Here is a 257,400-nt window from a genome sequence, read left to right as displayed (position 1 = left end):
CTCTACCCTCGATTAAGGGAGCGGTCACTGCCCACGGGACCCTCCCTAGGGCCTCTGCTTCAAGGAGGCACTGAAAGCAGCCTTAGCTGCACTCTGGAGGAGCACTCCGGTGCAGGGGAGCTGGGACCCCAGAAAGGGTGCGGCTGGAGTCCCACAACCTGAGGCTGGAAGGACGGGAAGCAGTTGTGCTGTCGTACTCCAGTCCTTGGGCTTTAGGCAGGAGGGCAAAGGCCGGGACGTGGATGTGCAGCACTGGGTTCCGGGCCCCCAACCACAGGAGGTCAGTAGAAAGTGCCCCCTTGGAGGGTCTCAGGGTAGGTAAGTGACTTGCCCATGGCCTCACGCCCTACTAGGCAGAGCCAAGATTTGAACACAGCTCATGCACTCCGAGGTTCTGTGCAAGACAGCCTGGCCATCTGCTCTAACTCTTCTCAGGGTAGGTGGCCATGGGAAGGGACCAGACGGACAGGGGAGTTGGCCCCAGGAATCTGGGAGTGCCCTGGGGGTGGTGTAGGAGGTGGAGAGAGGGAGAGACAAGAAAAGTGCTGGGTTCCGCTCAGTTCTGCCCAGGGAACCCACGGCGGGTCCCCTCATGAAATTTGGATGTGACAGCAGGATTTCACACCTGCCCTGAAGAGGGGGAGGGACAAGAGGTTCAGGACTCTGGGTCACAGCATCTAGAGGGCAGAGCCGGAGCTGGTACCTGGGTCTTCAAGGCCTCTAGGCCCCACGCCCTCAGCAAGCTATGGTACATCCCCGCTCTTGACCGTGAGGACCGCAAGGCCCTGATCAGTGCTCCATTCAGAAACAGCAGACCAGCGGACAGGCTCTGATGGGTGAGGTGGGGTGTGCTGGGGAATTTGGACTTGGGTGAAGTGCTCCTCCCAACAGCCCAGCTCACAGCTGGAGGCCAGGAGGCCAGGCCAGGAATGGGGCTCCTGGTGGAAAGGGTGGGTCTTGCCTAATCTATTAGAGCAAGGGTCAGCCCTTCCCTGCTTCTCACTCACCCGCTGCCGCCCCCCCCCCCAACCTCAGCCCCAAGTCTGGCTGAAGGGAGGGTAAGGCCAGAAAGAAGGGTGGGAAGGGAGGAGGCATCAGCTAACTCTACCTGGCTGAGCTCAGTGAGCTGGCCCCCAATCTGGTGAGCCAGGGCCATCCGAGAGAAGCCCCTGTCAACCTCCCTCCTCATCTCCCCTATCCTCATCTTCTGCGTACTCATCTCTTCTCCCCAGCTACAGGGTAAGCCTAGAGTCCTGGGTTGAAGTTTGGCTACAGCATCAGCTATGTGACGCTGGGCCAGTTTCAGCCTCTCACTGAACCCCTCCTGCTACAGAGGGAGTCTCAGGCATCCAGAGGGAGGGTATCTCTGAGGGGTAGGGACGGAAACACTTTTTTAAAATTTATTTATTTTTAGAGAGGGAAGGGAGGGAGAAAGAGAGAGACAGAGACATGAATGTGCGGTTGCTGGGGGTCATGGCCTGCAACCTAGGCATGTGCCCTGACTGGGAATCAAACCTGTGATGCCTGGTTCGCAGCCCGTGCTCAATCCACTGAGCTATGCCAGCCAGGGCAGGGACAGAAACACTTACTGCCTCTCAGACCCTGACATTTGGCTTGAAACTGCGGCAAGTGAGCCTGCCATCGATGGGAGCATCCCAGAGGGGCTGTGCAATCGAGTGGGGTGGTATTTAAAGAGAAGCAGGGGGACCAGCAGAGACTGCATCAGGAGCCTGGGCTCACAGGCAGAGCTGCATCTCTTATCTGTCTGCGGGACTTACCCTCTGTGGTGCAGTCATTGAACCTTTCATGTATTTTCCTCTTTAATCTTCACCACAACCTCACGAGGAAACGGAGGCACAAAAGGCACTCGTTTTTTTCATTTAGTCATTTGTTTAACCACTAGTTGTGGAGCACCTACTATGAGTCTGCCACAGATGCTAAGCGCTCAGCAAGAATCAGGTAATTTGCTAGATACATGTGGGTTTGTAGCTGAGCACGCCCACTCAACCACGAACACCAGCAGGACACGAGAGAGTCGGGCAAGTCTCCGCCCCATCGAACTCACAATTTAGAGGGGGAGACAGACAATGAACAAATAAATGAGACAGACTAGTCAATACCGAAAAGCAAACGAGGGAGGGGGGCGGGAATGAGATGCGCAGTCTGCTTAAAGAGAGGTGCGGAATGTAAGGCCCCTGTGAGATCTAAGGGACTGAAGACGCCTCCGGGCCACGATCTGTGGGAGAGAGAGTGGGGTGCCCTCACGCTGGAATCGACTGTGTGGAACCGACTCCAGCAACGCTTATTATGGGTCAGTTGTTATTATTAACGTTATTGTCATGATTACCGGCTACCCCACTTCCCAGCTCTTTATGCCTGAATTTCCTCTTTTGTACATACGTTACGGGATGCGGAGGGGCCCCCTGTGAAGGCCAGCCCTACGAGAGGGTGCCCCAAACAAGTTCTGTGCTTCCCAGCCCCGGCTCCGCTGCTGGGGAGGGACGGCCACGCGGGTGCCGGCCCCCCCATCCTCGAACTACACTTCCCATAATTCCGTTCACTGCCGCCATCTTGGCTGGTGGGCGGTGGTTGCCTGGGGTCTGGCCCTTCTGACCGCCGGGTCGGTTCTGCTCACCCTCAACCCAGGCCACCACCGTGGGGGGCGCGAGACCCCGGCGAGTAGGGCGTCCGGGGACCTGGACAGCTTCTATCTGTCCTCTCTACTCCTCCACTCTTAGGACCCCGGTCCACGTGTCGGTCCGCGCGGAGAAGCCTGCTTGCTCCCCGCTGTCCAAGGGCTGCAGGACCCAGACTCCGGGGGTTCCCACATCGCCTCGCCGGACATCCGCCCTACACATAGTACCCACTCCTATCCCTTTCCAAACGGCCCCTGTTTTCGCTCCAATGAGGACAGAATACTAGGGTTTCAACAGGAGCGCAAATCCTGGTATCCGGCGCTTAGAATATCTGAGTTTGGAGCCGGAAAATTAGTAGGAGTAGCAGACAGCCAGGCCCAAACCCCTGACAAGTAGACCCTCCCCTAGCCCCTGCCTGGGGGCGGGGTGGGGGTGAGGGGACTGCAGCAGGACTGGCTCTTTAAGGGGGTGTGGTCGGGGGGCGGGGGAAGTGAGCGAGACAAGAAAGCTGTTTCGGCGGCGGCGGTGGCGGCGGCAGCTCGGGCGGCGGCCGCGGGGGACAAAGGGCGGGCGGATCGGCGGCGAGGGGGCGGGGCTCGGCCAAGCCAGGCCCGGGGGCTCCGCATGTTGCAGCTGCCCCCGGGCTCCCCCGCTGCCGCCCTTGCTGCAGAGCCGCGCGGAGCCGAGCCCACCAGCTAGCCTGAGACAGCGGCCGGCAGCCAGCCGGCGGGCGTCCAGGAGGCGGCGGCGCAGGGAGGGGCCGGACGCGCGCACGTGGCCCCGGCGGCCGCCATGGCGGACAGCGGCCCCGCGGGGGGCGCGGCGTTGGCGGCCCCGGCCCCGGGGCCGGGCAGTGGCGGCCCAGGGCCCCGCGTCTACTTTCAGAGCCCCCCTGGGGCTGCAGGCGAGGGCCCGGGCAGCGCGGACGACGAGGGCCCAGTGAGGCGCCAAGGGAAGGTCACGGTCAAGTACGATCGCAAGGAGTTACGGAAGCGCCTCAACCTGGAGGAGTGGATTCTGGAGCAGCTCACTCGCCTCTACGACTGCCAGGTGTGTCCCCCACCCCGCGCCGACACTTTGAAGTCGGTCCGGAGTCCGGCCGCCTGGGAACCTCGCTGAGCCCGCCTGTCACCTGGAGTCTGTGGGCACACCAATTCCCCGCGCTGCCCTTCTATTCCCCGCCTCCATTGTACGCTCTTTTTTTTGTTTGACCTAAGTCACTCCAGTCTTATATTGTGCCACTACCTTGTCAAGTTTGGTATAGCCTGGGCCTTGGGCAGGAGGCATGGGGATAGCCTGGGCTGGCAGTGGGAGTTCTGTTTAGTGCCTGCTAGTGTGGTTTGTGGGGGGACCCTAAAGCGTCTGGGTTATTCCAATGGGATGGCATGTAGCTCCATCTTGGCACGGGGCAGGCTAGCCCGATCTGTGGGTACTGGTTCTCCACCCTATGACTCCTTCCTTGCTCAAAGGGTGACTCAGACCCCTGGGGGCAGGGCGGAGGAGTGGGCTTGTCCTGTGCTGCCTACCCTAGCCCAGCCCTGGAATGCAGCTGGCTCCAGACTGGACAGATACTTCTTTGGGGGGAGGGGTGTCACACCCCTCCCTCAGCAAAGCATGTGCTCTTTGTTTCCCCTTTACCAGACCTGGGTTTTTCTCACTGACCTCTCACCCTTCACTTCCTCCTCACTCCTGGGAAGCTGTGACAGGTGTTTGGGGGAGGGGAAAAGGCTTTGATAAGTTGGGACAGCTGGCCCCACCTGCTCTGGTTGAAATGGTGGGGGGGTCCAAAGTTAGGGAGACACATCCGCAGGGTCCCCAGACCTAGCTAACTGGCCCTGTCTGGCACCCGAGGTGCCCAACTGGCAGACAGGAAGCCCCCCCTCCCAGCTGGGCAGTTTGCCTTGGCACGGGCCTGGTCTGTTTTCTTCCTTGGAGCAGCTGCTCCTGTCTGCTGGGCAGAGAGGGTGGGCTCGCCCTGCAGTAGAGCAGGGGAGGGGCCTCAGCCAGTGAGCCCCTCTCACACCCTCTCCCAACTCAGGCCCTTGTCTCTCCCTCCTCCCCCACCCCAGGAAGAGGAGATCCCGGAGCTGGAGATTGATGTGGATGAGCTCCTGGACATGGAGAGTGATGATACTCGGGCTGCCAGGGTCAAGGTGAGAAAGGGGCTGGGGGTATGGGGTTAGCAGTGTCAGGTCAGGGGAGCTGGCATAGTGGGCTGCCTGGAAGCAGTGCCATTTGGGTAAGCAAGACTCTGGAGCCAGGCTTTCTTTGGTCTGAGCCAGGCAGCTCTGTGACACTGTCTCAGCTTCTGCTTCCATCAAATGGGGCTAATGCTACTTGCCGAGCTACAGCATTCCTGTGCCTCAAGGCGGCCCCAGTCACTTGGAAGTGGGTACTGGGTACGGGTGGTCTCTAGGCCCCTGTTCTCGGGCACTCATAGTTACACTTCCCCTACCATGTCCCACCAGGAGCTGTTGGTTGACTGTTATAAACCCACTGAGGTAAGTGGTTTCCCCAGACGGCCGGGGGGCGGTGAGGGGGGGAAGCCTGGGCCCCTGTCTTCCTGGGATCTGGCCTCCTTCACGTCCTCCCTCCTGTCCAGGCCTTCATCTCTGGCCTGCTGGACAAGATCCGGGGCATGCAGAAGCTGAGCACACCCCAGAAGAAGTAAGGGTCCTCAACCCAGGTGAACGGTGGCTCCCACAGGACAATCGCTGCCCCCTGACCTCGTAGCAACAGCAATACCAAGGAACCCTGCGGCCAGGCCTGGTGCCACGAGCAGGGCTCCCCGTGCCCCTCTCTTAGGGGCGTTCCCTGCCCCCCATTTTCCACTTTTGGGGTTTTTTATTATTATTAAACTGATGGGACTTTTTGTGTTTTTATATTGACTCTGCGGTGCGGGCCCTTTAATAAAGCTAGGACATGCCTTTGGTGCAGCTAACAGGCTCGGTTGGTCTCTTTTAGGGGGGACACACTGCTCTATAACTGTTACCAGCTCAGCTGCTCCCCAGGTGGCCGCAGGCCTTCCTGAGGGCCACGTAGTCATGGCAATAGCCCAATGCTGGCTCCCAGACCAGGAGCTAGAGGTGGCTGGGGAGCTGCGGGGAGCCCTGTTGCTGTTGCAGGCAAGAACACTCTTTTCCCTTTGGGCAGGGGCTGCCATGCCCCCCAGGGCCTGGCCATCTTGACCCCCAGACTACTATTGAGCCTACATCCCAAGGCTCTGAAGCGAGAAAAGGAGCTGGGTGCAGGATGCTGAGAGAGGGGGAGGGGACGCTGGGGCTGTGGTTTCTGTCTCTCGGGGCCCACAAACAAACACAGGCTCACTTCATGAGCTTTAAGGGTTTTTTTTTTTGTTTTGTTTTGTGTTTTGTTTTGTTTTGAAACAGTCTGGTCCCTGATGGGGGCCTCTCCACCGGCCCTCCCCAGCTTGGCTACAGTTCGGAACGTCGCTCAATTTTGAGCAGCTCCACCTCGAACACTAGGGTTGCACCACCTGCAGTAGAGAAGTGAGGCAGAATGAGAACCAGGGCCACAGGGAGGTGGGAGGGCGCAGCAGACAAGAGGCGGGAAGGTGCGTTACCTGGGATCTTCGGGGGAGCTCCCCGCTCTCCGTACCCTGTCAGAGATGCACAGGAAAAACAAAGTGAGCTGCGGCCGGGCAGAGTGGGCCTACAGACATCCGGGCTGGAGCCAGGCCTCTGCCCGCCACAGTAACGAAGCCAGACACCAAGGTGTCCTGGCTGGGAGTGTTGTGACAGGCCTGGTACAGGGCAGAGGGTGGACATAGGAGCCCAGCACCCCAAGGGTCTTGCCCTGTCCTCACTGCTAGATACTGCCAAACCTGGAAGAGGCAAGAACTATAACGAATGCGTGGGGGAGACCAATGCAAAGGCTGAACTAGCCTTCACCCTTCTTCAGACACACCCCAAACCCTACACCTACTCAGGAAGGACCTCTTACCCAGCTCTGAAGGGATCACCAGCTTCCGCTTTTCCCCCTCACACATCCTGCAGGAGAACACATGTTCAGCACATGGCAGCACGCGGGCTCCCTGCCTGCCCCCCACCCCTGGGGCTCGCTTCCCCCAGTCCACCTCCTGGACCACAGCCGTGGTCTCTTGACTCACCCCAGCAGCCCCTGGTCCCAGCCCTTGATGACCTGGCCTGTGCCCAGGGAGAAGACAAAGGGCTGGTTCTGGGGCAGACTGCTGTCAAACTCCGTCCCATCTTCCAGCTTCCCCTGTGGGACCATGGGAAGGCCAGTGAGAAGGAGGATCCACTGTGATCCGCACCCCCACCAGCTGCTCTCATCACAGCATTGTCCCCCCACAGCATTGGTGGCCATAGTCCTAAGAGGGAACAGGGCTTTAGGCAGCTCACAGTACATTGTAATGTTAACTCTTTGCTGGTGCCAACCTGGGGAGTAGATGGTGAAGAGCTGGGTAGAACGATGGAAACAGGCAAAAGGGAGAAGGGACTTGACCAAGGTCACCCACCTTGGCAAAGGAACCTGGCTCCCAAGTCCTTTTTGGTCCCCAGAAGTCCCACTCACATCCAAAAGCTCTGCCTCCACACCCACCGTGTAGTGCATGTGCAGGACGTCCCCCTTCCGTGATTTGATGGGACAGTGGTCTACCCGCTTCTTGACCCCGATCTGCAGTTTCCGTTTGCCCTCGGCCCCCGCGGCTGTGGCCAGGGCACTCAGGCAGATGGACAGTACTGTCAGGACCCAGCTGACTCTCATGTCTCTGCGGGAACAGACCCCGACCGACCAATCGACCGGAAGGGCAGGAAGGGCATGGAATACCTGCAGGTAGTAGAAGGATTCCACCCTACTGTACCTTGCCTGCTCCTGGGGATCCCCTTGTTCCGGGTCACCGCCCCCTCCCCCGGGCTCCGCGGCCACACTTACCTGTCCAGTGAGAAGGGGGCTTGCCCGAGGACCCCAGCAGCGCGGGGAGGGGGTCAGGGGAGGCCACAGCAGCCAGGGCCCCGCCCCTTTGTTCACCCTCAGCCCTTCCTTCCCTCCTGGTTCCCAGCTCCGTTCAATTCCCACCCTTTCCTTTACGAAAAGTCCAGACTCTCTCTGGCTGCACAGCAGTGGCCTGAACCGGGCCACACCACTCACGCCACACCCAGTTGCCCCCTGCCCAGCACACCCACACCTCTGCCGCCGCTGCAGGGGGCCGGCCCCGAGGCACCCACACATCGCCGCTGGGTGGCTCCGGGGAGCCCCGATCCTCTGGGGATACCCCCCAGGCCGACCCTGTGCCTCCGCCCGAGGTGCCGCCCCAGCTCTGAGCCCTGGGGGGTCTGCGGGGCACCCAGACCGGTCCGGTGTCGGGTGGCCGCCGAGCCCGCTCCACCCACACCACCTCTCCTGGGGGGGTTCTCGGCCTACCACGCTCCCAGGCTCGGCCACCACGGAGACCGCCCCCACGTGGACGCCCTGGGCCATTACCTGGGCCATTACCTGGGCCATTACCTGGGCCTACTCCTGAGTTTGGTTCCTTGGCCCCACCCTTTAGAGGGCGTAATTCCGCCCCGGGCCCTGGAGCCCCACCCTCGACAGAACCCGATCCCTTTTCCTTAACTGTAACTAAGCCACTCACCGACTGAAGCCCCGCCCCCAGCGCTTGGTCCGGGTCCCCTTCAGTTTCCAAGCCCGAGGCTCCGCCTTCCACCTGTTCCAGCTCCTCCTTTAAGGTCCAGACTCCGCCCCTCACCAGTCCTAGCTCCGCCCCCAGCCCCAGAGTCCCGCCTTCCACAGGTACCCGCTCACAGGTTCCACCCGTCTCTGATTCAGGTCCCGCCCCGAGTGCCGGGGCTCCGCCCCGTGCGGCGTGAGAACCCTCCCCCTGCGGCATCCCCAGACAGCTCCTACCCCAACCTCAAATTTCCTCCTAACCTAACCCTCCCTGACACTCAGAGTCCCGGCCTGATCCAGCCTGCCCCCTTACCCCGGCTTCCCCCAGCCCGGGCTGTGGCCCCCTCTCACCTCCTCGCCGCGCCCCCGGAGTCAAGTCTAGTCGTGCTGCCGCCTTTGCGCAGGCGCGTCATCCTCGCTACCAGGCCGGGCCACGCCGCCCGCCCTCATTGGACCGCGTGAAACCCGCTGCCGCAAGCCAGCAGGGGCGGCTCTTTCCTAGCTCCGCCCCTGCAGCATCACGTGACTTACACTACTTCCTGTGAGCGGTAGTCCGCAAGGTTAGGTGAAAATGACTTCCGAAAGAGCTGCAGGCACTTCCGGTCGAGGTGAAGTTAAGGTCAGGCGGGCGTGGGTTCCCAGAGGGGGTCTCGAGACGCCATTTTATGTCACCCCCTAAGCCCGCCCACGGGGCCCCTGGGTCTCCTCGGGTTCCATCAGTCCCAGTGAGTTGCTGTGGAAAGAGCCTGGGTTTCAGAGTGAGACTTGGGTTTGAATTCAGGGTCTACCTCTCATTGACCGCCTCGGTGACCTTGAGCAAGTTCCTTCGCCTAGCAGGATTCGGCGTCGCTGTAACGCGGGCTTGATAACTCCTACCCTGCGGGGCCCCCGTAGGATCGAAGCGATGGTGGGCAGCAGCGGGCCCTGGCCCACAGATGATACTCTCCCTTTTCTCTCCGCAGCACCCGGGCTTTCCTCTACATGTCGCCCGCTGACCAGAGTCGGACTGTATTGGTGTGGCTGGGCCCGGTCCCCTACCAGACCCAGTACCCAGCAAACATCTCGACTGAAGTAATGAACCTGCCGTTTGCGGGCCGGCAAACCCGTATCTTAAGTGTTAGGGAGACAGCTGATGTGAAGTCAAATCCCCAGGCCCGATCAGTCTATTACGAGAAAGGAAGTCACACAGAGCTGACCTCAGAGCTGTGAGGACTGAGCAAGGAGGTACCTACGAAGCACTGTGCATGTGCAGTGCGTGTAAGTGCGCTCAGGAGCCGGCGACCCTCGGTCCCTAACCGTCATGTGATTGGGCTCTATGGGATTGCCCTGACAGCATGGCTAACGAATCTCAGGAATTCCCTCTTCTGGTTTACCTCACTTTTGCCTCAGGCCCAGCAAGATCACTATCACACTCTCCCACCTAACACTGTGAGGGTGGCTACTTTGGGTTAACCTCTGCCCCTGCATGTTCTTCCTCTGCAGGACAAGCCATTTGTACCCAGAGTTGACTTCTGGACCACCCCTCACCACTCAGCCCCAGGCAGCACTGCAGGCTATAGGCAGAAGGCTGGGCACTAAGCTTGGACCTGTGCAGATCAAGGTCAGGAGGGTCTCAAGCAGGGGCTGGGGAGAGGCACTCAAGGTGAAAGGGAGGCGAAGGTGGAAAAGACTGGGGTCAGGGTGAGGGGGGGGGGGCGTATTTCTCAAACCAAGCCCACCAGCCACAGACCTTTTGTGCTTCCCGTTCAGGGAGGTGGGAGTGAGGTGGAGACAAGGCAGGCGCTTGGCTTTAGAGTTAGTTAAGCTACAGGGAGTAAAAAGCAGTAAACACAGAGCTGCCTGGCAGGGAGGAGGGTGTTTTCTATTATGTCAAAATTCAGGCAAACAGCCCTGGCTGGTGTGGCTCAGTGGATTGAGCGCTGGCCTGTGAACTGAAAGGCCGCTGGTTCGATTCCCAGTCAGGGCACATGCCTTGGGTTGCGGGCCAGGTCCCCAGCTGGGGATATGTGAGAGGCAACCGATAAGTGTATCTCTGGCACACTGATGTTTCTCTCCCCTTCTCCCTTCCTTCCCCTCTCTCTAAAAATAATTAAGATCTGAAAAAAAAGAGATTCATTCAAACTTTCCTTCAGCCCCAGAGCCTGAACCACAGTGATCATCCGTTCCTTCCACGTGCACAGGTTGAAACCTCAGGCTCAGACTGAGAGGCAGTGACAGCCAAGGTCATTCATGCAGCAGGTCTGGTTCCCACCTCAAACTCACCTTCCAGAAAGAAACCCTTGGGATAAGCAGGGGGACAGGGGCTCCCTGGGGCCCGGCAGTAACAACGTGAATGTGAAGCGCACGCATGCGTGTGGGCTGTGCCTGTGACTTGGTGTGGGAGCCCAGGCCTCACTCGCTCCATGTGCACGTGGAGAGTAAGCAGCGCTGGGTCTGGGAGGCAGCGTGACACATCCATGCCTGAACCACCAGCCTGGACAGTCACAGTGATAACAGGCAGGGACAGCTCCTTCCATCTCTTTTATCAGAATTGGGGGTCACAGTTCTCATACCGAAGCCCAACTCCCGTTATTTGCAGAGGACCAGGGTCTTCTCAGCAAGGGCGGGAGGGGCCAGCTGGAGATGCTCGCTGGCACAGGGTGGTCCAACACTTCAATGGGGCCCCGTTCTCCCCCAAGTTGGTATGCGATCCCCCTTGCCTCCAAGTTTCATCCCACTCTGCCCACCATGTTGGACGGCAGCCTTGCAGAGACAGGGGGTGGCCAGGAAGCCCTCTGAGAGGCCCAGGTCCTGAAGCAGCGTCCGCCTGAGCTGAGGTCTTCGGGGACAGGGCTATTCTCACCAGGCTGCCCTCCAGGCCCCCTCTGGGGTGTGGCCTGCGAGGCAAGTGGCCCCGCTGACTCTGAAAAGCAATGTGTCACTTTCGCAGCTTCCGGCACCTAAGGAGGAGAGGAAGGGGGCATCTGTTCATGCTGCCACACCGGAGCACCTGCTCCTCTGGACGCGCCCTTTGTTACCTTCTGTGAACCTCATTCTCGCCTAATACTCCTGAGCAGTCCCAGCTGGCCCAGCCCACACCGTGCCACACGGGGCCTCGCTGTGGAAGGGATGGGTGGCGACAGGCCCTCAGACAACGGCGAACAAGGCTCACATTATGTCCCCTGGCTTCTCAGAATCCATAAGGTGGGACAACGTCTAATGCAGGGGCTTCTGGGAAGGCCCAGACCTTCGCAAGCTGGCAAGATGCCTCTCATTTCTACTCCAGGCAGAGGTCACCTTCTCCAGGACATCTCCGACCTCTCAGCACGATGCCAGGTGCCCCTTACCCCAGACCCTGACAGCCCTGGCTGGCATCGTGTGTCCTTGTGTCGTACTTCCGCATTAGAGCGGGAGCCTCAGGTACGCTGACCCTGGTGCCAGCAGACATTCAGTAAATATTGGTTTAGCACATTCAGTAGCTCCCCCTTCCTTGGCTCGCACCCCACTGGCTGTCTCGCCCTGGATCTGCTCCCGGGCAGGGCCTCGATGCCTTCCCAAACACCACCACCCGACAACGCCTCACCTGCAGGTGTCTGGGTTGAGCTCTAAGCCCCGCCCTTGGCAACGGAGGAAGCTGCGGCGTCTGCAGCGGCAGTGGCAGGTCCTGGGGTCAGGGCGCTGGCGGCGCTGGGGACAGCGTGGGCAGAGGGGCCTGGGGCTGGAGTGGGATGGGTGATGTCAGCTTGGGAGGGTGCTCCGGGGGCAGAATCCCAGCCCGGAACGGAGCGGGGCTGGGGGCGGTGGCGGGGAGTGTCAGCCCTAGGAGGAGAAGCAACATGTCTGGGACAGGAAGGAAGAGTTCCCTGGAGGGAGCGGGGGTCGGGTCAGAACACACAGAAGGGGGAGGAACAGGGGAGAAGGGGGCGCAAGTGGGAGGGAAAAGAGGGCTGCGGACCACAGCTGCCTGACACGCCTGTACAGCCCCGGCCCCGTCCACACGTTACGTCCTGGGCACTGGGCCTGGGTTCTGTCCCCACCTCAACAGTAGCCCAAGAGACTCACCTGTCGGGCTTCACGGCACTCTCTTTTTTTTTTGGTCTGAAAGAGAGACCAGCAGAAACAAGGAGGAGGAGGATCAGGAAGGCCAAGCACCCTCCTCTTCGTGCCCAGATCCCGAGCCTACCCCGGCCCTGCCCAAGGAAACCTGGTCCCCACTGTGGTGTACCACCACGCCCAGCACCCCCCCCCCCCCACGCCTGGTCTCTGCAAGCTCAGAAGTGGGCCCTGGCCGGCACCTGCATTCACACTGGCTGTGTTCTTCCAGGGACATTTCCCCCAGCTGACTGCTTGGGTACCGGATCATGAGGATCTGTGCTCAGGGGAACAGGGAGAGAGAACGACAGAGGAAGGGGGAGAGGGAGATACTCCGTGGGCTGGAGGGAGGACAGCTCCCTCACCCGCCAAGGCTCCGGCTGCCAGTGTGTCAGCCCCCAGAGCACCAGCATCCCGCCCAGCCAGGCGCACTACACCTGCCCCGGTACCTGCATTCGGACTTGGTGCTGCCCAGTAGGCACGCACTCCAGGCCATCGTCGGGGCAGCAGCCGCCGCAGCGCTGCACAGTCACACAGCTGGGTACCAGCTGCTTGGCCACGGTGCCCACAAGCTCCAGAGTGAGGGGCACTACCACCTCCCGTGGCTGGCAGGTGGCACGAGCATACACATCTATCCATGACACCACTGGGGAGAGACACGTGAGGTTGAGTCCCCACTGGGTTGCCTGCAGCTGCTCCCTGGCTCTCCCTCCCACCCACCCCTGCGCCCACCAGCTGTTCTCCCCGGTTCCAGTGTCACAGCCACCTTCCACCAGCCCCCACTTCTGCCCCCCCAACCTGTTCATCCAGAACCCAGGAATCCCACTGCCTCAACTTCCACGTCTGTGAAATGGGCAGGAAAAGAGTTGGCATCTTACAAAGCAGCTGAGATTACACATGATGGACACTCAGCAAACCTTCCTAGCGCTGGCTATGTGAAGTTTGTGTTGTTAGTGTTACCTTTCTTCTGGTGGCCAGGGGCCTCAGGCAGGGAGGCGGGGGCCTGTAGGAGAGAAGAGAACTGGGCTCAGGGTGCATTCTAGTTAGGGCTACACTGTCCCAGGGCTCTACCCTTGCAGTCAGAAGGCTTCAACTCCCGACATTTTTCAAGACTGCTCTGTTCCTGGGGCCACTCTAGCTTTACCTGTCTTCTCCGGGACACCTGGGACCTGCCCCTGGCCACGACCCGCCAGGCACGCTCTGCCAGCTCAGTCCAATCTCCAAGCCTGAGAACCAGGCTCGTTAGGGAGGCCACAGGTCAGAACGGGGCACAGGGGGCACAGGGGCGCCGAGCCAGGTCCTGCAGGAACCCAGACGGCTCCGCCCCCCCAGCGGCAGTGCCCAGGGGATAGGGTGGGGCGGGGGAGTGGCCCCGGGGCTGGGCTGGCAGGCCAGCGGGGAGGGACCTCTCCTGGGGGATGCCCTGCTCCAACTCCTGCTACGCCCCTATCCGAGGTCGGACCCGCGAATACCCTCGGCCCAGGCCGCTTCGCGCCTCCACTTCCGCCAACCTTGAGAGAGGGCATGGCTGGCGGGCAGGCAGGATGTCGGGGACGCACGTACCTGGGCGGGGGCCAGCTGCAAGAGCGCCGCGAGCAGCAGGCGGCGGAGCAAGGGGCTCATGGTGCCCACGGGGGCCATGCGCCGGGGGCGCCCGCATCGTCCTAGCCGGGCGGCGCCGGGGGCGGCGGCAACCAGAGCCCCATGGCGCGGGCTGGGGCGCGGCGGGCGGGGGCCGGTTGCGGGGGGCGGCTCCTCCGCGGCCCTCTCCCGAGCCCTGGGCGCAGGCAGCGCAGCGCAACAGCGGCCGCGGTGGCCGTAGGAGCCGAGTGGGTGGGCGGCCGGTGGCAGCAGCGGGCGAGGTGGCGGGGATGGCGGGGGCAGCAGGGGGCCGGCCCGGGCTGGCTGGCGGGCGGCTCATGTGACCCAGACACGCGCTCCCCACCCGGGCCGCGGGGCAGGGGCGGGGCGGGGGCGGGTGGAGGCGAGGCCGCTGGCGGGCCCGCCCCCTCTATACACCCCCTCCTGCTGCAACAGGGTAAAGGGGACGCACCACCCAGGGGGCTGGGCTCCCGCTTCGCAGTCACCAGAACTCCGAGGGCGGGGCTCTGTCCCAAGGCGAGGCCTGGGTTGGGGGAGCTGGGCCTAAAGGAGGGAGTCGGACAAGAGCGCAGAGAATCACTTTATTGCACAGGTTTTGGGCAACAGGGAGTCCCAAGAGGGAACACACATGAGGCTCCATCTGGGTGAGAGGCTCAGGGGCTGGTGCCGGGGGGCATGATCCCCGGGCCTGGGGGAGGCTCGAGCGGTGGCTGCAGCTGCTGCCTCTGCTGTCGCTCCTGTTGGAGCCTGGCTCTGTTGGCCCTGCAGGAGAGAGCACGGGGTGGTTGGAACCGGGACCCTACAGGGTGGTGCCAGGACGATGAAGAGAGGGCAGGGTAGAGCAGGGACAGACCTGGCCCGGGCCCGAGTTTCATTGTAGATGGCTGTGATGATTCGATCCTTTTCGTCCATGAAGTTGCGGTGCATCTGCTCCAGCTTCCTGCACGGGGGTTACAATCAACCCTGAGTCCCCCAAACCCTGCTGTTCCCCAAGTCCCACATACCTTGCACCCCACTCTAGGGCATCACAGCTTTATGTCTGTGGGCACCTCAGTCTAACTGCCTGTGCTAGGTGTGGAAAGGGGTATGGAGTGGCCAGGCTTGTCCAGGGTCCAGTGACAACAACCCAGCTCTCTGGCTGGCCTGCCGAAGGTGGTGACCACAGCACTTGAACATCAGGGTGGTCCTTGCAGGAGATCAGAGAGGGCTGAGTGTCTAACTCCATCACTGAGCTAGGTGGGCTGCTAGCAGAGGGCACTGCCTTGTTGTCCCTTTGCCGTGGAACCTTAGTGTCACGGCATGCATGAGAGAGGTGTGGGGAGAGAGCGGACTGCCAAACAAGCGAGCCTCCTTGTTGCTGAGGCCCGGTCACAATGCACTTCTTTCTTGTGTGTGATTTTCACTCCATCACTACCTGGCAGCCAGCACCAAAGATTTATGTGCAAATTATAAAAAACAAAACAAACTTAAAAATGACAACAGTCTCCCTTAGTGCAGAACTGCCTTTGTTGGCTAGGAAGAGGCTCCAGAGACCTATTTCACACAATCTGAGCCTAAGAGACACAGGAGTGCAGGTTGCAGGGCCAGTGCGGATGTCTGACTGGCCCCCCTTGCCCTCTGCCCACCACCGCCGGGAGAGGCCGGGATGCACCTGAAGGCAATGTAGTGCAGGCCCATGCCTGCCAGCATGATCAGGAGGCAGTACCCCAGCACCCGCTTGTTGTGTCTCTGCTGCTGCCGCCTTGCCTCTGGTCCCTGGGGCCTCACATGGTGAAACTGGGCCCAGTACTCTGCATTGGGGGGTGTCCAGGAGCTGCTGGGAGGGAGAAAAAGGGGCAGTGTGGGGATGAGGCTCCCTGGGAGACTTGGAGGGGGAGTGGTTAGCTGCAAGGTACTGTACCTGTGTGCTTGGTGGGCAGACTTGGCACGGGCTGTGGTTCCTGGAGACTTCGGGGGAGGTGCTGAGCGGAGCTGGTAGTCGTATTCACGGCGGCTCTGCTCCCGGCTGAGCACTTGGTACGCTTCACTCAGCTCCACAAAGCGGCTGTGCAGGGTTGGGTTCCCCGGGTCCCGGTCAGGGTGCAGCTGGGATGGGGCACGAGTCTCCTCATCTCCCTTTCCATGCTCCCTCCCAGGACCCATCTTGATAATATCCACCCACAAGGGCTCCAATCACCCCCAAACAGGCCTTGTTTGGACAGTGACCTTCACTCTCAGGCCCTCCGACCGAGCACCCCTCCAGGAGGCCAGAGAGTCAAGAAGCCCCCCTGCCCCCTCTCCGCCTGCCTGCTGCCTGGTCCAGGTTTGCTCAACTGCAGGCAAGTCAAGAACACTAACCCCAGGCAGGACCCCTGGCTTTCTTCATGCTGTGCCAGACCTCCGCCCTCAGGGTACCTCCCCCTCCCTGTGCATGCTGAGGGAGTGTGGCACCAGCCAGAGGGAGCCACTCGGTTCCATCCCTGGGAATTTCGCATTCACCCCATCTGGCTCAAACTTTCTCTCCCCCCTCCCGGCCTGGAACCACTGGTACCTCTTTGGACTTGGAGAAGAAAGCTCGTTTCACTTCTTCAGTGCTGGCACCAGGATGTACCCCTAACAGTTCATAGTAGTTCCTGGGGCCAGACCTGTGGAGAGAAGCCAGAACCTGCAGGGGCTAAAGAAACACAAAAGATACCCCTTCCCTACTCCTCCCAGCACCCCCTGGGACACACTCTTCAACTCAGCAACCAGGAGCTGAGAGGCAGGTACCAAGGGAGACCTATCTCCAAGGCATCCCTCCTTTTTGAGTGTTGGAGGACTAGGGCAGGACCCGGGAATCTGCATTTTTTTGTAAAACGCCCCCTCCCCAGGTGGGTTAGAATCCGTGATGTTCCACAACCACAGCAGTTGTGGAAAGCATGGAAAGTGCATTGGGTTTGGCTTGGGCTCAAACTTCTGATCTGGCCCTGGCTGGTGTAGCTCAGTGGGTTGAGCACAGGCCTGCGAACCAAAGGGTCACTGGTTTGATTCCTGGGTTTGCCGACCTGGTCTCCCATGAGACGCAACCACACATTGATGTTTCTCTCCTTTCTCCCTCCCTTTCCCTCTCTAAAAATAAATAAATAAAATATATATTTTTAAAAAACCTTCAGATCTGCCTCATAACTCGCTGTATAACCAAGTAACCTTGGTGGTCGTCCCTTAATCTCATCCTCAGCAGTGAAGGTGAGGGTTACCTGAGTCAAGGCTGTAAGACACCTGACACAGAGATCACAAGTATCTCAGCGCCTAGGGCAGAGCCTACAGCTGGGCAGGCCCTCAACAAAACCCACTGAACGACCAGGCCGGCACCGGGCCCCCGGTGACCGACTCACCGCTGCCGGGCGGCCTCTGCGAAGAGCCGGGTGGGAGGGCTGCGGGGCTGCAGCCGACGTAGGCACAGCTGACATAGACACAGGGGCAGCATGGCGGCAGGCGGACAGCTGGTGAAAAGAGGCCACGGAGAGGAGTGCATTGGGACCAGACCTCAAGCACTCCTGGGGCAGAGGGAAGGGGGCTGGCTCCATTAACTTGCGAAGGAAAACTGAAGCGGGCCCGGAGGACCCATGAGCAGGTGGGGCCTCCTTGCTCAAGACCAGACGCGGCGTCCTGGACCTGCCCCGGCTCTGACCCGGGCCCTTCTCCACACTGACCTCGGTGTCTGTACAACCAGCAGCGAGCGCAGAGAAACCCCCCCAACCCACCCCATCCAGGGAGTTGGAGGGGCGAACGAAGGAGGAGCTACACCGAGCCCCGCCCCCATGCACTCACAAACTCCGCGGCTGCCGCCATTTCCTGCTCGGAGCCAGGCCCCACCCCCACGCTCTCATTGGCTTGGACACCCAGACACACCCACCGAGCCGGAAGGTGAGACTAGGCCCTGCCCCCATGGCCCATTGGCCTGTCACGTCTTGGGCCACCTCCTGGGGGGCGGAGTGCGTTGCTCAGGCTGATAAGTGCGGGTGTCCACCTGGGAAGCGGCCGCACCACACACCACACCTGACACTCAGTGAGGCTATCTGCTGTCACTCCGCTTTGCGATGAGACACTTTTTTTTAACTTTCCTTTTTTAAAAGATTTTATTTATTTATTTTTAGAGAGGGGGTAAGGGAGGGAGAAAGAGAGGGAGAGAAACATCAATGTGTGGCTGGCTCTCCCACTGGGGACCTGGCCCAAAACCCAGGCATGTGCCCTGGCCGGGAATCAAACTAACGACCCTGTGCTTGGCAGGCCAGTGCTCAATCCACTGAGCCACACCAGCCAGGGCGTGATGAGACACTTTTAACAGAACAGCTTCCACCCCGCAGTCGACCCGGACCCTCACCAGAGCCTGGCCAGAAAGCATGGCCCTCATATCCCAGAATGCAGAGGGCAGTACTGAGGCCGGGCTTCCGCCCCCCTCCCCTCCGGCCATCTGTCCTGTCTCTCTCACCCGCAGGCTCTCAGCGGCTCCTCCCTGTCTCATGGAATCAGCGCATATCAACGGAATCCAAGAATAAAGTCCTTTATTGTCTTTTGAGCTGTGGTGATAAGTCTGGGGACCCTAAAGTGACTCAGGTGGAACTTCTCTGGACCTGGTTGTAGAGGAAGATGGCGCCTTTGGCAGAGGGGCAGAGCTCGGCCCACATTTCAGTCTCCTGCAACCTCTTCACGTTCTGTGGGGAGACAGCGAGAGCCAGACATGTTGCCCTCACATCTTTTGCAGGAGTCGTGCCCAGAGTTCTGAGCCTCAGAGCCCTCTGCACGGTCCAGTCCCTAAGGAGACGTGTTAAGGAGGCTGAACAGGTCCCTGGCCCTCTCCCTTGGGCTCCGGGCATCCCCAGTGAGGCCTCGTGGTGCTGGAGAACAGCTCTGAGAGATCTGGGAGCCCTGTTTGACCCCACCCACCGAGACAGACAGGCATCGCCTCTGCAAGTCCCAACCCCAGCTCCTTGTCCAAGCAAGGCTTTGCCTCCTCACACCTGTGTCTCCACAAAGATAATTTCCGTGGACTCCTGCGCCTCCGGTCCCCCACTCATGTAATGCTTCCTCACCTGCTCAGAGGTCAGGCTGCACCTGGACGAGACATAAAAATGGCCTGGTGGGTGCCCAGCCCCTGGAGGGTCCTTGTGGAGCCCCAGCTGTCTCAGCCCTCCCCCTCAACCACCCACCTATCCCAGGACCCAGGACCCTGTCCCCCAGAGCTCACTCACTGGACGTAGAACTCGGCACTGGCGCGGCCTGCACTGGTCTCATTGCGCGCGATGCCCAGTAACTGCGGCTGGCTCAGGGTGAGCAGTGGCAGGTTCACCTGGGGCCGGGGTCCCACCTGTCAGTGCTCGCCGCCCACACCCCTGCCCCTCTCAGTGGAGGTGAGCACACGCATGACCCTGGTCCTACAGCATTTTACAGTTTGTGGCTCAAGTGGCCAGGATCACAGGATGTTGGATCTTGGGCAAGTTCATTTTACAGATGGGAAAACCAGAACCAGAGATTGGATAATTTGCTCAGAGTCATGCAAGGAAAGTCGATAAATCGACTTCCAGTTACTTTTCTTTCCAACAAACCTGGGGGAGTAAGCGAGACATTTGTCATTGTTCACATTGTAAAGAGGAAGAACCTAAGGCACACAGAAATGGCAGGTAGGATTCCACTCCAAGTGCGCCCACTTGCAAAGCCAGGTTCTTCCCTCAATGCCACATGCCTGCAGACCCTCGAACCAGCCCAGACTGAGGTTGTGGAATTCTGGCACGTTCTGTTCTACAACCCCACTCCTAGTCCACCCCCTGACCTGGCCACCCCTCACTCACCTCGTCACAGATCTCCTGGAGGACACTGGAGAAGAGTTCATGCACCACCAGCTCCCCAGGGAGGTCCTTGTGCAGAGGGCTGTCACCGGGGCACAGGGCCTGTGAGAGCTGAGGCTCAGCCCGCTCCCCACCTCTTCCCGCCCTGCCTTCCCCTGTGCTTGCTGGCCCTGCGAGCCTGTTTGGGCACCGTGTGCGAGTGTTGGTGGTCCCTCCCCCAGGCCCTCCTTTTCCAGATGGACTGCCAGAGGTCGAGCTAGGTCCTTGCCCCCATTCCCTAGCTTCTGACAGGTCTGGGGAAGGGATCAATGGGGAGGCTGAGGGGCTCCCTTGAGCAGAGACTTGCCCAGAGGTACCAGGCCAATTCCCCCTCTGAGGAATGGGGAAGAAAGCTGAGCTGCCTGGGTCACTGCGCCTTTGCACCCAGCCTGGCGTCTTACCTGAGGCTCAGGGTGCCCACCAGGCACGTCCACCAGCCCAGGGGCCTCAGCCACCCGCTGAGAGCGGCGCAGGAAGACAAGGAAGTCATCCGCGGTGGTCAGCGCGGCGCCCACTCCCAGAGGGTCTGCCAGGTAGGCTTGCTTGTCACCCCAGTCAGCAAGCCCCTGCTGTCGAAGCCAGGCAGCTGAGCTGGCCCAGTTGGTGCCCAGGAAGTCTCGGTAGGAAGTCAGGCCCAGGCGCAGGAGCAGCTGTGGCCCCTGCGAGCCAGTGGGCTCCAGGGCGGCAGAGTGCAAGCGGAACTTGGGAGCATCAAAGAGCCAGGGCTGGGCCTGTAGCCGGCTCTCCCAGACAGCAGCGATGGCCTGGTCCCCTCCTGGCAGTGGACGGCGGTCGTGGGCTGGACTCAGCTCAGCCCGTACTTGCTGCTCTGGCAGCCCACCCGGCGGGCACTGCAGCATCAGAGACACCTCAGGGTCCATAGTCTGGACAGGGCAGCTCTGGAGAAGGTCACAGCCAGACCTGTCACCTTGGGGTACCCACAGCCACCCACACAGACCTACTGAGGATACTTCCAGCACTTTTGCATATCCCTGGGCAGTCAAGTGTCTTATCCTCCAGCAGGAGCCCGAGACTCCTGCTGCCAGACATTCCTGGGACTCCGGGGCAACCCATACCACCCGGAGGTCCTCTTCCAGTCACCGCCTGATGTCCATGTCTCCCAGACCCAGGGGTCCTGCTTCCAACCCTAGACTCCCACGAACCCCTCCCAGGGTTCAGAAGCTCCAGCCTCCTGCCGGGACTCACCGCCAACTCGGCCCGAAGTCTCCTCCCCTTTTCCCCCAGAGCGGAAGTTCCCGCCCCTCCGTCCCCGGCTTCTCATTGGCCGGCTTCGGTGCTCTGGAGCTCGCGCAGGCAGGCGCCTTGGCAGGGGGAGCTGGTGAGCCCAGCGGTCTGTTCTGCCTACTCCTGTTCGTTATGCTGTGACCCGCCCGATCTTCCACCCGGTTAGTCTGGGCGCCGGCCCCGCCCCCTCAGGCCCGCCTCGCGTGGCCGACCCGCGAGCCTGGAGCTCGGGGGCTCGGCTTTGCTGGACTCCGTGGCTGACAGTGTCACCTTGGGCAAGTCTCGCCTGCTGGGACTCAGTTTTCCTTTCTGCACCAGGCAGTTGCGGGTGGGAGGTGAATTTCATGAGCTGAGTACCCCCCTCCCAGCTCTCACATCTTGAGGCTTTTTGACTTTCTGGGCAGGGTGGGGTCATTGGACGCCCCTTCACAGTCCCCACAGGCCACTGCTCCCCACAGGTTTTGATCATGAACTCTGGAGGGATGAAACAGGAAGCAGCAGGGCCCAGGGGTAGAAGGGCTCACAGACCCCGGGAACAGGTGCGTTCCCCACCCCTCACCCCTACCCGGGTCCCCCCTCCCCGGCGGTGGAAAGGGGAGGTGAAGGGACTCAGTCTTGGCCGTCTGGGAAATGCCGGTGGGGTGGGACTGACAGCTGGCAGTCACACCGTTTTCTGGAGGGCACAGGGACTCTCTCCCTCTGGTCGCCCCCTGCAGTAGGTCACACTCAGTGTTCAGGGTGGGCAGCAAGGCAGGATCACCATGGGGACCGGGTGCCACCTCTGAACTCTTGCAGGACCGAGATGTCCAGCTGTCCAAGGCGCTGTCCTATGCCCTGCGCCACGGGGCCCTGAAGCTGGGGCTTCCCATGGGGCCTGGTAAGTGAGGGGCTTGGAGGGGCTCCAGCGCAGGGGGCAGTGTGAGCCTGTTTGTGACTGCTCTCCCCCACGGCTCCCACCGCGGCCCTGTGGGGACGGCATGCAAGGTACATCTCTCCATTTACAGGGAAGACCCAGACCCCAATACCACGTCGGGGGCAAACTGGGAAGGGAGCCTCTCTCTGGGCATAAACACTTATCTCAAAAGTGGGCACTGGGTGGGGGGTGCAAAGGAGGCTTGTTGAGTATCCGCCTTGAGCCAGGTACTGTGCTAATGAAAAGGGTCACTTGATCTCTGGGGCCCTCCAGGAGGCAGAGCCTATTCCCTGATCAGCTGAGGAAACTGAGACTTGGACAGGGAAGGCTTTCTAAAGGTCACACCAATGAACCCTTGTGACCCCCAAGCCCTGGCTTTGTTCTGGGCACCTGTGTCTCCCCTGGTAACTCAGGCCAGAGCAGGTTCAGCTCCTGAGCACCCCGTGTGCCCACAGGCGGCTTTGTGCCCCTGGGCGCCCTCCTGCAGCTGCCCCAGTTCCGCAGCTTCTCAGCCGAAGACGTGCAGCGCGTGGTGGACACCAATGGGAAGCAGCGGTTTGCCCTGCAGCCGGGGGACCCCAGCACGGGCCCTCTCATCCGAGCCAATCAGGGTCACTCCCTGCAGGTGGGGGCCAACAGGACACGTGGGAGACAGGCGGGACCCCTGCCCGGGAGGGGGTCTCACTGCTGCCCACTCCTTCACCCATACCAGGTACCCGAGTTGGAGCTGATGCCCCTGGAGACCCCGCAGGACCTGCCCCTGATGCTTGTCCATGGCACGTTCTGGAAGCACTGGCCCTCCATCCTGCTCAAGGGCCTGTCCTGCCGGGGAAGGACGCACATCCACCTGGCCACAGGACTGCCTGGGGACCCTGGTGTCATCAGTGGTCAGTGTCCACCCTCCCCCTCCCAGGGACTCCCACCCACTCTCCTCCCAGGTCCACCTCCAGAGCCACCCCACAGCCTGTGTGCGGCAGCAGCCCCTTCTGCCTGCTCAGTCCAGTGCCCCAGCCTGCCCTGGTTTCGTAACCGCAGCCCCAGGCACCGCAGACCCCAGCTCCAGGTGTCCCTGCAGGCATGCGGCCGAACTGCGAAGTGGCCGTGTTCATCAACGGGCCCCTGGCCCTGGCGGGTGAGTCTGGGCGCAGCAGGGACGGCCCTGGGCCTGCAGAGACGGCCTGGCTGCATCCCCGCTCTGTGCGCAGATGGAATCCCCTTCTTCCGCTCTGCCAATGGGGTGATCCTGACTCCAGGGGATGCTGACGGCTTCCTGCTTCCCAAGTACTTCAAGGAGGCCCTGCAGCTGTGCCCCACCCGTGAGAACCTCTACCCCACCCTGTTCTTTGTGCCCGGAGCCTGTGCCCTTCCCCTCTTTCCCAGCCGACTTCGGCTTCCCGTTCCCTGACCAATTTGTCTCCATCTCAGGAAAGCCCCTCTCCCTGGCTGCTCATGAAGAGACAGAATGTCAGAGCGCCTGCAAGCACAGCTCCAGGGGAAGGAGGATGATCCAACAATAAAATATTTATTTAAAAAAAAAAAGAAATGTAAAAAGATAACAAAAAAGAAACTCCAGTTTGAAACCATGAATTGTCATGCTGTAGCTACAGCTGGTCTTCCTTGCGTGCTCAGGGACCACAGCAAAGTCTGGGGTGTCGGTCTCCACCACTCAGACCGGGGAAAGGCGGTGTTGGGGCGCTCAGGGCCCACCGTCCCCAGCCTGGGGGAGGGCGGAGTCTGCTCCAGCCCCGTTCCTGGTGGGCACAAAGCCAGTGACAGTCAGTGAAGGTGCCCAGCTCAGCGCATGTCTGGAGAGGGTGTGGGCAGTGAGTCCCAGTGCGTGTGGGCTTAGGCGTGGCCATGGCAGGTGGTGAGCAGGACGGGGACAGCAGGATAGGCCTCAGAAGGCCTCGTGGCCTCCCGTGAGCTGCAGGAAGAGGTCCTCGTCCAGCTCCTCCCCTTTAGCGCGCTCCCGTGTCGACAGAAAAATGTAGCCGCCTATGTACTCGTGCACAATGCGGCAGCTGGCGGACATGCAGCTGAAAGCCACGTTGATGTGTTCATCAAACTCAATGGCAACCTGCAGGGCGGGGGCGGGGAGTGGCGGTTAGAGGGGCTGGTGGGGTGGGAGGTGGAGCCACCTGGCCCCAGCCCTGGCTGGGTCTGGCCCCGCCCAGCCCAGCCCCTGCCACCCCGCCCACACTCCGGCCCACCTGCCGGATGTCCCAGTTCACGTTCCACTGGCGCATGTTGCTGAAGCGCCAGGTCTTGACCACGTCGCCCACGGCCAAGTCGATGCGGATCAGTCGGTTGTTGGCGATGCCCAGGATCTCATCTTTCCTGCTGCCCTTGAACCTGGTCCCCGGGAGGACAGGGTGTGAGCGAGGACCCCACCCGGCGTGGCCCCGGAGCCTGCTCACACAGCCTGGTGCGGTGCTCAGGCGCAGGCTGTGCGAGTAAGTCCCTTAGGTTCTCTGGGCCTCAGGTTCCTCATCTGGAGTATGGGAGTTCATCGATATAATCGTCGTGATAATGTTTAGCAGCACCCGGCAAACAGTCCATGCCTTTACATAACTTTCTTGTATTGTCATCATCTTTGCTGGCTTGGGAAACAGGCGAAGGGGCAGTCCCTGTCACGGCAGCCAGCGTCAGCCCTGTCCCACAGACCAGCTAACCCAGGCCCGGAGAGGGGCAGTGTCGGGACGGAGCTGGCTCTCCTGTTCTCCTGGCCCGATCTCTCTGTGTTTGCTGTGGGGGTGCAGGGATGGGGGTAGGGCACACGGGACCCCCTCAGGAAGGTCTGCCCGCAGAGGATGAGAAAGGGGATGTCAGGGCACTGCCCCCCAGGCGGCGGGAGAGGGCGGGGCCGGCTCTTACCTGACCACCACGTAGGAGATGCCGAAGTCGGGCAGGGACTGCCAGGCCTGGATGAAGCGCAGCTGGGCCTCCGACAGCGAGAGTTGCGCCACGTTCTGGTGAGCTTCCAGGATCCGTGGGGTGAGCTGTAGGACCACGCTGGTGAGGGCTTCCAAAGTCCCCGAGTCCCCCCTGCCTGTCCCCATCAGGGAGACAGGATGCTAAGCCTAGGGCAGGGGCAGCGTCCACCGCGGGGCCACCCGAGTGTGCCCTCTCCTCTGGGAGCTGAGCCAGGCCCTGAGGTAGACGTGGGCAGCTGGACCGTGTGCCCACCTCCTCTGGGCGGGGTTAGCACACTCAGGCTGAGGGACATGGATGGGAGAAGCAATGTGCGAGCACAAGGCCTTTCAGGGGAAGTCGCTATGGAGATGCAGGGGCCAAGGATGGCCAGGTAATCGCTACGGTCATTCCCACCCCCACCCTCTCTGGCACCTGTTTGGCCTTGAACTTTCGCTGGAAGCGGGGCGCAACAAGGCCGTAGGGGTTGAGGCCCTCAGGGGAGGCATCGGGTCCCTGGGTTTGGTTGCCAGAGCCCCCAGTGCCTGTCCGCTGCAGGCTGAGGAAGGCCAGGATGGCCTGCACCTCGCTGGCGTAGCTGCTGTCCGCCATGGTGCGGCCCTTGGAGGCCAGTCGGCAGCCGGCCATCCAGCGGGCGTACTGCTGCTCCTGGGGTGGGAGGCGGGAGGGTGGTGAGGGGCCAGTCGGGCTGGGTTCGGCCCCCTGCCCCTCCCCCACCCCACGCCCGCCGTAGCCGCCCACCCGGCCAGGCAGCGCTCACATCCTGGCAGCGCAGGTGGATCTCACTCATGCCCTCCGGCGAGGGCACCAGGAGTTTGATGCAGAACTTCTGGCCGGACACGTTGACATCCGGGACCACCTCGCAGCCTGCAGGGAGAAGGGGGGGCTAGGAGGCCGGAAAGGGGGAGCCCTGCCTGCGATAACCCCAGGAAAGGCCTGCCCTACACACAGCCTGTTCCCCGGCACTCAGCACCCAGCAGGTGAGAGCGCCCACCTGGCCTTCCCACACTCACCCTTGAGGTTGAGTTGCTGAACGGGGTCCCCCGGGGCTTCGTCCTGGCTCTTGTAGTAGGACAGCGTGGTCTCCTTGAACACCACCCAGTGCTGGCGGTACCCCTTCAGGGTGAGCTTCCTGGGCCTGAGGGTGAGGTGGACGGTGGGCACCGGCCCCCTGTAAACGTCTTTTTACACGGGGCCCCTCCCCCCAGGCTGCCGACTCCGCCCCCAAACTCACCGGAAGATGCGGAGGTGGTCCTTCAGCTCCGGGATGGCGGTGAGACTGTCCTGGGGAGGAGGGGGTTCAGAGGGGCCGGTTCCCGCGGGGGGGCCTCGCCCCGACCCCCCTCCCTGGCCAGAGCCCCTCTCACCAGCACATCCGTGCGCGCGGAGCCCTCCAGCTTCACCTCCAGGTTGTTCAGGGCTGCGTCTAGGTCGTCCAGTCCCGGGTCTGGGCCTGCCGGTTCACTCACCTCCCCGCTCTGGGACAGCTTGTTGATGTGGTACTGGGTGGGGCACGTGGCCAGGGAGGGCTCAGCGAGCAGCCCGCTTCCGCCCAACCACGCCCCGAGCTGGGCTTGCCCGGAGATGGGGCCCCACCCTGGGAGACACTTCCTGTCCCGGGGCTGGCCTGCGCCCCCGCCGCCCCGAGCCCCAGGGCCTGCCTGCCTGGCACCTGCAGGGCCGCAAACACCATCATCTCCTCCTCCGTGCAGTCGATCTCCTCCAGCAGCAGGTCCCACCGAGCCTGCTCGTACAGCTGCGTCAGCCGCACCGGGTCCGTCTGCAGCGGCGGGAGGGGGAGGCTGGGTTGGCCAGGCGTCGCGTGCCCTGCGCACCCCCACGTGCCCAGCCCGAGAGCCTCCGCCCTCAGCCCGCACTCTGTGCTGCGGCAAGCTTGTTCGTGGGCCCCACGTGGGCCTTACAGCCTGGCTGCCCCACCTGCCCGGGGAAGCGGCCCGTTTTTCCTTCTAGACCTGTTCCTACAGAGGTTGACTACAGTCTGTGGTGTGTTCCCGCATGCCGCCGCAGGGGGCGCAGCAAACCCGTTGGTGAGTAGATAAAGCCAATCTTGGAGTGTGATAGGAGCTACCAAGGAAACAGCTGCCAGGGACCGCTCAGTCGTGCCCCCCCGGCCAGGACACCTGAGTTCTGTGACTGAGAGTGGGACTGGGTTGCAGGAGCGAGTCCACATGAGGCAGGAAGCCTTCCCCGAGGAGGGGACACGCTGTGCTGAGATGTGGCGAATGACGATGGGCCACTAAAGGGACGACTGATGGGCAGAGCATTCCAGAGAGAAGGAGCAGGGAGTGCGCAGCGCAGAGGGGGGTCCCAGTCACCCGTGGAAGACCAAGCCCACGATCCCCCTGAAGTCCCCCAAAACTGACAGCAAAGGCATTAAGAAGGTCAACCCAAAAGGACAAAGGAGAGCGAGGCCCAGAGCAGGTACGAGACGAGGTTTTGGAGGAGGAGAAGCAAAACGGGAAGGGGAACCGGGTTGAGAAGCAAAACGGGAACAGGAACCGGGTTGCCGGGGTCTCACAGTCTCCCCTCGTGCTCCGCCGCCAAGGCGCTGATGAGTTTGGAAAACAGGAGAAAGCAAACAGCCAGAAGAACAAAGACCTGGACAAAGGCATCCAGTCCACGTGGAGGACCCCAGGACAGGCTCTGGGCGGTGATCTCCTGGCTGAGGGGCAAGGGCGGGCGGAAATGAGGACCATAGAAAGTATAGAGAAGGAGCAGGTCCCTCTCCACTCCCTGCAGCCGAGGGACGGCAGCTGGCACTGGGCAGAAGCCAGAGGTTTTCCCTCTGAGATGCCGAGGCGGGGGCGCCCCTGCATGTGGTACTTCAGGCGCAGCTGGGAGGGGCGGTGCAGGTGCCGAGAACAGACACATGGAGAGAAGGCTGGCATCGTGACAGGTGATGAGGCAGGAGATGGTCAGGAAGGAAACTCCAGAGGCCCCGCAGGGCTGAGGTAGAAAACATGTATACATGACAAAGACCCCCTAAGACGGGTTGTTCCTGTTTTCTGGGATAACTCTGAATCATGGAATGCGCCTGCGCGCTACCCCTGATTCATTAGAATATCATTATAATGAAATAACATCGTGGGACTCCCTCCTCCAGTAGCCAGTCAAGAAAATCATGAGAAACCACACATGCGCAGTAGCTTTGAAATCCAACTCCTTGTACCTGCGCAGGAAAAGCCCGCCAAAGACTAGCCAGGGGGCTTCTGCCCTATAAGAATAGAATCCCCCAGCCCACATGTTCCTTCTCTGCTCAGAGTGGGCCCACTCCCGTGTCCTGTGGAGTGTACTATCGCTTCATAAATCTTCCCTCTTTCTTTATGCTATAAACGTTGTGTCCCAGCTCGTCCCCATTTGTCACCCAAGACATTGGCAGGGAGCCTTCTGTGCGCGGTTGGGAGAGCAGAGGGTTCAGTGCTGAGAGACAGGTGTGCCCAAGAGAAACCCCCGCAGAAGAGGGGCATTTCTGCCCTGGCGCCCCCCGCAGGTTCCCCGAAACACCAAGCCCTGTTCACGCACTCTGGGCTCCCAACTGGCTCATAAGAGCCTTCCTTGTAAATACGAAAGGATCCCCCACCTTCACGGGAAGCCGCTAGCGTGAACCATGCAGACCGAGACGAACAGGGAGAAAAGAGGTTTGGAGAAAGTAAAGACCATGCAGGGAGAGAAGAAAGCTCCCAACACCAGTCAAAATCCTTGTAGGGACAGAAATACCGCCCCCATAAAGCAAGAGCAGGAGGCTGTTTTAAAAAGGAATGTAATTATAAACTAAGAGTAATTAAGACTCTGTAGCATTGACAATGAGAAACAAATTGACCAGCAGAACCAAAGAGAGTCAGAGAGAGACCCAGACACGGATGCTGACCTGACCTAGGGCAGAGGCGGCCCTGGAGTCACGGGACAGAATGCTCTTTACCGTGAACGACGCTGGGCCGGGTGGGTGCCCGTGTCAAGAATTTGTTTGCACCCCTACCTCACGCCACACACCGATAGCAATTCCCGACGGACTGCAGATCAAATGTGAACGTTAAAACAAAGCCTTTAGAGAAAAATAAGATTGCACCTTTGAGATCTTGATGCAGAAAAGAAGATTTCTTAAACAGGCCACAAAAGATGTTCATCATAAAAGAAGAAATATAAATCAGAGTATAATAAAATTAAGAACTTTTGTTTGTCAAAATAAACCATTCAAGTGCTCACATTGGCAGCACATAATACAAAATAAACCATTAAGCCCTGGCTGGTGTGGCTCCATGGATTGAATGCCGGCCTGCAAACTAAAGGGTCACTGGCCCCGGTAGTGGGCATGCAAGAGGCAACCACACATTGATGTTTCTCTCCCTCTCTCCCTACCTTCCCCTCTCTAAAAATAAGGAAAATCTTTTAAAAAAATAAGCCATTGAGAGAAAACATTCATTATACATGTACCTGAGAAAGTACTCATCTACCTACTGCATGAAGAACAGCAAAGGGGTATAAAAAAGACAAGCAAGTCCTTATACAAATTGGCAAAAAAACTTGAACAGAGACACTGAAAAAGAAGACAGGCTGATAGTGACCAGAGGGGAGAGAAGAGGGAATTTCAGGGGAGAATGGGAAGGGTTTACGGGAACAAATTTAAAGGACACATGGACAAAAACTAGGGGGAGGGTGGTAATGGGAGGGAAGTGGGGAGGGTTGGGTGGGTGGGCTGGATTGGGAGTAAAAGGGAGAAAACTGTACTTGAACAATGATTGAAATAAATAAATAAAAAGAAAAAACATAAACATAAAAATAAATAAATAAATAAATAAATAAAAAGTTACAGTTTCAGAGTAAAAAAAAAAAAACTTGAACAGAAACTTCACACAAGAGGATTTCCAACTGGCTAATGGCCATGGGCTCATTGGGCTCAACTTGATTAGTCATCAAGGAAATGTAAATTACAGCCACATAAAAGGCACAGCACAGCTGTCATGGGCTGGGTGTGGGGGGAGGAGGGACTGCAACGGGCACTAGAGAACTTTCCGGGGTGACAGAAATGTTCTAAAACTGGGATGTGGCGACAGTTGCACAATCGTATAAATTTACTAAAAATAAGCACTGCTTACAATGGGTGATTTTTATAGTATTTAAATTATATTTCAGTAAAGCTGTTTTAAAAGACACACAAATGAAAAACCACATGAGATAACTTTACACATCTACAGAACGGCTACAATGGAAAAGATAAGAAATAGCACGTGAGCCCTGGCTGGTGTGGCTCAGTGGATTGAGTTCCCGCCTACGAACCAAAGGGACACCAGTTCGATTCCCAGTCAGGGTACATGCCTGGGTTGTGGGCCAGATCCCCAGGAGGGGACAGGTGAGAGGCAACCACACTCTTTCTCTTTCCCTTCCTTTCTCTCTAAAAATACATAAAATCGTTTTTAAAAAGTTAATTTCCCCATTTCTTTTTTTAAAGGTTTTATTATTTACTTTTAGAGAGAGGAGAAGGGAGGGAGAAAGAGAGGGCAAGAAACACCAATGTGTGAGGGATACACTGATATGTTTCCTCTCACACACCCCCAACCAGGGACCTGGCCTGCATCCCAGCCATATGTCTTGACTGGAAATCGAACCGACGACCTCTTGGTTTGCAGGCCAGCACTCAACCCACTGAGCCACACCAGCCAGGGACCCCGTTTCTTTCCTTTTAAAAAAGAAAGAATTGTGTACTTAGATTCACCAAAAAACATATACTGAAACAGTCATAGCATCTCTATTCTTAATAGCCTCAATCTGGAAATTGCCCAACGCCCCTCAACAGTAGAATGGAATATGGAATCAGCTGTGGGATATGGACATAGCAGGATGAGATGTGCCAGTGAGAAAGAATAGACTATACACCTATACACCACACGAATGAATCACATGCACAACACTGGGTAAAAGAAGCCAGACACAAAAGTGTAGACTGTGCAATATCCTTTGTGTAGATTTCAAACACACACAAATCTCATCTGTAGTGACAGAAGTAACAATAGTTGTCACCTCTGTAGGAGGTGGTGCCTGGGAGGGGGAGGAGGGAGGGTTCTGGTGGTCGGCAAAATGCTGTGAGTTCTAAAAAAAAAAACACTCAGGAAATAAGAGCTCTTTTTTTTTTTAAGATTTTATTTATTTATTTTTAGAGAGAGAAGGGAGGGAGGGAGAGGGAGAGAGAGAGAGAGAAACATCAATGTGCGGTTGCTGGGGGTTATGGCCTGCAACCCAGGAATGTACCCTGGCTGGGAATCGAACCTGGGACACTTTGGTTCCCAGCCCGTGCTCAATCCACTGAGCTATGCCAGCCAGGGCTTAGGAAATAAGAGCTCTTAGGATTTAAAAATACAGCTGCAGAGATTAAAACTCCAGAAAGTAGAACAAAAGGACAATGAGCTTAAAAATAAGAAAAGATAAATATCTAATTTCTTTCTTTGAAAAATCAGTCCAGGAGGTCTAATATCTACTAGGTCCCTGAAACACACACACACACACACACACACACACACACACAAAACCAAAAACAAAACAAAGAACAGAAAATAGAGGGGAGAAAATTATTGAAGAAATTGTAAAGGGCGTTTTTCCAAAACTGAAGGACCCAGGTTTCTAATTTGAAAGGGCTCAGCAAGTGTGCAGAAAGAGTAGTGAAGAAAGATCCATACTATTGAGAGATTTAGAACACCAAGAGATAAAGAGAAGATTTTAAAAGTTTCTGATACCTGCTTCCTACCTCCAAGAAATTTAATAGAAGTATGTGTCACATAGAGAAGGACTGAAAATAAAAATGTCACCAGACTTTTCAACAGCAACACTGGAAACCAGAAGACGATGGGAAGGTGGCTTCAGGATTTGGCTGGAAAATGTTTCCAATTTAGAGTTCTATACCTCGCCAAACTATCATGTGAGTGAGCATAGAATTCTGACCTTTGCAGACAGGCAGAATTTCAAATTGTTTAAGTCTCACATAATTCCCCTTTTAGGGGAAACTATTGAAATTATGCTCCATCAAAATGAGGGAGTCCGTTGAGAGAGAGGAACACAAGTGACCAGGAACCAAGAAGTCCTGGGTGGCATTCCCCAGGGAACAGTGGAGAGATGACTAAGGGAAGTTGTGGGCATAGAACGCTACCGTTCCATGGTCCCGAGAAGGGAATCGCACTGACTGGCGTCCTAACGTGCCCAACAGGATGCGACGTGCCAGCGAGAAAGAATAGACTATACACCTATACACCACACGAATGAATCATTCATTCACTTCTTTCAGAATGAAAACACATTCTGAAAGAGGTGTTTTCATTGGTTGCAACATTGGAGGGGCTTGTCCGTGGAACGTTCCACCTCAACCCTCAGTGACAAGCCATAGCCTCTGATAGTCTTTTGGGGCCTCTTTCTGAACTGAGCACAGACAGACAGTAGAAAAATAGGTTAATAAAAATATAGCAATTTTGAACTATAAAAAGCATGACCAAGAAAGGAAATATCTTTACTCTGTGGCTTGGCTAGGAACACTGTTTATATGTGTCACTATTTATAGCCACGATCGTGCTGTTTTTAACCCAAAACTATAGCAAAGTTCAGTGGGAAGGTACAGAGAAGTGTGTGTGTTATAGGGGCAGGGGGAGGGTGTGAGATGGCTAAGGTTTCATCTTTATACAAAGACCAGAGAATAGAAAATAATATAAGCATGTCATATAGACAGAAACACTAGAATAAAAAGCTACAGAGTTAAACATTTACATTCTCGCCCTGGCTGGGGTAGCTCAGTGGACTGAGTGTGGGCTGCGAACCAAAGGGTCGCCAGTCTGATTCCCAGTCAGGGCACAGGCCTGGGTTGCAGGGGCCCAGTGAGGGGCCCGAGAGAGGTAACCACACACTGCTGTTTCTCTTCCTTTCTCCCTCCCTTTCCCTTTCTCTAAAAAATAAACAAATAAAATCTTTTTTTAAAAATTTATGTTCTCTAGGGATCAGAAATCTGAGATAAGAAGTCCGGCAGGGAACCGTTTTTAGTTATTATTACAAACCTGCTGGGGATATTGGACCCTTTGAGCCATCATATATTTTACTTGAACAGAAATTAGAATGAAGAAAAAAGAACCACAAGGCCAAATGGCTTTTGGATATTGGACAACTGACCACGTGGAACAGCGCCCCCTGGGGGGAGGGGAGACCAGGTGACCCCTCAGATTGCCCCAGCCGACTGACTACCTGGAGAGGGTTTCTAGGCTGCAGCACAGGGTGGAGGACCCCAGACAGAGCCCAGCATTACTCCTGGAGTTAAGTAAATACAGCGGAGATTAAGGAAGCCCAAGGCAGCCAGAGCTCACAGGCAGAGTCCTGGAGAGGCGGCAGCTGTGTGGGGAGAAAGCCCTGGGGATCCGCCGAGGGCTCCCTGTGCGTCTTTAGCTGAGTGCGGATTCGCGTCTGTGTGTAAGGAAACCGCCCAAGGCCTCTGGGAGAAAGACCCGGAGAGGAGCAGGTAGAACCTCTACCAGATCTTATGTGGAGGGGGAATACTCACATTCCCGGGAGCCAGGTTAGGGAAATCTCTCATACGTGGTGCATCAGACACTCGGAAGGCTGTTTATTCCCCTTGTAAAGGGGAGAAATTAGCCCTAGATTAAAAATGCTCTCGTTCTGCCCTGGCTGGTGTAGCTCAGTGGATTGAGCGGGGGCTGTGAACCAAAGTGTTGTAGGTTCAATTCCCAGTCAGGGCACATGCCTGGGTTGCAGGCCATGACCCCCAGCAACTGCACATTAATCATTAATGTCTCTCTCTCTCTCTCTCTTTCTTTCTCTCTCTCTTTCTCTCTCTCTCTCTCTTTCTCCCTCCCTTCCCTCTCTAAAAATAAACAAATAAAATATTTCCTGGCTGGCGTAGCTCAGTGGATTGAGTGCGGGCTGGGAACCAAAGTGTCCCAGGTTCGATTCCCAGCCAGGGTACATTCCTGGGTTGCAGGCCATAACCCCCAGCAACCGCATATTGATGTTTCTCTCTCTCTCTCTCCCTCCCTCCCTTCCCTCTCTAAAAATAAATAAATAAAATCTTTTTAAAAAATGCTCTCGTTCTAATTAACTAATGATCAAACTGCTTCCAAGTATCTTAAATTCATCCCCAAACTACTTTTATAAATATTTAAAGGACTACAAAAAGAATCAGCACCGAAGAACAGAAAATTTGTCATGTCTGGCGTCAAATAAAAACTGACCAGGCACGAATACAAGGAGAACAACACAACTCAGAACGAGGAGATCAACAGTCAATGGAAACAGATGCAGCAATGACCCAGCTGATCAAACTCATAGACGAAACCACTGGAAGTTATTCTACATACAGGGTGGAGCAAAGGTAGGCTTCCAGTTGTGGGTATGCAAAACACAGTTCATTCTTCTGTTATCATTTGTTGATTATTACATCATTTTTCATACAAACAATTGTAACCCAACTTCCCCTCTGCTGCTGTATACTCCGTATGTTCAAGGAAGTAGAGAAGAGCGTGTGTGTATGTTAGCAGAGATTCAGAAAATGTTAAAAAGGTCAAAATTGAGCTCAATGAACCCCAAGCACGAGACACTTGAGGTGAACCGGGTGAACAATGATAATCAGATTGTTTAAAACCAGTGCGAAAAGAAAATCGTAAAAACAGTCAGCAAGGAAGACACATTCCATGCAGATGAGCAGAGACGGCCAGCAGACCTGCTGGTCGCAGCAGTGTAAGCCGAGAGACGATGGAGTTAGGGGCGGCACGGGGCGGGGCCTGGGGGATGGTTATTTGCCATTCAAGAACTCTACACCAGCCCTGGCTGGCGTAGCTCAGTGGACTGAGCTCAGGCTGCGAACCAAAGTGTCGCAGGTTCGATTCCCAGTCAGGGTACATGCCTGGGTTGCAGGCCATGACCCCCAGCAACCGCACATTGATGTTTCTCCCTCTCTCTCTCTCTCTCCCTCTTTCTCCCTCCCTTCCCTCTCTAAAAATAAATAAATAAAATCTTTTTAAAAAAAGAACTTTATACCAAGTGAAAATATCTTTCAAAATCACAGGCAAAATAATGACTCCCAGACACATATAAAAGCTGCAAGAATTCATCCCGAAGTCAGCAGGGAAATGTACCAGAGAATGTTCTGGGCTGGAAACCTGCTCTGCACACAGGGACGGAGGGTGCGGGAGATGGTGAGCATGTGGGCGGGCATAGGAGGCTTTCTTCACGCGTGTGAACGCCTTCCCAGGAGTCCTGACAGATGGAACTGTTCTGTGGCCATGTTAGTGCCATGGTGGGGGTACTGGCTGGGGGCAACTGGGTAAAGGGTGTCCAGGTACCTGGGACCTCTGTGTGTTACTTCTTAACAGTTGACTGTGAATCTACAGTTATCTCGAAACAAAAAATTATTTTTTTATTTTAAAGATTTTTATTTATCCCTAGAGAGAGGGAAAGGGAATGAGAAAGAGAGGAAGAGAAACATCAGCGTGTGGTTGCCTCTCACGTGCCTCCCACTGGGGGGACCTGGCCCAAAACCCAGGCAGGTGCCATGACTGGGAATCGAACTGGCAACACTAAGGTTAGCAGGGGCCGGCACTCAATCCACTGAGCCACACCATCCAGGGCTCAAAACAAAAATTTAATAAAAAGCAATTGCCTGGATAAAGCAAAAATAATAACAACGACAACTCAACATTCTACTCATAGGTATATATCCAAAAGAAATGACTATCTATGTCCACTCAAAAATTTGTTCATGAATATTCATAGCAGCATTATTCATAATAGCCGACAAGTGTGGGGGGGGACCAAATGTCTATTAATTGATATAAAGAAACTGTGGCGCATCTATGCAATGGAATATTACTCAGCCATAAAAATGAATAAAACACAGTGCTGACCAGTGTGGCTCAGGGGGTTGGGTGTCATCCTACAAAGCGAAAGGTCATGGGTTCAGTTCCCGGTCAGAGCACATGCCTGGGCTGCAGGCCAGGCCCCCGGTGGTGGGTGTGTGAGAGGCAACGGATCAATGTTTCTCTCCCTCTCTTTCCTCCCTCCCTCCCCGTCTCCCTAAAAATAAATAAATAACATCTTTTTGAAACAATAAATAAAGCACCGACCCACGCTGCACAGCACGGATGAACCTCGAAAACACGGTCCTAAGCTAAAGAAGCCAGACACCACGAAGAGCCGCCCTGCTATGAAATGCCCAGAGCAGGCAAAGCTGTCGAGACAGAAAGATTAGATGAGAAGTTGCCCGGGGCTGCGGGGAGTGGGGAGGAGTAAACGGGCAGTGCCTGCGAAGGAGCACTCGATTTCTTTCGGAGTGTTCTCGAATCGGCCGTGGTGCTGGCCGCACCGCTCTGTGAACACGATAAAAACCACCGACGTGGACATCGCCAGTGGGCTTGTTGTGTGATGTGTGAGTTATTTCTCAATAGAGCGTCAAAACGACCACCACGGCAACGAGCATGACAGTGCGCCAGGGGCCTCGGAGTGTGGCGAGGTGGGTGCTCAACAATGTGGGGGGGATGAGGGGATCCTGCTGTTAAGGCTCTTGGACAAAGTGTGAAGCTGCAGCGTTACCAGGTGGCAAGTGTGTACATGCACTATGACCCCTACAGCAGCGACGTAAAAAAGCAAGCACAGCTACCGCACTGATAGAAAGGACAAAATGGAATCATGAACACCATCGAACCCAAGAAGGTATGGAAGACAAGAGAAGGGGGCAAGGAAGTCCCCAGGACTGGCAGGCAGGAGGTGATGCCCGTGGAAGGGCGTGGGCAGGGCCAGAGCAGCCTGGGCCTCCGGGAATGGCAGCTGGGGACACAGGCAGCCTCGGGGCCTTCCGGGCAGGAGTGGCATGGCAAGGGTTCCTTCCGGAGCTGGGGGCAGGTGGGAGGCCCAGGGGAGAGGAAGGTATGGTAGGAAGGCCACGGTATGGCTGGGTGGGTGAGCCAGAGAAGAGTGAGTGGTTTGGGATTGTAGTTGGAGGGATGATCAACAGGACCCCAGGAGGGGCGGGGCGGGAGGCCAAGGGCAGGATCCAGAACGTGCTAAGTCTGGGCTTTGCCATGAGCCTGTGAGGAGCGGGAGGAGCTGCCTGAGGGGCTCTGGGGGTTTTCCAGGGGGCGGCATGGGGTCGGCTGGCTGCCAGAGGGGACAGTCGGCCTGGAGGCACAGATGTGCGCTGGCACCTGCCTCAAAGCCTGGTCCCTCACGCAGCCCCGTCCCAGCAGGGCCCAGTGCCACCTCCACCAGGAAGCCTTCCCTGAGCCCAGGTGCTGGGCATCTCCCACCTGAGCAGGCTTCCCAGAGGCCCTCACCACGGGGTCCACGGATCTGCGGTCATTTCCCCCCTGACCCCCTTGGCCTCAGCACAGGCCCAGCACTGTGTTGGCGGAGTTAATAAACAGGTGTGGATGGACAAACGGACAGAGACAGACCCCTACAGCTCTCTGACATTCCCAGAGCCCCGATCCCTGGACCCAGTCCCCCCATGTCTCACCGACCCAGACCCCGCTTGCCCCTGAGCCAACCCACCTTGGGGTCCAGGTCAAAGAAGCTGTAGTACTTGAAGCGCAGCCAGAGCGTGTCCCCGGACTTGATGTCCTGCTGCATGAGGCACCGCGAGGAGTCCAGCCACCTGGGCCGCGGCACAAGCAGGGGTCAGGGCTGGGCCAGGCCCAGCGCTGGGGTGGGGCGGGGGGCCCGGGCAGGTGGCTTGGGGGCAAGCACACACACAGGAGGCGTGGACTGGGGGTGAGCGGGACACGCAGGGAGTGAGCCTCGGCAGTGGAGATGCGGCCCCAGTACAGACCCGGCAGGCAGTGCACCTGCTGTGGAGCTGGGTCTTGTCCAGCAGGGAGCTGGGCCGGGGCAGGCGCTGGAGCAGGAGGGGGTCAGGCGGCGGCTGCGGCCGGCTCAGCATGTGGTAGCAGGCCTCCATCTGCTCGCTGTCTGAGAAGTGGGCTGGCATCCCCCGGAACAATGCAGGTGCCACGCCTGCGGAGCAGGTTGGGGTCAGCAAGGCCCTGCCCCCAGTCTGGGCCTCCTGGGCCTCCTGGACCTGTCCCCTGCGCCCAGCCCCGGGCCCACCCGGCCAGTGCTCACCCCCAGCCAGGACGACTTTGGTCAGGTCATACACCTCCTCCTCGGGCTCCTTCTCCTTCTTGTCCTTCTTCTTCTTCTCAGGAGCACGGAGCAGGGACAGCTCCTCGGGGTGCCGGATACCTGGGAGAAGCTGGGGCCTCAGCAGGCACTGGGAGCTGCCCTGTGACCTCCAGTTCCCCCCAACCATGGGCACGATGGGGCAGGTCATGGCCCTGCAGACAGGATGGGGACCGGGGCAGCAAGGACAACAGGACAAGAGCTGGGCCTGTGAAGGGAGGGGACCAGGCCCCTTGCTGCAGGAACCTGGCCGCGTGGCAGGGTGGGGACCCTCAGACACTCACTGAGCAGGCGGCAGATGGCAGCCACGGCCTGGAAGAGGGGCTTGGAGAAGCTGGCCCGCAGGCGCACCGCCCGGCGGTTGGGCAGCCGCAGGAGGACCGGCCGGTGCTGGGGCCCGAAGAAGAGGCGGGCGTCGGCCAGGATGCCGTACTTGTCCAGCGTCCAGTGGGTCTGCAGCAGCCACCGCCTTTTCTGTTCCCACCAAATGGCATGGTCCGACCAGTCCTGCTTGCGGTCTGTGGGGCCACGGGAAAAGGGGGCGGTGCCCGTCAGCCTTGGAGGGCGGGCCCTGCCGCCAGCCCCCCCCCCCCCTCCCCCCCCCCCCCCCCCCCCCCCCCCCCGAGGCTGAGCACCTGCTTAGAATTCAGAGGCCCCTGATGACTTCCCCTCCCTCTCCTGCCCAAGCCAAGGGCAGGGCCACCAGGCTGGGCTGGCTTGGGGTCTAGGACAAGGTCAGGGCGGAATGGCTCTCCACTGGCTAACCCTGCTCAGCCTTCTGGGCTCAGTCGCTGCATCACTTCCTAGAGAGCCCCCCAGCTTAGAGTCTGTGTGCCCCAGTCCGAATGCCCCCACCTCACGCACTCCAGCCCACTGGGCTCCCCCACACAGCCCCTCCTGTGCCCCTGGCGACCCTGGCCCACTGCGCCTACCCCTGGCGTTCCCGGGAGCTCAGAGCTCATGCTACAGCAGGGCCCGGGGTTGTGCCTGGCGCACAAGAGCAGGTGCTCCGTAAATACTTAGCGGGTCCTGGTTCTGTGACCTTGGCCGAGCCCTTCACCCCTCTGCGCCTCAGCTTTTGAGTTAGTGAGACGTGAGCAGCAATCGCCCTGGGCCCGCGGACACGGAGCAGTGCCCGCTCAGCCGAGCTGGGCATCGGTAGGTGCCCGATGCACTCAGGAGTGAGTGGGGGTGGGAGGGCTGGGCACCATGTCCCCACCGCGGGGGGTGGGAGCCGAAGGGACGAGGCTCGGGGAGCCCTGCAGTGGGTGGAGGGGCAGGGTCTGTCTGTGTGTCCGTCTGTCTGTCTGTCTCCCTGCTGAGGCCTGGCTACCTGGCTGGGCGCCAGGCCCTGGGGCCCACCAGGTCTCCACTGCTCAGCCCCTGAGTCTCGGTCTGAGGGACCTTCTCCTTCCAACTTCCGCTTTTCACGGTCTCCTTGGGCCCTGCCTTAAGGGAGGCGACCCTGGGCACCTCAGCCTTTCGGCCAGACCATCCCGGGGCCCTGTGCTGCCCACCTGACCTCCCTCCGCAGAGGCCTGTGGTGGGTTTGGGTGGGCTGGGCCTGAGGAAACCCCCTCACCCACCCCCACGGGCTCCCCGCTGGGACTATCACCCCGGGGCCTGCCTTCCAGCTCTGGCTATCGGAATGTGCTTTCCACCTCCCGGGAAGGGGCAGTCCCCACCCCGGCTGGGAGAGATGATGAGATGTCCCCAGCCCCGCTCCTTTCAATGGCTGATACCACAGGCGGCTCTGCTGTAACTTCCTGTGGGGGCAGGGCCCTCCCACCCAGGCTGGGCCTGTCACCCGCCTGCCTGCCGAGGCTTCCGCCTGGGGGAGGAGGTGTGGGAGGAGGCCCTCAGGCCCCCAGGAGCCCCGTCTGCTGTCCCCTCAGACCCCCCAGGAGGTGGCCTCTTCCCCGGCCTCTTCCCCAGCCCCCGGGGCAAGGCCGCCTCTGCCCCCAGCAGTGGGGGGTGGGGGACTGTGGCCGGACCTGCTCCCTGGGGACGTAGCCGAACCCGCTGGAGTGGGAGGAAGGAAGGGGAGACTCGGGAGGGGAGGAAATGGGGGACATGTCTTTTTTGGAACCCAATGATTAAGCCGGTGCCTGAGTCACCGTGACGCTGTTATCGCGGGCCGTGCAGCAGGGAAGTGCCACGGGACCGCGGCGGGCCCCGTCCCCCCGGGGGCCGAGGGACACTCACTGATCTCCTCCACGATCTTCAGCAGCACCCCGCCGATGTGCGACTCCCCGGTGACCCGCAGGGTGACCGACTCCGCCTCGGGGTCCTCCTCTCCCACAAACACCCGCAGCTCCCAGGACGAGTCGATGTAGTCCCCTGTGGCCGTCTTCATGCCCGCCATGGCTGCGGCGGCGGCGGCGCTGCAGACGGGGTGGGGAGGAAGCAAGTGGGCAAGGCGCCGCGCCCCGTGGGCTGCCTGCTCCAGGCAGAAGAGGCCCTACAGTGACGGTGCGCTGGGCAGGGGCGGAGCAAAGCTGCAGGCCATACCCCCACAGCAGCAGCTAGACTCGGGGTGCTGAGGTGTTCCAGGCAAACCCTCTCATCATCTCGATGGGTAGAGGCTGCAAGGGCCCTCGGAGACCGTGTGGTCCAGCCCACTGCCATCTCTCGGACGGGAGGCCTGAGGCCCAGCGAGAGCAAGAAAGGCTCACGCAGGAGCACCCAGCTCGAGGGCAGGGCCGGGCACAGCCTCCATGCCACCTGGCCACCGCTCACCCCGAGGCCACACTGGCCGAGGCCCACCCTGGGAACGGCTGTCAGCACAGGTCACAAGAGAATTCCAACCCTGGCCCAAAGCTGAGACCCAAACATCCCGGATCAGCCGAGGCCTCTGTAGGGCAGTGGGAAGTCCACTTCTCCGGGCTCCGCGTGGGGGAGGCCCTGCTGGGCAGAGGGGCCGCAGGAGGGCGAGGAAGAGAAGGGCCCCAGCTTACCTTGCTGGCAAGGGGTTGGGGCGGCAGGTGGAGCTGGAGTGTCAGCCACTCTCGACCTCGGCCCGAACACCTGCAGACCGGAGCGCTTCCTTCTCCTCCGCTTTCTCTTTGGAGCTTCCTTCAACGGGGGAGGGCAGCCCTCACCCTCCAGTCTTAATCAGGGCAGGCTCAGCCCCTCCTCCCCAGGGCGGGTTGGTGACTCTGGGTGCAGGAAGCGAACTGCCAGCCACCGCTCGCTAAGGGCCCCAGGGTGGCCCCGCCTCGGCTCCCAGTGAGCACACAAAGCGAGGGAGGAGGAGGGCTGGGCGAGCCCCCACAGAAGGGTCCGCTCCTCTGCACAGTTGCTCAGGTCGAGAGAAGCCACCAGTTTGTGTTCGTGGCTACGTGCCCTGAAGGAAGCCACCTCTCATCTCCAGCCCTTCGTGGGGTGGGTGGCTTTGGGCCATGCAACATCCCCGGGATGCCGAGGAGAGCCGTGGGAGCGAAGGGACTGGATCCAGGTTACTTAGGACTTGGCAGGTCAGGTCGGCTCAAGACCCAGCGTCCCTCTGTCACCAGATACTTGAAGAAGGCTCGAGGAAAAGCAAATTAAGTCTTTCCTGTCCCCAGTGAAGGGTCTCTATTTCCAAACGTGTCCATGTCAGAGATGCCCCAGGACGCAGCTGAATGACATTGGCCCATCCCCTGCAAAGGCCCTGGCCCAGGCCTCCGGGGAAGACTCCAAACCTGCCACCCTCCACTGTCCCACCTGCAAGGACCCTCAACCCCAGAACACCAGCAGCCCAGTCCTGCAAAGCCCCTCCTCAGATGTGACCTCAGAGGGTCCCTGGTAGCCCATCTGTGCCTCTGGCCCTCGCCCCAGCCTGCCCCGGGACGCTCATTAGCTCTGGGAGAGCCGGACCGTGGTCTGCTCCTGGCTCCCGGCAGGAACCTGGCCTTCGCAGGGGATCAGTTTAGGGCTGGAGGGAACTGAGCCCCGAGACTGTAGCACTCAAGGGGCAGCAGACTCCCTGGGGAGGACAGGCTTTAACCGTGGCCTGCGGGGATTCCCAGGGGAAAGCCAGTTTATGCAAAGTCAAGGGAGCAGGAAGTGCAGACAGCTGCTGGCCTCAGCGGCTTCCTAACCCAGAGTTTCTCTTGGAGCAAAAGAGGAAGTTTAACTCCTGCCCCCGCAGCAGCCCCACTTGGAGAGGGCTTTAGAAAGTTTGTTGCAACCAGGGAAAAAATGGGATTAAAAACTATTACTTTAAGAGCCCTGGCTGATGTAGCTCAGTGGATTGAGCACGGGCTGTGAACTGAAGTGTCACAAGTTCGATTCCCAGTCAGGGTATATGCCAGGGTTGCAGGCCATGACCCCCAGCAACTGCGCATTGTTTAAAATAAAAAAAGCTTTTACTTTAAGCCCAGTTGTGAGCAGTGACTTCTTTAAAAATGAAGACATCTAGTCACAGACAGATCTGATCTCCCAAAAAGGCAGGTCCAATGCATCTCCTGTAGTGGCAACAGTTTTGGCTGTTGGGTAGAGTTGAGTATTCTCTGGGTCCAGCTGGCTTTTGGTTTGAGGCTAGCGTGCGAACTGTCAGCATGGGAGTCACCTAAAGGGTCCCCTTATCCGAACCTAGCCTCGAACCTGACCTCTCAGCCTCCAGGCCGGAGTTGCCATTGTTTTCAGCGGCTCCTTGAGCGGCAGCACCACCTAGTGGCCACCTCAGCAAAGCGGTGGAACCAGGACAAGCTCACGCTGACCCATACTCCAAAGGAAAGGGCCCTGGTAGTCTGGTCCATTCAGACACACCTCTCCCAACCCAGGCTGTGAGCCCTGCAGGACAGCCCCTTTCACTTCTTTTGGCAAGGGCTGCAAACTGGAAGGTCACAGGTTCGATTCTCAGTCAGGGTAGCGGGCCAGGTCCTAGCAGGGTGTGCGTGAGAAGCAACTGATCCGTCTAATATGTTTCTTTCTCCTTCCCTTACTCTCTCTCTAAAACTAAATAAATAAAATAGAAGTCTTCCGGCAAAAAACCACTCAAGGACGTCACGAGATACAACCATGCCCGACTGGCTTGCTTTATTGGAGAAGGGGAGGTGGAGCGAACACCGTGAAGACAGCTGGGACGGACCTGAGGCCGGGAAGAACACCCTCCCCTCCCCGCACACGCCCCCTGCCCCAAATAAAAAATAACCAACGGTGGGCAAGCAGCTGAGACAGTGACTGGGGGCGGGGGACAGAGACAGGAAACTCGAGGACAGCAGGAGAGACCATGCACGTGCTGGGAGGCCTGGAGGCGGCGGCTGCGGAGGAACGCGGGCACAAGTCTCTGTCTTCCGCACGGGTCTGTATAAATATATAGAGATCGGTCGTTCGCTCCCCCTCCTCTCCCTCCTGGCTCCGTGCCGTGCTGCTCGCCGGGTCCCAGCTCCTCTTTCCACACGCGGGCGCAGGGAAGGGGGTGACGAGCGCATCATCACCGAATTGCAATCAGACCCACGTCCATCAGCTTCTGGATCTTCTGTGCTATCACAGGGTTCTTCAAGTGTCTAGTGGAGAAGAGGCAGAGTCTGAAGTGAGACTTAATGCGGAAGAGGTCTGTCTTACTTGCTCTGGGAGCAAGGTGCCGTGTGAACCTGCCGGAAGGCAGCAGCAGGAGGTGGCCAAGGGCCTGCGCTGTTCGCAGTCAGAGCCTGACCAGTTCCATGTTACGAGGGCACGGCTGCTCCCAGAAACACCAGCCTTCTCAACGAGCCGCTTCAGCCGTCAGGACTAACCCACAGACGAAGCCTCCCAGCTCACCACCCACCCTTCACGTTCCGAGGAAGAACCACTCAAGACACAGCCCACCCAGGCTGATCGAGTACAGCCCCCTCCCCTGCCTCCTGCACGTTCTCCCTGCTCTGTCCCCCAAAGTCACCTCCCCGTCCTCTACTCACTCGCTCAGTGCCTGAGGGTCCTTCTGCATCTGTTCCAGGATGAGCCGCATGGCCGGGTCACTCATGATCTGCTGCACCTCCGGGTCAGCCATCGCCCGCCGCTTCACGTCTTCGGGGCTGTCGTGTCGGTTGTACTGGGCCATCATACAGCGCTGGTACCCGTCCGCTGCCTCCTGCATTCCAGCAAAGCCAAGGGGGGGAGGGCATTAGCAAACCTTGCTCGAGCAGGTCCAAGAGAACAGAGCTGCTGACTGGGAGGGCAGAGCGGGGCACACAGAGAAGCAGGCGAGGGCAGGACCAGGGAACAGACACGGCAAAGACCCGAAGGACAAGTACAGGCAGAGGGGAGCTCACTGGGAGCCAGAAGCAGCCCCACCTTGCAGTTGGAGTCCAGCTCTAGCGCCTTCTGGTACACATCCATCGCCTTTGTGTAGTCCTTCATCGCTTCCAGGGCGGCCGCCTTCCGTGTGTAACCCTTGACTGCGGGTGAAACGGGAGGGGTGGGGCACCACCCACAACACGGCCCCTGGGGCCACTTCTCCCCCCACCCCCCCTTCACGAGCGCCAGTGTCCTCCCTCCCGCCTGCTGGTGCCCGCTACTGAACGAGGACACACATGCACACGGAGAACACAGTCTCTCCTCCCAATTTTTAAATACATTCTTAAAACATTTTATCTATTTTAAAAAACATTTTATTTATTTAATCTTTAGAGAGGGGAAGAGGGAGAGAAACATCAATGTGTGGTTGTCTCTTGCACACCCCTCACTGGGGACCTGGCCCTCACCCCAGGCCTGTGCCCTGACTGGGAATCAAACCAGCGACCCTTTAGTTCACAGGCCAGTGCTCAGCCCACTGAGCCACACCAGCCTGGGCAGACTTTATCTACTCATCTTCAGAAGGAGCGGCGAAGGGAGAGAAAACACTGACCGGTCCTCTCCTGTGTGCGCCCCCAGCCAGGGTCAGAACCCACAACCCAGGCGTGTGCCCCGACTGGGAATCGACCCGGCCGGCGACCGCTCACTTTGTGGAAGGACACCCAGCCAACTCAATCTCTGACCGGGATCAAGGGAGGGGGAGGCGGGGAAAAGGCACTTACTGAAGGTTGGCTCCAGCTGGATGCACTCCTCACAGTCCTAGGGAGAAGCACAAAGGAGTCAGGCCCATTCCTTCCCACGAGCTCCTTCGAGGCAGACCGCTCCCTCGGCGTGACGCAGCGCCCACCACCCAGACCACCGCCGAGGCCTCGGCCAACCCTTTCTGCCTCCAGCACCCTGCCAGCCACGGCACGTGGATGGCTCCACAAGGGTTGACAGGTCCGATTACAGACCATCCCACCCAAGTGGCCCGGGCTTCTCACCAAAAGGCTGTTACTTAAAACATGGGGGGGGGGGGGGGGGGGGCGCGGGGAGAAGGAATGTAAAAAGTGGGGAGGCTTCTAGTTTGAGAAGGTGAAGAGAACCCGACGAGCAGGCAGAGGCGGACACACGGGTTTAGATGCGGACGGCTGTGAAGCACACCCCACCCAAGCGGAGCGCTCTGAGGGCTGACGCGCCTCGGCCTCCGTTTTGTTATCATCAGGCGCTGGTTGTGTTGTGACTGGGGGAGGGGCTCGTTTCAGGAGACGCACAGTCACGAGTTTGGAGGTCAAGTGCCAAATTGTATACAATTTCCTTTCACAAATGGTTCAGCAAAAAATGGATCGATGCTTATATTATTGAATATGGGTGAAAAATACACAAGGCATTCTGTGTATTTTTGTTCGAAATATCTTCAGAATACAAAATTATGTAAGAAGAATGCTACGCAGTGCAGTCTCCACAGCTAGCCCTAGTCCCAACTCTTCCACCGAGACTCCCCGAGATCGGAAGCGAACCCCTTCATTCTCCCCTTCCGTCTGCGTGACTGGGAAAGTGCTGCTCCCCGCCCCGCCCCCCGCCACACGGGTGACTGATGGCGTGGCCCCCTGCTCTGCAAACCGCCCGGCTGGACACTGTGCAGTCCGCTCGGCACCAGCGACGGCTCCAGGCCACATGCCCAGAACACAATGGCAGCAACAACGAAGCCATCAGACTTAGGTGTTTCTAGACAGATCACACGCTTCCACCTTCCCACAAAACAGTCCCGGTTTGTCTCCTGGAGAGCAGTGAAAAAATAGCCGAGAGAGGCGCAAAACAGCTTGTGCTCCAGGGAGCAATGAGGAATAACTCCCCCACAGCGTCGGAAACATCCACATTTAACCACACGTAATGTGACCGAGAACGGCGGGCCTGTCTGTCTGAGCCAAACACCAGAAAGTGAAGAACGGTAAAGCTGCTGTGGAGAACAACGTGGTAAATCAGGAAGAAATGAATGTAACTACCTACCCTGTGACCCATCACTTCACTGGTGAATAGGAAACTGAAGCTAGAAGCTTTAACAGGTACTCATACACTGACGTTCGTAACAGCATCACTCGCAAGAGCCCAGAGAGGGAACATGGATCAGTGAATACAGGGATGAGCAAAAGGTGGTACAAACGCACCACAAAACAGCATCAGCCCTAGAAAGGCGGGACGTGCCGGCACACTCTATCACGTGAACCTTGAACGCACTACAGGTAAGTGAAACGTTTGGCCCCAGATACGTGGGGTGCCCTGAATGATCAAATTCTCAGCAGAGAGGAGGAGCGTGGCTGCCAGGGCGGGGCAGGGGCAGGGCGAGGAAGGGCCGCAGAGTGTCGGTTTGGGAGGGGAAGGAGGTCTGGCCAAGGACGGCGACGACGGTCACACACGGCAGCACGAATCCCCCCGATGCTGCTGACCTGCGCATTTACAAGGTTACGAAGGCAAAGCAAACAGAAACAGACGCAGGGAGGGACGGCGGGGAGAGAGAGAACATGAGAGTCATCAGGAAAGGCGGAAAAGGGTCCTCTGGCTCAAACACCCCCCTCAACCCCTGGTGAGGACAGGCCCTGCACAGGGACGGGCCAACGTGGGTTTCCAGTCGTTTCCCCGGAATATACCACCACAGTAAGGAATAATACCACAGGGACGACCTCGGCGATTTGCACACCCGCAGCTGGAAGCCTACTTCTGCCCACACCCGCACCTCGCAGACCTCACGCGCACACCGCCAGCACCTCACATCTGCGGCTGACTGAGCGGCGCGGGGGTGTCGAGCAGAACGTGAGGAGGAGACGTACCCCCCGCCCCCACGCGCAGGTGGTACCGACGGCCACGCCACACCCCGACCCTCCCACCTTGAGTGCCAGCTGAAACTCCAGCAGTTTGGTGTAGCAGGCCGCTCGGTTGCTGTACAACTTGGCATCTTTTGGGTTCCGCTTGATGGCTTCTGTGTAATGCTTCATGGCTTGGGGGTAGTCCCCTGGATAAGGAAGAGAGAAACTTTCAAAGCTGCATCGAGGACCAAGACTCCCCGCCCCCCGAGGCTCGTGCGCCCTGCATGTCCACGCCACCCTCATCCGGAAGTGCCGCTGTCCCGGCTGCGGGCACCTTTCTGGAAACATTCGTTGCCTTTGTTCTTCTCCTCCAAAGCCAGGTCAGGGTTTATGTAAGCCAGCCGCTCTTGCTCCTTCAAGATTTTCTCTGCCTGAGGAAAAAGATTTCTTTTTCTTAAAGATTTTATTTATTTTCAGAGAGAGAAAGGGAGGAAGAAAGACAGGGAGAGAAACACCAATGTGTGGTTGTCTCTCATGCCCCCCCATCTCCCCACTAGGGACCTGGCCTGCAACCCAGGCATGTGCCCTGACTGGGAATCGAACTGGCAACCCCTTGGTTCACAGGCTGATGCTCCATCCACTGAGCCACAAAAGCCAGGGCAGTAATTCTTGGAACAGTCATTTACACCCTCAGAAACATTGCTAATGGTCTTTAAAAGCCAGATTAGAATTTTAATTTTCAAAGAGCACTTCTGGCAAGGTCTAGTTTTTAAGAAGTTTAAATGGGAGTGAGAATAGGAACCTCATTCTCGAGGTTCGCCATGAAACAGGACGGCACGGATGTACACGTGGCACAAACACGCACCCCACAGGAAAAGGGGGCACGTGTTAACAGTGGAAATCATTTTCTGACCAGTGTTTTGGTGAATACAAGTACCCCTCCTGCATACTTTGTAACAACTGGCAAAATACACAACTCTTCTGGTATATAAGAAAAACCTCAGGTTACAGTAAGAACCATTAACATTGTTAGCACACCAACCCTCACTATTAACACATTTAGAGGTTGAAATCTTGGATAACAATAAAGGATGGCCAGCCCTGACTGGTGTGGCTCAGTGGACTGAGTGCCAATCTGAGAACCAAAGGGTCACTGGTTCGATTCACAGTCAGGGCACATGCCTGTGTTGTGGGCCAGGTCCCCAGTACGGGAGCATGTGAGAACCACCACACACTGATGTTTCTCTTTCTCTCCCTCTCTTCCTCCCTTCCCCTCTCTCTAAAAAGAAATACAATCTTAAAAAAAAAAAAAAAAGGGATGGCCAAAACCCTGGGCCATTGCCTGACACGTTATCATTAAGTAACAGGACGGTGTCATATAACAAACGACACTGCTTAAAAAGAATCAGGGTTCACTGTTACGTGGCAGTAAGTAAAACAGGGACAGAGTAAGAGACAACACACCACACCCCCCTCCCTCCCTGCTCACCTGCTGGCACTTCTTGAGCACGTCTGGGGTTCGGTGCTCTGCCAGAGACTTGTTGTAGAAGTGGATGGCATCCTTGTATTTTTCTTCTTTGAAGTAGGAATTGCCAATTCGCGCGTAAGCTCTGACAAAGACAAGGAGAAAAAAGACTCACTGGGGGAAGCCGAGGCCAGGCCGGCCCCACGCACAAAGCACGCCAGCAACTAGGAGCAGGGCCCACGCCGCCGCTGGGGCACTGGCCCCCCAACGCCTTCTGCCCGACTCCTGGGGCCCCCTTCCCAGTCCATCGGTAGCCAGTACCGGACGACGGCCGCACATTCTTGGCCAGCAGCCCCTCCCCACTTGGGGAAATTCCAGTCCGGGACACTGAAACCTCCACCTCGAGGCGCTGCAGGAGAGGGCGGGGCGTACCTGGCGATCTGCCGGTAGTCTTCCCGGTTTTCCCGCCCCACTTCAATGGCCTTCTCGCAGAGCTCCCGGCACTTGCCGTAGTCGCCCTTCTCGAAGTGCACGGCTGCCGGGCAGGGCGGTCAAGGGGAAGAGTCAGCCCGTGCCTTCTGCCGCCCAACCGCTCCCCAGCTCGCCGGCCCCTCGCCCTAGGCCTCACCTGCTTGGTTGGTCATGTACGTCATGTTGGTGGGGTCCAGGTCCTTGGCCCTGTCATAGTGCTTCAGGGCCGTGTCGAAGTCCTTCTTCTTGTAGGCCTCGTTCCCCAGCTCCTTCTCTTTCAGGGCCTGCAGGGGTTCGAGAGGGTGAGTGCTGAGCGGACCTGCTGGGACGGCGGAAAGAGCAGGGGCCCGAGCACTCACAGGCGCCCACTATGCGAGCAAGCAGGTTCTTCGCACCCAGGGCCTCCTCGTCAGCCAGCTGGCAGCTTCCAGCGGTGAAGTTTCAAACTGGCTGTTAGAATGCAAAGTGTATCTGCTTCCTCCCAAGGTCCCCTCCACCCACTCTCCTGGAGCTTTGTCAGAAAACAGAGGGCTTCTTCAGGGGAGAGGAAATCCCTCCGACCTGAGTCAACTTCAGAGAGAAAGCACAGCTCTGTACCAGGCGTTACGGCAGCGCCGGGCCCAGGTTCTGCCGCGCAGCGGGCCCAGGGCCCGGCAGCAGAGGGCGGGGTGCACATGCTGGAAGGGCCGCACGGGCGGCACGAGTCTTCAGCGCAGCTCACTGCCGCCCACGCCACGGGGCCTATTTCCAGCGCAGAGACACCCCAAACAACCAACGCTCACCCATTGAAAGGTGCTAAATCTGGTGCCAATCTGCTCCTCTCACTTACAAGGAGGGGAGAAAGCACTCAGGCACTCGCCTCCCGCTCTGGAAGGCAGTGCAGCTGCTAAGTGGACAGCTTTTACCCATGCGCTACGTCCAACCCAACACAGAAGCAGCAGCCTCAGGACCGACACAGGCAACATTCTCCCGGGTCACGGCAGGGACAAGGATCGCTCGCTCGCTCGCAAGGTCACCGGCCTGCCCCGGCCAAGACCCGGCCGGCGGCAGAACTGCAGCGGCTGTGGGGCCAGGACAGGGCAGCGCCCACTGCCGGAAGTCTCTGAGATACAAGGCTTCCATGAAATCACTCATACCCACTATCGATCCTTCTGATTAATAAGAACCTCAGCACGCACTAAGCACCTGAAAATATACAGCCATCGAGGCCCATAGGTGTTCCCATCCGACACACCTGTGTCCACTGGGTTGTTACAATCGTATAAGACAGTAACGAGAGGAAAAACGAGACCTGCTTCTTATTCTCTGGAAGGTCCTCTTCCATTGGTTCTGGCTTGGTCTCCTTTTTGGGAGGCGGCGGCGGGGGCGGCGTTGCGACCTCCTCCTCCTCTTCCATGCTGCCCAGGTCGAACCCCAGGAGGACACTGAGAGTGGTCATGACCCGAGGGTCTTGCAGTTTCCTGGTGTAAAGAAAGAAAAACAATTATTCTTCCCCACAACTGACCTTCGATGCCCGTGAACTGTTCAAGCTCCAACTACTGTATGTAAAGTTTGCCACCCGTCAAAAGACTGCAGGGTTCTGCACTTACCATGAGCACACCCGGGGAACATTCAACCCTTCAAAAATCTGTCTAAACTGAGGTCACAGAGGCAGACTTACTTCTTGAGCCAGCAGTTATAAAGAATGAGTTGTGTGTATACCCCATCTGGTCTCAGGAGCCAGAGCAATTCAGGTAAGACCCAGACACCAACCCAAGATTTAGGGATCCCCCTTTACGCCTGACACTCTTCTGGACCGTGAGTCTGCATTCCAATACACCGACAGAGGCAGCAGGGCCCACGCGTGTGGGAAGGACACGGCGGGTGCCAGATCAGGGGTCTAGGAGCAGTGAAGAGGCACGTGGGGGTTGGAACGGACATTCCAGATTACTCTGCCACGTGCTCCCCGACCCTTTCCAGAAATACAAACCAAAACACCCGTTCTGCTCTCTAGAGAGAAAGTGGAAGTAGAAACGCTGTGGTCCGAACGGGGGAACCCCCCACCACAGGACCCCGGGAAGAAAGCACGGCATCCGAGTCTGTCCCCAGACGACCCACGCTGCCTGAACTCACGTGCCCAGGTCGGACGGCCTGTTGCGCAGCTGCTCTATCAGCGCGCGGTAGGAAGGGTCGCTGAGCAGCGCCCTCGTCCTGGGGTCGCTCTCCAGTTTCTGGTACAGGTTGGGCATGTTGAAAGGGTTCATGAACTTCCTCTCTGTTCCAAACAAAGGGCAGCGCATCGGTCCCCTGAAGGCGCGCACTGCATCCCACACCCCTGCGGCTCACCCACACTTCAGGGGGAAAGCCTCCAAATCAACCCCACTTTTAAAGACAAAGAGTAAAAAAAAGGGAAACGACAATGCACGGGGCACCCACCTGCCAACCGGGCCTCCATGTTCTGCAAACCCTCTTTGAGCTGAGGGTTGTTCGCTTCATGCTTTAAACCCTCCTCGTACGTCCGCTTGGCTTCTTCGAACCGGTTTAAGAACTCGAGAGCGGCTGCTTTTCGAGAATAGCCCTTACATCAGCAAAGACAGATGCAGAATTCGGTCACGGGCCACGAAAGACATTCTGGTTAATGACGAACTGCACGCGTGACAGCGGCCTCCTAATATTGTAACGAAGCTAAAAAATTCCTATTGTCTAGGGACACCGCAGCCACCCTAACGGCACAGGACAACGCCATGCCATTTCTTAAAGCAATTTGGTGCGGCCCGAGTGCACCGTGTTTACAAAGTCTACAGAGCAGCACAGTGGAGGCCCCAGGCCTTGACACCCATCCGCCCTCACTTTCTTCCCAGTCCTCGGGGCTCCGTCTGTGCTTCAGTGCCCTACGTGTGAGCGTACGGTTTTGTATCTCTCATACTGTATTTTGCTGTACCATTCCTAGGTTTACATTATGTTCACTTTTTGAGATTTTACTTATTTATTTTTAGGGGAAGGAGCGGGGAGAGAAAGAGACACACACATTGTATTGCCCCTTGCACACCCCCAGCCGGGGCCTGGCCTGTGACCCAGGCATGTGCCCTCACTGGGAATCCAACCGGTGACCTGGTTCACATGCCGGCGCTCAATCCACTGAGCCACAGCAGCCAGAGCTGTTTACACATTTAGATATTTAAAACTTACCATTGTAACCCTGGCTGGCATAGCTCAGCGGACTGAGCTCGGGCTGTGAACCAGTGTCGCAGGTTCGATTCCCAGCCAGGGTACATGCCTAGGTTGCAAGCCATAACCCTCAGCAACCGCACATTGATGTTTCTCTCTCTGTGTCTCCCTCCCTTCCCTCTCTAAAAATAAATAAATAAAATCTTAAAAAACAAAACAAAACTTACCATTGTGTTACAGTAGCTTACACCATTGAGTACAGTAACGCCTGTGCGGGCTTGTAGCCCAGGAGCCCTCAGCCGGACCACACAGCCGCAGAGTACGGCAGGTGGGACCACCTAGGTCTGTGTCAGTGCCCCTGTGATGTCCGCACAACAGGACACCACCCAGTGACTCCGTTCTCAGAATGCACCCCTGCTGTTAGGCAACTCGTGACCGTAAAGGACACCTAGAGGTAAATCCAGAAGGTGAACTAGAAAGAACCTAGTTTACATTTCATGGAACAAAATGGGCATTCATGGAGGCCCAAGGATAAAACGGTCAGGATGTAATGCCAAGACTGACATTTCAAGAATCCAGCCGAATATCAAAGAGGCGCCCCCTCCCAACCCCAATTCATCTTATGATCAAGTGTTGTTAGTTTCTTGGGCATTATCATCTTTCTCAGCAGTACAAAAAAAAAAAAGACATGTCCTAGAACTGATTGGACCTCCGAGTCAATGAACTATGCTGTCACTCTAAGGAACATATTTAAACGGGTACTAAATTACTATGCTATTGGGCTCAGCAACAAGCCAGGTCAGGAGGGCCTGATGATTACGAACCACACACCAGCCCTGGCAACTGTGCCAGCCTGTGCACCCAAGGTCTGCCGGTTTGATTCCCAGTCAGGGCACGTGCCTGGGTTGCAGGACCAGGTCCCCAGTAGAGGGCATGTGAGAGGCAACCACACACTGCTGTTTCTCTCCCTCTCTTTCCCTTTATAAAACAAACAAACAAGACAAAAGACCCCACACACCCACACACAAAGAACTGCACGCCAGAGGCACTTCCGGGGGGTCGAGGGGCCCCAGCTCCCCCAGAGCTCACCTTGCCCCAGTCGGGCTTCAAGTCCACAGTCTTGCAGCCGTCCTCGTAGGCCCGCTGGTAGTCCCCCTTCCTGGCGTAGGCCGCCGAGCGGTTGCTATAGAGCACGTGGTTCTGGGGGTCCAGCTTAATCGCTTCGGAGTAGCACTGTAAGGCATCGTCGATGTTGCCCGCACTCAGGGCCTTGTTGCCCTTCTCCTTCAGCTCGTTCACCTGCGAAGAGAAGCAGTCGGCTCCTGTTTCTCCCGCAGCACACTTTCTTCGTCCCGATTTTTTATGTGATGCTCATTCTCTGCTGTGGTTCTCAATGAACAGGTTAGGTTCCTTCACAGGTCAGAAGTGAGAAATCACAGAGGACTTCGTGCATACCTCTCCCCACCTCTGGGAGCCAGCAAGGAGAGAAGAAAATAACCAGGCAGGAGCAGCCTGACAGCACTTCCCACGGGGTCCCGCGTGGGCTGTAAGACCCCAAGCTGCTCTTCCAAACCTCTACCCTGGAGCTGATGAAGCCACTCTAGGGGCACACCTGGGAGTTCCTGCCACGTGAAAATAAACCCACCGGCACAGAGTCCCCGAGTCCGAACGACAGAACGGAAGCTGCCACGGGGAAGGGGGCGGAGCACGTGTGCACCGAGGGCTCCAGGACGGCTCCTCGGCAGCATCGAGATGCTCGCCCACGACCAGGGGAAATCCTACATGTTTCCATTTATAGGTGTGGCGGCACGTCACAGCACGGCAGAGTAACGATCTGTTCTTCGATGGGTAAAGGGAGGCCAGCCCCCCCCCCCCCGGGTTCTGCCGTGCTTAAACACTACTGCGTTACAAGGGGACGGAGGGGGAAGAAACACTACTGGTGGTTCGACCCCCTCTCCTCTCAAACACTCAGCCTGGAAGAAGCAGGAATACGCCAAAAGGTTTAAATACGTGAAGCGAGCCTCAGCCACCAGAGCAGGGGCCCAGTGAAAGGGGTTTGTTCTAACCAGGGTCGCCCTACGAGAGAGGGAGGGCCACACCTCTAGATGCGAACACATCCATTGAGACCGAGCTATGTCATTCCAGTTACTACACCATTCTTTCTTTTTATCTGTCATCCACCCACGAGCCAGTAGCTGATGCAAGAAGGCATTCTGTGGCCCCGGCCGGTGTGGCATGGCTGGTTGGAGTATGGCCCACACAGCACAAGGTCCCTGGTTCTACCTCCCGTCAAGGCACCACTGACAGGCAGGGGGCCACTGACAGCTGCTCCACTCTCTCAAATCTATTAAAACGACGACATTCCGTTAAGAGAAATGATTTTGGAAGTCTGAGGCACACCAGGTGGGAACCTCCATCAACCTCCAATAGAGAAAAGAGAATCTCAAAGTGAGAAAAGGCAGGAGATGAACAAATGTGAGCAAACAAGGGATAAAACCCTCCGAACCCAGGATGGAGGCTAAAAGCTGGCACAACTGGCCCTGGCTGGCGAGGCTCAGTGGACTGAGCACAGGCCCGTGACCCCGAGGGCCGTCGGTTCAATCCCCAGTCAGGACGCTGCAGGCCAGATCCCCGGTTGGGGGCTTGCGAGGGGCAGCAGATCAGTGTCTCTCTCACACACGGACGCTTCTTTCCCTCTCTTCCTCCCTCCCTCCCTCTTCTCTCTGAGGCTAAATAAATATAATCTTAAAAAGACCATCATTTCCCAAACGGAGTATACTCAGTCAGAAAACCCCGTTTGTAGGTCACGACCAGCACTTTAAAAGCTCGAGTGGAACAGAAAATACCAGTGTGCGGCCCACACAGCAGTAAGCACCGTTTCCTTAAGCGCTACACAGCTGTGTGTACATACTGGGTCAAATACAGTGTACTGCTGTAGGGTTTATTTGAAAGACTCTGCACTTATTTCTAAAAAAACACAATTCTGGATACTCGAATTCCCCTAATATTGAAATAGGAACCTCCAAGCCGAAGAAGAAACAAAAGGCAGAGAGGCCACACGCTGACTCTCAGGAGGAGTGGGTCTCGGAAGGCGGACTCGGACGCCAGGGGTTACGCGCCAGGTCATCTGTACAGCCACCGGGGCGAATCTGCAGTCCCAGGTCTGCCCGACATTCGTTCATACCTCACCTGTACCAGCACTTCCATGACCGGTGGTGTCATTTTATTTTTCAAAAGAAAATTTTTTTCTACTTTGGTAAACGCAGGAATTTAAAAAAAACAACAACACCTCTTTGTGTTTCTCATTTCAGAAGTCCTTTTCTTGTCTGTACCACAGCCTACTTACTCCCAGGTAGAAGTTAATTACAAGGGTGAAAAAAGTTACTCTTCTCCATTCCACTCTTCCTTTTCTAATTTAGCAGAGGCTTCAGATCTGAATGAATAACTTATCCTGCAGCAGCAAGTTCAGCTCTGTAGATCACACCAAAAACAAGCCCTTTTCTCTCCCCCTCCCCTCCAGTCCACCACTGCCGCTCGATGACAGCTTCCATCGGCATACACCCTCCTCCCCAGGCCCGTCACAACCTTCAAGCCACTCGGGATAAAATCAAGTCACTGAAACTAACCAGCAGCAGCTTCACACACTCGAACCCCCCCAAAATGCTGGGCAGAGGCAGCACTGACTTCGGGCTGCTCATCTACACTGTCGAAATATCTCGTGTAATTAGAAGCCGACCTCTCGGAGGTGTCTGTCCTGTTCCCGTAGAACCGCGCACCCAAGAAGAGACAGACAGAGAGAAGGGGGAGGGCCGCACATGTATTTGTGAAGCGCTGGCGGAGACGGCGTTCGTTCCAAGGACTTTCGCTGCACCTCCCCTTTCCTGCATCAGGCAAAGAAGCCGGCTTGCTGCTCGTCACATCTGCACTCAACGTGCTCCCAATCCCGATTTTCAGATGCAGAAAGAGAGTTTCTTTTCCCCAACCGGCTCCTAAGTCCCTCGGCTACTTCCAGCGTATTCCTGTCCCCGCTGCCGGCATTCCTTCGAGTTAACTGTGGCCAAGTCCTGGGTGGCGGCTTAGGCGACATTCTCTCATCTATCCCCCCAGAAGCGGAATTGCCTGAAGTGGGCCCGATCCCTCGCGACCCCCGCCCCGAGGCCCCTCGCCCACTTCCATCCCTCCGCGAGTCGCTGGCTCTATCCCCCCTCCCCCCGCCGCTTAGCCCGGGGCGACCTCCCGGGAGGCCTCCGGGGGTTAGGCCACGACCCCTCTGGCCGCCGCGGGCCGGACTCACGCCAAACTGCTCTCTACTCTGGGACCCCGTCGCGGAGTCGAGAAGCGACTGGTACTGAGTGGACCCGACGCTCCCCGAGGCCGGGCCTGGCTCCATCGTTCATCGCCCGCCGGCCGCGGCCCTCACGCCCTTGCCTTCCACGCTGCTTGGCTACCCTTAGTCCCCCGCCACGATCCCGTGCCCGCCCCGCTCCTCCAACCGCGGCCGGGCCTCGACCGGTCCGGAAGAGAACCCCGGGCCTCAGCCTGCCCCTCCCCCTTCACCTGCTCCATAGCCCGGCCAGGAACCCGGTTGAATCGACTCCGTCCGCTCCGCGTTACCAACCGCACGCGCCGCCTTCTGGAACCTACTAGAAGCTGCCGGGACCCCCGGATCCCGCCCCTTCCTCGCCTGCTCACTGGCCACGCTCCTCTAAGGGCTTTCTCTGCTTCTCTACTATTGGCTTCCAATCTAGCCCATCATCTTCTCTTCTCTTTCATTGAACAGCCGGGAGTAATCCCCCTCGGCCCTGCCTCCAAGGCGCCTCGGGATTGGGCGCTCCCAGATAAGCCACGCCTATTTTAGGCTCCGCGATTGGAGGGACGGACGGATATCTGCAACAGGGATTGGTCGCTTGCTCCGCCAATCGTAGCCGCGCCGGCCGCGCCCATTGGTCCTCTTCTTTCTGGAAATTTCCACTTTTCCCATTGGGCTGGTGGACTTAGAGGAAAAAAAAAATCTGTTGGGCGGGGAGTTGCCGACGCTTTACGCTGATAGGTTCTAATCGCTGCCCTTCTAAGAGTAGTGTGGGGTTTGTGGGAGTCCGGAGCTGCGATTGCCTTCTGCCCTGGTGGCTCCGGCAGCGCGGGGTCTTTGGGGACCGCTCGGGTTCCGAGCCGCTTCCCTCCTGCATAAGCTGCGGTCCGGCCGAGACGCCTCGCTCTTCCCCAGCGGTGGAGAGCCCCGGTCTCTCGCCCGTGCGTTGGGCTCCGGAGGGTCCCAGCTGGTGAGGGTGACCGCCAGGGGACCTTGGGAGAGCTCCCTGGCCCGTCCCCGGATCCCAGCTGTTGGGTTCTGAGTGTTGAAAAATACAGCGTGGCCGTAAAGGCACTGGGGCTTGGGTGGGACAGACCGGGGATCTCACTCTGCTGGCCCGCCGAGTGCCCTCAGTGGAGACGCGCACCCTCTCTGAACCTCTTGGCCAAAGCGTAGGTAATCTAGGGCCACGAGGGGGTTCGTATGCGGTGTTTAGCATTTAATGAAAGGGAGCTGCCTCCATTGTTCGAATGTAAAGGAGTGAAGGAAACAGCTCAAAGGTGGTGCCCGACCTCCTCTTGGCCTTACATCGCAGCCCAGCTGCAGGAGGCAGAGCAGGCAGCACCGACCGAGAGGCAAAAGGAAGGTCATAGAGTGTGAGAGATGGGCCTGCAGAATTAAATGCTCCTTTTCCACCTGGACCGGTGGGGAGCCACCTGACGGGCGTAGAGAGGGCTTGGATGAGGGCCTTGGGTCCCGCTCTATTATCGCTCTTCTCAGGCTAATGCCATCCCTTCCCGGGGTTTTATGTGTCCTCTGTACACCAATAGCATGTCTCCACAGTGGCCTCTGACACCCCATAAACCTCTGACGTTGTGGCCAAAGTCACCGCAGGTTCACATGCCTGCTGACCCCCCTCCCTTCCTTAAAACTTGGAGGCTTCAGCTTGGGGCCCAGGGCCTAATTTGGCAGGCCCAAGCTGCCCACCCCTTTTCCCCTGTCCATCACCTCCAGCACCGAACTCCGGCCACGCTGACCTCCCGTCCTTGAACTAGATGGGCTCCTGCGCGCTGGGTCCCCCTGCAAGCTGCTCCTTCTGGGATCCCCCTTCCACCAGCTCCTGCAGGTTAACCTCGCATCTCTCAGGCTGAGATGCACTCACAAGGTTCCCCCAACAAGCACACTCATTACTGTCTCCCTGTTACTTGCTTTCCCAACCCTGTGATTATATATGAGTCCAGTCACAAATTAAACTAGCAACTGGTATCAGTGCCACATTTTGTGAGGTCCAGGAGGGTCTTGGGTTTGTTTGTTTGTTTTTAAGATTTTATTAGAGAGGGGAAGGGAGGGAGAAAGAAAGGGAGAGAAACCTCCATATGTGGTTGCCTCTCACATGCTCCCTACTGGGGACCTGGCCCACAACCCAGGCATGTGCTCACACGACTGGGAATCAGACTAGTGACCCTTGGGTTCTTGGGCCAGTGGCACTCAATCCACTGAGCCACCCCAGCCAGGGTGGGTCTGTTTTCTTTATCCTGTGTTCCAGGCGCATTGGACAGCGCCTGGCACTTAGGCATTCATTAAGCTATCAATTGTTGAATGCCCTACTATGTGTCAGGTGTAATTGCAGGCATGGGGGAAGATACAGTGAACAAAACTGACAAAAATCAGTTTCTGTGTTACTCTCGCTAGCGAAGGAGACACATTTTTAAAAGTGTATGTAGGGTATCTGCTTAAGTGCAGTAGGGAAACATCAGGGCTGAGGTGCAAAGAGCTTTGCGGGAAGGGGGCCCGGGCAAACCTCAGTGAGAAGCTAACTTTTGGGGAAAAACAGGAGTGAGCTTCATGAAAAGTCTGTGGAAGAAGCTTGCTGTCGGAGGGAACAGCAATGGAAAGGCCCGGGGGTAGGAGCTACCTCGGGGCGGGCAAACTGGAGGGAGCAGGGGAGAAAGAGCCAGATGGAGAAGAAGCGGGCCTAGGTTCTGCGTTCACTGTGGAACACGCAGGCAGATGATGAGCAGAACGGTGGTGCCTTCATCAGATCCCTCTGGCTGCCGTGTGGAAGAGGGCAAGGGGGAAGCTGGGAGAGCTGTGACAGTGGCTGGGCCATGGCGGGAGCGCCAGAGGGCCGAGAAGAGTTGTGTTGAGATGCATTTTAGAGGAGCCGACAGGATCTGCTGGTGCAGTGGATGCAGAGTGTGGAGGAGGGGGAACACCAGGCTGACTCTGAAGCTTCCAGCCTTGTCTCTCATTCATCCACTGAGTTTGTTGACGAGACCTTTCCTTGCTCACTGGCACTTTCTGCAGACCACCACACTTGCCAATTCCGTTGCTGTTCCTTAAACCAGCCCTGCCTCTGCCTCCGGCGGCCTTTTGAGGCCTCGCATCATCTTCCCCACAGCCCGTCTCCAGACTTCTTTCCCGCTCCTCTCCGTGCAACCTGTCCGTAGCTTCTCCCACACACTGTTTTTTAGAGTCTGCCTGCATGGGACGTGCTGCTCTGGGTACAGGGGCTCGGCAGTAAACAGGGCGGCCCACAGATGCAACTTCCGCCTGCTTGCATGGATCTTGGGGTGGGAGAGACAGACAATACTGAAACTCATCAGCTGTGTGACTTCACGCAACCTACTTAACCTCTCTGTGCTTCGATTTCTTCATGTTAAAAGGGGGATGAAGTTTCAGTGTCGGTGTAGCCGTGAGGATTAAATGATTTGGTATCTGTAAAGCACTTGGGACAATGCCTAGCAACAGAGTAAGCACTATGTGCATCTGTGAAATAAAAATAAAAGCACAAGTGAAGATAATGCTAGAGTGGTGAGTACCATAAAGAAAGCAAAAGGTAAGGGACAGAGAATACCTAAGGAAGCGGGGGAGGAAGGAGCTCCTGGAAGTGGGCAGTTAGTGAGGCCCCTTAGCTGTGGAGTGCAGAGCAACCAGCCGGGGCCAGGGTTCCAGGAAGGGTAACAACAGAAGGTGCAAAAGCTGAAAAAAAAGTTTGGAATTTTCAAGGAACCCGCAGATGGCTTTTCTATGCTCTATGACCTTGTCTGTAGAGGGATAATGAAGTGCAGGTGACTTCTCCAGGTTATTATGAGGATTAAACAGAACAACCCATACTTGAGTCTTGTCAGACTTGAAACCTATAAAAACTTCCGAGCTTTCTTCCAGAAAAGAAATATGCAACTTAATGAGGTATAGGGATTAATCAGTGTCTGGTAAAGGCACTTCTGATCACTCAGAAATGTTCGTTCTCCTCATTTCTGCTGACACGGGCTTCTCCACATCTCTTGGTGAACTCAGAGCCCTCCGGAGTGGACAAGGAGGTCACAATGCAGCCCGGCCAGTGTCCCCTTCCCCAGACCCCTGGGGCGCAAGCAGAAGCTCCACCACAGAAGGCGGTGGCAGCGCATGCGTCGCATCACAGTTCGAGTGATTCACGCCGCTGTTCCAGCGCCGCTGCTCTCAAGGGTGGGGAGCAAAATGGCGAGTCCCCTCGGGCATCCCTGGAGCAAGTGACAGACGGAAGGGGTCAGTGCATGTGACCAAGCTCTCTGCAGCCAAACTTCCAGTTTTAAAGGTCTCCCAATATCAGAAAAAAACATCTAGACCTGGGGACACTTGGCACGGGAGTGAGGAGTGGAGGCTAGGGGAGGCGTGCAGCTCCGAATTCTGGAGTCTGTAGCCCATGGAGTTTCTGGTTTTACAGGAACTTTCTCTACCGAAGTGGGAATTTGAGACAATCCAAGTTTCCACCGCCGAGTGAGAGTGCAGTTCCCTCCTGGGTTCCGAGGAATGCCTAGGAATATTTTCTTTTCCTGCTTCACTGGATGACCCTCACCTCCTGCTCTCCCGCTAAGATAGAATCTGGGTCCCGATCAGTGGGGGAAAGCGCAGCGGGACGCAAAGCGCCACAGAGTTCTGCTCGATTCCGTGAACGGGCAGCCAGGCGCCGTGCCAGGTGCTTCAAGGAATGCAACGATGGTAATTATTATCCGATAATTATTCAGAGAGCCCCAGAGCCCAGCCTGGGACCTTGCCATCCACGCTGCCTCCCAGAGTGATCTCAGCCAGTGTCGGGGCTATAAATACTGTCTTGGATGACTCCCACACAGCCGTGTTCCGCCGAGGTCCTGCTCCCAAGTTCCAGACGTGTCCACCCAAATGCCTCCTCGGTGTCTCACTGGGAAGGCAGGCGGGCTTTCCAATGTGTTCACATCGGAGCTCCCGCTCTGGTCTCCCCTCACCCAGTTGTTCTTCCCTCGACTTCCCTCTCATCAGTGGCCTTGCCATTCCTGGGCTGAAGACTTTGCAGGCGTCTCTGAGCCAGGTCTTTCACAGCCACGGTCAGCGAGTATCCTGTCCGCCACAGGCGGACTCCTTGGCAACTCCCCTGCCGTCTCCTAGCTGTGATGGGGAGAGAGAAGGAGTGCCGGCTGCCTGCCCGGGTGGATGGGTGGCTGGAGTCAGACAGGACCCCCAGCCTTGGCTGCCAGGCCATGCCCTGCGAGGGTTGCAAGTTGAGACGAGAGGGGAGCTGCTGCCACTCAGGCGACCACCGAGGTGCGTGCGACGAGGACACTGATGGAGATCATGAGAGACAGCGGGTCAGCACTCTCGCCCCGATTTGGAATCAGCCGGACAAAGAAGGGGCTCCAGTGGAAACTGGGATAAAATGTCCTGGCAGCTGGGTAGGATGGGGGCTCGGAGTCGGAGTGAGCTCATCCCAGGGCAGTGGCTCTTGGCCAAGAACGGTTTTGGTCACGGGACATTTCGCAGCGTCCACAGGCGTTTCTGGTTGTCCTAACTTGGAGGGTGGGTGTGCTGCAGGCGCCACGGAGGCTGTTGAACACCCTGCACTGCACAGGGAAGTCCCCCACAATTATTTGGCTCCAAATGTAAGGAGAACCGAGCTTGAGAAACCCGGATCTAAGAAAACGTAAAGCACATTTCTTGCATACCTGAGTCTCGGTTGTGGCTGAGAGGGAAGCCAGCTACCGACAAGCAGGTTTGAATTGACCCCAGGGTGTAATGTGACACCCCACACTGAGACAAGGTCGTCAAGAGGCACCTAGGGAGGTGAAGGACAGTATGAATCTGGTGACACCCCACTTCCTGAAAGGTGGGGCAGTCTGTCCTCTCTCCTTGGATTTGGTGGGGGCTCTGGGACTACTTTGGCCAATAGAACGCAGTGGAAGTATTACCGGGCCAGTTTCCAAGCCTTATGAAACTGACAGCTTACACCTCCTGTCTCTTGAGACACTTGCTCTTGGAGCCCCGTGCTGCCTGCTAAGAAGTCAGACAGACCTGAGGCAGCCGTGGTTCAGCGAAGCCCAAACTAGCAACGTGGAGAGCCCAGCCGTTCAGCGGTCCCAGCCCAGGTGTGCGAGGAAAGCGGTCTCGGACCCTCCAGCCCTGCCCAGTCCCCACGGAGTGACCCCAGCTGAAGCCACATGGAGCAGAAGGATCTAGCTGCGCCTGGCTGAGCCCTAACCAAACTCCCGACCCACAGAATCGTGAGATATAATTAAATGTTTTCAGCCAGGTAAGCCTCAAGGCAGCTTGAGGCAGTCTGTTACACAGCCGCAGGTGAGCAAAACAGTGGCCCTCGCCCCGGGCCTTTTCCTGTGCTTTCCTCTTCTCCGCTGATGGCGGAGATCCCGGTGACCGGGTTGGAGTCCAGCTTGCTCCTCCTGCTCCTCTCCAGCTCTGCCCCGAATGCTTGTGCAAGTATCACTGTCTCTAATCTCTAATGCTGATGGCTCCTCGGATGTCAAGAAGCAGCCTTTAAAAAGCAGCTCGTCCATGACCTTGGCCAGCACCCTCCAGAGATGCCCGGGTGTATGGAGCCCACGTCCCAGGTGGCACGCGGTCCTGCCTCCCTCTCCGCTGCTCCCCTTTTCCTTTGGCCTCAACGTGCCTCCTCCCCTTGGTCTTTCTCTGCTCTTTGAGCTCAATTTCTGGGCAGCTCTCGGCGCCGCCCGAAATGTCTCGTGCCTGTTCACTTGCTGACCGTGGGTCTCCCACGCTAGATGCTGCTTCCACCGGGGCGGGGCCCATGATGTGTTCACTGAAGGCAGGGCCTGGGACACAGTCCAGTTCTTTTTTTGTTGTTTATTCATTTCTAGAGAGAGGGGAAGGGAGGGGGAATGAGGAGAGAAACATCGATGTGTGGTTGCCTCTCACACGCCCCCTACTGGTGACCTGGCCAGCAATCCAGGCCTGTGCCCTGACTGGGAATCAAACCCGCTGCCTTTCAGTTTCCAGGCTGGTGCTCAATCCACTGAGCCACACCAGCCAGGGTGGGATTTCACTTTAATTATGTCGTTAAAACTTGTTATAAAGTTATAGAACAGACATGGGGGTGGGGGTGAATGATACACTATTATGAATGGGCCCACCCTTGCGCTCCCCTGCCCCCGTACTAGGTTCACCTTGTCCGCTGGGAGGGAAGGACGTCTCTCAATGTCAGAGATTGGAGAAAAGCAAAGGGATAATTTATTTAAAAAGTGATACAGCCACGGCTGGTGTAGCTCAGCGGATTGAGCTCAGGCTGCGAACCAAAGGGTCTCTGGTTCAGTTCTCAGTCAGGACACATGCCTGTGTTGTGGGCCAGGTCCCCAGCGGGGGCCATGTGAGAGGCAACCGCACATTGATGTTTCTCTCACTCTCTTCCTCCCTCCCTTCCCATCTCTCTCAAAATACATAAGTAAAATAAAATCTTTTTTTAAAAAGATGGAAAAGGCATTAAAAATAAAAATAAAAAAGTTATACAGAGTAATGATTTAATGTCTTCATTAAAAATACTGAAGTCCTTCAGAATACCCACAGACACACACACACAATCCTTACTTCTCCCTCTGCCCAGTCTGGGGCACCATATCTCAGGAGAAGAAGCAGAAGTCTGTGGTTCAGGCAGCCCCTCAGTTCCAGCACCATCAGCTGTGTCACTGTCGTGTTCTCCAGTTAATCCAAAGCCATGTGGCACCTTCTCATGCCCACCAACAAGAATCCTTTCACCCCTTTTCTTCCAGGCAAAGTCTCTCCTGCTTCCTAATCCACGTGGCAAAAAAGGCGCACCCTAAAGCTGCACGGTCCCAAAAAGCCCCCACGTGGCTGCCGCACCTGGGTTTAAATCCTGGGTTCCCACTTTTCCCACAACCAGTCACACCTGCCAGCATTCCTGCATTCCTCCAGCTTTACTGGGCTGCCATAGTAAGTCGGGGCAGGTGTGGCCCCGTGGTGTGGAGCCAATCATCTCCAAGCTCTCACACAGGCTCTGTAACCAGGGGGAGTTGCTTCCCAGTTACATCCTGGGTGGAAGTCACTCCCATCCCCCTGGCTCAAAGCATGGCCACAGCTGTTTAACATATCTGTGAAACCAGTTAAAGGTTATAGATACATTAAATGACCACGCCAGAGGTTACCTGCAAAATGGTTGCGATGCAAAACAGCTCTGAATGGCCCTGCTCCATGTGTCCCATCCCCCAGCTCCAACTTGTGGGGGTGAGGACATCCTATATATATTTTTTTCTAATATTTCCTGGACACCCTGAGTTCTGGACCCCATTACAAATCCCCATTTGGGTTCCCCCTCCGGCTGCACCCTGTTACAAGAATACACATTACTATTTGAGCTTTTTGTACACTTGAAGCCATTTTACCCTCCATGTCCCCTAAGCATTCACCGCCTTACCAGTCCTTCTTTGAAGTCAGCAGAGGGGCAGCTGGTGCCCTCCCCCAGCCAGCTCCAGGGCCCTCCGAGGCCCCACCCCGGAACAGGAAGTCAGCCCTCTCCGAACCACTGACCCGGTCACTTTGAGCAGGAATCAGGGGGTCATCCTCTGATGACCATCCTGCCAGAGGCCCATGATATATATAGCTACATGCTCCAGACATTTAATGCCTCATAATCCATCCTTTCCTTTCACATCTGTCAAAATGGCGATTATACAACACTGGCCAATGAAACAGATAGTAAAACGAAACTCAGGCAGGTGAAGTAAAATATTAAGCGAGCATTACAACATGCAAAGTTGGCATCACACAGCACAGCCGAGATGTCAGGGGGAGCTGGGCAGCGTAGGGGCTCATCTGCCCACGTGAGGCAGGAGAAAGAAGGAAGTGGCGGGTGGCCCGGGGCAGAGCTGAGACAGGAAGGACCCTCAGGAAACAGTGACACATTGGGCTTTAACTCTCAGGCCCTGGGAAAAGGAATGGGCTGTGGGGTGGGGGCGGGGCTCCCTTTAGAGTTGGAGGAATTTCCCTGGGTCCCACTCCCGCTCCCGTCTGAGATCTCAGACCACCGGCGGGAAACCCTCACTGCACTGTGGTCCCAGTGCTCACTGCACCTGCCGAGACGGGAGTCTGCTCCACGGGGTGGCTCGCAGCCCTGAACCGTGTGGAAGCCAGCAAAGCCATCCCAGAACCTGTATTTAAGGGTTTGAAATGCTTGAGTCAATCTGCCCTATCTGGTTTGTGGTTTTCCTTATTCATTTTTAAAAGCTTTTATTTCTTTATTTTAGAGAGGGGGAGGGAGAAAGAAAGGGAGAGAAACATCAACGTGTGGTTGCCTCTCATGTGCCCCTGGTTGGGGACCTGGCCGGCAACCCGGGTACGTGCTCTGACTGGGAATCGAAGTTGTGACTCTCGGGTTCGCAGGCCAGCGCTCAATCCACGGAGCCACACCAGCCAGGGCTTGGTTTGTGGTTTTAATTAGAGGGTACGAGTGGCAGGCTGCCTGCAATAATTCCTCCTAGGTGCCCACTCTTTGCAAAGGGATTTGGCCGCTCCTCCCATTAAGAGGGAGCCTATAACTCCATTCCCTCGGATATGGGCTGGCTTTGCAACCTGATTGGCTGACGGGGTGTGGTGGAGGTAATGCAGTGTGACCTCAGAGTCAGGCCTCAAGGGGCATTGCAGCCTCTGCTGTCCCCCTCCTGGAGCAGGGCCTAGAGATGACGATGCCAAGAAGGTGCCCAGTCTAGCCCATGGGAGGATGAGGGCAGCAGAGAGCAGACCTGAGGGGCCTTGCTGACCACCAGCATCAGCTGCCAGGCAGGTGAGCGAGGCCACCCTGGGTCCCCAGACCCAGCCGGGTGGTCAGATGATCGCAGCCACAGCGGTGACCAGGCAAGACTGGCAGATGGACCTTCTAGCTCATCCCACCCATACTGCCGACTCAGCATGCTGGTTGTTACTTTGAGGCAATAAGTTTTCAGAGGTTTATCACACAGAAATAGATACATTAGACAATATAAAAGGATCTAAGTTCACAAACAGCATTTGAATATTTAAGAGAACTGCCCTGGCTGCTGTAGCTTGGTGGATTGAGTGTGGGCCTGCGAAGCAAAGGGTCGCTGGTTCAATTCCCGGTCAGGGCACATGCCTGGGTTGCAGGCCAGGTCCCCAGTAGGGGCGTGTGAGAGGCAACCACACACTGATGTTTCTCTCCCTCTCTTTCTCCCTCCTTCCCTTCCCCTCTCCCTAAAAATAAATAAATAAAATGTAAAACAAGGAATATTTAAGAGAACTGATTTACTGTATTTATAAGTTTAATCTATTAGGGTATAAGAATTGTTTAACTGATTAGAAAAAAAATATGCTTGGCTTGGGAGGGCACCCTCGCTGCTCCCCCCTCCCACACCCTCCCTGTTTATAAAGAAAAAGAGACCCCAAGAGAAAAATATGTTTAGATGTGTCTCTTCTGTTGTGAGCTTGAGGTGTTTGAGAGGAATAGCTATTTCAACCCTGCAAACTGTAGTTTAAATCTATTAGGAAATTTAATTACCTACGTTTGTAATTAGCATTCATTTTTAGAATTTAATCTGTTGAACCTGTGAGTTAATTAAATATTCATCAAATAATAAGCGAAAGTAGTTCTCATTTTTATATAAAAATTAGTCGATTTATAAATAGAACATTAGATTTGCAAGTTGCTGTTGGACGTTCAAGAAGAACTAGCTCTTTTTTTTAATTTATAAGTTTAATAAACACAGTATTAATTTAAACACAAGCAGCAGGAGGTAGACTTTCTCTACACAAAAGCCCCTCCCTCTCCAGCATTAAAAGTCCTCTACTGACAAGGCCCGGTGCTGCAGCCCCACTGGGAGCCGTGGTGTTCCACGGACTTCTGTGCCTGTGCTCCTGTGGGTCCCTCGGCCTGTAATGCCCCCCCCCCACACACCGTTGGTACCCGGCAAAATTTGACCCTTTCTGCAAGGTCCAGCAGCAACCCGATGGGGAGGTCCTATCTGGCAGATCATGCTTCCGCCCGTGTCCACTCGGGTGTGTGGCCAGGCCTCTCTTAGACCAGACGAGGGAGGGCTGTGCACCGGCACCTTCTCTATCCTGGCTGCCCTGTGAGAACAGAGCTGAGTGCCAGCGAGAAGACAGGGATCGGCACGGATTGCCAGGGTGTCCGGGCGTGTGCACGGCCTGGCGGCTGTGGGGGATGTGGATTTCGGGCTGAGCGTTGGAGTCGGCCTCTGGATTGGGCCTGAGACCCTACCGCTGGCCTCTGCCTCTTGCTGTGTCCTCCTCCCCAGACCTTGCCGGGAAGGGTCTGGTAGACAGAAGGATTGCCCCGCAGAATGTCCACATCCGAATACCTGGAGCCTGTGTGTATGTCACACACTACCGGGCAAAGGGGACAGTAAAGTCGCAGATGGAACTCGGCAGACTTTCAGTTGGAAGATTGTCAGGGGTTACCCTGGTGGGCCCCACGTGATCGCGAGTGTCCTTGAAAACGAAAGGGAGAAGCAGGGGAGAGGCAGAGGGGAAGGCCGCCGAGGGAGAAGGGTCAGAGATGCAGCACCATCGCCTGCTTTGAAGCTGGAGGAAGTGGGCTGTAAGCCCAGGAACCTGGGTGGTCTCTGGAGCTGGGGACTGTGAAGAAGAAGAGTTTCCAGAGAGGAGTGCGGCCCTGCTCGGACCTTGATTTTAGCCCAGGGGGACCCACGTCAGACTTATCCTACAGAACTCAAACGTACATCTGTGTTGTTTAAGCTGCTGAATTTGCAATAGAAAACAGATACATGGGGTCACCCACATGCTTCATTTCCTGAATCACAGTGACATCTGTGCAATCACTTTGCAGACCACAGATGGGAACCAAAAAACCTGGACCGAAGTCTGGGCTCAGCCCTCCCAAGCTGTGTTGACCTTGGGCCAGTCTGGGTTGCTCATCCGTGCCGTGGGGGCAGAGCCGCCTCATCCAGCAGGCAGTTGGAACACATACCCGATTCACAGAGGCGGAGCAAATGGACGGAGTGCTCATTAATGCTGGGCGCCGGCTGGTGCCTGGTGCCCTGTCAACGGCCGCCGTCCGGGCTGCAGTTGGCCAGGCCCTTCCTGCTCTGTTATTAGAGAAGTGGCCGGTGGAGAGGAGGCCTTGGGCATGGAAACCCGACTACCACGTCCACCACATCCAGAACTCATCTCGCTGACCTTTCTGGGAGAGGGCACGGCCTGGCTGGGGGTCCTGGAATGTTGGGGACCCTGGCTTCCAACCTTTTCCTCTCTTCCCTCACTCCCAGGCCCGATCAGCATTCTCCCCGCCGCTGGTATGTGCTAATAATCCTCTTCCCGGGGTGGTGGTGCTGCCTGCTGCATCCACAGCCAGATTCTGCCATCCACCCCCAGCCCTGCCAGGGTCACTGCCACGCTCAGTGCCAGGGGCCTAAGCATCAGGGCAGGTCTGCAACCAGCCAGACCTGAATGCTGAATTCGTAATTTACATCTCAAGAAGCAAGTTGCAAGGGGCCAGTGTACCCCAGGGTGGCAGAGCTGGTACTGGAACCTTCTGTGAAACCAAGGCTCCTTCTCCCCAGGTTATAAAAATATTCACGATTATACTTCCCAGAGAGTATTAAAATATTAATAGTATAGAAAGACATAAAGTATTTATATTAAAAATCCATCTTCAGCCCTGGCTGGTGTGGCTCAGTGGATTGAGCACTGGCCAGCAAACCAAAAGGTCACTTGTTGGATCCCCAGTCAGGGCACATGCCTGGGTTGCGGGCCAGGTTCCCGGGGTTGGGCGCAAGCTAGAGGCAACCAATCGATGTATCTCTCGCACATTGATGTTTTTCTTCCTCTCTCCCTCCCTTGCCCTCTCTCTAAAAAGTAAACAAATAAAATCTTTTTAAAAAAAAATCTATCTTTGGCCCTGGCTAGTGTGGCTCAGTGGATTGAGTACAGGCCTTCGAAGGTTGCTGGTTCGATTCCCAGTCAGGGCATATGCCTGGGTTGTGGGCCTGGTCCCCAGTGGGGGATGTGCAAGACACAGTCACACATTGATGTTTTTTTCTCTCTCTCCTTCCTTTCCCTTCTCTATAAAAAGAAAAATAAATAAAATGTTAAAAAATCTAAAGTTTAAAAAAATCCATCTTCATAGTCTTTGTAAAAGTGTTGAGAAAATATAAAGAAAAATCACCCCAATTCTTCCGCTGGAAAATGCCAAAAACGCCACTTGGAACTCAAGTTCTAGACCTTCAAATTCCACCCCGTCCGTCCAGCCTCCGGGCCTGCTCTAGATTCGCCTCCAGCCGCGCACCCGCCCGCCCCTGGGGCTAAGAGGCGGTGGCTCGTAGGCTTGAGGGAAGTCGCCAAACCTGATGTACCCGTTTTCCCCAGTTGTCACCTCCCCAGGGCCAGCCCGACCGGGGCTCCCGGGGACTGGGGGTGAGATGGGGTGCGGCCCAGGTCAACCGCGGGGCGACCAGCGGGGCCCCTAGCAGCAAAACATTTCGCACCACGGAGGCTGTGCCCGGTCTGTTTGGTACGGAGCACCGGGGCGAGGGGCAGAGGAGGGCCGGGACAGCGGGTGCCGACCCGCCCCGAGGGAGGGGCCACGTGGCCCCGCGACCCTCGGAGAGCCCAAATGAGAAGAGGGAGGGAGTCCAGCGCGGCGCGAAGCCCGGCGTGGAGTGGGCTAGGGCTGGGCGAGGTGGGCGGAGTGCGCACGTGTCTGTGCCCGAGTGCGGAGACCCATCCGGCCGTCGGGACTACAAGTTCCAGGGTGCTCAGCGACACGCCTGGGCTGTTCGGGCCGCACGGCCCGCGGGCTTGGAGCAGGTCGCCGCTGGCTGGCACGCGCCACCCCGTTCCGGAGTAAATAGGGAGAGACTCTCCTGAACACCGTAATTAGAGTTCAAGTGGGCGGGGAGCCGCTCCGCGCCGCCTGCTCATGTCTCTGCAGGGCCGAGTGTCCTGCCGCTTGGCACTGCTGCGTGCGGCGGGGCAGCTGCTCGGCGCCCCACGCCCCTGGCCAGGCCCCTCAGTGGGTGCCACGCGGACCCGCAGCAGTGCGTGCGGCCTTCCGGCCTCCCTGGGCCCCTACGGGGTCTGCGCGCGGTCCCCAGCGGGAGTTGGGGCTTGGGGGGCGGCAGCGGTGGGGCGGAGAGCCGGGGTGCGCACCTGGGCCCCCCTGGCCATGGCGGCGAAGGTGGACCTGAACACCTCCACCGACTGGAAGGAGGCAAAATGTAAGTGTAAGCAGAAGGGGGGCGAGGGGCGAGGGCGGCCCCACGTGGGCCTTCCGAGGCTGGACGGCACCTCACCAGCAGTCTCTTCCACCTCAGAGACCTGGGGAGGTTGGGGCCCCCTATGCCCTGGTGTGGACTCCCGCACTCACAGCCACGCCCCCCGTGTTCCCAGCCCCACAAAACAGTTCACCCCAGGTCAGCTCCAGGTTCCGCGTCTTGGGCTGGGTGAAGAAGGTGGCCCTGCCCCCCGGGAATGGGCCACTGGGCAGCCTTAGAGGTCGTCCAGGACCTACCCCCATGCCCCGTTGTGCAGGAGGGACACTGAGGCCCAGTACTTTAGCCAAATAGCCCAAGGTCACTTGGGAGTTTGTGACAGAGCTGACATTAAGGTCCTGAACTCCCAATGCTTGGCATAGCATGGTTTCTCCAGTGGTGGCATTTCGGGCACAGTGGCAGGGAATGGGCTGAGGGGATAGCTCTCCGACTGGAGTCCCACTTGGTGGGATCAGATAACCCCTAGGAAGGGCCTCCCCGGATGGGCCTGTCCCACTTCCACCCTCCTTCCCCCAGGGCCTGCCTCTCTGGGCACGTGGTCCGATGCCCTTTCGCCCTCATCATTGGCCTCCTGCCACTGTAAGCAGTCCCTGGGGCACCCAGGGCAGGACGGCTGGGGAGCAGGGCAGAGATGGGGCATTGTGTCTGTGAGAATAGTGACCTCGCCCCCACAGGGCAGGCATGTCCCTCCCCCCTCCCGCACAGAGCCAGGGAGGGAGGCAGCCTGACCGGCAGAGCCCCAAATAGCCCCAGGAGCCTGTTCCAGCTGCCCCTGCCCTTCAGGGTCTGCTCCCTGGGCCCTAGCGACCATTCCCGGCTGGATCCCCTTTCAAAAGGGCAGGGAAAGCAGCTCATTGGCTGCGCCCGCCTGTAGAGTGGCTTTGGCCAATGGGGCTGAGAAGGCAGGCCTTGGACAGGCGGTGGTTGGGGGTATGAGGGAGGCATCCTCCCGGGATTGGAGGTAAAGTTCAAGAGGACTTAGCCCCGTCATTAATTGCGTGGCCTGCACTGGGATCTTAAAGTGCCCGCAGATAGCACTTGACTTTGCTCCGTGAGCACACGCGGTGTTTATGGGCATAAGAACACCAGTGAGGGCAGCGAGCAGAGGCCCCTGGCAGGGAGACTGCCCCGCAGGGAGCTCTGCTTCTCCTTCTCCGCCCATGAGCAGTAACCCGGGGGGTGGGACAGAGCCAGGGAGGCGGGGGGCCCAGGCACCACCAGCTCCGGATCTGCCTTGATTTCTAGGATCCAGCTCCCTGCCAGCGCCATTCCTTGGTGCTGCTAGAAACTTCCAGATGTCATGAAGCAGCGATTCCCAGGCTGCTGCTGTGCCTCTCTGCTTGGAGCTGGGGTTCCCGTCCATGCAGTCGGTCCATTTTTATTGAGTGCTTTCTTTCTATGTGGCTGGCACCGGCCGGGGCTGGGGATTCAGCCGAGAGGGAGACCGGGAAGGACCCTGCCCTCACAGGGCTTCTCCTCTGCAGGGAGGGAACTGGGTGGAGAGCACGGCCATCCCGGGGGCAGCGCCTGGCAAAGGTCAGGGCTGTGAGGAAACCCTGGCAGGTGGGGCTGCCCGAGCGCCAGCGTCCAGTCCCAGTCCGGGGGCGTGTGAGGAGGGCGGCCTGGCCCCAGGTGCCCCAGCACCAGGTGTGAAGCCCCCCCGCTGGTATGTTGGGGGTGAGAGAGGGACCCCCATGTGTTTCAGTTATCTGTCACTTCTGGGTGGCACATTATTACCCCAGGAACCAAGGGGCTTCAATGGCAGACACCGCACAGCCTCCGAGGCCCACGAGCCTGGCAGTGGCTCAGCTGGGTGGTTCTAGCTCAGAGGTCTCGGGTGGCCTGGGGACCCACTTGGGCCGGGGGCGAGCTGCTCCCGGGTGACTCACGTGAAGTGGCTGTTGGCCGGAGGCCTCAGTTCTTCTCCACGGGGCCTCCACGGAGCGGCTGGGGTGTCCCCACGACACGGCAGTGGGCTTCCCCCAGAGCAGGCGACCTGGGCCAGGGACCACGAGGAGACCGAGCCGGCAGCCACGGTGCCTGTCTGCAGCCTTGTTTCCAGGCCTCGCGGTGTCTCTCCTGCTTTACCCCAGGGCTTAGAGCCAAGCCAGGGAGCCCCGCCCACCCTCCCAGGGCGGGGAAGTGGGCTCCACCTGGGGAAGCAAAGATCATCAAAGGATTAGGGGCATATTTCTAAGGCCACCACACTGGGTGGTGCTCCCTCAGCTGGACCCCACCTCAGAGGGGGTCCTAGCTCTGGTCCTTGAAGACCGCACACCTTTTGCTCATTATGTTCCATTTACCCTGGGGGCGGAGTCACAGCAGAGCGAGCCCGGCATACAGACCTTCGTCATGCGGACGGACGGTCAGCACTTGCATGGAAGTATCCAGCTGTGCCTCCCCACCCTGGTCGATAGGTGGAACACTGCCATCACCCTGGCAGGCTCCGTGGAGGCCCTTTCCAATCAGTAGCCTTTAAAGCTAGTTGCTCTTCTGTTTGTTCGTTTCTGCTCGAACGTCATAGGAACAGAGGCGTGCGGTGTGGGCACCTCGTACTTAATGTCTGCGATGCGTCCACGTTGTCGGGTGTGTTGACCATTTGCTCTTTTTTATTGCTGTATAATATTCCACGGCATGGACATACCACAGTCTGTGTCCCCATGCTCCTGTGGATGAGCGTTAGGGTTTCCGGTGTGGGACTGTTGGGAATAAAGCTGCTCTGAGTGTCACGGACACGTTTTTGCTGGACACATGCTCTCCCTTCTCTTGGGGGCACGTCTACATAGACCTCCAACCCCCCGTCTGCGCCTGAGACAATCCTCTCTCAAAGACTGGCACGCAATAACCAAACTCACGAGATACCGATGTATAGGCCAGAAGGTGGATGCCCATGCCCTGGCTGGCGTGGCTCAGTGGATTGAGTGCCGGCCTGTAAACCAAAGCGTCGCCAGTTCGATTCCCAGTCAGGGCACATGCCTGTGTAGTGGGCCAGGTCCCCAGTAGGGGGCAGCCACACACTGATGTTTCTCTCCTTCTCTTTCGCCCTCCCTACCCCTCTCTCTAAAAATAAATAAAATAAAGTCTTAAAAAAAAAAGAAGGTTGATGCACAGTTCAAGGTGGGGAATTAGAGCAGGAGGTTGGGGGACCCTCACGTGCCTGGGCAGAGCCTGCTCTCCCCACAGGAAGCGCCACGTGGGAGCCAAACTGCAGCCTTCGGGTTGCTCAGCAGCACAGGCTCTCAGCTGGGGAGCTGGCTGGGTGACTTCGGGAGCCGATCCCACCGCCCTGGGAAGGCTGGGCAAGCGGCTCTGCCGGGGGTGGACCCGCCCACCGAGGAGCCCCTTCCCGGGGTGCTTGCTCAGTGTCCCCATCTCTGTGTGTGTTGTGGCGTGCCCGCACCGGGGCCCGTGTACAAATGAGGCGCCAGTCCCACGGCCCAGCGTGTCCTCTGGACAGGTGGCCAGATGCTGCCTTGCTCTGGGCCTCCTCTCCACCTTCAAGTGGACGGCCCACTTATGGGGGCCCATCCCCCTCTAGGTAAGTAAATAGTGTCAGGATGGACCTTCCTGAGTAGGAGACATTCAGTCTTTTTGTGGGGTGGGGGGGGCTCTGCAGAATCTGGCTACAATGGCCAGGGTTAACTTCTCTGATTCCCTCAGGCAGTGCCTTCTCATCAGAAAACGGCAGAAACGTGTTGTAACGGCAGTGGGGCGTACAGGGACTTAAGGTCAGGTACCTGGGGTGTCCGAGGACCGTGTCACCAGGTGAGGGGGCTGGCCTCCAGGAGGGGGGCCACGGAGGCTCCCGACAGCTCTGCAGGCTGTGTGGGCGGGGCTGTGTGCTAGAACAGCATTGGCGCTCTCTGGCTCGGGCAGGCCCTGCACCCCTGCTTCCGTGCTTCCCGAGCCTCAGTTTCCTCACCTGTGAAACGGGGCCAGCCACACCCGCTTTGTGGGTTTTGCAGGTTGGGCCTGGATCACATCAAAACCATTTGTACACGGGGGGCCCCCAGTGGCCCCCTCGGTCCTGTTTCCTCTCTCTGCTCTGTCCGGGGACCATGGTGACACTGAGCTTGAGTCAACTCCTCTCTCCCGTGGTCTCAGGTGCTGGAGCCTGACCTGCGTGTCCTGGGTCGCATTTCCTCTCCCTGATGTCACAGCCTCAGTGGGCACTGGGCCAGGGCAAGGACCCCTCGAAACCGTGTCCTTTCACACAAGGTGGGCGATGTATCCGCTTCGGCTGTGGAACTGGGAAATGTTCGGGCACCTGGGAATCGGAGGGGCCTCCTCCCACCTGTTTTCCGGGGGGGGGGGGGGGGGGGCAGCCCTGTGCGGAGGGAGGGAGGCGAGCAGAAACGCTCCGTGGGCCTCGTGCTCTTTGTCTCCACTGCTCGTGCCCCCGGCTCTGACAAGACCCCGCTCCTGGGGGACGGCGAGCCCACTTGATTAATGTCGCTGCTGCCGCGTCCGCAGAGCCGGGCCGTTATCAGCCCTGCCCACCTGGCCTTCTCCGGAAGAGCCCGGAGCCCCCTCCGCGCCAGCCTGCCCTCACCTTTCTGAACACCGGCTTGCAAAGCGCCGTAAAGACACTTCTTAAAACACATCATTGAATTCCCGCTCGCCCGCGGCACTTTATGGTTCCGGCACAGCCTGCTTCCTCCCGCGCAGCCGGCGCCCGGGAGCCCATGAAAGCTTTGTCCGGGGTCAGGCCTCCCCGTCAAAATTTACTGCAAACATCTTTTTACAACACCTGTCTCACTGAGCTGTGAAATACGCTCGCCTCTCCAGAAGAGAAAGAAAATTAAAACCTCTGTTGTACATCTTTTATAAGAAAAATAAAACTCACTTGTGCTTTAAGTCTGCATCTGTCTTTCGGGCAGAAGGAGGCGGAACGTGTTCTACTGTGTGGGGTGTGTGCCCTGGAGGTCTCGCTTCTCCCCCCGCCCCCCCTCCCCTGCTCCCCAGCCCCCCAGCGAGTGACGAGGGCCCAGGGGCAGCCCCGCTGACAGGAAGCCCAGGCGGTGACGGTGGCACTCGGTGAGGATGCTGTTGTCTTCTCCTTCCCCGTAAATCGGGGACCAGTGCGGCGTGTGAGCCCCTCAGGGGTCCGCCAGGCTGCAGCCGCCTGGAGGTGAGGACACGGTGCCCCGCACGCTGGCCTGGAGAGGTGTGTGCTCGGGGACCGTGGGCTGGAAGGACAGGCTGACGGGCGTCCCCGGGTCAGCACCCGGCCGCTGGTGGCGGAGCTGGGAGCACCGGTCATCTTCTGTGTCATCTCTGAGGAGCGGGGCTGTCTTTCGGACTCTGCTGGTCCCTTGGACCAGGCCACACATCCTGGGGAGGGACGGTGCAGGAGAGCCTAGGGCCACACCCTGCCCAGGCTTGCCCGTGGCCGGGCGAGCTTGCTCTGCTTCTTCTGGAAAGGCAGGCGGTGGCATGTGCCAGAGGGTGGGGACCTGAGCCATCTCCAGGCACCCCGGACCAGTTCCGTGGGTGCCCGGGCCTGCGCCAGGCAGAGGGACTCAGCTCAAGGGCGTCCCTGTGGGATCAGCCTGGGTCCCAGCTGCTGGGGTCTGTCCAGCGCCACAGCAGCTGCACTCACTTCCCGGCCCCCTGCCCAGCCGGCGGGGGGTGGGGGGGCCTGCACTCGGGCATTCCAAGGCCTCGGATTGGGGGTGTCTTTGGTCACAGTTGTGCAAGGTGGCAAATGTAGGGACCCAAGTAGTTTAAAAAGCTCCTCCACTCACTGTGCCCCGAGTTGAAACATTTTTTGTCTTGTTTTGTTTTGTTCTCTTTTGAGTCTCTCCTGACTCGCAGGAGGGAGGAGGGCTTCTCTCTGCTGTGTGGATGCATTTCACGGCCTTCCAGACATTCCCACGGCCATAGCAGGCCCAGGCCCCAGGGAAGGCTCACGTGCCCCTGCCCCACGGGCCAGAAAACTGGGGCTCAGAGAGGCTGGGTGGCTTGCCGTGACCGTGACTGTGGCATTGGGAGGTCCCCAGCCCAAGGCCTGTGGGGGCAGGGAGCGGGAGAGGGTACAAACCACAGCCACGGCCTGCACCGGGGGCGCGTGGTCTTTGGCAGGGACGCGGTGCGGCTTCTGTTCCCCAGTCCAGCTGTTCTGGGTCACCCTCCACGTCTCCACCCACACGCTGCCTGCAGCCTTAGGGCTTTCGTGCCCGCTCTTCCCTCTGCCCAGAGGACTGTTCCCTGAGAACACTCGCCCTGAACGTCCAGGCCTCAGCCCGTTCACACATTGATTCGTTCCACGGTGTCCACACATGGCGGGCACTGTGCTGGGGGTGGGGGCCCGGAGTAAATAGGACAGAGCCAATGTGGCCAAGGTCAAGTTAGGAATGAAGTGTCGGACCGTCAGAGCAGGGGCTCTGGGAAGGGAGGGCAGGGAGGCGGGGCCTGTGAAAGAAGCCCAGGCCGGGGCACAGCCAGTTTGGAGGCCGGGAGGCCGGGAACTGCCTGACCCGGGAAGGACCGACAGGTGAGCTGCTCGGCTGCCCTGTGCCGAGGTGCACGGCCAGAATGACATGTCGTGGGGAGGGCAGCCCTGGAGGAGCTCGGGGAGGAGACAGGCCGGTTACCCGGCCAGGTAGGGACTTGGAGTTGGACATGAGCTCTGAACAGAGAGACGGTTTCCGACTTCTGTTCCTACGCCCCTGGGCTGCCGCGTGAGGAACAGACCAGCGGATGGACACGGGGCGTCCGCCGGCAGATGCGGGATTTGGCGGGCTCTAGGGAGCGATGATGGGGGCGTGGCCCCTGGCGGGGGCGAGCGGAAGGCGTGGTTTCTCGGGTTCTGGGGGGATAGATATCAGCAGCTCAGAAGATGACGAGGGGCTGGAGGCGCGGCCTGGGATTGGGAGCGGGAAGGGTTTCGAGTGCGCGGAATGGCTGTGAGGACCTGGGAAGAGGGTGTAGCTTAAGGAAAAGGGGGGGCACAAGGAGACTGAGGAGGAGGGCCAGTGAGCCTGGTGGGGTCCGGGAGGGGGGTTCCTGGGGTGGGGGAATGAAGGGGCTGTAGGGGCTGAGTGCACAAGGGAGGACAGGATGGGCCACGTGGCCGTGGCGGGTGAGGTGTTTTTGACCTTGGCCTTGATGGAGAGGTGGGGCCAGAGAGCTGTGGGCTGGGGGCAGCACGGGAGGGAGAAAATGTAGACGGTGGAGGAGACGGGCAGAGAAAAGAGGCCACAGCTGTGGGTGTGGAATGCAGGGTTGAGGGAGACTCTTGCTTTAGAGGAGACGGGAGACCGGAGGGTGTTTCAGGGAAGAGGGGACGGACACCAGAGGGTGTTTGAGGGCAGACAGGACAGTTCAGTGGAGGGGCGCTGCTGGAGCCAGTCCTCCGGTCGGCAAGCCAGGTGGGAGGACTGGGAGGAGGGGCCTCCCTGCACACTGACTCAAAGGAAGGTCGAGGCGTGGGCAGGTCAGGGGTGGCGGGGGCTTGCTGGTTTGGTGGGAGGAAGGCTGGGGAGAGGGGGGAGGGAGGCACCCACTTCTACAGCAGCAGCTGGAGGGGCTGGGAAGACGGGCCACCAGCGGGAGGTGAAGAATTTAGAGAGAGCCATGCGCTTGGTGGTGGGGTTTTCTCTAGCGATTTGCAGCTCCTGGGGCAGACCAGAGAAGTCAGGGGGATGCTTCCTCCAGGAAGCGGTCCTGGCTTTCCTCTGTGCGGCCTCCCACCTCCAGGCTTGGTGGGTGCTCCATAAATGTGTAGCAGCTGACTGACCTGCACCAGACTGCCAGGGAGAGGCAGAGCCCGGATGGAGCCGGCCTTCCCACAGCCTGTTGCTCGCTGGGTGGTCCCGGCTGCCGGCAGCTGCGTCCTTTGCCTGTTCACTTCTCGCTTCACACACAAGGGGGCCTTCTGTACCCCCCACTTTACAAAAGAGGACACCCAAAGCTTGGAGAAGTGCTTTAGCTCCTTCTAAAAACCAGCACCCCACCCTGTACTGCCATCCCCATTCCACAATACATGAAGAAGGGAAACATTTTTAAAAGGAGATTTTCTTTATTTGCTTTTAGAGAGAGGGGGAGAAAGGGAGAGAAGCATCGATGTGTGAGAGAAACAGTACATTGATCTGTTGCCTCTAACACACCACCAACTGAGGACCTGGCCTACCACCCAGGCATGTACCCTGACAGGGAATCGAACCGTCGACCTTCAGTTTCGCAGGCCGGCACTCAATCCCCTGAGCCACACCAGCCGGCTCGGAAGGGAGGCTTCAAGGAGAAGCCTTTGGCCCATCTCTCAGATATCGCGTGGGGTCACGTGCCCTGTGGGAGGGCAGCCCCTTGAGGAGGGGGCAGGGAAACAGGCTGCGAACGTTCAGGGGCACTGGTGACCGAGGGGACCCTCTGTGCTGGGTCCCCTCCCTGGTGGGGCTCGCCTTGGCCTCTCGGAGAGAACGAACACGGCGCGTGTGTGGGGTCCGAGCCTGTACCTGGTGGAGGTGCTTCCGGCCTGACCGCGGTGTCCCTGGGATGAAGTCAGGCCTCGGCTCGGTGGCTCCTCCGCAGGCCCCACCTCCTCCTCTCAGCGTCCCCCCCCCGCCCCCCGCGCTCCCCACCCCCTTTGCCCCCCGGCCCCGCACCCTGAATTTCACGTGCCCACGACCCTGAATTTCACGTGCCCACGACCCTGAACATGCTGCTCCTGCTGGCAGAATGCCCTGCCCTGCCCTGCCCTGGCTGTCTCCCACCCCTCTTGTGAGTCTCTCTTAAGCCCCCCGGGGCTGGGGTTCCGGCTACCTGTCCCCCAGCCCCCTGGCCGGCCCTCCTCGGCTCTTCCATGGACTGCTCGCTGGCCTGCTTGTGCAGAGGCCGGTCAGCCTCTGCCTCCCGCGCTGCCTGGCAGGTTCTGCAGGGCCGGGACCACGTCTGCACCAAGTTCAGGACCCGCACTTCGTAGGGGTCTGGGGAAGGGGGGGACGTGGCTGCCAAGCGAGTGGCTCTGGTCTGAGCCAAAACTGAAGTGGATTTGGGTGCGATGGGCCTTTTATAAGAATCCCACCAGAGTGCTGGGCAGGACCACGAACTGGGCCCTTTCCGTGTGCACCTTGAGGAGCGTTCTTGAGAAGCAGAGGCTCGGGTGCACCGGGTGACTCCGGCAGGGAAAAGGGCACTTGGAGGGCACCCGCCTCTCCCTTGCATACCTGCCCCTTGCAGCCTTCTGCCCCAAAGGCTCCAGGAGGCAGCCCTTCCTCTCCGACCACTTCCTGCAAAGGCCCTCCCACCTCTGCACACTTCCTGTCGCCTTTCAAGTCCCCTGTCTCTGGTCTTTGCTGTTTGTTGTCTCCCACCCTCTGGCGGGTTGGTGGAAACCGCCCTGGCTGGGGAGTGTGCGGGTCCAGCCAAGTGAGCCTGGGCCCAGCGCCTGGGCGCCCTGGTGGCCTCAGGCCAGCAGGGGGAGCCCATGAGCTGCAAACCTGGACCACTGCTCGGGAGAGATCCCTGGGAGAGGGGCGCTCTGGGGGACTCTGCCTGGTGCCGCCCAGAGGGAGGCCAGGCCCAGGGCCAAGGTCAGAGCAGGGAAACCAGCCTGGGTGGACCCAGAGTTCATGAGTGGATGGGGAGGCAGGCTTTTCGCTTGAGAGACACAGGTGGCCTCCTAAGCTCCCCAAGCACCTATTTCCTCCCCCGCAGAGCGGGGACAGCTCCAGCTGCTCCCTGTACCAGCCATGCCACGGGGTGGGGGGGGGGAGGCCCCAGGGGGCGCCTGCCCGTGGGACCCCCTCAGCAGGGGCTGGGGGCGTATTGCGAGCGGGCGGCAGGTCTGCCCGGCTCTGTGGCCCCCTGCCTCGGCCCCGTGTGTCCCGAGCCTCCACACAGTGACAACGGTGATGTGACCGAGTGACCATGTAACAGATGGCTAAGGCAACCCGCTGATGATGTAACTGATAATGTAACTGATCGATCCCATAACAGCTTGGTAATGGAACTGATTGACGATGTAAATGATTGATCGCGCAATTGATTGATCATGTAATGGACTGATAATGTAGCCGATTGATGATGTAACCGATTGTTAGTGTAATGGATTCCGTGTCACCAACCTTCCTGGCCCTCGGCGTGTGTGAGTAAGCTTGGAATTATTCTGCCAGGAGTGTCTTCACCCCCACGCTCTGTAAGTGAAGAAGCTGGAAAGTGGCAAGAGTTGATTTCTGAACTCAGGCCTGTGGTGCTTGAGAGACAGCCTCGACCTCCCTGGGCCTCAGTTTCCCCTCCTGCACAAAGAGGGCGGGGCGAGGCGTTCTAGGGGCTTCCAGACTCCAGACACCCCAGGCAGGGAGGCCCCTGCCTCCACGCCCCCTCCCCCGGAGGCCATGGGAAGCAGGGACTCCTAGGGCTGGTTTTCACCCTCGGACAGGGCGAGAGTCCCGAGACCCGTAGGGAGTGGGCCCCCCCACACACTGCAACCCTCCCTGCCTGCCTTGACGCTCCGCCCTGCCCGCCCCGCCTTGCCCCTGCAGCGTTTCTGAAAGGCCTGAGTGACAAGCAGCGGGAGGAGCATTACTTCTGCCAGGACTTCATCCGGCTGAAGAAGGTCCCGACCTGGAAGGACACGGCAAAAGGTGGGCCTGCTGGGGAGGCGCCCCCGGCCCTGGGTTCAGACCAGGCTGAGGAGGTTGGCGGCAGCGTTCACCCAGTGCTTGCCGTGCTCGGGGTACTTTGCCTGCATCACTGAGATTAGCTACTGCCACAGCCCGTGGCCGGTCTGGTTTTTACCCCCGTTGCACTGTGGGAGGCCAAGCCCAGACCCACACTTGCAGGGCCCTGGAGCTAGGGTTCGTAGCGGCGGTGAAGCGGCTCTCAGGGGTGTTCCTCCGTGAGCGCCCGGGCCCTGCAGAGTGCGGTCCTTGTGACTGGTCGCCCAGGCCGGCCCAAACCCACCTGGGCCAGCGCCACACCTGTAGAGGGGCAGGAGGTGTCCATGCTGTGCCTGTGTGCCGCGCTGCTGTGTGGACTCGAGACCTCGTGCTGGTGCACGTAGTAGGGCCTAGTCGATGCGGGCTGTCCTAACCGGTGTCCTCAGGAGACCAGTTAGCTGGGCGGGAGTTGATGGGGGCGCCTGGCCTGTGGGCCCTGGTGGGTTGCTTGGCCTTGGGGGCCGTCCTGTGACCCCACTGTCAACACCTGCTCGTCCCAGGGTCAGCCGCGAAGGTGGAGGAGCCCAAGTACAAGAAGGACAAGCATCTCAACGAGAAGATCTCGCTGTTCCGAGGCGACATCACCAAGCTGGAGGTGGACGCCATCGTCAACGCCGGTGAGTGGGGGCTCCTGGCCGGCCTGAGCCAGAGACCCGGTCGCCTGGTCACCTTTGCTCTGCTCTGCCACGCCCCACACGGGGGGGATGCCACCTGGCTCCAGCGAGGCTGGGGGGGCCGGACTGGACGGCCTGCTGGCGCCACTGCAGCCCAGCGTGTCGGCTGAGCCGACTCCCGTTCCCTTGAAACCCTGACCCGCCGTGTCGGGGGCGCCTTGGCTGAGCGGCCTCACAGCTCCGAGACCCATTAGCGGCCGGGAAGAGAGAGCCTGGCTGGAAGCACGCCGGGCTCCCCTTCCAGGAAGGCGGGTGCCGGGCCACCACTTTCCTTCCTCGGCCTCCCGCCCGCCCGCACCGGCAGACCTGGAGCAGGCGAGGGAGCTCGGGGAGGGAGGGCGGGGCCGAGGCCTCTGGGCCGCAGGCTCAGCTTTCTGCGACGGCTCCTGCTGGCTTGGCAGTTTCTTGTGATGAGCGGAGGGGGACTGCTGCTCTGTCCCCTCTGGAGGAAGGAGGAAGGTGGCTGCCCCCCTCCCAGGCAGGGGTGGCCCGGCCAAGGTCAGGAGCGGGGCGTCCAAGTGCGGTCAAGTCTAGCAGGCGTGCCAGTGGTTTGTGGGACGCGGGTGAGTGAGGCTGGACCCAGGCCTGGCCCCCCTGCTCTCCGGGCATCACAGGAAGGAGCCTCTCTCTTGGCACAGTATTTGGGGACTTGGGCAGACCCTCTTGTCTTGGGCTCCCACTCAGGAGCACCCCCAGAATCGTCTCTAATCTCCTTCCTCTCACCCCTGGGCTTGTGGCCTGTTGTGTCTGACCCCAGCGCTGGCCGGGGAGTAGGGTGGTCAAGAGTCCCTGGGGCATGGTGCTGTCGATGTCGGTCTGGCTAAGTGACTAGGCTCCTGGGTCCGGGGAGAGGCGGCCGCTCGGTTGCTCCGGGCCTGCTTGTCTGTGGTCTGGGTTGCATCTCCCATAGCGGCCTCGCACTGCGGGTCTGCCTGCCGGTGTTTGCTGGACCGTGCCGGTGCACGAGTCTCCCCCCTCCCCCACCGTTGCTCGTCTCCGTAGACATGGTGAGCAGTCACATGAAGGCCTGGAGCAGGGGGAGCTCGGGTCACCTTTGGGTTCCTTCTGCTACATTTGCTCACTTCCCTTGGGCCTCCAGGGTGCTGGGGGGCAGCAAGGTCTGTGCGTCCATCTGGGGAGACGTGGAGCTAAGAAGACAGGCCGAGCTGGGTTGGCAGATGTCACGGCAGCCCAGGGGAGACGGGTGACCTTGTTGTCCTGGGTCCAGGGGTGGATGGCCTGGGGTGGAAGGACCAAGCCTTGGGGCTGCGGCCGAGGGGACAGCCCCACAGGCCCCCTGCCCGGTGTCCCTCGCCTTGTCCGTCACTGGCCCAGGGTGTGGGAGGCGACCTGCTGGCACGTCCCTGGCTGAGCTGCAAAGCGGCCAGAGGGAAAAGTGGGGCATCTTATCAGCTCCTTCCCAGCCGGGTGGGTGGTTGGCAGGCCGGGAGCGGGGGTGGGCCGGCCGAGGCGCGCTGTTGGTGGGGGGGGGACACAGATGGAGTGGGCGGCGGCTCTGGAGGGCTGCGGTGTGATTAATGGCCCTTCCCGAGTGCCCTGTGCCTGGCCGGCCTCCGAGTGCAGCGGCGCTGGCAGCCTCTGGCGCTCAGAGAAGCACTCCGGTCCCGGCTTCGTTGGGCCGCCCCGGGCGGGGGCGGGGTGGCGCGGCGAGGCGCGGCGGCGTGTGTGGTGCCTCTCCGAGGTCGCCGCTCTCCCATGTGCCTGCCTGGGGTCCCGTCTCCTCCTCTTCAAGATGGGGGTGGTAGAGACCGGGCTCCGGGGTGTCGGGGGTATGAGGCGCCGATGCTCGTGAACTGTGATGCGCGTGCACGCAGCGTCGGGCACGGACTGAGGGCCCCGCGCCTGCCGTCGCAGGCGAAGCTAGAATCGATGCCTCGGTTGTCCCTCCGGCTCCGGCCCTGCCCCAGCGACGGGAAGGGACGCGGGGTGCCTCCCACGGATGCGCAGTTTTCTCCTCCCTCTGCGTGCCTCAGTTTACCCAACATCTCTCGGCGTGTTTTCTTGGGAGCTCCTTTTTTTCTAGAAAGATTCTCACAGCAGGGAGAACCCAGAACCCTCCTAGAGCCCCAGGGAATGGCTGAGGCTGGCCTTGGACGTGGGGTTCCCACACAGAGCCTGCCCCCCAATCCAGGTGCTCCGTCCAGGTGTTTGCCTAGCCCTGGCATTCTGGCGGGCTTGGCCCCAGGGAGGCCTCAGGGGTCCTTGGTGGTTTTGGCACAAGGCCCCTCCCTGGGGGGGCAAAGGGTCCTCCACTGGGCCTCATCCCTGGGGCCCCCACCGCCTTGGCTCAGGTTGCCCACTGCCCACCAGGGGGCAGCAGAGATCGCGGTCCCCACTCCTGGAGGCGCCCATAAATCAGGCTGTTTATTGGCGGAATAAAAGTCGGGGCATAGAGGGGCTTTTCCGGGCTGCATAAATCTGGCTTGTGCCTCATGAAACCCATATGTGCTTAATTCATATGTAAAGTTTCAAGCAGGAAGAGAATACGTGTCCATTAAATTCTATTTGACTTGATTATAATCATTAGCCGTGAATAATTGCTTCTCAGCGACGACCGCGGAGCCACCACAATGGGAAAAGGGAGCGAGCAATTATGCAGGGGTGGAAAATTTCAAATTTTTAGTTTTGCAGCCAGGGGTGAGTGTGGGCCCCGTGGGGGTCAGGGGCCCAGGGGGACTGGCGCGGGTCGGACCGAGCCTGGGGCTTGGGGGCAGCTCCAGAGCTTCTGGATGTTGTGGGGGTGCCCCTTCTTGTCCCTGTGGTTGGAACGGGGGGCAGGGAAGATGCCATCACTGCCTGGGCTCCCCTCCAGCTGCAGGGATGACCCTGATGGGGAGACTTCAGAGGAGCTGGGAAGGGCCTGCGAGAGGAAAGGGGCTTGGGGCCCCCCAAGACCCCTCTGTGCTGAAGAGCTTTGGGCTGCCCCTCAGGAGGGCGCTGGGGATCCTGGAGGAGGCAGGAGCCAGGTGCCCCCTTCCTGCCTGTGTGCCCCACAGTTAGGACCCAGCCCGTGGCTCTCTCCGGATTTGGGAAATTCACATTGCATTTCCCAACTGGTCCCTGGCCATTGGAGGCACAGGGCTGGTGTTCACCCCCCTGTGCGGACATTTGAGTTGGACTGGTGTGTGTGTGTGTGTGTGTGTGTGTGTGTGTGGTATGTGGGGGCGGGGGCGGGGCGGAGGGTAGAAGGGGGACTGCCTGGCCAGTGGACGACAGGGCTTGAGGTCACAGGGGTCAGGACCAAGTCCCCCCAAGTCCTCAGGCGCAGTGCCTGCACCCCTGGACCCCGCTCAGCCCGGCGGGCCAAGGCTGCTTGCTCCAGCAGCACCCGGAGAGTCTGAGGCTCCTGCCATCTGCGCTGGCTACGGCTCCTGCCCACCGGGGCGCGCCGCATCCATCTTAATTAAATTGGGCTGCCACGCTGGCGAGATAAGCCATGGAGCCCCGATAGGCCCCCGTTCTGCAGCAGGAGGTTCTGGGGGGCAGTGCCTGCCTCTCCGGCTTGGCCTGTGCCCCCCCCAGACTGTGCCTGGGGAGAGCCGTGCCTGGATCTCTTCCGGGTCTGGGGGTCCCTACCCCCAGGGATGCATCAGCTTCCGGAGCATGTGCGTCTTCTCTTTACCATGGGGAAGGGTTATGACCTTGACTGGGTCGCTTTCACGCCCTTGAGGTTCCCAACGTGCCAGGCCCGTGCCTATGGATCCCTAGTTCTCGACCGACAGCCGAGTCCCCGGCAGGCAGTGTCCCAGCACAAAGAAAGACCCCCATTCTGGGCCAGCCCAGGGGTTGGGCTCCTGGCTCTGGCCTTCAGGCATAACCAGGCAGCGCGGGGATGAATGCGGTGCTCTGTGCAGAGGCAGAAAGAACCTTTCACCGGAAAGGGCTCCCAGGCCAGCGAGCCGGGGCCACGGGTGCAGGGGCCAGGCGCCGGGTCAGAGGCCCAGCGTCCCTGCTGGCCGTACCACAGCCTCCGGCCACGTGTGTCCAAGCCTCCACTTCCTCATCGGAAAAACTGGTCATCCCCAGGCCCGTCCCGCGCGGCGGGGCCCAGGGCCCGACACATTTCTGGGGCCCCCAGGAAATCCTCACCGGGAAGCCAAGGGCAGGAGCCACTGAGTGCAGTGTGATGTGATGAAGGCTGGAAGCAGGGTCTGCGTCCAGTGCCGTGTGACGCCGTGGGGACCATTTGATGTTTCAGGAGGTGGCGGGAAGCGAGGCGGGTCAGCGGGGCCCTCGGGCCAGGCCGGGCACACCCGTGTCTCTCAGCCCCACGCTGGCCTCGATGGGCGTTCTCTTAAGCTGCTTATTTATTTAAAATAAGTCAGGAAGTGGTGCTCTTTCCTCAAGTCTTGGGGCTTTGATTTGTGGTCTGCCAGCCGCTTACCGTGCCCCCTCCTCCAGCTGAGTCAGCAGCCGGACCCCTGGCTCCCTCCCCCCGCCGCCCGGAGGGCCCCTCAAGGCCCCTGGACCACTGCGCGGAGCCCGTGATTTAGAGACCGCCTTGATGGACTAGCAAGCAGGGGGCCGGGGACGCCGGCTGCCTGGTGGGAAGTGATCTGACGCTAAACTGTCGCCGTAAATCGCTTTATCTGTCACTTCAGATTTAAATGTGTTTGCCGAGGCTCGCCTGCACTGCCGCCGGCGGCCACCTCTCTCCGCAGCGGGCAGGGAGGGCGGGCGCAGGTGGGGACCCGGGAGCAGCGGCCGATCTGGCCGGGCCCTGCCCCCGGGAGAGTGCCCGGTGAGGACTGGCCCCTTCCCTCTGCGCTGACCCCTCTGTGGCCCCCCTCCCCCGAAGGCCTCTGTGAGGCGGGCAGGACTGTGAGCCCCATTTTCAATGACCAGACCGAGGCTCAGGAAACGAGAGGACACGCCCCAGCTTGGCAGGTGAGCTCACGCAGACGTGAGTGGTGCGTCTGCTGTGTGCCAGGCGTCCGGGTGGGCCCCGGGCTGCGGGAGACACAGCCTCTTACCCACCATTCGGGGTGAGACATGCGGAGACCAGAGACGGCAAAGTGTGTGAGACATGGCCCTCCTGCCTGCGGGGAGTGGGAGGCAATCAGGAAAGCTGCCTGGAGGAGGAGGCCCTTGAGCCGAGAAGGGGGAGCATGCCTGAATCAGAAGCTGGACAAGGGCGTGCCAGGGGCAGAGAAGGAGAGTGCTGGCAGGGAGGGGCGGGCGGGTGGGGCTTGGGGAGGCTCCAAGGTGCTTGGAATGAGCCACGGCTGGTGCTGAGCCGAGGGCCTCCCTCCCGGTCTAGGCTGCATTCGCACCCCATGCCACAGGGCTCCTGGACTCCTGGTGTTGTGTCGGCCCCACGGTGTCAGTGGGGAAACTGAGGCACAGAGAGGCGAAGCCCCCTACCTAAGGACGCACAGCTAAACAGCAGTGGTTTGCCAGACTTCTTTTTTTGAAGGTGGGTGGGAACATCTCTTCTTTCTTCCCTTTTCTGGTTGCAAAATGTGGGTCCCCAGAGTGGGTGTGCTGTCGCCTGTCCTCACCGCAGAGGGACGGAGAAGGTGGGTGGTTTGGCGTGGCAGGTGGGCGGTGCCGAAAAGATGGAACCGACAACGTCTGGGTCCAGGTTTGTGGACCTCTCGAGGCCTTGTGGTGGGCTCCGGCACAAGGAGCCCCCTTGGCGGTCCTGTGTCCCAGCCGCTGTGCCCAGCTAGCCCCACAGAGCCCTGCTTCTGGGCTGGGGGAAGCTTCTGATGGAGTGACACCCCATCCCCGGCCGGGGGCTGTACCCCCAGCCACACACGTCCCCTCACTTCCCCCGTTTCGCTGGGAGGAGGCTGAGGCACCACAGAGCTGCAGGCCGGTGAGGGGCAGGGCCAGGAGCCAAGCGCCCCTCCCCTCCCCCGCTTTGGGACTCGGGGTTTAAGGAGAGTGCAATCAGGTTTGCTTTTCCAGAAGCTCCCTCTGGTCCCAGCTGGGGCTGAGGGGCGCCGTCGATGGGGGGGAAGCCACCTGGGAGGGCTGGGGCCCAGGCGGCCCCCTCCCCACTCGAGAAAGCCCAGAAGGCCTGTGGGAGCGCGAGGCCCAATTTCCACCACGGCAAGCGGAGGGCGGCTCGCTGCCACAAGGTCGGGAAGCGGTTACATAAATTCATAAATGATGGATTCCTCCTGAATTATTGAGATTCCCTCGAGGGCTCACAGGCCCCGTCCAGAGTGCTGGGCTGTGGCCCCAGGGGGGGGGGGGGGGGCGGGGCTCACGGACCTGGGCCGGCCCCTCCCTCCCCAGGTGCTCGGTCACGTCTCCTGTTTATTAGCCGCGTCCACCCTGTCCTTCCACAGGGACGTGGGGGGGGGGACACGGGCCCTGGACCCACGACCCTTTGTTCTGGGCCTCAGTGAGTGTCTGTGGGATGAAGGAGTGACCCGTTGCCTTTGAGAGTCCATCAGGCAGCGGGAGGGATGCCCACCCCCCCACTGCCGCCCCAGCCCAGGCTCCCCTGCCCCTCCGTGGCCGCAGAAGCTGGGCCGGGAGGAAAAGCCCTGCACAGATGAGGACAGTGGTGGACACCTGTGGGCTGCGTGTGAGGTCCCTGGCTCTGGGGGTGCAGGGCTCGGTGGCTCGGTGCCTGTCCCCACCGGCCTTCACAGTCTCAGAGGGAGACGGGCGATACCTGGAGCACAGAGAGGGACGGTGACCCGCTCAGGGTCACACAGCAGGAAGGCGGCACATCGGACCTTCCGGATCCCCTTCTCCGGGCCCTCCCTCCTTGGCCGTGGTCTCCCCTTGTGGCAGACGTGGTTGGGAGACACCTGCCAGGGCTCTGCAGCCCTGGCCCTTCCTCGCGGCCCCGCCCGTCCTCGCGGCTGTCTGGCCTCCGCACCTGCCCCCGTGTGCCCTGAGTGTGCTGCACCCCCAGTGCAGAGCCAAGGAGGCCGGAGCTTGTGGGAATGTGTGTGCTGTGAAATTAATGGGGATCATTAAATTGGCCAAGCGTGAAAAGGGCTGGATCTGTAGGCCTTGGCTTGTTGTCCGGAATGATCTGCCAGCACTTGGCCCAGGGCTGGCCGGTCGGCTCCAGGGCCCCCCCCCCCACGCCCAGAGGCTGTGACTGGCCTGCCCACTTAACGGAAGGGCGCCCTGTGCCCCCAGGAGGTGGAAGGGTCTGGTGCAGCACGGGGAAGCCACGCAGGGACGGGGGCTCCCTCCCCACCCCAACACCCAACTCTGTGCAGACCATGCAGTGTGCAGGGGCATTGAGTTGACCCTGCTCCTCCAGACCCCTGGGAGGGGCTCACGCACACACCACGCCCTGACCCGGGGGCCTCTGGGCGCGGCCTGGCCTGGTCCCGTCTTGGGGTGGTCTCCAGGATGTCGCATGGCGGAAAAGGGAGTCAAAGGATCCAGCCCTGTTTCTTCACCCCCTACTTCCTGGCTCCACTGTGGACCAGCTGTGTGACCTTGGGCAAGTGGCTTAACCTCTCTGAACCTCAGTTTTCTCGTCTGTAAAACGGGGACAAGAGAGCACTAGGACCCATGCCCCTGGGTTGCGGTGTGAAAGGAGACAGCTGGTGGAGATGCTCAGAACAATGTCTGGGACAGCGTAACCCTTGACCTTCGTCAGCTCTGTGCTCACTGCTGTTGCCACTTCTCGGGGTGGGGGGGGCTGCTTACACCCTCGGGGTGGAGCCTGCTCTGCGCTTGGCACTCGGCACTCGGGTTAGCGCCAGGGACAGGGTTTGGCCCTCCCTCTGCTGAGCCGGTTAAAGCTCCCTCCCTCCTGTCTTCCCTGTGGTGAATGGAGCCCCAGGTGGCAGAGGGCCCCCTCCCGACCCCCAGTCTTCTGTGTTTGGGGTGTCCTGACTGGGGGTGCAGGACAAGGGAGTTGCCCCCCACCCCGCCCCCACCACAGCAGGGCTGTCAGCGTCTGCCCTGCCTTCCGTGGAGAAGGGTGTGTGTGTGTTTCGCACAGGAGTCACCTGTGCGGGGCCAGGATGGTGGCTGGCCCCTCCTCTAGGAGGCCGGTGACGGAGGCGCTCCCTGTCAGCCTGTGCCGGCTGAGCCGAAGCCACCTGCAGGGCTCCCCACCTCCACCCCGCCCTGGCAGCCTCCAGCCCGCCCTTCCTCTCTCCTCTTCAGGGTCTGGCCCCACTTCAGAAGCTCACCTTTAGGGCTCACTTGTTTATTTTGCGAGCTACTGGTCCCGCCACACCCTCAGGCCCTGGGGCACAGCCCTGTCCCCGGTGGCTGCAGGGGCCCCATCACAGGCCCCCCCCTCATGCCCTGAGTCCCACTTCTGGAGGCGGGCGCTGTGGCTGCTCACGGGACAGGCTGGAGTAAGACCCGGCCGCCCTGACTCTGCTTCTCCTCTGGGGCCCAGCTGCCCCGGGCGCCGGCCGCAGGGGCGCACCCAGGGGAAAGCTGAATCCCTGCGGGTGATCTTTTCGCACTGTAGGGGCTCAGCAGACGAGACCCGCCGTTCTCATCCGTGAGTGCACCTCCCCACCGCCCACGGGACCCTCTCTGGAGGGGTGGGGCCCTCTGACACTCAGTCTCCGTGGGTGGACAGGGTCCGCCCACGGCTGGTGCTCGTTGCTCCAGGGGTGGCCGAGAACGCCTGCCTACGTACGGGCTGCTGGGGCCAAGGACCCTTGGGTGGGAGCAGGCTGCCTGGTGGGCACATGCTGGGCAGGGGAGGGGACATAGCTATTTATGTCAGGAGGCGGAAGCCGGCGAGGACTTGGGAACATGGGTCTCGGGGGCTGCAGACCTGGAGGAGGACGGGCCGTGTGGCAGGTGGAGCCTGGCAGTGGGGGGGGTGGGGGGCCATGAGCACAGACGGGGCGGAGGGCAGAGGCAGGGGTGGACCCGGCCGACCTGCCTCGGTGGGGTGCCACCCTCTGCTTCGGGTTATTGAAGCCCCCTCGGCTGCACCCTGCTCCCAGCGGCAACAGGTGGTCTGGGTGCAGCGGCACCCACCCTCCTCCCCAGCGCCACGGCCCCCCCCACCCAGACACTGGAACCGCCATAAAAATAGGAGCTTCCCCGTGTGTGGGCAGAGAGAGGCCCAGCTGCCAGCCGTTCCCCCGCCAGCAGCGCCGGCGTCGGCTTTATGATTGCCGCCCGGCTGTATTCCTCCACGGTTTCAACATCATCAAACGCCACATCCCTTTTGAAAAGCACGAGCTACCTTGCTGAGGATGTTGAGGAGAAACAGGAACATTAAAATCCGTAAAGCAAATGGCCCAGAATTGACATTCAACGGGAGCTTTGCAGCCCCGACCGCCAGTGGAGATGCTCCACCCCGACCGACTGGCAGCCGGCGGGGGGCTTCCCCGTCCCCCGGTCTGCAGGTGAGGCCTTGGGCTTGGCAGAGTGGGAGGCCAGGGGGTCGTGGGCCAGGGGCTCATGGAATTCGAGGGGCCGTCTGACCACCTCTCAGCACCTCCTTGGCCTTGACCTTAACTCAGCCTCGTCTCCCTCCTAAGAGGTGGGGCGGGAGCCCCTTCTGGGTGTACAGAGCAGGGTGCTGGGGTCCGGGGCTTGGGGGTGGGCGTGGGGACACATCGGGGGACGTACAGGACAGGGCTGCTGGGGCCACTGACGAGGTCACGTGACCTTGACCGGGATGCACGCCTCCTCTGAGGCGTGGCGTCCGCAGCCGTGAACCCGGTGGCGTCCCCACGTCCCCGCGGAAGCTGGGTGAGGGGATCGCAGGCTGCGTGCAGGTGTGACCGGTCACCGGGGCTCAACGCGTGGTGGCCGTCGTCACTGAGGAAGCGGGCACTTGAGCCGGCATTGATTTCCTAAAAGTGTTTAACTCCCCTGTTTCCGCTGAGATACGGGCGCAATAAAACCAGGGGACCGTTGAAACAGAAGCGAGAAGGGAAGGGGCGGGGAGGGCGCTGGCCGGCGTGTCTGGTGCGCACGTGCCCGGGCTCTGAGCCACGCCCGGAGCCTTTCTGCCCCCACTTCGGCACAGGCTTTCCAAGCCATTAACCCGCAGGTGGCGAGCACACGGCCCACGGGCCGAATCCAGCCCTCCACCTTGCTTTATCACCCGGCACCTCGTTTCTACCCGGCGGCAGCGCCGAGCTCCCACTGAACTGTTAAGGAGTTGTGACATTTCTACGGCCCTGAAATTACATTCGGCCCTTTGAAGGCAACCTCGAGGCGGATGTGGGCCCCGGTGACAATGAGTTTGACATGCCTGCCTTAGCCTCTTGCTAGAGTCCCGGTTGTGGCCCTCCACTCGGCCCTGCCACCTGCTACTGGAGGCTGCTGTCCAGTGGACTGAGGGCGGCAGCGTGGCCGCCTTCCTGGGATGCGCCCACCCATGTATTCTGTGCTCTTCGCGGCTGCTTGGGGCAGCTGGGCTCCTGGCACCTGCTCTGGTCTTGACCCATTCGAACACTAGGCTGACAGGTCTATTGCAACTGAAGACAAAATGTGGCTTTGAGCTTCCTGGCAGCCATAGCAAAATGGGAAACAAGATTTTAGGTTCTACATGGCTCCAAACTTGGAAATCAATGTAAACATCAGCCGAATGCCTCTTTCTCTTTCCCTCTGCTCTCTCCCTTTATTCCCCATCCTCTATCTGTCTTACCCTCGCCAGCCGTCCTGTATTTACCTGCAGATGCTCCCTGCCTTGCTCCGGAGTCCTCTCCAGTCTCACTCCCCAAGTGCACCCCCGCCCCCCAGGGATCAGAAGCGTGGCCTTGCGTCTGACGTGGGAGGCGCCCTCTGCCCTCCTGTTTGTCGCTGTCCATTCCCGTGTCCGTTGGCCTGGCCTCCGGGCCTCCTGCCTCGCCCAGGCCCGCTGCAGTGTCTTTCACGTGAGCCGGCGACTAATAAGGGTTGGCCCCGGGGGGCTGGCAAAATCTTTCCCTCCTTAATATGGCAGCTTAAGTACGTGTCACCATTGATTTGAAGGAAAGGCTTGTTCCTGCTGAGAAAAGCGGCCTGGAGATTCGTCTCGCCGTAGGAACCACGCAGGCAGCCGCATAAATTCCACACCCACCGAGAGCGCGCCCTGCACGCGCTGGCTCGAGGCCCCACAGCCGGCCACGGAGCCCCTCCGAGCCCACCCATGTGCTCCGGGGGCCGGCACCCCGCCTCCCCGCCCCTTCTGCTCCCGCAGAGTCCAAAGGGGGCCCGTTGCGGGGAGCGGGGATCCCGGTTAGAAGATCCTCCTTCTCTCTACCTCTTTGTAGTTAAGCCGGAGCTGAGCCCATGGCTAATTCCGTGTCATGACAGGTTTTAATCCTGCAGGAGAACGAGGATAAGTGACTTCCAAGAGGGGGTCCTGAGAGCCGCCGGGTGCCCCCCAACCCCCGCACACCCAGGGGGCGCCCCCTGCCCTTGGCCGTGGGCTGCTGGCTGCACAGGGGGTCTGCCCCGAAGGTGGGGTTTAACTGCCTGCGTGCCCCGCCTGCCGACATTATTCTGCCCTCGCCCTCACCCGCGAGACGGCGGGGGTCGTGTGGCCCCTCCCTCCACCCCCAGACAGGCCCTCTCCCCTCTGGTGGGGCCCACCCCCCGCTGCACTTTGCCCTCGTAACCGGCCCGGCCTCTCGCCCACAGCCACAGACAGTGGTCCTACCCTGGCCCAGCAATGCTCTGAGCCCAGGACAAACATCACAAGAGTGACCAGGAGGTGGCTTTCAGTGCCCTCACTTCTCAGGCCGAGAAGGTGCAGGGCTGCTCTGTGACTTGTCTGCAGGCAGGTCAGGGAGCTGGGACTGCGCCTGCTCACTGTGTCTCCTGGGCGCTCTTCACCTGTCCGTCACCTCGGAGCGAGTGAGTGAGAGGGCGTGGGCGTGGGCACGAAGCAACCACGTACTAGGCGTCCTTCTGGCTAGCAGGTGTGGTGTCAGCCCCAGAGGGGGTGGGGGGGCGGTGTTTGGAGAGCTTGGGACAGAGCTGAGGTCTCCAGGTCCCTGTAGGGCCCCAACCCCCTTCTGTCATCACCCAGAGGTGACAACGGCCACCTTTGTGGCAGTGTCATCTTGGCCCTTCCGGAGGGCTCGCTCTAGCATGGGGCAGAGCAGGGTGATGGGCGCGGCCACCCAGGAGGCCCAGCGGGCCACCCCGTAGCTCAGGCAGTCCCCACTGCTCCGGCCACAGTGGGTGACCGTGGCCAGCACCAGCACAATGGCCCACAGTCTGCTGGGGCTTTAATGGGGGATGGGGAAGAGGGGTGGTGTGGGGGTCCTGTGGGCTCTGGCTGGCTTTGGGAGAGCCAGTGCAGCTGTGAGCAGGGCGGGCAGGGTGGAGGTGAGCAGGCAGTCTGCAGCCTCCCTGGCCGCCTTGCGTCCCTCGCCACATGTGCCCGCCGCCACCTGGCGCAGGGACGTGTGCAGGCTGGCCCCGAGCCGTGCGTCCCCCAGCTGCAGAGGGGCCCCCCGAGGGTTCCTGGCAGCCAGTACCCGAGGAAAGGAGGGGCTCTTATTTTTCCAGGCTCCCTAAATGTTATTGCCTTTATAGGCTTCGGAAATCAGTTTTACGGCCTGCGTCGTCTGCTGGGATCCGAAAAGCACGGGAGGGAAAATAAACCGCGGGGTTTGGTTGCTCCCGGCCCTGAAAGGGCAGACTTGGCCTTGGCAGAGGGCAAGGCGCCAGGGCTCCCATGTGTCCTCCCGGGCCTGAGTCACTTTTCAGGGAGAGACCATGGTCGCTGGAAGCAGGGGGCCGGGGGGGGGGGGGCGGGGGGCCAGAGCGGACCCTGGAATTCTGGTGGGAGAGTCTGCCTGGGGTTTCGGGACCCGCCCTTCTGTCGGACGGCCCCCACGGAACCGGCCTGGGATGATGGAAGGCATCCCTTCCCCCCGCGATGCCCAGCTACGCCAGCTGGCTCCCCTTGAGTGCCGTCAGGGGCACCCCGCCAGCCACCGGCAGGGCAGACGCCTCCTGCAAGCAAGAACTGGGTTTTGCCAGCTGAGGTGCGGGCCCGGCAGGGGCTCCCACCTGCAGAAGCCGCTCCATCTTCCAGCGGCGCTGGCCCGTCGGGAGCTGGGCGGGGCTGTAGCGGTTCGGTGGGAAAGCCCCCAGAAGCCCACAGTGGTCCTCCTGCCTTTCCTGGGCCCAGGGACCCTGGAGGGAGGCCCTGGGGGGTCTGCCCCGAGAGAAGGCTGCTTCTCGCCTCCTGCTGCTACGTGAGGAGCTCCCACAAATCAACAGGAAAAATGGGCAGAAGATGTGGACGGGCAGTTCCCAGAAGGGGGAAAACAAACGGCCAGTAAACAAGTGGAAAGATGCAGAACTTCGCAAGTAATCAAGAAAGGGCTAATTGAAACAAGGGACATCATTCTTCCCCCGGGCGCGGTGCGGCCGGGGGCTGGAAGTGTCGCTGTGTGCGGAGGCAGGTGCCGCTGGAGGCAGGCCCTTTCCCGGCTCACCCCCGGCGGTTTGCGCCAGCCCCGCACGTAGTAGGTGCTTGGAAACACTCGCTGTGTGCCAGGAAACACAGAGAACTCCTCTCTGTCCTCGGTGAGCCTCGGCAGGGCCACCGCCACTGCCTGCTTGTGTGGCCACCCCTGCTGCTGGAGGTGCTCCTGGGCGGAGGGGAGGGGAGGGGATCCCAGCTGCACCCCAGCCCCCTGGCTCTGGGGGTCCACGCACTTCCTGGGCTGTGGCCTTGGTCTTTGTGGGCCTGCCCAGGGTGGAGCATCTGGGGTGCAGCGCTGTCTGCACCCCCGTGGCTGGTGCCAGGCCCACCCAGCACAGCGGGGGTCAGGTGGTTTTCGTGGAGGTGGGGGGCCACAGTGGAGGTGGGGACCCCTAGTGCAGGGGAGCCCTGGCTGTCACCGTGGCTTCTCCTGGCAGCCTGGGGTCCCCAGCTGGGAGAAGGAGTGACCTGGGCTCTCTCTCTGGGCACCCCAGCTGGCACCCTCACATCATCTGGCCCCAGAACCTCCCCTGCCTTTTCTGCTTCCTTCCCCCGCTCTCTCCGTTTCAGCCTGGATACATGATGTGGGGTAACTCGTAACTGCACGTTCTTACTTCCTGGCCTTTGCCCAGGGTCTCCCTGCACCCCCCCACCCCTGCCGTCATTCGGCTAACCCCACTCAGACGCTCCAGGGTCCTGGCTGGGGTGTCACCTCCTCAGGAGCCTCCCCTGACCCGGGTCAGGCTCCCTCCCGTGGGTTCCACCACACAGCCATTCGCTCCGCTTTGTGTCCATTCATCCGGCAGGGGCCGGGGGCCGGGGCTGCAAGCTGGAACAGGGAGACGTGGCCCAGGCAGCAGAAACACCTGTAACGATCTTCCACTGGGGTGTCTGGAAGGGGCAACCAGGCAGAGCACCTCGAGGGTGCCCAAGGCAGTGCCCTAGGTGTGGCACAGCTTCCGGCGCTGAGAGCAGGGAGGCCAGAGGGGAGCCGGGGCCCCCCGGTGCCCGTTCTCTGCCTGCCCCCCAAGGGCGGCCCGTATTTGCAGAGCCCAGCAAGGCGGGACCACCGCAGAGAGGCCTTGGAGGGGAAACTCAAGGGGGAGAGCACAAGTCATACTCCAGATGCTTCGGCCCCGGGGAACTTGGGTCTCCGCATCCTTGAATTGTCCTCCCGCCTGCCTACCCCTCCCGTGCCCCCCTGGGCAGAGCCGGCCGGCGGGAGAGCCTGGGCCTGAGGCGGGTGCAGCCTCCGTCCTTCGTCCAGAGAGGGTGAAATGACACAGACCCAGTCCCTGCTTCCAAAAGCCGCTGGCTGCAGCATGGGGGCCACGGGGTGACCCCCTGGTCACGGGGTGACACTCTGTGCTGTCAAGCACAGAGTGTGAGGCACCGGCGGGTGGGTCAGGGAAGGCTTCCTGGAGGAAGCTGCCTGGGAGGCCTACTTCTCCACAGTGGTATCTGGGGCAGGCTCATCTGTGCATTTCTTACCCTTTTCTTTTATTAATTATTATTATTAGAGAGAGAGAGGGGGAGAGAGAGAGAAGCATCAGTTTGTTGTTCCACCTATCCATGCGTTCATCGGCGGCTTCCCGCACGTGCCCTGACTGGGGATTGAACCCTCGGCCCTGGTGCGACAGAAGGATGCTCCGGCCAACAGAGCCGCCCGGCCTCGTCGGTGCCTTTCTTTCCGGGCTCACAGACCAGACCCCCCCAGTCCGGCCCCCTCGTGAGGCCTCCTGGGCCAGGACTTGGGCTGCGGGAGGAGCCCGGGAGGACCCAGCCCCAGCGCTTATCCCTGTCCCTGTGGCCGTGGGCAGGCCCCTTAGGTGGGGACCTCGGTGGGCCTGCTTGGAAACGGGGGTAAGTGAGGATGGGGCCTGGTGGCCATCGGGCCGCGCCATCCTGCCTTTCGCAGATGGGCGCCCCTTGAGGAAATGCCCCTCCGCCCCCGCCCCATGAGGAAGCTTCAGAGACCTGGGCGGCCACACGGGAGGGAGGGAGCCCAGTCAGCAGAAGGCTCAGGCACGCGGCTGCGTGGCCGGGCCGAGCGCCTCCCCGCGCCAGCTTCCTGGGGACCGCGGCCTTGCCGAGCGCAAGTCTCCCCTGCCGTCCTGGTGACGGGTTCCATCTGCCAGTCCCCGGTGAGCCGGGGAGGGCCTGCTCGGCACCCGCTGTCCCTGGCGGCGTCCCCCGGGCCCTTCACCCCCCCACTCCCACCCCCGTTTGTAATTTCGGCTTTAAGGAGGACTCCGTGCTCTTTCTCGGTCCCACCACGACTAATCCATTCGCCAGGGCCCCGGTCCAAGGGAAAGCTAATTAAGAATTTCTGCTCTTGGCTCAGCCTGGACTTGGAAGGTTCCCACTGGCCTTCCTGGAGCATCTGGGAACAGGTGGAGAGGGGGCCTCGGAACGGCGGCGGCTCAGCTCCCAGGCCTCCCAAATAGGCCCGATCCCCACATGCAGGGGGCGCCACGCCGCCCTCTGCCCGGCCCTGTGCTGACGGGGGCTCACGGCGCCGAGGGCGCGGGCCCCCCTGTGACCCTGTGAACCCCAGACAGCGCGGCCCCTGCCTGCAGCTCTCCGTGAAGGGGCGGCTGTGCGCTCCCCGAGAGTTGTGAGGGGTGGGGGACAGGGAAAGACAGGGCGTGGGCCCCTCCCCCCACGTTCTCCATGGAAGGCACAGGGTGCCGACACCCAGAGGCCCTGCGCCTTCTCGTCTGCGGCGTGGGGAGGTCCCCGCTGCAGGGACTGGGACGGCAGATTCTCCTGAGGTGGGCGTTCACCCTCCCTGCCTCCCCGCTCTCGCTGGGTGGCGCCCCCCATGCCAGGGTCTTTTCTTCCAAGAGCTGATTTGCCCTCGGAGATTTTAATCAACCAACCACACGTATTTGTTTGACCCGGACCAGCAGAGGCTGGCAAGACCCCGTTGGGCAGGGGCCTTCAGGGTCCCCGTGCACTGCTGTGCCTCCCACCTGAGCAGGGCCTGGCACACAGTCAGTGCTCAATAGAGACTCACTGACCGTCGTGTGGTTGGCGGGCAGGTCCTGAGAGAGAGAGAGAGGTGACCGCTCTCAGAGAAGTCACACGGTTGCCACCCTCAGAAACGCCCTCAGGGTCTTGGGGGGTCACTGGGCCCCCAGATGTGGGGTGCAGGTCATACGGCCTGCCTCCCCTGTCACTCTGGGCTTTGGCCAGGCCTGGGGTGCGTCAGGGCCGTCTGCTGCCCCTGGGGCCCCCACTCTTGCCTCCTCCCAGGCCCCTGCACCCCATTCCCCTCTGCATTGGCGGGGGCGGGCAGGGAGCATTTAGACCCGAAGTTCCCCGTGAGGGGGACCTCTCGGGCTCTCGCCTGCGCCGAGGAAATAAAAATGATAAAAACCTACCGCTGAATTCTGGGTGGCAGTAAATTACTTAACACCTGAAACAGGTTGAAATGTGGCCACTGTGGCTTTTAATAAGCCCATCTCCGATGCAGCCGCTTCCGCGCGGAGCCGGCCGGGTCCCTTCCCCAGGCGTAATTTCATCGCGTCCCGAGCCTGGCAGCGGTGCAAATAAGATTTCACTTCCCCCGTAAATCTCTGAAGGGGGAGCACGGGCTTGTCTGTGCCGTCGGCTCCCGGCTCGCAGACCCCATTTACTTCGTCGCCACCGCAGGAGGGGGTCCCTCGGCGGCGCCTGCCATGGGGGCCGCGGGCCGTGGGGGCCTCGGGCCACCGGCTGAGGGGGAGCAGATGCTGACAGGGCGACCGGGCGTGTGGAGGGGGCACGGGGAGGCGGCCAGCCTGCAGCGTGGGGCGCTCTTTGTTTTGGGGCACCTCAAAGTGGGTGAGCAAGCCGCACCCAGACCCACTGAGGCCGCATTTTGGGGCCGGCTGCGTGACTTCAGAAGCTTCTGGGGCCTTCTAGGCCGGGTGCTCAGAATAGGCCACAGAACTTGGGTCTGGGGGGTGTGGTTTGGAGTGTCAGACCCTTCCTGGGTTTGGTGGCCTCTTCTCTGGGATGCTTGGTGAGGCCAGGGGCCCTTCCGGGGAAGTGGAGGCAGGGAAGCATCTAGGACCTGCAGCCAGTAGGGTCCGAGCATAGTAGGTAGTGGCCACCCTCTCCTTCTCCACTTCAACTGGCACTGTCAGTCCTGAGTCGGACTAAACGAGAGGAGTTGGACTCCAGAAGCAGGGCCCTGGGCTTTGGGGTGCGCCCTTGGCCATCGGGCAGCCACTTGGGGTGTTACCCCCACACCTGTCCGTGACCTCAGTGACACGCAAGTCCTGAGACGTCTGTGGGAAGGAATGGGCCGGAAACTGTGTGGCTGGAGTATTGCATGGTAGGTGCTACAGTGCGTGTGTGTGTGTTTGGGGGGGGGGGTCCCAGGTTCTCGGGAAGTCCACCCCGTCTCCTGGGGGCCATCTGAAGACATGTTGGGGACACGGGGCACCTCAGGGTCCTGAACTCATGCCCCCCTGAGGGGTGGCCCAGCTCTGCTTGCTCTCCTATGAGGTCAGGGGTTGGGGGGGCAGGGGGCACACAGCGACTCAGAAAGGGCAGGTTGTGTTTGGAGCGTCTTCCTTCAGTTATCTGGAAATACAGATCCTGGAACCGCCCCCCCCCCCCCGCCGGGTCTCAGTGAGACCCTCCAGAGGCGCACCCAGTGCCCCCTCAGCACTTAGGAAAACCTCAGGTGCCCCCTCCCACACTCTGTCCTCCTGAAGCTGGAAGCTTGGGCCGACGGGCCACCCTCCCCGGTGGGTTTCAGAGAGCGGCCACAGACCTCGGGCGAGGTCGGGTGGTCTGGGAAACAGGCCTCACCCTCGCTGGGACGTCTGTCCTCTGTGCTAGACCTGGGAAGCTTTGCTGTCCTGCCCCAGGGGCTCTGCTGGGACGGCCCAGCCTCCTTGTAAGACACGCCAACCCGCTCGGTGCCTACCTGGGGTTGGGGTGGGCTGGGGTTGGGGCTCCCTGGACCAGAGATGGACGCCCAGGGTCACGCCCCGGTCACGGAGGCTCAGCACTCACCCATTCTACAGATGTGGAAGCTGAGGCTTGGGGAGTATGTGCTGGAGTGTGTGGGTCTAACTCAGTTTGGAGGGGCCCTACGGGACTCCAGGGCCCTGCCTGAGCAGCCCTGCAGGACAGCAGTGGCATTAATCCAGGGGTCCCCAAACGGCCGAGACTGACAGCCCTTCCTGGCACAACCTCTGTCAGCTCTGGATGCTAAGGAGCAGTCTGAGAGCCCTCCTGCCCAGGCTGGAGCAGAGCCCCGGGGGCACCCTGCTTGGTGCGCTGCCAGTGTGGGGGTGGGCGCCTCCCTCCCGCCTACTCCCCTGCCCTCCGGGGCGCCCCCTGTGCGCTGGGCCTGACGGCGGCTCACCTAGTGCAGTGCTTTCTGGCATGGTCCCTCTGGGCTGGCTCCCTCCCCCGGGAGGTGGAAGGACCAGAGAGGGTGAGGGAAAGGGACACCCGTGGGGCCAGAGTGCCCCAAGTCACCCCAGGGAGGCCAGTTGCCACCAACGTCCATTGGGAACTAACTTTGCTTCCTTGGAATAGAAGGAAAAGCTCACTAACCTGAACCCAGACGTGAGATCAGATCTAAGGCGGAAGTAAGAGTCACGTTAAACTGAGCCGAAACCGCTACTGTTCTCAGGGCGCGGCATTTGTTTCTTTGTCTGAGACAGCGGAGGAGGCTAGCAGAGCCGTGGTTGCGGTGGGTGTGGCTAGGGGGCCACGCCCATGGGGGCCCCAGCGGAGCGCACGCCCGGCGCAGAAGAGCACGTGTTCCTGGGGTCCGCGCAACCCGTCTCCTCTGAACGCCCCCGTGGGCGCCAGAGCCTCCTAAGGGACGACCCGCAGTTCCTTGTAATGTCTCCACGTGGGGACCCTCTCGGAGGCTCATGCGACAAGATCAGAGGTCCCTCTCGTCTCGGAGCAGAATCATTACTTTGGTTCCAGTGGCGCCCGCCCAGGGACCTTCCTAACCCAGAGCGTCCGTCCCACCCTGCCCCCGCCGCCGCCTCTGCGCCAGCGCAGCTCCGCTGGAGCGAGGCCTGGGGACGGGGCGTGGGCGGCCAGCACCGTGGGCGCGCAGACACACACCTGGGCCCCGGGACGCTGGGCGCAAGCCGAGAGTCAGCAGCGAGAGGACCGTAAAAGTTAAATCTTTCTATTTATTTCAAGAAAGGACAAGGAAAGTGGACTCGGACATCTCGTATGAAAACAGACAGACAGAACACAGGACCAAACAGTTCGTCACATTCGTGTCGACAGTGAAGTTTCAAGGCACCTACGAGAAGGAGGCGAGGGCGGGCGCAGTGCACTTTGGTTTGGGTCGGCGGCGTGGGGGGGCGGGGGGGCGTTTGCGTGTCTCGCTCGCCAGAAACACCCGTCTGGCGGTCAGGCTGGGAGTGCGGCTGGCGGGCCTGAGGCCGGGCCGGGTCAGCCAGCCGAGTCTCAGGTGACGGCCGTGGGGGTGGTCCCGTCCCTCAGACCCCTGGGATTGCTTTGCTCTTCGGAGAAAAAAGACAAAGACAGCAGCGTGCGGCCCGGCGGCCCTACGGGGCTGATTCTGCAGGTGGGGGAGGGGAGGGGCTCCAGGGAGGCTGGGGTGCCTGGGCAGGGGTCCCTTGGATGGCAGGAAGGACTTTTGTCACAGGTTTGCGAGGGACCAGGCCCACGCTCCCCATACTGTTGGTCGGCCGGGCACCCGCCTTCTTCCCCAGGGTCTGGCCGGGGCCCACCTCTCCCCTGGCCTCCCCCGGCCTCCCCCAGCCTCCGCTCCGGGAGCACCGGGCAGGGATCACATGGAACCGAGCGCCCGGAACTCCAGAATGCTCCGCGATACCAAACGCCACGCAACCAATCTTTCCCGGGGAGGGGACCAAGGGCTGGGGCGGCTCTCAGAAAACGGTCGCTCTGCAGTGCTTCTGGCGGGTTTCTCCGAGTTTACTCCCCGCTTTGCCTCCCTGCACACAGTGCCCCTCCCCCACCCAGGTGACATTCATCATTAGCAGGTGTCCGCTCCAGCCAGCCAGCAGAATCGCACGGCTCTGGCGCGCCCGTGTTCATGGCCCGCGGCCTCCCCCAACCTTCAGCGCCATCTCTTGCCCCCTCTCGGATGACAAACCTCAGGCACTGGGCGGTGCACACCCCTCCCCACGGCTCTCAGCATCTCTGTGAGCTGGAAGGCACCAGGGTCCCCGTCCAAAAACCTCTCCCTCGCCACTGCAGTCCCGCACCTGGGCCTGGTCGCTGGGTGGGCTTCTCAGCGGGGCCACAGCCCGCTGGCAGGTGGCGTGCTGGGTCAGGTAAAAAAAAAAACAAAAACAACAAAAAAACTAAGGCTAGTTTCAGGGCTTCGTCTTCCTCTGGGGTTCCCAGAACCTTCTGAAGCCAGACTGGCCGGATGTGGGTGGTCCCTGGGACACTCAGCCAGCTTGACCCCGGCCCAGGGCAGGTGCGAGGCCCCTGGGGGGTGAGCGGGAGGCAGCCCGCACCGCTGTGGCTCTGACTGGCAGCTCCTGTTGCCTTTGTTTTTCTCCGTCTTGAGGAGAACGCTTGGTTAGTTCCTCCCGGTGGATGGCGCAGGGTGTGCGGACTCTTGAAGCGCGGGCCTCACAAGGCGCGACACCCAGTTCTCCGCCCTCTTGGTCTCCCACCAGAGGCTCGGCGTGGAGAGGGGAAACTGAGTCACCCGGGCTGGCTGTGCTCGCAGCTGACGGTCAGTGGGTCCAAGGGTCGGCGGAGTGAGATGCCTCGGAGGGGAGGAGCCGTGAGAAGTGAGCGCCTCCGCGTGCCAGGCTGCCGAGGGGCAGGTGCGGGACGCGAGAAGAGCGGGCGCTAACACTCCCGGACCCTGCGCGCCCAGCCCAGAGGGGGCAGTCGTAGGCAGAAGGGCAAGGAAGCGAGAGGCGGGTTGCAGAGGAGGCGGCGGAGCGGCCCGTGTGCCAGGTGCGGTGCTGGGCCCAGCGACCCGGCGCGGAGGAGCTCAGGGACCTGGCGCCCTGCCTGCGGAGCCATCCGCCCTGACAGCTGTAAAAGAGATTTAGGGGCAGTGACGGTAGGGACCTTCCTACAAGGACTTTCTGGGCTCCGCTCTTTGGGTTTTCAGGCGTGGGGGACGGCGTGGGCGGGTGTGTGAAGGACAGGGGTCAGAGCACCCTTGTGGCTCTGGCGGCTGCAGAGCCTCAGGGGCAGGCGTTGCTAGGAAGGCAGGGCGCGCCCCGCAGTGCGCCCTCACTGCCCTCCCAGCCCGGGCCAGGCACTTCAGTAACAAGGGGTGGAGGGGGCGTGGCATGACCGGGGCAGTGGCTGTCCCAGGTCTGCCTCGTGGGGGCAAAGGCAGCCTGGCCGCTGCGGCCTCGGGGGTCTGGGCGCACCTGCGAACCCCGTTATGGTGAGAAAGTGGGCCTGGCCCCAGCAATGATGCGATCTATGAAACCAGAGGAGAACAATGGATCAAAAATGCAAAGAGAGAAGGGGAAAGCAGGCGGCGGAGGAATGAGGAGTCTGGGGAATCTTTTTGTGAGTGTTTTTAAAGAAGCGAAAGTGGGTTTTTCAGGCGAGGACTCGGAACAGTTTGAAAGAAATGGTCAATGCCCAAACAGGCAGAGCGAGCAGTGCCACAGACGGCCGCTAACCCAGCTGCTGCGATGGACACACTGGGCCCCGGGGCGCCTCGGGTGGGAAAATAGCCAGTGGGATGGCCACACGGGGAGCAGGGCCAGCGGGCAGCCCCCCCGGTGGGGGTGGGGTGCACCATCCGAAGCCCTGTCCAGACTCCTGGATGGAGTGGCACGTCTCTACTTCCTGTCCCAGAGCCTCTTGGATACTGAGGGTGGCGATTATGTGGCATCTCTGCCAGCACAAGCCGCTCTTTGACGGGGCTGTGGGACGGCCTTGACCTGGGATTTTCAGGGGACAGTGGCCATGCTGAGCAGCACGGTAATCATCTCTTGATACCTCCCACAGAGGGTCCTGAGGGATGATGATAAAGTGAGGGTGGGAACCAGGATCTTCGAGTCAAAGAACCAGGTCTTGGCTTAGGCAGGAAAATATCTACCATATCCTCATCAAGTGCTTGAATGCTCCCAGTGACGGGGAGCTCACTGCCTGATTCCTTTGCGAGGCCAGCGGTTCTCTACCCTGACCTTCGGTTTCCCTTTCCAGTCGGCCCCCTTCCCTTTCACGGACCGCAGGGAATGGGTCAGACCCAGACCCATCCTGGAACAGAGAAGACGCAGAAAAGCTCGTGGCTTCGGCGTCCCATGCACTCTGCAGTGACTGGACCGGCCATTTCCCCTCCCTTTTGACCCTGGAAGGCAGACGGAATCTGGAGGGCAGGGGCAGAGTCTCTGCCGGCGGCTGGGGCAGCTTCTGAAAGACCTCGTAACCTGCCCTGTCTTAGATGCTGGAGCACCAGCCCCCCCACGGAGACCGAGCTGCTTTCCCTGAGGGCAGCGCCTGAGCCCAGGGTAATCCCGAGCGCGCTGGCCTGCGCGGCGTCAGCCCGCACAGAACCCCAGGCCCCTGGGGGGAGCTGCGAAGGGACAGCCCCCGAGTCCAGCCTGTAAAATCCCTGCCGTACACATGGCCGCTGGCCACAGGTTCATGAAACTCCAAAAATCCCCCTTTCTCTCCACCTCCATGGAGCTTAATCTCTCCTAATCAATTTAGCAGGCTCGCTGGGTTGTAAACGGTCACGATTTGCATTTTTGAGCCCTTTTATTCCTCCTCAGGAAAAAAAGAGGCCTCCTCTGTCTGCATTCTGGAAGGCCTGTGCGGGCCTGTGGACTGCTCGTTAGCGCCCCACCTGGCGCCGGTCCAGCGCCAGGGGTCTGTCACCCGTCACCTGCGCCGACTGAGTGGCGGAGGGGCCGTGGGCGCACGGGGTGCCCGCAGCTGGTCCTGGCTGCGTCCTGGCCCTGAGAGCCCGATCTGGTCCTTGGGGGCTCAGGCTGCTGTGCGCCCCGAGGCCCCTCCTTCCGGCAGATGCCCCGGCCTCATCGCTCCCTGTCTGCTGCATCCAATTTTCCTTGTTGTATTTTTCATAAGCACGAGCCTTAGATGCCCCGTCTTCCTCCCCGGTGCATCCAGGATGCAGGTGTCTGGAGCAGACTGGGTTGGCTTTGAGGCTTGAGCTGCTGATGTTGGGGCGGGGGGGGGGGGAGACGGGTGTCCTCCCCTGGCTCCCCAGCTCACCGGGGGTGAAGGAGGGAGGCTCAGATACAGTCCCAGGCACAATGCCCTGGCCCTCCCACTGCGGCCCTCCGTCACCTGTACTGGACCGGCCAGAACCTTCCAGGGTCAGTGGAGGAGACCTCTGGAGCACCCAGCTTGACCGGGGGAAGCTAGGCACTGCCTTGGCCCACCCCCACTTTACAGAAGGGGATACAGCGGCCGTCCTTTGCAAAATACACTCTCCCTGCAGCTCTCTGGACACCCTCCCAGACCCCTCCTCGCTCTGCCTGGCCTTGGGTTTCCCTTGTTGGGGCGAGTGGGCCTCCCCAAACCCGGCAAGGGAGGGAGAAGGGGCACAAGGCAGGGGTGGCGGCCTTCGGGCTTTGGGTGGGGAAGCCGGGGGCCCCCAGCTCCTGCCCCCAAACCCAGTCCCCCAGCCCCGGGTGGGGACACCACCCCCAGTGAGTCACCAGGCTCCACCTCACGGGGGAGGCAGGGCGGTCTGGGGAGCCGGGGCCAATCTGGAGAAGATGGAGGCTTCTGCAGGAGGCCGCAGGAAGAGGGAAGGAGAAACGGGAAGAAAAGAAGCTTTTGATGCACATCGTGTCGGTGGAATTGAGTATGACTAATTAATAGATTTTATTCTTAGTAATCTCTTAAGCATTCCATACATTGGGCCCAATGCCTGAGCTGAGCTTACAAGAGGCCTCATTCGCAAAATGCAAATGACTCGCCTGGCCCCGCTGCCTTCCCTCCTTCCTCACTGTCTTTCCTTTTTTTTTTTTTTTTAAGGGGAAATTTAAAGGAAAATTGCCATGTAATAGAAAAGAGATTCCAATCACTACATCTAATTACCACGAAGGGTAAACCACTTAACCAAAGAAGTGTCCTGGGCTTGGTTTTTTTTTTTTAAACTTTAAACCTGCCTTAAGTGCCACACAATGCCCTCATCAGCGCCGAGGCCAGCCAGGTCGTCCCTGCTCGTCAGAGGCCGCAGGGGTCAGGCTGGCCACCTGCAGAAAGCAGATTCTAGACGGACGTGCAGGCCCGGGTCCCGGGCTTGTCTTCACGGACCTCGTGTCCGGGGGGACGGGGGAGGCTGGGCACCCTGCACACGTCCTCTCGTTGTGCCGCGTGGCCAGCTCTGAGGGGTTGGATCAGGAGGCAGTGGGGTTTCAGAATGGAGCTGGCTTCAGGCACTTGGGGTGCCTGTGAGGCAGCAGGCCCTGGGGGTCCCGCTCTCAGAAAGGACGCTGCAAAGGTGGTGGGATGCCTCGGGCAGAGAAGGGAGCGGCCCCAGGGGGCTGGCTGGGCAGGGTCTCCGCCCACTGCAGCGTCTACAGGGGTGGGGCGGTGCCGTGCCTGCAGAAGCCCGTCGCAGGGGGCCGAGCGGGGCAGCTCATCCAGAGCCCTGCCTGAGCCCTGTTAGCACAAGACCTGGCTAGGGCCTGCTCACTGCTTACCACTGGGGGCGGGGGGGGGGGAGGGCGGCACAGGCTGGGTCTAGGCCCTAGCCTCCGTGGAGCCCTCTTGCCGTTCGCAAATGCTCTCCTAGCCTCTGAAGGGATGGTCTGCTGCCTGGCCTGGGGAAAGGCGGAAGGGGGACCTAGAATGAAATGGGGTTGGCAGGGGGACCGAGCACGTTGGCAGTGGGGACTAGAGGGCTGGCAGTGGGGTGTCCAGGGACTGATTATGCTGGGACACTGTCAGAAGGCAGGAGCGGCGCCTGGAGGGAGGGGACCCCTTCAGAAACCGCAGAGACCTTGGACTTCCGTCCTCCAGCCGAGCCCCCGCACCCTGGTGCCCCCATCTCCCTCAGGCCGCACCCAGTGGGGCCCCTCCACTCCTCCCTGAGCTGCCGGGGGTGGGGGGTGTGGGAACAGGGCTGTGCCGGGGGGGGGCGCTACAGACATGAAATTAAGGCTTGCAAGAACTCCTCTCCCGACTTCACTGTATGAGAAAATGGGAAAAGGGGAAAAAGGTTTGTTTTAGAATGAAAAGCAGCCATGGCCCTTGGCCTCTCCTGTGGCTGGGGAGTTAGGCATCCCCCTTCGGGGAGGCCGCGGAGACCCCGTGTGTCTTCTCCACCCCTGATGCGGCTCGTGTCCAGTTCTTTCAACCCACACTTCCCCGAAGGGGCCAGTCGCGCCTTTTCATGTCCGCTGAGCAGCCGGCACCAGGCCTGTCTCGGCCGCCCTGTGACCGCTGCTCAGTCTCGTCCTCCTGCCCTTGGCTTTTGTCACAGCAGTCGAGGCCTTTTGAAGACACAGCCATCGGGAGCAGGACCCCTCCTCAGCCTCCTTGCCCTCGGGCCCGCATCCCTCCTACGACAGGGCTCCTCCCTGGTGCAGGGTGAGTGGCGGGTGGACGGCCGGTGCCCCAGGTGCCCGAGTGCGGGGACGCAGGAGACAGCAGAAGCTCGGGCGCCGGTCCCCTCTTCTCTCCAGACTTGCTGTCATTATTCCATCATCGTTTTAATCTCTTGGTTCGCCCCACGGTGCTGCCAGCTGATAAATGAAGGCGATGTCGATTCCAGAGGGAGGAAAGAAAGCCTTCACTGTGGGAGTGCCCTGGTCAGTGCCCTTCAGTTTGGGGGGCTGGCTGGTTCAGAGGGCGAGCTGAGCCTCTGTCTCCAGAACGGTCCCTGGGGGGGATGGGCTCGGCTGAGTGATTTGCATTCGGGAGTGCTGTCTCCCAGGGCTTTTCCGAGAATTTTCGTGTCTTTTTCTGGGTGTTGTTTCAGCAGCTATGGAAACCATTAGGTCTAATCAGCTGATACTTAAAAAAAAAACATCTTTGTGCCAATTACCTTGTCCCAGGAGGAAGCACAGAGCACAGAGAAAATAGCTAGTGCCCTGGCTGGTGTGGTTCAGTGCGTTGAGTGCCAGCCTGTGAACAAAAAGGTCACCGGTTCGATTCCCAGTCAGGGCACACGCCCGGGCTGCAGGCCAGGCCCCCATCTGGGGCATGCAAGAGGCAACCAATGCTTCTCTTGCACACTGATGTCTCCCTCCCTGTCCTTCTCTCTCCCTTCCCCTCTAAAAAATAAATAAAATCTTTAAAAAAGAAAGTAAGTGGCTACTGAGGTGACTGCGTGTGTGTGTGTGTGTGTGTGTGTGTGGAGGATGAGGAGCCTGTCCGTCACCTTGGTCGCGGTCTCCCTACAGCGGGCAGGAGTGTGGCCCAGCTCCGGCCAACCCGAGGCGGGAGCAGGCTGGAAGCACCCGCCGGTGCAGAGCGGACGCGCGCCCCCGCCATCACCAACGGCATCATCCCCCCACCCCATCCCGATCCCTTCACACCGCGTCTACTTACTCAAGAACTGTTAGGAGGAAGCAACATTTTCACGACTCTATTTTCTCAAGAAACTGTACTAACTGACCCAGGAAGTCTCATCAGGGCCGTCTGCAGCTCTGTCCGCCCGTCTATGCTCAGAGCCGCGACGTGGAGACAGACGAGCAGACAGAGGGGCAGACAGACGCGCCCCCGAGGGGCCAGGAAAGGCGCGGCGTCCACGGGGCTTCCGTGGCGCGTGGTGGTGGGGCGTGGAGGCGAAGAGGGTTTCATATGGGAAAGAGAAAGTTTGCTTTTTAATTGGTTACATCGTTGTTCGAAGAACGCAAAGACGCGGTATTTCTGAAAATCTGTAAGGGAGGTGGTGTGGAAAGAACCGGGGAAGAGACTTCAGGACACCAGCTCCCTAGTGAAAGATCTTCCCTTCCCCCCCTCCTCTGGGAGGAGCCTGCCAATCTTCCGCCAGGCCGTCGCCAGGGAGCGGCCAACCGGCAGCGAGGGGGGGCTTCTGCGCGCGCCGCTCCTCCGCGCCGGTCCTTCAGTGCCGGCCCCGAACAGGGCGCGAGGCGCACACAGACGCCGTACAGGTAGTATCTGCACACTTCACGGGAAAAACCACCCCGACCCGGCCCTTCCTGCAATCATATCCCTTCCAGTCCTTCCCTCCCCAGCTGGCATAATTCGGAATAAATTATGTCTTCAGCAACATCAAACCCTTCTCTTGCCTTCTATCCTTTAAAAAAAATTTTTTCCCCACTGTTGTGTTCTAGAAAATTGATAGCCTTCCCCAAACGTTGCTATTCGCTGGGGGAAGTCATCGTGGAGTTTCTTTCCCTTGCTCTGCCGGACGGCGGCGGGCTGGGCAGAGCGCGGGGCCGCAGGCCAGGGGGAGGCGGGCGCGGGGCGGGCCTGCCGGGCCGGGCATCATGTGTAGGAATAGTCCATGTCGGGGATGCCGGCGTCGCGGTAGCCCCGCGTGGTGCCGTAGCCGATGGTGTGCGCGCCCTTGCAGAGGCTGCTGCCGTTGGAGGGGAAGATGGTGTGGACCACGTACTCCTCCTTAGCGCGGTAAGGGTTGATGGGCAGCATCTGCAGCCCCGGGCCGCGGATTTCCAGGATGGAGTTATCCTTCTTGGTCCCCGACTCCATATACTTGCCCTTCTTCTGGCTGCCCCGGCTGTAGACCCGCTCCCGGCTCAGGAGCTCGCTGGCACGGTTCACGTACCAGCAGATGGCCCCCAGGACCAGGAAGAGAAAGACGAGGGCCACGGCGCCCCCGATGATGGCCGCCAGGGGCAGGCCGGCCATGGGGTGGGCGTTCTGCTCCTGGTTGAGCGTGGTGGTGGGGCCGTAGCTGTCGGCGGTCTCCGCCTTGGCGCACACGGGCGTCTCATCCGCCACGTAGGTGTTGCCGGTCTCCATGGTGACCATGCAGATGATGTAGGTGGACTTGGGCTCCAGGGCCGTCAGCAGGTACTCGGTCTTGTCCCCCTGCACCAGGGTCTCCGTGATGGAGCCGACCGCCGGGCTGTGGCCCAGGCGCAGCCAGCTGAGCCGGAAGGAAGAGGCGGGGAGTGCCGCCTTCCACGTGATGTGGATGGAGTCCGCCGTCAGGGGCTTCACGTGGATGACCAGGGTCTTGGCGCCATCGCCCGTGGCCATGGGGTAGTCCAGGCTGGAGTCCGGGAGGCGCAGCCTCGGCCTCTTGGCCTTGAGGGTGAAGAGTGAACCCTGGGGCGTGGTGGCCGGGGCGTGGCTGCTGGGCGTGGTCTTGGCGGCAGCGTTGGCCACGCCTCCCTGCGGCCCCGCCTCGAAGCACTCGTCCATCTCGTTGGTGATGTCCTTGATGGCCATGCCCCGGACCTTCTCCGGGCCCTGGCACATGAGGCCGCGCACGTTGACCACAGCCGCCCGCGCCTTCACCCAGTCCCGCAGCCACATGAGGCTGCAGCCGCAGAACCAGGGGTTGTTGCGGAGCAGCAGCTGGGCCAGGCTCTGCAGGCCGTCAAACAGGCCGCGCGGCAGGGTGGTGAGGTTGTTGTTGGACAGGTCCAGGCGCTCCAGCGCGTGCATCTTGGCCAGCGTGCCGTAGGGGATGTGGCTGATGGCGTTGTCCTGCAGGTAGAGCTTCTGCAGGTGGGCGCTGGGCAGGTTGAGCGGCGGGGCGGCCAGCGAGTTGCGCACCAGCGAGAGCTCGGTGAGGTTCTGCAGGCGGCTGAAGGTGTCGTCGGCGATGCGCTGGTTGGCCAGCAGGTTGCCGTCCAGCACCAGGCGCCGGAGGCTGTCGAGGCCCTTGAAGGCGTGCAGCGGGATGGTGGAGATGCGGTTGTCGTCCAGCCGCAGCTCCTCCAGCGTGCGGGGCAGCCCCGAGGGGATGCTGCTCAGGTGGTTGCGGCTCAGGAAGAGCAGCTTGAGCTGCCTGCTGTCGGCAAAGGCATCCTCCTCGATGCTGACGGTGGACACGGAGTTGTCGTCCAGGTGCAGCTTCTCCAGCAGCGGCAGGCGGGACAGCGAGTCCCGGGCGATGGCCCGCACGTTGTTGTCCTGCAGATGCAGCTCCCGCAGGGAGCGGGGCAGGTTGACGGGGAACTCGTCCAGGTCGTTCTCGTACAGGTAGATGACCTGCACGTTCACCTTGGTCTTGAGGTCCTGGGGGATGCCGGCGTTGCTGATCCGGTTGTTCTGCAGGTAGAGGGTGGTGGCGTCGTCGGGGATGTCGGCGGGGATGGAGGCGAGCCCCCGGTCGTTGCAGTAGATGAAGCCGTTGTCGCAGCGGCACACCGAGGGGCAGGTGGTGCTGTCGATGACCTCGGTCAGGAAGGCGATGAGCCCGTAGCAGAGGAAGAGCCAGTCCCGCAGGTCCATGGTGGCCGAGGTCATCACGACGGTGGCCGTGACGGTGGCGGCAGTCGTGGTAGTGGTGGCGGCGGAGGCGGGGTGCGCCACCACCATGGTGGACGGCGGGGGGAGCGGGGGCCTCACCGGACTCGGGGCCTCGGCACCTGCAAGGGGCACAAGACACGCACGGTGAGAGCGAGTGGCAGCGCCCACCTGCCTGCCTGCCCGGCGCCCATGGGCCGCTGCAGGCGGGGACATGAGGCAGACACGGGGTCTCGTGGCGCAGGCACCACACCCCCTGGCGCCCAGGCTGTGCCCCAGTGACCAGTCAGGCTGAGGGTGGACTCTAGCGACCTCTGGCTGGCACCGCGTCTCAGCCGGAGCGAGGCGTTGCCCGCGAGGGGCACGGCGCTGCGTGCCCCCTTCCGGACGGACGACGACTCCGCGCCTCGGGCGAGGTTACCTCCCCGAGGGCCACGCCGCAGCTTCGGTTTCTTCCTCCGAGATTTCCCCCGGAGCCACTTTTCGCAGCCAGCACTAAAAGGGGCCGGTCAGAGGTGGGTGGGACGGATTTAGGGCGCGTCTGATGGGTTCAGAGCCACTTCTCACTGGGATGAGGAGCTCGCACCTGGCTGGGACCCAGGGTGTGCGGGGAGAGCTTGTTTCTGGGAGGCCCGCAAGCTCAAAGCAGCGGTGGGAGGGGGGGTGACTAGAGAAGAAGCTGCCAGCGTCGTCACTGGTGAGCGGCAGAGAGCGGGCGCTGCATTGTCTGGTGTTAAAACATGTCCTGCTTGTCACTCGTGCGTCTCCCAGACAGGAGACGAAGGTGTCGGCAGAGCGGCTCCCTCCTGTATTTACAGAAATCTCTTCGCCGGAGGTGCCCTCCCTGGCTCCGCGCTCCGCGCTGCGTGGGAAATTATTCCACACCTTGTCCACTTCCAAAATCACACAACTCGAGAAATATATATGTTTCCTTGCATTTAAAGAAATGAGATTTTTTTTTTTCAAGGAGGGAGGGCCCCATGCTCTGAGGAAATTGCCCGGAGGTGTGACTTTAGCTTTCACAAATGGAGAAATTACAGCACAGACGTTTCTCATTATTTTATATTTCGTAGTGGTAAAGAAAAAATCAATTAAAGAGAAATTATCTCTCGACCTCCTCGGGGAGGTGTCCTCATGCAGCTGGCAGAGGTCTGCGGTGTGACCGCAGGGCCACACGGCCCGGCGGGTGGAGGGCGGCCCGGGCACAGAGCGGAGCGAGGGTGCACCGGCCCACGGCGTCCGAGGGCCCAGTGCCCAGGTGTCTCCGTCCCCCGGCCAGGTCCCACCCCCATCCTGGTCTCTCTCTAGTCCGGGCTGGCTCCTCTCCACCCAGCACACTGCTGCACTCACCCTTCGGGACAAGCCTCCGGTGCCCCCTCCTCCGCTGGGTCTCCCGACGCCGGAGGGAGCTCCCCCTGCTCTGCCCACCCACCCACCCACTGAGCCCTCGATCTGCCCACCCTCCTACCCCTCCCTCCCTCCTCCCCCCCTGCCTCCCATGGCTCGTCCCTCCACGCATCTGGCCACCCAGCCGCCGGCAGATGTTGGTTGATCACGTACCAGGTGCCAACCCAGGTTCTGGCCACGGGTGGGACAGCAGCTCACGTGATAGCGGCAACCTTGCCTGGAGCCGCGAGAAAACCGAAGTCGTCCCAGCCTCCCAGCGAACGTGGGGCCGGAGCCCTCCTCGCTCCCTCGTAACGGATGAGACCCGGAGGCTTGGAGGTGCGGCCTTACTCGAGACCCCTCGAGAAGTGGAGTGGGGGCCCGAGGCCAGACGCTCGACCGCCTGGCTCAAAGTGCCGCACGTCCATGGGCCGCCAGCCGTGCCGTTTGGTGACTAGGGTGTTACGGTCCCCGGCTAAATTTCAGGGGCTGGAGGGCCGGGCCCATGGGCTGTGTTGGCCGTGTGCGGCTGGGCGTCAGTGACCACCTGCCTGCCCAAGGGGCTGAGCCCCCGCACGCTCAGGCCCCATTTGCATTTACGGGGCCTTGCCCCTCGCACAGCTCCAGGGCCATCTCAGGAGGGCTCGGGCTTTGCCCGTGGCTGGGTGGCCAGCTGACGCACTAACGCAGCCCAGGGCCTGTTCACAGCGACGTTTTGTCCATAAGGTCCCAAGGCAGGTCAAGGGCCAGCCCAGGACACCTGGCTAGAAGCAAGTGAGGATGCTGGGGAGGTGCCTGGGGTCTGCGTCTAGAGTCAGAGGGGAAGTGGGGGAGGGGGTGCTGATGAGACCATGCCCGCCCAGCACTCTGGGTCCCTGAAGCCAGCTCAGGCTCCCTCCCACCAGCACCCACTGGCCTGAGGGACCAAGGATGCGCCTGCCCGGCCCAGGCTGCAGGCCCCTGCCCCACTCACAGCCCCGCCCCTCAGAAGATGGAGTTGGTCTGCTCTTCCTGCAGGTCGAGCCCCTGGCTCCCCGCCCCTGGGTCCGGCTGTCCTCCGTGTCCCCACCCAGGCAGCCTGGCCACTCTGCCCTGCTCCTCTCCCACCCAGAGCCTTGCGCCACCATGCTCCCTGGCCCATCCTGCACTGCTCGGCATTGGGGCGGAGCATGGGTCTCCCAGGCGGCCCCACCCTCATCGGACCCCTGACTCCCTGGCCGCTTGGTAGCTCCGGGATTGGGAAGACCACCAGCCCAGACTGTAGGACAAATGGGCTCAAAACAGGGGATGGTCGAGTAGACCTGGGAACACTGACCTTCATTTAACAGGGAGGAACCCGGGCCCCAGGGGGACTTCCAGCCTCACCCCCTCTGCACAGGCATAGGTTTGTGCCCTCACCCACCGGTCACACGCACACAGGTGCTCGTCCCACTTGACTGTATGCGGAGCAGCCCGAGGTGCAGAGAGCGGAGGCGCCTCTCTGGGGTGGCGGCCAGCCCGGGTTTCTGGCTGCACATCACATCCGCTCCCTTCCCTGCCCGGGGCCTGAAGGTCCCGTCTCCAGCTGCTTGTGAGCAGCGAGTCAGGGTCAGGGCAGGCGCGGAGGATGGGGGACGGGGTGCAGGCCTGCCCAAAGGCCACCTTGCCTTGGTCTCAGGGGTCAAGCCCGAGCCCAGGAGAGCCTCGGCCCAGGCCCCTGGCAAACGGCCGGAGGACACACACCCTCCCTGGTCTGTCAGCACTGAGTCCTGGCCCAAGGATCTGGGAGGCGCCCAGGCACTGCTACTCCAGGCCAGTGCCCCCAGCAGGGGACAGGCTTGTTGGGGCCACAGGCAAGGCCAGCCACCGCCTGCTGGCTTGGCTGACCTTGGACGTGAGCTCCTGGTGCCCACTCAGCTCAGGGCCCCAGCCCTCAGCCTCCAGAGGCCCCGGCATCAATAACAGAGTGTAAACCGCACACTCGGAGACGCCTGATGGATAACCAGGACGCATTCGGGAGGCCGGGACCCAAGGCCTTTCCGCCCCCGTCTGTGGGCCTCATCCGTCTTGGCTCAAGTCCCCCTCCCCCCCCACAGCCCCTTTCCCAAGGCCGCCCACGTGGAGCCCTCCGGCTCCCTTTCGGAAAGAGGGCGGGCCCTGGGGCGGGAGGAGGGAGCGCGCCTGGAGGGAGAGGCCCAGTAGCTGCCCGGGTGCCAGCCGCCTGTTTATTCCCTGGTTATGTACGGGATGGTTTATGTGGCCGTCACGTTAGACCCGGTAAATCGCCTGTCTTTTACGGGGTCACCCGTTGTCCTCTTGAGGATCCTGCAGACTTGGGCGGGGTGTGAGCTGTGACCTGCCAACTCGTGACTGACAGCAGGACACTGGTCCTGCCTTGGCGGCGGGCGGGGGAGGGGAAGCAGTGAGCCGCTCAGGCTGGAGGCATTCAGGCACCCGTCAGAGGGGTGGGGTGGGGTGTTACCTGGGGCATCCTTCTTGGCCTTTGCCACTAACTCCTGCCGCCTTCCAGGCCCCTGGGTTGTAGAGAAACCTGGGTTGTAGTCCAGCCTCTGCCACTTCCAGGTTGTGCGATCTTGAGCAAGTTCCTTGCCCTCCCTGAGCTTTGGCTTCCTCCTCTGTACGTGTGGTCAGAGTAGCTCCCCTTATAGGGGAGCATCCTACAGAGGGCTCTGTAAGATCATATGCGAAAAGCACCCCTCGTCAGTCAGTGGGACCTGCGCGTGACACACGCGTGAGTGAGGAGTGAGGCGTGAGCACTGCAGCGGCCCTCCCACCCGGGTGTTCGCTGCTCCCCGCTCTCCTCCGCTCTCCAGCGGCCCCTTCTTCGCTCCCCTGTACCCGCCGAGTCCCCGGGGTGGACCGGGAGCCTGCAGGCCGTGCTGCTTCCTGGCAGGACTCCCGTCAGCGGTGTGGCCCTGGATGCCCGTCTCACCTCCCACGGTGCGTCCTCGGCCCCTCCCCCCAGGCTGGGGTGGACGCGCTGCCCCCGCCCCCCACCCCCCCGCTGCCTCTGGGCCACACCGAGCCCGCCCATCAGCCCCGGTTGGGCATCTGAGAACTCCAGACGGTGACTCCAAGAAGGACGAGCGTGGACGAGAATGGCCTTGCCGTCCTGGGGGAGAGGACCATGGGGCTGGGCTGGAGTCCGGCTTCCCCAGCCCCCAGCTGTGTGGCCTGTGGCGACACCTCTCTGGGCCTCCGTGTCCTCCTCTGCACGGCACTGCCGAGGGAGGGGCCGTGTGCAGTGCCCAGCACACGGCTGGTGGTTCTGGGAAGAGGCGCTGCCCCAGCCGTCCCCACGGAGGGACCCGAGGTCCTCCTGGGACGCACTCAGGGCGGCCCCCCACCCACTAGCGCTGGCTGACCCTCCGAGGAGGGAGGGCAGACGCCAGCGGGTCAGGGAGCCGAGGCCGGGCAGAGGAAGCCCCTCGCCCGCCCCCTTCCCGTGCCCCCTGACCCTGGCCAGGCCCTCAGGGCAGACTGGGGACAGAAGAGGTTCCAGCCCAGAATCGAAAAGGCAGGGGGCCCCCTGCAGGGAGCTCCACCAAGGCAGGCTCGCCTCCCTGTCTGTGATGGGTCCTCAGCACTCCTTTGTTTAAGTTAACAAGGGGCCCCACATCTCTTCCCCAGCAGCCTGCGTGACCTCCGTGGCGTGGCATGATAAGCAACACGGAGGCTGGAAGGTCAAGAGGCACAGGGACCGGCCTCCACCTCCCTGGGTTTGGGGAGGCCGGGGGAGAGCGCCCCCACCTCCAGGAAGCCCCGCCTCCGCGAAGGCAGGCAGCCCCGCCCCTGCCCGGGCTCAGCCCAGCCGCTCTGCCTCAAAGGGCAGCCTCGGGTCTCAGGCCTCCATCTGTAAAATGGGTCCACGACTGACCGCCCCCGCCCCGGGTTCTTGTGAGGATAAAGGACGGGGGTTTTCCAGCCGGAGCAGAGAGAGACGGCCGAGCACAGACAGGTGGACAGACCCGGGGACCCAGTGCGGTCACTGGCGACAGGCCTCGCTTCCCGGCCTGTCCAGGTGTGCGTGGCAGGTGAGGAGGGGAGCGTGCAGTCGGGGGCCCTGCCCAGACAACCCTCCGGGCCCTTCTAGCCGGTCCCTGCCCCAACTTCACGCCCCACCTGTCTCCCGGGGCCACAGAGAACTTGTAATGTGTGGGGGGTGGGCGTAGGGATCCTTTGAAAACCTCAAGTTAATTATTTTTCTAATTACATGCTGCATGCATTATGCATCAGTGGTTATCACCGGCGGGAGCGGCAGGCAGGTATGTAAATCCCCTGGAAGCGCACCTCGCGCTCAGCTCGCCTCGTGGCTGCCTGGGCGGCGCCGGGCGCCGGGGTGTCCTGAACTTCAGAGAATGCAAATCGTTTTTAAAAAATAAGGCTTTAAAACCGGGTCTTAGGAGGTTAATTATATTGATAACAGCGTTCGATATTAAACTGTTGTGGGCCCGGAGAGGGTGGGGGGATGAAAGGAGACACGTGTGATTTTGTCTCTGTCTCTCCCGACGTCGTTCAGTGAGGGGTCCCCGCACCTGGCGCCCCCCTGCGTCCCCGCGTTTTCAGCAGAGCTGCCGAGACGAGGGCTTGGTTTCTCCGCGCAGGAAGGAGGAGAGGCTGGGCAGTCTGAGAGCTAGGAGAGAGGCCCGCGGGCCTTCATGCTGGGGGAACAGGAGGAAGGAACAGAGCGGGGCAGCCCCTGAGCCCAGGGCAGGGGTCCCCGGGGTCCGCACGGCTGTGCTTCTCAGCAGCCAGCGAGGTCCTGGCAGCCGGGGGCCGAGACGGGGGCGGGGTGGCCCAGAAAGACTGGGCACGGCGATGCGTGCCTGTTGTAAAGCAGAGACTCGGAGCTGGACGCGGGTCAGGCCCCCCAGGAGCTGTGTGGCACGGACCACAGCGGGCCCTGGTCCTGGGGAGACCTCCTGTTGACTGAGGACAAGCTGGCTGTCCAACCCCCAGGATATAATGAACACCTAGCAGTCAGGACATGCTCCATCCTGTTCATGGGCCCAGCCCAGAACCTGGCCCGGGGGTGCTCACAGACGCCTGTTGAATGGATGAATGAATGAATGAGGGAGAAGAGGGAGGCCACAGCCCAGAGAGGCAAAGGCACTGGTCCGAACCGTGCAGTGCCTGGTGGAGGGGCCACCACAGCCCAGGCCTTGGACGTGGGTCTTCCCTTCCCAGGTGTCTCACACCTGTTCTCCAGCTGGGGAGGCCCCGCCCTGGGAAGGAGCAAACCCAGGAAAGACCCCGGCTGTCCCCACTCACCTCCTCTGACAGGGGGCGGCCACCGCCGAACCGCCCAACTACGCACGGGTCCACCTCCAGGCGCCAGAGGCTGGCCCCACTTTCTCAGAGACGACCCCCTCCCCCACCCCCCACCCTGCAGGCGCGCCCAGGGCGGGACCCACTCTCAGGACTGGGGGGCAGAGGGTCTCGCAGAGCATCTGCCTTGTACAGAGGAGGAAGCACCGAGGCCCAGAGCGGGGAGGGGCGGGCGCAGGGCAGAGAGGACCCTACGGCAGCCGCGCACAGCCCCCTCCCTGCCCACCTCCCCCGGCCCTGGCGCCGACTGTCAGACCCCATCCTGGGGGCTGGCGTGGGCCGTGACGGTGGGCGTGTCCGGCTGAGCAGGGTCTCCTGGATGCTGCTCTCCCCCACCAGTGGGTCTGCAGCCCCTCTGGCCCGGTGGGCTCAGGCCGGGTAGTGGCAGCAGCCGGCCAGCCTGAGCACCTGCTGTGTGCTGGGCCCTCTGCAAACTCCCGTCCTTTCCAGCTGGCCACTGCCCGGTGGAGCCTGAGCCTGCAGTGCACGTGCTGGGTGGGGTGGGGGCGGGGTGGAGGACACTCAGGGAGGGGAAGGGAGGTGCCCACGGTCCCGCCGCTCCCAGCCGGAAGGCCAGGGCACCCATCCAGGTGGGACTGGCTCCATAGCCCTGTTCCGAGGCAGAGCCAGGCCCTGAGCAGGCTCTCCATAAATAGTCGGGGTGCAACCCTGGGGACCCATAGCCGGCTCTTCCCTTCTGGCTTGGCCCCAGCCCTAACCCCAGGGGTCCCCCTCCCCCACAATCCCCCCCGCAGGGCTGGGAGGAGACTAGGGACAGGGACAGGGACAGGGAGGCTGCCGGGCAGGGGCCAAGCTCAGGCTCCGACAGCCCCCACGGCTGGGCTGGCGCCTTCACAATAAATAACAGCAAATAGCCCGTCCGCAGGGCATCTCTCACGCTGGCGGCTAATAACACACTATTAATGCCCCCGCAGACGGCGTGCCCGCCACGCGGCACTGACGGATGTCCCGCCCGGGCGCGGCCGTAAATCAGCCTCTCTCCCGGGGACGGGCGTGGGGAAGTGTCGTTTTCCATCCAGCTAATGAACTGGGGCTTCCCTGCCCTGCCCTGCCCTGCCCAGGGCGCCGCCGCCGCTGCTCCAGGTGGCCTGGCGTCTGTGTCTGGGTGGGGGGTGGGGTGGTGCGAGGGTCGTCCCTGCTGGCCTCTGGGCGCCGAGAGGACAGGGCGGGACCCTGCCCCAACCCCAGGCCTTGGGGACCCCGTGCCCTCCTCCAGGCCCCACGTGCAGCTCTTGGCAGCCGAGGGGCGGAACTGAGGCTGGAGCGGACGATGCCCGAAGGCCAGCCGGAGCAGGGCCTGGGCTGGCGGCTTTGCACCAACCCCACCTGGGTCCTCCTCGCTAGCGCTTACGTCACCAAAGGCCCTGCCTCCCCGGGGCCTCCCTGCTGTCTCCTTTGGGCGGCCTGGAGGGGCTCAGAGTGCCACCTCCCTCCAGGACAGCAGGGCCTGGGATCCACCCAGCCTGGAGTAGAGCCCAGCAGCGTGGGGCCGCCAGGTAGCATGTGATCCTTCCCCGCCCCCCCCCCCCGCCCTCCCCACCGGCAAGCAGCAGAGGCCAGCTGCCCGAACTCCGTGTGTGGGGTGGGTATGGAGCTACAGACCTGCAGTGGGGGGCTCTGTGAGGCCCCAGTCTGACCCAGCCCAGCGTGAGGGCAGGCCCCAGCTGTCCCATCCGAGTGAGCCTCCCTGGGCCTTTCCGGACCACCGGAGCCCTTCCCCGCCCGTCCTACCTCCTGCGCTGCTGCCCGGGAGCCTGCTGGGTCAGGCGGGATCGCTGATCCGGATGCTGCGCTCGGGTCCGGTGGGGGGGCCTGGGCCACGCTCACATTCCGGCCCACGGCCCCGGCACTGGGGGCGCAGGCCGCAGACCTGGGGTGTGGGGTCTTGCTGGGGGCACCCCGGGGCGCAGGGAGGAGGCCCTGTGCTCGGCTCTGCGGGGCCGGAAGTCACCCGTGGCTGCGGGTCCGGAGTGGCATGCTCCACGCCGTCTCAGGCCGCGGGCGCCGCCGGCCTCTCCCCCGTGGAGCGCGGGGCACGCGTGAGCGTCTGCAGAGGTGGCCCCGGAGGCCCCCGGACTCCCGAGCACAGCCTGAGGGTGCTCTGGGCCCCTGCGCCCCGGGCATGCCCTACGGCCTGGCGCCCATCCCGGGCGGGCGGCCCGTCACTGTCCTCTCTCAACGTCTGCTCTCCCGTCTGTCGGCTGCCACCTCCTCCGACGGGCTTCCGCGTGGCTCCTGCCCCTCCTTCTCCACCAAGTTGCTTCTTTTGTTAAAAGCCCTTCACGTCACTGGGCAGCAGGGGCCCGGAGCAGGGAGCGCCCTTGCGTGATGGAGCAGAGAGGGCGCCACTCTCCAGGGACCTGGTGCTCCCGCCACTCAGGCTGTGTCCCCGGGGAGCAGGGGTCCATCGCCCGCAGCGGGCTGAGCCGTGGACGCGCACCGCCAGCTGCCAGGCCCCACGGGCCCCTCTTTGCAAAGATGCTTGGGAGGTGAGGAGCTCAGTCCTGCTTGGCTGCTCCTGTTCGCAGGGAAGTTTTCTCGCCGAGGAAGTGGGCGGTGGGCGGTGGTGGGGGGGGGCACGTTGTTCCTGCTTTCCCTTCCTGGTCTTGTCTGTGGAACAGGAGTCCTTCTCACCCACTCCCCGCCTCCTCACCTGCCGAAAAACAATGGGAGTCATTAAGCCCCAGAATTAGGAGCCCCCCCCCCCCCGCCCGGAGGCAGGCTGCCTGGGCTGCAGCCCCTCTCTGCCCACCCCTCGGAATCCGTCCCCTAAACGCCCCTCTTTCCCATGAGCTGGGAGGGGGCTGGGAAGATTCTCTACCACCTCCCTTCTCTTTTCGGATCCAGATACCAAACAGCTGGCCACGCACGGCTCTCCCCCTCCCAGTGCCCTGGCTCCCCCCCTGCCCTGGGGGTGGGAGGGCTGGGAAGAGAAAAGGGAAGTTCTGAGGGCTCCTGGCCCTGCAGGGGCCCTGCTCCGGCCCAGAGCTGGCTCCGCTTCCCCCAGCACCTGCTCCTCTCGCTCACGCCATTCAAAGGGTCCAACTGGGCCACGGCGGCCTCAGCTTCCAGAACACGCTCTGCCTCTCCCCGCCACCCCCAGGCGGCTGGGGCATCAGGGAGGCCAGGGAGCCTCATCCCTGCCCCTCTCTCCCGACGACCACCCTGCTTCCCAAGGCAGGGTCAGCTCCGCACGCCCCGGCGGCCCCTCCTCCGAGACCGGGGGCAGGGCCGCTGCCCTGGCCGCCTCTCATTCGCCGACCCTCTCATTAGCCGCTGAGGTCCGGGGCCCTGGTGTCCGCACCGCCCCTGCAGGAGCCCCTCTTTGGAAAAGCGCTTTCATTACACATCTGAAGAGAGTCAGCTCTGGCTTGAAACAGGACCAAGACGGGCCCGGCCACATCCGGGCGCCTCTCTGTGCAGGGCCGAAGGTGGCCGGCTCGAGCAGGGTTTGCCGCCTGGGCCCGGTCCAAATAACAAGAGTTTCTCGGTGCCAGGGGGTGGGGCGTGCGTGTTTTAGTAAGTCCTGAGCCCAGGACTGCCCACTGGGCACCCAGCCCGGCGGGGTGGGGGGTGCAGGCCAGGTGGGGTGCAGGGTCATGGGGTTGACAGGAGAGGGGCGCTCTTGCAACAAGCTCCCCCCCCCCCCCCCCCCCCCCCCGGAGCAGGGAGGTTGAAGACCCAGCAAGCCCCAGGGGACATCGGTCCTGAGGTGTGAGCGGGGGTGGGGGCGGGGGGGTGGCCCATGAGGGGCAGGGTGGGGTCTGCACTGGAGGGAAGATGAGGACAGCCCCCTCCTGCCAGGTGATGCCGGGCTCCGCGCGAGGTTTTATTGCTATTACACCCATGTGATTTCATCCAATTATAAATTGTAATTTCTCTATGAAAGCAAGAGATGGAAAGCATCCAATGAGGTCATCTGCCTCCCCGGCTGGGTCGAGGAAATTGTTTTAGACCTCGGAGCAGGGGGAGGGGGTGGGGGCAGGGGCAGGGGCAGCAGGGGCGGCGGTGTCCTCGGAGCCCAGAGGCTCCGGCCAGTCATGGCCGCCGGTCCCCCGTGGCAGCAGACGCGCCCTGAGCTCTGCTTTGGGAACGATGAATGCAGCCAGGCGGCCTCACCCCGCTGGCATCGGGCCCTCCCACCAACCCTCAGGATCGGGGTGGCACTCCTGTGACAGCCTCCAGGGACCCCCAGGGCCTGGCCCCCACCCCCCAGGTCCATCCGCCTCACCACCCGCCACTTACCCCAAACACCTGAGCTGCATGCACCATGCCCACCCCCCGCTGCCGCCGCTCCTGCAAGGGTCCCTCTGACATCACCCCTCGCCTCCTGCGTAGGCCAGTGTGGTTGCACAGACCTGCCTTCCCTGTGGTCCTGAAAAGCCTCCTGGGAACCCTGGGCGCGCCTCACATCCCAGACCCCACCAAGGACACTGGGCCCCTCGAGTGTCTCCACCCTGGGTGAGTGGGTGCCTCTCAGGCGTGCAAGGTGGGTGCCTCTCGGGCGTGCAAGGTGGGTGTTTGTACCCCCACATCCACCACCCGGGTGGCGGTGCTTGGAGGCCTGAGCTCGTCCCACGTGGGGGCTGGCACCCACCAGGCCCAGCAGTACATTCGAGAATGCGCCCTCCGGGCAAACACCTGCCCTCAGGGCTGCTGAGTCCCTGGTGGGCACTGACTGGCCCCAGCGAGCCGCAGCCTCCCAGTGCGGACGAGGCCAGTGGTGGCACGTGGACTCTCCGGGCGGTCAGTCGAGTTGACCAAGGAGGAAGTGAACCTGTGGGGCCCCGGGGACCTGGTAACGGGGACCCCTCTGCGGCCCCTGCCTCTTCCGCCAGCTCACGGGACCCGCCCCCCCGCCAGAGACTGCCTTCCCCACCCCCACCTCGCCTCGCCTCCCCTGCCCCTACGGGCTCCAGGTCTGGTCTCCGTCTGTGTCCAGGTGCCAAAGAACCGTTTCTGGGGGGTCAACATAATAAAAGCTTCCACTCGTAACTGCTCGAGATGCTTACGCAACTTTATTTTTTGGTTGTATTTCACACCAACACGGTATTAAAAGATATCTGGCTGTGGGGGAAGGGCGCCAAGGGTGTGGCCCTGCATCTGACAGCGCTGCCCGCGTCCCACGGGCACAGGGACCTGTCTCTGTCCAGGTCGTTTCTGCTTTGCCACCTCCCTGAGTCTCAGGACAGCCCAGCATGGCTGGCAGGGCAGGGGGGCCATGCCCACTCTGGGGTGCGATGGGGACTTAGAAAAAGAAGGAAAGGAGGGCGCCTGTCCAAGGTGGCACAACCTACGTGACCCCCAGGGCCTTGACCTCTGGGCCAGGGCACTTCTGCCCGCACAAAACGCCAGTCTTGGTGCGACAGACACACACCGCCAACCAAATCCCAGGCGGCCCCCAGCTCTCTCATGCGGCCATCCATCCATCCATCCCCCTGTCCATCGTTTCTTCTGTCTGCCCACTCTCCACCCACCCATCCACCCATCCCACGGAAACATGCAGAGTCCAGTCACACTCCCAGCACCGCGCGGGACCCTGGGGTCCACGGAGGAGCCCCCGCCCCTCAGCAGCTTGAGGCCCCGTAGAGCAGCCCCTGGATTGCAAGGGGGCCCCAGTGGGAGACACGCAGGGCATTATGGGGGCAAACAGCCCCGCCTGGCTCCGCCTGGAGGCTCGGGTTCTGACGGGGGCTTCCTGGAGCAGGTGGCCAGTGCCGTGGCCCTGGGGTCCTCATGACTCCCACGTCGTGACAGTCACAGCTCAGTGGCGTGTCAGAATGAGGCAGGTGTGGCGACCCCCGCCCCCGACCACCTGTCCACCTGCCAGAGCCACGGCCCCACCTTGCGGCCTCAGGGCTCCCCCTCCCTGGGCATGTTCTTTGTCATTCTGGTTCCTGGCAGCCTGAAAGATTGCTCCTCACTGATATTAATTCTCATATTAGCAATTAGCCCTCCTGCCCCATTTCAACCTATGGCTCCTGGGACAGGTTTTTATGTGCGTGTCATTAATCAGACGCCTCGGATGTGCCGCTGGAAACCCAGGTGGGCGTCATGGCTGGGGACTCAGCCGCGCGGCGTGAGGAACGCGCGCCGGGCCCGGCCCCTCCCGGACGGAGGCAGAGAGGGCAGCGCTCAGATCGCTGCGAGCAGGTCGAGGCGGGCGCGCGCCGGAAGACCCGGCGCTTTCTTTCCCGCTGGACGCCCAGGCTGAGGTCGGCCTCTGCGTGCGACCTTCGGGGATGAAAAGGCTCTCTCTGCGACTCAGATCTGGGTTTTGTTCCGCGGCTGCTCCCTTCCTCCCGTCGGGTCCGCTGTCGCACACAGCCCGCTCCCCTCCCCCACGCCGGGTGCCGCCCCCGCCCCCGCCCGACGCCGGGTGCCAGCGCGGGCTGGCTGGGGGCCGTCACGGCCACGGTCTCTACCGCCCGGGGGCCACGGGGAAGGGACAGCTTTCTCCTTTGGGAGTGTGGACGGTCCTGGGGTCAGCAAGGCAGAGGGCGGACGGGGAGGCCCATTTCCGGCCGAGGGAGCCGCCTGGGTGGAGGCTCAGAGGAGGGGGCCTCCGTGCGGTGCGGAGGCTGGCGTCCCGCAGTCTGAGTTCGGGGAGGGCGGTGGGCGGTCTGTGCTGATACAGGAAACAGGGTCCCAGCCTTGCGGGGGGGTTCGAGGGCCCCGCTGAGGGCCCGTCTCCAACCTGAGGGACACAGGGAGCCGGAGCCCTGGGCAGGGTGGGGCGTGAGCAGGTCTGCCATTGAGAAGGGTCCCTCTGGCCGCCCGGTGGAGGAGGGCGCTGGGTCCTGGAGAGGGGACCAGCGAGAGGCTGGGACCGAGTCCCTAGGAGCAGGGACAGAGTCCTGGGCTGGGCGGAGGGGCTGACTCCCAGCTTGGAGGCCTCCCTGCAAACAAGCCTGGGGGCCGCGTGGCTCCCCTCCCCCTACTCCGGCTCACGGGAGGTGCTGAGTGCCCCCACGAGCTCCACCACACCGGGTGCAGGGGCCACAGGGGCGGTCGGAAGGCCTCCGCAGGGGGCGTGCTGCAGATCCGGCCCCGCCCTCTATGCTGCCGCCCTCTCTCTCACTGCGGCCCCCAGGCTTGGCACCGCACGCAGCACCCACATGGCGGCGGGCAAGGAGGGCGGAGGCGAGAGAGGCTGCGCACTCGGCATGAACCCTCCGAGCCTTGGAGCGGCTAATTAAACTGCTTTCTGACAAAGCCCAGACTTGCGGGGCTGGGGGCTGGAGCCGGTGTGCCAGCCAGTCCGTGGGTGGCTTCAGGGGCCCACGCTGCTGGGCCAGCGGGCCTGGACCTCGGCCAAGCCCACCCTCAGGGGCAGACCGTGGGGAACTGGGGTGGGCAGTGCCCAGAGCAGGGACACCGACAGCCCCAGCGACCCAGCGGCCAGCTCTTCTAGGACAGGGCTTCTCCAGCGGAAAAGATCGTGGGACTTCTGCCATGACAGGACATCCCTCTCTCCCGCCCTCCACGTGTGGGTGGGAGCCAGGACCTGGGGAGCAGGGCAGCTACACAGCCAGAGGGAGCCTGGGAATTCGCGCCCGCCCCCTGACGCCGGGCTGGCAGAGCAGGCCAGGGGCCAAGTCAGCCTGGACTGCTGGCACCTGCCTGCCCGCTGGGCCCAGCAGCCCCTTCCCTGCGCTCCCTGGGGGGTCTGGAGGCCCCGCCCTCTCAGTTTAGGGGGCTGCCCCCACAGGGCTGCCAAGTAACAGAAAGACTGCTGAGTGGGTACTGTCACCCCTGGGCCGTGGCTGGACAGAAGAGCAGGCAGGTGCCTGAGGAGGCCGCCTGTGTCTGGAGTGCCCTCTAGCCTTTGAACTTGACTCTGAGCAAGGGCAGGCGGCGGCAGGAACTTGTGGGCCAGATGAGCAGTGAGAGGTCCAGGGGGCAGAGCCAGCCAGGGGCAGCTGGCACCCAGCTGCTGGAGGCAGCAGGGCCTGCGAGGTGGCCGCAGGTGGCCCCCCAGCCCAAAGGGAGGGCACAGTGGCCAGAGCCTGCCTGGACGTGATCGGAGACAGCAGCGGCAGGCCTGGGCCTGCCTGGGGCTTTGGCTCCCCGGAAGGAGGCCGCCTGTGGCCAGGCCCCGCCCAGCAGCTCTGCTCTTGAACTCCAGGGCCTGTGTCTGGCCAAGGGGACCCTGAATGATGATGTTTCTGGTGCCACCAGCAGCGGCCAGGTCTTTTTCTCAGGGAGCTGGCCTGCTTTTGCCAGCAGACCGGAGGCCCTGCCTTCCCCACCCTGAGCTGGTGTGGGCAGTGCGGCTGGGAGGCAGAAGACCTGGTCCCTCCAGGCCACCCCAGCTCACACATGGCAGCTCCTCTCTGCCACGCCCCCCTTCCCTCAGTCCTCTCCCCGGCCTCAGGTCCTCTCAGGAGTCCTACACCGGCAAGAGCCAGGGTCCAGTGCGCACCCTGGGGTCCATCAGCACCCCCAGTCCCTGGATTCAGAAGGTGGTTGTCCTTAGACCTCTGCCACCGACCTCCCTCAAAGCCACGAGCCGGGGGGTTCCAGGCCGCTCCCCTGCGTCCTCCAGGTTACGCAGGTGCGGCTGCCAGAAGCTGCCTTCCCTCGCAGGGGGCCCCTTCCCTCCCGCCAGCTGCGCCCGCCTCCCGCCCCCAGGGACAGGCGCCCTCTCCCCCTGCTCGCCGGTTTTCCCTGCGCCAGCAGGAGCCCGTGCCAAGGGGTTTTCGCCTCGGTGTTGGAAATCTCCCGCCCCCCCCTCCCCTCCTTCCCGTAAACACCCTCTCCGGGAGCCGCGCCTCGCGCCCGGGCCCAGCGGCCAGACTTTGTTAATATTTACAGCGAGTGGCTCAGGAAGCTATTAGCTTCCTTTTCTTGTTGTTAATTGAAAGAGGAGAAAATGGTTGTAACACTTCAAAAGGACTTAAAGTGCAGCCTGAGAGGCAGACTGGACGGGGAGGAAGGGACAAAGAGAGAGAGAGAGGGTTTCTTAAATAAATAAAGGAAGCCCACACCCCCCGCGAGGGCGGACCGGCGCCCGCTCCGGTCTCCGTGCACGCACGGCTCTGCCCTGAGGTCTCCGCGCTGCCTCTCACGGTGTGTTTCCCCTTTCATTGGGGGGCCTGCCTTCGGGAGAGGAGGAGGGAGAAAAAAGGATCCGTGGAGCACTTTTGTTAATAACGAAGCTCTTTGAAGTGGCGGCCAGCGAGGCCCCAGGACCCTCTGCTTGTGGGGCCGGAGCAGCCTTGCGTGGCGGCTGCAGCCCTGGGCTCCGCTGACCTGGGACCACCCAGGCACGCGCCTCCCAGGGTGCAGGCCCAAGCAGGGGTCAGGACAAGGGGGTCCCCAAGCCCCTGACCTGGGTGTGACCTTGGGGAAGCACTTGGGCCTCCAGGTTGGGAGGCACTTTCTGAACCGACATTGCCAGGCCTCCCACCCCCTGCGCCCCTTTTCCTGGACAGAAATGACCCCGCCCACTGCGCCGGCAGGGGCACCTTCTGGGGCCCACCCTGCAGTGTGAGCAACCTGGCAGCTGGCTCTGAGGCCAGATAGGGGGGTCTTCACTCCCAGAGCCTGCCATTCAGTTCTGTCTGACAAGTGACCCCTCCTCCAGGAAGCCTTCTCTGACCCTTCCTGGTTCCTGGCCAGCTTTGCACTGGCCTCTCGGCCCCCCCCCCCCCGGGGGGCACTGCGACCAGCCCAGGCTTGTGTCTACAGAGCATGGTTGCCGCCTGTTCCAGATTGTTGCTGGACGGGCCAGGGGCTGCGGACAGGAGGGCCCCCCTGCACAGCCAAGGAGGTCTCCTCCGCCCAGCCCCGCCCCGCTTCCGCCCGTCAGGCCAAACAAGACCCCAGCTCTGTCTGGGCCCCACCAGATGCACGGCCACACTGCAGGGCACGAGGGCGGGGGGTGGGGCAAGAAGTGGTCAGGGCAGCGGGGGCGGGGCCGTCCGGGGAGGAGAGTGGTCCTCTGTGCTCGGGGCTCTGGGCGGCTGACCCGGAGGAGTAAGGCCTACCTGCCCGGGAGGCCCATGGACGATAAGGACCAGGGCAGCATGTCGGGAAGGTTTAGTTCAGGGACAAGCCTGGAGCGGGCAGAGGTGCTTGAAGGTGGGCGAGGCCTGGGCGCCCTGGCTGGACGGGGACGGGCGCCCTGGCTGGACGGGGACAGCCGCCTGGAGGGGTCAGATGAAGATGGACACGAGGGGCAGGGTCCAGACGCCCCAGGCTCCCTCCCCCAGGGGCCTGCTCATGCCGCCACTCCAAGCTTCCTCTGGCTAGACGCCCCCTGCCCTCCCCCAACCTCCGTCCCTCTCCTGGGGCTCGCTAGCCCCCAGCCCTTAAGGGCCAGGACCGTCTGTGGCAGCCACAATAGCCACAGCGGCCGAGACTGAGTCCTAACGAGGGCCCAGGCCCCCAGAGCGAAGCACTGAATGTGGGTGATGAACAGTCATGGCGGCGGCGGCCACAGCCCTGTCCCGAGTCCCAGGCGTCACTGCCCTGTGCGTGCAGACACGGGCATCAGTGTCCTCACTGTCCACTGCAGCACTCGGGGCTGTTCGGGGGCCACCCCCGGTCACACAGTGGGGCCGCCGCAGGGCCTGGGCCCACACCCACTCCTCTCTGCTCTGTGCCCACAGGGGCGTCGCCTACGTGGCCAGCGACTGGGGGGCCGCGCTCAGACAGGCAGGAGGCGGCAGGCTCTCATTCCCTCCCCGGTTCACGGGCCCATTAGCTCCAAGAAGTCCCATCTCTGAGATGCCGGTTTAACCCCAGTGATCCCCTGCGGGCCTCCCACCACGCGCACGCTCTTCAGAACACGCTGGGAGGTGCCCCATGGCGTCCGCACGTCCATCTAACCCGCCTCTCCTTGGTAAGTGCCTACTGTGCGCCGGGCACTGGCCCCGTGCTGGTGACGTGCAGTGGTGAGGACAGGCATGTCCCTGCCCTTGCTTCCCAGCCCCTTAGCTCAGTGCTCGGCACACAGTAGGGACGCACACCTCCAGCAGATGGGCTGGGACCACGGGAACCCCATCGCCCGCTCCTCCGGTGCTGGCACCCCCTCCAGCCACACCCAGCTCCCCCTTCCCCGTGACCCTGAGGCCCACACACAGCTCGGAGGGCCGCAGCCCACCGTCCCCAGCCCAGAGCCCCCGCCAGGCACAGCACCCCTTCCCTTCCAGCTCCGCGGCTCCGGCCTTGGCATTCTGATCACATCCCCCAGCCCTGCCTGGAATACTAATTCTCCCGAGACGAAACCATCCGTGTTTAATTTTTTTTAAGAGCCAAGCAGAGAGAAAAGACAAGACGAGGGGAGGCCTCTGTGGGTGGAGGTTGGAGCCCCCCTCGGGCCCTTTTCACAGCTGCTCCTTTGAGGTGACGGGGGGACGGGGGACCAGCAGGCACCCGGGACAGTCACCCTGCCCCTGAGGAGGGCCAGGGAGCAGTCAGCCCTATGCGGGGCCAGCAGCTGCCCCAGGATGGACTGCTGCGCCTAGGTAGGCCCAGGGTGGGGTGGCCCCAGTTTCCAGCAGGTAGGGGTGGGGGTGGGAGGGCCTGGGCTGACCTTCTGACCATACTGGGCCATGCCACAGGCTCTGGGTTGGGAAGATGGTTCTTCCCAGGCCCTCAGGAGGGCCCCCCCCCCTTAATTAACAGCATGCAGCCAGGCTACCTCTCCCTTGTCCACAGTTTGCAAACTAGGGGTCTGCCCAGCTCCTCTCAGAAAATGGAGCCTGGGGCCTCCCCAGGTGGGGCTGGGGTCACAGTGGGGCCGGAGGGATGGACAGAGTGGCAGGAGAGAGGCCATACAGGGGGTGAGCTTCCGTGCTAAATGGCCTCGGACAAGCCCTTGATCTCTTGGGCCTCAGGCGCCTCCTTGAGTGCTGGGATGCGGCCACAGGGCTGTCACGGGAACAGCGGGTGGTTGACAGCCCGAAGCCAGAGGCCGGAGCGGGAGACCCCGCCCTCAGCTTCAGAAGCTGTGCCGCCTGGGGACAGTGAGCCCCGTCTCTGAGCGGGGCCCTCGTGGGCCTGCGGTGCGGGTCACGGGAGGGACGCGCCGCCCCCTAGGGACCGGCCTGGCACTGTCCTCACACAGGCAGGTCAGCCGTGGCCGCTGGAACCCGGGAAACAAACGCAGCGAGTGGAGCCTCTTCCCGCAGCCCCACGGCCCGGGAACGGCCTCTCCTCCAGGGGCCCTCCCCCGCCTGCTCCCGCCAGCCGGGGACAGCTCAGTATGGTGCCGCTGCCCCCCCCCAGCACCGCAGTTTAAGGTCCTGAGGCCCCCAGAGGGCGGGACAGAACTGTAACGGCAGGAAACATGGCAGAACGTGAAACACGATGGAGCCAGCTGTGTAAATTGTGGAGCCGAACCGCAGCCCCGCTGCTTCCAAGGCAGGTGAATCCCGGCAGGTGCTCCGCAGGCCAGACCCACGTGACGGGGACCCCCGTGCGCCCCGAGCCCCTTCCTGTACCTGGTGTCGTGAGTGTCGGCCCAGCTGCCCTCCCCCACCCCCCCTCCAGGCGGCCGGGGCCCTGCTGCAGTGAGGTGCTGCTGCGGTGAGCTTTCTGCTCTCGAGTCAGCCCCCCACCAGACAGACCCTGGCCGAGACCCCCGCCGGGCTGGTGCCCTCCCCTGCCCTCTCCAGTTCCCCGCCTCCCTGCGGCTCTCCCAAGGGCTCCGGTGCAGGAGCCCAGGGGCAGGGCCTGGGGCGGCCCACCCCCCGTCCAGCAATGCCCACGCCTCCGCGTCCGTCTCCTGCCCTGTGCCGCCGGCCGTCCCCTCCCGTCCCCGCCCCGGCCGGCGCCGCAGCCACCTGTGGGCACAGCAGTGCTCTGGAGCAGGGAGGGGGGGGCTCCAAGCAAACTCGGTTTTCCGGCCGCCTCCCCTCCGCTTCCGGGCCTGCGTCATAAATTATCATCGACCCGGTGCCGGCCGGGGCCGCAGACCCGATGGGGAAATACAGCAGCGGCTCAATAATCGTGCCCCGCTGTCTGAATTTACTTATTTGTGGCTCTCCTACCCACTGGGAGCGCGATAAATAACTGCTGACTACTGGGTTCCCGGGCTGGAAAAACACCTTTGGCTCCATTCCCCGAGGACGGCCGAGGGCTGGGGAGCCGCGCCCGTCCCATCCGCCCTGCGGGGCCGGAACGGAGGTTCCCAGTGCCCGGCCCCTGTGGGGTCCCAGCCCCACTCCACCAGGTGGGGGGCTCCTCCTCCTTGCTAACGACGAGGAAACCGAGGCTCAGGCATGTTGAGTCCTCGCCCCAGGTCCGGGGGGACCCACAGGTTCTGGTTTGTCAGGGACCTTTCCAGTTTTAGCACGAACCCCGGGCAACCTGGGGCGGTTTGGTGGGCTCACAGCTGGTGAGCGACAGAGTGAAAGCAGGGACCCAGCTCTGTCCGCCCCGGAGCCCACGGGTGCTGCTTGCTGCCCTAACACGCCAGCCTCTTCACCACCCCCTGCCGAGGTCACGTTCCGAACAGCAGCTCGGAGGGGAGGGAGGGAGGGAGGACGGCTCGGGGGAGCCCCTCCCTTGCCCGTGACCCTCGCTGGGTGGGGGCACTGCCGTCTCCCCTGCTGCCCAGGCGGCCTCGCCTCCCTTGCCGGGTCCCCGAACCCCGCCCATGACACACTCGGATCCCCAGCCTACTGAGGGCCAGGCAAGTTCAACGTCTTTTCCTGTCTGTACTGACTCATCGCATGTCCTTAGCGACCCTGTAAGGGGGCGTATTGTACCTACTGCACAGACGAGGCAACGGAGACCCAGAGAGATGGGGTGGCTTGCCTTGGTCGCACGCCTGCGATAAAAACAGCCTGGCGCTCAGTCTGTGCCGACCGAAAAACCACAGCTCAGAAAGGAGGGGAGGCCCACTCGGGCGAGGAGAGACCACCTGTGACGGCCGGGCACCCTGGGGCCACGGGGGGCGCCAGGCAGACGGGGTACAGCCCTCCACAGGCGTCCCATGCATGTGACACAGGGCCGGGCCAGCCAGGGACCTGCGAGGGGGAGGTTGAGGACCCGGGTGTGGAGGCCAGGGGGCTGGCATCGGGGTGTTGGGGGCCAAGGTAAAAGCGGGGTGGGGGGGACTGTGCAGAGGCCTCCAGGGCAGGAGGGGAGCCGCAGGTGCATCGTGGGAAGCCGCTGGGCTGGGCAGCTCTGCCCGGGAAAGCGCAGGGACTGAGCTGTCACACGGCCCCGCCGCAGATGGCTGTGGTCCCAGCTGCCTCATGCAGGTGAGCGAGGAGCCAGCCTTCTGTCGAAGGTGAGGCAGGCGATCGCAGAGCCCCACTGCAAATCTGCTAAGGCCCGCCTTCACCTTCACCTTCACCTTCCCCCGCAGCGGCCCGGGAGGAGCCTGCTCGTGCCTCCCTCTCACAGGGGAGGCATTCACGGCCCAGAGCAGCCATGGCCAAGGTCTCCTGGCCTCACAGGGGCAGGGCCGGGGCTGAACAGGAGCGCCTGCTGCCCCTCCCCCACCCCACCCCGGACAGCGGAGCCCCTCGAGGCAGGGCCCTCCGTCTCCTGGTTACGGCTCCCGGGGCGCCCGCCTGGTCCCTTCCCCGGGGGAGGCAGCGACTTTTATCCACGCACCGGGAGGAGTCCCCAGGTGGCTCAACTTTATTTTTGCCCAACACTTTCTGAATAACAGTGTCCCCTGGGCCCTGGAGTGGGGGCAGGAGACTCATGGGGATGAAAGAGCCCATGGGGGTAGCGAGAGGAGGCGGCCAGGAGAGGCTGCGGTGATGGGGGGTGGTCCTTGCCCAGCCATGCTGGGCTGGGCGCCCTCAGGCAGGGCCCTCCCTGGCCCGCAAACAGCCGAGGGGGCCTGTAGTCCCCTCCTAACACACCAGGGCCCCTCCGCTTCTCCCTTGCCCCAGAAATGAGGAGCTAAAGATAAGCCCTTCCCGCCCTCCCTTGTCTTCCGAAACAACATCGAGGAAAGTGGTTGGTGGGCCACCTTAGCACAGACAAAGCTGCGCTGGGCCGGGGAGCCAGCCCCCAGCCGTCTGCACCTGGGCTGTGGGAGGGAAGCTGGCAGGACGCTGGCACCAGCTGTGCCCACTCCGCTGTCACCTTGCCACTGTCATCAGTGGCCGCTCGTAGCCGCCTGGGATCTGGTTCCCTGCCTCCTAGCCCAGAGCCCCAGCAAGGGGTGAGACCCCACCGTTCCAGTTTCCAGAGAACCCAGGTTGTGGGATGGGAGCCAGACACACCCCAGGGGCCCCTCCCTTGGCCAGAGTTCTCCCTGCCGCCCTGAGCGGGAGCCCAGGGAGGGCAAGGGGCTTGGTTGTAGGGGGCTGGCCTGACCCCACGGCCCAAGAGGTTGTATGGGGCTGGGGGTGGGAGGGGAGGAGGGAGGTCTGGATGGCCAGCCCTGAGAAGGGGCCATAACCTGCTCCTCGGTGTCCCAGAGGCCCCGGCAGAGAGGGCTGAGTTCTGGGCGTCGGCTTGGGGCTGGGGCTTTGGGCCTGTGCTGGTGGGGTTCCTGCAGACCCATGAGCCTGGGCCTCACTGAACCACGCCCTCATTTGTGTTCCCACCCCCGTGGTCCACTAGTGGGCGTGGGGAGCTGCGGCCCCGCACCGTCCACTGGCGGGGTGCTCACTGCGCTCTGCGTTTGGGGTCACAGGTTGTGGTGGCAGCCATGTGCAGGAGGCAGCCGTGCGGCCTCTGTGTGGGGCGAGGCCAGTGGCTGGCTGGGGTGGGCCAGGGCAGAGGGTAGCGCAGGGCGCCGTGGGGTGCGGGCCCTCTGTGTTAGGACCGTCCATGTTCCAGGGAGTGTCAGCTGGGAGATGTGGGGGCCAGGGAAGGGGTCTCGACGTGGAAAAGGCTTCTCTCGTTTCCCCCCTTGTGCCCCGGCCATGGAGGAGACAGGGCCGCGGCAGCTCCTGCAGGGGCGGCTCCTGCAGGGCTGGCGGGCTCCCTCCCGCCACGGAGGAACCACACGGGCTGTTCCGTGGAAGCCAGGGCAGCCGCCACCGCTCCAGCAGCGCGGCCGGCCGGGGACCTGGCCACGGCACAGACCCCCTCGGTGCTGACAGCTGCGCTGCGGGCACGCAGGCCTCCCTCCCTTTGGCCTCCCTACATGGGGGCTGAGCGTGTGCAGTCGGCACCTGAGGCCTGAGCAGGACCCACAGGCAGGGAGAAGGCACAAACCCACGGGGGTGGGCTGGTCAGCCAGCTGGGGGGCCGGGGTCTGGACTCCATCCTGAGGGCAGGCGGCGCCACAGGGGACAGCGGAGAGGAAGAGGCATGCTGGGAGCTGAGAGTAGGAGCTGGGGGAGCGGTGGCCTGGGGCTGCCCAGGAATGTCCCGGGCCCAGAGAATTAGGGGACCAACCTCAGCCGGCCTGTCTGGGGAGACACAGAGCTGAGAGTTGAGCTGGGCCTTTCTGACAGAAGAGCCACCCACCCACGGCCCCGCTGGGACCCTGGCCCAGGCCTGCGGGGCCCGCAGCTAACAACGCACAGCCTCGCCCGGGACTGCCAGGCCGGGCCCTGAGCCAGCCCCAGCGGCCTGCGGGAGGCCCAGGTCTGCCGGTGTGTGGCTGTCCCCGAGGCAGGCAGGCCACGCTGCCCCAGCGTCACACCGAGCACGAGGCCAGGCCATCCCCACGCCGGCCCCAGCGCAGCTGGTGGTGGACCTGGTGGGTGGCAGGGGACAGACCCCGGAGATTTACGAGCTGAGCTAAATTTAATTTGGGCGGAAGATCCCAGCCAGCTGAGCTGGCTGCCCCAGAAAAACAGCCTGGTCCTCGCCGACTCCCGCCCGCCGGCCCAGGCAGAGGTCGGCCCAGGCCCCTGCGCCGGCCCTCCCCGCCCCTCCCCACCCCTCCCCGGAAGGCGGGCCGCCGCCGCAGAGAAATCACAGCCCCAAATTTGATTTGGGGTGGGAGCAGCGGGCTCTGAGGCTTGTTTGCACTTCAGCTCCAAATTGAACAGGACAGTGTCAGCTGCGCGCGGGCACTGCCTCCCTGCGGCGCCTCCAGGGGAGCCCCTTCCCTCGGGGAGGTGGCCCTGGGCATCCCACCTGGCTGCTCCCCCCCCCCCCGCAGCTGCCCTCTGTCCCCAGCACCCTGATCCTCCCCGGGGGCCGCACTGCCTGGGCTTGAATCCCAGACACGCTGAGGAATTGCATGCAAACGAATCCATCTCTTGGGGCCTCGGTTTCCTCATCTGTAAAATGGAGCAGTCGGTAAAACAGGACCTGTTGTTATTAGCTGACGTCGCAACACGACCACGGCCCTGCACACGGTTGCACCCCCTTCATTGTCATGGGGGGTTTGCAGAGCTGGGGAGGGGTCTGTGACTGGCCAATGACCCAGCGGTCCGGCTCCCCACTGGCATTGGGGAGCCAGGCCACAGCTTTGGGTTCGCCCAGCCCGGCTGGGTAAGGAACAGTGCCGGGGTCCCCAAAGCATGGGACGTGGCGGCTGAGGCTGACTCCCATGCAGTCTCGTCGCTGTTCTCACCCCGCCGCCACGCACCGGGACCCTCCCGGCTGGTTTCCCGAGGGGGGGCGGCGCTGGGCGCCCATTTCGCAGACGAGGAGGTGAGGTTCAGAGGTGAAGAGACTGCCCGAGGCCTCTGCAGAGAGAGGCCAGTCAGCAAAGTCTAGGACCTTTGGCCTCGGCGCTCAGGCCCCTCCCACTCACTGCCCGAGACTTTTCTGCTGCATCCCAGCTGCTGCCCAAGGCCTGGGGCTCCCGAGAGGAAGGGGCCTGGCCAGGCGGATGAGGCAGGGTGGGAGGTGCCGAGGGGGCCCAGTGCCACCCGGGACAGGAGCACCCCCCACACCTGGCACTCTGAGGCACGCGTGCTCTTGCACGTGCGAGCACACACTTCACGCTGCCACTGGCAGGAATCCAGGCCCGGAAATAGCCGTGTCACCTTTAGAGGCCGAGTGCCTGTCGCTGGCTGCTGTGCCCCGGCCTGGGAAGGAGGGCGAGAGGGCAAGGCTGCGGCGACCCAGGACCGCTCAAGGCGGGCGTATGCACCCGCACACACACACCTGTGCACGCACACGCCTCCACGTGCACACGCTCACACAGGCTCGAACGCGCACGCGTGCACGGGGATGGGGAAGGACAGGCTTCAGACGCCCCCGGCCTGGCCTCCTGGGGGGCCAACAGACCCGCACACCCTGCCCCCGCCAGCTGTGGGACCGCTCTGCACCTGCGCACGGCAGAGCCTGCGGGTGACCTGCCCTGAGGAGGCGAGTTCCCCAGCCCCCGACCCACGGTGGTCCTCAGCCACCCTTACACAGAGCTGCGGCCACGCGGCGGAGGGGGGACGGGACACTGCTGGGGGGGTCTCTTTTACCCTTTAGTCACCCCCCAGGAATCCAGGGTCCTTCTTCCCGACCCCCTGGGGTCTGGGAGCCTCCCCCCGGACATCCCCACTCTCTGCTGCAGTCTGGCTGGGAGCACCCTGTGTCCTCGTCCCTGGGGACTCAGCTCTGCCCCTTGTGAGTGCTGAGCTGATCCTCCCAGGGCGCTGCAGAGGGCGGAGGGATTAGTGCGTCAACATATTTGCCTTACAACAGGAGCAGGAGTGTGTGTGTGGGGTGGGGGGGACCCTGCAGGCCCCTGCCAGCGTCTGCCACAGCCCCCTTCCCCGCACAGGCCCTCACCCTCGCCCAGTGTCCCCCTGCCCCAGGCCCCAGCAGGAGCCGCTGGTCTGCAGCCCACTCACTCGACTCACTCGTGACCCCGGGGCTGCCGTATCCAGGCAGCGCCCCGACCCCGCACCCACCCTTGCAGAAGGGCCAGAAATCGTCCAGTCCACCGGTCTCGGTCTCCCCTCCCACCTCTGACCCCCCCATCGGCGTGGCCCTGCAGCCAGCCTCCCATTGTTCACTGATGTATCTGTTTCCCCCTTCCTCCCCCGTCGCGTCCTGAAGGGTTGGTTAGTGGCGGCCCACAGAGGAGGGCGCGCGCTGGGGTGGGGCAGCCCCCGCTTGGGTTCAGACCCCGACCTTCACTCGTTGTTGCTGGGGAGTCACTTCGCCTCCGAGAGCCTCGGTCCCCTCGCCTGTAAAGTGGGGGTGCTGGTGCCCGCTGGAGGGAACAGGGATGGGATGGAAGGGAGGACACCGCACACACGGGAGGTATGAACAGCCCGCGGGGGCCATCGTGTTTAGGGGAAGGTGAAGGGAGAGGGAAGGCAGGGCAGGGCGGGTGCGGGTGGAGGAGGAAGGGGCTGCCCTTCTTGGAGACCCGCGGCCCCCAGGCCCTGTGACATCCGAGCAAGGGGAAACGGCCTGGGCAGGGGCTCCGCCTTCTCGAATGCTGAGGTCCAGGAACCCCCTCCAGATTCCTCTTGGAGGGGAGCCCTTTGGGTGACACCCCAGCACCCTCCTGCCCCTCGCCAGGTGCCCAGGGCTGCAGGGTGGGGAGGGGTGGGGGTCTGGGGTCCCAGGCCCAGGACCTGACCCTTCCACCGAGCACCTGCACCCAGAGGTGGGGTCTTCAGCCCCTGAGCCCAAGCCTCACTGGAATCTGAACCCCACTTTGGCCATGAGTGCTGAACCCCGTGGCCTCGTTCACTCCCCAGGACCAGATCTTGGGCCCAGCCCTCCATTGTCCCCAGGCCCCAGCGGCCACCTCCTCCAGGGGGGATCTCCTGCTTGTCGCCTAGTTGGTTAGAGGGCTCCATCCCTGCTGGCTCCTCCCAGCCCTCAGCCACTCCTGTCCCCCCTCCTGTCCCCCCATCGGTCTCCCCCGAATCATCTTTCTCAGAGGGGCTCCCTCCCAGCTGCCACCCCACTGGGTACCGTCTTTCAGATTTGCTCCCCTGACTACCTGCCCGGGTCTCCCCGCACTGCTGGTCCCCCGCCCCATTGGAACCGGTGCTTCGCCGCTCCGTGCTTGGCAGACACTGGGAGGGTGATGGAGAAGGGACTTGCTCTCCCGCCCCTGCCCCGCGGCCTCCCTGCCAGGGGCAGCCTCGTTGGCCGGCAGACTGCCCCACAGACAGGCAGCCAGTGCCACGGCCGCCCCCCGGGACTCCAGGGGGCACAGGGCCGTGCTCACGCCGCTGCCCGCCCGGACAGCTGCCCTCCTGGGCATCCCTCCGAGGCTGCCGAGGGAGATGGGCCGGAATAACCAGATTAGCCTAAACGGCTCCTCTTGTTTCCTGGTGTAATTGGATTGAGGCCATCTTTCGGTGCAGCTGCATTTAATATGTGATGCCGAGGCCGCCTCGCCCCCCGAGAGCTTCGCCGCAGGTGCAGACGGGCCTGGGGGGTGGCGTTCAGGCCGCAGAAGAGGCCGCAGTGGGAGGGTCTCACATCCTCAACCTGGGCAGGGAGGGAGCGCGGGCATCACCCTCCGGAGGGCCACGTCCTCTGGGCAAGGCCACGCACGGCCTGCTCGGCCAGCATCTCCGGGCTGGGCCACCACATGCCACAGCCCTGACCCCGCTAGACGGGGAAGGCGGGAGGGGCTGTCTCCAGCACCCGGGTGCCAGGCGTGCACGGAGGGCACTCTGTACACAGCTGCGGACCGAGGGCATGTCTGGGCAAGGGGGCGGCCACTCACAGGGCCCACAGGGGACTGCCTGGCCTGGGGCAGAGCCTCTGGGACCCCGGCTGAGGAGGGAGGGGAGAAGGAGGCCCCGCTGAGCCAGGTGGCCCCTGAAGCCCGCACCGCACCGCACTGCACACAGCGGGCCCTCGGCCCACGGGGCCCAGCAGCAGCCCCCTCGGGCTCCTGGGCAGTGGGAAGCCCAGCCACGGGCTGGGGGGCCCTCCCCTGGCAGGGTTGGCCCAGTGCTAGGTGGCCGTGGGATGAAGGTCAGTGACACCAGCTGGAGCCCCCCCCCCTTCCACCTGCACTTCTGAGTTAGTGCCCTCGGAGACCAGGGGGCGGGGTGGGTGCGTGCACGCCAGTGCCCCTGTCTGTGCTCGTGCCCGTGTGTGTGTGTGTGTGTGTGCCCACCAGTGTGTCCTCCCCGTCTGGGCTCACGTGCGTGTGCACGTTGGAAACCAGGCGTCTCCGTGCCCTCCCCCGCCCGGCCACAGCCTGCAGCCCCGGCCACATCCCCACCAGGCCCCATGAGCACTTGGATCCGGAGGCCAGGCTGTGGGCCTTTAAAAACCAAGAGGCTAAAAAGTAACATTGAGAACAGGTCACACAGCTGGGGACGGGGAGAGGGCAGAGCAGCCCTGTGGCAGGGTCCTTGGTTCCTAGACGTCCCTCCAGAGGCACAGCCCAGACCCCTCCGGACAGGGGTGGTTCCGGCTGCCCTGCGGGGGTTGGGGGCATCTGTCCAGTAGGTGGGTCTCTGGGCCCGGTGTGGCCGGTGCTGTGCAGGCGGCTCCTCCTGGGGGCTCGGGCCCACCTGGGGCTGAGGAGGTGCCCTGGAGTGAGGGCACCGGGCTGGGGTCTGCAGACCCTTCACCCCTCCCACCGCCCTTCTTCCCTCCCACGACTCCCCACGGCTGGAGGGCCCGGCGACAGCTACCATCCATCACTCAGTCCTATTTTTAGGAAGTGATAACCCAGCTGTGAAAATTCACTAGTGTGCAGATCCCTTCCACATGAGGAAGCCTTAGCCCCAAGCCAAGGAGATGAGCAAGGCGGGCGCAGGAGAAGGAGAGAGGCAGCGGAGGGGGAGGCCGAGGAGCGGCCCCGCCGGCCGCGGTCTGGGACTGGCAGCGGCAGCGCTGCTGAGTGTGGGCGTGGCTCCAGGCCCCGCCCCTGGGGCAGTGGGCGGAGCAGGAGCCCTGGGAGTCCGGGGTCTGAGCCCTGTCCGCCCCAGGCCTTGCCTGCCCCGAGCCTCCTCCGTCTCCGCAGCCGCGATTTCTCACCTCCTGGGTCTTTCCTGCCTCTCCTTCCTGAGGCTGGCAGATAAAATACAGGAACCCACTTCAATGTGCATTTCAGACACACAACAAATACATTTTTTTTTTTGGCATAAGGCAGTCCTACAGATCCCATGGGATGTCCTTACAACTATAAAAAATCATTGGTTACTTCTCTGAAATTCAGACTTAATTGGGCGTCTGGTATTTTTATTTGCTAAATCCCGGCTGTGTGACCCCAGGCAGTTTCACTTCCCTCTCTGTGCCTCAGCCCCCACTGCTGGGAAACAGGGCTAATAACGGAGTCCGCCAGGCAGGGCTGTGGTGGGGATGGAGAGAGCTGAATCCGGCCGAGAGCCACGCGGACAGTGGCCGTGCCCAGACCCCCGGTGCCAGCACAGGCCCCGCTGGGAGGACACGTTCACCCACCCACCCACCCACCCGGAGCGCACAGCTGTCTGTGACGCGCCTGGCACAGCTCTCAGTGCCAGAGACGGACCAGGACAGAGGACGAGGCTGCTCGGGACACTGGGGGGCCTCCGGCCTGCAGGGGCTCAGCCAGCGTGTGGTGAGGGGGCCTTCGGACCCAGGAGGTGGGGAGTGGGATGCCTCAGTGGGGGAGGGGGGGCTCCTGACGAGGGGCCGGAGGGCCTTACTGAGCAAGTAGGAGCCTGCAGGGTGAGATGAAGGGGAACAGGGAGCGAGGGAGGGGCTTACTCCAGGAGCAGAGGAGAGTGGGAGGTGCGTCGGGAGCCGGGAAGGTTGCTGGGGTCAGAGGCGAGGTTCTCAGGGGTCTGTCTCATCAGGGTTCTGGGGCCCAGCAAGCGCCTGGCAGGATCCCACTGCAGTTCAGGGAGACAACTCCACTCATGGGCAGGTGGGAGTGGGGCGGGGCGGGGCGCATGGGAGGGGGCTGCCGGTGAGGAGGAGTGAGAACAATGCGGGAGGCGACCCCTGGGCTGCTGCCTTCAGCTTCCCTCCATGCCAGGGCCAGGTCTGGGGTCTCCCCTCCCCGCTCCCCAGGAGCTACGCAGATTGTCACTTCAAATCAGGATGGGAAGGGACAAGAGCCCAGCCACCAAGGGCAGGGGACAAGGGGGCCAGCCACTCCATCCACCTCTGCCCACACCCTCAGCCTGAGCCTGTCTGTGGTGCTGCCGCCTAGCAGCTGTGCGGCTTTGGGCACGGCCCTTAGCCTCTCTGAGCCCGCTTCCCCACCTATGAGATGAGAACCGTGGATTAGGATGAGGATCCAAAGAAATGAAGGGTTCCACGTGCCAGGCTTTGGATGTTGCCCCGGGAGTGGCCCAGACCCAGGAGGTTCCGTCCAAATGGGGTGACGGGGTGTCAGCGGGAGGGCTCTCCCCTCCAGCCCCCAGCCTGTGCAGCGGGCCCAGGATTCCTAGGACGGGCCCTCACGGGCCGGGCCAGGCCAGCCGCCCACCTCCTCTGTCCAGCTGGTGGTTGGGGCAGGGTCCTGGTTCCCAGATCTCCCTTCTCAGCCCCAGCCTCCCCCATTAGCCTCATGCCCTGGTAGAGAGGGGAGAAAACCCCACCAACTGCATCCTGGGGTCTCGGAGGCAGCACTGGGGTGGGGAGGGGCACCCCCACAACATCCCTCTGACTAGCTGGACTGACAGGTCACCCCAGGAGTAGACAGGGTGGGAGGGTGGCCAGCTGGCCCACCTGCCTCCACTTCCCTCGTCCCCGGGCTTCCAAGGCTGCCTGGCAGTCAAGGCCGGGGGTCCCCCCCCACCCCCTCCCAGCCCAGCCAGTTCTCCAACCCCAGAGCCTAGAGGCGGCCCCTCGGGACCCGGGTCCCAGCCTCGGTTCTGGCCCCTGAAACGTCCTGGGGCTGCGGGGGCCTCGCTGCCTGGAGCACAGGGCGGGGCTCCTCCCAAGCGGCGGTGTTTACCCTGCCGGGGCCCAGCTTTTACTCCGCGAGGAGCACGCTGAGGAGGCGAGAGCCCACGCACACGCACTCACACACCATCTGAGGCGCCAGACCACACGGGCGCCCAGCCCAGCCGCAGACGCGCCCCCAGCGCCGGCTCCCGGCTGCGCCTCCCATACCTGGGTCAGGCCGGGAGGCCTCGGCACGGCCGGGGGCTGGCACTAATTTAGCATTAATAAGTTAATGAGTGCCACATGTGACCTTGGTTTACCCCGACCTCCCCGTTGCATTCCGTCCATCTTACTGATGACTAAACTGAGGCGCCGGGCAGCCAAGGCACCTAGCCAGAGTGGAAGCCAGGGAGTGTCGAGTGGGGTTCAAAGACAGATCTCTGGCACCCCGAGTCTGGCCTGGGCCGCCTCAGAAAAGAGCAGGGCTGGGCCTAGGGGCAGTGGAGCCCTGCAGAGACCACAGGACAGGGAGACAGCCCACTGGTCACAGCTGGACACCATGAGCACACAGCCGGTGCCCACCCTCACGCGGCCCCCGAGGTTGGTGCATGGTGCCCTGGGGCCCTCAGAAACCTGCAGTGTGGGGGGGGGCCTGGCCCCCTCCCCAGGCTCCCTGCACTTGGCCTGGCGTCTGGAGCAGGGACAAGTGGCTCTGAGCCTCTGCAGCTGGGCCTGCCCGCTCCACCCCTCTCTGGCGCAGGACCCTTCATACAATGGGGCAGCTCAAGCAGAGGAGGGTACTTCCTTTTAGGGGGGCTCACCTTGAGAATCTGACTCTCTTCCTGGACTATGACCCGCTAGACATTCAGATAGACATGGGAGCCTGGGGTTGGCAGACCCTGAGAAGGCCAGGCGAGGGACCCCCCAGGCCACACGGGGGTGGGGTGGGGTGAAGCTGCAGCATGAAGCAATGAGGAAACCAACCCTAAGTTCCAAGAGCTGTTACCCCTTCCTGTGCTCCTCTGTGCTTCAGAAGCCTGAACTCATTCAATCCTCAGCCCGGCGGGGGGTGAGGGGCGCTCTTTGTTATCCCCGGTTCATGGCGGTGCGGACCAAGGCACAGAGAGGGGGAGCAACGCACCCAGAGCCACACAGCCCCCGCCTCAGCCCAGCAGCAGGTGCGGAACCACCGGGCTTAGTCTGCACGGCGGGTTCCGAGTATACGATTTATCATTATGCTTCATAACGCACAGAGATGCTGCGTGTACTTTTTTCATTCGTAGCTGATGTTGTGTAATTATCTTCATTAAAAACAAAAGACTTGGATCCGCTGACCTCCTACTTTTAGCTCCTGGGGTTCCCGCGCTGAGGGTTTCCAAGGGCTGGCCCCGACGCCCACCAGGCTGCTGCCCCTAGGCCTGCCTCCCAGGGGGTCCGGCAGGGCCAGGATGCAGGGCCCCCCACCTCAGGGCAGCATGAGGATAAAGGGAGGCCCTGCATGGCCCCCGTGTCTGCCCCCCACCCCCACAAGCCCCGGCCCCAGCCTCCGCGCGCCGCCGCCCCCTCCTTTGGCTGCGGGCGGGCAGGGCTGCGCGCAGGTTATGAGTTCAGCAGTCGATCCAGGCCCACATCATCTTGTCTGCCGGGAGGATTTAGTGCGCGGCAGCCGGTCAATAGTGCGTTTGTTTTGTGATCGACCGGCCCGCACAGCGCAGGAGCCGGCCAATCCCCTTGGCTGCTCAGGGCTCCTCAGGCCGCGGAGCCTGGACCTGGAAATGCCACTGGGCGGGTCAAGGGGCCCCTTGAGGGCCCCTCCCAGGCCGCCCGCTACTCCCACGCCTGCACGCAGTCTGGCTGAGGCCCGACTTGGGGCCCCTAAAGATCCCCGCCACCGCCGCCACCACCACCACGGTCTCAGGACCCACAGACCCCAGGGCGAGCCGAGAGGCCCGGATTTCCGGCACACCTGACCCTCGGGCCTCCTGCTTGGCAAAGGGCCCTGGTGTCCTGGCGACGCTACGACCACTTCCACACAGGGGGAAACTGAGGCCCAAGAGAGGCAAAGTGACACAAGCAGTGGCTGGGAGAACAGCAGTTTCCGGCAGTGGCTGCCTAGGAAGCTGCCACGGGCTCTCTCCCTGGCCTCCGCCCAGCCCCCAGCCCGGCCATACCAGGTTCCGGGGAAAGGTAGACACGGGTCAAGGCCATGAGCATTGCTCACTGCCAGGGAGCTGCTGGAACCGGGCCTCTGGGGACACTTTAGCCCCTACACAGCCCTGCACAGGGCAGAGAACCGCGGGTGGGCGGGGGCGGGGGGGGGTCTTTCCCTGAGAGGGGCAGTGCTCCCCCCAGGGGCCCCGGGAGGCTGGAAGGCTGCCCTAGCTGGGGTACACAGGAGCCTGACAGGGGGACGTTCCTGAGGGGCTGTGAGGGATGAAACGATTTTAGCAACAAGGGCAGAAAGGCAGCGCAGGCAGAGGTGCCAGTGGGGGCGAAGGCCGGGTGTCCCGCGGGGCGCACAGGGAAGATGGGACGAGTGTGGCCGACTTGGGAAGGTGGAGGTTTGAGGAGGCTACGCACTGTTCTCCTGGAACAAAGAGCAGGCAGCCCCTCCTCCGTTGCCCTAACCAGCCCCAGGAGGACGTGGCCCCAGAAGCACCCCCTTCCCCCACGACGGCGTCCCCGTGACGGCCCCCCCCACTCCTCCTTCCTCCTCTCCCCACCTTCCGCATCGAGAAAGCAAAGAACTATTATTGTTCACGCCTCATCTCCCGCCAAAGTTATTAAATTTCATTCCACGAACAAATAAATCCATTTTTATTGCAGCGGGAGGAGCAGGCAGCAGTTTGCTGTTTTACTTTTTTTATTTTTCAAAGTCCTGTTAAATCGGCCCCAATCAGCCGGGCAGCCGCGAGGCCCCAGCGCGCGGGCGGCTCTGGTTGCGGCGTTTTCTCCTCCTCCCGGGCGGTGGGCGTGGCGGTGGGTGTGGCGGGCCTGGCGGTGGGCGTGGCAGGCCTGCCGCATCCTGGCCGACTTGCCGCCAAACCTGCCATCTGTCCTCAGGCGGCCCTACGACGACGACGGCCGGGAGAAGGGTGGGGGAAGCTTCCCGCCAGCCTCCCGTTTGCTTGGCATTTTGTAGTTTTTTTAAGCACTTCCTGCGCATCTCCTCCCGAGGCCCAGCCCCGCCGCCACGCAGCTGCATTCCATGGGGGAGGAAACTCAAGCTGGAACAGCTTGGGGAGAACCCTGACCCTCGGTCTCCGCCGGGCCCGCCGGGCCTGGCCCCCTTGGAGACAGGGTGAGCTGGGCTCTGATCACCCCTCTCAGCTGCCCCACTTGGTGCCGTCGGAACTCAGTTTCCATCTCTGTCGCGACCCTGAGCACGTGGCCTGGCCTCTCTGGGCCTCACCTGCTGACACCAATCACCACCACCCACCCCCAACAGCCCCCCCCAGTCTCCAGGCCCCCCTGCTATGCTCCCCTGTGGAGAGACACTGACCCAGCCCTGAGGGTCAGGGCAGCTCACCTGGGACTGGGCGCCCGATATAAATCCTCTCATTACGGCTGTTTTCTCACTCTCAACTGTTTGCTAAAGACTTAACCACTGCCGATAAGAAGAAGCCTGTTGCATCTGCTTACCCACAGACCACAGAGGTTTCTCCTGACACCCTGGGGCGATGCAGCCACCCAGGCCAGGCCTGGGGTCCACGGCGCCCCCTCCTCACACGTGGGATGAGGTCAGGCCATTGCAGGCAGAGCCGGCAACCCCAGCTGCCCCACCACAGCGGGGCCCCACATCTGAGGGAGCTGCTTGGGTGGGGAAGGCCCTGCCCCCGCCCAGGCCCCCGGTGGCCGTGCTCCCCCTGAGACCCATCCCCTCCTCCAGCCAACCCCGAGAGCTCAGGGAGGCTGCTCACCCCACGGGGCACCGACAGCTGACAGCCCGCCCCTCTGCCAGACCTGGCAGTGCCTCTCCTCCAGGTTCAGAGCTGTCTCAGTGTCAGATGGGCCTGCGGTTCCACGAGAAGACATCCACGGTGGGGGGTGGGGCGGGGGGGCAACACACGCCGCGCCTTCCCGCTCTCCCTCCCTCCACCTCCGCCTGCCACGGAAGGCTGCGCCGGGGCAGCCGGCCACACCCTCACGCCGCGCTCCGAGCTCCGGCCCCATCCCTCCTCGCCCTTCCCTGCCGCTGCTCCCCGGGGATTCCCTCTCCTCTTCTCTCCCAGACTGATGAATGCAGGCACTATCAAAAAAGACAGGTCTAGATAACATTCACTGCGCTGTCTGTTGGCACCTGGGACCACTCCAGGCCCGGGGGGGAGGGTCACATGGGTGCCCGGCTCCTGCCAAGCCCTTTACAGTTCTGAGCACCTCCCACGGAGCGCAGCGGCTGGCCAGGGCGGGAGGGCTGCTCGGGGGCACAGGCCCGTGGTGTGCGTGAGGGGGGCATGCCACGGGGGGTGCAGCCAGGCTGGCAGCCAGCCCAGCCCCAGCTTCTCTGCCCTCAGCGGGGAGAGGAAGAGAGAGGCACAGACGGAGCAGTGAATCAGGACCTCCGTGCTGGCCGGGGAAAGTGGAGGAGGCAGCAGCCCCTCAGCGCAGGAACCCTTCCCATTCTGCCTGGGCCTCCCGGGCCGCGGTTTACTCGTCAATCCAATGGGCGCGCGGCCCGGCCAGCGTTGCCGGGGTGTGTAAGGCCATTCAGCAGCAGACGCTGTGTGTACAGCAGTGACGGCCACGTCATCCTACGCCTGCACGCTCACAGCGGGCCCCCGTCGGTGCCGAGCCCCGACAGCCCGTACCAACCTCCTTCCTTTCTTGCTGCCACTGGCAAGCAAGCGCCCCCACTGTGGGTGCAGCAGACACCCCATTGCACAATTGCTGGGATGTGTCAGGAGCTGGACCAGAGGCAGGGAACACGCCAGCCAGGGGCGGTGGGCGTGAGGGTCCCTGAAGGCAGAGGGTGGGCCGGGCCAGTGCTGGGTGCAGCTCCCGGACGCTGGGACTGAAGGGGTTTCTGGCTCTGCCCGGAGGCGCCGCGTCACCTGAACAGAAGGCAGAGCCCCTGCCAACGCGCCGGCGCTCCCCGCGCGTGGCTCCTGCCAACGCAAACGCCGTGTCTCGACGCCATTCATTTCCATTTTGACTCGACTTTCTTAATTTTACTTCAACTTCGAACGGCTCCACTTTGAGAATCATTTTAATGTATTTATCTGTGAGGCAATTTGTTAAGTAACCCCCAAGACTCGGCGGTTTTCCGTTCTGAGCTTTTATTGCAAGGCTGTTTTAAATCGAATTAGCCGTCAGGGTCCCTGAGTGCCTTGGAGCGGGGATGAGTTCACTGCCAGCCCTCTCGGAGAAGTCAGGGGGCCTGCTGGCTGAAGGCCGGGCGCAGCCGCCCGGCTCCTCCTGCACCCCTGTTTGGGGAGCGTTTGGGGGTCACAGCCAGGAAAGCAAACAGCTCTGGGGCCACCCCCAGTCCCCAAGCCTGCCTGTGCCTGCCAGACCCCTGTGGGGCGAGACTGAGACTGTGGTGGGCTGCGACAGCCAGCCCCGGGTGGCATGTGCGCACAAGCCACAGCATGTCCCCACTGTCACCCCCCCCCCACTGCCAGGGGCGGCAGGAAGGCAGGGCCTGGGCTCCGCTTCGGACCCCTGAGCCCCAGGGAGAGAGAGACAGACACTGGGGAGCTGGGGAGCTCTGTCCCAACCTCATTCTGTTACCTGGGGTTATAGCTGCTGGCTGTCACCCGCGGTGGGGACGTGAGGCGGGAGCCGGAAGGTGCAGGTAGTGAGTTTATATTTCATTTTCACGTCAGCAGCTGTTATTTGCCTGATAATGGGCTCTCCCTCGCGGCTCTCCAGGGAGCCTGAAGCAGTGGGGAGGGGGCCCGGAGTCCTCTTCATGACGCTGCCTTGCCGCTCAGGCCCCCAAGTGGGCGCCCCGGGCAGGGCCTCTGCCTGCCGCCTCCAGGAGCTACATGCTCCTACAGGTGGGCATGCAGGCCTCCAGCGGCCCTTGACCAAGCTGGCCCTGCCTGGGGGCCAGTGGGACCCTTGCATTCTGCCCCTCAGACCTCATGCCCGCCCTGGGAAGCTGCCCACCCCCGGCTCACGGGCCAGGACAGGTCATTGGGAGTCACTGGATACCTCATGCAGTCTCCCAGGGGTTGCCCAGCATGGGGGAGGGGGTCTGGGTCCCCGCGGCACTGTGGCCCCTCCACAGCGCATGGCACCAGCCTGCCACACAGCAGGTGTCGGGCTCTTGTACACACCGTGGGCAGCTCAGCCTGCTGGTCATCAGTGCAGGCACTAGAGCTGGACACCTAGGTCCCGATGCCTCCCCCACTGCTGTCCAGCTTGGTGATCTCAGGCCACCCGCCTTCCAGCCTAGCAGCCCTTCTTAGAACGGGGCCCCCGGAGGGGCAGTGTGAGGGCAAAGTGGGTCCAAGTGCTCAGAAGCCCCTAGAAGATACTGAGCCTCACCGCATCCCCACCCCGTAGGCATCCCTCTCCTAAGCAGAGTGACGCTCTTCGTGGCCACTGGGCAAGCTCCTATTCACCCGTCGAGGCCCACGGAAGGTGGCCTCCTCCGGGAAGCCTTCCCAAGGTAGGATTGGCTGTGCTCCCCTCTGAGCCGCCCAGGGCACTGGGCGCTGGCGTGAGCCTTGCTGCGTCCGTCTCCCGCGCGGCTGGCTGTGCGTGGAGGGAGGGTGGCCTCTCTGCTTCCCACCCCCAAGCCCAGGCTGGAACTTCTCCAGCTCAGGAGCAGCACACGGCCTGCCACACACACTGCAGCCTCAGTGAGTGAGTGGTTTTGGAAAGGGATGGAAACGGAGAGGGAGGGAACTCTTTGTAAAAGGCAGGGCTAACCTTGTCGGGCCCTGGCTCGAGGCTCTCCCAGGCCCCAGCCAGCCCCGGGCCAAGCCCAGCCCGCTGACAAGGCCTGGCAGCACCCCCGCCCGAGCCTGCCACCCTCTCCTCACCCCTCTCACACTCTGTACTCCCCCGCGCTTCACCCCTGCACCTTGGCTCCTCAGCCTCCCGGCCCCAGCCCTTCTTCTGGAACATGGCCCTGCACCCCTTTCCCCAGCCACCGTCACCCCACCTCCAGGCCTGTACGCTGCCCGCTTCTCCTCTGGGAAACTTCCCACGGCGCCCGTGTCTGTCCCAGGCTCCTTCACCGAAACTCGCGTCCCCAGCACTGTCATGGCCCCGTGTCTGGCCTGTCCCCCACTATCCCACTCTCAGGGAATGGGGGCAGGACCCGACCTGTCTCAGTGACCTTGGAGTTCCTCCTGTCTGACGTGTGTGTGGGCTCCAAAGGTGCTTGGTGAATGAATGAATGAATGAATGAACCAACAAGTGAATGATGAAGGTCCTTGTGAACCTCTGGGCTCCTGGCCACTGAGTGCCCGAGGCGTTGGCTGACAGCCCCTGTCCTGCCAGCCTCCCCACTGGGCAGTGGGTGCCAGGCCAGGCCGCCTGCAGTGGGGAGCAGGGGGGAGGGGAGAACTCAGAGAAGCCCCCTGACGTGTGCCATTGGATGTCTGGCCGGAGGCGGCCCGCTCTGCACCCCGCTCCGCACCCGGCTCTGATGTTGCCAGGACACACTCTGGGTTCTAATAAGGCCAAAGCGGCAGAAGCCAGCTCCGTGAGAGCCAGCAGGCAGGCCTTGGGTGAGGGCCACGCATCACGTACACATGCCCGCCCTGTAGGCCCAGCCAGGGCAGGGCCCGAGGCCTCTGGCTCTCTGGCCAAGAGAAAACAGGGCCTGCTTGCCCGCGTGCCAGGGGGAGAAGGTTGGGGAGTCAGGATCCCAGGTCCCGGCCCTGTGTGGACCCTGCTTGGCCTCCCAGAGCTCACATCCCCCTCCCCGAGGGGCCAGAGGCAGTGGACAGGTCTGCTTCTGGGTGCGGCTGCCCCTTGGGTGAGACTCCCACCCCCAGCACATGGCACGTGGGGCCGGCAGCACGACGTGGCTGGCTGGCGGGCTTTGTGTCCCCAAGCCCAGGCTGTGCAGCTTGAGATTTTCCCCCCTTTGACTGATGCTTTATTTATGTAAACCCAGCCTGCCTCTGCCCTCAGAAGGCGAGGGAGCGGATGCAGGAGAGGGAGAGCGAGAGGGGCCGGGAGGAGGCCCGGGGTGTGTGGGTGTCGCTGCTCAAAGCCCGGTAACCCGGGAAGACGCAGGGAAGATGCAGGGAAGATGCGCTCTCCCCGCGGCTGCCTGACGACAGAGGAGCCCTCATTCGGATGCAACTCATTGTCACCTCTCGGTCTATCACAGGTTCCTTTTCAAACCTCTCCGCAGCTCTCCCGGAGGGCCGGCTCGTCCCCCGCCCGCCTGCCCTCCGCCACCCGCTCTGGGGCCTGGGAGGAAGGAAGCGGGAGGCTTTGTCTGTGCTAATTGCATTGTTAGAGCGAAGGTGCTTGAGCTCCGCTGTCTAATTTGGGGCCTTTATTAAACCTGATTGCTGCCTGACAGGTGGCGGAGAACAGTGTTGTCAGGAGTGGGGGGGCCGGGTTTCGGCACACGCTGACAAGTGTCCATGCACCACCCCCCCACCGGCCCCTGCTCCTGCGTCTCACCCAACAACACACCCACCCACACACCCACCCATGCTGCCCAACGCTCTCTCCTCCAGAGGCTCATTCCCACGTGGGCTTCAGCCAGCAGAGGGGGGAAGGTCAGTGGGGGTCACCGGCCAGGACTGGAGTCTTCCTGGGGTGCCCGAGACTGCCCTCCTCCCACCCCTTGACGAACCCCTATCCATCCTTCAAGAGAAGCACAGCATCGTAACTCCGGCAATCTCCCCCACCCTCCTCCACCCTCGGGCTTCGCTGGCGTCCGCTCTACCCGTGGGCTGTCACGTATTGCCCTTCCAACGTGTGAGCGGGCCTCCGGGTGTTTTAACACCGCTACGTCTGGAGCCAACGTGAACCTTGTGACGAGCAGACTAAGTGTCACTCTCCATACTGTTCACAGGACAGAATGGGCACAGAGAGGTTAAGCAGTCAGCCCGAGAGCACACAGAGCCAGAGTCCGCTTGGCTCCTGCGTCCACGCCCTTGAGCGCTCTGCAGTGGGTTCGTTCCTTCGAGGCTGCCCCTCCCCACTGCTTGCAGCAGCCAATGAGGGAGGTGCAGCCCTCAGGGTGTGGCGGGACCAGGCCCCTGTGTAAAAAACAACAACAACAACAACAAAAACAAACTGTGAGCCTGGCCAGGGAAATGCAGAGGAGGGACCTCTTTCTGGGGAAGTTTGGGAGGGCTTCTTGAAGGAGGGGGCATTTGAGCAAGGTCCAGGGGACATCCCCCAGGCAGTGACGGGTACCCGGGCCAGGCATGCAGGTGGAGGTCGGGACAAACATCTCAGAGGGGTGAGCAAGGCAGTATTTGTTTGGAAAGCAGCCAACAGAAGCGATGGAGGGAAGGAAGTACTCCTCTGGAAAGTAAAGCCGGAACTCCATGTTCCACTGAAGGGCGCTCCCAAAAGTGCCGCGGTTGCCTAACGTGGGGCCAGGAGGAGCCCGTTCTTAAACTCGGATGAGGGACCCCACCCGCAGATAATCCAAGTCCAGGGTGGCACCAGGGACCAGGCATTTTGATTCAGTTTGATGGCAGTGCAGAGCCCTGAACTGGCTGCCCAGGGGGACACTGCGGGATGAGAGGCCGATGACTTGAAAGCCCACACCCTTGGGTGCAGGAGGGACCCCAAGGCCCCAGGCCGGGGTCTGGGCAGAACAGAGCCACTCCTCTTCCCTAGCAGAAGGGCCCTCGCCTCTAGCTGGGGGCAGGGACCCAGGGCGCAGCGTGAAGGAAGGGCGGACGGCGGCAAAGTCAGCGTGTGGCGCATCAATCTGCCCTGACAGCCAGCAAATTACACCGCGTGATCGCCAGATTACTCCAAATGCATTTATTACAGGGGTTAGAAGCAGGGGACTTATTTACTGGCAAATCCATACTCATTACAAGACTCAGCCTAGCCTACACTGAAAACAGCTCAACTGAAACAAATAATTACCAAAGTCCTTCCAGCGCAAGACTCTCAGGTGGTTGGGGAGCAGGGGTGCGCCTTGCCCTTTGCAGGAAGACAAGAGGCCACGACTGAGGATGCTTGAGTCGTGGCGGGAGGTCCTGGCCCTGCCGTCCCTACCTCAGCATGCTCGCACACTTACGTCGCGAATATGCAAATGAGTCCCGAGGGGCGGGCTATACTCGAAAACCCCAGGGCTCTCCGGCTACCGCCTACAGCCGCGCGTTTGGCATGGAAGTCAGTGGAAAGGCGGGTGACCTGGCGCTCGCAGATTTCCTAGACTAGACCTTCAAGAGGCAGCTCAAGTGGTGCATTATCTAGGAAAAGAAACCCTGGGCTAGGCACAGAGCATAAGCCCCCAAGCTGTTGAACGAAAGGGCAAGTAAACAGAAGTACAGCGCAGGCAGGCCCTGCTGCGAGTGTAGCACGCGCTGGGAGACCCGCCCTCGATCCTCACGCTGGGGGCGGGGAGGGGGGCGCGTAGAGGGGCGCCTCCCAGGATATCGCGGAGTTGCGACCTACAATCCAGATACCCGCTCACCTCACAGGCAGACACAGCTCTGACGTTGCAGCCACGGAGCTGACAGACCCCAGACATCCCAAGCCAGTAGGCTTGGGGGACAGGGGCCGCACAGACGGGGCTCTCTCAGGCCCTACATGCCTTCTGCACCCTCCTGGGACACTGAGGTTCCAGAAGCAAAATTAGTCCAAACATTTTTTTTTTAGGACTGGCAGAACTCTCCTAGACGCCTGCCCCCATTTTGCGGATGAGGAAACCGAGGCCCAGTCTGCGGCCGGCCTGCTGTAGTGGGCCTGCGCGGGGGCGAAGCGCCCCCCACGCGCCCGCCTCGGGCCTCTTGGGCGGCGGTGGCGGCGGCGGCGATCAATGCCGGAGTGCAGAGCTGTCAGGCCGACTGAAATGTGGGCTCGGCCTCTCTGCCCGCTGGGCAGATGCTGGCACCGCCACCCGCGCCTTAAATATTCATTCACTTGACAGAACACTAATTAAACAAAGTAAGGTGCATTATTACTTGATTAAATTTTTTATTGGCAGCTTAATTGGTCTGTTAGTTGCCCCTTAGGGAGTTGTTCACCCGCTCCCCCCTCAGGGGGGCGGGGGCCGTAGTCTCGCTGTGCTGCCCTTCTCTGTCCGCTCAGCGCGCGGCCCGCCGGAGCCACTGAGCTGGTTTGGGGCCCCGGGTCTGAAGCCCCGCCCCCAGGGCCGTCAAGGTTCCTCTCCTATTGGTCAGGTGTAACTGACAACCAATCAGTGCATAGGGACGGGCCTCTCGCAGTCAAGAGTCCCCCGCAGTCCGCCTGAAAACTCCACGGAGACCCCTTGGAAAAGCCATGGACCTGGACTTGGAGGAAGGGCGGGGTCTGACTCGCCCTGGAGTGGCTGGCTGATCCACCCCTCTGTGCGCCCGGGCCTCCATCTCCCTGTTTGCACCATGGCGGGGCTGGCCCCGTGTGCCCCGCACCCTGGCACAGATGCCTCCCCGCCCACAGCCTCAGTGCTGCCTGTTCCCGCAGTAAGAGAGGAGGTGCCTTGCAGGCAGGGATGGCCTAGGGGACCCTGAGCCCTCGCGGTCTGCCCGTGGAAGGGCCTGGGGATGCCCCCTCAGAGCTAGTGAACCCACCTCCCTGGTCCAGCCTCCCACCCTGGGGGCCCCTCCTCCCAGCGCTCCTGGTAGGCAGCCAGCTCTGTGGTACCCCTCTTGGCCCCGGGCTGGCCACTTTCAACCAAAGGGGAGCCGGAACCCGCAATGTTCCCTCTTCACAGCTTGCACCCCTCCGTGCCTCTCCCACCTCCCCCAAAGGTGAGGGTGAGAGGGGTCTAGAGCCAACCTTTGCCCCTACAAACGGGCTGCCCCTTCCCCCTCTTACCCGGTGTGTGTCCTGTGGGGGATGGTCACAGTGGAGGAGGCCCGGGGTGTTCCCTCGTTTCAGCATTGGCTAAAACCCGTACGAGCCTCAGTTTCCCCAGAGTGGGTACCTGACCTCACCTAGCAAGCAGCACCTCAGTGTTGGGCACTAAAGGGGAAGGAGTATCGTCTCTGCCGGGGAGCTGAGCGCCCCGAGATCTCACCTCACCCTGCCCTCGCACGCACGCTGCACTGCCCCCATCGCGCCGGTTTAGAGGCAGCCGGTCCCGAGGGGCTCAGTGACGTGTCCAGGGTCTCACATCAGGGGTCCGGGTCTGCCCCGTGCGGGAGGGAGAGCGGAAGGGGGCAGAGGGAAGGGAGAATAAGGCAGGGAAGCTGCTGGGAAAGGCGGGGGCGGGGGCGGGGGCAGTCTGTTCTGCGCACATGCCCACTTGCCGGCTCCTCCGCGCATTCGGCAAACGGTAAACCCCGTTCTGGGGACAGGAAAGCAAATGGGGCCTCCCTGGGGTGGCCCAGGCCCACGTGTCACAAACTGACCTGCAGCTCTGTCTGGCGCAGACCGCCGGCTGCCGGTCCCGTTCACCCTGCTGCCGCCCTCCCCGTGCCCTCCCACCCTCCGGAGGGGGCGCGGGCCAGGCCGATGACAGAGGAATTGTCTGGCGGCCCCAGAAGCTGCCGCCGGCGAGCAGGAGGCGCGGTAATTGGCATCGCCGGCTGCGGGAGCAGGAAATGAGCGGCCGCAGCGCGTGTGGAGCGGGAAGCTGTTCAGTGTCATCGGCCTTATCTGGGAACAGGCTGCCCAATTACAGGGCTGTGCCCACTGCACTTGGCAGCTGCCCACTCCACCGTGGCCCCCTCCCCGGTGTCCTCACAGCATCTCCGGGCCTGGGGCATCTGCTGCCCCTTCTAGAAGCCAAGCGGCAGCTGCCCTGAGAGAGGCCGGCCCTGATACTCCCCGCTTGACCCAGGTGTGCTGCTGCAGGTGCCTCCCACCCTAGCCTGGCATAAAAGGGAGCAGAAGACAGGCACCCCCTCCCCAGCTTGCCCCACCCACAGGTGACTGTCCAGGTCAAGCCCGGCCCCAGGCTGCCTCTACTCTCAGGTACCCCTTCGGGCCGAGAGCTGAGATGAGCGTTGAGGGGTCGCAGCCAGGCTGGCAGGGGTCCCCAGGGATCCCCCAGGGCAGGAAGAGCAGGTCACCCTGCTCAGACGCCCTGCCTCCTCCACCAGCCACCAAATGAGAGGATTAACAATTCCGTGGGTGGACAGTGCTCAGAAGCGCAGTGCCACTGGGCGCTGTGATAGGGTGTCATCTATTAGATTAATAGGGCTATAATGGGTTTGCAATTGTACGTAACGCAGCCCGCTATTAACAGATCACGCTGTTGCTCACAGATCGGGGGCCGAGCTGCGGGGGGGGGGGGGGGGGCAGGGGGGCTGTCCTTCCCGACAGCAGACGGTGAGGCACCTAGCAGCATGTCTGGGCAGCCTCTGCTCATGGCGGGACGTGGCGGAAGGAGAGGGGTTTTGGGCTTGGACCTGCCTGAGTTCAAATCCTGTGACTTCACCAATTCAGGCCCCCACTTCCACCCTGGGAAATGGGGGTGCTGCTGCCTGTGCGGGTCGCCGTGGGAATTCGGTGGGCTTGCGAACGAAACCGCAGCACAACTCTGAGCACATCGTAAATGGTCAGAAAGACGGTCCCCTTTCTACTCTCCTCACAAGGGCCTTATCAGGCCCCCTCTCCGGGAAGGTCTCCCTCAGATCTGTAGACTGAGAGAGAGGGAGACCCTACCGGAGGGACACCTCTCTGTAGCCCCCTCTCTGGACCTGGCCCTCCACTGTGGCCCAGGGCTGACAGGGCTCAGGCAGGGCCGACCCGCCCACACACACACTGTCCAGTTTGAAGACCCCCCTCCAGCAGGCGGAGAGGAGACGCCCCTGGAGTCCAGGCCCCCGGCCTCCCCAGCCAGACGGCCTCAGAAAATCGGTCCCTCTGCCCGTCTCTCTCTCCATCTGAAAAGGGACCACGCTGGCCTCTGATCCTGGGGACCACTGACTCCATGCCAGGCTTCCTCCTCACTAGCCGGAAAGGGCCAGGGCTGGGCCGCCTGTCTTCTGTGGGTCCTCGGAGCTGGCACGGAGCTGGGCCCAAGTGGGCACTCCCTACAAGGTTCTCCTTCATCTTGGCAGGTGAAGCTGCTCGCCGAGCAGGAGCTGTGCCCGAACAGGACAGATGAGGGGACCTGCACCCCTCTGGCCAGAGCACCAGGCCCCACCTACTCCGAGTCCACAGGTGGGGGGACTGGGAGGAATGGGTGCAGTGGGCTTCCCCTTCCCTAAATCCAGCCACCAGGCAGCTGGCCCCAGAGACCTCATTCCTGATAAACAGGGGCTAGCTGGGGCCCAGAGTGGCGCAGGGGCTGCTGGGGGTGCCAGGAGCTAAGCAAGCAGATGAACGCACCAAAAGCCCAAGTTCTTGACAGCCGGAGCGGTGCAGCCGCCGGCAGGGAGAGGCCTGGCAGTGGGGTGGCCAGGGGAGACCCTGGAGGCGGCGATCAGAGGCCAAAAGGTGGGCCAGGGCTGGCCTTGGGCTAGGCGGAGATGCCAGGCTGAGGAGGAGGGGCTGGCTGTCCTTGCGGCAGTGAACCTGGGGCGTGCAGACAGCCCGAGCCCAGAGCCTTGAGCCGTGGGTGTGGGGGGCCCAGGTGTGCTTTATAAGACAGACTGGGGGCCTGTCCAGGCGGGTGGGACAGGCCCTTCCCCAGGTGCCTCAGACCCCTGACTTCAGCCTGGGGTTCATGCCACCCCCACCCCACGCCATGATTGGCCCGACACCTGCACTGGGTTCTCAGCTGTCCTCACTGGGTGCTGCCGGTGAGGAGAACCCCCCGGGGGGCCCCTCTCTCCTGCAACCTGCCGGCCCCACCTGCCACCACCCGGCCCCGTCGCTCTGGGCTGTGAGGGCTGGGCTGGGGGTGGGGGTGAGGCCGATGCCCCAGCTGCCCCCACACCGCCCATCACTTCCAGATGGAGACCTGAGCTCTGTCTCTCCATCTGTCCATCCTCTTGCAGCGCCTCCTGTTCCCACAGCTGCTCCCCCTTCCTCACCATCCTCCTCCCTGCAGACAGCTTGTTTGGCTGTGGGTGTGAATTTCCTCGGGGCGGGGCGGGGGGGGGGCTGCTGCTTCTGGCACTGAGGCAGAGCCTGGGGGTGGGGAGCAGGAAGCAGTGCGAGGGAGGGCTGGTGGGGGGGGGGGGGGCCTGCAGACCCGGCTGGGGCTCGGCTCCCTCGGCCTCTCCCATGGGCTCACCTGCCACTCCTCTGGCAAAGCCACACAGGGACGGTTCCCGGGGCCTGGATGGCCCGGAAGACAGAGCAACGTGGGCTTGGTCCCAGCTGTCTTGGCTGCACATTGGAGGGAGGTCAGGGTAGGCTCCTGAGCCCCCTTTCCTCGCCCTCCTCTTTAGATACCGCCTCTTGCCCACCCTTCCCAGCAGCAAGGACACACCCTGCCCCCATTTGGTGGATGGGGGGCCTGAGGTCCAGAGAACTGACCACTGTCTTTCTTGAGAGCCCTGTGCACGGGGCTGTCAGTGGGAGCCGGCGTGGCCCACCCTCCCCCACCTGCTTCGGCGACCCTGAAGGCACTGGAGCACACCTGGCCGTCACACCTGCTAAGGACTGTGCCGGACCGGTGCCCTCTGCCGGGAGGGGGACACTGAGGCAGTAGAGGGGCAGGGGACACATCTGGCACTCTCCCCACGGCCCACCACCCGTCGCCTCGGGGCCGGTCACTGCTTGTCGAACAGGCCGCCCGGGGAGAGAAGGGCACTGAGGCTCCCGCCCCCGCAGTGCCGCTGCCTGCTGGGGGCTGACCGCAGACAGAGGCAGCCGCGCTGTTCCCGATGCTGGGGCGAGTCGCTCCCCTCCCGGCGGGAGGCGATGGGGACGGGCAGACCCCCAGCCGCCCCTGCCCACTGCCCGCCCCCACTCCGGCTGTGCCTCCCCCCAACCAGCCTGTGCAAAGCGCCGGCCCCTATGGTTCCTGCTAATGAAGGGCGACTCCATCCCCCCCGGAAACTGGGCCGCTTCCAGCTGGTGTGTAAAGAGGTGTCTGTGATGTGATGATGGCGCTTGTTCCCAGGCCTGTCTCCTGCCCACCCCACGGTGTCCCTCCCGAGATAAATTGGAGGCAAGGCCAGTGGCTGCCTCCGCATCCCTGCTCTGGCCCCAGTGCCTCCTCCAGGCTGGCCTCCAGGCCAGGCCCGGTGCTGGCCACAGCAGGTCAGGGGACCACAAGGGCCCAAGGCTACACTCCAGGTGCACTGGTTGGCCACAATGAGAGTCAAATATTGGACCAGGCTGGGAGAAGCAAGGAGGGCTTCCTGGAGGAGATGGCATCAGCACAGAAAAGGAAGAAATGGCAGCTAGGACCCAGAGTACAGTGGGCTGGAAAATGGCAAGAGGGAGAACCACTCATGATTCTGAGGAATCTGGCAATGGGGGGGGAGGAGAGAAAGGGGGCAGCAGCTGGAGGGAAACAGTGGGTCCAGGGGGCTTGTTTTTAACGGGAGACCCTAAATGTCCCTAAAAGCTGACTGGAAGGTGGCACCTGAGGAGGGGTGGCCACTCCAGAGGAGAGAGGATGAGTGGCCAAGGGAGGACTCACCGAGGCGGGAAGGGGCTGGCCAGGTAGGGGTGGAGGCCAGGAGCATGTGCCCATTTAAAAGATGAGGAAACTGAGGCGCGGGAGGGTCCCGCGTGGCATCCTATTGCACAGAGCCTCTGGGGCCCATTGGTGGCTGCTGGCCTGCACTCCAGGTGCCTCTCGGCTACGGGGGGTGAGGGGATGAGGGCCCCCAGGGCACCCTCCACGTAGCCCAGCACCCACTTTGTCGACAGCAGCTAGAAAGGCCGCCCTGGACTAACAGGGCGGAACGTTTTACCGAAGCGCCCGCTCCGGAGCGCGGAGGCTCCCGGGGAGGTGGCCGCTGCCCTTCACAAAATCGTTGGCGACCCCGCTCCGCTGTCAGTGTGCCCTCCCTCTGTCTAACCCGTGTCACCCCTGTCGTCGCCGCGCCAACTGTCTCCTTGTGCGGAGCAGGCTGCAGTCGGGCCCCGGGCAGGCCCAGGGCGCTCCGTACCCTCCGCTGGGCACCCGAAGGGCGGAGCGTGTTTGGGGGCGGGGCTCGGTGGCGTCACCTGGGCAGAGCACTCGGCACCGCCCCTAGCACCCAGGAAGCGCTCGGCGAGGAAGCTAACTCCAGGCCCCGGAGGTGGCGAGACGGCGGGCAGGATGGCACCGGAGGAATCCAGGACACGCCCTCATGCCTCAGGCCGGCCACCAGCTCCTAGGTGGCGCTGAGCAGACCCCTTCCGCCCTCCAAGCCTCTTTCGGCATCTGCAGGCAGGTTGGGGACCCCTGGGCCGTGTTTAGCATGCAGCCCCAGGTGGGCTGGGAGCAGCCCGGAAAGGGAGGGAAAGCGGCAGAGGCCGGGAACCCAGCTCCCCCAGGCCCCCTCACCCAGGCAGTCAGTCGCACCTGCTGAGAACCCCAGTGAGCAAATGGCCCCTGTGGGCCCCCCAGGGCACAGTCCCTGTGTCGGTCCCACCACCAGTTTCAGCCCTGGGCTGTCTGTGCTGCTGAGGCATCAGGGTCTAGAAGTGCACCTGCAGCCTCCGACCAGCCCTGCCTCCCCGCCCCGCACCCCAGGCCTGGGCTCCTGGCCACAGTCCCGTGGGGGACACAGCCACCCCCGGCCCGGCCTGGCCCGGCCTCTCAGCCCCCCGAGACTGCAGGGCCGGCCTAGCAGCCCCTCTGAATCTTGACCTGCAGGAAACCGTGGGCCGTGACAGCCCATTTGCAGAACCTGGCCTGGCTCATCTGCTTCATTAAAGGCTCTAATTAATTGGCTTAATTAAAAGGGTAACCTGGAAGCCAGCAGAACCACCTTCTAACAGAGCACGAGGCTGTACAAAGGCAGCCCTGGAGCTGAAGAGGGGCGTCCCCCCTCACCCCGCCCATCCCCCCAGCGTGCCCACCCCTGGGCCCTGGGCCCCGCCCCCGGCGTCCTGCAGCTGAGACGACACGCTGACCCTCTCCAGCCCCACGCACCCCTCCGTCGGGCTCAGCGTGCTGGCGGGAATCACAAACCCCACATTCACATGCACCGCTTGGCTGCAGTCAAGGGCCCAGAATGTAAGTGGCTGTGATTAGACCGAGCACCGGCAAGCCGCAGTCCATCAAGGTTAGCAGGCCAGGAGGGCGCACAGCCCGGCCACACCGTACCTGGCCAGTGGGGGCTGGGTGGGCTCCAGTGGGGGTGCTCCTGGCAGCGTGGCCGAGCACCACCTGGGGAGCCGGACCACCAGCTTCCAGGAGCACGAAGGTCTGGAGTCAGGAGAGCCTGGGTGGAAACCCCCTCTCCGCCCCTAGAGGCTGGGGGCTGGGGCAGGCTGCCCTGCCTCTCTGAGCCCGGTTCTTCCTTTGCAAAACGCCTGCCTGGGGTGCCAGGCAGCCTCCCTTCCCAGGCCGCCTTCCCTGGCTCAGCAGGAGGGAGTGCTGGGGTTGATTAGCCACGTCTGCCCGAGGGCAGGCAGGCCGTGTGGGCCCCTGGGCCACGCTGATCCCGCCTGTCTCCCCGGGCTCAGGAGAGGGTGAGTCTCCATGTCAACGCTGCCGACCTCCTCTCCCGCCGCGGGAGGAACACAGTTCTCACCACCCCCCGAGTGGTTACAAGGCCTCCCAGCTCAGACAGGGTTTTAAACAGACAATACTCATTTGCGCTTCCTGCCATCCTTCCAGATTCGGAACCAAGCAACCCCCTGTTGGGAACAGAGGCGGGGGGGGGGGGGGGGGGGGGGGGGGGGGGGGGGGGGGCTTGTGCAGATCCCTCCCCTGGCCCCCAGGGGCGCTCTTTCTCCCTGGAAGGAGGAGGGGAGGACATCCCCCAAGGAGAAATTGGCTCTGGCTCAGGGTCCCTGCTGTCCTTGTCCGCTGAACTCTGCCCACCAAGTTCATGAGCAGCCCCCACCTCTCCTTCGAGCAGAAATGCCCCGGAGTAAGTCAAGTCACGCACTGTGGCTCTCGCAGCCCCTCTGGACAGGAAAGACAGGGCCTAGGGATGGGGCGGGGGCGGCCCCAGAGCCCTCGGAGTGAGGCCAGAGGCCCACGGCCACTCTGCCCATCCTTTTAGGATGAATCGCAGCTCGTAAGGGTAGGAAAGAACTCGAGGGGCTGAGCCCCAGCCCTGCCTATCGGATGGACTTGGCTTCAGGGGCGTCCGGCATTCTGCCGTGCAGGGAGGAGACGGCCAGCCCCAGCCCGCTGCCCCCCACCCCGAGCGCTCAGGGACCCGGAGCCCGGACAGAAGTGCCGCCCGGGCCCAGGGCCGGCGCACACCCAGCCGTCCGTGTGCAGGCCTCTCCCACGCGAAATCGCATTAGCCTCGGCGTGTGGCCGTCCGTCAGGCCCAGACAGATTAGTTTCCGCACAAACAGCTGCCAGCCTGCTCCGCCGTCAGCTCTGCTGCCCGTCCGGGAGCCGGCGTGCGGTCCCAGCGCGGGTGCCCCTGCCCGGTAACGGCGGGACTCAACCGGTGCCAGGCCCTGGGGAGGGAGGGGCCGCCACACGGTCCAAGCCGCCGCCAGAGCCCCCCACCTCCTCCTCAGCTCCTCCCTGGCTTGCAGACCCCTGCACCCACCCGGTCACCCACTGGGCGTCCAGCGGGCTGTCAGCGCTGGTGTCTTCCGAGAACTGCTCCACCCACAGGGACCAGCCCCTTCCCTGCCCTCACTGGGCACCCAGCTTCTGCCCACGCCATCCTGTCTTTGCAATCCTGGCCCCATGTTACAGGTGAGGAAACTGAGGCTTTGAGAGGTGGCTAGGAGAGGGGCCGGGGGGAGCCCAGGGCTCTGAGAGCTGTACCCCAAGGGTGGCACCCCTGGAGTACACAATAGAGGACATCCGACTGTCCCCCTTGGCAAGGCTGAATGAGGAGGATGTAGGAATGGGATGGAGGGGCAGAAAAGGCCACCTCAAGGAGAAGGCTGTGGAGGTGGGGCAAGGGCGAGGCTGGGAGCGCACAGGACCTGGCCCAGACATCGGGGCAAAGGAGAGTCGGCCTCTAGTTCCCTCTGTGAGTCCGCACTCAGGCCCTGCCAGCCGGCCTGGGTCTCCCCGTCGGCATCCTAGGGAGCAGGACGGGCTGAGCCACCTGCAGCCCGGCAGAGTGTGGCCAGAGAGGGACCTGCTCGGCTTACCGGCTGGGTGCCACTGACCCGCCGTCCCGAGGCCCTCGCTGCGCCAGCCTTGCACACAGCCCTGTAGCGGGGCGGGGGGGGAGCCTCCCCTCCCCTGGGAACCCTGGGAACCGAGGCACAGAGGGGGGTAGGCACAGAAGTGCCCACGGACACATGGTCAGGAAAGAACAGAGACCGGACCCTGGGTGCTACCAAGGGCCACATAAGCCTCTGCCCAGGGGATGGCAGGTCTCATCCGTCTGTCCTCGGGCAACCCGCACAGGAGGGTGGGTAAGGAGCACACTGGACACGGAGACAGGCCCTGGGACTGAGTCCTGGCTGGACCCTTCATGGCTGAGAGTCCCCCGGGAGCTGCTTGCGTCTCCGGGGCTCAGGTTCCCCGGGCTGGTGTGACGGTGTAAGGGGGACGCTGGCAGGGCTGGGGAAGGGACTGGGGCCTGGCCCCTGGCTTCCCTGCAGGGTCACCTGGGCCCTGGCCGGGGAGAGCTGGGCCACAAAGACCTGAGGGCCTGACTGCCTATCCTCAGAAGGGAGCCCAAGGGAGGAGCAGGCGACCACCCCGACGCCGCTTCCCCAGCCTGCTTGCTATGAACATTAACAACATGGTTTCTAATCCCGCATCCAGGTCTGAGCTGGCCACCCGGCTCTGGGGGGAGGGCAGAGCTGGGGGAAGGTGGGCGAGGCCCAACCTGGCCCCAGCAGTGAGGGGGTCTGCAGATGGGGCCCTAGGAAGGGGCCACACAGGCTCGGTGCCCATTTCACAGATGGGGAGACTGAGCCGGCCGAGGGCGAGGAGGCAGCCTCAGGAGCAGGACAGTGCTGCTCTGCGGCCCGCCCTGCAAAGGGTCCCCGAGCTGTCTGTCCGTCTGTCTGGCCCCACTCAAAGCCCCGCCCCTCTCCCAGCAAGCACCGCTGGGGGTCGGGGGTGAGGGACTGGCAGACTTGGGAAACCGAGACTGCCCTCCAGGGGGCTGGTGCCTCGGTTTCCCCATTTGTTTCGCAGGGATAAGAGCAGCGCCTCCCGCGTAAGGCCCCTGTGAGGGTTCGTCACACAGCTCGCTCTGCTCAGCGCCGGGCCTGGTGCGCAGCAGGGACCCGGGGCTGGCTGCACCGCCTCCCCCGGCCCCCAGGGCCGGCCGTGGCGTCCTGGCGAACAGCACGGCCTTTGGACCCTGTCAGCCCCCCAGGCTGGGGGGCGTAAGCCAGTCCTCTCTCCCTTTTCCCGGCCTGGTTCCGTTACTACGCAACAGAGGCGTCACACCCAGGCCCAGGAGTGACCATCGGAGGGGGAGGCTCAGCCTCCAAGGCATTCGAGTCTCTTGCCAGGCTCCCTCACCTCCTCCACCACCCCCACCCACACAGTTCGAGCAACCAGCTCACCTTCCCCGAAGGGGGAGCCTGAGGAGGGAGGACGCAGGTGGGGACTGTAAGAGGCGATCTGCCCACGACCGCCCTGTGCCGGGCACCCAGGTCCGTGTCTCAGAGCAGCAGGCTCCTCGGCTCTCGAGTGGGCTGACGGGGCCTCCCGCATGCGCACGCAGGGCTGCGGCAAAACCGGGTGAGGCGGTCAGGAGCTCGGTGGGGCCGGGCAGGGCGGCTCCGCCTCTGCCCACCCTGGTGGCCATCCCCAAGGGCGCGTGACAGGGGTGGCAGCACCTGGTGCTTAACAGGGGGCTGTGGCCCCGACCGGCGCGGCTCAGTGGGTTGGGTGCTGTCCCACAAGACGAAGGGTCGCCGGTTCGGGTCCCGGTCAGGGCACGTGCCTGGGCTGCAGGCCAGGTCCCCAGCTGGGGGTGTGCGAGAAGCAACCTATTGATGTCTCTCTCACATGTCAATGTTTCTCTCCTTCTCTTTCTCCTTCCTTCCCCCTCTCTCTAAAATTGAATAAATAAAGTCTTTTTAAACACATAAATACCGTGGCGCGAATAACCGTCCGCGTCCGTGGGGCTGCTCTGAGGGCTCCGTGGGGTAATGCACGTAAACGCCCATCGGCAGGCGTGCAGCAGGAGTTCCTCCAGTGGCCGCAGACGCCAATGTTGCTGTTGCTGTGTGGTTGCTGTTATTATTATTGTTTTTACTAATAAATGCTCTGGCTCCACGGCCCCTCCCCCCACCAGAGTCAGGCTAGGGGCCAACCCACCCCCCCCCACAGTGTCTGTGAGCCTGGAGGGGGACGTCAGGCTCCACACCCTGGCCACACAGACCACCCCCACTCTAGCCAGTCCCTCCCTGGGGAGGCCCCCGGCAGACAAGAACCTGGGTCAGGGCAGGGCAGGGCAGGGCGGGGGCGGGGGCAGCGCCAGGGCACAAAGGCTGGGCTCTGTGGGCGGCCGCAGCGGGGGCGGCTGCCCACGGAGGCTGCGGCCACAATGAGGCCTTTGAGCGGCTGCGGCGGGGGCCGAGCTCTGCCCTGAGGCCCCCCGCTCTCACAGGCCCCGTCTGTCTGCGCGGCCACAGCGCCAGGCCGGCAGCTGCCGTGGGGGCAGGGCCCACGCCCGCCCTGCCGCTGGGCTCCTCTCACCCAGAGGATGCCTGGCCAGGGCAGGCTGCGGGCCTGGGAGCCAGGCAGGGCCCCTGGTGGGGGGTGCTTCTCGGGGCGGAGCCTGCCCCGTCCCCCCTCTGAAAGGACAGCTCTAGGCCTGGCACACAGGACACGGGAGAAGCCCCAGCCCCTACCCAGGGCACCAAGGAGTCTCCAGGCCGGGGCTCTGCCTCTCTCTCTTAGCCTCAGTTTCCTCACCTGTAAAATGGACCCACCAAGTACATCCCTCCCTGGACAACTGTGAGAATCAAATGAGACCTGCATTTAATGCTCCACTGAGTGCCAGGCAGGTGGGAGGGGGCTCAGGGAATGCCCACCCGACCACCACCCCATCGCTGCGCCTGCCTGGGACTCACTGGTGCCCTCAGCCAGTGACTGAACCTCCCTGGGTCTCCCTTTCTCCTCATAAAACGGGCTAATGCCACCCACTCCCAGAGCTGCTATGAAGAGAAAGCCATTCATTAGCGCGCGTGGGGCTCAGGAGGCCTGGGGTGGATGCCCGCACGCAGGCCAGACTCGGCTCTACGGCAAGGCAGCGCCTCGCAGGGGCCTGAGGTGGGGGCGGGGGAGGGGGAAAGGCAGTTGGAGGTGGGGCAGAGGTCAACTGTAGCCGCCTGTATTGTCGTGTGTCACCCGTCAAATGGGGCCTCATGCGCGAAGTGGCGTTCCCCGGATGTGGGGAGCGAAGGTGGCCATCTGGACGAGGGACAGCGCCGTCGGAGGCTCCGAGGGGTGAGCTGTGTCACCCACAGGCCTGACGGGGAAGGGCCTGGAGGACCGGCTGGCCCTGGGCCGGCAGGGGCTGGGCTGGGAAGGTCAGAAAGGCCAGGCCAAGGGTCTAGGACTCCCGTTTTCAAGACAGGGAGCCACCGATGACCTCAGGGTCAGTGAGTGACTTGATTAAAAACAAATTCTTGACTTTTGTAAGGATTTTATTATTAACTTATCTTTAGACAGAGGACAAGGGAGGGAGAAAGAGAGAGAAACATCAATGTGTAGCTGCCTCTCGTGCACCCCCTACTGGCAACCTAGCCCGCACCCCAGGCAGGTGCCCCAACTGGGAATCGAACCCTCGACCCTTAGGTTCGTAGGCCAGCGCGAGACCCACTGAGCCACACCAGCCAGGGCTAAACATAAATTCTTTCAACATCAGGCAGTATCTGTGCTAGGAGGGTGGCATCCCAGCTGCCCTTCCCATCGTTGCGGTTTAGAGAGTCAGCCAGTCAGGAGTGTGCGTGAAGGGGATTCAGGCCGACCAGAGCCCCCCAGGCCTGACCCTCTCTGGGGGCCTAGCCCCAAAGCCAGCACCGCCTGGGGCTGCCCCTCCACGCCTCCTGGGTACACAGGCGCTGTAGCAGGCAGCCCTGCACCAGCACAGGCGATGCTCCGAGAGCCCAGGGCCAGCCGGGGTGTGCATCCTGCTCCGCCCACCTCCCTGCAAACGCTGCCGCCTCTCCCAGCCTCTGCTTCCCCATCGCCGCAGGGCCCCACGGTGCCGCTGTGACCCCCGAGTTCGATACTTTCAGGCGTCTGCAGGAGGGGACCCTGCGCCCTCTTCGGGCCCGGGGACGGAGAGAAAGCCAGGTCTCTGTGGAGCCGCCGCTGGAGTCAGTGACCGTGCTGAGAGGCTCGGGTTCAAATCCCTCCCCTGCCGCCTGGAAGCTGGGTGACCGCGCCTCAGTTCCCTCACGTGTAAAAGGGCAGAAGTGGGGTTCCACCAACAGGGACGTTGTGAGCACGGGATGAGCCGCCACCGGTGAGGCAGCACCCCACCCACGGCGCGAGCCTGGCGAGCCGGGCTGGTGTCGGTAGTTCCGAGTCTCTTCTCCCCCAGGGAGGCCGAGGTCCCTCCCTGTGCCGTAGCGGCCAGGGGCGCAGAGACCTGAGTCAGTCACACGGCTGGCGGCTGTGGGGATGCGAGGCCCCTTAATCAGCCCACCCAGTCCCTGGCTCCCCCTCCCCACCCTGGAGACGCCAGGAGCCATCCCTGAACCCTGCACCCTCAGGACCCGGGGAGGCTGCCACCACGGCCACCCACGCCAAAGGCGGGGCCGCGAGGTCCCAGACACCGCCATCGCCAGCCCACAGCAGGGTCGGGCTAAAGGAGACGCCCGTGGGCTCTGACGGTGGGGGAGGCTGGCTCTCAGAGGCCCCAGACCCAGGCCCTCCCCTCCCCACCCCGGCTGCCGCCCGGGCAGAGCATTGCCCCCCACGTCCTGACTCGGGGGTGCTGTGCCCGCCTCTCCGGCTGCCCCGGGAAGGGCTCCCGTCCCAGAAAGCAGCTGAGTAAATAATGACATTTCCCTCTCTCCTGCACTCTTCGCCCCTTTCCCTTCCACAAATAAATTATCAACATGCCCAGGTCCCGGCGGAGTGGAGCATATCACAGGGAACAATGAAAAAGCTTTTAATAGGATTCCAGGAGCTGCAGCCACTGGCTCACGGGCCCTAATGGAGATTGCTCTGTGACCGCAGGCCGCCGGCGACCTCCGGGGCCCCCTCGACGCAGCCCGAGTTCTTCTGGGGCACCAGCGGGGCAGCCGGGGCCCAGCGGGGCCACCCGCCGACGTCACGGGCCTGGAGGGAAGAGCCATGCCCTGGCCTCCCAGACCGCTCAGCCCACTCGCACCCACCCCAAGACCGAGCCCTCCCCTGACGCCCTGACACCCCCCCCCATTCATGTCACGTGGCATCACATGTCACGGAGGCCAGCACTGGGCCTGCCCACCACAGCGAGGCCGCAGGAGTGTGGGTGCAGGGGGGCAGGGGACCCTCCAGGGGGCCAAGACTCTGAGGCCAGAGGAGACAGCTGTTGTCCCCGGGCAGGTCCCCGGCTCGGGAAAGGGCGTGGTTCCGGGGAAAGCAGGAGAGGCGAACCTCAGGGTCACCCACGGGCTCCGTGCCCCAATGTCCATCTCAAGAGCTTTTGCGAGGACCCAGAGGGGCGGCGGTGTGCCTCAAGGGCTGCCCGTCCTCGGTGTCCCTGGGGCCAGTCGCATCGCCCGTGTCTGCTCCCTGGGGTGACATCAGGATACACGAGCGCCCACCACGGGGACTCGCTGGGGGACTCGAGTCACTGAGGCCGGCCTGTGGCGAGTGGACACCACCGCCTCCCGTTCGGCCACGTGTTGGGGGGCGGGGTGCATGGTGCCAAGTCAGGGCTATGTGGCCTGGGTCCCGTCACTTTTCTCTCTCTGTGCCTCAGTTTCCTCTCCTGTGACATGGGCTGCCGTGAAGCGTCCGGGGCCCTGCACGGGCGGGTCCGTGGCATACCGCTCCGTGGCACGCAGGGCGGACAGCTCAGTAAGGCAGGCCTCCCGGGATGGAGCACACAGGTTCCTGGCCCGGCTCCCACCCGGAGGCCCGACACACAGGAGGTGCCCAGAGAATACCCGGGGGGTACTGCCTGACCCCACCCCAGGGGACCCGGCCTAGGAGAAGGTGACATTTGAGCCCCACGAACTCCCTGTCCACGACTTGGCCCCGTTATAACCCCTCTGGCTCCAGCCGCCCCCAACGCTCACTGCTTCCCGGAGCCCTCGGGCACTCAGTTCTCCCCATTCCCCCCAGAATTGTCCACAGCCAACCTTTGCCCCATCACAACAGGGCCGTCCGGGGTGCTCTCCCCTCCCTCGTCTGTCCACCTGCTGCCCTTGTGGCTGCAGACCTCAGGGCTGACCTCTGCCCAATGGGGGGCCAGTCAGGAGCCCAGCAACTATCCCCTGAGCCTGCCTGCCAGGCAGGGTGGGGCGCTCCCCAGGGCCTGGGGCTGGCGCGGCCCCTCCCGTTGGCCCACGTGCAGTAACGGCTCTTCCCACAAAGCCTGTCCATGGGCGCCGCGACGCTGAGCCCGCACAGCCCCCCTGGGACGTGCGTGATGTTGCTCCATTTCAATGGTGTGGAGACTGAGGCACCAAGAGGGGAAGCGGGGCATCCAGGGGCACCCAGGCTCAGCAAGACTCAGGGCTCACAGGCCCACAGCCACAGCCAGGCTGCTGCTGGGCCCTTAGGGGCCTGGTGGTCCGAACCCTTGGCCGGCAGGAGTGGGGAGACCAAGGCCCAGAGAGCCCCGCTGTGGCTGGGGGCAGGGGAGCGTGGGGGGGGGGGGTGTCTCCCTGGGACAAGGGGGCACTCTCTGGGGTGTGCAGCCTCAGGAGGAGGGAAAAGGCTTCCAGGACCCCCGCAGCCCTCTCTCCGGTCCATGGCCAGCCCCCTCTGCTGGCCGCAGGCGGTGGCCCCGCTGAGTGCCCTGCCCCCTCCTTGGGGTCAGAGGTTAGGCTGCAGGGCTGACCACGACCTGGCCTCCCTGGCTGGAGCAGGGCTCGGGGAGGAGATGACCACTCCTACGTCTCATTCCTCAGCACCCACCCCCTGCCCAGGGAGGGGCCCGGGGAGGGACCGTGGGCAGCAGCGGCGGCTCTGTCTGGAGGGGCAGGGCGGGTGGGGGCTGCACGGGAAGGGCCTGGGTCAGGGTGGCTGCCCTGGGTCTTCGAGGTGCCCTGGGGGAGGGTGGGGACATGAGCGCCGTTCAGTGCACAGTGCAGCGGGGACTGGCTATGGGAACACAGGTTGGAAGGGTTAGGTGTGAGCTTGCGTGTGCAAAAGCGTGTGTGTGAGTGTGCGAGAAGTGTCAGCATGATGCACGTCTGTGCCCCCACCCTGACCTGGCCCCGCTAAGGACGAACCCTGGGTGACCCACCTACGGCCAGCCCCCCACCTGGCCTCTCCGAGAGGGTGAGCCCCCCACGCAGGGCAGGCGCGGCCCGGCCCAGACAGGGAGCCCCGTGGCCCCGGGCGGACCAAACCCGCCCTGTGCAATTCCCAGGCACCTGGGGCTTCAAGCAGCCAGGTCCCCGGAGCCAGGACCAGTCCCCTGAGGTCCGACCACAGAGGGGCGTGCTATAAGTCAAGGTCACCCCAGAAAAGCCCGCAGACAGGCAGCTGCGGGGCAGGGCCTGTAGGGGCCTGGGTTCGCACTGGCTCCAGGGCCCGGGGAGGGGGGCCTGTCCCTGGAGGAAGCTCTGTCCAGCGGGCTCCATCCCCAGGGGTCCCGGCGGGAAGGCCGGGCCCTCCGCTGTCCCCCGAGCCAGCCCCTGAGACGCCCATTCCAGCGAGGGCTCACCGCTCCCTCTCCCGCTGACTCGCCCTGCGTGGCCTTGCGCACCCGCCGGGGGCTGCCCCGCGCCAGGCCCTGGGGAAGCACCCGGGCGTGAGGCAGACACGCCCCGTCCCCACCAGCCGCCACCACCACTCAGGCCCGGCCTGCAGCCACCCTTTCCCCACCGCCCCCGCCACCCAGCAGCCCCGGGTGCTCCCCCCACCCCCCACCGCCCCCGCCGTGGCCCTGAGAACTCGGCTCTCTGCCCCCTCCTCAGGGCAGCCCTGGGAGGCCCCCCACCCCTGGGAAAGCCCACCCTGGCGCCGGCGCCCAGCGGCACTCGGAGGACCTTTCTCCAGGCGGCGTTTCCCCGGCGTCGCAGGGGGTGAGGCGTGGAGGGCGGCAGGGGACAAACCGACAAGAGCAATTTGCTTGTGTGGATAAATGCCATCTCCTCTCCAGAGTCGGCCCCCCTTTCTGCTCTCTCTCTCTCTCCCTCTCCCTCTCCCTCTCCTCCCCCCACCCTCAGTTTGCTAAATCTGTTGGAGTCTGGTGCCAGCGACGAATTCAGGCAGAGGCAGGGAACGGGGAGCACAGAGCCGGCGGCCACGGGGCGGGCCCTCGGGCTCCGTGGGGACAGGAGCGGGCGGGACCAGCCCCCCCCCACGACCCCCCTCCATTTAACCCCAGTTTTAATTAAGCACAAAGCCATCCACTGAAAGAGCCCCCCCCACCCCCGCCTCTCTGCCTCCAGTCCCTCCTCCCAGCTCAGCCCGGAGCACCTGTGCCTGGGGCTGCCCGGGAGGCAGTGTCCCCTAGTGGTTAGCTGCGCCCCGTACAGCTAGGGTCCTGGTCCCTCCAGGAACCCCGGCCCTCGGCCCTGTCTTCCCCCAGCATCACCTCTCTGTCCAGCGCCACATCTCTGCTCAGGGGACAGTCCCAGCCAGGACAGGGTTTCTAAGGAGGCCTGGTAGTCACTGCCGGCTGTCAGTCTACGCTGGAGCCGCCGCCCCCGTCACCAACAAGCCTTCTCGCTGTCGGTCCACCCAGTGCTGGGTGTGCCTGTCCGCACAGGTCACGCTCAGGAATGGGGGGACCCCCGCACCCTGGGCCCAGGGAGCCCGCCCTTCCAAGGGCCCGCCGGGTGTCCTGAGAGACAGAGAGGGACAGGCCTGCAGGGACCCGAGGAGACGGACTGTCGGCTGCGCACAGGGCTGCCTGCTGCCAGCCATCACGCCACGCATCTCCCACCCGCCCCGTGCTCCCGTGCAGCCCCTCTGGTCGGCTCTGCCCACCAGGCCCCTGCCTCCTGTGCCCCCTCATCACCGTCTCCTGCCCCTGCTTCCCGTCTTGGCTCGTGCACCCCCTTCCCTGACCCCAGCGCCCAGCAGGCCCCTCTGTCACCCAGCCTCACAGGGCTGCGTCCCCCCCTGCAGAGCCCAAGGCTCCGTGGTGGGAAGAGGGGCACCTGATTGCCCTCTGACCCCCATCCCCAACTGTATGCTCCCCGGCCCATAACCCATGCCTGACACCCATCTATGGAAGGAAGGAAGGAAGGGAGGGAGGGAGGGAGGGAGGGAGGGAGGAAGGGAGGGAGGGAGGAAGGAAGGGGCAGGAAAGGAAGGACGGAGGGAGGGTGGGAAAGACAGAAGAGCAAGGGATGGGGGCGGGGGGCTGAGCAGGGTGCCTCGTGTGCCAACAGCCCCCTCCAGCTGAAGCAGTGCGTCGCCCAGCCCCCTTCCCTCCCTGCACCCACAAGCCCCGCCCCAGCCCTGTGGGGGTGGGGTGGCACCCACGGGCCCCGCAGTGGGAGCTTCAAAACCCAGGGCTGCTGCCAACCAGCAAACAACTTCCACCAGGTGAGCCGAGGCCCCCAGTGCTGACATCACCCGCACAGCCATGGGCCCCCGGGAGCCGCCGGGCTCTGGGGGCCGCCAGCGCAGTAAACAGGCATGCCGCCGGCGCGGGCAGACACGGGCCACACCAACACGGCCCCGTGTGTACAGCCCGCTCCACTCCAGCCGCGCCCGGGAAGGCCAGGCTGGCTGGGGGGCAGGTGCCTGGTCAGGGCACCCTGGGGTCACGCTGTCCTTGCCCCCGTCTGCTCTGGCCATCGGGTCCACTCCCTCACCCAGCCGCCTCGTGCGCCCGCACACAGACAGGAGCAGGTCTGAACATAGTGTTGTCTCAGGGCAGAGAAGCCAAGTTCAGGGGAGCGGAGACCACCCCCCACTCCCAGACAGAGGGTTGTGCACCGCAGGCAACAAGCAGCCCTTAGGCCTGAGCCAGCCCCACCCTCCCAGAGCCCTGGCGGCCTCTCCAGAGGATGAGCACCCTGGGGCCACCCCCACCCACCCTCCTGCAGGCACTCAGAACCTCCAGCCGTGCCCACAGCCTCCAGGCCCCTCCACGCAGCAGCCCCTCACAGTGCAGCCCAGGGGGGCCAGAGGCGGACCCCCGCCTCACCCCGGCTGACAACGCCTATCACCAGGGCCAGGCACGGCGGGAGCAGGCCCACACGAGCCCGGCGTCCCCATGGCCAGGCATAAATCTGTGCTGGAAATTCACAGGTGTCATCTCACGGCGGGTACCCCAAGATGGGCACTTACCCCATCTCACGGATGAGGGTGTTGAGGCCCCATGAGAGCTGGTCACTTGTTCCGGAGCAGCAGGCCAGGCAGAGACACCCTCCCCAGGGACCATGGGTCCCTAGCTCCCTGGGGCAGAAGGACGGGCCCGGCCAGACCCCCACATAGCTCCGGAGAGACCCATCTCAGAGATCGGTCCGTTGGTCCGCTCCTCAGCCCTGACTCCTGGGCAGCCTGCCTGGCTGGGGAGGCGACAGCCAGTGGGTCCCCAGCTCCCAGAGACGCACAGTGGGGCCACCCGGCTGCAGGACAGGGCCTTGGCCTGCTTACCGCCACTCCTGCGCCACCCGCCCCTTCCCCCGGCCGCATGAGCTGCCGAGCTGCCGCACCCAGCACCGAGCTCCCTGCCTCCCCGAGAGACCGGGCGGAGGGGGCCGTGCCCAGGGGCCTCGTCCTCCCCTGCTCCAGGCCAGCTGCGCCTTGACAACTGCCACGGCGCTGGGCCACGACATCCAGCTCTTAGCGGACTCAGGAGCGAGCACAAATCTCCCACCTGCCTGTCTTCTGTGCCCTGCCCTGCCCTGGTCTCCCACACTCGGGATGCCACCATGTCCTCACAGGGGGGAGGGCCACTAAGAGGCACCGAGAGGCACCCAATGCAGGCGAGGAAGCAGGGCCCCAGAGGCACCCAGTAGGTGACCCGGGCTCACCCACCAGGCCTCAAGTCTGCAGCGCTGAGTCTTTCGGGCTAACAGCCTCCCCACAGAGTCCTGGTAGCAGGGGCCTCGATGGGGTGGCGGCACCCCTCCCCGCCTTCTCCTTACAAACAAGCTGGGAGGACCCCCAGGGACTTCCACGAGGAGGCGTGTGGGGGTGCAGGGTGTGGGGTGTGGCCGCTGGCCAGCATCACATCGGGACTCGGGCCTCCCCCAAGCCCCCAAGGGCTCTGCAGGTGCCCAGTCCTCCAGGACCCCTCCAGCCCAGGAGCAGCGCACCTGGCCACCTCACCCCGTTTTACAATGCAGTCCGGAGGATCCCCCTCCCCACGTTCAGCCTCAGGGGGTGAAGGCAGTCCACCCCTCCTCACCAACTGGGGAAACTGAGGCTCACGAGGCGGAGGGGCTGGGAACCAGCAAGCGCGGGAGCGAGGGCGCACTGTGTCTGCAGGCTGCGGCAGCCCCAGGCGTGCCTGGCCGGCACTCAGGCTGGGGGGGCTTTCCACGGACGGCCGGGGGGCCGGTCGTGTCTGTGCGAGACCACGGGGCTGAGGCCACATACAGAGCTGCCACCCCTCCCCCCGACAGCCCCAGCTGCCCCCCTCTCTCCTGCCCTCAGACCTGCCCACGGCCGGCCCCTCAGTCAGAACGTGCCAGGCCCTCGGCTGCTCCTGCCCCGCAGGCCCACCAGGGCCCCGTGCTGCCCACCCAGCCGGGCAGCGTCCTCTCCGGGGCACGGGCCCGGCAGCTCAGGCCACGTCCATTCCCAACCTCCGAGGAAGCCCCAAACAGGCACCCACGGAGCCGGCACCAGCTGACAGGTGATGTGTGCGCCTCTGCTCCTGGGGCTGGCAGGAAGCGATGCACTTGGCTTTCGCTCCAGAAACCACAGCCCGGAACCCCACAGCTGCCGGGCAGAGCGGGGCATGCCCCGGCCCACCGCCCTCTGCCCGGGGCATCCAGCACCTCTCGGGGCTCGGCGCCCCCGCACAGGCAGCCTCTTCCCCAACTCCGAAGCCGCCCGGGACGTGGGCCAGAAGGGGCAGGTCGCCGTCCTCCCTGAAGTCCGGGCACCAGGGTGGGGCAGAGCTGGGCTCAGTCACCCACCCCCACCTTCACACACGCACACCCCCCAGACCCTGCCTTGGCTCTATGTCTTCACATCAGGGCTCTGGCTTGGGCTGCAAGGGCCTGGCACACCTCGGCTGGGCTGTATTCCCTTAAAACCACACATCCCAGAGAGCCTTGCAGCCCTCGGACCACCTGGAAGCCTCGGGCGGCGCTCTGATGGCTCCGGCTCCACAACTTTCTCCTCAGAGGGCTCTGATCAGCCGCGCTCCCCTGCAGCTGGGCGACGGCTCTCCCCGTGCCTCCTTCCCCGAGCCTCCAGTGCCCCACGAGGAGGGGCGTGTGCCTGGCCTCCAGCTTGGGTGGGGGGGCTCGCCGCCCCGGGACTCAAGCTCCGCCGTCCCACCGTTCCGGCGCCAGGTGCACAGCCCCGGCCCCCCGCCCCGCACAGAGCTGACAGTACACAGCGCGCGCGGGGAGGGAAGTTGGAGGCTGCTTATGCCCCCCTTGAAGTCGTTTTAAAAATAAAACCTCGCTCCAGCCGTGACTCAAGCGCTTGGTGGGAACCGGAGCGCCGCGCCTGAGCCGGCCGGCTGCCTCTCTCCACGCGCCCCAAACCTTCTGGTTCCTGCGTGCGAGGCGGGGGCCGGAACCGGCCAGCCAAACCTGGCCCCCTTGCGGGCCGGGCCGCCTCCCTGGGGGTGCAGCGAGGGGCTCCGGCTGGAGCTCCAGCCGAGCCCCCGCCCTTTCCAGCCTCGGCTCCGGAGAGTGGAGCCGCCAACCGCGAACCCCGCGCCTCCCCGCGGCGGGGCCGGCGCTCCGCTGTCGACTCGCGGGCCCCCGCCCCAAATCCCAAAGGCGACACGGCCCCCGCGGCGCCCGGGCAAAGCTGGGCAGCCCGAACCCGCGGCGCCTCCGTGCACTCCCAGCCCCCGCCCCGCTGGCCCCGGCGCCCGGTCCCGCTCTCGCAGCCCCCGGCCCCCACCCCGTGAATCCTTCCTTACCTGCGCAGCGGCCGGGGAGGCGGGTCTCCTCGGGAAACTTTGCGGCGAAGGCTGAAGCCTCAGGGGTTATTCCAAGGAGCGGGCGGGAACCGAAGCCGGAGGGCACCCAGGGGGGCCCGGGAGTGTAGCCCCTGGCGCGCGGCGGAGCGCGGTGGCGAGCGCGGTGGCGGGCCCGGGGCGAGGGGCTCGCGGCGGCGCATCTGCCCGGCTCCGGCGCCCAGCGGAGTCGCGGGGGTTGTGCGCGGGACTGCGCCCGGCGGCCGGGTGCGTCTGCCCGGGTGGGTGCGCTCGGCGGGGTGAGGGCCGGCAGCAGTGCCTGCGCGAGCAGCGGCGGCGGCGAGCAGGGCGCCGGGAACCAGTGCTGGGCGGCCGCCTCTCCCCTCGCGGCGGCGGCGGCGGGGGCCGTGCGTGCAGGCGCGGAGCAGGGAGGGAGGGAAGGAGAAAGGGGAGGCAGCGAGAGGGGCGGGGGGGCGGGCGGGAAGGCGGCGACGGGGGCGGGGGCGCCGCGCTGCGCACTGGCCGGCGGGACCCGGCGCGGGAGGCTGCGCCGCCGCGCGGGGACACGGGCCCAGCCAGGGAGAAACGGCCTCCGCGTCCTACCCCTGCCTTGTGGCGAAAATGGCTGGGGGGTGGAAGAAGGAGGTTTGGAAGCCGGCCCCCCCGGGGGGCGAGGAGGGAGGCTCTCAAAGCCAGCCTCCAGCGCGGGGGCGGGGAAGAGGGAAAGGGGTTCTTGCTTGCGCGTAGCCTCTCCTTACACCCCTCTTCTCTGTACCCACTCATTCATTTTTTCCTTCCAACTATCCACCCGTCCATCCACCCATTCATTCATTCATCCGTCCACCCATGCATTCATTCACGAACAGGCATCCAACCGCCTACTCTGCATGCGGAAAGTAACCCCTTCCTCCAGGCCTGGTGCCCCTTGCCCCCGAGAGCCTCTCATCTGCATTTATTCTAAACGCCCAGGCCTCCCCGTGCTCTGCCCCACCCCGCTGCCTCAGTGAGCAGTGGCAGGTCAGACCCCAGCCCCCGAGCCCCCCAGCCCCCCACCCCTGCCCAACTGTGACCTTGAGCAAGTTACTTAACCTCTGCAAGCCTCAGCGTTCTCTGTAGAGAAATGGGAGCGTGGAGCGCGCACGTCCGGGGGCGCTGTGAGGGCTGAAGGAGACCTTGGACAGGAAGGCGGCCAGGGCAGTGTCCGGCACACGCGTTGGGGACTTGGGGGATGTCTGCACCTGTTGTGTAGGGGGTGTGTGGGTGGGGGGCGGGGACCAAACTTCCCTCCTTAGTCTGGAAAGCCCCTCTGCTCTGGACGATCTCTGGGATAGTAAGGGGCTCTCTGCTGGGCTCAAGCTCGACATCCCTTCCTGCCATCCCTTTTCTGGGAGGGGGGGGCGCGGGCTGCTCTCAGGCCCTGCCTTTGCCTGCAACTCCCCTGCCCCGGGCCCCACTGCTTGCTGGCCCATACCCAGGCTCCTTGCAGTCTGACTGGGACCCTCCCCCCAGAGCCAACCCAACGCCTCCCACCCACCCACCACCCAACTCCAGGCCACGTCAGGCCCCTCCAGGGGCCCAGCACACCCCGCTCCCTGCTGTCCTTCAAGGCCCGGCCCAGCCACCTCTCCTCCGGGGGAGAGTCCCAGGGTCCCCTGAGGGAAGGGATACTGCATGCCCCCCCAACCCCACCCCGAGCTTCCCACCCTGTCGCCCCAGCCCAGGGGCAGGCCCAGGCCTTACCCCGGTGGCTGCCACCCCCGGCCTCACGGTGAGTGCCTCTGCCCTTCCCGCCTCTCCCTTCTCGCCTCTGCCTTCCCACTTCCTTCCCCTCAACTCCCTTTCTTACTTCTCCCGGTCTGTACTCCATTCACCAAACTGCTATTATATATTTTTTGCCTCCCAATATTTTATTTATGGCCCAAACGGCATTATACCAATAATAAAGGAGAGAGAAAATGATGCCACTGGCCTGTGGCATCAACAGCCCCGGTTCCTCCGAGCCCTCCCAGGCTCGTCCACACGCCGTCAGCTGTCATCACTATGGCACTGTGCTCTCCCTGCCGCCTGCCCGGACCCCCAGATGGACGCTGGGGCCCCCGGGCTCCGGCATCCCTGCACCACGGCGCTTCTCATGCTGCTCGGGAACGATGGGCGTGTCTCCTCCTCTCCCGCCTGCATCCTCCAAGGAGGGACCCCTTTCATCCATGTCACCCACACGCCAGGCCCAGGGCTGGCCCAGAGCAGCGCTCGGCACCACAGAGCCGAATGGATGGTGCGCAGGTAGCTCTGTTTGACTGTCGCTCTCAGATATCAAAATATCATCTTCATAATTGTGGTCTTAATGGCTGCGTGGTATTCCCTCGAGCGGATGTACCGCGACTCGCTCAGCCACGCCGGGTGGCTGCACGCGGCTCCCAGGCTGTGTGTGGAGGTGCTCTGCGTCCTGAGCGCTTTGGGGGTGCACCAAAGATGGAAGGCAACTCGTGGCCCGGTCACCCCTGCCCGGGCCAAGCAGGAAGTCCTGCGGGGGGAATAGGCACCCAGACCGGCCTTGGCAGGGTCAGCATGGCCGCGCTGCGACAGACGTCCTCGTGACCGAGTGACCCCAGGACACGGGGGCCGAGTCAGCTGCAACATGCAAGGGCAGCTGCCCAAGGGAGGTAGCTGTCGTCCAGGTCACAGCGGGTCAGGGGGAACGTCCTGGGCAGACTCCCCCCGGCTCGCTCAAGGAAGCTGCGGCCCGAAAAACTGGTGGTTTAGATGGGAGGGACCCCGGGTCACCGTTCAGGGGACGGGAGTCGGGGGACCATGGGGAAGATGAGGTGAGGGTGTCGGCCAAGCCAGGTGCGCAGGGCCCGGATCGAGCCTGGGGGGCCTGGCCTTTGTCTTGGGGGGCTCAGGCGCCAGGAGGGAGCGTGAGAACAGCCGGGACCACCAGCTCGGGGATTCAGAGAGATCGCTTGTTCATTCAGCAAACGCGCAGCGAGGGTGCCAGGCCCCGGCCCCGGAGGTCTGGGCTGGTCCACGAGCTGGGCTCCCACAGAGGTGCTCAGCCCAAGGCAGCAGACACCTGGGGACCATTTGTGGCTTCAACCTCGAGCTCGATAAGCCCCAGCTCCCTGCGCCCACGGTGGCAGCAACCCAGGCAGGGTCTGGCAGCCTCCCCTCCCACCTGCCTGCCTGCTCCGCAGGGCCCAGATCTGGGCTCCGCCCCCCAAGGGCCCGCCGGTGACCCCGGGCGCTACCCCCCGCCTCCCTGCCCCTCAACTTTCTCTCCTCAGTGGGGCCCCCACAGAGCTCCCAGGGCTAGTGTGACCGTCTCGCCATTGTTCGACGGTTGTCCACCAAGGTCGTGCCCCCCTCGGCCCTGCTTGGGGGCACGGGAACTTCATCTCTGCCCCCCAGGAGCCCAGACCGTGGCCCCCGGGGACGCCCTAGTGCACCCGGGGTGTTCCCATGAACCACGGGCGCACCCGCCCTGACAGGACACCCAAGTGGCTCCTCAGCCCCAAGTCCTGAGGCCACCACGCTGCACCCAGCCCCCACTGTGTGCCAATCCTTTCTGGGCTGCACAGCCCTGGGGCTGGCGGGGGGGGGGGTCGGGGGGGTCGGGGCCCCTCCCCACAAGCACAGGGCCAGGGTACAGGGGTGGCGGGGTGGACCCCAGTGCAGAATCAGCAGGGGAGCAGGCAGCAAGGCCCCGGCCCAGGAGGAAGTCCCAGAGGGGGCGCTCCAGGGAGCGGGCAGACCAGGGACCGAAGCCGGGCAGGACGCAGCCAGCAACTCCCGAGGACGGGCTCTGGGAGCAGGTGTGACCAAGGAAGGGGTGGCAGGGGCAGCTGGCCCGGGGAAGCTGCTGGCCGGGGAGGGGGCACCCCCACCCCCGCCACCTGCCTCTGGGCAGGCTCCTGCCCTGGGTACCGGGGCTGGGCCCTGACTGCCTGCCCTCCGCTGCCTCTCGGCCTGGCCCAGCCCGCCCAGCTCCTGCTCCCCTCAGTCCCGGGCCCACTGTCCTGGCCCCCCAGAGGCCTGCCCGAACCCCACCTCGCCTAATGAGGTGGCCCCATTGTCCCTGCTCCCTCGGTCTGAGATTCCGTGTGACTCGTGCGGCTACAGTTTTTACATCCTGGACGAGGCTCTGACTCCCCGAGACCGGGGTGTGGCGGGCAGCCGCGTTCTCCCCGTGGCAAGAAGACAGGGGCGAAGACTTTTGATGGACAGAGCCCTGCTTAGCTGTCGTCCATCTCTCCCAGCACCTTGAGGGGACAGCCAGCACCTCCTGCGGTCCCCTGGTGTCCCCAGCATCGGCCACAGGGCCTGGTGTGTGGCAGGAGCGGTCGGACATTGCCAAGTGGCCCAGGGAACAGCCCTGCCAGGCTACAGTGACGGCTGCCCCACACTAGGCACTGCCCGAAGATGGTGGGTCGGACATACTTCCAGCCTCGGGCAGGGGCAGGGTGGGGCTGGGGTGAGGGGCGCTGGGAGGTGACGTGGGAGAGACTGGGCCCCAGGGTGGGGGTGTGGCAGGTGGAGAAAGGCGGCAGAGGGGGTCGGAAGAGGCCTGAGCGGAGGCAGGGCTGTGCCGCCCTGCAGGCCAGGGCTCCGGGCCGGCCCACCCCCCTGGTAGGATGGAGACCACCGCCTGGCTTGTCTCCAGTGGGCCCGCCCGCCTTGGGGAACCTCCTCTTCTCCCCACAAGTGGCATCCCTGTACCCCCAGCCCCCATCTCCACCGGTCGCCCAGGGCGGCCTCCCACTCCGTCCCTCCCCACTCACTCCCTGGGCCCGTTTGTTCCCAGAAGAGCTGGTGCTTCCGAGGGTGATTTAAGCATTCTTGACTCCGCTCTCCCCCACCTGTTACCCGCAGCCCAAGTTCAGGCAGGGAGACGCGAACAGGCTGCGTCTTGAAGGACGGCCCCCGTGGGGGCCGTGCACGTGCCCAGGCACGGAGGGCCGGAGGGGGAGCCGCTCCTCGGCAGGGGGTCGAGGGCCTGGGAGGCAGAGGTGAGGCTGGCGGTGCAAACCTGATGAGGAAGGAAGTCGGGGGGCAGAGCAAGGGCACACGCCCAAGGTATTGGGCAGCCAGAGAGCGGGGTCCCTGAGGCTGCCCAAGGAGGGAGAAGGGGGCGGCTGTGCCAAGGACCGTGGGGTGGAAGATGCCGGGTTTTGAGGTTGGGGTCTCAGAGACCTCCACTGGGGCCGGGCCTCTGGGGCCCCCACCCTGTCACTGTGCCTCTTCTGACCCCTGCAGACCTTCTTCTCGGGGGCTTGGAACTCTGGACTCCTCCCCACCTCCGCCCTCTCCCACTCCCCACCCCCATTTACCACCTTGGCCTCTTGCCCACCCAGGGGCTCTTGAGTGACACCCCCCCACCTCTCACGGGCCCTTCCCCTGGGGTCCTCTCTGCCCCGCCCCCAACAGTCTCCAGCCACTAAAGATGTGGGGGCAGGAGGAGTCTGCCAATGGTGCGTCCTGAGCCTGGGGCTCCCTCCTGGAGTCCTGGTGGCACAGAGCTGTGGGCCAGGGCTAGGGTTGGGGGGGGGTCACTCAAGGCCCCCACCTGGGGGCTCAGGTGCAGCCAGGCCCGGCGGGCTCTGAGCTCAGTGCACTGCTGAGACTGGGCCCGGGAGGAGGCACAGAGGAGGGGAAAGGGGGAGGGGAAGGGTGCCCGTGATGAGGGGGGGAGGATGGGGTTGCCCAGCAACCACCAAGCTGCCAAGCTACTGCTGCCTAGGAGGGACTCTTAAAGGGCCATGCAGAAAGGCTGGGCCTCGGAGGGGCTGAGGCAGGGCCTTGCATACCAATGGCTGCTACTGCCAGCCTCTTCCTCCTCCTCCCTTCCCCTCCTCCTCCCTCCTCAGAGAGGAGCCCAGGCTGGGAGGTCAGGAAGGCTGAGACCAGGGACACCCAGCCCAGGGGGCGTCCTATCTTATCCCCCACAGGACACGGCCTGGGAGGGGGTAAGATGGCCGCCCTGAGGCCTACAGGGCGGGGGATGCTCTGGGCTCCCAGACCCCCAGGTCCGAGGCAGGGAGGGATTGAGGGGGACTCGCCGCACCTCCAGCCCCGCCGGCCCTTCGGACGGACCCCCAGGCATGCCCACCGAGGGAGCACTCAGGCTGGAGCCAGGCTGACCTGCCTCTTCCGGGCCTAGTGACCTTGGATGAGCCGCCGCCCCCGCCCCACCGAGTCTCTGGTCCCCAGGGTCCCGGTCAGGCGCAGTGGCCACCAGTCTCAGGCGGCCCCGGAGAAGCAGGCCTGACCTGGCTGCGTCTGGGGACAGTTTCCAAGGAAGTCCTCCCCGCTGTCCAACAGAACCCCCTGGGCCGCCCGTGGCCGCCTCCTTCTTCGTCCTTATACACAAGGGGGTGACGTCCGCTCAGCCTCCGCGCGGGCACGCCCTGCTGCAAAGGCAACAAGAGGGGGCGGGTCCCGCTGTGTGGCCTTCTTCCCGCTCCTCTCCTTCCAGGGCCGTAGTTTCCCATCTGTACCCGGGGTCAGGGCCAGGTCCTGGGTGCCTCCCCGGGATCCAGGGAGGAGCCGCTGGGTTTCCGCCGCCCTCTCTGAAATCGGGGAGCTCCCCCCAGCTTCCTGCTACCATGGAAGAGGGGGGAGGGGGGAGGCAGGAACGGGGAGGCTCACACACAAAGTGCTCCTTCCATTGACCTGATTGAGCCGCATTGGCAGCCGATCCCGCCACGCCTGACCCACTCCGGTCTCCCACGGTCCTCTAATTGGTCCCCGTGGGTTCGGCCTTGCCTCTCAGCTGGGGCTCTCTGTCAGTCCATCCTGGGCCACCGCCAGCCCCTGCCCCCCGCCCCCCCAGTCCACTCTGAGGGGGGTCTTTCTAAAGTGCAAAGACCCTGCTGCGCCCTGCTCCAGCGCCTGCCAGGGCTCCCCGTGGCCATGGGAGAAGGCTCTGGGCGGGCCCAGGGGCCTAGCCTGGCTGCCACTCTGCCCTCGCTGGGCCACACCCCCTCTGCGGAGCCCCTCCCCCACAGCTCGCCCCTCCATACCTTGCAACCAGAGTCAATGTTGGTCCAACGTCTGTTGAACGGATGAACGGCACCAAGGGCGGCCCCTCAGTGCCGAGCCCGCGTCTGCCTCCGGGTACAGGGGTGACCAGAGAAGACTAGGTCCCCCCGCAGGCTGCCGCGCTGGCAACGCATCAGCAAACCGATTCAAGGATGACATCATCACAGGACCGAGGCGTGGGCTCCAACAGTGTGAAACACACAGTGTGATAAGAGGAACAGGGAGGGAGGCACTTTCCTTGGGTAGTCAAGGAAGGCCTCTCAGAGGAGGTGACATTTTCACTGGGGCCTGAAGGATGAGAAGGAGCCAGCTTGGAAAGAGCTGGAAGAAGCGTGCGCCAGGCGGAGGGAGCAGTATGTGCAAAGGGCTCTGGGGCGGGAAAGAGCCGGACCTATTGGAGGAGGAGCAAGGAGGCCAGGAAACTGGGGGCGGGGGGCAGAGTTTGGGATACGGCCAGGCGTTGGTGGAGGGGAGTATGGATTTTATTCTCGGTGCAGTCGGAAGCCGTTGGAGAGTTTTGAGCAGGGAAGCGACATGATTTAATTTATATTTTAGAGCGATCATCTGAACAACCGCTACTTTGGAGAGCAATTTGGCAATGACTAGTGGAGTGAAAGATGTGCATATACCCCAGCCCAGCGGTCCCCCTCCGAGGCGTCTACCCACCGGGAACCCCGGCACGTGCACGCGCGGGGCGTGTGCGCGATGCTCCCGCAGCTGGGTTTGCAAGAGACAGAACCGCCACTCTCACCTGCTGGTCGGCGGGAAGGCAGGTGGATGAGTGCGGGACAGGCCCTGCCTGGAATACTATACAGCCGTGAACACAGACCCACCAGAGCCACTGGGGCCACTCGGTCTGTCTCCCACGCGCCTCGGGGACAGTAGCCGCCTATCCCAGGGGCCCCACTCCGTGTGAAATGCAGATGTGCCGACCTAGGGAATACTCTGCTGAGCGCGGGGTGGTGGGCTCCCCAGCGGGGGCGGGGGTGGGAGGAGGGGAGGCTCCAAGTCCTCCAGGGTGGTCTAATTGTTGAGCTGGTGTCAGCTCAAGGGGCCGTGTGTGCGCGCGCATGTGCACCCCTGCCTTGATGCACGGGAAATCAACGGAAAAGGGTGCAGTGGAGGGGGAGGGGCAGCAGAGCAGCGGCCCCAGAGGGAGGAGACAGTGGGTGGGCCTCGAGCACGAGTGGGGATGTTCCCCGGGGCAGCCCGCTGCCCGGCTGGGCACAGCCAGTGGGCACTCTTCCGTCCTCCCAACCCAGGGCTTGTTTTCTGCTCAAACAGCGCCTGGCTTTCAACCGAAGCTCAGACGGGGCAAGGTGGCTGCCCGGGGTCACCCCGCAAACGGGGAGCGGAAGAACCTGTGACCTGTCCTTGGGGGCAGTCGGGGTGGTCCACGGGACCGATGAGTGGGGTCATGGCTGCGTTCAGGACCCACCCACACCGGCCCCAGCAGTGGCCCCTCCCAGGGCATTTTCCGTGTCAGCCATTGGCTCTCCCACCCGCCAGGGCTCCCTCGGGCCGCAGCCCCTCGTCTCTGCGCGGAGGGATACCGCACCCAGCTGGCCGGGGCCCAAGCCATCTCCTGGTAACTGGGTTTCAGGGAGGCTCACGTTCGTGGTTATGCTAATGGTGGGACGCTGGGTGCCTGGCTCCTGGGGGGAGGGGAGGCCCAGGCAGCCCACCGGTCCCGTCCCACTGTGCCGCGGCCCTCGAGGGTCCCCCGGAAGTCAGACCACCTGATTCGAACCCTGGCTCCCCACTTCCCGGCCCAGCTGCGCGACCTTGGGCAGGTCGCTCAACCTCCGGCGCCTGTGCTTCAGAGCGGGAGAAACAACGCCCTCTCCCCGGGCTGTGGGGGAGGGAAAGACGAAATGAAAGAATCCACCTGAAAGACTTGGCCCGGCGCCTGGCACAGAGAATTTGCTTGATAAATGCGTTATTAACTATTTTTGTTTTTGTTTAAAGTCTGCACGGTCCTGGAGGAACACGCGGGCCGGGGCTCGTTGGATCTGAGCAACCACACGCTCGTGGGCGTCTCGCTTTTCTTTCGCGTTTCGTTTCTGCGCGTTGGTTAGGTTGTCGTGTGTTACCCCCGAGTGTCTCGCATAACGAGAGGCCAACAGGAGGAAGGCGCCTGGGGATGGGTTCGGGGGTTCAGCTTTGGGGGGCGGCTGGCCGGGAGGTTGGGGCTCCAGGGGCAGAGTCCAAAGCACCCAGGCGGGCGGAAGGGGACAAAGGAGGGGCCCGAGCGGGCGGGAATCCCAACCAAGTCACCAGCTTCGAGTTGGGTGGCGGACCAGGTGGCTTCTGCAGGGAGGGGCCTGGGGATGGCACGCCCAGGGCAGCGCGGGCCGCAGAGCGGGTGGACGTGGCTGAACGGGAGGTGGGGGCAGGACTGAAGGTGCGGGAGGCAGAGGGACCGCGCCAGTGAGAGGGGGCCTCCTGGAAGGGGCGGCCCCGCTGGGTACACCCCCCAAGCGATTTGAGGAATTGCAGAGATCCCCTCAGAGAAGAGAGGGGAGGGGCTGAGTCCCCCAGGCAGAGGAGCCACTGTGTCTGGCCGGGCAGGGTGTTCTGGCTCCAGAGTCAGACTAGCGGGGTTTGAACCCTGTCTGCGCCACCCCGACCTGTGTGGTTTCGGACCGGCACCTGTCGGAGCCTCAGCTTCCCCGTCTGTGGACTGGGGCTGCATGCTTAGCGAGGTCCCCACGGCTCTCCCTCGCGCGCGGGAGAGCATACCTCAATGGGAAGCTGCTGTCGTCATTATTGCCGTCCTCAATCCAGCCTGTCCGCGGACTGATCTCGCCCTTCTCCCTGGCTGACCAGGGACAGCCGGGGACCCCCCACACCCAGGGACCCCAGCTTACACGCCCATCACCGCTGTGACACCCTATGAGGCCACAGTGGTTTTACGGGCATTTTATTCTTTATCATCTCTGCCCCATGAGGGCATCAGTTCAAGGACATACCCACCCCACAGATCAGGAAACTGAGGCCCCAGGGGGTAGAGCAACTAGCTCAAGTTCGAGTTCACAGCCAGGGTCGGGGGGGTTTTGGGACCAGGCCTGGAGAAGCATAAAGACGTTGGCTCCTCTCCATAAGTGCTGTGGCCTTGGGCAAGTCACGTCACCTCTGGGCCTCCGTTTCTCCACCTGTGAACAGGGGGGAAGGGTGTGTGCGGGGTGCACGCGTTCAGATGCTGGGCCGAGATCCCACGTGAAAGCCAGCGGTCGGTGCTGATAGACCTGAGCCCCCCCCCACAAGCTCCCCCAAGCCCGGGGAATGTCCAGGAACCCTCCCACTTCCATGGGCAGCCCCGCCTCAGAGGACAGTGACCTTGGCCTGGGGGGATAGAGCTTGTCAAACTGGGCAACTTCTAGCCGCTTGAGATGCCTTTGAAGTCTCTGTTTTTATCTTCAAAAAGTCAGCACATTTTACATTTTACTCACTCCGTGGGGCGTTTCTCATCTAAAACAGGTTTTAAACGACTCACCTTCAAGAACACCGCCGGTCTGGGGGGAGTGGGGCGGGGGGTGGGCAACGGCACCGATTTCCCGAGAACAGAGCCCACTCCCCCAAACCCGCCGGTGCCGCTTGGGGCGGCCAGTCGGTGACGAGCCATCACCTCAAAGGCGCCAGGCACTGGGCCAGGCTCTGGGGTGCAGGTGAGCCGGGGGGGGGGGGGGGGGGGCGGTGGCCCAGCGGGGGGAGGCAGGCTGGAACGGGCCAGCTGCGGTGAACCCGCAGGGGCCGTGTAGGGACACACAGGGGGGGTCTGGAAAGGGACCCCCTGGACAGTGCAGTAGCCAGCGGTCCCCCTCCTGCCTCCATTGCCCTTGACCTTCTCTCCTACTTCTCACTCCCCCACTCTCTGCTGCAGCCGCCTGGATGGGCCTTGGCCAGCCGGGCCTGCCGCTGCCTCAGGGCCCTTGCACAGGCTGGGCCCTGGGGGGTGCTCTTCCCAGTAGCTCCCTCTACCCTGCAGGTCCCTTGACTCCTCGGGATCAGCCCCACCCGCCCATCTGCCACTCCCTTCTTGCTGGTTCCCTTCACCACCCTGGGCCCTGCCGGCCGGATCTCTCATCCGGGGTTCTTCTCTGCCGTTGTCATTTCCCAGGCCTGCTGGAGGCCAGCTCTGACTGCAGAGCCTCACCCGCCGCGTCCCAGAGCCCAGCACACAGTAGGGGCTGCATGCATATTTGTCAAATGACAGAAAGCCGAGACTTGGCCTCACAAAGGAGGAAGGAGCATGGCACGCCGGGCCTGCTGGGGTGCGGGGCAGCGGCCCCCAGTTCCCCGTGCCTGGCTGGAGGCCTCTCCGGCACCGGAGGCCAGGACAGGGTGTTGGGAGCAGAGGTTGGAGCACGAGCCACCAGTGGCCTCCGGAGGCACACGAGGGGCTGTGCAGGCTCAAGGTCACCGCTGTGCCCGCTGTGCCCGCGTGCAGGCCTCTCCCTGGCCCAGGAACCTGCTCAGCGCTTTCCCCGGGTCACTGAGTCTCCTCTCAGCCAGCAGCCCCCGCACGGTGCCCTCTCGCCTCCCCTGGTGCCCACCCCCGCCCCCCGCTGCCGCACCCGCTGCGGCTGGAGGATCTTGTTCCCGGCGGGGAGAAGCCAAGGCGGCTCCTACCGTATCTCCTGCCACTGCCCTTGGACCCGCCCTGTGGCCTGCGGGCCCCCACCCCAGGCCCTGCCCCCGAGGCCCCCGCCCTAGGGGTGGGCTCCTCTGCAAGACCCGAGGGGTCACAGCCTGGGCTCCAAGCCAGGCCGGCCCCTGGGCGGCCTCGCTGAGTGATTCTGGGCACAATCCATGCACAGCCTTCTTGGTTTGTTCAGTAGATTGCCAGCAGGTCCCTGCCATGCACTGGGCCCTGTGCTGGGAGCTGGGGACGCAGCCGTGGATGAGACACACAGGGCAGTCACCCGGGAGGCAACGATGCTGGAGACAGTGATTCATAACCCCCAGGAGCGCGTAGCCAGGGAGCCGCCCTGGCCCCTGCTAGCGGATGCCCTCCTCAGGGCTGACTCCCAGGCTGGGCGGTGGCCAGCGCGTCTCCCCGGCAGAGGCACCCGCTCATGCAAAGGCCCTGGGGCGGGGGGCACGGGGCGAGTTTGAGGATCGGGAGAGTGGCTGAGGGAGAGACGGAGGGGAGAGGGGAAGCGATGAGGCAGTGGGGCCCACGGGCCGGGCGTGAGAGGGACCGGTTCCTAGGGCCAAGGCGAGCGGCGGCCGGGGTTTGATCGAGAAGCTGGGGGAGACATAGGAGACGCTCAGCTCCGCAGCGAGAGAAGGTCGTCGTCCGTGGCAGCCTTCTCTCTGCAGTGTGGGCTGTGACGGTGTCCCCGCGTGGGGTGCGCGGGAAGGGGCCCGTGTGCATCGGAGCGGCTCTGGCCTGCACCCAGCCACTTCTGCCGCGGTGGGCCCCCTTCTCCATAGAAAACGTTCAAGTTAGATTTGATGACTTTATTGGCATAAAGACAAATATATTAACATTATGTATTAAAACATTTTCTTCAACCTTTAAGTTCACTTTTTTCTTAAAAGAAATGACAACATTTTCGTGGGTCCCTAGAAGTACTGTGGGCCCAAGACTCGGACTGGGCCCTCCAGGTGGGGGCCGTCCTCCTAATGAGGTGCTGGGTCAGGAGCAGGGATGGGGGGGGCCAAGGGGCAGGGAGGGGTTGGGGGGACCGTGGGTCTGTAACCAGAGAAGGAGGAAGTGTCTGTGTGCCCCAGAGCCTCCATCTGCCCCCCTCAACTCAGCCTCCCCCACCAGTTCCTACAGCCCCTCTGAGCAGCCCCCCAGCCGTGGAGAGTCAGGCCCAGCCCACCAGGCCCCCCATCCTCTCCGGGAAACTCTCTGACCCATCAGGCCCTTGCCCCGCCCCTCCCTGCATGTCCTTCCTTCTTCTCTCTGAAGGCGCTGCCTCCCTCCAGCCTCGGTTCACAGGCCACCTCCTCCAGGAAGCCTGCTGGGCTTCGGGCTGCACCGGCCCTGGCACGTCCCTCCCCGTGGCGAGTGTGTGCTCCTTACCCCACCCCCAGGGCTGGGAGCTCCCCTCCTCCAGGGACAGTGTCTGCGTCCTCTCTGTAAGCTTGGTGGCACCTGGCACGTGGTTGGGACCCAATTAAACTGTTTTGTATAGGGAGGGAAGAAGGGGCCCTGGAGTCTGCTTTTGCCCGGGGCCTCCTCTGACCTTCAGTGACAGTGGCTAAGCAGCCTCCCTTGCACGGGGCAGCGGCCACGTGCCAGCCCCTGGACTGGGTCAGGAGTTGGAGTTCAGCCTGGGGAGCGACCCTGCCCCACCCACAGGGACAGCACGTAGGGGGTGGGGGAGGGGCTGGGTTTCCCCAGAGGAGGTGCTGGGCCTGAGAAGGTGTGGGGTGGGGTTTCGGGGTGTGCATTGTATGAGCAGCAGTGTGGGGGCAGAGGAGAGCCAGCCAAACGTTCGGGAGATGCCCCCCAGACCCCCAACCTGGAGGGCCAGCACCAGGGCGCAGAGGATCTGGCAATGACTGCGGACAAGGGGTGCAGACCTCCTTTCCACCCCAAGGTCAAGGCCCAGCACCAAGGAGGCTTGGAGCCAGTTAATCAAGTCCAGCGGAGCATGGCGCAGGCTCATCCATGGGGCGGGGGTTGGAGGGGGGCGGATCGTGGGTCTGGGCCGCCTCGGGCTGCAGCGGGGGCCGGCCAGCTGACTCAGACCAGGCGCCCCCTGCCCCCAAGGTGTTCCCTCTGTCCCAGAAACCTGCATCCCCCACCCCAAAGCCAGAATAAGGCTCATGCCCCTCCTGGGGCCCCCAGGGCGAGGCTCGGGCCCAGCTCACCGAGCCCCTCATGAGCTCAAGGACCCGACTTCCGGGGCAGGCCGGGTCCCTTGGGTAGCGCCAGTCAGGAGCCCCGGCCTGGACTGGAAACCCAGCGCCCGCCCCCGTACCACCCGGCGGCTCAGCCATCACTGTGCCTCCGCGGGGCGGGGTCAGGAGCCCGTGCAGACACGGGGGGGGGGGGGGGGGGGCAGCGGTGAAGAAAACAGGCAACTGTGCTGTGCAAGCCCCTTGCCCTCCCCAGTCACTGTGAACCTCAGTTTCCCCGTCTGAGAAATGGGCTATTCACAGTTGTTTACAGTCTGAACCCGAACTGAGGGGGGCTCGACGGGGCAGAGAGCGGAAGGCGCGGGAGCTGGGGTCTCAAGGCGTCCGGGCTCGGGGAGGAGGGAGGGCCAGCCCCAGCCTGGGGAGAGGATGGCTCAGGACCACCCTGCTTCAGGTGGGATGCTTGGTGGCGCACCCAAGGGATGGCCTGTGGGTGTCCTTGGCACTGCCCCCCTTTTTCAGTGTCCTCTCCAAACCCCCAGGCCATTCGCCCCGGCCGCCTGGCCCAGCTGAGGACCTCAGTCAGCCGTACGGGGGCAGCGTGTGGCCAGGCGGCCAGGGCCCTGGAAGGAGAGCCAGACGGGGGGCCCCAAAGAAGAGCCAGGCAGCAACCGGGTCCGGCCACAGGGTCGCCGCCCTTCCCGGGGCCCCTACTCATAGGAATGCTGAGTGTGGCGGGCTGGAGGCAAGGGACCCTGCAGACCAGCCTCCCAGGATACACGCCGGGGTGGGGCCCAACCAGTGGTCTGGCCTCTGTGCAGCCCATGTCCAAGCCAGAGTCGGCCCCTCCTGCCCTTCCCCACCTGTGGCAGATACTGCCACCTGGCCGCCTGGCAGGCCCTTCCCCCGGCTCAGCCTCTGCCCATGCCCCCCGCCCCACCCCCGCTCCAGGATATTGCTGGCCTGGCAGACACCAGGCGGCTCACCCCCGTCCCCTCCCCGGGGCAGGGTCACACACAGAGGGGCCTGGGGGGCAGCTGGGGGCTTGGCATCTCCTTCCATCAGGGGCCTGCAGAACAGCAGGTCAGGGCCTCTCCCCTCCTGCCCCTTCGAGGCTCCCTGCCAACCCGCTTGGCCCCGAGCCGGCGGCGCGGGAGCCAGCTCGTTTGCAGCCGGTGTTAATTAAGAGAGGGAGGTGACGGGGGTGGGGAAGGGCCATGGAGGGCAGCTTCCGACAGCCGCCAGGACTGCCCCTCGGACCTCGGGGGCCCAGAGATGCCCCCTCGGGCTCCAGGGCAGGGCTGTCTAGACGCCCAGCCCCCTGCTCTGAGGCCAGGCCCGCTGCGGTGGGAGCAAGCCCACTGTGCGCTCCATCTCCGTGTGGGGCAGGCAGGCCCTGGCCTGGAGGGGAGCCTCCCTGTGACAGCCCCCCCCCCGCCGCAGTCTGCCTTGAGGTCAGCCTGCTTTTCAGCCTGCCTTCGGAGCCAGACAGACCCCCTCCCAACCCTCCTGCTGCCACCGGCAACGCACCCCGTGCCCGCCCGGCTCCCTCGGCCTCACAGGGGAAGCAGCTCCTTCCCGAGGCTGCGTGATGACAGTAACCAGGGTCACGTGTGCAAAGCCCTGGCTCTGCCATCGAAACGTGTGTTCCCGGGGCAGAGGCCACATCCAGGGCCATTTCGGGCCCAACCCCGCGGCCGCCGGCCCGTCTGCCCGGGTGTCCGTCCATCTATCCGTCCATGGCCCCCCTCCTGCTTTCAGGAGGACCCCGCTCCAGCTGCCTCGCCGCCACCACCGCCGCCTCCCCGAGCCCCCCGCAGCCCCCCAGCCCTGCCTGGGGAGCGCCCGGCCTCTCCTCGCCTCTCCATCTTAATTAGCTGCTTGTATTAATCTGGCAAGTAACGTGGCAACGTGCAGCCCTGGGTTTTCGGGCTGTGGAATTAATTATTCCCCAGGCGAGGCGCTGTCAGCTCTGGGAGACCAGCCACTCGGAGCCGCCGGCACCACTTAGCAGCGTCCGCGGCTTCTGAATGGCACCGGGGCCTGCGGCGCGGCCAGCCGGAAACGGCCCCCACTCCCGGCCGGGCTCCGCCGTGTGTCCCCTCACGCGGAGGGGACCCCAAGACCAGGGGCAGGGTCGGGGCCAGGGCCCCCGGGGCCGGAGTGGCTGTGGCGCAGCTGGTCTCCGCACCTGGGCGGCACCGCGGCCTGGGACGCACCTGCCCTGGCTCGCCGTCATCTGCCCTGACGAGCGCCGGCAGCTCACACAGATGCGGCCGGGCACCGGAGCCCCCGCTGGGGAGCGGGTGCTGACCCGGATGGCCCTGACAGCCCAGCGGAGAGGCTGCCAGCTTCACCCTGCCCGCCCCCACCAGCCCCGTGGAGAGGCGGGAGGGGGCAGCGGGCCGGGCAGAGCCAGCTGGACCGGGCAGCCGCAGCAGCTGCTTGGCCAGCTCTGGTCGAGGGACGGGGCAAGGGTCGGAGCTCCCTCGACCTTTTCTCTCTGAGGAAACTGAGGCACAGAGGAAAGTAACCCTCGAGTCACCCACCGGTCGGCCTCAGCGCCGGGTCCGGGCCTGGTGCCCTGGGCCCTCACCTCGCTGCCCCAGAACTGGGCCCTAGCCTCACGCACGGCCACTGCCGCCCCAGCCCTGGCCCACAGTCTCACGTGCCCTCCCCTCGCCCCCCGCTCACCGGCCCGGGCAGCAGCAGCAGCAGCAGCTTTAGGCCTGTGCCCTCTGCGGCCAGTGGGCTCCCGGGGCAGGGCCCAGGACGGCCTGTTCGTCCCACCTATCTGCCCCAGGCCCAGCCCCTCCCCGGTCCTCAGCAGACGGCATGGGGCCCAAGACTGTGTGAGTGAATACACACGCGTGGCCACAGGCCCCCTGCCACTCTAGGCCCCACGGGCAGCTGCCTCGGGGGTGAGCGGGCAGGACCCTGGCGGCTCCGGGGCCCTCCCTCGCCGCCGTGCAAACCCCAGGCCCCGCTAGGCCTCAGGGGGAGGGGATGTCCCGCCCCTTCACATTCCCCTTCTCCACCGGCCTCAGAGGAGACCCTGTGCCCCGAGACCAGAGGCCCAGCCCAGCTGGCAGCGCCCTCCCCACGCCCCCCACAGCCTGCCCCACCAGCCACCCCCCGACTGACCAGCCTTTTCTCTCTCTTGCAGCCAACAGCTCCCTGCTCGGAGGAGGCGGTGGTGAGTGAGCCCTTCCTGAGGTCCTTTGGGGGCGGGTGGGGTCTGGGGGGCGGGGGGTGCTGCTCCTTCCACGGTTGCTTCCTTCCCCCTGCTCCCCCCACCCCACCCCGCCCTCTGTGCCCAGCTCACCGCTGGCCTTTCCTGCCGCAGCCTGCCCGTGGTCCCCACCGCATCTCTGCCCTCCTTTCCTGCCTCCCTCCCTCTCACCTTGTCAGGTCTGCCACCCCCGCAGACAAAGCCAGACCCCTGGATGGCAGGCCGGGGCCCCTCACTGCTGAGTGGCCTGGGCGGGTCCCCAGCCTCTGAACAGAGGCCTCCTGGTTTGTGACGGGGAGGCAGGGGACATGGAAGGCTTTCAAGGGCCCAGGCCAGGCCCTCAGCACGCTCTGCACCCCTTTGGCCTCAGTTTCCCCACCTGGGAGGACAAAATTTTCGCTTGTGCTCAGCTCCGAAAGCAGGCCAAGGTCTCGTAGTCGGGGAGAGGCCTGCCAGCTGCTAACCCTCGACACTGCCTGTGTGTTCACTGTTCAAGACCACCACGAGGCAGGGGTGGCCGCTGGGCAGGAGGTCAGACGCCAGGGTGGGCTCCGCAGCCAAGGCAGCACCTGGGTCCCAGGGCCTCCGCCCCGGCCAGCTGGGCCCAGGGGCTGCCTCACAGCCCCTCGCCCCAGCGCCGGGCCGCGGCGGCCGGGCCGCCCGCTGTCTGCACAGGCGGCGGGATGATTGGTGAGGCAGGGGGCAGGGGTTAATGCGCCGTAGGATAAATCCCGGGGGCTGTGTTTACGGCAGCGGTGGCGGGGTCCAGGCCAGGTTTTAAAAGGGGGAAAAATAAAAGGGGCAGCGAAGGTCAGGAATAAATAAGAGCAGCACTAAGAGCTGTCGGTGACCGGCCAGGACGTGGGCGGGGGCGGGGGGGGCGGCATCTGTTTGTGGCTGGAGATGTTTTCCCTCCCTCCCTCCCCACTTACCCTCCAGCTGTCCCTGTGGAGGGCACAGCCACCCTGGAAGCCTCTCAGAATGGGGGGGGGGGCTTTGCTGGAGGACGGGGGGCACAGACAGGCCAGCTAGGACCCTCTTCCGAGCCCGTCCTTTGGAGGAGGCTGGCGCCCCGTTGATCGGACACCCGCCACGCTCTGCCCGCAGCCACGCCCTCCTTCACCCCCCAGAAACTGAGCACCTACTGCGTGCCGGGCCTTGAACAGGGGGGTGTGGTCCCTGCCCTCCCAGAGCTCACAGCCCAGATGGGAGCCCCCCCTCACGACATAGGGTGGTCTGTGTTGGGGTGGGGGCGGTGCTCACCGGTGCGGTGAGGCTGGGTGAGGGGCACCCGTCCGGGCCTGGGCGTGAGATGGCTCCTCCAGGAACCAGGTAGTGGGCGCCCCGCCAGTGCCCAGGGGACGGGCAGGAGAGAGCTGGTGGAGGGCAGTGGGACAGGCGTGCCAGGCAGGGTGAGGGGCCGTGTGGGGTGGGGGGTGCTCGGGAGGATGGAGGGGTCAGAGCCCAAGGAGCTGGGTTTCCAGTCACTCCCTGTGCGGAGACAAGGCCCACAGCAGGGCGTGGGCCTTCTAAGTCCTGGGTCAGGTCGCACTCCTCCCCTGCTCAAACTCTGCCACGGCCCAGGCCCACGGGCCCCCAGCCACCCCTCGGACCCCTCACCACACAGCCCGCCCCTGCCCCACCCCACGCACCCTCACACTGGCCTTCCTCCCCAGGACAGGCCCGGCCGGCTCCTGCCTCGGGGCCTTTGCCCTGGCTGTGCCCGCGGCCCAGAACCCTGCTTCTCCTCGCAGCCGCGCGGCTGCTCCCGTTACTCCTCCTCACGAGTCTTTACGTGCACACGGCACCTGCTCGCTGAGAACCCCCACCCCCCAGCCCGTAACTACAGTTACAGCACCTGCCCGGCCCCTCACACTGCTCTAGTTTTTACCTCCCTGAGCACACCTTCCCGCCGACCTGCCTCATCACTCAGTGGCTTGTTCCGTCCGCTGTCCACGGCCTGTCTCCCCTGAGAACGGAAGCTCGGGGTGCGGGGCAGCACCCGGAGTGGGGTCTGGCCCACAGGGCAGGTGCTCGCTAAGGGGTGGCCAGGTGAATGAATGGACTGCAGGTGAAGGCAGGATGGCCCTACGTGTTAAGAACTTGCTGGCGAGGGTGTGGGAGCCGCTGAGGTTTTAGGCAGGGTGGGGTGTGGCTCGGGGATGGCCTGGTGACCTCTCTCTGGGAGGTCAAAGGGCACCTGCTCTGGCCAGACTGAGGGGAAAAGGCCCCACGGGGGTCCTTCTGACTCCCCTTCCTGTGTCATTGAGGGTGCGCAGAGGCTAGCGCGGCCCCCGAGTGCGGCCCGGCTGACGCCGAGATGGATGGGGTGAGCAGGGCCCCGGGAGGAAGTGGGCGAGGAGTCCAGCCTTTTAACGCTGGCTGAGATTTATGGAGCCGCCGCCAGTACTCGCCGGGCCTGTCACTCTGCTAATGTGATTGGAACAAGGTGGAGGTGGGAGGGAGGGGCCGGGGCTGGGGCAGGGGCCAGGCTGGGGCTGGTGGGGGCCCAACGCCCGCCTGGGGCCGGAAGAGAGAGGGCCCCGGACTCCTGGGCCATCTCTGCCCTCAGGTCGGCCCCCTGTCCTGTCTGCACCAGCCCCAACCCACCAGCCCGCCCGGGTGGGGGCGCAGACAGGACAGTCTGGGACTGGGGGGCCCGGAGGCCGGCCTGACTCCGCCCAGATGGACTCCGGGCAGCCCTTCTCCGCTGAGTCCACTACCACGAGGGGTTCAGGCCCCTACCCACCCCCGACTCTCCCGTCACCACCCATTTTCTGCTCACCCACACACCCACCTACCCAGCCACCCAGGCGTGTAACCCGCTGTACTCCCGTCCGGCCTGCTCTGGCCAGTGTGGGAGGATGCCCCGCCCTGCCGCTCCCCGCCCCCACTCTGTGCCCCCGCTCCGTGCCTGTCCCACAGAACTGACCCCCCGGCACACACCGTGTCTTGGGCTTATGCTCATTGACTGTCTGCCCTAGAAGGCACCCTCCCCGGGAGCAGGGTGCTGGGGGACCTTGTGGGGCAGTCAGTTCACGCTGTGTGTGCCAGGTCCTGCCCTAGGAGCTGGGACACGGGTGCCCCTGCCCTGGGGAGCCCAGCCAGTCCTGCGGGAAGGGGAGGGGGGGGACAGCAGATAAACCAGCAGGGCCCAGGGCAGCTCTCAGCTCGGAAGGAGACCCTCAAAGGGGTATGGGGCCTGACCTGCAGGGCTTTTTTTATTTTTATTTTTTAAATTGATTTGAGAGAGAGAGAAAGCAAAAGAAACATCAGTCTGTTGCTCCACTTGTTCACGCATCCACTGGTTGCCTCTGATACGTGCCCTGAGCAGGGATGGAACCCACACCCTTGATGCAGCAGAACGCTGTAACCAACTGAGCTGCCCAGCCAGGGCCTGGCCTGCAGGACTTGGGTGCGTCGAGCCCAGTTTGTGCTGCTAGGGTGTGATGGTTCCGAGTGGGGGAGCAGGGAAGGGAGCTGGCCAGGCGCCCCCAACCTCAGTGACAGCCCCCAGGGGCTGCTGGGGCCGAAAGGACTTGCCCCATAGGCTCCAGGGCTCCTAGGCTTGCCTCACTGTGGGGCTGAGCCCCCGCCAGGCCCTGCGGCCACACCAGATGGTTCCGGCCACGGTGACTCTTAGGGAAGCCCCCCACTCCCCATTCCTTCCCCGGGCTCCTTCCGAGTGTGTGTGTGTGTGTGTGTGTGTGTGTATGATGGGGGGTCCCTGGGTCCAACACTGGGACCCGGGGCTCAGTTCTGCCCTCAGGGAGACCCATTTTGGCAGAAGGCTTCCCAGCAGAGGGGGCATTTGACTTGGGCCCTGATGGCTGAATAGGAGCTCAACAGGTGCAGAGAGGGTGGGCAGGCCCCGCAGGCGGAGGCCCGGTGTCTGCGTCAGAGAGACCCGTGGGGCCGCCAGGCCCACTCCCTCCTCCCGCCTCCCTCCCTCGGAGCCTTTTCCTGGCTCAACAGAAAAAAAAACTTTGAACACTCTCTTATTGTATGGTAAGAAGGGAGGCGGGCCCAGAACCAGGATGGGAATCGACAGGGCCCTGACGTGTGTCTCTCCTGTTTATTAGGACTGAAATGTTTACCCGGCGATAAGGAGCCGGCTTTCTCGTGGAGATTTGTGCGCGCTTTTTCAATTACCCCTCGTCTTTCTCTGCCACTTTTGCACTAAAGGGATAATAAATGTATCGGAGCGTTTCAATTATTCATCTAAATCATGACTGCGCCTGCCACGGCCAAGCACTAGTGACAGATTAATTCAGGACGCCCGCCTCCGCTGGCGTGGCCGCCATCTCCGTGTCCGCCTGGCCAGCGCCCCGAAGAGCTGGCCAGAGGGTTGGCCGGGCTGCCGGCAGGCGGTCACCTCGGACGCAAGTGGGCAGAGCAGGACGGAACCCCGACCCACCCCACCCTCACGTTCACGCTTGAGGTCAGCAATACCTGCTTCCTGCCCCAGGTCAGCGGCCCCACCCAAAGCTGCGGGGGCCGGCCCTTGCCCGCCCTGCAGCCCTCTCGGCCCTGCACAGCCCCTGCTCCCCAGCCCACCTGGCGGGTCCCTGTGTGTGCCACACACCCCAGTGTCCTCGGCGCATCACACACATAGCAGCTCTCTCTGGCCCAGGGCCTTTGCACGTGCTGCTGCCGGCCCAGAGGGCCACACGGCCCCCTTGGCCTCCCCGCCACAGCCTGGCCCCTGCTCACTCAGCCCAGTGTCCAGCCAGCCTCTCAGACCATCCTGTACCCCGGCTCCCAGGGCCTGCCACTGTCCTGGCGGTGTTCTTGGCGCCGGGACACGGCAGACCCTGCACCTCTTGGGCCAGCACTCGGTCACCCTTAATAGCCAGGCTTCGTTTGTGTGGTTAGGTACCAACTGCTCCCCGTCAGACCGCCCCCTAAGGGGCACACACAAGCACCGGTCTGTCCGGCTCCGGGCTGACAGTAGGTGCTCAGTGTAGGCCGTGTGCGGGCCTGCTAGGCCCGGGACCTGTGTGCATGTGCACAGATCCCTCTCCCCTGCCCACCCCCCCCGCCTGAGTACCTGTGCGCATGTGCACAAATCCCTGCCCCCCCGCCCCACCCCCACATGGTGGTCCTTTGCTCCAACAGAACCTGCCACCCTGGGCGCAGCCTCTCTCTTCTTCACACCCACGATCCTGGGGGGCAGGCAGTGCCCCCTCTCCCTCTGTCTCACTCTCTGTGTCTGTCTCTCTTTCTGTCTCTGTCTCCATGTCCGCCTTGCCGGCCCCAGCTCACTCCCTGGGGTCCGTCCCGTGCTGTCTCCCTCTCACTTGCTTTCTCTCCATTTCTCTTCCATGCTGTCTCTCTGGCACGTGCCCTCTCCCATTTCTCACTCTCTCTTGCTCTCTCTCCTTTCTCTCTCTCCCGCTCGCCTGTCCATGGACAGACAGGCCCAGGAGGCTCAGCCTCTGAGTATTGCGCCCGTTCGCTGGTAATCCAGCGCCTCTGCCCGGCCCTGTCTCCCCTCACCCCCGGGCCACCAACCCGCAGTTGCTTCCCGCGCCTGGCACAGTGGGTGGGCCACGTGTCCTTCACACCCACCCCCAGGCCAGGCTGTTTGCGGCCAACCCTTCCCTGGGCTGGGCTCAGAGAAAGCAGGTGGCCCCAAAGGCCAGCGGCCAGTCCACGAACTCTCTGAGCTCTGCCCTGTGCCACGCTTGGGCGGATGAGCGCAGGGGGCTGGGGCGTGGCCTGGGGTGGGGCTGCGCTGGGGATGGGAGGGGGGATGGTGGCCCCAGCCTCAGGCTGAGTTGAGGATTTTGTTTCCTGGACTTCGGGGAGCAGAAGGGGAGTGCCAACGCTTCCCCCAGGTGAGGGCCTCGGCTCTCCTGCCACCCCTGCGTGGACGGCGGGGCCCTGCGGAGCCCCCCTGCAGGGCCTCGGGTGCTCTCACCTTGAGGCCGTGGGGCCCGCTGTCCGCTCCCTCCTTTTACAGGTGAGGAAACCGAGGCACCGAGTCCCCAGAGGTGAACCGCTCTCCCTCCCCCGCTCCTCAGCGGCCCTCGCTGGACAGGAGGGCCAGCGGGGCTCTGCCCCCCAGGAGGCTCCGGCACAGACCGGCGGGGCCGCGCCCTGCCCCCAGCGGGCAGGATGCCACCAGCCCCTGCACGCAGCTGCCACGGGGAGTTTTAATAGCGGGAGTGATTTTTGCATGATGAATGAGGCGCGGCCGTTGTGTACATAATGAAGCCCTAATGTTTCCAAATCCCCGTTTAAGGAGCTGATCTCACCCCGTAATGAATTTCAGATCACATCACGGGGCTGTCGTCCATCCGTCTTCTCCCTGGGGCGCCCACCTGCCTTGGCACCACGAGGGTGGGGCCTGGCAAGGGTGGGCTCTACACCCCTGTGGGCCAATGGGCTGAGGCCCAGCCTGGTACAGAGCTGGGGACTGGCGTGCGTTTGTTGAATGAATGAATGAGCGACCAGGAGGGCGTGGGCAGAAGCACAGAGTCGGTCCTGGCACTGGGGTGTCACGTGGGGCTGTGGCCCCCAAGGCTCCGTTGGGGCTGGGGAGGAACGTGGAGAGTGCAGGGTGGGCAGGGGAACAGGGCCCAGGGTCCCTGGCTGGGTCACTTGTCCAGGCTTCATGGCTGGGCCTGGTACTCCATTAGGGACTCAGCTTCCACACTGGCCCAGCGGGGCCTGGCCCCTCCCAGCCCTGGCATCAAGGCCGCTGGAGAGGGCTCACCGCAGGCTGGGCACCCGGGCGTCTGGGTGGGGCGTGACCCCTAGGGCCCAGACCCCCTGGGGGCCTTCTTGGGGACATCCAAACCCTCGCCGTGCATCCCATCCCTCCAGCACGACAGTCTTCTGACAGCAGAGCCTGTGGCTGGGCCTCCATGTCCCCATCTGGAAAACTCGGCAACAGTGATAAGGCCCAGGGCACTTTGGCGCAGCCTCCCCCACCCCCCCACGCTCAGCCAACCCTGGGGGCGGCGCTGTCCCTGACCTGGCACAGACGGGGCTACGGAGCGCAGAGAGGTAACGCTGCAGAGGGGTGGAGGAGCGGCCGACTCTCAACCTGCACTCTGCTGCTGCGATGACGGGAGCTGCTCGGTCACTCTGGCCCCTGCCTCTCACCCCAAGGCTGCCCCTCCGTGTCTCTCCAGGCTCCCCACAACCCTCTGCCACAGGGTCTGAGGCTCAGAGAGGTGGAGTGACTTGCCCACAGCCGCCAGCGAGCTTGTGGGCCGGATTTCTGGGAAGAGGAACCCCAGAAGGGGTGTGCAGGGGCCACACCCACCAGACAGGGGAGTGGGGGGAGACCCAGGGCCTCAGAGGGCGGGCGGTCGGGTCTCCTGCCCTCAGGCAGGGCACCCCTGCTGCTCCAGACCCACAGGCCACAGGCCTCCTCGAGTTCCAGTAAATAATTAATTAGCCCCTGCTTGCTTGTTTGTTTAGCATGAGGAATGCTCCCCCACTGAGATGCATTTATTGCTGAATAAATTTAAATATCTAATCTTCCCTTCATGAATATTACAGCACCCTAAATAGCGGCCAATGTATCCTAAACGCTTTGGCAAATGGCCCCACAGGAGCCTGCTTGCCTGCCTGCCTCTGCCTCCGCCGGCTGTGAGGAGGCCTGGCCTCAGCCCTGGCCTCTCCCGGTGCCCAGTGCCCGGGTGCTCGTCCCTACCCGGACTCGGAGCGGGGGGCTGGGAGTGAGCAGAAGCCCTGAAGGCCGAGTGTGGAGCATGGAGGCCGCGCTGTTGTCAGGAGGGCTGCTGGGCTCCCCTGCAGGGCGCTGGGCTTGTCTGGAGGGCGTGCCTGGGACCAGGCGGGGCTGGGGCAGAGGGGGCAGCCGGGGTCCCCGGGCAGCAGCAGCGTCTGAGGGGCTCGGGAACCAGGCAGAAGAGATGGGGGGGGGAGGGGCAGGAGGACAGGGACAGAGGGTCTCCAGGGCAGCCGTGCTGGGTGGACGCAGCTGGACAGTCAAGCAAGATGAGTGGCTCCAGACCTCCGAGCAAGGAAAGGTCCCCAAAGGAGTCTCCCTGTCGGGAGGGGGGAGTGTCGGCCGGCGTGGGGAGGGGGCAGGCTGCAGGGGCTGGCGTGAGGAGGGACGCTGACACAGCAGGTGCAGACCTGTCTGCCCAGAGCAGGTGGGGACAGCGAGCAGGAGCCAGACGGCGGGGGAGGGGGCGTGAGGGAGGCCCTTCCAGTGCCCCAGAGCAGGAGAGGGCACAGCTGTGTGACCTTGGGCAAGTCTCTCACCTTCTCTGGGCCCCAGTTTCTTCTCTAAAGCAGGAAAACTAACAGCCCCTCCTGGGGCGGCTGTGGGGGTGGAACAAGAGCGTGGAGGGTAACTGCCCAGCACCTGGCCGAGGAGGCTGGGCGGGGAGGGGGCGGTGCGCAGGGCGGGCCTCCGGGGGCGGAGGGCTCCAGCCCGGACCCGCTGGAAAAGAACCAGCCTCTGCAGAAGGGACGCCCATTTTCTGCTGGGTGGGTGGGTGGGGTGGAGGTTAAGTTGGACGTCTGAGGTTTGTTTGAATGGAGCTGAGGGACCCAGGGAGGGGACAGAGGGGTCAGCTGGTATGGACTGGGGACATCCCCTCCCACCAGGCAGCCCCGGGGCCCAGAGCGTTTTCCCAAGGCCCCTGGGTCCGACGGGGTGGGGAAGGAGCTCTTTCTCGGATGAAGCCCCAGGAAGCCCCCTCACTGCGGTCTCCAGGGCTCGGCTCAGCCCCACACCAGCCCAGGGCAGGGCCCGGCGTCAGGGGCGGTGAGGGGAGACAGGGCAGGAGCTGAGGTGGCAGGCGTCCCCTGTGGCACTCAGACGCGGGAGAACGACAAAGCTGGTGCATGTAGGGAGGTGGCAGGAAGGTGGCAGGAAGGGCCAGTCTGGGCTCCGGCCCAGGGGCGGGGACAGGGCCCATCCCTCAGCTCAGCCTTGAGGGCGCTGTTGCCCTGGCGGCCAGCACGGCAGGCGGTCACCGGGCGGGCCCCACTCTGGGGGCTGCGGAGGGGGCTCTGGCCTCGGCCTCTGCGAGCTGTGACCCCTCCCCCTCCTCCCACCTCATGCCCCGGGGTCAGCCCCGAAGGCCTGGCCGCGGGCCTGCCCGCTTCTGCAGGAAACATGAAATCCCTGCGACACAGATCCCCGGGCGCTGCACTTCCACACGCCGCCCCCTCGCCCCCCCGCGGCAGACCAAGGTCACCTGCGGGGCCAACGGCATGGGGAGACGGCAGGCGGCTGGGTGCCACGCGGCTGACACCACTGGGCAGGGCTGGGATGTCCCCGGGAAGGCTGGCTCGGCCATAGCCCTGTGCTCTGAACATGCCCGGGCGGGACACCGCCCCCGCACGCCCCCACGCACGCCCTGGCGTGCACGTGCATGCTGCGCGCACGGGCCCAGGCCGGCACGGCGTCCTAGTCAAACGGAAGCCGGCACGCACGGCACGCACGGCACGCACGGCAGCGTCGCCCGCGCCTGGCGCCGGCTTCAGCACCCACAGCAGCGAGCGTCATCGCGTGGCACGTGCACTACCCACTAACCTTCTGCAGCACACCAAAAAGTGTTATATTTTTTGTCAATCTGACAAAAACGATAGGTGTAACTTTAATTCACACTAGACAGCTACTGTTGTGTTTGTTGGCTGCTGCTGTTGTTTTTTTTTTCCTTATTTCACAGTCTAAGGGAAAAGAGGGCAGTGCCCTTGACTAAATAGTCACGTAGTGATGTTTCGAAAATTCTGGTGGCACACCGGTTGAAAACCACTGCCCTACGCTAGTTCACTCACCTAATCCTTTCAGTAGCCCTGGTGCTGCCTACTGTCAACCCATTTTACAGACGGGGCCGCTGAGATCCAGAGAGAATGTACCCTGGGTCACGCATCTGTGACCGGCAAGCTGGGATTTGAACCCAGCTGCCCCGCTCCGTAGCTCCTGCTGCGGCGCAGGGTGCTGGACGGTCACCTGGCACCCACACCCAGGGCAGGCGCACTGCACGTGGATGCTGCTCGAGCCAGGCCATACAGCTGCCCTAATCCCTGCACCGGAGACGGATGGGAACTCAGTCCCAGAGCCCCTCCAGGGCTCCCCCAACTCCTCTGCCCCCTCTGACCCCAGCTGTGGGGTGCTCTGGGAAATCTGGTACCAGCTTAGAGTGAAGTTGCAAAATTAGGTTTTAATTAGGACCCACAGGGCACGGAGGAAAACAGAAGAGGGGGGTGGCCCAGCTGGTGTCCCTGGACTTGTGCCCAGACGTCAGGGCAGGGCTGTGATGGAGGGGGAAGGGTCTCGCTGTGCGCGTCTGTGAAATGGGGAGACAGGGGTCCTTCCCGGCCTCGTGAGCAGCCAGCAGCTGGTGCCCAGGGAGCCCCCGGCGCCGCCTGGGAGCAGTGGGAGCTGGGGAGCTGCCAGAGGAGGGTCGTCTTCTCCCCGCCAGGATGCCATCTCCGCCCCTGAGGAGGCATCCCTACCCCTGTCCCAACTTCCCAGACGAAGCAGTGGACACTCAGAGAGGGGAAGGGACTTGCCAACATGCCCTATTGGCACAGGCAGCCCAGGGGCGAGGCTGGACTTGACCCCAGCCTGCCTGAGGCTAAGCTCTTCCTCTCCTGCGGGCCCTGGCACCCAGGAGAGGCAGGGCTGCAGGAGCCCCTCCTGTCCTGCCCAAGTTGTTTACCTGGGCCGGGATCCCCAGGGTCTCCGGCTAGGCCCCAGAGCCCCCCTTGCTCTCCTAACAAGCCCAGGCCCAGCCCCAATTAGGCCGGATGTGCTAACGAGGCAGCTCGTTAAGGAGCAGGGTGCGCCCCTGGAGGGGCGGAAGACCAGGCTCGAGGCCCCTACCTGATCAGCCACTTGTCACTCGGTGGCCTCAGCTTCCGCATCTGCACAGTGGATTCTAGAGCCTGTGCCGCAGCCCGAGGAGCCTCGCCTGGGGAGTCAACCCTGGGACCGGGTGCACCGTACTGGCTGTCGCACCCCGGCTGAGCCCAGGGAAGAGGTCACCCCTGGCTGGGCGCGGGCGGCGTTTCCTGCAGTCGGGACCCCACCGCTCAGAGCCGCCCACCTCCGGGAAGGCCCCTGCTCACCAGCGCCCTCAATGCGCTGCCAAGGAAGAGCAGGGCGGGCTGGGCGCGCCCCCTGCTGGCCATACAACGTCACTGTCAGCCTGGGTCAGCGGTGGCCTCTCTGTGCCTCGGTTTCCCTTAGGTGGGAAACAATGGGGGCGGGGAGCGGGGGGCGGAGGTGATGGGAGCAGCCGGAGGCCGCGGGAGAAAGGCTGGGTACCACGGGAGCCACAGCACAATAGAGGGGATGGGACCGTTTTGTTGTGGGCCTTGGCCTTCTCTGTGAAACGCGGGGAGCCCACGGCTGACTGCCCTTCCCCTGCAGTGGACGGCTGCATTCACCGGGCCGCCGGGCCCCTGCTCACTGACGAGTGCCGGACCCTGCAGAACTGCGAGACCGGCAAGGCCAAGATCACTGGCGGCTATCGGCTGCCTGCCAAGTGTGAGTGCAGATACCCGCAGCCTCGTGGGGCACACACAGGGAGGCTTGCATCATTGGTGCGGCCCCCAGATTTGCTGGAGGCCTCCTCAGGGGGCACTTCTTAGCCCTGGGTGCCGGGACCTGGGCCCCTCCTCGCACACCCGAGAAGCCGGTGGAGCGGGGTGCACGGAGGCTGGAGTGGGACGAGGGCGGGAAGGGAGGTGGGGGAAGAGCTCAGGGGGCGGAGCCTTCTCACACCCCTTGGCACCTGACGTCAGCCTGCTGCACAGGCCTGGGGAGCCCCCCCCACCCTGGTGTGAGACTGCCACGTCTATGGAGGCGTGGACTTGGGCACTGGAGCACACCATGTGCCCACAGGGGCGAGGTCCTCCCCTGGGAAGCCATGGAACATGGGGTGGGCTGAGAGGGCCCAGGCTGGCAGAACCAAGACCGCGACCCCAGCCAGCCTGACCTGGTGGCTTCCTGCAGACGTCATCCACACGGTGGGGCCCATCGTACACGGACAGCCCAGCACCAGCCAGGCTGCCGAGCTCCGCAGCTGCTACCAGCGCAGCCTCGACCTGGTGTTGGAGCACCAGCTCCGCTCAGTGGTGAGGGTGCAGGGGGCGGGGCTGTGGTTGGCGTGGGCGGCAGCGGGCTAATGAAAAGGATCCCACTCAAGCAGGGGGGTGGGGCGGGGCGGGGCCTTGACACTGTCCTCATCCCCTGTACCCTCCACCCCTGCCAGGCATTCCCCTGCATCTCCACCGGCGTGTTTGGTGAGTGGGGTGACGGAGAGGAGGAAGTGTGGGTGGGCAGTGGCCGGCCCAGACACGCGGAGGGGTGGGAGGTGCAGAGGCCAGGGAGTGGGTGCTTTGGGGGCCTGAGCCACGGCTCTCTCTCTTGCTGGGTCCCCAGGCTACCCCAACGAGGCAGCGGCCGAGGTAGTGCTGGCCACGCTGCGGGAGTGGCTGGAGCAGCACAAGGACAAGGTGAGGCCTGGGCCCAGCTGCGAGGGCCGGAAGGGGTGGGGTGGTAGGTGCATCCGGGTCCCACTGACCGGCCCTATCAGTCATGGCCCAGGGCCAGGGTGCAGAACACCCAGCCCAAGGGTCTCCGGCCACAGCAGTCCTTCCTGCATGCCCTCCCCTTCCGTCTATCCACTCTGGCTTCCTGACACACTGTGAACCTCTTGGGTCAAGGGTGTAGCCTAGCTTGAGGTGGTCCCAAAGGCAAAGCAGGCGACCCTGCAGGACCCAGGGCAGAGGGGCAGTGATGAGGGCCGGGAGCCGGGAGGGCGGCCCCCCCTCGGCTGACCAGGCCCTGGTGCATGCAGGTGGACCGGCTGATCATCTGCGTGTTTCTGGAGAAGGACGAGAGCATCTACCTGCGGCGGCTGCCCCACTACTTCCCTGTGGGTAGGTACCTGGGCTCCATCCCCGGCCCCCCAGCCCCTTCCCTGCCCCACCCACCCGGGGCCAGTTCTCAGTGTCCTCTGCCTTCCAGCCTGATGGCACCCACCGCACACCCTGACCGGGACCGGTAAGCGGGGCCTGGCCCACTGTGTGGCTGCCCACTAACCCCCTGCCTGCTAACACCCCCGCTTACCCCCACGCAGGGAGGCAGGCAGCCTGGGAGGCCACAGCCCGCCACTCCCTGCAACCTCTCTCCTCTGCCTGCAGACTCGCCCGGGCCTGCTGGACCTCGCTCCCAGCTCTAACGGGTCGCTGAAGCCTGCAGCAGGACCTGGCCCCCATCCTTCCCCTCAGCCCCCACCCCTCGGGACTCTCCTAATAAAGACCTCGCTTGTCGCAGCTCCCGTTGTCCAAGCGCCGGCCTGGCTGAGGGGGTCACCCACGGGGCGGGCAGGTGCGCCGGTTCAGAGGCGCTGCTGAGCGCGCTTGGCGAGCAGACAGTGGCAGAGGGGGCAGCAGCACTTCACATTTATTGAGGGCCTGCCCCCAAGGAGCTCACAGCCTGGGGGCCGAGCCCCCACAAGTCTGGGGTGGGGAGGAAAGGAGGTGAAGGCAGAAAGGCAGGCGATGCAGACACTGTGGCCCAAGCGAAGGGGGTGCAAAGCAGGCACAGGCGCGGGGCCTGGGGTGGATGGGGGGAGGGTGGACGGGGTGGCAGCCCGGCAAGTCCTGCCTCTACCCAGGGACTCAGCCGAGCAGGGGCCTGAAGGCCGCCCCTCCCCCACCAGGGTGGGGTCACCTGGGGCACACTGGAGGCGCCCCAGCCCCTCCACCTGCTGAGCCAGGCCCCCCGCATCCTGTTGCCCCCCCCCCCCCACCCAGTCGTCCTCGACCAAGCAGACCCCTGGCGGAAAGCAGGCAGCTGGGGTCTGGGGCCCTGGCCGGACTGCAGGATGGAGGGAGCCCGTGAGGGAGCAGCTCGAAGCCGTGATGGTCCCAGGTCCCTGGGCGAGTCTCCAAGGGACTTCCACGTGTCCACGGAAGCCCCTGGGGCCAGCCAGAAGGAGGGAGGCACAACCGAAGCAAAATCCCAATAACCGGGAGGGGCGCCCCAAGAGGCCTAGCCCCCGGAAACGGCTGCCGGCAGGGAGGCTGGGGAACCCACCTGGGGGAGGGGCGCAGCCAGACACAGAGCAGCCAGGCAGGCAGCAGCAGAGCAGGACACGCACACGCGCTCACCGCCAGCTTCCCCTTTAATAGAACACGGAAGGTTGTGTGACAGGGAGGGGCGTGAGATATGACCATTTACAACCACACAGAAACCTCTGTACATGTCTAGCGCCTGGCAGAGGGGAGGGCAGCAGGGCGGCGGCGGCGGGGCCGGCCCTACTTGTACAGGATGTCGTAGTGTCCGGGCCGGTAGAGAAGGTAGACCTTGGGCTCGGAGCCCTCGGGGAAGACGTGCGGGTTGGTGGCGCCGCCCTCGCCGCGGTCCATGTACTCCACCTGGATGGAGACGCGCAGGGCCTGGGCCAGAGCGATGATGTGGATGTGGTCGCTCTCCTTGCACATGGGCTCCACCTCCTGCGGCACAGGTGCGGGTCAGGGTGCGGGTCTCGGGCCCCGCCCCACGCCCCACTGGCCCCCCAGCCCTGGCGCCCCCCTGCCCCCGAGAGGAGAGCGAGAGGAGGGCCCCGAATCTGACAAGTGGGGGGGGGGGGGCGGCACCTGCTGGCAGAACTCCTTGACCGTCCGCCCGCCCTCGATGAAGTGCTCGAAGAACTTGCTCTCCCGCTGCAGGTAGCCGGAGGTGAGCAGCCGCAGGTAGACCACCAGGTAGTCAGAGGTGCTCTGGTCGTTGAAGGAGGCCAGCAGGTCGGCTACTGAGGTCTGCTTCTCCACCTGCTCGATCAGGTCCATGAACTGCCAGCGGCGGGGACACAGGGCAAGATGAGGGGGAAGTCAGGCCGACCCCCCACCACGGCTGGGGCCCCCGCCCTCCGGCTCCGGCCGAGTGGGCCGCGAGGCTGCTGGGCTCACCGTGTTGTGGAAATCTTCAATTGTGAACTCGGTGAAGCCCTGGGACACCAGGTCTTCTTTGCTCTTGGCAGACACGGCCTTGAACCTGCAGGATGGGGGTGGGGGGGGCAGGCATGGGCTCCTCGGCCAGCAGGGTCGGCCTCCACAGGCCCTCCTTGGGCTGTGCCGCCCACCCGCTTCAGCGCCCACGGGCCCACACGACTCACCTCTGCAATTCCTTGCTGTCATCCAGCAGCGCCTCCAAGTGGGAGAACCCAAAAGCTCGATAGAAGCAGTTCCCGTCGGGCCGGGTCTTGCGGATGTAGGAGTACTTTTTGTGGAGGTCCTGCAGAGAGGCAGCCCCGCCCCGCCCCTGCCCGTCAACGTCTGGCCAGGACCAAGGCAGGCCAAGGAGCTGCCCGACAAAGGTCACACCGCAGCAGCGGCACCCGGGCTCCAAGCAGCTACCTGCCACCCTTGGCTGCTGCCCCTGGTGACAAGAGTCACTTAGCGACCTACTGCCCAGAGCTTAAAAGCCTCGGGAAACCGTGACTTATGCTCACACCGGCTGCATGAGCCACCGGCCACACCACGCTCCGTCTCCAACACCTAAAACACGGCCGGGGCCTGCAGAGCTGGCTGCTCACACAAACGGGCAAGCAAGCCGGTCCCTGACCAGTGAGCGCCGCGTGTCCTGTGCGTGGAGCCTTCCACACCGCGCCAGGCCAGAGCGCACCGGTCAGGGTGGGCAGCACACGGCCCCAGGCTGAGACGGGAACCAGCCCCCTCGGCTCCTCCTCAACTCCACCTGCAGGTTCACAGGTGCCACCTGTGTGAGCTCCTCCCGCTCCCTCCCCAGACTCCACGGACTTCCTTCCACAGACCAGCCCGCACAAGCGGGCTGCCAGTGCTGCCTGATCAACAGGCCTCACGCCCCGGCCTGGGCACCCTCCCCGCTCCCCCACGGCTCCTCCACACCTCCTCCGTTCTCCTCAGGCCCCACCCCAAGACGCCTGCACACAACTCCCACGGCTTGGGGTGCTATCCTCGTCTCCTCGTGCCTTACTGCCGCTCCTCGTTCCTCTAACCTGTGAAGGTCAGGGCTACCTCCAAACCACATAACAAACACCCTTCAAGACACACTGTGTCGCCCGCTGGAGACGGTCACGACACACACCCGTCCCCGGCGACCGCCAGGGGAATGGCATGGCCCCGCTCAGGCCTGGGACAGTTTCTGCTGATCAGCTCTCCGGGTGTCCTCAGTCTTGGGGTTTCAACAGCCCTGACTGTAACTCCTTGCCCACCCTGCCTCAGCCCTGAACTCCCGTTTCAACTCGCACACCCGACCAGCCCCACGCACACCTCCTCCGAACTGCCTGGCCTGGCACGGCAGGTCCTGATCTCACCCCAGCCTGCTCCTCTAGCCTCCCCTCCAACCCACTGCAACTCCGCCTTTCGGCCTAAAGCCTCACGGTCACCGTGGACACCCCTCACACCGCACCAATCCAACGCAGGGCCTTGCGGTGCCACCCTCAACGCAGCCAGTACCAAGTGCTTCCCACTGCTCAACCCTCTGGCCCTGGAGCCCTGGGCCCGGCGTCACCCCTGCTGCCTGCCGGCTTCACAGCAAAGCCTGCACGGCGGGCCTCCGCACCTCCCCCCACCCTCATCCCACTCCCACCCCAGCCCCCTGAGCAACCCCAAAACCTGATGACACCCCTCACCGCCCCCCAAGTCCTTCCTCTGGCTGCAGCCCCCACATCTCCCATTCCCGCCTCCCCCTCTGCTCCAGCCGCACCGGCCCCCACTCTGGTCCTCAAATCACCTGCTCGCATGCCTGCCCGTGCAATCACACACACGCGGCCCTCTCAGCGAGCCCTTCCCGGAGCGCCCTCCACCCCTCCCCCGGCCCCTCACTGTCCTGCACGGCGCAGACACTGCGGTCACCCGAGCTCACTGCCTGTCTTCCCGCGAAGTGTCACGCGGGCAGGAGTCCGTCAGTGCGAGTCGTCACTCCACCTGCCGCACCCAGGACGGTGCCGGGCCCGCAGCACGGCCTCCTCGTGCTGCACCGACAGCTCACGAGGCGCACAAAAAGCCCAAATCACTGCGGCTCCGGAAGTTACTAGGCTCCTCCCGAGCACTTACTCCTTGCCAGGCCCTGGGCTGGCGGCCGGTGGCCATTATCTCATCTTCACTCTGAGGGTCCGTTGCACAGAGTCACTCACTCTCTCCAGGCCCCGCCCTCCAGGCTCAGGCGCCGCCCCGGGAGCACAGGTGGGTCCGGGCACCACGCACAGTGAGGGGGGCGGTCTCCCGCACACACAGCACGCAGACACCGAACACCTGCCGAGTGACCTGATGAGCAGGAGCCTGTGGCTCCCACCCTGCCGATGTTGCCAGGGCGACCTAAGGGGGACAGGTAGGCCTGAAACTGGGGCCCCACTCCACTAACCAGCCACCGAGCTCGGCGCCTGACCACTGCCACCTCCGGCAGGCCTCACGCTCGCCCTGTGAAGCAGAGGCCTCTGCACCCCGAGATGCTCCATGTGCCGGTCACACAGCTGGAAGTGGCAAGGTCCCGACCCAAACCCAGGTCTGTCGGCCCCCGAACCAGTGCCTTCCCCGCCCCACATGCCTCGGGTGGGTCACAGACTTCCTGCGCAAGGGCTCAGAGCAGACCACAGGCTGAGCACGGCTGGAGCTGGGCTGCAGCCGTGTTGTTTGGCCCACACAGCACGTTAAATGTGAACCAGCTGCCAACTGTTAGGGGTCTGGAGACTTCGTGTCAGAATAATTTCTGGCTTCTTGGAAAAACAGATCAGGCGACAATGGAGTGACAGGTATGGCCACCCCCACTGGCCCTAGGAGCTTCCACTCGCTATCACTGGCTTTTTCAGGGCTGTGGTGCTGCCTCTCACCACTCGACCTGGCCGCCATCCACCACCCACGTGACCTGCCTGGCTCCGGGCATGGGTAGCCCCGAAGGCCCCTCCTTTCAGATGGAAGGTTCTAAGCACCTCTGATCTTTAGGGGGAAGGGAGAAGTAACAGTTACTGGACTCCTAGGCGGTGCCAATGGATACTGTTCACACCCACGTACCGCCACATGTCAACCTCCCAGCTCACAGGGGAGTGAGTGGTTGAACTTACCTGTTCGTAAATGAAGGCCCAGGCCCGGCGCAAAGGTTGCAGGCCCCTTTCCCCACTGCGCCTGCCTCTCCACCTCCACGAAGACCCCGGAAGCAGGCTGTGGGGGGCACACGCCTGCCCCTCGCCTGTGCCCCCACACAGCCCCAGCCCACTCGGCCCCACCGTGAGCACCGAGACGACCCGCCTCCCTTGGCAGCAGCCTGCACCACGCCCCCTCCCTCGCAGCCTCACACAACCACCCTCAGCAACCACGGGCTCGTGCTCTCATCCCAATTTCATAGACCAGGACCCCACGGCTCAGGCACTGAAGGGCCTGCTATGGGCCTTTGAGTCCAGAGTCCACACACTTAAGAACCAGCAACCGGAGGAGCCCCCAACCCCCCACCCTCCCGGAGGCCAGGCTGGGGAGGAGAAGGTCTGAAGCAGGCCCACCCCCGCCCCCAGGGCTCCTCCCGCCCCTCGGCCAGGCTCCCACCTTGATCTTCTGTTGGTAGATGTTGTCATCCTCAGCGTATTCCTTGTACAGGACTGAGAGCTCCAGCCGCTCCGAGACCAGAGGGTTCTGCACAGCAATCTGCGGAGGGCGGGAAGCCCGTGGCGCTCTGGCAGGTGGCTACAGTGGCCCATACCCAGCAGCCAGGGCACCTACACGAAGGGTGCTGGGCCGGTTGCCCAGTGGCACAGTGACCCTCCCCGCTCCCCAATAAGAGTACCCAGCATCCAGCCCAGGTTGGAGAGCAGAGGGCTTCCAAAGTAGAGAAAAACGAGGCCGCGCTGGGCCCAGCCTGTGCACCCCCGGAACAGGGCGGCAGGCCACAGCCCCTCACCTCTTGCTGAATCCGGTCCTGCTGAGCCATGATGGCCTCATCGTAGGCAAGGCAGTTAACACCTGGAAGGAGGGAGAAGGCCAAGGGTTACCGCGGGCCCTGGCTAGCTCCACCCCGGGTGGCTGGACCCAGAACAAAAGCGGCCCGGAGTGCAGGCTTAGAATCTGAAAGCACGCATCTCCCGTTTCACTCCACCCAGCTGTGTAACCTTGGCACGGCCCTTGGCCTCTCAGGTCTTAGTCTTTTTCTCATCTTTAAAATTCGGGGGCAGATGTGATCACCCCAAGGTGTGTTCTGTTCCTCCAGCTCTAGCACCCCCTCCCGGGCCTTCTAGCATCGCTCCCAGCAGCCTGGGGATGCTCTGGGGCTGGGCGGGGTCTCCTGGGGACAGTAAGAGGAGGAGCCTGCACTTCACTTGGCCACACCCTGTCTCCTATTGCTGTCCTGTGTATTCCTAATGGTGCCCACTGTACAGATAAAACCAGTGCAGACAGGTGAGGTATCTGCCCAGCGCCACAACTAGTAAAGGCTTGTGGTCCAACCCTGGTGTGCCTAATTCCAAGGGCTGAACTCTTCTCCACGACAGCTCTCCTCTACCACCTCACTGCCAAGAACTTCCCTCAGCTTTAGAGAGGCGCTAATTCCACCCTCTTCCTCCCCCATTGAAATACCGTGAGATGATACGTTACAGGCATACTGTTACGTGCCCATCGGAGAGCTGGGCAGGTCTGCCCTGTGGACCCAGCCGAGCACCACCGGCGAGGAGCCAGGGGCCAGGGATTCTGGTCCTGGCTCTTCCTTAGCTTTTGTGATCCTGAACAAGTCCCTTCTGGGAGCCTGGGTCTCCCAGTGCTCGGTCCCTCGGGTATGCGGCTGGAACCCGTGTGTGTGCTAAATGACTTTTAGGGTCAACATTTTGGGGCCTGAGTATCCCAGACCCTCAGCTGGGCCTCGACCCACCCCTTCCACTGCCCTGCAATGGGGTTGTCCTCCCACCCAAGGGACCTACTCAGTCCCCAGGGCCCAACTCGTGGGTGAAAATGGAGAGAGTGGCACCATTTTGAAAGGGCCAACTCTTCAGGGGTCGAAGAAACAATGCACAGGCAGGCGGAACGGGGTTGCAGGGGCAGAAAAAGGGGCTCCCCCGGAAACGCAGGCTGCAGTATTCAGGGGCACACACCCGCGGCCGCTCACTCCCCCGGACGCCCGCAGCATCCCCAGCGGCCGCCCAGTCCTTTGTGCTCCGCAGTCCGCTGTAACACGACGCCCTCCCGGGCGCGGACGCGGGCTGCTCTGGGGGAGGCGGGCGGGCGACGGAGCCCCGACACAGGCCTCGGCCTGGCTGCAACGACCCGGGAGGCCGGGCCGCGGACCTGGGAGCCCGGCGCCGAGGGGGCTGAGAGGGGGGCGGGGCGACTCAGGCCCCGCCCCGGGAGCGCGCGAGGGAGAAGTGCCGCGGGCCCGGGCCCGCTCCGCCAGCCCGGCCGGGGGTCGCGGCGGCAGCTCCTTCCATTGTGAGGGGGAGGGGAGGCGGCGGCAGCGGTGGAAGAGGAAGGGACCGACCGTGCGCTTCGTTTCCGGCTTCCGGCCGCTCCGCCTCCGGCCTCTTTGGGCACCAGCGTCCCGGCATCGCCCCCGGTAGCCCGGGGTGCACAGCCCACCCCGAGTAGTACCTTCGGAGTCGCTACCCAGCGGCTCCTGCTTCTGCTGCTGAGGTTCCTCCGCCGCCATCTTTAAACAGCGCCGCACTGCTGACCGCTTCCGGGTTACCAGTCGCCCTCCTCCCGGAAGAGAGCCCCTCCTCGTGGCCCCTCCTTGGCAACGCCTCTAGCAACGGGAACCCCTCGGGCGTTGGCATCTGAGGGGCTGGACGTCCTCTCGGCCGACGCAGCCCGATGCTGGGACGGCTGCCCCACCCACCCACCTTGCACCTGCGCGCCTGCGTGGCTCCATCTTCGCAGGTTCTCCAAGCTCCCGGGGCTGAGAAGAGCCTCCAGGAGCCAGTTCAGTTTTCCCTTCTCTGAAGTTCGAAACGCAGATTGTGTGATGGAGATAAGTAGGAGGGTAAAATTAAAATCACCCAACGGAACAGTCCTGCCGGCAAGTGAGGAGCGCCTGCCTGGCGGAGCTGTCAGGGAATCATGCTAACGTGAGAGCCCCGCCACCAGCCCCTCTCCACAGGCCTGCGTTCTGAGCAGGCTTTGGTGTCCTGCTTCCTGCAGGGAGAACAGGTGCCTTCGTGTCAAGGCCAAAGTCTCAGGACCTAACTCTTGGACCCCGTGTTCTTCCAGTGGAGAAAAGCAAGGGCTTTTTAAAAACGGGGAGTTGACAAAGATGCAAAACAGATGAGTGGCTGCCAGGGGTTACGGAGGAGGTGGGGGCCAGAGGAGAGTGGGTGTGATTGTAAAAAGGAAACAGATGGGATCTCAGGAGATGAAAACATGCGGCACCTCCGCTGTGTGTGAGCACCCTGCTACCTGCGGTACTCCAGTTCTGCAAGATGTTACCAGTGGGGGAAACCACGTCGCGTACCTGGGACCTTTCTGTGTGATCTGTTCAAGCTGCCTGTGAATTACCTAAAAATGAAATGGTTGCGAAGTGGCAAGGCCTTGAATGCTGGAGGTCCTGTGATCTAGCAGGTTCACAGTCGGGAGCTCTGGCTCCCGGCTTTTCCCTGTTCGGGGCCTTTTTCATGACAGCGCAGTGGCCTTTCAGTGCTTGGGAGGGCCACCCAGGCCACCATCAGGCCCCTCAGCTCATGACAGCACAGGAATGAGACCGAACGTGTGCTTGAGCTTCGGCCCACCCAGGAGCAGGTGCAGCGGCGCCCGGCTCCCCGCGCAGCCCACAGTGATGTCCCCGCCACAACACTGCGAACATCCCATCTGTGTCCCAGAGACACCGCAAATTACTGTTTACTGGGTCACTGAGTCTTGGGGTTTCTTCCAAACTCAGAAAAGCAAAGGGTCCACCCAATGTGAACCCTATGCCTACCAAACTGTTCATTCCTTTTCCAGATTTTGACAATGAAATCTGTAACTGTCAATCAGCTCTTTGGTCAGTAGAATAGAATTGGTATTCTGTGAAGGGTTAACAAGATGGTTGATGACAAAAAACATATCTATCGGGCTTTTCAAAATCTTGAAAATAGCTGTAAGACAACTCCACCCTCCCTACCCCCTTACTTCAACCAGGCATTCATGGCAGGGAAGGGAGCACACACTCTTCCATGTTGATTGACGTGTGGCTGATAACTCTCTTACCCTCATTCCGTGGGGATACTTTTTACCATTTTAGAGTCTTGCCCTCCTCCCCTGAAGCATCTAAAGCTCAGCTGCACATCTGCCGGGAGCCGCCAGCACAGCTCCGGACTTGCCTCTGCCTCCAGAAGCCGCCCGGCCCACAGACGGCCAGGCGCCGCTGCCCCTGGCCGGCGGGTCTGTAAAGAAACAGCTGCACCGGCAGTGTGGATCCTGCTGCTGTGGGACACCATGGCAAAGGGGACAGGCGCCGGCCCAGAGCTTTATTTTCCATACACTGATGTGGCAGAGATGCCTCCTCATGGCCCTGCTGGGGGGCAGCGTGTCTGGACCCCACATCCAACATCTGTAGGATTCTGTCAGGTGGAGGGAGAGAAGACCCCATACCCACCCATACCCAGACCCCATGACGTAAAACCTTGGCCTCACAGGCAGGGTTTACAGGATGGCACAGAGGCCTGGGGGGGGGGCACATGGCTTCCAGGCCCACCCAACCTCTCCCACCTCTCAGTGGAGGCCAGGAGACAAGGACACGGGCCCTGGGGAGGCCAGGAAAAAGCCTCAAAGGTGAGCCAAACACGAGGGCTCGGCGATCCTTTCCTGAGGCCAACTTAGGGGGCAGGCAGCTGCTGGGTGGGAGAGCGGGAGCGCCTGCCCCCCAGACGAACCCCGGGAGCTGCCACTGCAGGCACCCACGAGGGTGCGGAGGCGGCAGCCCCAGAAGCAGAGGCCAGACTGACGGAGCGTGGGGGGGCTGTGCGCGAGGGCTGCTGGCCGCGCTGATGCTCGTGGGAAGGGCCCCGGCCCCCGAGGCAGGAAGCACGCAGAGGGGCGGCAGAGGCAGCAAAGGGAGAGACCTCCCCACCCTGGACCCACACACACACTCTTCCTCGGGGCACTGCTGTCCTCCCATAAATGCCTCGCATTCCGAAACATCTTCAGTCTGGTCCTGGCTGGTGTGGCTCAGTGGGCTGGGCATCGTCCGGCCAAGTGAAGGGTCGCTGGTTTTGATTCCTGCTGGTCAGGGCACGCGCCTGGGCTGCGGGCCCGATCCCCTACTGGGGGTGCGGGAGAGGCAACCAATCGACGTTTCTCTTCGCAATCTCCCTCTTTCTTCCTCCCCGCTGCCAAAAATGAATAAAGTCTTAAAAAAAGAATCCTAAGTCTGTGGAGGATCCAGTCCGCGAGTGCCAGACTCTCCCGGGAGAGCCTCCAAGCCCCGGACGACGCAGCAGCTCCCTTATTGCTGCCGTGAACAACCCCCGACCCGGGGGTTTAAGGGAACACGAGCGTATGGCTTCACAGTTCCAGGGGTCCGAGGTCTGGTGCGGGTCACGCGGGACAAACACGACGTATCTGCTGGCGGCGCCCCTTTCCGGAGGCTCCGGAGAACCTTCTTCCTGCCGCGCACCCTGGCAGCCGAGTTCCGTTGCCTGCAGCTGCGGGAGGGATGGAGGTCCCCACGCTCTTCCGGGCTGTAAACTGAGGGCTGCGCCCGGTCCCTAAAGGCCACTGCGTTCCTTGGCTCCCGGCCTTTCTCCATCTCCGAAGCCAGCGCAGGCGGGTGGGCAGGCGGGCGGGGGGCAGAGTCCTCGGGGGGCATCTCCCAGACGACCCTCATCCGCCTTCCTCGTCTGCCGTCCACCGGAAGGACTCGTGTGACCGCACTGGACCCACCCGGTGACCTGCCACTTCAACACACTTAACTTTCATCACGTCTGCAGAGTCCCCAGGGCCAGGTAAGGTAACTCTTCAGATTCTAGGGGTCAGGGCGTGGACATCGCGGGGAGGACGTTATTTTCCTGGCCGCCCACCTTAACCTAAAACGGTGAAAGCCGGGGCTCAGGGCAGCTGGATGACTTGCGGAAGGTCGTAAAGTAAGTGGTCAAACCAGGCCTCGAACCCAGACCTCTGCCTCCCAGTCCGCCGCTCTTGACATCCCAGCGGCAGCCACGGCTGCAGTCTCTCCCTTGGCCAGCTTGCACCCCAGGGCCGCCGGCCAGCGCCCCAGACTTGGGGTGGGACGGAAGCCCTCGGGCACAGAAGATGTGTTTGGGGGTACAGGGAGCCTTGTTTCCTCCCCAGGGAACAGCCCCGGCCCCCGATGCGGTTAGAGGGGAGAGGGGGGCGCTGAAAGGTGACCAGATTTGAGGCCTAGTCACCACCCTAAGAACAAAGGAAGAACAGGGTTCAAATCTGACAGGTCACTTGCATCCTAAACTCTCTCCACCCCCAAGTGTATGACCCTGCCCATGTCCACGCACGCTGCTGCCTCCTAGGACAAGGGGGACCACTGTCCCTTTGGGTTCCAGAGGCACGAAAAATGGGGGACATCCAAATCAAAACCCTTGGCACGACAGTGGAATTACTACAGAAACTTAAGTCAGCTCTTCTCTCCGGGGGTGACGTTCTTGCTGCATCGCTGCCTCATGGCCTAGTCTGTGTCCACGGCAACCTGGGCTGACCAAGGACCAAGCAGCTTGGAGCACTCTGCTCCAGATGTGTCAAAAGCAAAGCCTCCCAGAGTGAGGCAAGGGATAGCGGTGACCCAGTTGTTTGGGAGGTGATGGACAGGAGGCCCCTCCCCCCAAAGATAAGGGGGGTACCTGCAGGTGACAAGTGTACGTCCCCTGGGCTGCAGCACCCCTGCCTGGCCTGCAGCACCCCTGCCTGGCCTGGGTAGGCCCTTTGGATCCTACCTGGGCTGCCCCTCCCCTGGCCAACACCCCAGCCTATGAATACCTCCCAGCATTCTAAGCGCTGTCCCTTCAGGCCCAGACACACAAAGGCTGGCCTGTGTGGAAGCAAACAAGCTTTTTGGGAGGCAGGTGACCAGCTCCCCACCCCTCAGGGAAGCAGCCATGGGCAGCAGCTGAACTTGACATAAGATCCAGGCACTGGGCCCCACAGGCATCACGCGACACCACACGAGAAGGCCAGGAAGGGCTAGACAGAGGGAGGGAGAGCAGGGTCCGCCTTGAGCTTCTGTTAACGTGAGTCAGGAAACGAGAGCCCTGCAGAGGAGGCCTTGGGGAGATGTGTGTTCCTATGCCCAGGGCCTCGAGCCAACCACACCCTAGAGCCCTTCGGCTCTCACCTGGCAGCTCTGCCCTCCATCCCGGACCCTGGAGTCCTGGCGGCCTTGGCCCCACCGGGGACACTGGCCCGGTGTCTGTTCAGAAGTCACCCAGCTCACCCCAGCAGAGAACGCAGAGGAGAGCTGAAGCTGTCCTCCAGGGGTGGGGGCGGCAGGCCTGAGAGTTCCTCCCAGACATGAAGTCAGGACTCCGCTCAGCGAGGCGCATCACCCAGCTAAGGGGGCTCCCCCCAGCCCCCCAGGAAGGTCCCTGGGGATAGAAGCACAGCAAATCCCCCAAGCTGAGAAGGGGGAGGGACAGAGAAGCAGCAGGGAGGACGAGAAAGCCGTAAGCACTTATGGATACAATGATGAAAGGAAAGGGACCCTGGAGTCACATTAAAAAGCAACACACTGGAGCCCTGGCTGGCATAGCTCAGTGGATTGAGCGCGGGCTGCAGGCTGCGAACCAAAGTGTTGCAGGTTCGATTCCCAGTCAGGGCACATGCCTGGGTTCAGGCCATGACCCCCAGCAACCACACATTGTCTGTCTGTCTCTGTCTCTCCCTTCCCTCTCTAAAAATAAATAAATTAAATCTTAAAAGAAAAAAAGCAACACACTAAACTGCCCCGCCCTCCAACTGTGAAAGGCAGCGGCACCTGAGAGATGGCTGGAGCCCACTGCCCAGCGGGAAGGCTGCCCCCAACTGGGGACAGACAGAAACACACATGGCCCTGAGCCTGGCACGACCAGCAGTGCTAGAGGTGAGCATGAAAGGCTGCCCAGTGACCGCAGGCTTCGTCTTCCCAAGAAGCCAGAAAACATCCCAGCACACGACAGCATGCGGAGGAAGGGGCACGCCCAGCCAGCGAGGAGAATGGCTGAGCACACGGGACCGCCCACCGGCAGGCGGCCAGTGGGACCCCGAGGTCGGCCAGGCCCCCTTCTCCACACCCCCACCCACCAGCAACCTCAGCTCAAGCGTGGAGGCAGAAGCCCAGGGCAAAGTCACCGTGAGTTTCTGAGGCAAGATTTAAATAGACTTTATTGTTACAAGGGGGGTCCTACCGAACAGGGCCTTATAAACTGAAATGTGTGGTCCCAGGATGTCCCGATGGAGAAATCAAGAGGTCACGATGGCGGAAGAGGTCACTGTAACTGAAGGACGGGATCCAGGGGGCCAGCCGGGAATGTAGCAGACACCATTAGGACAGGCGTGGGTGGTCAGGTCCCAGGGTGAGGGCGAGGACAGCCCTTCACTCCCCCTTCTTGTAGCTCTCCAGGTGAGACAAGACCCAGCCGGCCGGCAGGAGGATGCACAGGAAGCAGGAGGTGAGCCCGATGGCGACATCCTACACAGAGCACAGGAAAGAAGGAAGCCCCGGGGTGAGGCATCCCCCAGGCTTCCGGCTGTCTTAGCAGCCTTCCCAGGCAGCCCCGCCAAAAGCCCCCCTCACTGAGTGAAGACTCAGGCTCCAGAGGGAAGAAACAGCAGATCCGAGGCCCCCTCCGGGCCGAGGTCAAGGGTCGGATAAGGAAGCAGGAGCTCGCCAGGGTTAGGCTCCACAGGGAAATCCACCATCGTTTAATAAAGGGAAGAGATGGGAACAAGGATTTAAACCTGCTTACGTCTGGTCTGTGGGGACCCAGGGACCTTGCATGGACTGATAATTCTAAAAATGCACCTCCCCTTCCTTGCCTTAAAAACCCTTCCCCGCCCTGGCTGGTGTGTCTCAGTGAACTGGGCAACGGCCTGTGAACCCAAAGGTCACCGGTTCCATTCCGTCAGGGTACATGGTCCTGGCCATGGGTTGCAGGCCAGGTCCCCCATAGGGAGCACACAAGAGGCAACCATGCATTGATGTTTCCCTCTTTATCCCCCGCTTCCCTTCTCTCTAAAAATAAATAAAATAAAAAACTCCCCTCCCTTCCCATTTCCTTTCCAGGACTCCTATGGAACCTTTGGGGCTTGTAGGGATAAAAGGCTTCCTACAGTCATTTCCATATTCCCTGTAGTAGCGAAGGTCACAGCAAAACTTGGGGGTCCCACTTGAGTCCCAATCCCTTCTTTACCACTGAAGGGTGCGACTTTTGACAAGTCGACACACTGCTCCTAAGTTCCAGTACCGCCCCATGGAGTAAGGGCCCTTTCCCCTCCGGCCACCGGGAGGGCTGAATGAGACCGGCCCGGCAGCGTCAGCACGGTGCCTGGCGCTCCGCAGGCGCGCGGCGGGTGTCAGTCCTCAGTCGCAGCGACCTCCCGGCTCTGCTCCTGGCTACAGGCCGGTTAGCCTGGATGCCGACGACTTGCATTCAAGGCCGGGAAAGTTGTCCTTAAGGATTAAATCCTCCCCTACTTCTGGGAATTCCAAAGACCTGCTGGGTATTCGCTGCCCCCTACCCTAATCATTCATCGCGGCAGCAATTACTATCGTCGCTGACGAAGTGCCACCCCATTACTTTCTACAACGCCACGGCACTCTCCATAGTTTCCTAGGAAGTGCTCGCTAAGGCGCCCCAGTGAACCGACCGACAGGCTGAGACCCCGGCACCGTCCCCCGCGCCCTCCGGGCACGCCCAGGCCAGCGCGGCAGCTCCCCGCTACGCGGCGAGCAGCAAGGCGCAGGGCGTTCTCGGAGCCGCCGAGGTCCAGCGCCCCAGGCCGGGCCGGCCCCGAATCCGCCGCGGGGCTCGCGGGCCGGCCCGCTCCTCACCATGGTCCCGAGCGGCTCCCGCGGAGGCTTGGAATGGACCTGGGCGCGCGGCACCAGGAGCCGCCGGGCCGGGCCCGTTAGGCCCCTCAGCAGCAGCGGCGTCAGCGCAGACATGACCGCACAGGACGGACGGTAGACGGATACCCGTCAAAGCCCAAGGTCGGGAAGTCAAAATGGCGGCCCCGGATTTCCGGAGTTAGGGCGCCCGGAATAAGGGAGGACCGGAAGTATCACGGAAATGACGAAAGGATACACCTCCCGCCCGCCCTTGTCAGTTTTTGGCGCGTTCCTCGAAACAGCCAATCGAAGCCATCCTACAACCGATAGGCGGGACGTGGAAAGGCGTCATGCTCCGCCCCCAAAGCGGACTATCTTCTTGATGGACGTCTGTGGTCACCCTATCACATAAGTAGAAACCTAGAGGGCACTCTTGACTCCTCCCTCCATTCATACCGTACTCAAATCTCTTTATTCAGAAAGCCTCCCTCTCCGCCGAGCCTCCATTATTTCTGGCCAGAACGCCTGACACTAACCTCCTAAATGAACTCTCCTCTTTCACTCTTACTCTCTCTAATTCCGGTCTCCACGCAATGGCAACCCACCTTCCTGCCTTCCTCCCTTCTCTCTACATCCATTCCTCCCTTCTTTTTAAACACAAATCTAACCAAATCACACACCTACTTAAATTTTGGTGGTTCCCATTGCTTACTAGACCACGTCCCAATTTCTGGATATCACTCTCCGGCCTCATCTCTAAATATTCCACACCTTCCTCCTTGTCCACTGGTCCCGCCTCTCCACCCCACCCTGCCCCAAGCCTTTTGCTTCTTTTTATCTTTTTTTATATCCATAGGGTTGGCCAAAAAGTTCGTTTGGGTTTTTTCCCCCATACGATGGCTCTAGTAATGCTTGGTTGTCTTTAATTTCATTCGATAGAATTTTGTTAGATTGTATTGTGGCAACTGTCATATCAGTGTGGTCTTTTTTAAAACATCAAAATTAGTGAATTTTTGTGCAGCCATTTTAATATTAAAAACGGAAGAAAATACACATTTTCGGCATATTATGCTTTATTATTTCAAGAAAGGTAAAGACACAACTGTAACGCAAAAAAAGATCTGTGCAGTGTATGGAGAAGTCGTGACTGATTGAATGTGTCTTGGTACTACTGACATTCTGGCCAAATAACTCTTTGCTGTGGGGCTGTCTCATGCATTGGAAGATGTTTAGCAGCACCCCTGGCCTCTACCACTAGAAGCCAATAACAGGAGATAGCCAACATACTCAAAATATCTAAATCAGTAAAGTTATTGGTGAAAATGAAAAAAAAAGCCCTGGTTAGTGTAGCTCAGTGGATTGAGTGTGGGCCTGTGAACCAAAGTCACCGGTTCAATTCCCCGTCAGGGCACACACCTGGGTTGTGGGCCAGGTCCCCAGTAGGGGGCGCGCAAGAGGCAACCACACATTGATGTTTCTCTCCCTCTCTTCCTCCCTTCCCCTCTGTCTATAAAAATAAATAAAATCTTTTAAAAAAATAAAGACAGAGCCCTGGCTGGTGCGGCTCAGTGGATTGAGTGCAGGCCTGTGAATCAAGGGGGTGCTGGTTCAATTCCCAGTCAGGGCACATGGCTGGGTTGCAGGCCAGGTCCCCAGTAGGGGGTGTGTGAGAGGCAACCACACACTGATGTATCTGTCCCTGTCTTTCTCCTTCCCTTCCCCTCTCTAAAAATAAATACATAAATAAGAAAGAAAGAGAGGAAGGAAGGAAGGAAGGAAGGAAGGAAGGAAGGAAGGAAGGAAGGAAGGAAGGAAGGGAGGGAGGGAGGGAGGGAGATACGTCCTTTATTTTATGGAAAAAATTAAATGAATTTTTGGCCAGCACAATACCCAGAACACTCTTCAACTTTTCAACTCTTACCTAGCCTTCCTTTTTCAGCACTCCAACCTCCAGGCTTCCTCTCATAGCTCATTCAACACATATTTACTAGACACCACCACCCTACCACCCACCACCTCCTCCTCCACCATTCACCACCACCACCCACCAACCAACAAAAGAAAAAGAAAGAAAAAAAAAACCCGCAAAGTATTTACCAGGCCGTCCTGTGTTCCCACCGGCGTTCTGGATGCACGGTGAATGAGGGCCCGTCGCCCACGAACCGCCGTTCCCGAGGGGACAGCGGAAACAAGCGCTTAGGGAGGAGGTGGGGAGGGTGCGACGGTGCAACAGGAAGTGATGGGGCGGCACGTTGTCAGCCCTCCGCCTCTGTACCTGCGCCTCCACCTCTGCGCCCAGCAGCCCCCGTGACAGCACGACCCATACAGCTAGTGTCCATTCCTCCGCAGGGCGCACCTCTCAAAGGCAAAGTCTGTCTGGCCCACCGTTGTCCCCAAAGGGCCCGGCACACCTCCAGCAACCAGGCCTTTATGAGCCGCAGCGGACTGAGCAGCAGGCCTGAGGCCCGCTGGAGCGAGGGGAGGAGCCAGCCCCGGAGCGCCCCCGGCCTCGCCTGTGCCACCTCGTTCAGCCTTCATGGCAGGGGCAGGAGGGGGATGCTATCATTTCCAACGTTTATACGATGGTGGAAATAAGCCCGGAGAACCAGGCGACCTGCCTGCCGAAGGTCGTGCAGCTACAAGGCTGCCTGGGCCAGATTCCAGCGCAGGGCTGCCTGCCCCAGACCCCGTGCTTTAACCTTTCGCCCGAGCTGCTGTGCGGGAGAGTTTCCAGAAGCTCCCGTTTTGATGCCGTGGGCAATAGGATGGAAGGCTGCATTAGGGTGGGGATGACCTGGGGTGGCAAGGGACTTGGAAAACAGGAGCTTTGGAGAAACCTCAGCCCCTGGGGGCAGAGAGGCTCACAGAAAGGTGGCGAAGGAGACGGACCCAGAGTTGAGAGGCCCAGAGGGTGGGATGGGCCTGAGCTTCCCCTGGAGGAATGGGCCCCTAGAGGAGCTACCCAGAGCCCTCCCTCCCCTGCCCCCACCCTCTGCACCGCACTTGGGGGACTGGTAACGCCCAGCAGTCTCAGCCCCGCCCCGCCCCCACCTACCCGGCTCTCATCCTGTCCCAGACTCTGACCAACAGCCCAGAACAGATTCTTCCAAATCCCTCCTTCCCCGTCTCAAAGGGCAGAGCCTAGGGCCACAGGGCAGTCCAGGCCCCAGCTGCCTGCCACTAGATAGGAAGGGACGGGAACCTCCCCGCTGTCCTACTGAGCTTTGTCAGATGTGTGTCTTGTGAACAAAGAAATAACTCCCAGAGGAGAGCACAGCCAGCCAAGAGGCTGGGAGATGCTTGAGGAAGGGACCGGCCTTCCTGTGGTTCCCTGGGTTACTCCCGGGGGAAAGGCACGCCCCCTCCTTCACCAGGGGCTGGAGGAGAAGGAGTGACCATCTGTGGAAAAGGAACATCAGATCCAGGGCTTTGCTTGGGGCCCCTGCGACGACGTGGCTTCTCTCAGAAGCACCGTCCGAACGGAAGAAAGAGGCCGGCAGGGGTTAAGCACCATCGCGAGGGCAGGGGCGGCGCCTCGGTCCATTGGATGGACACCAGCATCTCCTCCGCTCTGCCCCCAGCACCGCAGCAGCCCGCCCCTCCCAGAGGGCAGAGACAGAGCTTTAACAGGACAGAAGTGAATGCTGCGGTGCTTTACACAACCGATCACTACAGACCATGAACACGGACAAACCACAGCTACAGCAAGGATGGTTCCCACAAGCACAGCGTTGCATCGGAGACCTGGCCTGTAAGAGCTGACTGCGTAGTCCTATGGATGTAAAGAGCGGCGGTCAGGGCCAAGGGGAGGTGTGTGCCAGGTAGTGGGGGGCCTGGGGGAAATGGGAAGGCATAGGGACCGGGAGAGGCATGCTGGCACCTCTGGGTGCTGGTTCCACAAACATGTTCCCTCTGCAATTAGTGCATCGCGAGCGGCTGGACAGTTACAACCCGTGTCCATTTCTGCGTGCCTGTTACACCTCAGTGACTGGTTCCAAAACAGACAAGGGGGAAAAATGCGATATGATCCTTTCTGTTCTTTAAGATTTTATTTATTTGTAGAGAGAGGAGAAGGGAGGGAGAAAGAGAGGAGGAGAAACCTTGGTCCATTGCCTCTGTCCCACGCTCAGAAGGGGGGGGCGGAGTCTGCAGCCCGGGCCTGCGCCCTGGCTGGAGATCGAGCCCGGCAGGCACCCTCTGCTTTGCATAAGAACGTGGGACCCACCGAGCCGCGCAGGCCAGGGCTGGTCTTGTTTTCCTGGAACAAAGAAACAGCACCTGGAGAACTAGATGTGCACAGGTGAAGGCAGACAGCATACACACTCTCGACAGTGGTGTTGTCTGAGGTGGACATTTTTTGGTCTTTCCCTCCCATGTTTTCCAAGACTGTGCACTGGGCACTCACAGCAATAGAATAAGCAAGCAAGAGAGGGTTTTCCCTAATCTACTGAGGGTCTATCTAGTCCCCCAGTCTGTCCCATGGGTGACAGACTCCCTGAGACTCGGGGACCTGAACAGGCTTCCACGGGACAGGGTCTCCTCTAACACCCTGACAACGGCTCTGCCCACACTTCCGCCCCAGGACTACGCACCGCACTCGGACAGCTGGGAGTCTCTCCCTGCATTGGCGGGGGCACCCAGAGGTCCCGGCCTGGGGTCCTCGTGCTGACCGAAAGACCCAAGCTGGCCCTCCCCTCTCTCTCTCCTGAGTGGGACAATAGGAACAGATCTCAGACCTTAGGGATGGCAGGGGAGCTGGCCCCTTCTCCTGAGACCAGCTTCGCGCGTCAGCCACCCAGGCCCTGGTGGTCATGTCTGGGCCGGGAAGATCCCAGGTGCCCCTACCAGAGCTGACCCCAGACCCACGGGGGCCAGGCCAGGCTCCGGCCCAACAGCTGCTCTGTCCAAATATGGGGCCCGTGAGTCCTGCGGACGGGCCCAGCCCTACTGGGCCAACAGGTGGAAATCCCTTAGCACCCACCCCGCCCCCCCCACACACGTTTTTTGGAGTTTGCCTCCTCCCAGTGCGTCTGACACAAAGCTGGTGTGAACCTGTCGAGCGGGTGCCAGGCACTGAGCCCCGGGGCTGGCCAGGGGAAAGGCTGCCCCAGGACCTCACTGAGGGCAGCTGCGGCCTCTCTCTGGGCCTTGAGGGGCCGTCTCCCTGGGGTGGGAGTAGCAGCAGAAGCCCTAGTCAAGTCTCAGGAGCGCCCAGTGACCAAAGGAGGAGGGCCGCAGGGGCCGGGGTGGGGAGCGGGGGTGGGGCTTGGCCGCAGGTCCAGCACTGATCTGCGGGGTCACCTCCCTTCACCGGCTGCAAAAGGGAGAAATCCTTGCAAAGTGCAGCAAGAGGAAGGGACAGGAGGGGCCGGCCTCTTTCGGAGAGAAGGGCTGGCCAGGGAAACTGCCTCCCCCCGGCTCTGGGGTGGCCCCAGCAAGGAGCGAGGAGCCCCTGGGGGTGCAGGTGGGGCTGGGGTGACGTAGGGTCCTGGGGGGTGTCTGCTCCTCCTGGAGCACGGCTGTCCTCAGGATCCAGCAGGCCGGGGGGCCCCCGATCGGACTGCCTGAAGAGTGACATGGAGGAGGTGCAGAGGCGGCGGGTTGGGGGGAGGTGCCGCTCCCCGGGTGGGGCACCAATGTCCTGCTGTCCCAGCTGGAAGAGTCCCTGGGTCCTGCAGCCCTGGAAGGTGGGCTGCCAAGGCACAGGAAGTGTGTGGGCAGGGGGGGGGGGGGGGGGGGGGGGCCGCCCGCCCACAGGGAGCCAGGTGGTGGTTAACCCCTTCCAGCCCGCAGCCCACAGCCAGTGGCCACGTGACACAGGGACCAGGTGGCCTCACTCACGTGTGACAATGACTTGGGCTCGGCAAAGGCTGGCTTCACCCGGAAGGGGGGGCCCACAACGCCCCCCAAAGATGACAGTCAGGTCTTCACGTCTGTGCTGCCGCGCCCCTCCATACCAGCCCCTGCGGCACAGGTGGGGGGGTGGCCTGAGACCGGAAGAGGGGCGGCCGCTGGGCTGACCTCCTCCCAAGTACGCCCAAAGCCTCCGCTCCCTGCCGCCCCTGCGGGTGTCATGGCAGGCACACGTCAGAAGGACTGTGTGGGCAGGGATGTGCCCAGCAGGCAGGGCATCCTGACACTCCAGGGCCCCGTGGGGCGTGGCCTTGTCACCGACTGGGGCAGCAGGGACAGGATCTGCCGCCACAGCTTCTGCAAGCCGGGCATGGCCTGGGACAGTGCAGGTGCTGCTCATCAGGGCCCCACTCAAGCCAAAGGCACCAGCAAGATGACCCAGGTCACGTTCAGGACCTTCACCCTTGCTGCCGTGTTGTCGGCCGTCTGTGCCTGCGCTGCTGAGGCACGCCCCTGGCTGCAGCACCTGGAGGACCACACCCGAGTCTCACCCCTGCCCTGCTGTGGCCCCACGCCCAGACCCCTCTGCCCACTGGGCCCCCGGCCTGGACTCACAGCTTCAAGCCCTTCAGGCCCGCCCCTGCCTCCAAGCCCTCTCCAGCCTCTGGCCCCAGCTGAGCACCTCATCCGTTCCCCTGTTCCAAATGCTCCACCACATGACAGGGTCCCCAGAGGGCCTCAGGGACCCGCGCCTGAGAGCTCCATCCCTGGGCCCCACACCCCTCCCCTCCCTGTACCCAACACTAAAGACACAGGCCGCCCCTCCCCAGCCTGAAGCCACAGCGGAACCCACTCCCCAGGCACCGTGGGCCCAGGGATGGCAGCACACATCACGTGCCCGTCTGAGGGCCACACGCTGCCCCTCACCATCCAGCGCCTGCACTAGGTGGGCTGGGCTGGGACCTCACTGCTCCCTGAAGGTTCTCACTGAGTGTGGCTGCTTCCTCATTACTGCTGGTAAGGGCTGGGGTGAATGGGCTGCCCCCCCCACTGGGGCCCGCTCCCTGCAACAGCGCCCTCCTGTGCCAGGGCAGGACCACGCCTGGGTGCAGAGCCTGGAGCACCAACCCTTCTTCCGGGGCCCTGGGGCTAATAATGGTAGTGCGGCAGGAGCGGGGCCCAACCCCCCAGGGCAGCTGCAGCCAGGCCCGGTTCCGCTCCCTCACCTTGGCTCAAGCTGTGCCCCCAACCCCCTTCCACGGGAGGCTCCAGGCCCCTCTCAGCCTGGCCCCATCCTTCAGGGCTTCCTCCCTCCAACCTCAGGTGGCCTCCTGGGAGCCTGGTGCAGTGTGGTCCCACCTCAGCCCAAGCTGGGGCAGCCCTCCCTTGGCACCCGCAGTAAATGTTTGTCTTCATGGAATTAAGGGTCTCCTAAAGCCCCAACTCAGTTATAGGCTGGCCTTGTCCACTCCCGCACGGGTAGAACTAAGGAGATGGAGTGCGTGCACGCACGTGGGGGGGTGGGGGCAGGCTCCCACAGGTGCTGCTCTCCCTCCCCGGCCAGGTGACGGGACGCAGAGGGCCCGGGTCACAGAGGGCAAAGCTGGTCTGCAGGCCCTAGAGCTGGGGCCACCGGCAGAGGTCAGGGGCACAGCCCACCTCTCCCCCAACTCATCATGCTTTCCTCCCCACCCGGCCGAGCAGGAGATCCTGCCAAGGCATCTAGGAAAAGTTGGGTGGGGTACATGGCCCCGGGCCCCGAACGCAAGATGGCGGCGGCTGCCTCCTCCTCTCCGGAGAAGAGCTATGAGCCGGCAGCAGGTGCCTCCGCTGTCCCGAGACCCTCTTCCCACCCTCCTCCGTGGGCAGGCCTCACCAGGCAGCCGCCGCTCGATGCTGGCTTTCTCAGCCCGTCCCCGCCCTTCTTGGCAGCCCCCAACGTGGGATGGGTGTGGGACAGCCCATCTCCCAGGTGAGGGCAACCTGCTGGCTGGCACCAGGTCGGGCTTGTCTGTGGGGCCCAGCCCTGGGAGGGAAGACGGGGCCTGGACAGGGAAGGCGCCCCTGCCCTTTGAGGACCAGCAAGACGACTACAGCTCCGTCCTGAAGTGTGACACCAGCATCCACAGCGACCTGGACGCCGATGTCCTGTTGGGGGAATGACCACGTCCTGGTGCTGTGCTGCCCCAGCACCATGAAGACCAAGGTGGGGAGGAGCAAGGGGGCCTCCCGTTCGCTGGGGGGCTGTGGGGGCAGAAGGCTCCTCCTGGGGAAGCAGAAGCCCAGCCTCGCCTAGCGTCTGCAAGGAGGCGGCTGGGGGAGGGGCGGGGCCGGCAGTCGGACTGACCGCAGAGCTCCTTGGCTTGCCGCCAGGTCCTCGGGAGCTTCCCTGAGCTGCGGGTCACCTAACTGTTTTGTGGGATAACACCTGCCCTGGGCTCACCTCTCGGACCATCAGGGCCGTGAACAAGTTACTTTACACTCTGGGGCTCTCGTGACCTTTAGATTGAGGAGACCAGCATCGGGAGGGAACAGGGTTGTCGCCAGCACCAGCACGAGTCAGCACTCTGCCCTGCCCGGCACGCTGGAGCACGGAGCGGGACCTGTCGCTTGCGGAGCAGGGGCTTGCCAAACGCCAGTTTCCTCCCCCGGCACAGCCAAGTGGCAACGCGTCTGCTTGGGGCTGTGGAGTCTGCGAGGCTCCCCCTCAGCACCTCCGCCTCCGCCCTGACCCTGGTCCTCGGGCAGCAGAGGGACGGCCTCTGCTGCACTGGGCGGAAGCACAAGAAACCCGAGTGACCCTGCCCTCGTGTGAACGGACCACCTCCAGAGCCTGGCGGCTGAAACCAGCGGCACCAGGGCTCCAGCTGCAACCTCTCACCCAGCGGCGGGGCCTCTTGCGCCCCCTGCTGGCTGGTGCGGCGTTTCTGCAAGTGTCCCTAGAGCAAAGAGGCCTGGGCTGCAGCTGGAGGGAAGGGCGGGAGGCAGCCGCTGTGCAGGACCAACGAGGGGCCCTGGCCACTTAGGAAGGCAGAGGGCACAGAGGGTGAAGGAAGGGCCCCCTCTTTTCCGACTCTGGCCATTTACCCGCGGATGGTCATTCCAAGGTATTCCTGCCTCGGATTAAAACAGCCTTCAAGGAAAAGAAACTTTTTGTCATGTGAAAAATCTGTTGTGTGATTAGCCAGCAAAATGCTCTCTCCCCTCCCAAGGTCTCTCTTTGCGCCGCAAAGATAACACAGCTGCACAAACCACCCCCTGGGCGTGCCCCTGCCCACGGGGCTGAGGCCACGACCTCCTGGCAGCCACCCGGCAGCTGTCAACCCTGCTCCTCTTTCCCGGGACACCTGACTCTCTGGAGCACCAACGCCTGGGGAGTTTGGGGAGTCCCACCCCAGCCTCCCTCCCCACCTGGCAGCAGACAGTGATCGCCACACAGGAGCACGGCAGGCCAGCCGGTCGGCGTGCACAGGAAGTGCTCCTGAGCCAGGGGTCCCGGCCCACTTCCCGCCTCTCCTGCCGGTGCACGCTGGCCTGGGACGGGCCGGGGTCCCCCGCTCTCCCCTTTCCTGCCCTGTCAGGCCTGACATGAGTTGCCCTTCCACTGAGCCTGTGCCTTCTGTGAGGGAGGGACGAGGGGGTGGAATATCTCTGAGACAAAGAATATCCGGAGGGACCCACTCAGGTCGAAGGGCGGAGAGAAACACTGGTGCTCTCATCCACTCAGCTCCACACGGAGCCCGAAATGAGTGTACAGCCGCACACATTGGGTGTCAATGCTTGGGACTCTGTCCAGGGGCAACGCAGGTGAACCTCAGGAGACCTTTGACCTCTATCCAGGGCTTCTGGGAGGTGGCAGAAACACATGTATTTGGTGTCAGTTCCCAGCTCTGGCTGCCTGTCCCAGGCACCCAGGGCTCCATCACAGCCAGGAGCCTCCTGGGGAGCAGGCGGGGCAGCGCACAGTGGGACCGGCGGCATCCCCAGGCCCGCGCCGCCCCCACACCCAGCAGCAGGCACCGCCCCAGCAGCTGAACAAAGCGTCTTTTATTTGTGACATACAAATACACCAATGCAAAGAGATCACTTTTTCCCTTTGATTCCAGTGATAACAAGTTGCTAAAGAAAAAATATATCTCAAGGAGTTTATCTTTAAAGTTTCCTCTAAAAAACCCAGAGAGGGTTAAAAACCGTACACAGGTCATATGCACATTTAACATCAACAAAAACCTGAAACAGAGTGAAAGCAACTAAAATCTTTAGAAATATTTTAATGTGCCCCGAACAACAAACAAAAAAGCCTGGCAGAGCCTAGCTGGGGAGTGGAGAGAGTCCCCACGCTGCCTGGTGGCTGGGAACCCACGGAGCTCGACGGACGAGGGTTGCCGGCAGCGCCTGCACCCCAGCCCCAACCTTCCCAGCAGCCCTTGGGGACCTGGCTGGCAGAACCTAGGAGGGCAGGTGTGGCACCAAGTGGCCACGAATGGAGTCGGTGCCAGGTGTCTCATGACCAGAGACAAGACACTGACGCACCTTATGTGGGATTTACACTGGGGGCTCCTTTCGGCCCCTTGAGTGGGAGGTATCAAAAATCCATGATCTAAGACAATAAATAGTTATCGTTCCGGGTCCTTTGAGAGACGGAGATCAAAGGAAACACTCTTGCTAAACGTGCCTGTCGTTCCCTTACTCCCGGACGCCCAGCAGTGCCCCCCCAGAAACGGAGACCCTCGCCCCCGGGGAGCCAGCAGGAGGAGGGCGCAGGTGGGCTAGTTCCAGTGTAAAGCTGCAGGGCCCTCTCCAAGGGAGCAACCAGCCCACCGCGGGCAGGGTCAGGAGCAAGTCCCAGCACTCTGCAGAGGCGGGGCTGGGTGGAGGTGGCCGTGAACGTGGACAGGCACAAGCAGGGACGTGGGAAGAAGCCAGAACAGCGCCATGGAAGCTGGTCAGCTCGACGCCCGAGTCAGGGCAGGGTGGGGGGCTGCGAGCAGACTCCGAGGCAGAAGGCCCCACAGACCCCCAGGCAGCAACCTCACAAAGGCTGGGACTTGAATTTCAAGACACTCCCCAAAGCAGAGCCCGAGGATGTGTACCGGGAGGCGTTTGGTGCTTCTTTCTGGAATAGGGTTTGGTCGTCTTTTTCCCTGGGGGGGACAAGGCCTCGAGACCAGGGAGTGCAAGCTCTGACCCCGCACCCTCTCTGTCCTGTGAGAGGAGGGAAGCCCCCGCCCAGCCCGCTGCCACAGGGGGGTCCCGCAGAGGGGGAAGTGGGCCGCTGCAGCCTGGGCTGCCCGCGGGGGCAGTGGCACTAGTGCCTCACTGAGGCGGCGAGGGGCGAGGCTGGGGAGCGCAGGCCGGGCCTGCTGCTGGCTGGGGGCCCTCTGCAGGGGGAGGACGCTCGGCCTGCAGAGGGCTATCAGCACCAAGACATGAGAGGGACTGGCATTGAGGGTGCCAGCGCGAGGCCCTTCCGGGGGAAGGTGAGGGGCTCCCTGATGTTGCTTCCCCCTTGAGAGTGAGAACCGAGGTATCTGGAGCGGGGGCGGGGGCAGACAGTGAGGGGCAAGGGAGCACAGGCAGCACCGCTGACCCTTTGCTATGAACGGAAACTCAAGCCGCTGCCACAGATCAGAAGGGAAGCTTGGGATGCAGCACAGTCCAAAGCGCAGCGAGGTCCGAAAGCCCAAACCAGCAGCGGTGGCCCCACTGGACGCCTCTTCCTGGGCCCCTCGGCCTCTCTCGCTGGCAGTGACAGAGGGAGGGGGGCAGCCTTCTTCCTGGGGTCGGCTGGTCCCCTGAACGACTCCGCTCCGAACTGTGGACCCACGAAAGCACAGCTGGCGAGAGCGCCCTCGCTTCCCTGCGTCACAGCACAAAAGACCTTCCCACGGTCTCCACCAGAGCACTCTGTCCACGAGGCCCGAGGCTCTCTGAAGCCTCTCTGAGCCCAGACCCTACTGCAAGTCCATTCCTCTTTGAGGACCAGCCACACCCCGACCCAGGGCTCCAGGACTTCTGTAAAGGTGGGCACAAACACTCCATTTGTCCAGCGGTGTGAGTGGGGGAGGGGTGTGTCGAGAATCCAGCTACAGAGGAGTCGGGAATCTGGAGCTCAGGGGCGCAGGGCGGAGGGGCAGGCCGTCTTCCTGCGAGGACGACTTCGCGCCCAGGCCTCCGGCGGCTCTTCCCGCAGCATCCTCTCCTCCTGCTCCGCCCTGGCACCCTGCTGCTCCCGGAGAGCGGAGGGGGGCAGCCCAGGCCACTCCTCCCCAGGGCTCCCGCTCTCGGGGTGCAGCCTGGCCCCTGCAGGACCGAGGAGGCCGCAGCTCTGAGGGCGCCTGACAAGCAGCGTGAGGCCGGGGAGAGGGCAGGCCTTGGAGAGAGGGCTCTGGCTCGGGAGCTCAGTGGCAGCAGCCGCCACAGTGCCCACCCACATGGGAATGCTGGCTGTCCCCGAACTTGGTCCTCCGGCTCAGGATCTCGTAGGAGCAGTCCTCCCCACAGCAGCCCGACATGCTGGGGGACGAGTCATCGATCTCAAACCTGCAGGGCGGGTGGGAGGAAAGGGCTGGCTGCAGGGGCTGCCTCCCAGGCCCAGAGCTCTCCCACCGGCCACACTCATGGGAACCCTGGGAGTGAGGGTGCAGGAGGCTGGGGAGAGCGAGCCGAAAGGCGTCTGGCCACCCCCTCCCCCACGGGCCAGGGCGGGGACCAGGAACAGGCAGTGGGCAGAGTCCCACACCCGGCCCAGCTCCTTACTGCAGCGCTTCTCTGAAGAACTGGTAGGCGCCCCGATTGTGCTTGAACACCGTTAGCATGACCTTCTTCATCTGCGTGCTGAGAAGGCAGGGCCAGACGCGGGCTGTAGTTGAGCTGCCCCAACTACAGCCCGCCTGGGCCCCCGCAGCACCCAGGGCTCCCCTCCGCTGGGGTGCCCATGAGACTGAGTGGGCAGTAGCCCCCCCACCCCCCAACCGGCTTCTCCACTCCCTCTGCATCCCCATTCACTGCTGAGCCGAATGTACAAAATCTGGGGTCACAGCAGGACAAGGGAGCCTTGTGGAAGGAAGTCTAGATGCCTTTCTCCCAAAACCTCCCCGGGGGCCTGTCCTTCACGGAGCTCACGGCACAGCGGACACCTCAGGCAGCTCCTTATGACCGCGCTGCACGCCGGGTGGCCCTCACCTGTTGGCCATGAGCTGCAGGATCTGGATGAGGAACTTCCCCAGGCCTTTCCGCCGCACCTTGCTTTCCAGCTGCACTTCGTAGCTGGGGGAAGGAAGCAGAGACAGGACATAAAGAGGCTGCTGGGCCGGCCGGGAGGGTGTGCGCCCCTGGCGGCTGGAGCCACAGGCTAGAGGCCCCCGGCAGCACCACCGTCTCCTCCCCACGCCCCCCACGCCCGGAGCCGGGCTCCTACCAGTACAGGACTTCATCCCCGCACTCCACGTCAAACCGGAAGTGAGAAAAGGCGACGGGGATGGAGCTGTTCTCCCAAGCAATGAGGTACCAGGCTCGGTCATCCGTCATCTCCTCCCGTTTCTCTCTGTCCTTCCAGCCCCACTCGCTCTGCTCGTACCTGGGGGAGCGCAGGCGGTCAGGACCGCGGACACGGGGGCAGGCCAGCCCGGGGGCGGCGCCGCGGCCAGGGCGTGCTTACATGGTCTGCATGTTGGTTTTTGTCAGGTCGAAGGCCCAGTCCACGGTGGCCGGCTCCAGCCCAGACACGCGCTTGCACTCGATGGAGACATTTAACCTGGGAAGAACGGGCGGCATCTGAGGCCGGCTCGACCCAGCGGGGCCCTCGCGCCCGCAGCCTGACAGGCGGCAAGCCTGCTCTCGGCTAGCCCACCCAGGAGAGCCGGGCGGAGCTCGCCTCCCCAGGCACGACTAGGGAGGGTGCCTGCGAAGGAACGGGGCCCTCTGGGCCACGACCATCAACTGTCATCACAGGCCACTGCTCCCCCCACCCCGCCCTGCACGGGCACTTCACAAAGCCACGTCCTTCCCTGCCACCCCTTCACTCTCTCCACCCTGTCCTCTGCTCCTTGTTAAAAAACACTCTCCTAGCCCTGGCTGGCGTAGCTCAGTGGATTGAGCATGGGTTGGGAACCAAAATGTCGCAGGTTCGATTCCCAGTCAGGGCACATGCCTGGGTTGTAGGCCATGGCCCCCAGCAACCGCACATTGATGTTTCTCTCTCTCTCTTCCGTCTCTAAAAAATAAATAAAAAACCAAAAACAAACAAAAAAAACCCCCCACTCCCCTGTCTCCTTAGTGTCTGCCCTTAGTTCCAGGCATCTTTCCTGCTGCTTTAATTCTTAGTGGACGCCTCACTAGGCTCCCCGGGGACCTCTCCCTTATCACCACTGTCCTTCGAAAGCATCGGGGTGCCTCAGGCCCCACAAAGAGACCACGGCCTACACCCCCTTCTGTGGAGTGCTGGTCCGAGGAGAGGACGTGGCCGGTGCTCTCGGCTGATCAAACACAGCGGCACAGGCCCAACCCACAGGGTTTCCTAAACTAACAAATGCTGTGGGCGGGACGGTATCTTCATCTGCTACCTACTTCTAAATGAAGCTAAGGAAATTGTAGCTAAAAGCTTTGGCCAAACTGTGAAATCACCTTTTCTAAGCAGTGAGCGCCACATTCTGAAGGCACTGAAACCAGCAATTCCAAGTCCTTACGGAGCACTTTGGTGACCTGCGACATGACCCCCCAGAGGCCGTTCCACCCGCCACCTCTGCTGACTGGCACGCCATGTGATCTGCTCATTGCCCAGCCTCGTAAATTTGCGACCTCCTGGTTCAGAACAGCCTTCCTTTCTTTGCAGAGTGACCACGTGACCATCAGAAACGCCCAGATGCTGCGCTACAGTGGTGGTAGCTGCGTGCTTCCGGAGGGAGGTCCGCCCGTAGTGACCACGTGGCGGCCAGAAACGCCCAGACACAGCGCAGCAACGGCCGTAGCTGCGAGCTTCCGGAGAGCGGTCCGCGCACAAGAAACTCCCCAGAGACCTGAGTTCTCCCAGCTCGTGAAGGCAGGACCACGGCCGCACGAACCACACACGACCCCAGGCACTGAGGGGGCCTGCATCCAGTGGGCAGTGACCGCTTCAGAGCCGGGGCATGTACCTGGGGGTCGGTGGGAACGTGAACTGTGGGACACTAAGTCAGGGTCAGGGACCTTGGAACTCTGTCAAAAGCCCCCACCCCAGAAGCTGAATGACAACGCCACCACAGCCACTGTGCTGCGTCTGATCACAGCCAGGGAGAAGAGTGAATAAATTAACGTGATACTATGAAATTCAGATACAGCTATGAAAGGCAAGTAGTGTTGCCAACTAGTCTTTGCTTCGTAATTCATGTATCTGCATTTGTCTGTCTCGTTCATCAAAGTATTCACACCAGCTGCTATTTAGAGCTGGATAATTCTCCTTCCTCCTTAAAACCACCTTGCAAGTCTGGCATCTTCACTCCATTGCACAGATTAAAAAGCAAAAAATGAGGCTCACAGCGTATGACTGACTTGTCTAAGTATAGGTGATACGAGGCACAGTTATGCTTCAGACCCGCAGCTGTGATTCTCTGAAACCGTAACCCCCATCTCCCCTGCAGCCAGCGCGTCTCTGGCCAAACCGATCCTGCTCCCCACTTCATACAGCAGGAGGACGGGGGAGGAGGGGCTCTAATCCAGACCCCACGTGAACTTGAACTCCATCGGTAATGACGGCAACACTGTCTTGCTGCAGCCTGCTCCAGGCACTGGGGCGGCAGGTCCAGTCTCCCGGCCGACTCCGTTGGGAAGATGCTTTCATTAGACCCCTTTCACATGAGAAAACTGAGGCCCAGGGAAGTTAGGAAATTTGCCCAGGGTCACAAAGCCAGTCAGTGGCTCTTAACTCCTATGCTACACACTGAGGGAAAGGGCACGGGATTGGGAATTAAAAGCCCCCTCAGCTGCCAGAGAAACACTCTGTAAGCTCAGACATCTCCTTCAGCTTCTCTGAGCCTCAGTTTCCCCTGGTGTACAAGGGGTATCGGCCTAGGTGACTTTTCAAGGGCTTCAGCCCCGTGATTCTTTTTCGGGAGAGAATAACCAGTCCTAGGGACGTCAGTCTGGGACGATGCAGTCTCTGCTCCTTCATGGATCCCTCTGTCACCCCTCTGGGGCTTTATGTTGGCAGGGCACGGGCCACCGCTTCTGCTTTTCCCTGACAGAGGAGCATGGGAAGATCCGAGTCTGAGGAGGCCCACTCTGGGGGGGCCCCCGGAGGCGCACGGACACGGAGTCAGGGGTGCGGGACACTCACCCGTTGCGGTCATACTTCTTGAACACCGGGAAGGCCTCCAGGGGGTCCCCGAGCTGTGGAGGGAAAGGAAAGAGGATTGGCGCATGCGCAGCACAGCCCTCCGCTGGTCAGACCCACGCTGGGAGGCTTAGCCCTGGGCCCAGGTACGCCCCTCACGTGGACTCTCCGTCTGCCTCAGCTCCGAAACCACAGGGAGGAGGGAGGCCTGGGTGAGGAGGCCGGAGAGAGCCAAGGCAGCGTCATCGGACAGGCCAGGAAGGTGCCTCACTGGCCTGACCCGCGTGCTGGCCTGCGGACCCACAACCTGCTCACCGCCCTCCCTCCCAAAGCAGGAGGGGCCGCCCGACCAGCTGTGTACCCCCGAGAAGCCCCCGGCTAACCTCACCGGCTCAAAGCCCAGAGTGGAAAATCACGTCCCCGAGCCACAGCCTTTTAAGTATGGCCTGTGTTCTGCGTGGGCTGGGAGGACAAGAAGGGGACATGAAGGGGGCAGGAAGGATGGCCAGAATCTCTCCGGGTCAGTCTGAAAGCCGGCCCATCTGGCGCTCAGATTCACAGCCACGCCTCTCCCGACCGAGCCACTGGAAGCCAGGTGGCTGGATCTTCCCGGTCCCAGAACAGCTTCTGGTACTTCACGGGCAGTCAGTAAATGTTGGCAGGGATGACTGCGAAAATTATACCACATTTTACAAGGGAGGTTTCCTCCCCAAAATGCAAAGTCCTAACAAAAGTTTCTCCAGATCCTCTACTGGTAAGGAGACCCACAGAGAGGAGCCGCCACGTGCATTTGGGTCCACATTTCCCTGCACAGGCACCTGTTAACTCTCCCAGACCCAATGGGGCTCATGTTCCTCCAGCAAGGAGACAGTAGAGATATGGGTGGGTAGTAACACAATTCTGCCACAGGGTGGCTCCAAAAGAGGGAAAATGAAAAACGAAGCAGCAGTTCCAGGAGGAAGGGACTGGGATGGAGGGGAGAGTCACCCTGTTGGCGGCCTCCACTTTGGCACAGACAGCATCCATGGCTGCTCGCTCCTCCAGACGCTTCTGCTTCTTCTCCTTTGCTTTGCTCGACTTCCTCTGCAACACAGAAAAGCAAAGTAGGCTTGAAGTGCTGCGGCCCACCAAAGGCTCTGTCTCTGAGCCCAGCCCACCAACCTGGCCTCCGCAGCAGCAGCAGCTTCCAGTGCCGGCCGCCGCGCACTTGCTGGGGTGGGACCCCAGTGTGCGCCAGTCGTGAGATCTTGGGGCCTCACTAGACGCCGCGGCTTCCTTGTCAGGAAGAGTACTGACCCTGGGGACTGCTGGGTCACTGCGAACACGCAGTGGGAGCTGCCTGCAGCACAGCCTGGCACCCGGCAGTCCCTCACCTGTCCCCTCCTACGAAGGGACCAGCTACTTTTAGAGAGATTCAGAGCAGGTTTCAGGGAGGAGATGGCTCCTGAGGTGGCTGCAGGCAGCTGTCCCTAAGCATTCGTTTACTCAAGGCCTTTTCAGTGTCTTCCAGCTCAGGACACAGAGCGCTGGTCGGGGCAGCCCCTCCAGGAGTTGGGTCCCTTACTCAGCCAGGGCCAAGGCTCTCCGGCTGCAGGAGACAGAGCCCTCCCCCAGAAGTGTGGCTCAGCCAAGGCCAACCGGTGGGAGGCCCACTGGGCACCTAGCAGCGACGGGGCAGAGCGACGGGCCCCAAGGGGTTCACCTGGGGACAGAGGCCATGCCGACATGTGGTCAGCAAGGCCAAACTGCGGCCACACAGGCAGCAGGGAGGAGCACAGAAGGCGGGGCCCACACAGGGGGCGAACGCACGCAGCTGCACCCGGAGCACGTCCTGCTCTGGGGCTCGCGTGGGGTTCTCTCCAGGCCTAAATGGACCCTCTTGTCCTCCTGTAAGCAGCTGGTGCCACCGGGAAAGAACCCTGCTCTGGAGCCCGACAGACCTCACCCACAGCCTCTGTCTGCTCTTCGGGCAAAACGCAGCCTCCTTTCCTCATCTGACGAGTGGGGCCCCTGAGGCCCACCTGGAGGAGCGAGCCCGTGAGGGTTAACATGGCACGTCCTCGATAAACGGCAGCTCTCGTTCTCATGCCTGAGGACCAGAGCGGCATGTCCACCCGGAGGGGCTCTCCCACCCAGCTGCGTCCAGAGGCACCCCAAAGGCTCTGTAAGGGGGCTCTGAGCTCACCAGACACAGGTTCTGCTTCCTCCAGTCACACCTTAGTGGACACTGATTGGTCCCAGGAAAGGGTAAGCTGAAAAGCCAGCTGCTGGGAAAGTTTCTCAGGATGAATTCCACCCTTGGTTCCCCCAGGAACGACACCGCTTAACAGCCACTTCAAGCAACCAGGGGGCATGAGCTCAGGTGCCAGGAAGTCCCGGGGATCGCTCTTCTAGGTAGAAACTCGTCCAGCACCTGACGTTTATTATCTGGGGGCTGAGCGCTGGCCGGTAGCTGAGCTGGACCCCAGCCCCTGCCTCTCTGGAGGAAGGAGCGGACGACAGAGAACGAGGTGCCTTCAGGACACCGGGGGCCGGACTCAGAGCGAGCCCCCCTGTACCACAATCATTAAAATTAAAATGATTTATTTTCATCTGCACCGTAACTCAGCAAGGTATGTGTGCCCACTTCCTTGATGAGAAAACTGAGGCTCAGAGAGGTCAGATGACACTCAAGGTCACAGAGCCAGCCAACAGAGTGCTCCCTAGTACCACCTCCCTCCACTCGCACCAAGCGTGCCCTCCAGGAGGGGGGACACGTCCGCTTTACCTGCCGGCTCCCACACAGCGCTCTGCAAACAGCAGGCACTCGATTCACACCTGACGAATCACCCCCGAGTGAGCCCAGGTGTGGACCCCGGAGTCCGTGCTCCCTCCGCTACCCCATCAATCACATCGATACGACACCTACTACCAAGTGTGACAGAAACACTTTGACACGCAACTGTGAAACTCTTCCCCTGGCCCTTCCCACCAAAGCAGTATCTCCTCCACGTTCAGTTCTCCGACATGCAGAAATTTAAAGAAACAAAAACAGCCAGATTGGGGCAGGAGGCACCTTTCTGAAAAGGGATTGTGCACCTCCCAGATTTTCAGAGTTAAGGTCCCCACCCCACGAAGTATCCGAGATCCGAGAAGAACCTCTGTTCTGGGCGAAGGGAGCTATCCACGTCCTCCTCTCTGAAAGACCGCACGTGGCCGCCGCTCGGCCGGAAGAACCTGGAGCAGCAGGGCGCTCCCGTGAGGCCATCAAAGGGAGCAGGGCCCTCCGCTGCGGGGCAGCCGCCAGAGACCCTGCAGCGCGTGTCCACAGCCCCCACCCTTGAGGACCAGCGATAGTGCAAGGGTCCCAGCTCTGTTTCAGGGAGGAAAACCCGAGTCTCTCTTGCGCAGCGGGTTTCGGGCCAGAAGAGAGGAGGGAGGGCCATTCTCTGAGAAACACGCCGGTGAAGCATGAGCGGCAAGACTGGGCCCGGCGGGAAGCAAGGCCCGAGGTATCCGAGGCCGGCGCCTTACACTCAGCCGACGAGGAAGTATCCGACCGGAATGGCATGTTACGCTTCTTGTTTCTGCTCAGCCTGCAGTGGCTGATGCTGGGCAGACACTTAACAAGTGACACTGGGCACACAGGTCTCCCTTAGATTCAACTAGAGCTGGGTCTGGGGTCTTTCCCCCGGGTCTAGGTTAAGTATGTCGAGTCTCTAGACTTGATTTTCTACACACGAAATGCACAGTGTCCAAAATCCCTCGCTGCAACATGATGCACGTGGTTTGACATGGATGCCACAAAGTGCTTTGGCATGGATTAGACAACTGTTTTTGTCTAATGAGTTGATCTGTTCAATCAATAACTGTTTGAGAAAAAAATCCAAGTTAATAATAGTAGGAACAAACCCAGTGGGTTAAAGTAAAAATAGCGCAAATCTATACTAGATAACTGAGGGCTGAGAATACAGGCAAAATAAAAGTCACTTTTAAGAGGCATCTATTTGGCTATTTACATCTACTATCTCTCTCTCTTTTTTTTTTCAACCCTCACCCGCGGATGTGTATGTGTGTGTGTTAAAGATTTTGTTTATTTATTGTTAGAGAGAGGGGAAGGGAGGGAGAAAGAGGAACAGAAACATTAATGTGTGGTTGCCTCTATTGAGCCCCCTACTGGGGACCTAGCCTGCAATCCAGATATGTGTCCTGACTGGGAATCGAACTGGTGACCCTTTGGTTCACAGGCTAGCGCTTAATCCACTGAGCCACACTGACCAGCCTTTTTTTTTTTTTAAGAGACAGAGAGAAAAAGAGACCGAGTAAAACACCAATCAGTTGCCTCCCGTATGCACCCTGACTGGGATTGAACCCACAAACTTTTGGTGTACAGAACGATGCTCCAACCAACGGAGCCACCCGGCCAGAGTCCACTCTCTCATTTAATCCTCACATCTACCCTTGCTCCTCAAGGAGCAAGTACCATTATCCTCCTCACACAGACGAGGACCCTCAAATTCACAAAGGCCATGTCACTGGCCCAGAACCATGCCAGTAGCCAGTGAATGGGGCTGGAACCTCAGTTCCTAGCTCCCGCTCCAAACTCAGGGCTCCCTAAAGGCGGGGGAAATTCCATGTAAAAACTAATAGTATACCCAGAAAAGGTGAGTTACATTTTTAGGAGTGACAGATACTACTTACTCTATTTGGGACTTAGGACGGTGAACTCATGGAGACAATGAATAACTTCTGCCAACCCCCTACCAGCTCATGCCAGAGAAAGGCATAACACGCACCTCCAGGAGGCAATGCACAGAACAGGTGGCCTCCATCCACCTGCTCCTGGGGCCGTCCCCAGCACCCCGCTCACATTCCACTCAGCGTCCCCCCTGCAAAGTCTGAAGACGGCCAACAACTGGGGGAATAATAAGCACCCCCTCAATGCACCTAGGAGGCCGTGGGGGGCCGGCCTCTGTTGCAAAGGAAGAGACTGTTTCAGAAGCAGGAGGAACCTGGTGGAGAGGTTTCGAAAGAGTAGCGGAACCGGCTTTGGGGGGAATCTGTGTAGCGGGAAGCTCGGCTGCAAGGGATTCGGGAGACCAAAGTCACGGTCAGGCCCCTGAACACTGTCTACGTGACCTTGGCTGAGTGCCTTCTTTTCTGTGGGCCTCTCAGTGCCTCCAGGCCAGGGAAAGCCGCGAAGCCGGTGACAACTAGGTGACAGTGACCCCTGGGGACGGGAGGATACCCCAAGATCACCGCGGGGGGAGGGGACGGCCAAGAAGATAACAGGTCAGCCAGGAAGGCAGTGCGGACGCGACGGGAAGGGCGGGAGGCATCTGAGGTAGGGGGACAGGGGAAGGGGGCTCCCCAGGGGATTTCCGGGCTGGGCCGGCCGTGGGGACACTTAGAATGAGTAAGTTGGGTGACCTGGAAGCTGGGGAGTCACGGGCGGCCGAAGGGGTGTCAGGGTCACGTGAGGGGGGGCCAGGAACAATGGGGGTGCAGGGGGCAAGTGGAGCGTGGAGCGCTCCGGGCCGTTGCGTCTCCTCCCTCTGCCTCACTCACCCCCATGGCGGCAACGGCGGTAGCGGTCCTCAGCTCTTCTTTCCCACACTTGCCGGCAGGGAGGCGGTAACGGTAGCTACGGTGGCAGCGGCGACACCAGAGCGACGGCGGGCCCAGCACCGCGCATGCGCTCCGCGGGCTCCCCCGCGCGCCCTGGTGGGCACCGCGCCTGCGCACAGCCGGCGAGTTGGGGTTGCGCGGGGGTAGACGTGCAGGTGGAGAGCTCCAGAGGCGGGCCGAGGGTCTCTCAGCGGGAGGAGGCGGGAGTTACAGGAGGCAGCGTCGCGCGTAGAATGACGCAACCATGACCCCGCCCCCTCATCGCCGGGCCGCGTCTGTAGCTATGGCAACGGCTGCGCCCGGTGGAAAGAAGTGAGCTTCTGGGCAGCCTGGTGGGTGGCCTTGCAGCCCTTGTGCTCTGAGTTTCTGCGGCCCCGCCCGACCCCAGGCAGCTCGAGGAGCAGCCGCCTTCACAGACAACCAAACCGTCACGACCTCAAGTACCAGCCCCTCCTGCAACCCTGGGTCAGGGGAGAAGTCTTTGGAAACTTTCCCACCTAGATCATGAACTAGAAATTCCTTTGTAACCAGAGTCCCGTTATTCATTCATCCGTCCTGTCATTATTCATTCACCCTCCATTCATTCGCTCTCAGACATTCACTGGCCCCTACGCTGTGCTGAGATCAGGGCCATCGCTGTCCAAAACACTGTGTAGAGAGGAGACAGGCGTGAAAACAACTGTTTAATGGAGAGTGGATGGTGCGGTGAAAGTGAGACCCCAGGCTTCCCGGAGAGTGTTTCAGTCTGTCCCAGAAGACCAAAACGTGACCCCCACATGACCTTCATAAGAATTACCCAGGGAGCCTATGCACTGTGCACACCCCTGGGGCCCCTCCCTGGAAAATCCAGGGCCGGGGCCATAGTCTTTCCTTCTGAGAGCTCTGCAGGTAGGTGGAACACAGGAAAGTTGGAGAAATGCTGTCCAAGACCTCAACTTCAAAGACTGTGCCAAGTGTCGCTCGTTATCCCATCTTCAGCGCTCAGGGCCGCCGTGGCTCCAAAGCAGGCGCTCAAGCAACGTTTGCTCAGGCCCGCCTTATGCTGGGCACCGTCCCCGGCAGCAAAGCAAACAGTAACAGACAGAAAAGACAGTGCTGTCATAGGACTAGAAGGGGGAGGCAGATATTCCAATGAATACGTACCTAATGCATTAGATGATGTAGGTTCTGTGAAGCGACATAAAGCGGAGAAGGAGGCTAGGGATGGTCAGGGTTTATAGTTTTAACTGGGACACTCAGGGAAGGCAAGCATGAGATGACATTTGAGTCAAGGTCTCAAGGAGATAAGGGGGCAAGACATTAGGGTACACGGGGGAAGGGTATTCCAGGTAGCGGGCACTGCTAGGGCAAAGCCTGCAAGCTGGAGCACGATTGGAACGTTGGGGGAACTGCAAGAGGTAGCGTGCTTGGAGCAGGGTGGGCCCACGGGAGAGCGGGAGGGGAAATCAAACAGGTGACGAGAGGAGCATGCAGGGCTGGTAGTTTTCGGAAGACTTTGGGACTCCAGTGAGCTGGGATGCCGTCCGAAGGTTTGAGTGGAGGAGTAGTAGAGCTGCTTACAGCGCCAGCCTGCGGCTGGGATGTGGAGAGTGTAGGGGCAAGGTCAAAGGAAGGGCAGGACGGAGGCCACTGCTCTCACCGAGGCAGGAGTGGGGGTGCCCGCAGCAGTGGAGGTGCGAGAAGCGGGCAGGACATGGATGCCCGTCGGAGGCAGAGCCAACAGGACTCGCTGACCGAGCGGTTGTGGAGTGAGAGGGAGAGAAAAGAGTTCAGACACCTTCAGACGTTTAGCTTGTGCTGTTACAGAACACACACAAGGGGGGCCTGGGATTATGTACTATTATTGAAAGAAGGCCCCGGGTCCGTTATGTCCGCCGCCAGAGGAAAGACGTCTCTCAATGCCAGGGATTTGTGAAAAGGAAAGGAAACGTTTATTTAATGCTATACCAACTTAAAGTAGTGACCTAATGTCTTTACCAAAATCCCAAAGTCCCTAAAAACACCCACAAACAGACACAGTCCTTCCTTCCTTCCCCCTTTGCCCAGTCCAGAGTACCATATCTCAGGAAAGGAAATAGAAGTCCATGGCTCAGGCAGTCCTCTGGTTCTTCCCAGTTAGTACTCCATCTCGACTGGGAGACCTCCCTGGGTTCCCAGCACCCTCAGCTGAGTCGCCGGGATCTCTGCTAAAACCAGGTGGTGGTTCCCCCTTCTAAAGCTGTGGGGGTCCCCACTCTGCCAGGCCAAGTGGTTCCCTCTCTCTGGGATGCGGGAGTCTCCACTCTGCTAAAGATGCGTGGTTCTCTTCTCAGGGCTGCAGGAGTCTACACTCCGTCAAGTCCGTGTGCTTCTCCTCAGGGCTGCGCATGGTTCTCCTCCTAAAGCAGCATGGCTCTTCCTAAAGCAGCATGGTTCTCCCTTCTCAATGGCCGCCAAGTCTGGGTTTTAAATCCCCGCGGCCAATCTTCCTCTGCAGCCCCATTTCCGACTCCTCCCACACTTGGCTTCACATGCCAGAACTCGTATCCTTCCAGCTTTACTGGGCTGCCATCATGAGTCTGGGCAGGCGTGGCCCCATGTCCTGGAGCCAATCCTCTCTGAGCTCCCACGCAGGCGCTGTAACTCAGGGGACCCGCCCCCCCCCCCCAGTTACATCTGGGTGGGGAAGTTACTTCCATTCCCCTGGCTTAGAGCTGATCACAGCTACTTAACATATCTATGCAACCAGTCAAAGGTTATAGATATGCCAAACGACCACACCAGAGCTTAGCTGCAAGGCTGTTGCTATGCTAAACAGCTCTCAATGGCCCTGCTCCATTTGTCCCTTCCCCCAACCCACACCCTGGGCGGGATGGATGGAGACATCCCAAAATCTCCTGGACACCTTGAGTTCTGGACCCCATTTTAAAATGCCCATTTGGGGTCCCCCCTCTTGGCTGCACCCTGTAACAGTGCCACTGGAAAAAGTGAAGCAGCTTCGGCTGAGACGCGGATGACTCTGCAAGGAGCCAGGTGGGGGTGGGGGAGGGGAAGATCGGGAATTCAGTTCCGGCAGCGTCTGTTTTGAGATGTCTTCTAGGCACTCACGTGGATGTGTGGAACAGCCAGAGCCTGGAACTCAGGGAAAGGTCCAGGCAGGGGATAAATATTTTCTTTTTTTCTTTTTTTTAATCAAGGTTTTATTTTATTTTTTATTTTTTAAAAATATTTTATTTATTTATTTTTAGAGAGGGAAGGGAGGGAGAAAGAAAGAGAGAGAGAAACATCGATGTGCGGTTGCTGGGGGCCATGGCCTGCAACCCAAGCATGTTCCCTGACTGGGAATCGAACCTGCGACACTAAATATTTTCCTACAGTCAGCATGTGGGTAGTATTTAAAGCTGACTGAGGCTGGAGGAGCCTTGGAAGGAATGTAGGTAGGCTTGAATGACTCTTCAGCCTGTGTTCTATCCCTCGGTCAAATGATCTGCTTGCTAGCACTCTGGGGACCAAAAAAAAGGTAGCCAAGGGTCGGAGGGGATGGCCGAGGTAGAAAGAGGGGACATCTCAAACCTACTGTTGAAGGAGGAGGAGGCAAGAAGATTCAGGGGGCGGGGACAGGAGTTTTGGAGGCAAGAACCAGGAAGCAGCGTGGCAGTGTGGGGGTGAGGCTCAGTCCCCCGCCCCAGCGCCACCCTCCTGCTTGGGCTTCTCTCTTCTCTGTACCCACATTGAACTTCACGGTCAGTTGTTTCAGGGAACAAATGCCTGTCGCCATGATGGCCTCTGCCCTGTCTTTTCCGCCGCTCCCCAATCTTGGGTCCACCCACCTTCCTCCAGGCTGCTGGAATTCGCTGGACACCGGACAAGACCTGGGAGATGAGCCCAGTGATCCCTTGGGGAGGTGACATCACCCGGGCCCCTGAAAGGCTGAGAAGGCCCAAGGCCCTGTCCCTGCCCTGCAGCAGCGGCATTCCGGGGCCTGCCCCCACCCTGGCCTCTGTCCTGCCCGGGGCTCCTGGGATGGGTGACAGAGCTGGCTTCGGAGCCAGAACGGCCTGGGTTTAAACCCCCTCTCTGCTACTCTGGGGTTTGTGACTTTTGGCAACATAACTAAGGTTTCTGAGACTCAGTGTTGTTTTGTTTTTAAGTTATTTGTACAGAGAGACTACCCGTCGCGATCATTTCGCCGTCCTGATCCGTGCGGGGTTCATTCGGAGAATTCAATGACGTGGGATGGTGGACAGCACACCTGCCAGGGCTTGGGGCAGGAAAGGGATCCCTCCCAGGTGCGAAAGTACATCTCCCCACCCTCTCTGCCTTGCCCCACCCCTCCTCCTCCAGTCCCTGCCAAACATCTGCCCCAATGGCCAGGCTGTCAGCGCTGCCCCATTAGCCACTCCCTCCAGCTCCCACCCAGGGGCCCCGGGGGGTGGGGGTGGGGCGTCTCCACTCTTCTCTGACCCTTCTGCACAGCGACACTGCCCCACCTTCTCAGTTCCTGCACCCCTCCCACCTCCTTCCTGGACTCCTCTTCCTTCTTTTCCTCCCCTTCGTCCCAGGCAGCCACGCCCCCAAATACTGCCCTTTGCCCTCCTCTCACTCCGGCGCCCTCAGCTGCTCCCAGCTATTCATTGGTTCATTTGCTCGGCAGAGGCTGGGGGCCCGTACATGCTCCGTGGTGTCATCTAAGCTGGGAAACAGGCTGAGGAGACAGCCCCTGCCCAGGGACGGGTGTGTCCCAGCACAGCTGGGGCGAGGCAGATGCCGCACAGTGTGATGGGCTGGCCCTGAGAGTGTCCCTCGATTTCCCCTAAAGAATCGAACTGTTGCCCACTCTCCCCTTCCTGCCGCCTGGGGTGCTGAGCCTTCTCCAAGGCCAGGCTACCCTGGGCCTCACGCCCTTGGGCTCCCTTCCGGCCACCCGCCTTCCCTCCCTCCTCCAGCCTGCTCAGCCCTGCTCCTCTCGGGCTCCAGCCTGCACTCCAGGCCTCCCTCTTGCTCAGAAACATTTGGAAACAGTGGCCTGCCCTGTCTCTGCCTCCTCGCTTCTCAAGCCACTAACTCCTCAACGCGCTGCAGCCTGGCTTCTGTTCCCTCCACCCCCCGGAGCCCCTCCGCAGTGCCTCCAGCGGTTGTGCTGATTCCCAGGGACAGCCTCGTGCCTTATCTTCCCGGACCTCCCTCCGACTTCTGGCATCCTTCACTCCCTTTGCCTCGAAATGCCGTTCTTTCCTTGGCATTTGCGGCCCCACCACCCCAACCCCTTTTCTAAAATGCGCACCTGGTCAGGCCAGCTGAAGCATGACAAGGCCCTGGACTCTGTTAGGGGTTAAGGTGTTTGGCCACTGCCCACCTGGGCAGGTCCCCCCTCTCCATCCCTGCCTTTGGCCCTGCTGTTCCCTTCACTTGACACCCTCTTTCCTCCTCACCCCTGGGGTCCCAGGGTAAATCAACATTGGAAGCCTTCTTCGGACTCATGTAGCTGGCCTGGCCACTCTTCCTGGGGTCTCCTGACGCCCCCTTCATCCTTCATCACACAGCCCCGGGGTCACTCACCCCTGCTGTCTCCCCCACGAGGCCGCAGGCTCGCTGCTACCGCAGGAGTGCCAGATACAGTGCATGGGACTCACGGAAACTCACTCTTTGTCAGAAATTCAGACCGCTGGGTGCTCTGTATTTTCACAGGCCAAATTTGGCAGCCTTAATAGCTGTTCCCCCAGGCCCCAGCTCTGTGCCTGATGTGTGCAGAGCAGGCACTCAGTAAATATTAGGGGAAGGGATAAGGTGGCAGTGATGGGGGCAGGCGCAGGGACCGAAGGGCACAAAGGAAGGGTAACAGGCCCCTGGAGGAGGTGGCACCTGAGCCGAAGCAGGTGGAGGTCATTAGGTTCTGGCAGCCACCGGCCCCGCCATGGGGACGCCTCCTCTCGTGCGTTGAATCGTGGCCCCTAAAAAGCCACATTGAAGTTCTAACCCCTGGTACCTGTGCGTGCGACCTTATTTGGAAACAAGCTCTTTGCAGATGTGATTAAATGAAGGGTCTCAGGATGAGATCATCCTTGATTGAGGATTGGCTCCAAATCCAGTGACTGATGTCCTCAGAGGAGGCGGGAGAGGGGGGCTTGAGACGTGTAGACGAAGAGGACTCGGCCGCGCAGAGACAAAGGCAGAGATCAGATTGGGGTGAGGCAGCTCCAGCCACGGAGCGCCCAGGGCTGCTGGGAGCCCCCCAGAGCTGGGGAAGAGGCACGGGGAAGACTCCCCCGCAGAGCCTGGGAGGAACGAGTCCTGCCGACGTTTTTTTAAAAAGATTGTATTGCCCTGGCTGGTGTAGCTCAGTGGATTGAGCGCGGGCTGCAAACCAAAGTGTCGCAGGTTCGATTCCCAGTCAGGGCACATGCCTGGGTTGCAGGCCATGACCCCCAGCAACCGCACATTGATGTTTCTCTCTCTCTCTCCATCTCCCTCCCTTCCCTCTCTAAAAATAAATAAATAAAATCTTAAAAAAAAAGAATACTATCTTCATTTTTAAAAAAAGATTTTATTTATTTTTAGAGAAGGGGAAGGGAGAAAGAGAGGGAGAGAAATATCAGTGTGTGGTTGACTCTCACGTGCCCCCCACTGGGGACCTGGCCCACAACCCAGGCATGTGCCCTGACTGGGAATCAAACCAGAGACCCTTTGGTTCGCAGTCTGCACTCAGTCCACTGAGCCACGCCAGCCAGAGTCCGACATCTTGATTTTAGACTTCTGGTCTCTCACCCTGGCTGGCGTGGCTCCGCGGACTGAGCACCCCCCTGCAAAGTGAAAGATCACTGGTTTGATTCCAGGTCAGGGCACGTGCCTGGGTTAGGGGCCAGGTCCCCAGTGAGGGGCACGCAAGAGGCAACTGACCGATGTTTCTCTTGCACATCGATGTTTTCCTCCCTCTCTCTAAAAGTAAATAAGTAAAATGCACTTCTGCTCTCCGGACCCGTGAGAAAATAAATTGCTGTGTTTAAAGCTATCCAATTTATGGCGGCCCCAGGAAACTAATATACTCCCGAGGCTCCATCTTGCCCGAGCTCAATCTATAAGATTCTTCCTTTCATGACCTTTGGCCCCAGAGCTGCTCAGAGTGCCAGAGCTCTTATGTGGCCGGTGACAGGCAGCCACCACAATGGCCCCGAAGAGCCTCACCCCCCGCACTCGTGAGCACACCCAGTGGGGCTGAGCTGCGTGACGAAACAGCACTGCAGAAGCGACAGCGTGTGAACCCGAAGACCAGGTTCTCTACCCTGAGACCAAGCTTCTGCCTAGTCTCTGGGGTTGCTCCCCGTGGGGGAAGCCAGCCGCCGCGCTGTGGGGACGCCGGCGGTCCCTTGGAGAGAGGTCCCCATGGGGAGGAGCCGAGGTGTCTCGCCAATAGCCAGCCCCAGGCTGCCACCCCAGGGAGCGGGCGCCGTGGGTGACGATGGTCCCACGCTAGTCAAACCTGCAGGTGACTGAAGCCCCAGCCAACGTCCTGGTGGCTGCCCCGTGGGAGACCCGGACACGGAACGACCCAGTAAAACCCCTCCTGAGAGTCTGACTCACAGAAGCATCGAGGTCCCCTGCTAGGCAGCCCTACTGCCGCCTCTCTGATGCAAGGCCCAGCTAACCCTCGTGGCTTGGTCTCAACGTTGAGGCCCTTGGGCCCCACCCTTGGCACCAGAAGTCAACAGGAGACGGTTGGTTGGACTTTGTGGTGACAGCTGGCCTCGCTGGCCTCAGGAAGGTAAGAGGGACCAGGTAATCATCGAGTCTACTTCTTAAAAAAAAAAAAAGATTAGCCCTGGCTGGCGTAGCTCAGTGTATTGAGCGTGGGCTGCGAACCAAAGTGTCGCAAGTTCGATTCCCAGTCAGGGCACATGCCTGGGTTGCAGGCCATGGCCCCCAGCAACTGCACATTGATGTTTCTCTCTCTCTCTCTTTCTCCCTTCCTTCCCTCTCTAAAAATAAATTAAAATAAAATCTTAAAAAAATTAAATAAAATAGGAATTTAAAGAGAAAAAGAAAATATACTTATTTAAAAATATTTTATTTATTTATTTATAAAGACTTTTTTAAATTTTATTTTTAGAGAGGCAAGAGGCAGAGGTGAGAGATGAGAAGCACCTGAGGCCTTGATGACCGAGGAGTGTGGTCCGTGGAGACCACCAACCTCCACACGTCTTAGGACAGATAATAAAATGTCTGCTTTTTTCAAAACACCATTGAGTGGAGGAACAGCCAAAAGCCTCTTCACTGAAAGGAGGAGGACGTGGGGGTGTGAAAAGCAGGGCTCTGGCGTCAGCTGGTTGGGGATTGGTCTTAGCTGTGTCACTTTCAGGCTGTGAGATCTTAGGCGAGTCACCTCCTGAAGTCTCCGCTCCTTACCTGCAGAGTGGGAGTCATGAGACCACCGGCCCCGTAGGGCTGGTCTGGAAAAAACGGGGTAACTGAGGTGAGGAGGCATCTTGCACCCAGTGGCTGGTACCCCTAAGCATCGGATCCATCTGTTTACTCATCCACTACGGTATTCAGCCACAGTTACTGAACATCTAAGTACTTGCGCTAATTTTGGGTCTGAGGATGTAGCTGCGAAGAAAAGGCACTCAGAGACGTTGGCTCTTTCTATGATTATTCTAAGACTTTGCCGACGATGAGCTCCTAATACCTTGGTACAGTTCGAGGAGATGTGGCAGAAATGAATTCTTGGACCTGGCACTGGAGGTCCCCGTGGAGTGAGAGGGGCTGGGGGCAGCCAGGCGGGCTCTCCCGAGGAGGCGGTGCCTGGGAGACGGAGGCTGAGTCACGCAGCAGCCACGCGTTGGGCACCTGCCGGGTGCCAGCTGCCGTGGAGCTGTGTGAGGAGCCGGGGGTGCACAGGCCACCAAGACAGATGCCCACCTTCTCTGGGCTCACAGCCTCGAGGGGGGACGCACAGGTAAACGGGTAGGTGGTCCCATTGGAGTGACTCGTGCCGAGATGGGGAGGGGGCCGGTGTCCTGCAGAATCTGAGCTCCGTTTTGCAAGGCAAATGAGAGTTATCGAGAGGGGTGCAGGAGTGCTCCTCCACTGTCGGGGACAGCAGGTTGTCGAGCGGGGCCGAAGCGCAAGTCCGTGTGAGGTGGCGTTCTGGGAGGCGGCATTGCAGGGGCCGTGGTTGCGAGAGACAGAAGACCGACGTCAACCAAGGGAATGGATCGACTGGCTCATGAACTGAAAAGTTCAGAGGCTGGGTGGCTGCAGATGAGGTTGACCCAGTGACCCAGTGATGTCACAGAGAAACCAGTTTTTCCCCATCTCTTCGTGGTCCCCTCCGCAGACCTGGCTGTCCTCTAGGATCAAAGATGGCAGCCAACGCTCCCGGCTCAGCTTCCTGGCCTTTGTCCCATATTTGCAGCCAGCTGATTGGGCCACATGAGGTCACTGGTCCACGTTCTGAACCCCATGGTGTCCAGGGCCTTGGGCGAGGCTGACACCGGTGTGGGATCGACCCCACAGCACCCCAGTGATCCCCAGAGGAGAAAGGCAATTGGGGGGGAGCGGGGGGGGGGGAACAGGGGTCAGGAGGCCAGATTCTGAGATAAGTCATGCCCAAGGCTAATGAGAAGCAGAGGATTGTCTAGATCAGATTGGTTTTGAGACAAATCACTCTGGCTACTGAGTAAGGAGCAGATTAGGGGAGGGCAAGAGGGAAGGGCCGGAGGGGAGGCCGGGAGGCTGTCTAGGACCAGGCGAGGGGGAGTGGCTGCCTGGGGGAGGCCGACGGAGGTGGGACACGGACGTGAAGCACCGAGGAGCCCAGGGCAGTTCCCGAGTTCATACTCTGGGCACCGGTGGGAAGAGAAATTGGGAGCGGGGCGGGCAGTGCCCGTGAGCGGTCGAGAGGCCACGATCCGTTTGGACTGACTGGCCCGAGGTGTCTGAGAGAGAGCCCAGCTCAGAGGTCCAGAAGGCTGTTGGTTGGGTAAGGGGGTCCCGAGCCTGGGGTGGGTGTCTGGGCTGGAGACTAGAGTGTCCACAGCGTGGGGAGTTAAGGACTCGGAGCAGACCTGGAACACCAACAGCAGGGTCTGGGGACAGCCAGGAGGACAGCCACAGTGGCTGTGGGGCGGGGGGGGGGCTGACGACTGGGAGCAGGGGTGGCGCCCTCTGTTCAGAGGTGGAGCAAGACCCTGCCTGCCAAGCGCCCTTGGGGTTTACAGACAACAGTCACGGGTGACCTTGGCGAGACTGGTCTCTGTGGAGTGGCCGGGGGTGAAGGGCTCGGGGTTGGGAAGTGAGTGGGAGGTGAGGACAAAGATGCAGGAGTGCGAACAACCCTTTTAAGAACCCTGGCTTGAAAAAAGAAAAGCTAGCAGTAGCTTTAGGGGAGAGGGGTAGATAAAGGTGACCGTGGGTGGAAGGAGGGGTGTGTGTGTGTGTGTGTTGGTGTGTCAGTGTATGTGGGGCGGGGGGGCGGTTAGGATGGGGGGACTTAGGTGGGCTGATGTGTTGAGCAAAATAATGAAGGAAGAGAGATCAGTGAGGACCAAGGTGCTTGGGATGGGTGTGTGTGGGGGGGGGGGGGGAGTGCGGGGCCTGGGAACTAGGTTGGCCTTGAAGGGGGAGGTACCTCTACACCTGGAGGTGAGAGGGAAGGAGCTGAGTCTCGGTGTGGGGGGAGGCCTCGGAGGAGGGTTTCCTGCCAGATGGCCTCAATTCTCTGGAAGTGGGAGGCAAGGCCGTGTGTTGAGGGCCATGCAGCAGGTGGGTGGGGGCGGGGTACAGGAGGAGCTTGAGCAGGGAGCAGGAAGGTGCAGGCCGCCCCGGCCTGGGAGCCCTGGATGTGTCCGGACAGAGCAGAGCGTGCCTGCTGGAGCCGCGGTCCCCAGGGCCAGGCCGGGCTCGGAGCATGCAAATCGGTGGGCCGGGCTAGGCTTTGCAGGGCGGATGGGGCATTCTGGGGCACCCGAGAGGGCTCAGCAGATGGTGAACACACCTGTTTGGCTGGATCAGAAACAAGTTGCAAAGCCCTTGAGTCCTGAGCTGGGAGAAGAGGAGAAGTTCCGACTTTGCCAGGAAGGCCATAGGTAACCACAGGACACTACTGAGCAGGCATAGGACAGGGTCAGAGCAGTATTGGAAAACTGCTGTCCACCCAGGTGTTCTTGGCGGGTTGGAGAGGTCAGACTGAAGGCAGGAGTCTGGGGTGAGTCTGAAGGGAAGGTGCCGAGGGGAAAATGTCCCAGAGAAAGAGCTATTCGCTCGGGGGGGTCAGACCCGGGAGACCCAGGTGGCAATGGCCCACAGATCACGGGCCGCCTCCCAGAGCGGTGAAGGGGCTTCCAGCCTTGCGTGAGGTGCTCAGTAGGGGGGCCCGCTTCAGAAAGAAACCAGCATCTACGTATGGGGGCTCTAGTTACATTCCAGCCGAAATGATGTTGGATTCTCCCAGCAGTCAGATGAAGTCAGAATTATTGGTGGTCCCTTTGAGAGATGGAGGGACTGAGGTTCAGAGAGGCCAAGTAACTCACCTCAGACCACACAGCAAATGAGTCCTGTCTCCTCTGCCATTCTGCTGGGGGTTCTGTTCCACCTGACACTCTTCTGGAAGGTTCTGGGTCAAGAAGACTTGCTGGGGATTGGATCTAAAACTCGGTAACTCCAAGGGGTCCAGGGGGACCTCGATTTCACGCACTTGCCCCAGGAGAATGGTTTCCTCAGAGTGACGGGCTTGGCCTGGCTGGGAGGACATTTGTGGCCAGGCTGAGGTGGGACCCCTTGGTTCTCACTGTCACCACCAGAGGGCGCCAGCTGTTGTCCAGGTGAGGGCGAGGGGAGGTCCCCATCCTGGCTTCCGGAGAAACAGCGTGGGCTCCAGGGTCTGGAAACTACCCACCCCCATGGGTCCATGGAGTCCCCCCACCTTGTCCTGTCTACCTCGGCTAAGGTCTCAGTGACCTTTCCTCCCCAATTCCTGCTCCGCTCAGGGAGTCGGATTTCTTCGGTGTGGGTGTCAGGAAGCTGGGGTCTCCTGCTGACCTCCGCCCCGTGCTGCCGCGCCCTCCCCCACCACCACTCAGACTGGCCTGCCTCGCCGCCTTCAGCCCCCTCCTCACACGGCCGCAGTGCTGAGGCAGTGCCAAGCACCAGGTTGTCACCTCTGTCACCTTCTGTCAGCCTCTTCACAACCCTGGGTGGGGGGGGGGTGTGTGTGTGAGCCGGTCCAGGGGATTTATTAACTGGGCCCAGAGGGGGGAAGGGCAGTGCCCTGGGCCACACAGCGTGCCAGTGGGCCCGGGGTGGCGGGGTGGGGGAAGGGAGGGAGGAATCACATTCCTGCCTGGGAAGGGCTGAGGGGGTGGGGGCCCTATAGGGAGCTCCCCGAGCTCTTCCCACAATGGAGCCCATCTCCTCTGTCCCTGCTTCACCCCTCCCCAGGCTTGCAGTTTGGAGAAGCACCTCCCCCCAACTCCTCAGCCGGGTTTCTCTCAGATCCTGCCACCCTCCCTCCCCCACCCCGGGGCCGCCCGCCTGCCTGCCTGCCTGCCTGCCTCCCTCCCCAAGCTTAGCCCCTTGGCTGTGGCCACTGAGGGCCTGGCGGGGGTCCCAGGCACCACACCGCAGCGGCCAGAGCTCGGGACAGTCCCAGTCTGTCTGGCAGGGATGTGAGTTCAGGATTGGCTGGAGCTGCCCCCGCCTTTGGGAGGAGGGAGCTGTAAGGGGAGGCCCGGTGGCTCGCTCAAGGTCACCCTCCTTTTCTCTCCCAGCATCCCTGTGCGACCTTTGTCCCTTCTGCCTCACCTTGAGGAGGGAGGAGGCGAGGTGCCCGAGAAGCTGAGGACCGAGGAGCTCCGGGAGAGGAGGAAGGCTTCTTGGGCTCCTGACATTTATTCATTCAGCAGCTATTGAGTGCCTCCCACATGCCCGGCGCTGGGAACACGGCAGCGAACACGGTGGACACAGTCCCTGCCCACAGCCCAGCAAGGAGACAGACAGGATATAAACAATCACACAAATAATGTAAACTTGTGTTCCTAGCAGTGTGGCAAAGGCCCTGAGCGAGCAGGGTTTGGTCGGCTTCCCCTGGGGATCCCGGGATAAGGAACCTCATCTGGCCTGGGAGGGCGGCAGTGTGCTGCCATGGCCGAGGGCTTTGCGGAGGCCTGTGTGGCGGCTCTGCAAAGCCTCAGTTTCCTCCACTGGAAAATGCAGGCGGTAAGCGTACCCCGGATCCCGGGGTTGCTGCAGGGCTGCGAGGCGGCCGGCATGCTGGCCCACAGCCCTCAGAAAGAAGGCACTGTCATCCTCCCCGAGGAGGGCGAGGGGAACTCGTCAGTGAAAATGGCGGGGAGGGCCTCCCAGGAGAGCGGCAGCTCTCACCCCGCTCAGAGGTGGCCTCAGGGAGGTGAGCGACCCCAGTTCTGAGGCCATGCTTCCGAGCTCTGCTGGCCCCTCCGCCGCCTAAAGCTGAAGGGGAGGAGGGGCTGGTTCCCCTGGCAGCCTCTCCTTTCCCCTCCCACACCCCCATGTCCCTGGCCACGTGGCATCTCTGCACCTCTGCGCCCCTTGCCTGGGGGAGTGTGATTCCTGACCTAGGGGCTGGGGGAGCCAAGGGAAAGTGAGTGGGATTTGGGGTACCTCTGGGACCATGTCCCTCAGCGCAGCCCACTCCATTCGGAACCAAAGCCCCAGGGCGGCAGGGAGGGGGTGCTGTCTCTTTAAGAGCCTTCAGGCTGCTGGGAGCAGATGGCCAGGCCGGCCGGGGCCCCTTGTCCTTTGTGTGGCATTGCACAAAAGAGGGGGCCAGCTGGGGAGGGGGTGGCTGCAGCAGGTGGGAGGGTGGGGCCTTGCCCCTCCCCCTTCTAACCCTGCCGCCATTGCCCTTTGGGGAGGGGCTTTCTCACTAGGAATGCCCCTCCTCTCGAAATACTGTGGCCCCTGTAGTCACCCCCAAACTCCTAGGATACCCCTCCGATATTGTGTTGCAGGTGCTAGGCAAAAGCCTCATCACACCAGGGCTTGGGAACGACCCCCTCCACCTTCAAGGAATAAGCCTCCCCTCCCTGCCCCCACCTCCAGAGCAGAAGCTTTGACTGGCCTGAGCTCTAGGCTCTAGGGAGAGAGCGGAGAGCAGAATTAGGTTCTTGTGTGTGCGTGTGTGTGTGTGTGTGTATGTTGGGGGGGCATGCTGCGGAAAGAGGGATGCCAGGGGCTGGGGGTGCTGGGGCAGCCCTGGACCAGGGACCGGATGTGATCCTGCCGATGGATGCCTGGGGGCGAGAGGCTGGGCCCCAAGCCCCAGGTATAAGTAGGGAAAGGAGGCCGGGGTGGGAGGATGGGGAACCCAACTGAGGCCCTGCCCCGTGGGGGTTCTGGTGTGGGCAAGATGGCAGACTCCATCCTAGGAGAGGTCTGTGTGCAGCGATGGCTGCCTGCCAGGCAGGAGGGGACAGAGACGACAGCCTCCCTAAAGACTGGAGGTGCTGGGGGCTGGGTGGAGCCCTGCCACTTAGGAAGGGTCAGGCTGGGGAGGCTCTTTTCATTTTGCAGCAGACCCCCTCGCTCAGACCTGCCCTGGGCCCATTCATTCCCCTCCTTTGTCCAGACCTCCCCCCACCCTGGGGCTGGTGCCCAATCCATGATTTAAGAGGAGGAAAAAGGCCCCGTAGCTCTGGCTCGAGGTGTGGCGGGCAACGTGGCCGGCGGCTGGGTGGCCCCATGTGGCCCGACAGTGCCGCAGCCGGGTGGAGTCGTGGCTGATTTTGCACAGCTGCCCCTAGGAGCCCCCAGGACCAGGAGGCCCCAAACAGGTCGTGAACCGACCGCAGGACCCCAGGCCGGCTGGCCTCAGACAGCGGGTGGGGGCGGGGATCCCTCACTGGGCCCTGGGTTGCTTCTAAATTTAGGAATCTGATTACAGAGTGGCCGAGGAAGTGAAGGGAGTGGAGGGTGCGAGTGCGGGATCGGCTCCGTCTGGGCACCGCGGGGTGTGCCGGGTGGAGGTGTCTGGGAGTCGGGGGCTCTGGGTGGGAGGGCCGGCGGGCGGGGGCTTGGGCCTGTGTGCTCTGCCGCACGTGCCCCGGGCGGCGGGGACGGGCACCGGCAAGGCTCACAGGCTCAGAGCTGCCGCCGGTGTGTGCGCCGGCTCTTTGTGTGCCTGGCAGGGTGGCTGGGTCTGGCTTTGAAAGTCTCTGCCCACCCCCTCCCCCATCTCCGTCTGTGCCGCTCTACCCGCTTCCCGGTCTGTCACTCTGCCCGTGCTTG

At 62.3% G+C, this 257,400-nt stretch overlaps 13 protein-coding genes and 1 long non-coding RNA gene across 42 annotated transcripts; 4 read left to right on the top strand and 10 right to left on the bottom strand.

Annotated features, from left to right (window-relative positions):
* Positions 1 to 3,207: 3,207 nt before the first annotated feature.
* Positions 3,208 to 5,518, top strand: PPP1R14B (protein phosphatase 1 regulatory inhibitor subunit 14B). The gene is made up of 4 exons (XM_028515765.2): positions 3,208 to 3,686; positions 4,706 to 4,789; positions 5,105 to 5,137; positions 5,239 to 5,518. Exons 1-4 carry the CDS (start codon positions 3,429 to 3,431, stop codon positions 5,305 to 5,307), a joined length of 444 nt encoding a protein of 147 aa, XP_028371566.1. The 5' UTR covers positions 3,208 to 3,428; the 3' UTR covers positions 5,308 to 5,518.
* Positions 5,519 to 5,967: 449 nt separating this feature from the next.
* Positions 5,968 to 8,789, bottom strand: LOC114500548 (peptidyl-prolyl cis-trans isomerase FKBP2). Of its 14 annotated transcripts, none has more exons than XM_036029647.1 (6): positions 8,637 to 8,789; positions 7,191 to 7,386; positions 6,766 to 6,878; positions 6,600 to 6,646; positions 6,220 to 6,255; positions 5,968 to 6,132 (listed from the first exon to the last, which is right to left on the bottom strand). In XM_036029647.1, the coding sequence occupies exons 1-6, from the start codon at positions 8,696 to 8,698 to the stop codon at positions 6,071 to 6,073; spliced, it is 516 nt and encodes a 171-aa protein (XP_035885540.1). In that variant the 5' UTR covers positions 8,699 to 8,789; the 3' UTR covers positions 5,968 to 6,070. The 14 variants fall into 14 exon arrangements, 13 of the variants coding, with proteins under 13 accessions (XP_035885540.1, XP_028373059.1, XP_035885542.1 ...); XM_028517258.2 differs by having other exon boundaries at positions 7,218 to 7,386; positions 8,637 to 8,788; XM_036029649.1 differs by having other exon boundaries at positions 7,191 to 7,445; positions 8,637 to 8,721.
* Positions 8,790 to 10,786: 1,997 nt separating this feature from the next.
* VEGFB (vascular endothelial growth factor B) lies at positions 10,787 to 14,306 on the bottom strand. 3 transcript variants are annotated; one of them, XM_028515642.2, is made up of 7 exons: positions 13,920 to 14,306; positions 13,317 to 13,359; positions 12,806 to 13,002; positions 12,560 to 12,633; positions 12,327 to 12,362; positions 11,848 to 11,982; positions 10,787 to 11,224 (listed from the first exon to the last, which is right to left on the bottom strand). In XM_028515642.2, the coding sequence occupies exons 1-7, from the start codon at positions 13,995 to 13,997 to the stop codon at positions 11,203 to 11,205; spliced, it is 585 nt and encodes a 194-aa protein (XP_028371443.1). In that variant the 5' UTR covers positions 13,998 to 14,306; the 3' UTR covers positions 10,787 to 11,202. The 3 variants fall into 3 exon arrangements, with proteins under 3 accessions (XP_028371443.1, XP_035885549.1, XP_035885550.1); XM_036029656.1 differs by having other exon boundaries at positions 11,848 to 12,083; positions 13,920 to 14,305; XM_036029657.1 differs by lacking the exon at positions 12,327 to 12,362.
* A 215-nt stretch (positions 14,307 to 14,521) lies between these two features.
* DNAJC4 (DnaJ heat shock protein family (Hsp40) member C4) lies at positions 14,522 to 17,881 on the bottom strand. 4 transcript variants are annotated; one of them, XM_028516050.2, is made up of 7 exons: positions 17,748 to 17,881; positions 17,312 to 17,419; positions 16,489 to 16,582; positions 15,859 to 16,043; positions 15,610 to 15,774; positions 14,812 to 14,898; positions 14,522 to 14,720 (listed from the first exon to the last, which is right to left on the bottom strand). In XM_028516050.2, the coding sequence occupies exons 1-7, from the start codon at positions 17,864 to 17,866 to the stop codon at positions 14,612 to 14,614; spliced, it is 867 nt and encodes a 288-aa protein (XP_028371851.2). In that variant the 5' UTR covers positions 17,867 to 17,881; the 3' UTR covers positions 14,522 to 14,611. The 4 variants fall into 4 exon arrangements, with proteins under 4 accessions (XP_028371851.2, XP_035885536.1, XP_035885537.1 ...); XM_036029643.1 differs by lacking the exon at positions 17,748 to 17,881 and adding an exon at positions 17,681 to 17,700; XM_028516052.2 differs by having other exon boundaries at positions 14,529 to 14,720; positions 15,610 to 15,771.
* A 583-nt stretch (positions 17,882 to 18,464) lies between these two features.
* NUDT22 (nudix hydrolase 22) lies at positions 18,465 to 21,025 on the bottom strand. Of its 3 annotated transcripts, XM_028515927.2 has the most exons (6): positions 21,008 to 21,025; positions 20,203 to 20,700; positions 19,766 to 19,864; positions 19,169 to 19,266; positions 18,938 to 19,031; positions 18,465 to 18,631 (listed from the first exon to the last, which is right to left on the bottom strand). In XM_028515927.2, the coding sequence occupies exons 2-6, from the start codon at positions 20,680 to 20,682 to the stop codon at positions 18,530 to 18,532; spliced, it is 873 nt and encodes a 290-aa protein (XP_028371728.1). In that variant the 5' UTR covers positions 20,683 to 20,700; positions 21,008 to 21,025; the 3' UTR covers positions 18,465 to 18,529. The 3 variants fall into 3 exon arrangements, with proteins under 3 accessions (XP_028371728.1, XP_035885531.1, XP_035885532.1); XM_036029638.1 differs by lacking the exons at positions 19,169 to 19,266; positions 21,008 to 21,025 and having other exon boundaries at positions 19,766 to 19,932; positions 20,203 to 21,001; XM_036029639.1 differs by lacking the exons at positions 18,465 to 18,631; positions 18,938 to 19,031; positions 19,169 to 19,266; positions 21,008 to 21,025 and adding an exon at positions 19,273 to 19,522 and having other exon boundaries at positions 19,766 to 19,932; positions 20,203 to 21,001.
* Positions 21,026 to 21,122: 97 nt separating this feature from the next.
* Positions 21,123 to 23,495, top strand: TRPT1 (tRNA phosphotransferase 1). 4 transcript variants are annotated; one of them, XM_036029640.1, is made up of 8 exons: positions 21,123 to 21,207; positions 21,505 to 21,585; positions 21,842 to 21,923; positions 22,415 to 22,584; positions 22,672 to 22,846; positions 23,035 to 23,091; positions 23,165 to 23,275; positions 23,385 to 23,495. In XM_036029640.1, the coding sequence occupies exons 2-8, from the start codon at positions 21,514 to 21,516 to the stop codon at positions 23,474 to 23,476; spliced, it is 759 nt and encodes a 252-aa protein (XP_035885533.1). In that variant the 5' UTR covers positions 21,123 to 21,207; positions 21,505 to 21,513; the 3' UTR covers positions 23,477 to 23,495. The 4 variants fall into 4 exon arrangements, 3 of the variants coding, with proteins under 3 accessions (XP_035885533.1, XP_035885534.1, XP_028371731.1); XM_036029641.1 differs by having other exon boundaries at positions 21,174 to 21,321; XR_004904035.1 differs by having other exon boundaries at positions 21,197 to 21,321; positions 23,010 to 23,091.
* On the bottom strand, positions 23,461 to 41,180 carry FERMT3 (fermitin family member 3). Its single transcript, XM_028515926.2, has 15 exons — positions 41,021 to 41,180; positions 40,269 to 40,441; positions 38,348 to 38,581; positions 38,007 to 38,126; positions 37,730 to 37,898; positions 37,437 to 37,539; positions 26,563 to 26,670; positions 26,258 to 26,392; positions 26,125 to 26,174; positions 25,904 to 26,028; positions 25,651 to 25,757; positions 25,305 to 25,538; positions 24,834 to 24,958; positions 24,170 to 24,311; positions 23,461 to 24,036 (listed from the first exon to the last, which is right to left on the bottom strand). The coding sequence occupies exons 2-15, from the start codon at positions 40,426 to 40,428 to the stop codon at positions 23,857 to 23,859; spliced, it is 1,992 nt and encodes a 663-aa protein (XP_028371727.1). The 5' UTR covers positions 40,429 to 40,441; positions 41,021 to 41,180; the 3' UTR covers positions 23,461 to 23,856.
* A 1,878-nt stretch (positions 41,181 to 43,058) lies between these two features.
* Positions 43,059 to 56,997, bottom strand: STIP1 (stress induced phosphoprotein 1). 2 transcript variants are annotated; one of them, XM_028517216.2, is made up of 14 exons: positions 56,482 to 56,713; positions 53,277 to 53,486; positions 51,456 to 51,597; positions 51,153 to 51,294; positions 50,332 to 50,500; positions 49,198 to 49,324; positions 49,002 to 49,104; positions 48,594 to 48,714; positions 47,439 to 47,535; positions 47,186 to 47,310; positions 45,044 to 45,080; positions 44,322 to 44,425; positions 43,946 to 44,118; positions 43,059 to 43,555 (listed from the first exon to the last, which is right to left on the bottom strand). In XM_028517216.2, exons 1-14 carry the CDS (start codon positions 56,575 to 56,577, stop codon positions 43,483 to 43,485), a joined length of 1,719 nt encoding a protein of 572 aa, XP_028373017.1. In that variant the 5' UTR covers positions 56,578 to 56,713; the 3' UTR covers positions 43,059 to 43,482. The 2 variants fall into 2 exon arrangements, with proteins under 2 accessions (XP_028373017.1, XP_028373018.1); XM_028517217.2 differs by lacking the exon at positions 56,482 to 56,713 and adding an exon at positions 56,745 to 56,997 and having other exon boundaries at positions 43,066 to 43,555.
* A 13,246-nt stretch (positions 56,998 to 70,243) lies between these two features.
* MACROD1 (mono-ADP ribosylhydrolase 1) lies at positions 70,244 to 205,749 on the top strand. Of its 3 annotated transcripts, XM_036029637.1 has the most exons (11): positions 70,245 to 70,700; positions 81,239 to 81,340; positions 81,916 to 82,032; positions 192,401 to 192,430; positions 203,838 to 203,954; positions 204,423 to 204,544; positions 204,682 to 204,712; positions 204,852 to 204,925; positions 205,270 to 205,351; positions 205,440 to 205,475; positions 205,616 to 205,749. In XM_036029637.1, exons 1-10 carry the CDS (start codon positions 70,403 to 70,405, stop codon positions 205,442 to 205,444), a joined length of 978 nt encoding a protein of 325 aa, XP_035885530.1. In that variant the 5' UTR covers positions 70,245 to 70,402; the 3' UTR covers positions 205,445 to 205,475; positions 205,616 to 205,749. The 3 variants fall into 3 exon arrangements, with proteins under 3 accessions (XP_028372427.1, XP_035885530.1, XP_035885529.1); XM_028516626.2 differs by lacking the exon at positions 205,440 to 205,475 and having other exon boundaries at positions 70,244 to 70,700; XM_036029636.1 differs by lacking the exons at positions 192,401 to 192,430; positions 205,440 to 205,475 and having other exon boundaries at positions 70,246 to 70,700.
* Positions 97,245 to 108,401, top strand: LOC118501389. The gene is made up of 4 exons (XR_004904034.1): positions 97,245 to 97,255; positions 98,572 to 98,582; positions 101,354 to 101,360; positions 106,842 to 108,401. It is a non-coding gene; the product is annotated as an uncharacterized LOC118501389 (long non-coding RNA).
* Positions 109,574 to 175,823, bottom strand: FLRT1 (fibronectin leucine rich transmembrane protein 1). Its single transcript, XM_028516625.2, has 3 exons — positions 175,384 to 175,823; positions 120,266 to 121,187; positions 109,574 to 111,921 (listed from the first exon to the last, which is right to left on the bottom strand). Exon 3 carries the CDS (start codon positions 111,869 to 111,871, stop codon positions 109,844 to 109,846), a length of 2,028 nt encoding a protein of 675 aa, XP_028372426.1. The 5' UTR covers positions 111,872 to 111,921; positions 120,266 to 121,187; positions 175,384 to 175,823; the 3' UTR covers positions 109,574 to 109,843.
* A 109-nt stretch (positions 205,750 to 205,858) lies between the features above and the next one.
* Positions 205,859 to 214,384, bottom strand: OTUB1 (OTU deubiquitinase, ubiquitin aldehyde binding 1). The gene is made up of 7 exons (XM_028517307.2): positions 213,020 to 214,384; positions 211,347 to 211,408; positions 210,995 to 211,093; positions 207,595 to 207,713; positions 207,389 to 207,473; positions 207,077 to 207,271; positions 205,859 to 206,932 (listed from the first exon to the last, which is right to left on the bottom strand). Exons 1-7 carry the CDS (start codon positions 213,075 to 213,077, stop codon positions 206,735 to 206,737), a joined length of 816 nt encoding a protein of 271 aa, XP_028373108.1. The 5' UTR covers positions 213,078 to 214,384; the 3' UTR covers positions 205,859 to 206,734.
* A 4,325-nt stretch (positions 214,385 to 218,709) lies between these two features.
* Positions 218,710 to 220,591, bottom strand: LOC114500670 (cytochrome c oxidase subunit 8A, mitochondrial). The gene is made up of 2 exons (XM_028517418.2): positions 220,398 to 220,591; positions 218,710 to 219,035 (listed from the first exon to the last, which is right to left on the bottom strand). The coding sequence occupies exons 1-2, from the start codon at positions 220,509 to 220,511 to the stop codon at positions 218,940 to 218,942; spliced, it is 210 nt and encodes a 69-aa protein (XP_028373219.1). The 5' UTR covers positions 220,512 to 220,591; the 3' UTR covers positions 218,710 to 218,939.
* Positions 220,592 to 230,279: 9,688 nt separating this feature from the next.
* NAA40 (N-alpha-acetyltransferase 40, NatD catalytic subunit) lies at positions 230,280 to 242,374 on the bottom strand. 3 transcript variants are annotated; one of them, XR_004904033.1, is made up of 9 exons: positions 242,104 to 242,366; positions 237,544 to 237,639; positions 236,560 to 236,612; positions 233,908 to 234,003; positions 233,668 to 233,826; positions 233,433 to 233,516; positions 233,007 to 233,084; positions 232,541 to 232,790; positions 231,390 to 232,496 (listed from the first exon to the last, which is right to left on the bottom strand). XR_004904033.1 is itself a non-coding variant. In XM_028517417.2 (8 exons), the coding sequence occupies exons 1-8, from the start codon at positions 242,107 to 242,109 to the stop codon at positions 232,649 to 232,651; spliced, it is 714 nt and encodes a 237-aa protein (XP_028373218.1). In that variant the 5' UTR covers positions 242,110 to 242,366; the 3' UTR covers positions 230,280 to 232,648. The 3 variants fall into 3 exon arrangements, 2 of the variants coding, with proteins under 2 accessions (XP_028373218.1, XP_035885527.1); XM_028517417.2 differs by having other exon boundaries at positions 230,280 to 232,790; XM_036029634.1 differs by having other exon boundaries at positions 231,390 to 232,790; positions 233,758 to 233,826; positions 242,104 to 242,374.
* Between the last annotated feature and the right edge of the window lie 15,026 nt (positions 242,375 to 257,400).

The sequence above is a fragment of the Phyllostomus discolor genome, chromosome 6 (assembly GCF_004126475.2).
Source record: "Phyllostomus discolor isolate MPI-MPIP mPhyDis1 chromosome 6, mPhyDis1.pri.v3, whole genome shotgun sequence".
NCBI classification, from domain to species: domain Eukaryota; kingdom Metazoa; phylum Chordata; class Mammalia; order Chiroptera; family Phyllostomidae; genus Phyllostomus; species Phyllostomus discolor.
The sequence above is the reverse complement of the archived record's forward strand: the minus strand, read 5'-3'. Positions and strand labels throughout refer to the sequence as shown.

Bases quoted from the DNA above. Each gene is read 5' to 3' on its own strand.
- MACROD1 (XM_028516626.2), top strand. From the start codon at position 70,403: ATGTCTCTGCAGGGCCGAGTGTCCTGCCGCTTGGCACTGCTGCGTGCG. The intron at 70,701-81,238 runs GTAAGTGTAAGC...TTGCCCCTGCAG, and splicing joins CGACTGGAAGGAGGCAAAAT to CGTTTCTGAAAGGCCTGAGT. The intron at 204,545-204,681 runs GTGAGGGTGCAG...CACCCCTGCCAG, and splicing joins AGCACCAGCTCCGCTCAGTG to GCATTCCCCTGCATCTCCAC.
- STIP1 (XM_028517216.2), bottom strand. From the start codon at position 56,577: ATGGAGCCAGGCCCGGCCTCGGGGAGCGTCGGGTCCACTCAGTACCAG. The intron at 47,536-48,593 runs GTGAGCAGGGAG...CTTTTTCCTCAG, and splicing joins TGCTCAAGAAGTGCCAGCAG to GCAGAGAAAATCTTGAAGGA. The intron at 45,081-47,185 runs GTGGGAGGGTCG...GCTTCTCCCTAG, and splicing joins AGTTTCAGCTGGCACTCAAG to GACTGTGAGGAGTGCATCCA.
- OTUB1 (XM_028517307.2), bottom strand. From the start codon at position 213,077: ATGGCGGCGGAGGAACCTCAGCAGCAGAAGCAGGAGCCGCTGGGTAGC. The intron at 207,272-207,388 runs GTGAGCCCAGCA...CGCCGCTGGCAG, and splicing joins TTGAAGATTTCCACAACACG to TTCATGGACCTGATCGAGCA. The intron at 206,933-207,076 runs GTGCCGCCCCCC...CCTGTGCCGCAG, and splicing joins TCAAGGAGTTCTGCCAGCAG to GAGGTGGAGCCCATGTGCAA.
- DNAJC4 (XM_028516050.2), bottom strand. From the start codon at position 17,866: ATGGGGGCAGGGCCTAGTCTCACCTTCCGGCTCGGTGGGTGTGTCTGG. The intron at 17,420-17,747 runs GTGAGTGCATGG...TCTTTTCACCAG, and splicing joins TGGCGGCAGCCGCGGAGTTT to CTGTCCGCCTGCCGCCATGC. The intron at 14,721-14,811 runs GTCTGTCCCTGC...TCTCTCCTGCAG, and splicing joins GAAACTCGGGCCCGGGCCAG to GGCCAACAGAGCCAGGCTCC.
- NAA40 (XM_028517417.2), bottom strand. The intron at 236,613-237,543 runs GTGACTCTCCCC...TTCCCTCCACAG, and splicing joins AAGTGGAGGCCGCCAACAGG to CTCGGGGACCCCCTGGAGGC. The intron at 233,517-233,667 runs GTAGGAGCCCGG...TCCTTCCCCCAG, and splicing joins GGGGATGAAGTCCTGTACTG to CTACGAAGTGCAGCTGGAAA.
- LOC114500670 (XM_028517418.2), bottom strand. From the start codon at position 220,511: ATGTCTGCGCTGACGCCGCTGCTGCTGAGGGGCCTAACGGGCCCGGCC. The intron at 219,036-220,397 runs GTGAGGAGCGGG...TGCTCTGTGTAG, and splicing joins GGGAGCCGCTCGGGACCATG to GATGTCGCCATCGGGCTCAC.
- TRPT1 (XM_036029640.1), top strand. From the start codon at position 21,514: ATGAACTCTGGAGGGATGAAACAGGAAGCAGCAGGGCCCAGGGGTAGA. The intron at 22,847-23,034 runs GTCAGTGTCCAC...GTGTCCCTGCAG, and splicing joins GGACCCTGGTGTCATCAGTG to GCATGCGGCCGAACTGCGAA. The intron at 23,092-23,164 runs GTGAGTCTGGGC...CTCTGTGCGCAG, and splicing joins CGGGCCCCTGGCCCTGGCGG to ATGGAATCCCCTTCTTCCGC.
- LOC114500548 (XM_036029645.1), bottom strand. From the start codon at position 8,505: ATGCCGCAGGGGGAGGGTTCTCACGCCGCACGGGGCGGAGCCCCGGCA. The intron at 7,446-8,250 runs GTGAGTGGCTTA...TACTACCTGCAG, and splicing joins TGGGGGCGGGGCTTCAGTCG to GTATTCCATGCCCTTCCTGC. The intron at 6,879-7,190 runs GTGAGTGGGACT...ATGGTCCCACAG, and splicing joins TGGAGGCAGAGCTTTTGGAT to GGGAAGCTGGAAGATGGGAC.
- FLRT1 (XM_028516625.2), bottom strand. From the start codon at position 111,871: ATGGTGGTGGCGCACCCCGCCTCCGCCGCCACCACTACCACGACTGCC.
- FERMT3 (XM_028515926.2), bottom strand. From the start codon at position 40,428: ATGGCGGGCATGAAGACGGCCACAGGGGACTACATCGACTCGTCCTGG. The intron at 26,671-37,436 runs GTGGGTTGGCTC...CCGCCGCTGCAG, and splicing joins TCTTTGACCTGGACCCCAAG to ACGGACCCGGTGCGGCTGAC. The intron at 26,029-26,124 runs GTGAGTTTGGGG...CCTCACCCTCAG, and splicing joins GACCACCTCCGCATCTTCCG to GCCCAGGAAGCTCACCCTGA.
- NUDT22 (XM_028515927.2), bottom strand. From the start codon at position 20,682: ATGGACCCTGAGGTGTCTCTGATGCTGCAGTGCCCGCCGGGTGGGCTG. The intron at 19,865-20,202 runs GTAAGACGCCAG...CAGCTCTCACAG, and splicing joins GTGGGCACCCTGAGCCTCAG to GCCCTGTGCCCCGGTGACAG. The intron at 19,267-19,765 runs GTGAGTGAGGGG...CCCCGGCCCCAG, and splicing joins TCCAGGAGATCTGTGACGAG to GTGAACCTGCCACTGCTCAC.
- VEGFB (XM_036029656.1), bottom strand. From the start codon at position 13,997: ATGGCCCCCGTGGGCACCATGAGCCCCTTGCTCCGCCGCCTGCTGCTC. The intron at 13,360-13,919 runs GTACGTGCGTCC...TCTCTCCTACAG, and splicing joins TGCAGCTGGCCCCCGCCCAG to GCCCCCGCCTCCCTGCCTGA. The intron at 12,634-12,805 runs GTACCGGGGCAG...CCCTGAGCACAG, and splicing joins AGCACCAAGTCCGAATGCAG to ATCCTCATGATCCGGTACCC.
- PPP1R14B (XM_028515765.2), top strand. From the start codon at position 3,429: ATGGCGGACAGCGGCCCCGCGGGGGGCGCGGCGTTGGCGGCCCCGGCC. The intron at 4,790-5,104 runs GTGAGAAAGGGG...ATGTCCCACCAG, and splicing joins CTCGGGCTGCCAGGGTCAAG to GAGCTGTTGGTTGACTGTTA. The intron at 5,138-5,238 runs GTAAGTGGTTTC...CCTCCTGTCCAG, and splicing joins ACTGTTATAAACCCACTGAG to GCCTTCATCTCTGGCCTGCT.